The 288,358-nt window shown below is 41.7% G+C and overlaps 2 protein-coding genes across 4 annotated transcripts; both read left to right on the plus strand.

Moving 5' to 3' along the window:
- Window positions 1-34,622: 34,622 nt before the first annotated feature.
- On the plus strand, window positions 34,623-43,172 carry LOC148022142 (uncharacterized). The gene is made up of 8 exons (XM_087696699.1): window positions 34,623-35,285; window positions 36,418-36,615; window positions 36,718-36,825; window positions 41,143-41,253; window positions 41,431-41,571; window positions 41,702-41,824; window positions 41,949-42,122; window positions 42,824-43,172. The coding sequence occupies exons 1-8, from the start codon at window positions 34,875-34,877 to the stop codon at window positions 43,097-43,099; spliced, it is 1,542 nt and encodes a 513-aa protein (XP_087552825.1). The 5' UTR covers window positions 34,623-34,874; the 3' UTR covers window positions 43,100-43,172.
- Window positions 43,173-68,938: 25,766 nt separating this feature from the next.
- MCM9 (minichromosome maintenance 9) lies at window positions 68,939-238,389 on the plus strand. 3 transcript variants are annotated; one of them, XM_087697775.1, is made up of 20 exons: window positions 68,939-69,416; window positions 70,285-70,387; window positions 70,467-70,581; window positions 70,851-70,989; window positions 71,215-71,281; window positions 71,601-71,775; window positions 71,967-72,066; window positions 160,501-160,598; window positions 169,740-169,805; window positions 169,980-170,072; window positions 170,265-170,381; window positions 170,617-170,689; window positions 172,795-172,861; window positions 193,420-193,501; window positions 193,661-193,782; window positions 193,884-193,954; window positions 194,034-194,143; window positions 237,215-237,262; window positions 237,366-237,529; window positions 237,653-237,846. In XM_087697775.1, the coding sequence occupies exons 1-20, from the start codon at window positions 69,250-69,252 to the stop codon at window positions 237,695-237,697; spliced, it is 2,022 nt and encodes a 673-aa protein (XP_087553901.1). In that variant the 5' UTR covers window positions 68,939-69,249; the 3' UTR covers window positions 237,698-237,846. The 3 variants fall into 3 exon arrangements, with proteins under 3 accessions (XP_087553901.1, XP_087553899.1, XP_087553898.1); XM_087697772.1 differs by having other exon boundaries at window positions 68,940-69,416; window positions 237,366-237,518; window positions 237,604-238,389; XM_087697773.1 differs by lacking the exons at window positions 193,420-193,501; window positions 193,661-193,782 and having other exon boundaries at window positions 237,366-237,518; window positions 237,604-238,389.
- Window positions 238,390-288,358: the final 49,969 nt, after the last annotated feature.

Consider the following 288,358-nt stretch of genomic DNA (forward strand, 5'->3'; position numbering starts at 1 on the left):
GACTGTGCTTGATTCTTAAAGGAATTAACTAAGGAAAGGTTCTTTGCAGCACGGGGGGATCACCTCCAAGATCGCACCGCGGATCAGCAATCTAAGAAGGGCACTGCTCAATTCATGGACTGAAGGTCGAGTGGTGAAAAGGCCAACCACGGTAATAATGTTTCACTCCTAGGCAGCTTGGGGGTCAGGTGGAGCTCTAGACACCCCTTGCCAAGTCGAAACGGAGTTGAGGACCTCCATGGCCCCAACATCTATGGCATTGGAAGATCCTATTCTAGATAAAGGATGGAAATTATGGTGCCATGTCATTTGGACCAATTACTTCTATAGGACAGAAGGGGACATATAATTTCTCCTATATGGGCAGGAGACAAAGATTAACTTGAAGATAAGTTAAGGAACTTGTTTGAACTTGTTTGTCAAAAAGATTGCTTGCTTTGTTTTCGTGTCGATGCTATAAATTACGCGAACAAACCCTGTTCCCTAAAAGGCTTAATTAAGGAAGATGATTTTAAATCTCACTCATAAATGTGATAGGACCTAATTAAATAACTAAAGAATGCCTATTGAGGGAAGCGGGTGGGCGGAATCTCTAACGGATCCAAGGTGGTCCCAGAGAACTGGGAGGCTTCTCACAAGGTTTTACCGACAATCCTTAGAAATTGTTAGGTTAGAATCTCAATTCATGCCGTTTTAGGGGATCGGAATGGGACTATGCCCTACGGGTAGAGAGGCTGAGCGGTGCATCCCTCTCATTTCTCATTCTCTTTGAACCAAGTATGGCATGGATCTCCTTCAGCTTGGGTATCTCTATGTAAAGTAGGATATCCAAGATCCAACGCTAGAATGTTGTCAGGCGACCTTGACCACTAGGAACCCGAATTTTAGGTCGATCCTAGTGTTAGCCACACGAACGTTCCGTTGCAAGGTGGACTCAAGAAACCCTAGGGAACAAACCCCGCAACATTCCATGGGAGTGCCGGGCGGCATCGCTTAGATTCGATAAACCGCTACAAACTTGCCTAGACGGGCACATTACAATTGGTATTAGAGTAAAACTTCATAGTGATAAGTGATTGGTTCATGTATGGCATGTTACACTTAAGCTTGTTGCCTCTACATTCTTCCATAGACATATTGTAGAACTTAACCATAGCAATTTGAACCCTACATATATCCAATACAAAGTTGTTGCATGCATTCAATACAAATGTAACTTCTTTGGAACCATACTTCAATATGTGTGTATTTTCCATATGCATTGGCTCACCAATTAGTTCTAAAACTTTCTCATTTAGTTGTTTTCAAACCTTCTTCACGTGAAATGATTTTGGTAGAGGTATTACTCGCTTAGTTTTTTGAAGACTTCCTTAAAACCTGTATCCAATTGTTGATAGATCATATTATATGACTTAGAACTCATTTCCACCTTGTCACATAATCCCTGAGCATCTGTAGCAATAAACAAGTTGCTCACATCCCTAAGATGTTGACTTGCAACATCATCTACAATGTCCCTGAATTTACGATTTTCCAATGCATTTTTTACCATATCCTTGCTTAGGACTTTATCAATAGTATCATTCTCTGCATGAGGGAACATATTTCTCATTGTAGCAAATTGAGCATATATTTGTCTATGATAGTGTCCACTTCATTTGGTTAATTGGTGAATTGGTTTAACTAATTGGATGCGCTGACATGCTTCTTTGGTTTTTAAAATGGGCCCAATCTCCAAAGTTTTTGTGAGCTTCCTCTTTATGTTTCGATTCTCCTTCTCCAAGTCCATAACTTTAGAGTCATGTAACTCCATATTCTACACATGTGTAGCATGCATAGCATCTTCAATGATAGACATTGCTTGTTATAGGCTTTAGTTCTCCCTATCCTTCTTAGCCAATAATCTATCCTTATCAAAGATTGTATATTCCCTTCTAACCTTGTCTACATATTTGTCAAGGCTTGATGAACCCCTATCAATCCTTGTGTGACAAGTCTATATGTGTATCCATACAATCCTTCATTGCCTTTACAAATAAATTTTACAAATTATATAATCTCTTCAAATTGTGGTGGTCTTTGAGTGATTGTTTCGGGTGGATAAATGCACCCATCAACCCAACGGTCCACATTTTTTTTCCTTGCATGTCTTTCTTGTTGCATCATGTATCTCATTGCATCATCCCTTTCCACAGTTCTTTTGAACATTGGTGCATATTCATCCTCCAATTGAAAGTGAATATCTCTCTTTCTCTTGGTACAACCTGCACCTGCATCTTGTAAAGAAAAATATGTATCAATTTTAACTTGGATTAACATTAAAATCACACAATTACACCCCTTTTATTCACTATATCTGTGTTCTTTTTTACCCAGTTGGATCTTGTCTCTTTCTCTTGATTTCAGTATGATAGACCCTAATCTACCTATAATCTTAGCTTTTAATCTATCTCTAATTAGCATCCAATCTTATCTTCTATTCTCTCTCTCTCTCTCTCTCTCTCTCTCTCTCTCTCTCTCTCTCTCTCTCTCTCAACAAGAATTGATCAAAGATATATATATTTAAACACATTTATACAGAAGCTTGGCTAGTGGAGAACAATAACATCATCTTATCTTCTACCCTAATTTACTCTCTATCACTTTGTCACTAAATTGATTACTTATTACGCATTCTCTATTCAATAAATTTATGTCAATAAATTAATGACTCACTTTTCTTTAAGTGTTGATGATGATCTAGCATGGCTATGAGACCATTTCGAGACCAGTATTCCTACTGCATCACTTAATGGGGTGATCAAAGCACTGTGATGGGGATATCTAGTACAGGCAGTACAAGTTATGAAGGGGAAAAGAAGTGTCTGCCAAGTGTAAGAGTGTACACAAGAACCAAGGAGTTGCAATAAATGAAGATGGATCGAGTTCTAAGAAGAGGAAGTGCATTAGCATTGTGTATATGTATTTATGTGTGCATCCGGGGACGCCTGGGAACGTTTACTTATGTGTGTAATGAGTATTGTATTCATTTGGGGTCATCCTCTCCCTTACAAGTCAAGGTTTAAGGTATTTTCTTTCATTAAAAAAGATGAGAGAGATAATTCTCTCACTAAGGAAGACAAGAGACATGATCCTCTGGAAGTGAGGAGAGAAGTGATTTTCTCTTTCTAAGGTCTAAAATGACACAAGCTTTTGTATGGAATCCAATCTTAAGGTTGAGGTGGCAATCTAATGAACTCTCCTAACCTATGACTCAAGGTGGTTGTATGGACCACAAGTTAAAAGTACAGTTTAAAAAGCTTTTTTCTTTTCTTTTTAGACATGGAAAATCTATTTTTAAAATATCTCGCGACAGAAAAATGATCTCTAAAAACGGACCAGATGCACTACAAGATATAGGCCTTATATTGACGTTAAAAGCGACAAAAATATTCATAAAGAAATTTGTCCCTGTCGTCACAAAAAGTGTTATTATTGGCGACGCCATAGAACAGTCGGTATCAACGTCATTATCAGTGTCGCTATTTGCGTCGGTATCAGCGTCGCATGCTGATACCGACGCAAATAACGATGCTTTGCACGCGACGCATTTTGCGACGCTAATAGTGATGCGTGCAATAAATTTGCAACGCTAATAGTGACGATAACAGGAAAAAAAAATTATGGCAGGGCAGCACATATAACACTATGCGCTTTATTTGGGCCATACAAAATAGTTTCAGTAATGTGTACAATGCTCGTGTAAATAAAGGCAAAGTGTACTTAAATCATAACACTGATACATGAAATAAATACATAATGAAAGCGACCGGTACAATCATGGCAAGATACTACTACTACATAAAAAATGTCTACACAGATCACGTGACCAAAAAAGAAGGGTATGTGAGCTCCAGGGATCCAAGGGCGAGCTATAGATCATCGCCATCCGAAACCTCGTCCCAGGAGCATCGAACGGACTCTACAAAAAAAGAAACAACTACACATCAGTCCACCATACAATAATGCATTCTAATTAAACATGGTAACTACGGACAAGAAAGATGAGTGACTTACACGGCCGCCGCATCCATACAATTAGTCGATCAATGCAGTGAGACCGTGCCTCTCTGCATATCAAGTCTCAAGGCCGGTGAGATCACGATTTGTAATGGAATGCTGCAAAGAAAACAAAATACAACTATTAGAAAGACGATTGTCAGTACAAAGGATATTGCAAAAAAATAAGCAAGCAAAACAAAAGAAAAACTTACAAAGTCCTCCAGATATGTCCTATGGCCGCCACTCCAAAGATGATGGACCACTCCGGCCTCTAGTCGTGCCCTCACTACCTCGCGCTACTGTCTCCAACATCCTGGAGAATCTGTAGCCTCCTCCCTGAGTCGGTGCCAATCGTCCGTGTCTGGCCACTCGGGCTTTGAAGCCCCACTCTTGAGTGCCTTGCGTGCGTCCGATCGTCTGTGTGACATATATACACGCATGCACTCCATCATCCAGCCCGTAGAAAACCTATCTGTTACGGTTGGTACTGGAAACTCCTCATGCAAGGATGCTACTATATAATCCTTGCTCCCCTCCAATATGTTCTTCCAATAATCCAAGACATTGTGCCGAAAAACTTATTGATACAACTCTCTCATGCGAGCCATCACCCTCCTCCCCTCATCATTCATGGTGATGGCTCTTGACCTATTATCTACAAGGTAGGCATACCCCTCTGGGGTATGCTTAAGATGGGTCCTCTCCCACCTGTGACCACGCTCTTGGGTATATCTAGGAGACCCGTATACATCTTATGTACCTACTGGGATAGTATCTATTGGAGTAGCACCCATAGGGTTCCACCTGCAGACGGCTGAGCAAAAGCCGGAGTGAGTGGAGTAGACATCTCCACAGGTGTGACAAATCCTGGAGATGATGCAACTCCAGAAGAACGACGAGACGGAGACATCGCATCCGTACCTCCACAGCAACCACTTGAGCCACGCTCTCTCAAACCGCCACTAGAGCGAGGAGTAGCACATGTATCCCAAGCTGACCGCGGGCTCACTGCATCTGGATCTCTGCAGCATCCCCCTAAACCACTCCCTCCGTCTAGCCCAAGTCTGGAGCGTCGACTTCGTCTGTTAGAAACTAAAGCATCAGAGCGCGCCAAAGTAGATCTAATAGAGCGGCCTGACGGTGTCCGAGATAGCTCCCGGTCCACCATATCTCTAAATCTCGCCATCTGATCTGGAGACATACATGTGAAGATCTCCTTCAGCTCCTCGTCGCTCATCCCTCGACTCATCTTGATGTTCTAAATATCCACAAAGGTCACCTGCACTGACAAAAAATGATGTTAGCATAATCAGTATAAATCATACAAAGCACAGTAATATAAATCTTTAAAAAATGATCTTACTTAAAATGCTCCAAGTATGAAGTATCCTATGGTCGCATGTCAATCACCTAACACAACTCCGCATACACTGGAAGGTCGATAGACATGTCACTACAAAAGGATGAGTCCACCTCGTTCTCAAAGAATTCTTGGACTCCTGTATTTCCATCACTGTTACCTGATGTTGGCTTCTCTACATGCTCCAAGCTTTCGATGGCCTCCACCCCTTGCAATATCAACCCCTCTATTTGCATATTGTCCTCATCTATGCTTGAAACATCACTTTGATCATATATTCTCGCACTTCGGGGAGCTGAAGGTATAACATACCACCATCGAGGTTATCAGGGGTTTGGATAGAAAATTACATATTCACAATCACGTACAAGAGAGATTTAACTATTGTGACATGTACCATGTTGTAATACAATAAAAAAACACATGAGTTCATGCACCTGTTCACAATGGGCCGGCAACACAAACGTGTTGTGCAAATCCATCCATTTCTTTTTGAAATCTATTGCGAGAAATCCAGATGGACCTCGTCAAACTGTTGCTCCAGCTCCTTCAAGTACCACTTTGAACCACTGCACATCGAATAGGATCATGGAGAAGCTACGATAATCCACCATGACAATACTTTGCAAGTTCCCAAGATACTCCATCTCATCTATAACCATGTTTGGATCCGTTGCTCGTCGTCGGCTCTCTTGCTCGAACCTTGCCATGATACCGCAATCTGTTGTGGAGTACATTTTGTCAATACACTCCATGCGGAAATGCCTTCCGCACGACCATGCTGTACTATATATTTTGTACTATACATTGAAACACTCAATTAGTTGTCGCATATAAAATATAGATATAATAAACCCTAAACACGTCATCACCTTTAGACTACATCCCCTCGAGAATTTTCACTCCTCGGTTGAGACCTCCGCCCTTTCATGAGATGCTGCGGTCAAAGCTTCATGCAACCATCGCGTTGACATAAACCGCGCCATCTCCTCCATGCCCTCGAGATATCGAATCGGTCGATGGCGCGTACTATGTCGAAATTCAAATTGCGCTTCCTCTCGATCTTTCCTAGCTTGCTAGTACCTAGCGAGCCACGTCTCCATAAAGGCATGGTGCAACATACAAAAGCAATTCACTTTCTCCTCCATTGCAGCATCCATTCTTTTTTCCACCCCATTTCCAACCACCACATCTCCGGTCAGTCTATTATTATCCTTCAACGACCATAGCATACTATTGTCTGAATCCACCATTGGTAGCCATTGTGAAATATGCACTAATGCCTCAGACACCAGCCAACCTTCAGCCATGCTACCTTCTAGCCAAGCTTGTTGTCGCATAAAGCCTTTCAGGGTTTTCATGAAGTGCTCCAAGAAGAACATCCATCGCGTATGGACAGGTCCAGCAATCTCCACTTCATCTACGAGATGCATAAGAAGGTGGATTTGTATCGTGAGCATGCTGGTAGGCAAGTATTTCTCAAAGAGACAGACTGTCTCCACTGCTCCCCGCCTCGCGGATTCAATAGAGGGCGTCTTAATCTCCTTCTATAAGATCCATTGCAGTAAAGTCGACGACCTGTAAATTGCCCCGCGTATTTCTGGAGTAAGGCATACTGTAATCGCGATCAGTAGTACAAACTGCCACAAACGAGAAAGCACTCCAAATAGCAAAATACGCAGGTCACTTACAATCCATTCGTAGTACAAACCTAACATATCTTATGCCAATCATGGGATTTTAGCCCCGATAATTGGTCGTCTTTAGAAAATGCAAACCAAAGAGAACGCATCATACCCGTCGGAGTGCGGATAGACTTGACTATTTGCTTCACAATGCGCTCTTCTTTAGTGGACAAAACCCAAGGAGTGCAAGGTAGCTGCAAGCGACCATTTGCACTCGACTGCGGCCAAAGCGCCTCCATCTTGCCTACCTCCTTCAAATCGATTTGTGCCCCTATATTGTCTCTCTTTCTTGTGATGTGGTCCCATAGCAAGCTCCCCACGTTCTTGAAAATATGCATGGGTTCCAACAAGTGGTTGATTTGTAAGTGGGTCCAATATGGCAACTCATAGAAAACTGAGAACCGTCGCATTTCGTTTGGATGTGACTCCGTGTGGACCATTTTCAGCTCGTACCAGATTTGGGCATTCATATGTACTGGAGGTCATCCAAGAAAACCTTCCTTGAGTTCATGACCCTCTGGCAAGAAAGTGGCATGTCCTTGATATACCATCTTCTTCACGATTCGTGACCTTTGGGAGTCTAACTGTGGCCCGCACAATGGACATGCATGATAACCTGAGGTAACCAAACCTGTCCCAATACCTCTATCCAGTGAATACAAACTTGAATGAGCTATGATAGATATTAACGAGAATAGAAGCCTACTTACTTGAGCACTCTCCAAATCCCAGAAAGTCATGCATTGTCCACATGAGAATGGCTCAAATATTGGTGGACCGTCGACCATCGCGCTTGCTCATATCTTGCACGGTGTCGACTAATGGACGAAGATACACATCCATATTTTTTACTTTGTAGCAGCTGGGAATGAGTAAGCTAACGATGAGATGTCCTTTCTTCGTAGAAAGCCATGGAGGGATATTGTAGCTCACAATGACTATAGACCACACACTGTAAGAAGTTGAGCGCAGACCAAATGGGTTCACGCCATCCATAGCAAGACCAAGCCAAAGATTCCTTGGCTCTCGGGCAAAGACTGGGAAGGTAGAGTCAATGTGGCTCCATGCGCGTGAATCCGCTGATATTCGTTGAACTCCATCTGTGGACCTATTCTGTGCATGCCACATTGTCAAGCTCGCCATGCCAGACGTACGAAACATGTGGTTCATGCGGGGAATAAGCAAAAAGTGTCTAAGAACTTTTTGAGGGATGGTTTGCCCTTGCAAGTCCTGTCGATGCATGTGAGCACCACACTTTGGACATGTCTCCATAGTCTCATATTCTCCTCGAAATAGTATACAATCGTTGATACATTCATGGATGTTGTTGTAGTCCATGCCAAGCTTTCGTAAAACATATCGTGCATTATCACGAGACTCAGGCATGGTATTTGCAAGTGGTAATATATGATACTTCAGTAACCTTAAAAAAAATCATAAAACGCCTTGAAAAAGCACAAATGTTTTTAATGATAGTGCTGAAAAGAAATCAACGAAGCATACGTACAAGGTACTTGAACAACTCGGTCACACTCGCATCACTCCACCCGTATTTTGCTTGCACACTTAGGAGTGCAAGCAGTGTCTTCAAGCGAGATACTCGGCACCCATCATATAATGGTATGAATGCTTCCTCTCTAAGTGGACCAGAACTCTCGACATCCATGGGCATCAATGCATCGATCATTGCCTCCATCTCAGGCTTCAAGATTGTAGGTAAGTCTGGAAGGCTGCCTGTCTCCTCTGGTATTGACGATATAGATTAGGTAGTACCTTCCAAGTGGTAGATTGGCTCAGGCACTCCATCAATCACACACCCACGAACTCTTCTAACTAGTCGCAAAGGGTGCACTCCTCCTCGGGATGAGACGTCACCTCCCTGGATAGAAAATTTGCTAACCACACCCAATGTTTTGTATATGGTATTCAATTAGCTTGCGAATACAATGCATGATTTATATATACTTTTCTTACCGTTTGCTCAAAATCTGAGATCACCTGATCAATGATCTCAGATTGAAACTCATCGAAGCGTCATACGTGTTCTATAGACAATCGATGTTTTCGTCTAATTGCCAGCTTACATTGAGAGCAAGGATATGAGACATGCTAATTAAGATACCCCTCATGATCTTGAACATCACGACCTTCATCATTTTCCATTTTTTCTACGTTACAACAAACAATTTGTTTTTGTTATCATTCTTTTTTTCTTTCTTAAATTGTTTGAGAAGGGATTTCTTCTCTTGTAACTCAACAAAAATTAACATATGTAAAGTCTCCACCCACCCACAAATTAACGTATGTCGGAGTGTTTCCTATCTCGTGGTATTGCACTGGACCTCGCCACCACTCTCTCTTTGTTTTTTATCCATTCATTCTCTCCTCTCCTTCCATCTCTCTCTTTTTCTTTCTTTATTATGTTGTATGTTTATTCTCTCTCTCTCTCGTTCCTTCTTCCTTTTTCTCTTCCTCTCCTTCTCTCATTTCCTTTAACAAAACATCTCTCTCTCTCTACTACTACCACTACCACTACCATAAATAAGAAAAGAAGAAAAAAAAAACAACTACTACTACAAAAAAGAAAACAAGAAAAGAAAAAAAAACTACAACTACTACAACAACAACAACAAACAAGAAAACTAAACAATAATAAACAAGAAAACAAAAAAAACTATTACCACTACAACAACAACAACGACAACAAACAAACAAGAAAACCACTACTACTACTACAACCACGATTACGACGACTATGATTACGACCACGACCACGACCACGACTACGACAAACCACTACCACTACCACTATAGTAAACAAGAAAAGAAGAAAAAAAAACAACAACAACAACAACAACTACTACTACTACTACTACTACTACTACTACTACTACTACTACTACTACTACTACTACTACTACTACTACTACTACTACTACTACTACTACTACTACTACTACTACTACTACTACTACTACTACTACTACTACAATAACAACAAACAAGAAAAGAAGAAAAAACAACAACTACTACTACTACTGCTACTACTACTACAATAACAACAAACAAGAAAAGAAAAAAAAAAAACTACTACTACTACTAATACAAACAAGAAAACTACTATTACTACTAGTAGTACTACTACTACAATCCCAACTATGATGACTATGACCACGACTATGACTACTACAATAAACTAGAAGAGAAAAAATTAAATAACAACTACTACTATCACTACCACTATCACTACTACTACTACGACTACCACAACAACAACAAACAAATTAAACAACAACTACCGCTACCGCTACCACTACCACAAGCTTTCCTTCTCCCTCTTTCTCTCTTTCTCTCCCTTTCCCTCTCAAATGCAAGATGGATTTTGCTCTCTCTTTCGTTTGTTCGTAAAACAACGCGCTTGGGTTTCGGCCCGCATTTTTTTGTCTGAGCACCGTCGCTATTTGCATCGCTATTTGCGTCGCATTTACGATGCATTTGTGACGCAAATAACGACGCCGCTATTTTGCATCACAAAGCGCCGTCGCTATGCCTCTGTATCATTGTAGTGATGGGTTATCAAAAATAGCGAGATTTACAACTTTCATGTTGAACGTTTTTTCATCCAAACAACGCATAGAGAGATATCTCAAAATTAGTGCTGCAAAGTAGGTCTTGGAACAACCACATCTTGCATGAAGATCAACTCAAGTCTCTCTCTAAGAAGAGAAGCTCTTGAAAGCCTATAAAAGAGGAGGCTCTCCTTGGGTGTGAGGGAGGTGCAAGGAAGCATCACTTTGCATGCATCCAAGAGAAGAAGAGAATGTACAACTGTTGCGGAAGCTCTGCTTAAATCAAGTACTGCGGAAGCTCTACTAAAATCAAGTTCCAAGAGGAGAAGAGAACATACAAGTGTTGCGGAAGCTCCACTGAAATCAATTTCCAAGAGAAGAAGAGAAGGTACAAGTGCTGCAGAAGCTCTGTTGAAATCAAGCACCAAGAGAAGAGCCCTACACATATTGTGTAGGAGAGAATGAGACTCAAGAAGGATCAAAAGGTGACAACTTCCAAGTTGTGCAAGTGTTAGCCGGTTGTATATTGTGCAAGGAACCGTGATCTTGTTTCCAAGATCTACAAGTAAGAATTGGTTTGTGTGTAATGGAGGAGCTTGCTCCTTGTCAATAATATAACTTCACAAGGGGGGGACTAGCCCATCTTCCAGTCCCTAGTGTGTTGTTAGTTCTCTCTCTCTCTCTCTCTCTCTCTCTCTCTCTCTCTCTCTCTCTCTCTCTCTCTCTCTCTCTCTCTCTCTCTCTCTCTCTCTCTCTCTCTCTCTCATCTATTCTCCCTCTATGCCAGCATAATATTCGCCATATATATTTTAAGTATATAAGAAAGTCAAGCGTGTATCTCGAATCTTATAACACACTCTATCACTTATTTTCTTAGTTCATCTCACACAGTCCTCTCTCTTTCCCCCCCCTTATCCCTCTCTCCCTCTCTCTTTCTCTCTCCCCTCTCTCTCTCTCTATGAATTGATACTTAAGGATTAAACAACAACTATGAAGAATAATAACATCATAGAGATTTAAAAAATAAATATATCTCCATTATCAGCTGATTGCTTGTAGTATAGAGTGTCGAAGAGGAAGATATCTATAGCATAGTATTGATGAAGAGGAAGATTACTTATAGCAAGGTAAAGAGTGTTGAAGATAGAGATTATTTGATTTGAGAAAATGGTATCAAAACCACTCCTGACATTGCTTGTAGCACGGTAGAGAGTGTTGTAGATAGTACTAAGTACTGCTTCAAAAGTATTCATATGCAAGACACCATATTCTGGAGGGAAGGTGAAGAGTACACAAATTTTCAAACAAAACTAGAGCTTTGAGAGGAAATGAAAAAATACCCAAAAATAGGTATATACTTGTCCAAAAAATATAACAATTTACAAGGAAACTCTCAAATCAAAAAGGTATCTCTAGGTAAAAAATAATCTTAAAATATGATTTGTACATCATTTTATATCCTTTTTTAACTTCCGCCCTTTTAAGAAGCAAGAATGAGAATGTTTTTAATATATTTTCATGTTGAAAAGTCATGAGGGCATTAAAGAGTCGTATATTCATGATTGGCTTTGTTTTTAGAGAAAATAGAATTGTATTTTTTTAATTATGAGGATTTTGAAAAAAAAGACCTATCCTACAGTTTGCGAATAAAATAATAGGTGAAATCTATTGAAAATACAAATACGAGATTTGCTTGATTGTAAAGATCTCTTATTATAATATTATTTTGGAATCTCTTTTTAAAGAGAGAGAGAGAGAGGTGAGAGAACCCCTTAAGGGGCAAAAAATAGAGTCCATATTTCTCCTAATGCTACATACACAAGATTATGTTTATGAGTCCAAGCTTCCACCTTAGAACCTAATTCATTTGTGCGATAATTAGCCCTTCTTATCTATGTTATCATGAATCTTCTCTTTCTCTTCCATCCACCATAGCCATGCTCTAGATCCATGCATTCTAACATGGTATCAAAGCCATGGTGATCATGGCTAAGATCATCAAACTTTTCCTTCAATTCCTTAAATTCATCTCTAGTCAACTCATGAGTTTATTTCTCACTCCAACTCCACTCTTTCCTTCATGGTAGCCATAGCCAGTCTGCACCTAACCTGCTTGGAGCTTTCATATCTCTCAAGCCAAGGCATATCTCACTAAACGTCCTTCTATGGACATCTTATTCTATGTCTCTTTTTGTCAGTTCAAACATCATCATTGCCTTGCTTTGAGCTTAGTGTTACAAGAATTCATTATCGCTACCTAATCTGCGCCTACACCTATTTGTACGGCCTTCTCTTCTTGCACGAAGTGCAATTCTTGCCAACTTTATAGGACAACTAAAGCTCCATACCTAAGCTCTCTCCCACTCAAAGGGTTTTCAAAATGGTCATCTCTATGAGCTACAAAGAACAGTGAGAAATTAGGCCCTATCTTGAAACCCTAAATAGGAAGCCGTAGCCATTTGGATTGAAGCTCATAATACACTTCATTTTCTCACTCCTCTCAGCTCACTCAAGTGTTTGCCACTTTGATCTGGTGTTCCACTTAGTTCCCAGCCTTCAAATTAGTAAGGAGGGGAGAAATCGTCCAACAACATCAAGTTCTTTAAAGCATAGTATCTTTTGATACTCGTTTTAGTGCTTCTTGGCACGTATTTCTTTATACATCCAAGAATAACTCATTTTCTAGTTTTAGTTCAATTCTTGCAATGACAAACATGAAGATTTTAATGTGGAATGTCCAATTGATTAAATCCCTTGTAAGCCTCAGTCTCATTATAAAAGGATAGACACTGACCCAACTATACTTGTGGTAAGACCTCCTTCAAAATGTCTCAACTTGAGCAAATAGTCAAATTCAATAGTGAAGGCTTTCATGCCTAGAAAGAAAAGACAATGTACCATCTCATAAGGAAAGACCTCTAGGATCTATTTGAGGATGATGTAGGAGATGCAAATTGTAATGTGCCCGCCTATCAGCTGTCTAAGCACGTTTTAGCGGTCCATCGAGAAACGAATCTAAGCCTCGCTGCCTGGCACTCCCATGGAATGTTACGGGCTTTGTCACTTAGGATTTTTCGATTTTGCCTCGCCACGGAACGTTCAAGGCCGAACCCACTAAGATCAACCTAAAATCTAGGTCCCTGGTGGTCAAGGTCTCCCGACAACATTCTAGCTTCAGGTCCCGAACATTCTACTTTACGCAAAGATGCCCAAGCCGAAGCAGATCCATGCCACACTTGGTTCAAAGAGAATGGGAAACAAGAGGGACGCGCCACTCGACCTCTCTGCCCATAGGGCATAGTCCCATTCTGGTCCCCTAAAATGCATGAATCGAGTTCTAACCTAACCATACCTAAAGGTCAAACGGCGATAAAACCTTGTGAGAAGCCTCCCAGTTCTCTGGGACCACCCTATCGTAGGACAGGCCGTCGGGGTTCTACCCACCCGCTTTCCTTGATAGCTTTAGTTTTCTAATTAGGTCCTATCACATTTATGTATGACATTCACAATCAACTTCCTTAATTAGGCCTTTTAGGGGACAAGATTCGTTTGCGTAATTTACAGCACTGACACGAAAAAAAAAAATAAGCAGCCCTTTTTGACAAACAAGTTCCTTAACTTATCTTCAAGTTAATCTTTGTCTGCTGCCCATATAGGGGAATTATGTATCCCTTTTATCCAACAGAAGTACCCAGTCCAAATCACATGGCACCATAATTTCCATCCTTTATGTAGAATAGGATCTTTCAATGCCCTCGATGTTGGGCTCACGGCAATCTACAATTCCGTTTTGGTAGGCCCGTGAATCGAGCAATGCCCTCTCGAGTTGAAACATGGCGTGGCCTTGGAGATGATCCACCCACGCAAAATATCCTTCTTTAATTAATCCAGTTAAGAACCAAGCACAATCAAGGCAATCAGCCTAATATCATCTTCCAAGAAGGACTTTCCTTTATTCCCATGGCAACTTGTAATTACAAACCCCTGCCATTCATTTACCATCAAACACAAGCACTTGGAATAATCATCCAATTCACATCCCACAATCAGTTTAATGCAAAAGCACTTCTAAGACAATGTTAGATCAATTCAACAAAAACAATGATAACATTTTTCAACATTGCAGGAACAGTCGCGATAACCTTCCATCGCATACTCGATCTCCCCCTTGGGGTCTAAGCAATTTCATGCCAAATCTACTTAACACTTTGGCTAAGACACATGCCAAGGTCTTATGCAACTATGCGAGAATGTAAATTCTATTGAGCACTTATATTGATCAATAACCTAACCCTCTTCTCAACGAATTTGAAAGCATTGGCCTATCCTTTGTCTCGAGTTTCCCTAACCCCTTGAGCTCTCTATTTGCCTTTGAGGCCTGGAGTTGTATGTATCTAGCCCAATTTCCAAATTTGGATTGATAAGCATAGTGTTATCGAGCAGATCCCAAGGCAACTTAGCCTCTAATCCTTATGACCATTGCTTGTATTGGTTAAGTAAAACATCAAGATTCCCAATCTAACGAGAACGATTCTCTTCCAGAATAAGTTGCTTGCCATGCAATCTATCAGACATGCGAGTCGCAACATATACCTTTGAAATGATGAAAATTGCACCTACTATTGCAAGGATGGGAAGCTAACAATGCTTGAGTCTTATATATTTATGAATTCATCGTATAGCATTTAAATACAAGGGTCTTCTCTTGATACGCGTATTTTGGGGAATTCAGTATGTTGAGTACTTGTGATGCAATTTATCCTTCTTAATGTCCGATCCTTATACGGATCTAATGCATCTCATACATGACTCAAAGCAACATTTATCAAACTAGAAATACGTTACTTACGATTGGTACTGTGGTTGGATGGGCCTTGCTTGAGGCTTTCGTTTTTGCTGGATTGCTATTCGGGTGCGACATCTTTCACTTGGGTGCCATCCTTGATCTCTTCTCCTTTAGACATTCTTTACACAGGACTTTCGCATCTTGTATTCAATTAGCGAGGGCCAATTGGGGAGTGAGATGAGCTTGCAGTGGAGGAATAATCATGCGGAAATGGGGTATCAGTCCGTGGCCAACGGGAGAGAAGGTATGCGTGTGGACACCAACTACGGAGGGGAAAGGCTGCTTCTCCTTCTTCTTCTTCTTCTTCTTATCTTCTTCTTCTCCTCTCTCTCTCCCTCTCTTCTTCTCTTCTTCTTCTTCTTCTCTTCCTCTTCTCTCTCTCTCTCCCTCTTCTTCTTCTTCAATTCTTCTCCTCCTCCTCTTCTTCTCCTCTCTCTCTCTCCCTCTTCTTCTTATTCTTCTCTTCTTCTTCTCCTCTCTCTCTCCCTCTCTCCCACGGTAGCCAAGGGTGGTAAGGCCCTCCTTCACCAAGGGGGGAAGAATAAGGTGGCCTCCCTCTAGTCGCTTAAGGAAGGGGGGGTTTTAGGAAGGAGGGGTGGTGTATTATCTCCCTACCTACGCAACATTGAGCCCTGCAAGGTCCTCCTCCTTCTTCCCTTGATTTGGGGGGGGGGGGGGAGTGACGTGGTGGTGGTGGTGGCCTCTTCCTCCCATCCACCACTTGTCCGCACGCATGGTGGATACGTCACGAGTTAGGGGAGGGAGGAATGTAGGCCACATGGCCTTCTTCTGTAGTTCCCCTCTGCGTCCCCTCTCCCTCAATCATCGTCGTCTCCATCTTTTCCACGTCGATTACAGCTCCCTATCCCTCATCGTCATCATTTTGACTTCCCTTGACGAATCCTCCTCTCGCCGTTATCGTCACCTTTGCCATTATCTTTTCCTCCCTTTCCTGCGGTGGCTAGGGGAAAGGATTTAAAAAATTTTTATTATTTAAAAAATAGGGGGATGTGAGTCGTATGGCGGCGGTGACGAGGGACGCCTTTTTTTTTGGAGGGGGGGAGGTGAGTCCTATGGCAGCGGTGACTAGGGACGTTACATCCTCTCCCCCTTGAGAACTCGAGATGTCCTCATCTCGGAAGAACTAGGGAAGACATGCATTAGTGGGGCTCAAGAGGACCTGTGGGTTAAGACCCATCATGCGTCCCTTGTGCTACTCTGATCACTCATAAATATGCAATCTTTTGAAACAACAACTTATTGTATTAGATCTATCCGAGTCTAGATTACAAGTGAAGAGTTTATTGTAGTTACATTTCATGGATATCCTCTAGATTTTTCCTAAGTATCTGGTATATTCTGGATCACTGGAGCTTGTATAATTTCATTCCTTGTAAGTTTAAGTTTTCTTTGAGTCCTGCTAGGACAATTGGCGTGGTTATGTCCAACGTTGTAGCACTCGGAGCGTCGGTGTTTAGGGTGCTTTAGACATTCCCTTTTGAAATGACCTAGCTCCTTGCAATAGAAACAATGCAAAGCTTTATCACTTGGAGTCACAAGATTTCTAGTCATTCTCGACAGGATTTTTTTCTTTAGGCCAAATTGTCCTAGGATACTTTTAGTAGATTGGAGTGGTCCTTTATCGCGGAAACTTTGTTTTTGAATTGTCCTCTTCTTAGATCTGGACTGAGGTCCATCATCAATCGGCTTTGCTTGCAGTATTAAAGAATGCTCCCAAACTTTGTCATTCTGGAAAGACCCAATCCGTATTAGTTGAGAAGAAATGACTTAAGGGAAATTCATTGCAAGTTATAACTGTCATTCCTTGCCGAAGTATCTCTAATCATTTACAAATTCTAAGCTTAAAATAGATGCAACTCATATTACTCGGGTTAACTCTAGTTACCAGAGTAAAGTTTATTCCAATACAAGTTGTATTTCATGTCGACAAAATTTGTAGGATATCTAATCATATCACCAACAGCACATGATGGATGAGGGTGTGGGGAGCTGATAAGTGCATGTAATGGGAGCAATTAGCAATGTGAGTAGCAAGAAAAGTGGGCAAGCACGTGCAATTAGCGACAAACACGTGCAAAAGATAGCATGTGAAGGTATCTTAAGTAGAGCATGCACAAGCTAAGGCCTAACATGGGTGGCAAATGTGCAGTTAGGTTGGCAAGTCGATGCGCTACATGCACTACTGCAGAGAGAGAAAGAGAGAGAGAGAGGTCATAACAGTTAAGGGTCGACAAAGCAAGTTGCAAGGAGAGAGAGAGAGAGAGGTCCTACTAACAATGTTGCGAGAGAGAGAGAGAGAGAGAGAGGTCATAAGGGTTAAGGGTTGACAAAGCAAGTTGCAATCTGGTGGGCAGTTGCAATCTGGTGGGCAGGAGTAGATTGGGCAAGAGAGAGAGAGGTCCTATGAACAATGGGTCATAACGGTTAAGAGTTGACAAAGCAAGTTGCAATCTAGTGGGTAGGAGCAGATTGGGCAAGAGAGAGAGAGGTCCTACTAACAATGTCTCTCTCTCTCTCTCTCTCTCTCTCTCTCTCTCTCTCTCTCTCTCTCTCTCCCGCACGGCAGAAGGTGATGGCCAATTGGAGGAAGCGATCGTCGAAGGTGGAGCATGTCATTGGCGTTGTTGGAGCCGGGGGATCTGAGGATCGTCGTCGCGATGGCCATGAGGCGATCGTCATCGTGGTGGCCATGAGGCGATCGTCATCGCGGCGGCCATGAGACCAGAGTAGGAAAGAAAGAGGCCAGTGGGGGGTCGTGAGGCCATCACCTACTCCCAACGACCTTCTCCCGCCAAGCCCCCCCCCCCCCCCCCCAGCCCCCCGTGGCCCGCCAAGACCCCCCCCCCCCCCCCCGCGTGGCCTCGGCGCTGCCTGCCAAGGCCCCCCCCCCAAGCATTATTTTAATAATAATAATTAATATAATAATAGTTATAGTTATTTTATTAGTTAATTAGTTAATATTAATAATAGTTATTATTAGTTAATTAATTATATTATTGTTATATCTATTATCTGTTTCTGCTATCTATTAATAAATAATTATATTATTAATTATATTATTGTTATATCTATTATCTGTTATCTATTATTATTAGTTAATAATGTTAATGTTAGATGTTAGATAGATTATTAGTTAATGTTAATGTTAGATGTTAGATGTTAGATTATAGATTATAGATAGAAGATAGATATAGATGTTAATGTTAATATTAGATGTTAGATTATTAGTTAATAGTTATAGTTATTATTATTATATTTGTTAATTAGTTAATAATAATAGTTAATAGTTATAGTAGTTAATTACTATTAGTTATTTTAGTTAAGTTACTTTAGTTATTATTATTATTATTATTATTATTATTATTATTATTATATTAGTTAATTATATTAGTTAATTATTATTGTTATATCTATTATCTATTATCTATCTTCTATCTTCTATTATAGATTATAGATTTATAGATTATAGATTATAGAATTATAGATATAGATAGAATAGATAGATTATAGATTATAGATTATAGATAGCAGATAGATATAGATGTTAATGTTAATGTTAGATTATTAGTTATTAATAGTTAGATTATTATTACTTAGTTAATAATAGTTATAGTTATATAGTTATTATAGTTATCTTAGATAGATTATTATTAGTTATTAGTTATTAGTTATAGTTAAAGTTAATTACTTTACTATTAGTTATTATTATTATTATTATTGTTATATCTATTATCTATAGATTATAGTAGAATTATAGATTATAGAATATAGATATAGATGTTAATGTTAATGTTAATAGTTAATGTTAATAAAATAGATAATGTTATGTTAATAGTTATTAATAGTTAATAGTTAATTAATATATAGTAGTTAATTAATTAAGTTTAATTTTATAAGTTTTATTAGTTTTTAGTTTATATTGTTATCTAATTAGTTTATTGTTATCTAATCTAACTAACTAATTAGTTTTATTAGCTTATTGTTATCTATCTAATTAGTTTATTTCTTTATATTTATGATTTATGATTAGTTATGATTATCATTATGATTATTTATGATTAGTTATCTAATCTAATTAGTTATGATTATGATTATGATATGATATGATATGATGATTATGATATGATTATGACTATTTTATTTTATTATGTTTATTGTTAACTAACTAATTAATTAGTTTTATTATATTATGTTTATTAGTTAGTTAGTTAGATTAGATTATTAGATTAGATTAGAAGATTAGATTAGATAACATGACTATGATTATGATTATGATTATGATTATGTTTATGTTTATTTATTAGTTATTAGTTAGATTGGATTATTAGATTAGATTATTAGATAGATAACATGACTATTTTATTAGATAACATGAAATTCTACTTATCATTTTGGCTGGAGGTTCGGGAGATACCGAACCTCCATTTCTTTCCCCGAGCCTACTTTTGAATCCCAAGCCTCTTTTTAAATCCCAAGCCTCTTTTTGAATTTTGAATTGCATGCATGCAAGGCTTTAATACCCCACGACCTCTTTCTCTCATGATTATCTTCTATCTATATCATGCATTTTTTATTTGATCTCTCTTTCCATTGTTTGGTTGCAGGGTCTCATGCTTGGAATTGCAAAGGAACACGCTTGCAGGGGAGCACGCTTCACGCAGAGGAGCACGCTTGCAGGGGAACCACCTCGCTTAGGCGCTCAGGTACATCTCTCTCTCTCTCTCTCTCTCTCTCTCTCTCTCTCTCTCTCTCTCCCACCGCACGGCAGAAGGTGATGGCCGATTGGAGGAAGCGATCGTCAAAGGTGGAGCATGTCATTGGTGTTGTTGGAGCCGAGGGATCTGAGGATCGTCGTCGCGGTGGCCATGAGGCAATCATCGTCGCGGTGGCCATGAGGCGAGAGCAGGGAAGAAAGAGGCCCAGTGGGGGGGTCGGAAGGCCATCACCTGCTCCCAACGACCTTCTCCCGCCAAGGCCCCCCCCCCCCAAAACCACCTCCCCGCTGCCCACCAAACCCCCTCCCTGGTCGCATTATTTTAATAATAATAATTAATATGATAATAGTTATAGTTATTTTATTAGTTAATTAGTTAATATTAATAATAGTTATTATTAGTTAATTAATTATATTATTATTATATCTATTATCTATTTCTGTTATCTATTAATTAATAATTATATTATTAATTATATTATTATTATATCTATTATCTGTTATCTATTATTATTATTAGTTAATAATGTTAATGTTAGATGTTAGATAGATTATTAGTTAATGTTAATGTTAGATGTTAGATTAGATGTTAGATGTTAGATGTTAATGTTAGATTATAGATAGAAGATAGATATAGATGTTAATGTTAGATGTTAGATGTTAGATGTTAGATTATACGTTAATAGTTATAGTTATTATTATTATATTAGTTAATTAGTTAATAATAATAGGTAATAGTTATAGTAGTTAATTACTATTAGTTACTTTAGTTAAGTTAGTTTAGTTATTATTATTATTGTTGTTGTTGTTGTTATTGTTTTATTAGTTTATCTAATCCAAATAATTAATAATTATTAGATTTTTAGATAGATGATGATTATGACTATATTATTATTATGTTTATTGTTATTATCTAACTAACTAATTAGTTTTATTAGTTTATCTAAATAGTTTATTTTTTAGATTAGATATTAGTTAGTTATTAGTTATTAGTTAGATTAGATTATTCGATTAGATAACATGACTATTTTATTTTATTATTATTGTTGTTGTTTTTGTTTATTGTTAATTTTCATGCTAATTAATAATTAATTAATGATTAATGATAATGATAATGATGAAATTATTTTATTAATTTATTATTTTGCTACTTTATTGTTAATTTTAATGTTAATTAATATTAATATTGATAATTAATGATTAATGATTAATGATAATGATAATGATGAAATTGTTTTATTAGTTTATTAGTTTACTAATTAGTTTATTAGTTTATTGTTATCTAATTAGTTCGTGCAAGTTTACTAATTAGTTTATTAGTTTTTTATTGTTATCTAATTAGTTTATTGTTATCTAACTAACTAATTGGTTTTATTAGTTTATTGTTATCTATCTAATTAGTTTATTTAGTAGATAGATTATTAGATATTAGATTAGATAACATGACTATTCTTTATTTTTATTGTTGTTGTTTTTGTTTATTGTTAATGTTAATTAATGTTAATGTTAATAAATGATTAACAATTAATGATAATGATAATTTTTTTTTCATGTTTATTAGTTTACTTTTACTAATTAGTTTATTATTTTATTATTTTATTAGTTTATTAGTTTATTGTTATCTAACTAACTTATTAGTTTTCTTAGTTTATTGTTATCTGATTATGATTATGATTATTTTATTGATGTTGTTGTTTATTGTTATTATTGTTTATTGTTATCTAATTAGTTTATTAGTTTATTGTTATTTAATCTAATTACTTTATTGTTATCTAATCTGACTTCTAAATAAATTGTTATTATTGTTTATTGTTATCTATCTAATTAGTTTATTATATTAGAATTAGATTAGATAACATGACTATTTTATTATTGTTGTTTTTGTTTTTGTTTATTGTTATTATTGTTAATGTTAATGTTAATGTTCATGTTAATGATAATGATGAAATTGTTTTATTAGTTTATTAGTTTAGTAATTAGTTTATTAGTTTATATGATGATGATGATGAATTATTTTATTGTGAATATCTAAATCTAAATAATAATAATAATGTTTGATTAGTTTATATGATGAATGATGATGATGATGATGATGATGATGATGTTTAGATTAAGATAAGATTTAGATGATGTTTCGTTAGTTTATTGTTAGTTTATAGTTTATAGTTTATCTATTGTCTATCATGGTATTATTTTAGTTTATTGTTGTTTTTGTTTATTGTTAATTGTTAATGTTAATGTTAATGATAATGATAATGATGAAATTGTTTTATTAGTTTATTGTTATCTAATTAGTGTATTGTTATCTAACTAACTAATTAGTTTTATTATTTATTGTTATCTATCTAATTAATTTATTAGTTTATTGTTATCTTATTAGTTTATTAGTTTTTTGTTATCTAAAATGATGATGATGATGATGATGATGATGGTGATGATGATGATGATTGTTGTTGTATTGTTAATTAATAGTTAATAGTTATAGTTTAAGTTTTTTTGTTAGTAATTATGCTTATGATTATTTTATTATTATTTTTGTTTATTGTTATTATTTTTGTTTTTTATTTAGATATTATTAGTTTATTATTATTTAGATAGATATTATTAGTTTATATATATCTATCTAATTAATAATATCTAAATAATAATATCTAACTAATTAGTTTATATAATATAATAATAATAATAATGATAATGATGAATGATGATGAAGATGATGATGATGATTACTGTTGTATTGTTTATTCATTTATTTATTGATAATTTATAATTTATACTTTATTATGGTCTTATTTTATTTAGATAGATTAGATTAAGATAAGATTTAGATTAGATATTATTTTATTAGTTTATTGTTATCTAATTAGTTTATAGATATAGAAGATTAGATTAGATAGATATAGATATTAGTTTATTGTTTTTGTTATCTTATTTTATTATTGTTATTATCTTACTGATAAACGTTTTAGGATATGTGGATTGATTGCAATTTGTAGGGCATTATTAAACTTAGAAAGCTATTGTTAATTATATTACTACTATTTACTTATTCGTGGTCGTGACTTTTATTATTGAGAGGTACAACTATCCTTCAGAAATCATTGCGATTTATGGGGTTGGCATGGATGTGGTAACCCTTCATGGCATTAAAAATCTGTTATTGACATTTTTAAACTTAGGAGATTGTTTAGTGTGTGAATTATAGTTTCATTGGCAGGGGTGGGGAATGTTGCATTGTCCTGGGGCATGATTTTCTAAGAAAGGATATTGTGTGATGTGCACCATGCAATGTTAGGTACACCACCTAAAATACCAACTCACTGGTCATTGTGGCATTGGCTTTGATCCATGACTTTTCTCATTATGCAAGGGGGTTTTTGCATCATAAAATGGATACATCCATTGTGACAAAAAGCCTAATCCAAATGCATCTGACCCACTTGAGTCCTATGTGTGGGATAAACAAATTGAAACCTCACATTAGATGCTACTTACTATAGCAAATTATATTGTAGTCAATCATATGGTCTAATGCACGTATGTTTAAATTTAATGTCATCTAGGATCTTCCACTATTTCTAATTTTTAAGATAAGATAAGAATAGTTGATATGCACCTGGATGTTGATGCATGTGTTTTGCGCAGCATGGAGGAAAAAAATGTGTCTGTAGCAAATGTTGTGCAGTGCGCTCCCAGTGTGCAAATGAATGTGTGCAAAGGGAAAGAGGTTGTAAGGAAGAAGGCAGTTCGTCGTGCACTCAAGCATGTTGGAGGATATGAAAGTTCGGTTAGTTTTTTGAGATTCATTCATCGCTTGGATGGGCTTGAGAAGCAAGTAAATGCACTATTTCGACGTCAAAGGGCTTCGATTGCTCTTGGTGAGAGCATTGATAGCCGTCTACAGAGGATTGAGAGAATTTTGGAGGAGAAATACAAAGGAAACCTTTGTGATGGGGTGAGGATACAGGATGAGTTGGAAGAAATCAAGGGTTACATAGGCGAGATATATGACCATGTCCGAAAGTATTGGCCACGTATTGGATCCTTGGATGATCATGATGAAAAGATGAAAGATCTTATTGACAGTGCTGGTCATATAGAGGATGGCGTATGTGAGTTAATTGCTCACAAGAATGAAAATGTTTCCCTTGATGTGCAACTTACTTCTTTGAAAGTTTCTCTTAATAGGTTTTCAGCAATGTTAACCCAGATGAATCACCGTGTGGGTTCATTCCCTTTCACTCGACAGCATTGCCCTTGATGTGCAATTTGCTTCTTTCAAAGTTTATCTAGATAGGTTTTTGGTAATGTTAACTTGGATGAGTCGCCGCTGCATAAGCACATCCTTGAAAATCTCCATTTTGAAAAACATTGTCTATCTCTTCTAAATTGAAAATCGCCACATACTTGATATATATAATCTTTGCAAGACTTTTTAAATGAGTTGTGTAAAGACTTTTTAAATTGATAAAAATCTCCATTTTAATAAACATTGTCTATCTCTTCCAAAGTATTAAGATTTTTTTATTTTTGATCTCATTTTGATAGTTTATATTTTCATATTTTCACCTTGGTATTCATTCATCTTTGAGCGTCGAACATCTTTGGATCTTTAACACATTCGAGCCTTTGCCAAGACCTATGTATGGATCTAGACGAATGAACGTCCATTAGTAGGACTTGCACACACACACACACACACAGTCAGAGGAGAGGAGGTAAGGCATGACTATATATTTGGTGAGTGTCATGTGCACATGTGGATGAATGGACATCCATTGAATAGGGGAATCATTAATTGGATTTTGGTGAGCACTGTGTATATGTGTGCTCATGCATGATTATTTACACGTGTTCGTGCATGTCTGTTCTTTTGTCTTTGAGTCCAAGACACATTCGATTTAGGGTTTTCAGTTGGAAATGTGTTTGTCTTCAATGGCTTTGAGATTTCTCTATTGGGACTCTTATACTCTATTGAAAGTTTCGTGTAGTCATCATGGAACAAAGCAAAGCTATGGATGATGTTCCAGACATAGTGCATTCGACTCCATTGAATGCAATTGATTTGGTTGAATCAAAGAAAACAGCGACAACATCATCTCTTCGACGCTTGTCTGCTTGGAGCCGTTCGCATGGGTATGGGAGATAGTTATTCTAATAATTGTATTTTCACCAAGGTATTTTGTTCTTTTTGGGGAGATAGTCATTTGTGTATTTTGTTGCAGCCAAAATGTGGAGTTTAATAGAGTGAATAAAGTTAATGTGCGAAAGATGAAACAAGTGGCGAGGCAACAGGGAGAGCATGTTAGTAAATCCACAAGGACATCAACGATCCGAAGAAACACAAAGATTGCTTCAAGTTCTTTGGAGTTTAAACGCCTCGAGACCAAGATGAATGAGTTGATGGAATTGCAGACAAGTTTATCCACACGTGTCGATCATGCACTTGCTATTTACCCTGCAGAGTTGCATGAACAAGCTAAGGGTTTGTATGGTGTTGTGAGCGAGACAAAGCACACCCAGAGTGTTCTTCAACAAGTCTCGAGTGGTTTGGGTGGTGAAGTGAGGGAACTTTCAGCAATTGTCTCTAAGACAAGTAGGTTTATGAATTTGTTGTTGAATGATATGTGGGCATCGTTTTGGGGGCTTGGAGATGACCGCGAGCCTATGATTTGCCAGAGGGGTTGTCGACTACCGTTTTTGCAGTTCCAAATCAATGTTAATAGGTTCAGTGCCTTGCTACAACAATTGAGTCATCAAATGAACGGTCCCAATTGAGGAGGATCATTTGCTTGGCTGAGGCTTATGATCTATTATCGTCTCGCTTATATCTTACTTGGAAGTGCTTGGACCAATGTTTTTTTTGTGATGATGTGTGCCTCCTTTTTGTGAAGCTTATATTGGTTTTAATGTAACGATGTGTTACCTCTTTCTTGAGGTTTGATCTGCATAAAGAATTATCATGTCTTGCAATGTGAATTGTAATACTCAGCTCTCTCTCTCTCTCACTCGCTGTCTCTCTCTCTGTCTCTCTCTTCAACATTTGGATGAAGGTTATGATCTATTGTTGTCTCGCTTATGAAGATATTGAAATGCTTGGGCCACTGCTTTTTTTGTGATAATGTGTGCTATCTTTTTTTGTAACGAGACTGGATTGAGTAAATTGTATTGGGTATCTACAGTGTGGTGTGATGTCTCTTTCTTGACACTTGATATTCATTTTTATGGTGTAATGCATGTGATAATATTTTCTAATTCTATGGTCTAATTGTAATATTCTCTCTCTCTCTCTCTCTCTCTCTCTCTCTCTCTCTCTCTCTCTCTCTCTCTCTCTCTCTCTCTCTCTCTCTCTCTCTCTCTCTCTCTCTCTCTCTCTCTCTCTCTCTCTCTCTCTCTCTCTCTCTCTCCAGTGTTTGGTTCAATTTATTGGGGATGATGCATTCTTCTCTCTTTTAAAGAGTTTGTAAACATTGATCTATAGTTTATTTATAGATATAATTATTATGTCTTGCAATCTAGAGAGAAAACTTCATTGATTTTTGCAATGTAGTACGTATCAAAGAGTAATATTCTCTGTAAAATACGTTTCAATGTCTAGGAACTTGCTGTGGATTGGAATAAGATTGTGTATTCTTTCTCTTTTCAAGAGTTTGTAAATATTAATTACATTTTTATTTTTAAGTATATTGCCTCTTTCTTGAGGTTTGATCTATAGAAATGCTTATTATGTCTTGCAATCTATAGAGAATAGTCCATTGATTTAAGAATCCTAACATTTTATAGTTTATTTCGCATTCATGTTGAAGAGTGATGTTTGGGTTTGAGTTATAGGTTGGGGGATCGCGCGCCGGTTGGATATAGCTTTTTTTTTGTCTTTGGATTAGATATATCTAATTGTATAGAATATATAAAAATATATGATGATTCTAATTTTGACTACTATTATTCCTTGCATGTAGGAGGATTGTGCTGATTTAAATTATCGTAGTCTTTTGGATTATGTGATTCTAGATTGATTCTACTTTTAAGTCTTTTTGAAAATACGCATCCCAATCAAGTCTCTCCTTGAAAGAATGCATGTTTTCTCTTGATGTGCAGGCTTTGTGAGAATCCAAACAATATGGGATTAAATAATCAGAGAACTCGCAAGGATAATGTGTTGCGTATTCATAGGCATAGACTCAACTCTACACGATATAGACGACAACAGATTGCTAGGCTTAGGGCTCAAATGGAAAGACATGACCGGAGGGGGTATAAAGAGATGTGTTCTACTATAGTTGAGTGCCGGAACGTTTTGCAAGGAGGGGCTCTAAATCATGATAGCTTGGTTCGTGAGGGACTTCACAGTTTGATTGAGCAGCAATTTGCTAATGATTATAATTGTGATAATAGTGATGCTGAAAATCACCAAAACCTTGGAAATGCTGTGATTAATGAGTCACGTGTCAATAATGCACCAACCTTTAGTGCTCGAAATGGAGGTTTTTGCTCTATTTTACATGTTTTGCCTGCAATGGATATTCATCCTGCAACTACAATATTGCTATTTCAAGACCCGATTGTGCATTCCATGGGGAGTCTTTCTGAGATGTGTGAGCGATGTTCGGCTAAATTGTGGAGATGTGAGGCTCAAGTGCAGGGGTCAGTTTTGTTTGGTAAACATTGTTGTCGAAATGGAAAAGTAATGTTGCCACAGTTGCAATATCCACCACAACTATTGCATGATTTGTTGCATGGTATGCATCCTCAAAGCAGAGTATTTAAAATTAATATACGAGCATATAATAGTGCTCTTGCATTTGTGTCGCTTGGTGCCAATGTTTATGAGCTTTTGCCTGTTGTGGGAAATACTTATACCTTTAGAGTGCATGGCTCCATTTATCATCGTATAGGCTCTTTGATTCCTAATGTGCAACGACAGGAAAGGCCAAGATTTGCACAACTTTATGTTTATGATACTAAGCATGAGTTATCTAATCGGTTGGATGTTATGCCTAATTTATTGCCAAACTTGCTTGGGGAGCTTCAGTCTATGATGCATCGACACAATGCATATGGACAAGCTTTTAGATCCGTGGGTATGCAATTGCAAAACAATCCCTTGCATGATTTGAGAATGACTATTTTTGGGGTTCACCATGCTAATAGACAATACTCAGCTCGAGTGGCAACTGAGGTTGCGGCTATCATGCCAGGACAAGGCGATGAGAATACTCTTGATCGTCGAGACATACATGTTTATAGTCGGGATGGACGATGTATTGCTATTTCAAACTTGCATAGGGCAAATATGCCAATGCTATACGTCCTTCTTTTTCCTATGGGTGATGATGGTTGGCATGTAAAGGTACCTTATAGTGGTGTTAATGTCCCAATTAATATACATGGATTGTCTAATAAGGACTGTGTTACTCAGATGCAATTTTATGCATTTCGACTACAAGTGCGTGAGGACACTGAGGTGTGCATGTTGCGGGGTGGCTGATTGTTGCAACAATTTATTGTTGATGCTTATTGTAGTATAGAGCAATGTAGGTTAGCTTGGTGTCATCAAAATCAATCAGTTTTACGCTCGGAATTTTATAAGGGCTTAGCAGATATGGTGAGAGTGATGGATGATGGGCCGATGGGGATTATTGGTGCCTCTATTGGTAAAAGGGTGGTTTTGCCATCTTCTTTTATTGGTGGGCCAAGACACATGTATCAGTTGTATCAGGATGCCATGGCTATAGTGCGAAGTAAGGGAACGCCTGATCTGTTTATAACGATGATATGTAATCCAAAGTGGTTAGAGATAACTAATGCTTTGTTGCCTGGACAGACTGCTTATGATCGTCCGGATTTGACTACTCGGGTATTCCATAAAAAACATGCTGATATGATGCATACATTGTTGAAAAGGAATCTGTTTGGAAATGTTGCAGGCTATGTTAGTGTGATTGAGTTTCAAAAGCGGGAGCTACCACATTCTCATACTTTGCTAATTTTGGAGCACCCTTTTAAACCCTCTGAAGCATGACATTATGATAGATTTGTTTGTCCTGAGTTTCTTGATAAAGCAAAGTTTCCATCTTTGTTTGAAACTATCTCAAAATGCAATGTCCATGGTCCTTGCGGTGTAATGAATCCCAAGAGTCCTTGCATGCGCAATGGTCGATGCACTAAAAAATTCCCTCGGAGGTTTGTGAATGTAACAACTGTTGATAGCTCTGGCTATCTTGTTTATAGAAGACGAGATGATGGAAAGACAGTCACAATAAAGGGTAATACTATTGATAATCGATGGATTGTTCCATACAATTCGTACTTGAGTAAAAAATACAATGCACATATAAATGTTGAGGTATGCTCAACGGTGGCAGCTGTCAAGTATTTGTATAAGTATATATACAAGTGACATGATCGTGCAACGATTAAATTTTCTGTTGGAAACTTAGGGTTAAATGGTACGACCTTTCGTGAAGTAGATGAGATCGAGAGTTATTTAGATGCACGGTATGTTTCTGCTTCGGAAGCGTGTTGGCGAATATATGACTATGCATTGCACAATGAGAAGCCTGATATACAGCGGTTGCAGGTGCACTTGCCTGGTGAGAATTATGTGGTGTTTCAAGATACAGACAATATATCAGATGTTATGCTGAATGAAGATATCAGGAAAACTACTCTTACGGAATGGTTTGTGTGCAATCGTATTCATCCAAAGGCTCGAGCTATTCGGTATCAAGACTTCCCGGTGTATTCGGTGTGGAATGCACAACGAAAGGTATGGACGAAGAGAAAGCGTGGAAATATGTGTAGTCGAATATACTTTGTGCCGCCCACATCTAGTGAGAGTTATTACTTGCGAATGCTCTTGACAGTGTCTCGAGGATGTATGTCTTTTGATAATTTGCGTATTGTTGGCAACATGGTGTACAACACCTTTAAGGAAGCCTACATTGCAAAGGGCATGTTAGAGGGTGATGATGAGTGTGTTGTGTGCTTGGAAGAGGCTGCATCTATACAAGTTGGTGCCCAGTTGCATGCTTTGTTTACTGCAATTTTGGTCTTCTGTGAGCCTGCACAGCCTGGTCAGCTCTGGGATAGGTTTATGTCACCGATGGTGGAGGATATTTTGTATAAGTTACAACTAGAGCATGTGCATATATCTTCTGCAGTTCTACAACAAGAGGCATCAAAGAGGGCTTTATTGCATCTTCAGGATCTTTTGCGACAACATGGGCGAAGATTGACTGACTTTGATGGATTGCTAGAATCTCATCGAACAGATTCTCAGTTGTGTGCTAACCCTCTTTTAGAAGATGAATATGCATATGATATACTGGAGCAACGTAGAGTTTGTGTTTGTATGGAGGCAATGTTGAATGATGGATAGAGGGTTGCATATAATGCAGTTATAGGTACCATTGGTGGAAACTTTGGGGATGTTTTTTTTTTGGATGGTCTCGGTGGGTCTGGAAAGACATTTCTTTACAAGTGTTTGCTTGCTAGGTTGCGCAGTGATGGTCATATAGCATTGGCAACTGCATCATCTGGCATTGCTGCTTTGCTTCTGCAGGGCGGTTGTACTGCTCACTCGAGATTTAAAATTCCATTGGATCTATGTAATCGATCCACCTGTAATATTCCTGTTCAGAGCGATCTTGCTCAACTGTTCAGACAATCGAGTCTTATTTTATGGGATGAGGCTCCCATGATGCACAAGTTTGCATTTGAAGCTGTTGATAGAACTTTAAGAGATATTATGAACTATGATAAACCATTTGGTGGAAAGGTTACTTTTCTTGGGGGTGATTTTAGGCAAATCTTGCCCGTCGTGATGAAGGGCTCCCGTGAAGATATTGCTAATGAGGCACTATGTTGCTCTCTTTTATGGCAGTATGTTAAGGTGCTAAGGTTGTCTAGGAATATGAGGATGTCAACTGCTGGTGGTGTAATGGATAATGGATTTGTTGGTTGGATTTAAGGGACAGGGGATGGAGTGGGTATTACGGAGAATTGTGATAAGTTACATATTCCATCTAGCATGGTATTGAAAGGGTGCTCTATTGAAACCTTGGTTAATAGTGTGTACGGTGAAGTATCTGCGGTGAGAGACTTTGGGGCATATTTTAGTGAGCGTGCTATACTTGCAGCGCGGAATACAGAGGTGGCTTCTTTGAATCATTGTGCATTGCAATCGATGCCAGGAGAAGTTATACAGTACTATAATGTGGATTCAATTGCAGAGACGGGTGATAGCTCATTTTTATACTCTGTAGAGTATTTAAATACACTGGATCTTGGAGGTGGATTTCCTCCCCATCTATTGTTACTAAAGATGAATGCACCTATTATTCTGCTTAGGAACTTAAATCCAGCAAAATGTTTGTGTAATGGTACACGGTTGATGTGTAAGGCATTCAATAAAAAGGTGATAGATGCTGAAATAATAACAGGGATAAATGTAGGGGAACGAGTTTTTATTCCTAGGATCACTTTTATTCCTAGCACCTTGCAGTTTCCGTTTGCTATGAGGCGGAGGCAATTTCCTATTCGATTGGCCTTTGCTATGACGATCAATAGGTCACAAGGCCAGACATTGTCTGTTGTTGGTCTTTACTTAAAGACACCAGTATTTACAGATGGACAATTGTATGTTGCATTTTCAAGGGTGAAATCCTCATACGGTGTGAGGGTGTTATTGGATGAGGATGGAAGCACTGTGAATGTCACGACGAACATTGTGTACAAGGAGGTACTTCAGAAGATGCAATGAGGTGCATTGCTTTTTTGCAAAGATGCATACGAAGATGAATTTTTTGGAGAGTGGAAGATATGCTTGCATTTTTTTAGAGATGCATCTATTGAATTTTGATGGCTTTGTAGTCCTTGCTTGGTGTGTAAGTGAGATAGCCTCAAAATTGTATTCGGTTGGGATATACTCGATGGTAATTGAGTATATATTCCCTACACTGTATATAAGTGTCTGCTTGACTTTTGCAGATGCCTACTCCTAGCTAGGGTTATTATCCAACTTCTGAGTATCAAAAGGAACTGCAGTGTAACTTGCACGCAGTGACAACGAATGATATTATAAGAAGAACGCTTGCAAGGGTCATTGAGCGTTTGTATGCTGATGTCAACATAGAGATTTTACTTCCAGTCTTTATTGAGGTGGTGCATTGTGAATATACTCAGTGCTTTCGAGTGCATATGGGTGAAGCTGAGCAGGATAAGAGGTTTCGGTGATCTCACACTGATAGAATACCAAGGGGGTGGCCAGCGTATGAATTTAAGGACCTCAGTTGTTTTGTGACGCTACATCAAGCTGTGACAATGCCTGCCAAGTGGTTTGCAAGTGTTAAGCCAGGTATTGTTATTCCAATGTTAAGTGATCTTTGTCAATTGTTGGATGTGTTCATATTTACGTTGTGAACTTTTAAAATTTTAGGCACAAGAAAGAGAGAAAAGACTCTCATGTCCCCTGTATCATCACCGGGACGAAGAGTGGCAATGGGACTTGCTTCTCCTGAGCATGCTGTAATGAAGAATGGAATTTTTCCTAGTGATTCCTCAAAGAAAAGAAAGCTTCATTTTGGTTAGGCCCGATGGAAAGTTTCAACATCTTTGTAGCGTTTGGATGTAGATATATCTATATCTATTTATCATAGGTGCAATCAAGAAGTGGTACTTCGTGGTTTGTTGATACTTGGACTTATGGTACAAAGTTTTCAGCTCTGGAACAAGATTTGGTTTTGGGCTTTGCTTCACCTGTCTGTGTTTGATGCTTGGATATGCTTACACTTTGTGGTTCATTTCAGTGTAGCAATGTTATTTCTGATTGTAACATCGAATGAACATGTAGAGCTACTTCTAGCTATTGCGCATAGCAGGTATTGTTGTTTTAATGTTAAGTCCCCTGTACCATCAACAAGACGAAGAGTGGCGATCGGACTTGCTTCGCCTGGCCATGCTATATTGGAGAGTGGATATTCTATTATGTCCCCTATACCATCAACAATACGAAGAGTGGTGATCGGACTTGCTTCGCCTGGCCATGCTATATTAGAGAGTGGAAAATTTCCCTGTTATTTCTCAAAGAAAAGAAAGCTTCGTTTTGGTTAAACCCTATGGGAACTGTAAATTTTTTTGTAACATTTGGATGTAGATGCATAGGCACAATCAAGGAGTGACACTTTGTGGTTTGTTGATACTTGAAATTGTGGTGCAAGGTTATTGGTGCAGTCTCTAGAAGAAACTTTGGTTTCGGGCTTTGCTTCACCTATGTGGGTTATTAATACTGAGTTTGCATGCAATGCTTGGACAAACTTAAATTTGTGGTGTGGTTCGTTTCACTGTAGGAATGTTATTTCTCATTGTAACATCCAAGGATACAAGTTGTTTCTAATTTTTGTGCAGAGCAAGTATAGAGACAAGTTTATAAGTTTGGTGCATGGTCATTGCATGTATATATGAGTCTATGTACTCCTTGATGCAAATGCATATTTGGCCTTTTGTACATGTGTGTGTGTGTGTGTGTATGTGTGTGTGAGCGAGAGAGAGAGAGAGAGAGAGAGAGAGAGAGAGAGAGAGAGAGAGAGAGAGAGTGATTGAGTGAGTGGGTGAGTGTGGATATAGAGGGGGGAGGTGTAAATGGGATGAGAGATAGAGGGGTTGTGAGTAGAGGAGAGTAAAGCATGTGATATTTTTGTGATAGCATTACCTACTGTGCGATAGCTGGGATAGCGTTTCTTGCGCGCGAAGCGCGCCAGGAACGCTAGTATTATACTTTTAATCCAACCCAATGAGAAAATCTACTTCAACACCACCCACAGATGTTAAAGAGCATAACATGACTAGACCATATCAAATTGGAAACGTCTTCCTAGTTACACTGCCATTTGGCTCCACACATAAAGAAAAAGATAGATAAAGAAATTGACCTCGTTATTTTTATGAATATGTGTGTGTATGTGTACGTGCGCATGCAAGCACATGTTAAAAGGAGTTGGATTTGGTGTACGACTCGTCTATGAATAAACCGACAAGGAGGGAATCTACTACATGTGGAGGAAAACGGAATGAAACATTCTCGGACTGCACCTTTGAAAATGAAAGGATATGTGAAAGGTTTATAATTCTGATCAGTACTACATGGTAGATAAAAATTCTTCTAAGGAAGAAGTCGGGTGTGAGAGAGAGAGAGAGGAGGGTCCACAAGAGTGTTGTTCCCACGTCGTCGCTACTCGTCTTCACGAACCTGTAGCTCTAGGTTCCTCCGTCATGCCATCTCTCTCTCTCTCTCTCTCTCTCTCTCTCTCTCTCTCTCTCGCTTTTACAAGACAAAAAATTAGATTCTCTCCCTCCCTGCAACCCCCCCCCGACCTCTCTCTCTCTCTCTCTCTCTCTCTCTCTCTCTCTCTCTCCTGTCAGATGAAAGGGAGCCTCCTCTCGTCTTATATCAAATTTCCCTTCTCCGCCACCCTCCTCCTCCTCCCACCTTACACCACGGCCGCCGCCGCCAGTCCCCCCCTTCCCACAGGCAGCTGCCGCTGCTGCTGCTGCTGCAGGCGCGTTATTCTACACACAACAATCCCGTAAGTACGCTGGGCGCCGCTCACGTGGCCACGTCATTCCCCCCGCCTCTGCGATGGCGGTCTCGGCGTTCAAGTCCACCACCAGGCGGCCCTGCAGCGCCGTCGCTGCGCCGGCCAATCACAGCCACCCCAACCCACCTTCCAACCCGAACTTGCCCAGACCTAATCACTCCGAAGCTGCGGCACTCGTAGTATTGTCACCGTCACCTTCTTCGTCATCGTCATCTAATACTGGAAGCAATAACATGGCGCCGTCTGTAACTTCTTCCAAGCCGACCGGTAATACCTCCATCCAGAGATCAAGGCCACACCTGCACAGGCGGTCCAGCAGCTTCACAGACGCTACTTATCGTCAGCAGCAGCAACAACAACCATCCTCGCCCCGAGTATCAATCCACAAGCCGGCCGTAGCAGCCGCCATGGCCGGCCGCTCTGTTCGCTTCTTGGACCGCCAATTCTCAGAGGTGATTCGTGACCTAACTAGGCTCCATTTGTCACATGTGTTTGTTTCATCGGCCCACCATTATAGCATCATTTGGCCACTCTTTTGTATTTTTCATGACCCGTTACAAACGTGGTCTACAAAGTTATGATCCATTTACCAAGGGGTTTGATCCTTCCTGCAAAACCATACTTGTTTGGAATACAAAGTTATGATCCATTTACCAAGGGGTTTGATCCTTCATGCAAAACCATACTTGTTTGGAATACAAAATTTTCATTTCCTCTTGACCTTCATAGCATTTTCTAAGAATAGGTAATACAACTAGCAATGTTTATCCCTCATCTACCTACAAGAATACAACTTCTTGATTGCAAAGAAACGCATTTCAACAAGCAAAGGGATACACAAGGGAAAACTTTCAATTATGCTTGTACTTTGGAATGAACAACAACAAAGAGGACTTAGATGCAAGCTTCTCCACTTGAAGCATGGCTTTCCTATGGTGATGTAAAGTCTAGATTATTACATTACAATCTACCACATTACAAAACAATAGGTCCTAGATCCTCTTTGTGATGTTTATTTCATTATATTTGAGGGACCCATTGAAATTCTTACCTCAATAGCCAATCCATGTGTTTGAAAGATTAGCATGGATTGCTTAGGTCCTATACTATTATGCCAAGTGCATGCCAATTAATGGCACCACCGATTGCTTGACATATCTCACTTAACAATCATAAAATCAAAAAAACTAATAGCAAATTTAATATCACTAAAAAGACAATGGTTAAACTTCTTTTCCTTGCAAAGAACATTCTAAGAAAGCATCTTGAAGTGGCCCCTTCAATAACAATTCAACATATAAGGGTGCAATTGCAACCACTCAATGTGCAAATAAAATAGGAAAATGTAAACTTTCCAATGCACCACAATCGATGCTTAAGTTTGACTCATTTTTGTTGGACAATTGACATTAGTCAAAACCTTTATGTGATATCTAGTTTAAAGGCTTCATCGAGCACATGTAATATTAAACTTGATACTTTCTATGTAATATCGTTATCTATACAACCCTTCAAACTAAGCTCAACTAATAGGATTGAAATTTGCATTGTTGATGTCACTTACCTCAATTTGAGTTTTCTTAGATTGATATTATGATGGGGAAGGGCAAGCCATGCACAAGAGAAGAAGAAGATATGGATCAGAAAAGCATTGACTCTCCGAGGACATCATCTAGCCAATGCATGAATGATGGCTATCAAACTCCTCCCTTACACTTCCCTAGTTCAAAAAAGCAAACTCATGATCAAGAAAGTACACCTTCTTACCTAGGTTCTCCAAAGGTAGTTGTTTTCCCTCTCAAGACTTATTTTTTATGGATCATATAAGAAGTAATTATATTCTATTTGCAATCTAAGTTATGGCATATTGTTTCAAATATGTAGAGATCATCTATCAAACGGCATGATATGAGAGCATGCTCTACCAATCATGATGATCCAGAGGCACAAGTCGAAGAGAAAATCATTCGGGCGGTTCATGCCCAAAACAAGGTTGGTAGTTTGTTAATGCATTTTTTTAAAAACTTAAACTACAACTAATTTGCAACCACTCTACAATATCATATTAGGAAGCTCTAGAGATAATAGTATTCCATGTGAAATCTACAATTTTACCAATCATTAGATTTTTTACTACACAATGATTTTGACTTTTGCATCATCATAAGAAGTAAAATACCAAACATTATTATTGTATTTGATACATCCATCCCATGCATGCATGCATATAAATATGTAGTGAGAAGTATACATGTGTATGTGTGCATGCATGCAAATGGTTTCCATCTAGACATTTGGGAAACCTATAATGTGCTAAGACTTCTTTTTCCACCCAAACTTACTTTCTCTCTATGTATGCCATACATAAAAAACTTAGTTCAAGCACTTTAAAATATAGAGCAACTTAAAGAGCTTAGGCTTCTCAAATATAGGCACAATATTATCTTCAAGGGCTCTATCAAAACACCGGACTACTTAAAGCAACCAGAAACAACCACTTCCATCAACCCTCTTACACCACATGGAATCTTTAACCCACATTCAACCCTATACTTCAACATAGACATTGTTTTTTAGCTACTTCAAGTTCCAAAATTTTTACCTCTTTGTTGAGCAGCACATTCCCTCGTTCAAGTCTTGCCCCTTGACTTCCTGAGAACCTACAATTTGCCATCAAGCATTTGAGCAACACAACCCATGGTTGTCTTGAATAAATCCTTTTAAGAAGCTTGAAGATAAGACTGTCAACCTTGCCCTCAAAGAGCTAAAATCCCAAGCCTCCTTTATTCCTCTCTATAGTAACTACATCCCAGGAGATGGCATGACATTGATACCACTATTTACATGACCATAAGAAAGTCCAAAAGGACTTTCCTAGCTCGTTCCAACTAGCAATGCTTAAAGTACTCATGCCACCACAAAAGCCATAGTAGAAACAAGCTTAGAGTTTAAAGCAACAATTTTTCCACCAATCAAGGCGGGAGCCTCAACACTCCATTTCTACACCTCAAGTACCTTGCTTTAGCCATTCAAATCTTAGAGCTAGTCTGATACACAATCCGAAGGAGCACCTTAGGTACTAAAACTTCTCACCCTTTCAAAGTACTTTGAAATTGTAGTTATAAATCCATGACATGGGACCATCATAACCTAGATAAAGAATCTTTGAGTCTGTAGCTATAAATCCATGACATGGAATCATCATAACCTAGATAAAGTATCTTTGTATCCATCTCATATCCATGCTAACCAACAATCCAAAAAGCTCCTAGAACAATTAGAAGATGCATTGAGAGTATCTAGATTTTTCTAATCTACTTTGACAATGTTAGAATTTTCATCCCAAAAATTTGGAAGATAGAATTCCCTCTATCAAGAGGATTAAGCGCCCCCCCCCCCCCCCCCCCATGCCACTTTTGAGCATCAAGACTAGTCAAGCTTCTTCAATAGGAGGTCCCTACAACAACAAATAGCAATAGGACTAATGAGTGACCTTGCCTCATAGATCTCCTAAGAGAGGAGGGCTTGACAAGCACAACTTTTTTTTTTGTGAAGCATTAACAAACAAATTATTGACCATGCCTATAAAGAGCTGACTAAAACCAAAGGCCTCCAACAATGACAAGATCATGAATTCCCAATCAGTATGGCCATAAGCTTTGTTAAAGTCCATGTTGACTAGCCAATCAATGAATATCACAAGGTTGATTATTCCATCTTTGATTCTCCTTTCCAATAGAAATCCATACTATCATGGATGACGGATTCAAGGAAGCGCCACCTTAATCTCCAAACTAAGGCCTTACCAATCAATTTGTATGGCAAATACAACATCATTAGGGGCCACCATTGTAAAATCTTAATCATGGAAATAGATTTAGGAATTGCTTTTATTAAACCTTGATTCACAACTAATGGGATTTCTCATTTCTTAAAGGAGTGATTTAAGAACTTAGTGCAATCCACACCATAAACCTTCTAGATAGTAATGTAAAACTTTGTTAGATCCATCAATACCTAGAGACTTCCCATCCTTCATCATCTTTAGAACATAATGAACTTCCTTGTGAGAGAATGCAGGTCTATTCAAGGGACTAACAATAACCTCAAACATGGCTGCTTCAAATCCCTACAAGAACTCGTTAACCTTCTCATTGTAGTTGGCTACTTTGAGGTACTTTGACCCAACAATAGAGGTCAGAGGAGGATGGAGCACTACAACAATATCCTCAATACTTGCATATATAAGCCTATATTTGTCTTCAATATAGCTAATGGCATTCTTTAGTTCTAGAATGTTGAGGGGGTGTTTTAGTAACCCTTCAATGCATGGTCGTAGTGTGTCATGTAAGGGTTGCCTTTTTTTCTTCATGTTGGTGATACAAGAAGGAGATTGACCTTTGTTCATGGCAAAAAGTAGATGAAAATCCTTTAACTACACCTTTTTTGGATTTCTAGTCGTAGAGCTCCAATCATTTAGCCTTAAATTTTTAGCATTTACTTTAGCTATATGAGCTCTAAATTCTCTTATTCCCTCATTGAGACCCATTTTCTTATCCTAAACATGTGATGGCACAAACTTTTTGCAATGTCTCAAAGAAACCTATTAGTCTTTAGGGTATGGTATAATTGACGTACCTTAATCATATTCAATTCCTAATCTATTAACATATGTGACATCTCAAATGCAACCTCTAAGTCTCCTCCATATCAACCTTTCACAATATATTTGACTTTTCTTAGAGTTGGACAAGCCTCAATTATTCATTGTTTACGTATACTATAACTTTCTCCAATTGCAATCCTATTCTAGAAGAGGCATGTTTAAAGGATACTTTTGTGGGAGTAAACAAATAAATAAGTGTTTATGTGATGACAAATATCCAGAGGAAACTTCCTTCATTTGTCACTTACAACTATTGAATAAGCTAGAACATTAGTCATCTCAAAGTCTCTTCCAAGTATCCAAGTTCTCTTTTGATGGATGAGATCATTAACCTAGAGCTAGTATGATACAAATACTATAATTAGATGAGTCTACGAGGACTCATATTGTGCATACAATATGCATAACTTGCACCTAACTTCTAAAAGTATGGTTTTTTGTGCCTTATTAATGGAGTACTGTAAGGTCTGTACATTGTTCATCATTAAATGCAAAAAGTATTAGCACAAAAGAAATTGACAAGATAGAAGAGATTATCAATCTCTTTTTATGAAGCCCTAATATGTCATGTGTTATATCTTAACAAAACCACCATATTGACTATTACCTCAAGATTCAAACATAAACTATACATCAAATGGCCAACTAAAATACTCATGTGACTAATGTTAACATTATCTTGTACTCACTTACATTTTGAAGTTGATTTATGATTTATTTCCAATATCACAAAGAAACAAGGACCTCAAACATGGAACATCTTTAGTGCATCATTGAGGTTGTATACCATTATGTTTATTACATAATGGCATTACAAACATACCCTAAATGCTATAATAATGCTTGAACATTCAAAACCCTAAATTGCTTTTGCATGGGTGTGTAAGATGAATGTGCTATCATGGAGAAGATGAATATGTTGTTATGGTGAACATATGTCACAACTATGATTATGCAAGAATATAGCCATGGGTATTAATCTTTCATGTCATAAAAACTCTAAATTATCTTTTGGAATAAAGTACATAAATGTGGAAAACTTCTAGTATCTAACCATTGATATGGTTTCCAAAGATGTACACATGAGACTTGTGGAAAAGTAATATCATCATTAATTATTGTAACTTACTATGTTGAGCATATGTGGTTACTCGATTTTGAGCATTTGAATATGTAGATTACTATGTTAGAGGGTACCACTTGTGTGTAACTATTTGTTGTAGTGTCCTACTTATGTACCTACATTAAGTGTCTTGGGGGGGGGGGGGGGGGGGGGGGGGGGTGGGGGTGGGGGTGTGTGTGTGTGTGTGTGTGTGTGTGTGTGTGTGTGTGTGTGGGTGGGTGCGTGCGTGCGTGCGTGCGTGCGTGCGTGCGTGTGTGTGTGTGTGCGTGCGTGTGTGTGTGTGTGTGTGTGTGTGTGCAGCAAGACAAGGGAGGAAGGAATGGAGGGAGGGAGGGAGGGAAGGAGAAAGAGAGAGGGGGGGAGAAGGGGGGGAGGGAGGGGCACACACACACGGAGAGAGAGAGAGAGAGAGAGAGAGAGAGAGAGAGAGAGAGAGAGAGAGAGAGAGAGAGAGAGAGAGAGAGAGAGAGAGAGAGAGGTATTGATCTCATATTGATGAGATTATTTGCTACTCATGCAGCCTAAGTGTGGAGACGACTCCTTAATAAGAGAGTATGTGGATGAGATATACGATACCATAAAAGCGGAAGTGTGGCACGTGGTGACTAACATTCAAAAATCCATTGAAAATGTATGTTTGTCTTATTAACATCTATCATCATTTAGAATAAGACTTAGAACATGGTAATGTACTAGTCTATATCCAACAATGAATGTTTCTCCTTACTATTAATTTTAACTATTCAATAGCATTGAAGCATTACTTATTGACAATAACCATTTTACGTGTTTTATACAATTTTGATAGCCCCAAGAAAAAAGTTTATTATTTGAATGCCCAATGAATAAGCATCCACTAGAGAAGACTTCCCATAATAGTCAATTAGTTGATGAGCTCATGAAGGCTTTCAAACAAGTCTGCAAGACATATGCAATCAAGGTCGAGCAGGTAAATATCATAAAGACTATTTTGCAAGTTGTTGTTGTGCATATCCCCTTTGTGTATGTCTCACATTAAAAATAATTGTATCAATTTTTTAAAGGGCAATAAATTTAACTTTTGGATCTCTAACTTCTAGGTTGAAAAAGAGGTCCAAAAGTTGCGCTCTCAATTAGATGCCGAAGAACAACGTTGCCTCAAGCTTACAAACTTCATTAATGAGCTATTGCTTCTTGACTATGAAAATATACAAGTAAAGAAGGTTGTATTTGTGAATACTAGACATAAATGAACTTTAAAATTCATATTAAGTTGTTATATGTCTTAATTGTAACTCTGAACTTGAGCTAATTGATGCTATTTGTTGGTATTGATCATACTTTTAGTGTTATGAAGACAATATGGTACCTACCCAACTTTTAGATTCACAATCAAGCATGCTACACAAAAGTAATCAAGTGACAACAAACAAGGATGGACTATTGCTACCTTGGTTACAATGGGAAGAAACTAGCTTACAAGGTTGGTCGAGTGGAGAGCATATTCAACCTAGCCAAAAGGTGAGAAAATATTTCAATCCTAGACCTCCTAGTGATATTGCATTTAAAGTTACATAAATGCATACATTCACACACCTCCATCTAAATGATCAACCTAGAAGGCTAGAAAACGCACAACACTTACTATTACCATAATAATATAGTTACACATTACACGTGTGCTCTACCTGTGTGCCCATATGCACATAGACTATTCCTAAGTTGCAAATATTTTTTATCACCAAGCAAGCCCAAATAATTGTGCTCTTGTACCCAATGCATGAGACCTAGAAAACAAGACCAACAATTGTGTTATAAGGCATCATTAAAGAATCAATGGCTACAATATACAAATATAACCTTCTTATTTAAGGAATCTACCTTATGATATGAAACAAGACCTCTCTTATTTTCTTTACACATATTGGAGTTAGTACATAAATTCATCACATTACCTCTCATTTTGTCCTTCCAAATGCATTTCTTAATAAAAGTCAAATAATAAGGTATTCATTGAAAAAAGCTTCATAAATTTGAAAAGAACATGATGAGTTACTCAAAAATGCAACCTTACATAAATCATTAACACTTCTTATATTAGAGGTGCAATACTTTGAGATATGAACAGCACTAACTGAATGGAAAGAAATTGACACTACTTGATATCATGCTATTTTGTTTGTATCACAATACAACTAACATGTTCCATGTCTTGCTGGCAGTGTGCCTCGAAAGCATTATCATTTTTTGGGAAATTAAAATGTTCTCAACAATTTGAGCAATGTTTTGTTCATGGTAGCATGGGGTCAAAGAAACTAATGGATGTAAGATTTGAGAAGGATCCCTTTACCAAGAGAAGGAACTCAAGTTCAAGGCATCTCTCTGATTGCTTCTTGAACATCAAAGACATTCAGCTCATTTCTGAGAGGATACATTTTAGAACAAGGATTGAGTCTCGAGAGTTACTTTTATGTGTTGGCACACTTCACATATTTTGACTTTTCCATGGCAACCTCTTCAATTCAACCTTCTATGTTCACATATGTATTACTAAGACAAGTTTTGTTGAGTGTACAGTCCTATGGAATGTAATATAATGTAAATTTGAGTGTGATTAGTCAATTGCCAAGTTTTTTCCTTATCTTTTAGGATTTGACATGTGAAGGTGACCTCTCTAGGATATTCGACACTACTTTAAGTGTTTCATGTTATTGAGTTTATGATGGCCATGGTATATATATGTTATACACACAATGATCAGCCATGTCATGTGCATTATATGCACAATGATGGGCCATGATATGTATGTTATCCTTACAATGATGGGTGATGCTTAACAAACTAAAAGGAACATATAAGTATTGCTTTTAGGTTTATGATAAATACTAGGATAATGGGTTTAATTTGGTACTTGCCAATTGACAAACACATGGCCACCCTAAACATGCTCAAAAGTAAGACAAAGGTGTATTCAAGATGCTACATCTTCCTTGCTATTTTGCTCTATGATTGTCAACGATTGAAGTTGACATGCATGGTTTTGCCCCAAATTCATGTAGGACCTTAATGCCAACAAAGAACAACTTTTCCAAGACTAAGCAAAAGAATAACAATAGAAATTAGCTTTTTATGAACGTCACTAAATTCAAACAAGGTTAAAAGAAAACAATTGGTCGTTGAGATTTGACCCCATGTCATCAATGTGGAAGCAAAGAGATTAGTTTGTTACAAAGAGAGTCAATTAGGAGGTGTGTAAAAGTCAAATAAGCTATTGACATTGTGTGTGTGTGTGTGTGTGTGTGTGTGCGTGTGCGTGTGCGCGTGTGCGCGTGCGCGTGCGCGTGCGTGCGTGCGTGCGTGTGTGTGTGTGTGTGTGTGTGTGTGTGTTCTTTATTTTAAACTTATTGTTCTTAAATGCATCTTGTCACGACATTTTCTTCATCCACATCACTCCCATTTTTTACCTTGTGTTTGGTAACATTGTTTCCTTGTAACCTTTTATTGAGGCCCGTAATTGTCACTTAATTGAGATATAGCTAAAAGGAAATATAAAATTATCGTAACCTTTTATTATCAAAATAAAACAATGAGAAAGGGAAAAAAATTCAAAATTTACTTCTCACTTTCTAGAATGCATATCATTGTAATACAATAGTTCATTTATCTTTTACATTTTCCCACGTTTATAATCACACAACTAAAAACATCGATGCCTTTTGGACACATCTTGTATTTTATACTCAATCTCAACACAAAAAAGCTTGTATGAATTTTGAAATGTAGGAATATGCTACAAAGAAACTATTTCTAATTAATTTGGTCTTTAGAAACTAGAAGGCATGTGATCTATCTTAACTTTTAATAACTAAAGTGCATGTATGTATTCCATAGAATTCAACACATTCATACACGATTTCTAATTAATTTGTTCTTTAGAAACTAGAAGGCATGTGATCTATCTTAACTTTTAATAACTAAAGTGCATATATGTATTCCATAGAATTCAATACATTTATACAAGACACTAAGAGTTCTCTTTAGGAGGAAGTCACATAAGTAGAAAGCCTTCTTGGTTGCATTTTAGTGGCTTTATGAGTATGAAATTGTCCTAGAATCTTGACACCTCATAAAAAGGAAAGCACTAATGAAAGAAACAAAAAATGACACATAGGTGAAAGAAAGAATGTGGATTGAAAAGCGCATACTAAGATTCGAGTGCATGCAAGAAGCGAGCTTTTGGAGGGATCTTTTGGGCGAGGTTTTTTTGGCAACCTCGAGTTTTATTCCACATAGTCCACTTGGTCCTATTTTTCTTTTGGGCATATATCAAATACCAATGTTGCTCTTCCATTGCCACCACCACCATCACCACCACCACCCCTACCACCACCATCACCACGACATCTTACTCTCCCCCTCCTCATTAGAACCACAACCAATTCTCCTCTCTCTCTCCTCATATGTTGGGGACAAACCAATGATATCGCACTCCCCTTGATAACATTACTACCACTAGCACCGCCACTACATCACCACATCTTACTCTCCTCCTCCTCATCAGAACCACAATCGATTCTCTCTCTCTCTCTCTCTCTCTCTCTCTCTCTCTCTCTCTCTCCTCTCTCTCTCTCTCTCATATCTTGGGGACCCACATCATGCATCTCCCTCTCCTCCTCCCCCACAATAACACCCTCTCTCTCTCTGTCTTTTTCACCCCCATCTCTGTCGTTTATCATCTCTCTCTCTCTCTCTCTCTCTCTCTCTCTCTCTCTCTCTCTCTCTCTCTCTCTCTCTCTCTCTCTCTCTCTCTCTCTCTCTCTCTCTCTCTCTCAATGCATTAGTACTTCTCTCTTCTTAACTTATTTACATCACTAGATTAAGCATATCTTCTTATCTTTGATAGTATTGTCACAATGTTAATGGTTCAATTATGCATACATATGAGATATCACACTACATATACATTCACATCCCTCCTCTCTCCCTTTTTTGCATGTATTTTATAATTACATATTGATGTGTTAGTATTTTAATTATGCACACATGAGCAAACTACAAACACATCCACTTATACTTGCATATTGTTCTCTCTTTCTCTTTTGATTAGGCCTACATATGGATTGAAGTTATGCATTCATTTACAATAGACTCTTGCAAGCAATTGCTTCACAATCTCCGTAAAATATAGCTCCATATTGCTTTATTACTTATAGCTGTTATTCCTTTCAAGAATTCTTCATTTTAAACTCCAAACTTCAACAATCAAATATTTTAATATCCTTATATATTTCACATTGTACTGCATGAACTTACTACAAAAACTACCAAAAATACTAAATCCACAAATGCATTTGCAAGTTAGTGAACTACTATGTGCAAAGCAAACGAACATATTTATTGCAAACATTAAATATCAATCCAGTTGTCCATTGCTAGAGGGTGAAATGGATGTTCTCTAATAAACTCCTAGACTCCCCCGTGAGAAACTGCTAGCTCAATCAAGCATGGAAACATGTATTCCAAGAAGATAGTATTGAAGGGATTTTTTCAAATCAAATAAGGAAGCATGTGTTTAAAGAGGATGGTATCCATGGGATTTTCTTGAAATGTAAATGGATATGTAAAGGAGTTAGGTGGGTTACATTGCATCTTCTTTATGCTATCATCCACAAATAGTATCACTGTAGGGCTAAAGGTTGGCCAATCAATATCATCAAAACATTTTAGAAATTGTGGCTTCACCTTAACTCCTTATTACAAAAGAATGAGTTACGAGAACAAATGCACTGGAGGTATCACATTTCTACAATCAACCATATTCTCTTTAGAAGAAGACATGAAAGTGTGACATATTCTAAAGAATACATGTGGAATTACTTACCAGGAATCTAGATCCTTATGTCTCTTGCACCTTTTTTTCTTTGCATATTTTTTGTATAATGCATTCTTGTTAGAGGGGAATTCGCCTTTAGGTAGTCGAGGAAGATAGAATATCTCCAGTATACCTCCTCATTCCACTACTACTCAATTTGGTGATCCTTATATATGAGCTACTCCTCATTCTAGTGCACCTAATCTATGCATTTCCTTGGCAAAGTTTCATGCATCCCCTTCTCCAATTGCCCACACATGAACCTACCATTCATAGTTCTATTACATACAGAGAACACATCAACAAGATACCATTGCAAATATACTTCTATAAAAGGATACCAAATTATGCTTATAGAGAAGTCTCCATGTTGCTAACTTGTATGACTTTTAAGACTCTATCATCATCTAGTTTGAAATTCTCTTTATCTTCTATGTAAACTAGAAAAATAAATCTTTGTTCACTTGAATGTTGTAGTAGTTTTCTTATTGAGAGAGAGAGAGAGAGAGAGAGAGAGAGAGAGAGAGAGAGAGAGAGAGAGAGAGAGAGATTATGTGACTTTATAATCATCTCTCTAAGGGAACATAAATTTTCTTTGCTATTACCGAACAGGGATTGTCGGCAACCCCTTCTTGATAATAGAGAGAGAGGGGGAGAGAGAGAGAGAGAGAGAGAGAGAGAGATTATGTGAATTTATAATCATCTCTCTAAGGGAACGTGAAATTTATTTTGTCGAACATTAGTTTTCAACAAACCCTTCTCAGCAATAGAGAGAGAGAGAGAGAGAGAGAGAGAGAAATAACTTTGGATCACAACTCCCCTACTTCATCTCTCTAAGGGAACATGAAAAAAAGTGACAAGTTGCTTCCATCTCATTAAGGGGACTTATGAATTTTTTTTGTTAGGAAGGGATTGCTAACAACTTTATGTTTAGTGGAAAAAAAAATAGAGAGAACCTGTAAAAAAAACTTTCGTTGAGAAGGGATTACCAGCAACCTTCTATTCAACGAAAAAAAATTCACAAGTCCCCTCAAAGAAATGATGGAGAAGACTTGAAACAAAATTTCATTCGAGAAGGGGTTGCAAGCAACCTTCTTCTCAACGAGTTGCTAGCAACCCCCTTCTCGACCAAAAAAAAAAGTTAAAGAAACTCTCTCTCTGTCTCTCTCTCTCTCTCTCTCTCTCTCTCTCTCTCTCTCTCTCTCTCTCTCTCATGTATGGAGCAGCTATATGGGGGCCAGGCCTTGCCGATTATGTATGGACATTGATGGAGAGACCTCAAGTGATCATGATATCTAGATTGATTCGCAGCAAGGCCTCAGTCCCACATGACATTGTGCGAGCAGAGCTTGCCACACCGCCCATGCTAGTCGAGGCATTATTTCAGACAGTCTGCTTCCTACACAGATTTCAGGATATGGACAGAGATCGCATTGCATATAGAGCATATATGGCATCTCAGGAGATGGCTCGAGCGGGGGATACCACATCATGGTATGCACAGACTAGAGCTTGGTTTGACAGACATGGGCTGGACATTGATAGACTCCCACCTCTTCTATATGATACTCAGGCTCCTACTTATACCCTCTCTCTCTCTGAGAGGAACAGAGTCATCAGACAGGAGATATGGCATATTTATATACAGAGGACATGGGTCAGCCCTGCACAGCCACTGCCATCGAAGATGGCACATTATTATACACAGTTCTTGAGCATATCAGAGCAGGGATTCATAGAGATTCCGAGATATATGCAGATCTATATGCCACATCGATTGAGAGTTCTTATTGGACAGCTCAGGGTATCATCACATCAGCTTATGATTGAGAGTGGCAGAGCCAGTGGCATCCCACGGGAGGAGAGGATATGCCCCCTTTGCAGATCAGAGGTGGAGAGTGAGGAGCATTTTGTTCTCAGATGCCCGGCATACTCAGAGTTGAGATCTAGATACACATTGAGCAGCTCACTTCAGGGATGTATGACTGATATGGATCAGAGATCATTTGGCCGTTTTTTGGGAGAGGCATGGCACATCAAAGAGCAGAGCACACAGCGGGTCCCAGTCAGAGAGGGGCCCACCCAGACGACTATTACACAGTTCTTTCAGACAGACAGAGTGAGAGCTACTATACCAGCCTCCAGCCAGACCTCCGGGCTCACACTACAGCAGGCTGAGGACCAGCGTACCCGACGCCGCACGAGGATCCGGGGGTTTCAAACCCCACAGCCACACCGACAGGAGATCCGGAGGATTCTTGATCTACATCGACAGCAGACTGAGATCCGACGACACTCGACACATTGGATCTCAGATCTCCAGTTTGCTCTTTCTCCACCGCCGATATACCACATCCTGCATCCAGGAGGGATCACCTGCTATTAGCGACTTCGACGACTGCTACTACATCCCAGGATAGTATATCTCCCTGCATCTGTTACATATACACATCGCACCACTTTATCACAGCCGATAGTTGTTCCCCTATCACAGCCGACATTTGTGTTCCCCTTTTGTAGCCATTATCTGGAGTACCAGAGCTACATACGCACATACACATATACGACACTTATCACACTCACAGCACCGTATTTTCAGTTTCCAGTTTTTAGCTTTTCATTCAACACTTTTATTTTGGATAGCTGGACCTCATCAGTTGTATCACAGTTTGTCTCATAGGCCAGTTTTGGTCTTTAGAAGACGTTAATATAACTTTCTTTCTTCTCTCTCTCTCTCTCTCTCTCTCTCTCTCTCTCTCCTCTCTCTCTCTCTCTCTCTCTTTATATTTTTATTTAGCAAGTAATTAAAAAATAATTAGTAATTAAATAAATTAATTAGTGCATGTGCATATGCACCTCTCTCTTTATGTATGTATTTGTGCATGGCCCTTATCTTCATTTCTCTCTCACATACACACACACACTCTCTCTCTCTCTCTCTCTCTCTTTAGAGTCATTAGACTCAATAGAGTCATTAGAAAAAGAGAGAAGAGAGAGATATATATCTAAATAATTTTTTGATGAGAGAGAAGATAAGAGGAAAGTTTTAAAATAATATTTTATGAGAGAGAAGAGATAAAAAAATAATTACTAGTTAGGAAGATCAAATTATGTGTATATTTATGATATGTTTTAATATGAGACATAGTAGATTTGAGATTTTTTTAATGAACTAAATTGAAATATTTAGACCTTAAGAACAAAAAGTTGTTCTCTCTTTTGGGACTTTTTTTCTCCTAACACAGAAAAGTAATAATTAACATAACATATAATGGCTATTGTCTTTTGCATTGTATATGTGGAAAAATAAAGACTTATCAAATATTTTAAAAAGTTTTATACTATTGAAACTATGATCAAAATGTGACTTTTTAGTCTAATTATACTTGTGCCAAAAACTTTTAAATAGACAAAGTTGATCTCAAGTTAGAGAGAGAGAGAGAGAGAGAGAGAGAGAGAGAGAGAGAGAGAGAGAGAGATTGTGTGTGTGTATTTTGATAAAGGTCCAAAGTTATTAATGTAAGAGAAGTCCAAAGGTAGTATTGTAGTATTATAGAAGAGAGTTGCAATAATTGTTTTAACACACACACACACACACACACACACACACACACACACACACACACATATATATATATATATATATATATATATATATATATATATAGAGAGAGAGAGAGAGAGAGAGTGTGTGTGTGTGTGTGTGTGTGTGTGTGTGTGGATAAAGACCCAAAGTCATTAATGTGTAGAAAAGGCCCAAATGTAGTATTATAAGAGAAAGTTAAAATAAATTTTTAGAGCCATATACATGCACATATATACATACACACACATACACATAGAGAGAGAAGGAGGAGAGAGAGAGAGAGAATATGTATGTGTGTGTTTTTTTATAAAGGTCCAAAGCTATTAATATAGGAGAAGTCCAAATGTAGTATTGTGGTATTATAGGAGAGAGTTGTTAGAATTTCTTAAAGCCACGAGGTTGCAAGTGTTATTATTTTTAACCACTTGTTATCAATGTCCATGATAATAATGTATCTCTAGACATATATTAGGCAAAAAGAGACATTTATTACATCACATTTGCATAAATAGATCCTATTTCAATCATTTGACTGGTTATCTCCATAAGGAAAGATAAACCATGTATCACTTAGATTCTATGAGTCTATTTTATTATCTTCTTCTCCAACTTTCTAGGCTAAAACTATTATTCAAGATTTTGGCGAAAACCCTATCTAGTCCAACATCCAAAAATTTGAAATTCACAAACTATGCCATCATAAACAAACTTTATGTTACCTTTGTAAAACCATCTTATATTATACCCCTTTATCTATTTATCCATGAGGGATGATACAACCTATGTCCAATTTATTATCTTTTTTTGCAACTTGCAAAACTAAACACTGTCATCCACGAATCTCATTAGGTCATTTCCTATCTAGTCCACATTCATATCAATTATTACCTATCTTCAAGAGAAGCTATTAGATGGATGCTTTTAGTTTTATAAATTGTTGCACCATAAACTTGAAATGTTGGAACAACCATTAGTGAGGCTACATTCAGATTCATATCAGGTCATTGTAGAGAGTCTTTATGCCACACTTGTAAAAGCATATTAGATTACAATCACCTTTATGATGAAGGGTACAATGTGTACCACTCAAATTAATTTTAAGTTATCTTTCTCTGCCACTTGTTGTCTTGGATCTATCACCCATGATTCTAGTTTAGGCAATTTCAGCCCTATCTAGTCCAACACCAAGCAAAACTTTATCCATCATATGTGTCCGTTTTAATCTTGATATCTTTCCTCGCAACTTGACATGATGAGCTAACCATTCAATCATTATGCCACACATGCAAGTCTCATGAAGAATAGGTAAAATGATGCATCACGTATACTATATTTTCTACAACAACTGAAGGACCGGACCTATCATTCAAGACTCTGGCTTAGGCAAAGGCTAGTTAAGCCTTATCTAGTTCACACCTAATACTTTAGAACCTATTTATCACAGTTTACAGTCCTTTATCATATATGCTCCCAAGTCAATTATTCTCAATAATGATTAGCATATTAGAATCTTGTCCTTTGTTTGGTTGGGCATGATAGTTGCCCAAAAATAAAAAAATAATAGATCCATGCAGGGTTGGCTTATCACCAATCCTCCTTTTTTAGAAAATTGTCACATGTGTAGTTGCCCCATGTGTTTCAATTTTAGGGGTGTTTATGTTCTGCCAAACCTTCTTTCCTTTTATTCCCCTCAAGAGAATGTGTGTCTTGAGAAATGTGTGTTTGTGTCTGTGTGTATAAAGAGAGAGAGAGAGAGAGAGAGAGAGAGAGAGAGAGAGAGAGAGAGAGAGAGAGAGAGAGAGAGAGAGAGAGAGAGTGTGTGTGTGTGTGTGTGTGTGTGTGTTCTTGATTTAGAGAAACTAGTTTTGGAGTTTGGTCTCTTACAAGTAGAGCTTATGGAGATCAAGGAGCAAGTAGCTACAAGGAGGCGCAACTATCAAAATCATTGGGAGCTTCCAAGCTCATGAATTCATTTATAGACTACAACTCTATGAGTCTCATTCTTATCTATCTTCTTTGTTTGATTCTCAATTAAGGCTAGGCTTGCATGGGTTGTGACATACATTTTGATTCCATTGATAGGACAACAAACAAGCTCTCGTGTAATCTATGTATTCTCATCATCAATGAGAGAAATAGATGATAGATGTGAGTGAAATAGGAGGTATTGTAATGAAGCATCTACTGCTGTTGTTGAAACCTCATCAACATAGAGTAGGAAGAATAGGTTGGAAGATAACCAACCTACTAAAACCCCCATGGAAATCCATGAATTTCACTCACATTGAAGATATTTCTTAGATTGAAGCATTCAAGTCAGAAATATTTGGAACAACAGATGTGTGGAAGCATTTATTAGATGCTCAAATCTTCATCGAGGCATTAAATATGCATAGAGAAGTTATCTAAGAAGTGGCTTTGTCAAGTATCTCTACCTCAAAATTGTGCATATCAATCTTTATATGGAATCCTATTTCATAGTATTCCTCAAATTACTTTCTATCAAGGTATTCCTCAAATTAGTAAAGTAATCTATCATTTCCACTTATTATTCGCAATTCACTTGCTATTAGAGAGATAATTGCATTTAAGATCTTGAAGATTTCAATCATTTGATTCCACATTCAATCTAAGTATCATTTGAAGCCTTCTCCTTTTACCAATTTTCATTAAATCAAGATTTTCCTTTATGATTTTCAATTCTTGCATTGAAATTGGAAATTTTGATGTTTACGGTGATTACTTTAATCCTTGTGAATTATTTTCCCTTTGATCTAATGAGTACAAATTTGAGTGATCTATGAGGTACTTTCATATCTCAATTAATACTTATCCTTCTTTGATGAACTGCAAGCATAGCTTCAATTCCCATCTATGAAGAAATTACAAGTAATTAATAGTTAAAATAGGGCAAAGAGAGCATCCAATTGGTGCTTGTATATCTATGGCATGTATGTCAAGCACTTGAATAGTGACTCTTTGATGTTCTCGGCTTGGTTGATCAATTTGAAGTATCGATGATTGATTGGTGACCTAGATTCATTTAGATTCTAAAAAATTCTCTACGATGCATAGGACTATGTGTTGTACAAAAAAAAAACTAGGTGTGACTATTTTTGGTTATGTCACATATTGAAGCTCAAGTCATTGTTGGCCTTGAATTGCACCAAAAATCTAAGAAATTGGAATTTTGTAGCTCAAATTAGAATAATTTTTGTGATTAGGATTTGGCAAGCTAGTATTAGATATGCCCAATGTCCATCCTCATAAGAAGCCACCAATGGTCCTCAAATTTGTAGGGCTCCTATTATGAGGAGAAGCTATGTGTGAGCATTGGTTGGACCCTAACTTATATGTTACATGGTATTTGTGGACTAGATGGTAAAAAGAGATTTATCTATGTGGGTACAAGTTAGATTCAATCAATTTGATAGCAATCAAAGGCACATTGCATTGAGTTGCAAGGACTGGGAGTTATCAAGGACCCCTATTTTGGGACTTGGTGCTAGGTTGTTGGGGCGCCCTAAAGGGGATGATGGTCCCCCTAGCAAGCATGTTGAGGGAAATTTCATTAAATCTTAAAGGAACATGTGAGCATATTCCTTGAGCCAAGATGGTTCTAAATATATATTTGATTGATCCACCTTATTGAGCTAAATCATATAGATGGGGTGCAATTTTCTATTTCCTTCACAATGTGATTAGCTTTGGCTAGTTGAATCTTTGGCACACCTAACTTTCCTTAAGCCAATATCCCCTAAAGTCTGTAGGGCTACTTCCATATGAATGTTGGTCTTATTAGCATTCTTTCTATAAGATAAACTGTTTTACCAAAGATGTAGCATCTGCTAGGCAGTCTTTCCATTGGACTAAATATGCTCAAAGTATCCTACTTCTAAGAGGATATGCCAAGTGCTAGCATGCAATAAGTCATGCACATTACATGACTAGCTCCTATACAATAGTATATCCCATCCTTTGGCAAGGTACGAGTTGCATGACCTATCTCACTTAGTGACCTTTGCATGACATGTCTCTTGCTTAGTGACCTTGCATCATCATTGGAGGGTGTCAAGAGCATCTTCTAGAAATGTGAAGCTAGGTAATTTGCTCAATAACTTTTGCATACATTGTGTTTTACATGTCTTCCTTCGAATACTTAGTTTCAAACTTCATTTTTCTACAAGGAGAGAGTAAGATAATGTCAAAGGCTTAGCTTGCCAATGCTTCCCTCAAAGAACCCCTAAGTAATGTGTCTTATTACACGTGCAAACATGTAGCACTGGTCACATTGTGTTGTTTTGTAGTTTCAGTGTGCATATTACTAGATTAGAGAATTGGAGGAAATTATGATTCTTATATTTCACTAAGAGATCATTATGGAGTGTGAATAATATTTGTGATATTTTGAAATGTAGTATTTGTGAGTTTAACATGCAAGATATGTTTATATTTTATATGCCTCTAAGGTTGAGCATATTTATTTATTCAAGACCAAAGAAATTGTCTATAATTTCATATATTATTTAAAAAAAGAGGATCCATTCATGAAAGGAGAAAATTTTGTGGATATAATACCCTACTCTTTGGCACACTATCAATGAAATTAATAAATACATGCATTAAGTAGAGCCCTCTCAATGCGTGGGGGGAGATTGTACCCAATTGGTAACTTGCTCTCTCTTTTTGCATTTGTCTTTCTCTATTTTCTTTTGTTCCAATCAAATTTGTGCTATTGATTCTATCAATCTATGGTCTAACTCTCAATAATTTTCTCAATTTACATCATAATAAGAAATACAAAATCCATAGTAATATATGGGGAATTGAGTGAACACTTATACTTGCAATGCTCGTCTCCAATGGATTGGACAACATGGTAATGCTAGTCAAGTTAAGGAATAAAATAGTGTCTGGCTTGATAAGGGGGTGTCTTGGCTTGCGTGTCCTAAATGTAAAACAAATCTAAGGATCTATGTGAATTGCCTTGCCATGAATGTCCCATAATCTTAAGATTTGTTTGGATTCTCTCTAGCATCAAAACTACAACCTGAAAATCATATTTGGTGGTTTAATGTTTCTTAAGACATGGAGCAACTAATACAATAAGATTCACTTAGCTTGGATTATATGGTGCAATAGAAATCATGCTATTTTATTCAATCACACTAATGGTGTTGCCTTTCATGCACTAGAAACCCTCCTTCTCTACACATGATGTACCATGGCTCATTGTCAAATCAATCTAGAGCATATAGATTTGACGAAAAATAGTGCGATTAGTGGGTTGCAAGAAAGAAGTCAAATCCATAAAGATTAAAACTACTTATTGTAGGTAATTGATCCATCCAACTATATTTTACCACCAATTTATGTTTGAAAATGAAGTTGTAATACAACCATTGATAATCAATGGGTATGACTAGTCAATAGTCACTCAAGAAGGGGGGATTAGGGTTGAAGGAAAGCAAGTCATACGAATCATCCTCTCAATGCCTTATCTTAGTATTGACAAGAGAATGTGTTTATCACCACTTCTAACAATGATTATGAAACCTAATACATGAATTCTAAACGAAGAAGCTTTGCATCGAATTAAGCATGCTAAATGTAGTCCAGTACTATAGGATGCATAAAGTAGTCTTTGCATACCTTTAGAGTGAAAAAAAGAGGGTTTGTTTGTAACTTCAAAGGTTTAAAGTACTCTATGAGAGTAAAAGAGACTTATCCCCAATATTAAAGCCTCATTTTGTGGCTAAGAATATAAGCTGATTTTATTGGGTCATGATGCGTGTATCTAATAATAAAAAATGGACCTCCAATAATTGAAAACTTAACAAGGATTATAGTGAGTAAGTGAGTCAACCAATAATGTTTTATGTAGTTGCACATTGGCCAGAGCATGCATGACACGTGCCACCCCAAAGTAAGCCAATAACTACCCATTGGTCGTCAGAGTAATAAATTTTTTTGTAGATGCCCATTAGTCAGAGCATGCATGACACGTGCCACCCCAAAGTAAGCCAATTACTAATATGACACATTGAAAAAGTATATAGGGCTTGCAGATAGCTCTCGATGCTATAACAATGCTAATAATTTATCCATTCTATCAATGTAACCTTGATCATTCGCTCCATACTTCTCATAATCAAGGTAGATACCAAGCAAAACTAAATGTAGTAGTGTGCAATCAACTATAAGCATTTCTTATTGCAATAGCAAACCAAAGCATGTGGCAATAGTATAATAAATGTGGAAAAACTTGCGGGGTGTGTGTGTGTGTGTGCGTGTGCGTGTGTGCATGTGTGCGTGTGTGTGCGCGTGTGCGCGTGCGCGCACGTGTATGCATGTGTGTGTGTGTGTGCATGTGTGCATGCGTATGTGCACATGTGTAAAGATATGGTAGTGTTAGTGTTAGTAAGAGCTAGATTAGGTAGCAAGAGTTTTGTTGTGGACTGGGTCTATTGGTTGAAGAGATTGTCTCCAACGTCTTTTGAGTAGGTAGATGTGTGTATAAGGTATATATCTGTCAATATCATAAGAGGCTAAGTGGAATGTATGTGTATGTAAAGGAGAGAGAGAACATGTGCATGTCGAGGTGGAAAAAATGTGTGTGTGTGTGTGTGTTGGGGGGGCGGGGGGGGGGGAGGGGTTTGGAAGGGAGTGTGTGTGGAACCCAAGTAATAATGAGAAGGAATGTGTGCAAGCATTTTTTCAAAGAAGCTAACTAAATAATATATGTAGAAGGGAGTGTGTGGAACCCAAGTAATAATGAGAAGGAATGTGTGCAAGCATTTTTTCAAAGAAGTTAACTAAATAATATATGTTGTAGGACAGAGAGGGTGAGTAACTATTGTACTAATAGATGTAGCAAAGTTGTTAGGTTAAAATGTGTGGTGGCTAGGGCCAAGGAGGACAATGAGAGCAATGACAAAAGAGTAAGAAAGAGAGTGAATATGTTTGTTGAATAGCAATGTGCATGCTTGCATATGAGTGTTTAATGTGCAAGATCAAATGGCAAATGTGTCTAAGTGTTAGTCTAAGGTTAAGCTATGAAGAAGATATTAAAGGGATTGCATGTATAAGAGGTAAGGAGAGAAAAAATCATATATCCATGTAGTACGTGTGTGTGGAGTGTGTGATAAAGGGATAGAAAGAGAGAGTTTACTAGTGTATGTGTGCATGCACATCAAACTAGCTTGATTGATGTGCATATACCCATGCGAGAACAAGTCAAGTTTATATAAGTGCATACTTGTGGGCACTCATTATGTGACATGTACGTGTGTAACTCTGTGTGTGTGTGTGTGTGTGTGTGTGTGTGTGTGTGTGTGTGTGTGTTTGCATCTATAGCAATGATAAGTAGTAGTGGTCAAGAGTGTGTTTGCTCCTATAGAAAAAAAGGCAATGTAGTGATATTGAGTGAATTGATATAATGACATGTGTGTGTGTGTGTGTGTTCGCGCGCACGTGTGTTATCACATAAATAATTCATTAATCACCAACTTTCATATATAATGAAAAGAAAATAAATTTCTAAATAACCATGGTTACATTCCTTGGTTGAATACATATGGGAGGCCAATAAGATATCCTTAGTAAAAGGAATAATCATTATCTCGAAGCATGATGAAGATTACTTTATACTACATTATTTGCAGTATAAAATTTGAGGATTGTACTTTCAAACCATAGTAATAAATACATGGCAAAGAGGTGATCTTGTTACCTACAAAACCAATCAGAGACACTAGTTAGTGAGGACTAAGAAGTACCAATGGGTTGCAGGTGTCGAGGGACTCATTTGTTATCCCCTTCATACCATGTGGGTAGTACTTAAGTAAGCAAACATGAGTGAACCTTTAATAGCTTCATATGCCTCCTTTACCACCCAATTGAAGAATAGTAACACGGAGCCCTATAGAGACTTGGCTAGAAATATAGTGTTAACAGTATGCATGATGAACTAGAGAGCATGGTCATGAACGAGAGTATAGCATGGGTGTGTGTAAGGGGGTTATGTGCCTATGTGACTTGTTGTGTCTAATTGAGGTGCAGCAAAGCCTATAGTGATAATGAGTGTAGATATGCAACCATGCATCCACAAAGAGGTGCCTATGAGTGAAGGAAAGTGCCTAAGAGTAAATATAGGTTGTGTGTGTGTGTGTGTGTGTGTGTGTGTGTGTGCACGCGCGCGCGCGTGCGCGTGTGTGCGTGTGTGTGTGTGTGTGTGAACACCCTTGATAGGGACTTGTGAATAATGGTTGAATTGCATGCCAAGTTGACAATGGGAAATTAGCCACGTGGATTACACCCAATGATAGGAACCTATATCAATACTACCACATATAATTAGTAATAAATACTTATGGCTAAAACAACAAATACCCCAACAACCATCTACTTGAAATAGAGTACTTCATGTTGACATGCCAAACTAGCTTAGTTCATGGCCGATATGGCCTTCAATGGCCACTAACCAATAAGAAACCCCTTATCTAAAAGCATCTACACAAGGTGTGTGCAACCTGTTGACTCAATCCTTACAAAGTATGTGTGCTATCATAAAAAAGACTAGTAGTGGATTTCAATTGGGAATTGGGAATTAGGAATCATGGAGAATGGAGAATGGTGTGAGTCAACAAGTTCCTAATCATTTAGCACATATAGGTCAGTGACTCATGGAGAGATTAATGACCTATTGGCTCACATTCAAGTGACTTGTAATCAACACTAATCACTCATTAACATGCACAACACTCACATACATGCTATGAGTATGAGTGTTTTTGTTCGTGGTAGTGTGTTTTTCCTATGTGAACAAGTACACACTTTAAGTGCTCACATGCTAGTAATAAACCAATTCATGACCAAGTGCATGAGAGCTATTGAGTGCATGAATACTTCTGATGCTATTTTATATTAGATTAACAAAATTAAGGGCTAAAACACGTAGCACAACATGTGATGGAGGTGGTAAAAATCTCACACCCATTATTGTAATGGTAGTATTTGTAAGGACTATGTGTTTATTTAATAATGTTCTAGAAACAAGGACTTGATATGTCCATTGTCCACCACTTAATTAAAATGTTTCAATAACGTTCTTCATAGCACTAGCTACTTTTTCATTTTTAAAAAAGGAGTCATCTTTCTTTGCTAAAATATATAGGGAGTAGTTACAAAACTTAGCCTAACATTGATTTGGATAGCCTCAAGACCCAAGTCACTCACAAAATTTGTCATGTCTTGATACCCAATTTGTCCAGCTTTATTACATAGATACTCTCACTAGACTTAATCTAAATAATGTGAGGTTCCATATGCAAATATCTATAGAATCATGTTGTATGGCATAAACAAGTTACGTGCTTTATAATGGGCAAATAAGCTAGCAAGGGGATTGGTAGCTATTAGTACATCATAGGGTAACTAACAATACCATGGTAAGTGGACTATTCGAAATTAGAAGTGGAGTCAGGTTCTATTGAGAGTGAAGAGAACACTCTCTATAGAGAGGTTATGCCACATCATTTTATGTAGCCAATGTGTTAGGAGGGGAAGAGGGGCTATGAGATTACAAATCTTGAGGATATTGGGAAATCCAAGCTTAAAGGGCTTACACATAGGAGACATGGAATTAGACTCATGTTCCTCCTAGAAGACAGGTTTCAATGTTATGAGGACATGCAATTCCATTCTGTTGGAAGAGTTACTTGCTAATATAGATAGGAAAAAGATAGAAACCTCCTTGAACACTAGACATATATAAATAAACCATTCATGGAGTCTCTTGTGTTTGATCACATATCCAAGATAGGTGCACAAAGTTATGAATAGAAAATGGACATATCTTCAAATGTATGAAAAGGATCATATCAAGCATATTAAAGGCGACACATACGTATAAAAATTCAAATTATAAAGGAGAATGTGATTATCAAAGTATTTAAAGTCTCTCACAAGATGTTGTGAGGGTTTTTGCATGATGTACACGTTATGTCATTGGATCAAAAGATCATAAATTTCTCTATTTTTTTTCCATAGACATACAATTGATACAAAATCACTTTATGAATTGAGAGAGAGAGAGAGAGAGAGAGAGAGAGAGAGAGAGAGAGAGAGAGAGAGAGAGAGAGAGAGAGAGAGAGAGAGAGAGAGAGAGAGAGAGAGAGAGAGAGATGCATAAAAGTACCCACCTTGACTTGCAAACTAAGGGAGCATAGGAGTGGGTAGGTGCCATATAGGGGAACCTACCCATAGGCAAGGTTCCCTCTATGCACACCTTAGATGAGAGTCCTTAGATCAAAGATGTCTGTGTGCCTTGGTAGCATCCTCAATCTCATCCAAAATGCTATATGATGAAGTTGGAGCATCTAAACTCCTCCATATGTGGCCTGTAGCTTGATACATTTGTGGTGCTAGAGACAAGAAGACAATGAAGTTTGGCGAATTGAGGCCATCATCAACCAAGTTCAGGTAACCTAAATCATTGATCTAATGTGAAATTAAACTTGGAAGTTAAAATCAAAGAGCTATTCCCATTTTTTGTGATTTGTCATGACATAAGTGAGTAGGGGGCATGGGGGGCTTGGATGGTTCTTCTTCCTCTTTCTTTCTTTCTTTCTTTCTTTGGCACATGTTGCCCAATTAAGACTAAATTCCAACATGTTTTGAGAGACAAATTGTTACTTTCTTTCTTTCGCATATCTTGCTCAATTATTGCATATTTCAAGAAATAGATTAGATCGAAGTAGCTTTGTTCCAAATGAGAATTGGGTCTCTAGCGTGCTCACTTAAGCTTCCTACCACTTTACACAGCTCAAAAACGTGAGCAGCAACCCTAGGTGGATTTGCACCATTTTTCCAGGTGCATTTACAGCACGTGATCAGTTGTTTGATCTCCTTCAGCTCATTCTAGTCATTGGCAGCCTCATTTGGGCACTAAACACTTGGTTTATGCTTGGCATTTGATCCCGAGCCTTGGCATTGAGCATTGATGTGATTTACTTCAAGTTTGGGATTGTTATACACAGTTTATAGGTAGCCCACAACAATGCTACATTAGCATTTTATGTCTGGACCACTTTGGCATTGACATTGGTTGCTCGGTTGGGGTCCCGAATGCTAGGGGAATGTATGCCTATGATATGAGATGCTTTTGGGGCTAAATTTGCTCAGTCATTGACTATTTTATACATTCCACAGCCAACCCAAAACAGAGCAGCCCCCTATCATTACACTTTATGCTCAATCTACATAGTCATTTGATGTTGGATTATACCCGATTGGTGCCTATACATATGGGAAAGTATGCCTATGGTTTATCTATGGTTTTGAGTTTGGATTGAGCCACTATTTGCTCAGTTTTGGACGTTTATTTGCTGCTAGAATATTCAAGGCTGAAGCTCTTTTACTTATGTTTGGATATGCCTATTGGATTCGGGCTATGTCTTGGATATATACATTAATGTAGTGACTCTCAGGGATCGACATAGAGCTTGGATTTGCTCTCGAATCATTGGTTGAGCTTGAGCTCACTTCGCATAGCATTTGGATCTTCATCTTTGATGTACTTATGGCATGTACTTTGCTTATGTCTGACAGGTCTTGATATGCTTAGCCTATGCCACTACTACATGCCCGTTACATTGTTTGGAGTTGGATGCTACCAAGCCTTAGTTTGGCTTGACATTTGATTGCCCTTACTTTGGCTATTTCTTAGCTTGCAAGAGTTACAGTTTAGATGTACTTGATATCTATGGATGCTATGTATGGATGCTACTAAGCCTATATGCTCGGGATGTCTCATTGATGCTTGATCTTGGACACTTGTCACTAGTGCACTCCTACATGCTTTGTTTGAGCTTTCTTGCTTGACATTTATGGCTTTTGTGCTAGTGGGAGCATCTTGATATGCTTGACAAACATAGAGCAATCAGGTTTATGCTACTTGAGCATTTAGATACTTGAGACTGGGATCTTCACCTGGATGTTGCGTGGTTGATATACCGTGGTCCTCACAGATGCATTTGGGCTGATTTGGGCTTTGCACTTCCTGAGCATACACCTATTTGTGTCAAGTCTTGCCACTGTTGTGTACACTTTGCCCTATTACACAAGGGGAGTGCTGGCTTACTGATGGATTCATTTGACATGCTTGGGTATTTGCTTGATGTCCGTATGATTGTCACATGTTGATTTACGCCGCTTGATGATGGTTATGCTTTGATAGTTAGTGGTTGACTTGGTGCATTCATTTTGCCTACAGCTTGCTCTCACTGTACATGGCTGTAATTTATTACAGCAAGCAGTTATGCATGGACTGATGTGGAATTTTCATGTAGAATCATCCTAATTTTATGTCCTTGGTGGGTAGCATCATTAGCTATCAGTTCGTGGTCATTTTGCCTTGGTTTTGGTGATATTTTGGCTATGTATAACAGAAAGTAGCAAGCAGTTTTGAACTGTCTGCATTGTTTCAGCTTGCAGTATGGCATCTCCTTCCATTAACAATGCTATCTTCAACATCACTAAGCTTGATGGTACGAATTATGCCTATTGGAAGACCCAAGTGTGGCAGGTATTGGTGCAGAAATGGTAGATAAAACCACTACGGTTGCATAGAGAGTAGTTTGAAACTATGACTGATGACGAATGGGATGAGCTTGATGAGTTATGCAAGTCCACCCTCATCTTGTCTCTCATTGAACAAGTGCATTACAATGTGGTTGAGGAAGTACAGAGTGCTTGGTAGCTTTGGGATAAAATTAAGAACCTCTACGACAAGAAAAGTCCAGCAAGTCAGATGTATTGGCTAAAGTAACTTATGGACCTGCACATGAAGAAGCATATAACGTTGTCTGCTCATTTGAGCAAGTTCCATGCTATTCTCAAGAACTTGACTTCGTAGGGCATTACTTTCAATGATGAGGTTACTCCATTGTTTTTGCTTGGGACTCTGAGTGAATCGTGGGATGTATTCCGCACTACTGTATGTGCTCCTACTACTACTTTGAACTTGCCATATGTGCTCGTGCTACTACTTTGAGTGAGTCATGGGATGTATTCCGCACTGCCATATGTGCTCTTGCTACGACTTTGAGTGAGTCATGGGATGTATTCTACACTGCCATATGTGCTCCTGCTACTACTCTGAGTGAGTCATGGGATGTATTCCGCATTGCCGTATGTGCTCCTGCTACTACTCTGAGTGAGTCATGGGATGTATTCCGCACTGCCGTATGTGCTCCTACTACTACTTTGAACTTGCCTGATGTAGAGATTACTCTTCTACAGGAAGAGATTAACCATAAGAACTTGGATGCCTCTCGTGTGTCGCATGCTTTGACTTTAGAGGCAGAGATGGTAATAGAAAGAATGACCATGGGTTTGGACGTGGCAGAGACTTGCAGAAGTCTAGGTCGTCTAAGTTGCATGGTAAGTCGCACAGCAAGTCTCATGGGAGAAATGTTAATGTAACATGTCATCCTTGCGGCAAGAAGGGTCATATACGCCCACAATGTCATGAGTTGTGTAATGAGAAGAGAAGGGGAAAGACAAAGTACAATAAAAGTCCTCTGATTGCAGCATTATGCCTACGAAATCTAGTGTGAAAATCCAGAAGATAAACGTCATGCAGACTTATGACTCCGATGGGGAGTACATACTTGCAGCTAGTTCTTGTGATGCTATGCCGTTGATCGAGGTTCACTCTATGTATGCATAGTGGTGGCTTTTGGATTCTGGTGCTTCATTTCATGTTACACCATGTCGTCAGTGATTCCCTTCCTACAGCACTGTCTCTGGTTCGATTCGGTTGGGTGATGATAGGTCACTTGCTATTGTTGGCATTGGGGTTGATAGGTCACTTGCTATTGTTGGCATTGTGTGGCTGCAGTTCTCTAATGGCAGTACTTTTCTATTACAGGATGTACATCATATACATGCGCTTATATGCAGTCTTATCTCTATAGGGTAGCTTGACGATACTGGGTTTCATGTTTCTTTTAGGGATTCTGCCTGAAAGATCACACGTGGCAGACTTGTGCTTGCTAGAGGTGCCAAGGCCAGCAGCCTCTATCCTCTTGTAGTTGATGGGTCATGGGTTCTGTCCACATGCATCTCTTTGGCATGCCCGTTTGGGCCATATATCTTTGAAGGGAATGAAAATGATTTCTGGTTTGCAGTACTTACCGTCCCTTGACTATGCATGTTTTGATTCATGTGAGCATTGTCTTTAGATAGACTAGGAATACGCATAAGAAGTCTGGTAGGACACGCATGAGTGAGCCCCTGACATTAGTACATTCAAATGTTTGTGGGCCCATGGCTTGTCAGTCTATGGGTGGTGAAATGTATTTTGTGACGTTCATTGACAATTTTCTGTGTAAAGTCTGGGCTTACCCCATTAAGCTTAAGTCAGATGTCTTGGATGTGTTTCAAAGATGGCTTGCATTGGTTGAAAACTAGACTGGGCATAGGCTGAAATGCCTTAGGACTGACAATGGGGGAGAATATGTATCACGTGTATTTGAGGAGCTATGTGATGAAAGGGGTATTAAGTGTCAGTTGATCGTCCCCTATATCCCACCCTAGAATGGTTTGACTGAGTGGATGAATAGAACCATTCAAGAGCATGTATGTAGTATGCTTAGCCATGTAGGTCTACCACAGAGCTTTTGGGCTGAGGCAGTCAGTACAGCTCTGCATATCATACATAGATCACCTTCTAGTGGTTTGGATTTCCAAGTTATAGAGGAGATATGGACTGGGAAACCTCCATCTTATGCGCATCTACGTGTCTTTGGATGTGAGGCATTCAGCCATGTGCCCAAGGACAAGTGTAGTAAGCTGGATCCTAAGAGTGTCAAATGCATTTTTCTTGGCTATGGAGATGCATGCAAGATGGGTTACCGCCTCTGGGACCCGTAGGCACGGAAAGCCATCCGCAGCCATGATGTAGCCTTCCATGAAGACAAGATGCATCGATAGCCTGAGAAGGTGGTAGAGATACGCATGGTTATAATCCAGGAGGAGCCACGTGCTTTTGCACAGCCAGTTGGACAGCTTGCAGCAGTAATTGGTACACATGGCCAGGGTATTGGACAGGATGCTAGACATGCAACAGAGCCTACATTGAGACGGTCTACTAGCGCTAAACATCCACCTGATAGATTTGAGCCCTTGATGCATTACAGACACTATACAAAGTGGAGGGAGGCAATCGTAGCCTATTGACTTCTTCTAGACAGTGACCATGCATAGAGTATCTGCGTGGAGAGGGATGATAGTTTAGAGAGTCAAGGAGATCAGAGAAACACGCTAACAATGAAGGTTGGGGTATTGGGCACCGAGGTTGCATTAGAGAGAGATAAGCGAGATCCACCAGTTCCATGAGCATTACCTTACAAAGCTAGGAGATCATATCGGATACTACCCCTATACTATTTCCTTAGGGATGTGTGACATACAATGCCCATCAATTTTGTTTGGATGGAGCTAGTGATCATTGTATCTCACCCATGCTTAGCTACACAACTAGGCACATACAACTCCATCTATCCCCCCATCATCCCTCTATTGTATCCATGAATGGACATTATCCTCTCTTGTATATCACACTAGCCTCTCTTTGCATAGTATACCACCATCACATTTCAATATGTCATGCTTTGATATTTAGTGACAATCATCATTGTATAGGTTGACTTTGGCACACACACATCCCTCTCTCTCCTACATTTCATCATTGTGAGGATGTAAGCCATTACAATGCAATTTCTACTACTTTATTGCATTTAGGGAACGATATGCCTTATGAAGCTTGATAAATAGTTAGCTCGCTAATCATATCTTCTTCTTCTTCGATGGCTACATATTGATGCCATATTGTTGGTTACCAATCTCTCACACTCTTGGCACATCACACCTTGATGTAGAGTGACAATCAACATTGTACATGGTTTTGTTTCATAGGCCAATTTTGGCCTTTAGAAGACATTAATATATATTGCATTCTTTCCCTCCCCCCTCGGCTCTTTCTCGACAAGATAATATATGTGAGCATCCACCATTGATATACAACTTCATTTTAAGAAGAAAAAAACACTAGATGCACCATGCATTTGACAATTAAATGTTGTGATGATGAGGGTAATTATTGTTATGATACTTGTTATAACAATAATATGATATTTATTTGTTTGTTTGTTTAATTTTAATTATTATTTGCCACATGATTTGTGACTTGGTACATGAGATACTATACGGTACACTAGTTGCATTATGCTTGGTAGATAGATGGTAGAGAATTAATGTGCTTTGTATTGTAGTGAGGAGACTATTAAACAAAGTTATGTGGATTAAATATTTATAGTGGGCTGTAATTTAGTGCGTAATAAATAATTATTTTGGGTGCTTCATTTTCATGAAATTATTATTTTTTGTGCATTCTCTCTAGTGCAGAGATATTGTATGCATACGTGCACACTTTATTTATTCAGTCATAACCTTAACCTTTGTGCAAGATTTGAAGAGCTAAATACAAATGTTATAAACCTAGAATATATCTATTAAATAAGAGTTACATATTTTTATTAGGCCAAAGGCATGGAGTTCATGCAAAGAAAGCAACAACCCAAAAAGAATGCTTTTTCAATGTATTTTAAGTACAAAAAGTTAATGTAAAATCCATAAATACATGCATTAGCATCCCTTGAGGTGCTCACCCATGCATGGGGGAGGTTGTACCCCAATGCTTATGTCTTGCACTCTTTGTCTCTGTTTTCTCTCTTCTTTAATTTGTATTCTCTTCAAATTTTAGTTAATCTTTATTGCATAGTGAAAGGGCTACAACACGTATCTTATTGTTTAAGCACTATACTTGTCTCTAGTGCTTGCTCTTTTGGCAATTGGATTTGCAAGTGGCTTGGTGACATCTCTTAACCACTTGCATATATTTCACAAAGATCTAGCAATGTTCTCCAAAGCGTCATCCTCAAGTTATCAACATGTCAAAGCTCATGTGCACTTGTGTACTCTTGTTTTTCATGCATGTATATCATAAGAGGAGATATATTTTTCTAAAAAGTTTTATATTGATAGTATAATAAAAGCACTAAATTTTTAGTATACATTGATGTTTCTTGTAGCTTTATTTAGATTGGTAGGTGTTATGATAATATATTATAAATTTAAGTGTTATTTTGAGAATTTTGACAAAAAACACGAAGTTCGGTGTTGTGATGCTATGCATCCACTCATGAAAACCCTTGGAGAATGGATGTAGGTTAGTTGTTCAATGTAAATAAAATCAGCCTCACTAATCATATACTTTGGCTTCCTTAGTGCGATTGACTTTACATGTGTTTTAAGCTATAAGAATAAGGGTCCGCACATGATAGATCCACTAGTTTTTGATGAAGGAGAAGGTGATATAACATGATTAAAGTGTTTCTAGAACCATACTTGATGTTTTGTTGTGATTTGATCAAAGTCAACTCGGGAGCTAAGTTCGCTCGAATGAAGTAGAGGGCTAACAATTGAAAGTTTTCCATATGAGATTCTGTTTTGACTTTACATGAATTGACAGAGACTATAATCCGGAGTTTTCTTATCTTCTCTTCTTTCCATTTCTGAACCTTCTACATAAGACCCTGCGTCTTTTCGACCTATGCGCATATCTCTCTTCCACATTGGTGTTGTCCAAAAAAATGATGGCCTAGTGGTTAGCACTTGAGCTCACAATCACAAGGTTGCGGATTCAAGGCTTACTAGGTGCATCACTTGGCTAGACATCTGCATTCACATGGTGCGTTTGTATAAGTCTCAACTCTTGCGGTTGATCCTCCTCCTTGGTAGGGTTGTCGAGGAGTCCTTGCTAGGGTTGTCGAGGAGGAGGGTTCTAGTGTGATTAAGCTCTCTATTGTTCATTTGGAGTGCAAGCTCTCCTATTTGCGCATAGGAAAAATGTTGGTGCTTGCTCTCCAGGCTAATTCTTAGGTATTCCCTTGTGAGCATATGGGTGTGTGTTTTATAGGAAAAATGTTGGCATGGCTCTTGCTTGCTCTCCAGGCCAATTCTTAGGTATTCCCTTGCAAGCATTTGGGGGTGTGTCTTAGGGCAGGTACCCACTACCCCAGACGGCTGGGGTAGCATGCAATCCGTCCTTTACTACCTTTATACACGAACATGCAAGAAGCTTTTCACAAAACAACGGATGGCCTAGTGGTAATGATGCCTATGACCATCACCCATTGGTGGTGGTTCAATTGCTGCCAGCTGTAGTATACTTTTTAAATGAATGGAATTTGTCACCTAATGTGTTGGGCGAGGATGAGATTTAGGATAGGGAAGATCCCATGCCCAAAAGTGTTTGGCGTCCACGAATTTCGCGGCATGTTATAACGCAACATGTCATCAGTTTATGCTCTCGTTTTTTGGAAATGGCTGTCCACATCGCAGTGTGTAACCGGCTTTATATTCCTGCCTCTCCACCCTGTTGGCCGCGGCGCCCGAAAAAAAAAAGAAAAGAAAACCCATATTTCGGTAGTTCACTTTGAAAATACACGGGTCCCACGCCAACGAGACAAATAGGATATGTTTTCTCCCACCTGTAGGAGTGAGGAGGAGGCCATGCAGGGAGAACAGAACAGAGCACCGCCACCTTTAATGAATGGAATTTGTAACCTAGTGTGTTGGGCGTGGACGAGATTTAGGACGAGGAAGATCTGCCACCCAAAAGTATATGGCGTCCACGAATTTCGCGGCCTGTTATAACGCGACACATCATCAACGTACGCTCTTGTTTTTTGGAAATGGCCGTCCACATCGCGGTGTGTAACCGGCTTTATATTCCTGCCCCTCCGCCCTGCCCGGGAAAAAAAAAAGAAAACCCATATTTCGGTAGTTCGCTCTGAAAAATACACAAATACACGGGTTCCACGCCAACGAGACAAGTAAGATACGTTTTCTCCCGCCTGTAGGAGTGAGGAGGAGGCCATGCAGGGAGAACAGAACAGAGCACCGTCACCTTCTTCTTCTTCATCATCACATTGCTATCTCAGCTGTTCCTACACGTGACCGACTCGATCAGGGCAAATTGTACCCTTACTTCTGTGTTGTAGGCTCTCATCTTCATTTTTGAACTGCCGAGCCTTAGCGCGCCTTCTCTCTTCTTGATTGCCATGGACGACCATCGCATTCCTCAGAATGGGGATGTTGTCCCCGGCCTGCTTCACGACACGGATTTCCAGCAGGCTTGCCAGGAGTTCCTTGAGATTCATCACAAAAAGGAGATCGAGGCCATTTATTTTGCAGAGGAAGACACCCTGGACTACGCCATTGTCGTTGAGTAAGTTCTCTCATCACTGTTCGGGTTTTAGGTTTCCCCCTCACTAACTATTCGCCGATTTCAAGCCAATGCCTTTCTTCACGTACATTGGGTCCTGTTATGCGATCAAATACATTTTAACATAACATTATATAGGCTTTTCGCATTCTGATCAGGCACAAGCTTTAGTGCAACAGATTTTAGACAGGATTTAGCCCATTTTTGTGAAAGGTTTTGTGGCTACTAGGGTTTTACATCCATTTTTTTGTCTGATGAAGGCCACAGAAACTTGTATTAAGAGGAAAAACAAGTTGCTGCTACTGCATTCCATTCCGAAGCAGGGATACCATCTAATGGATACATAGCAGAGTGATCAAATAGGTTTTGTTAATGGCAACCACAAGAGATTCACACACTGTTCAAAATCTATTTGCCATGCATTGATCAAAACCATTCGCTGAAAGCAATTTGTACTGATTCAAGATGGTTAAACCCAACATAGAAAACGTACATTTCAAAACTACATAAGAGAAGCAACAAATATAACAGCTCAAAGCTAAAACAGATGAAACTTTTGTACAGTCACAGTCAACTGCCATGAACGAGAGTGTTTCCAATAAACTAGCAAACAAAGAAACTTGATCAAACCCATGCTGCACAGAACCAGCACATTAGCATTGTCAAACCGAAACATGCATTATTTCCTCACCTCCAAAACCAACCAACAGCATGTAATAGGCAGTTGTTGCATCAGCTGATCTATGTCGTCTGTATGCAAAGGCATTGTTATGAATGACACCTTGCTAACCCAAACAAAGGAGCAATTCTCAAGTTGCAAACTCAAGCTTGGGATGGAAGATTGTTTGAAGTCAAGTTCATTCTTTAACAGATTTGCAGAACTTTTGGATTTCAAGTCTTGGGTTGCAGAGTGCCTGTATTTTGGACCTTCTAAGTTTCTTCCATTATTTGATGATGCAGCCCGACTTGCACAAGTAAGTCCTTTAGCCCTCTACCGTCTTCACTTTTCTTTTTGTTCCAATAAAAGCAAGACTTCACCACCTGTTTCTCCAGGGTGAGATAAAGAAAATATATGAGACAGGTAAGGGCCCTCAAGACCCTGAAATACCAATCAAAGAAAATGTTCATGTCCGTCTCAACATACAGGGTTCCGCAGCAGAGTGTCCAGGTAATTTTTATTGCAATCACTTGTTTATTCTAATTTCTCATTTTGGTTCTCTGTTTCTGGTTGCTTATAACTTTGAACCATGCCATTTTTAGCATTTGTTTAATGAATGAAGCTGATCATGCACGTGGTTTGGGTAAGAAAATAAATCTGAAAACCATGTTTGTGTGTGATCAAGATGCACAGATAACTTATCTGCTAATGGATTTCGACTCTCCTCAGTAATGTGTCCAGCAGTAGCATAAGTAATTACTTTGCACTATTTTTTATAGAGACTCAGCCAAGTATAAGCAGGATACGAGTAAAAGATATTGGCCATCTCATCACAGTCAAAGGAACTGTTATTAGATCAGGAGCAGTAAAGCTACTTGAAGGGGAACGCCTCTATGAATGTGCCAAGTGCAAGTTCAGGTACAGTACTTGCTCTCTTTCATATGGATCTTATGACTAATTTGTGTGCAAGAAACATCGACTGACAAATTAGCATTGATAAAGCAGCAGGGAAGCATTTGACATGTGAATTTAGTTGGCAACTTATGCCTGTAGAATCTGATGCAATACTGGAAAGTAGACTGGAGAATGTTTTTGAGTACAGCTGTGACAATTTTTTACACATCAAATCTCTGTGTCCAACAGGTTCAGGGTGTATCCTGAGCTTGAGACTGGAAACTCTGTTCCACAACCTACTTTTTGTCCTTCCCAGGTTTGTAGTCATTGTTCATTTAGTTTGTGCCAAGTATTGCAGACGGGATATTGTAAATGTCTTTTTGATAAATTTGGATCGTATACCTGGTAACAGGTGTCTGTCCAGCTCAATATTTCACACGTCACTTCTACTCATCGCCAATGCAACTTTTCATTGCCCCTTGAGCTAGTGATTGTCATTGCAGATGTTTAGGACAAAAAATTAAAACACATGGAAGTGTCTTAGATACATCCCTGCACACACATTAAACAATCTGTGATGGTATAGATACATGGTCACTGCTAATAGTTTTCGATTTTCAATTGTATTCCTGCAGCGCACTAAACCATGCTGTGGAACTACTTTTCATTATGTTGAAGGGACAAAAGTATGCCATGACTACCAGGAAATCAAAATCCAGGAGAACATGCAAATGCTTGGTGTAGGTTCAGTTCCAAGATCGATAACTGTAGTACTGAAAGATGACCTAGTGGATACAATAAAGGCTGGTGGTGAGTTTTCACTTAAGTTTTGAGGCATGTACTTAGTGGGCGAGGGAGTTCAGTGTGGATATGGTTTAGGTGAACAAGAAACTAACATTTAATCTTATGCTCTAGAAATCTATGATATCATATAACTAGTCATTGCATCATTGTGATGTCACTCCTAGATCCTTATCCTGTCTTTTTTGTTGTCTTTGCAGATGATGTTGTCGTAACAGGAATACTTTTTGCAAAGTGGCGTCCTCTTTATAAGGATGTACGGTGTGATCTGGAGCTGATGCTGCTGGCCAACTATATCAGGCATGCTTTAATATGTACTCTTAGCAGCTTATGTTCAAGGTGTTTGGTATGAGCAGTTGATAAGTTCTCAAAGCCTTGTGTCTAGGATTTCTTGAAGTTGATTTAGTGCAACCATTGTTTCATTCATCCTAGCTAGGTGCTGCTTTATACCCCATTGGTTGTCCCCAGGCTCACATGTATGGCCTTGCCAAAAATTTGAAAAGATGAAGCTAAAGTGCCTCCTAGTTAGATGAAATGAGATCCAAAGTTCATAGATGCCTCTCATAGTCAAAACGATAGCTGAAATGGAACTTAGCTAAGGTGAACAAAATACAAAAATCATTCTGAAAACAAATTTCTATTCAATTCATGATTGTAATCATTTATACAAAGTATGTGTAGCTGGCTCATACAACAGGATTCCTCATTTCTTTTGTAGCGGAGACAACAATGTACAACAAACGAATTTGTAGTAGAGACAACAGTGTACAACAAACGAATTTGTAGTGGAGACAACGAAATTCGATGAATGAAATATAATGATGATACAATGACCTTAGGTCTTTGTGTCTCTCCAATAGGGGTTGAGGAGAACCACGAAGTTGGTGACGCCAGAGTTGCCCAAGATGATTGGATTAAGAGAACGAATTTCGATGAATGAAATATAATGATGATACAATGACCTTAGGCCTTTGTGTCTCTACAATAGGGGTTGAGGAGAGCCAAGAAGTTGGTGATGCCAGAGTTGCTCAAGATGATTGAATTGTCTTGGTTGATGAAGGGTGGTAGCACTTGTGGAAGTGTGGAGGGAGTGAAACATAGCCCTCCATGCAATAGGATGTTGAAGAAGACATTGGATGAATGTGGCTAGCAGTGTGTAAAGAAATGCTTGAGAAGAGATAGAGAACTCAAAGTGTATGCCAAACATAGTAAAAGTGGTAGAACTCAAGAACAAGGGAACTTTGATAAATGAATGATTGGTTAATTAAATTGTATGCTGATGTATACAATGGGCCTAATACCTCTATGTCTTGGGTGGTGCGGGGACGAGGTGAGCTAGAAGAGGAGTTAACTTGGAGAGTTTGTCATACCTCAAATAGATCCCAAAAATGCAATAGGCACTTTGATGATGTTAGAATGATGATGGCAGCTGAGTTACAGCCGAGGCTGTTGTATATGCAATTCCAACTTTACTAAGATGGGGGCAATCGATTGGAACACTAGTAGAAGATTGAGCAGCATTAGGCGGCTTGCCTAGCTGAAAATATAGATGGCATCTGGGTGTCCGAGGCCTCTAAGTAGCAAAAGCAAGGTTTCTAATAGTGGACCACAGTTGGAGGATGGTTGCTAGGTGTTGGGCAACGTGAATGAGTAGCAAATGTAGGGTTTTCTAAAGAGAGCAGACTATTGAGCGATTTTGCATAGCTCGTAGAATTGACTAATGGTAAAAAGGCAGCTGAGAAGTGATTAGAAATAGGGCACCTTGTAACCAACCTTTTGTATATCAATTGTTACCAATACATATTGGCTCAATGATTCAAATCAATTTGATGCTCGTGTACATTGAAAGGCAAATTGTATTGTTTGAGTGTTTCAAAATATGGTTAAATGTTCATCTTCTTATTCAAAGGTGGCCAATGGTCAGAATGCCCTATAATTATACTTGGGTTGTCATTGATGAGATGTCCAAGAGAAATTAAAAGTTAAGTTGGTGGGCGGTCAGATTGGCTAGAAAGCTAAGATGACCAAGTCTTTTTCACTTGGGTAGTCACATTGACTAGAAGCCCGTATAATGAGTGGTTTTAGAAATCGAAACCAAATACTCATGATCAAAGAAACAAACCATGAACCGGTGAATGTATATAATGAATCTATTTAGAATTTAAATTTAGCCACTCCTAAAATTTAGGAGATTACTAGTTTTGGAAGTTGCTATAATGAAAATTTTGTTCACATCAAAGGCTCTAGAATTTCGTAAGAAACAAAGTAATCTTAGTGGCTATCTCAAAATTTTAATCATTTGAGAGATTTTTAGAGTAGAAGGTTTAGAAGCTTCTTTCTCTAAAAAAGTGACATGTGGCATCTAGAATAGGATGTGCCATTTTGAAGAGACGAGTCTCCCTACACGTCATTTTTCTCAACACTTGTTATTTTCAGCAAGCATTTGTCATTTGTAACCTTTACTTTTCACTTTTGAGCACCCAAGCTCCACAGCTATATATTGGAGGTTTCTCTTTTCATTTCAAATAAGCTCTCATGTTGAAATTTTAGCCAGATATTTTGTACTTTTCTATCTATCACTCATTTAAGAAGTACTTTTTAGTTACCTTGATCTAGTCCAAGCACTAAAGAAGAAAATAAGCTTGTTGCTCGGAGTATTTTGAAATTAGGGTTTCAAAGCCCTAATTTTCAAAATTACAGCAAATCAACCCTTTGTATATGGTTTAGGCACTTGGTGCTTGTGGTTTATAAGGGGGAGGGGTCGGTTCCCCTCTCAATGTGGTGTTGACTTTCTTCTTTCTCTTGCTTTCTTTGTCTTTTGATTTTCATGGTGATAATTGATCAAGTTGGTGAAATTCAAAGTATTGTCATTCTCACATTCTTCCCCACGCTTATACACCTAGCAGAAGAAGATGCCAATGCAATCGACTAATATGAAAAGGAGAATGAGGATGTTGAGAAAACTCCCTAAATCAAGTCGCTTGGTTGATAGATTGTACAAATAGCTAAGGTGGCATTGATGGATACACTCACATAGGCTTTGGGATGCACTTGACTTTTGCAAAACATAAGCCATTTAATAATAATAAATAAGCATTAATTTGCTCTTGGGGATGGTTTAAAGAGACTTAAATATGGGTTGATGTAAACCCCAATTTTAGTAGCTCAATATAGTAGAGGGGTTGAAATGCTGTCCCTTTGATTGGAAGGATGTCAAAGATGACTATGGACAGCGAATTGCAAGGTTCTTTGGTTGACGAAATCAAATTGTACGATTGGTCAATGAGGATGGGAAAGGTGTTAGTTGATTGTCCACTTGACAATGAGTATATAGGCAAATAGAGAAGCAAATTGTAGTTAGCAGTAAGTGATGACAGGGGCACCACAACAGCCCTAGAGTTGAACATTGACATAAACACTTGTATCATAGCTGGAAATTTAAGAGGATAATAGTAGTTGAGGTGATAGGTAAAGTTGCTTGAAACTTGATCTCGGGAGAGAAATCACTAGCTTTGTTACTAGAATACAAGGGTGGGACTCTTCTATGTCTAAAGAAATGCTTGATCACAGAATACAAGCACAATCGTACGACTAACACACAGATTAATAAAGAATCACATTTACGCTTAGGGTAACCCAAAGACAATGAACACACAAGATGAATAGAATTGAGTAGTGGATAAATACAATGCTCAATGCAACAAACACATTATGCAAGATGAAAACTAAACCTCAAACTCCTATGTCTTAGGAATCGGGGTAGAGGGAATGAGCAGAAGAGTGTCGTACTTTGATGGATCTTGAAATGTAGCAAATAGCCTTCGAGAATGTTTGGCAGCAGCAAACACAACTTTATGATGGCTAGATCAGGTGACAGATGGGCAAGAAGTGCTGGGAACAACAAAGCGCAGTAGTTGTTGATGATGTGGTCGATAGTAGATGGAGCTGAACAACAAAATGCAGCCTTCAAGATGACATGACAGCACAGACAATGTTGTAGACGGCAAAACACAACATTTTAGTTGGTTGTATAGCATAAACGCATTAGGTTGTGACCATAGTAACCAAAAAACTTGCTTCATCTTGGTGAACTGCAAAACCTGGAAACATTTTGTTTCGTTTTGTGAAATAGGGTCACGAAACAAAAAAAATTTATGAAGTGAAAATTTTAAAAAGAGGTTTTCCTTTATGAAAAAGAACATGGGGCTGTTTTTCTTTTTACAATTCGTATTTTTCCCACCCTCGTGTGCCCAATCACCTTCTCCATCTTTTCATACTTTGTTTCATTTTGCAAAACAAGGTCTTGAAACGATAAAGAGTTTCTTTATTAAAAGACCATGTAGGCCGTTTTTCTATTACAACCCACATTTTTTCTATGTCCTCTTTCTTGCACACCCTGTCACTTGCTCCTCCTTGTGCATTTTCTCCTTCTCCATCTCATCCTCCATCTCCACCTTATCTCTTCCTCCTCTTCGTCCTCCATCTCTTGCACACACTCCTCCACCTTCCCCTCTACCTTGGGCCTCTCATCTCAAGCGAAAATGTCTCCTCACAAGGTTTTCACTTATGAACATTAGTTTCTACTTTCACTTTACATTATCTATTAGTATATTGTAGCCTATACATTGTGATTTGAGTCACGAATGTTAATTCCTAAATCTGTAGGTGAAATGGATGTTTTGGATTTTAGGCTTTTGACTTTTGACTCTCGGATTTGGGTGGATTGAACATTTTCATTTTATGGATATGTTTTCTTCCTCTAATAATATTGTTTATGGATCTATTTTTCTTCCTCTAATATTACTAATATAATAATTTTAGTTATTATGAATAATATTTTTCAAAACCTCAAAACCTTAAGATAGCTAAGAAAATGAAACATGAAAGGAAACCTTGAAGTCTTGAAACATGAAATAGGATGAAATGTTTTTGGTAACTATGGTTGTGACACATGGTAGTAGGTGACAGGTCTTGGTAGGTGTAGGGAGTAGTTGCTAGCTAGACAACATCACAAATAGGCTAAAAACTAGTCAATAGTAGCGAGGGGTTGGACAAGAGACGCTTGATGATGGAAAGTAGTAGGGAGCAGCTTGAATTGAGATATTCTTTGTGAATAGGGTGTGGACAACATAGATTAGGCACTCGCAAGTTGAAAAAATGAGATTGAGGTTGAGTGATGGACAACCTATCTATTTATAGATGGTTGGGTCTTCCAAATTTAGGGTTTGGCTTATGGGATACATACACTCTCTAGGAACACATTTCTATTAATAAATGTTTGGTAATGTATTTAATTAAGCTTGTTTTGGGACTGTTTATTATGGCTAATTAGCCTATAATGCATTTTTAGCTCAATTTCCCCTCTTAGGTCCAAAATTGGAATAAGAAAGAGACAGTGCTAGCCCAAGCATGTACATTTTGTTTTTTCCCAAAGCATTCTACTCCAAGGCAGCTAGAGCATTGGACATCCGACAAAGGATGCACCTTGGTTGACCAATGGCCTACCAAGGCTATAGAGGAGATGGTTATCTTACTGAGAGAGCCTAAGTGATCACCCTAGAGAGGCCAAGGCATCGGACAAAGAGTGCTCGTAAATTGCCTAGTGGCCTACTAGGAGTTGTAAAGGTGGATGGAACCACAATGGACTATTTTTTTTCTTGTTTTTGGGAGGCTTTTAATCTTTGATTTGATTTAGCACTATGTGTAGATTTTCAATCAATGTTCATCCTATTCAGTAATTTGTCCCTCTAGGGGGGAATGAAAGGGATGGTCAGAGATCCAACACACCACAAAAAAAAGTGTCCTAGGAGATTGCTATTTGAGCTATCACGAATATGATGGATCTAGAGTTGACCACTCTTTGATTGAAAAGGGCAAAATGCATATAGATGAATGTTTTGCAAGAATAGAATGTCAATGCATGGGGTTATGCAAGAGACAATGCAAATCATCATGCTCATGCAAAATGTTATGCAATGGTACCATTGGAATAGTGCCCTCGCAGGCAAATTATTCACTTGCTGAAGCACCCTTTGACAATAATGGTCATCCAAAGGATGCACATGATGATAAAATGTACAAATATAACTATTTGTGGAGTAACAAATGAACCAAAATCTTGTCACCCTCAAGAGATGAAAGTCGCTCCCTCTCAAAGTGCAAGGGAAAGCTAGAGAAAATCAATCTCACCCCATTGATTTGAGGTAGTAGGAGCGGGTGTATTCACTCTAATCTTGGGTAGAAGGTAATGAAGAATTAGACGGTTGGTTGGCTTGGTTAAAATATTTGCAAAATTGTCTGATGGAGGCACAAACTCTGGGCGAATAGTACCTAACTCAACTTGCTATTTGGTGAAGTCTCTAGTGAAGGGGTAGTTAACGCTAGTGTGTTGCATCCGTGGACTGATGATAGGGTTACATAGCTAGTGTAATGGCACTTTGGTTGTTGTACTAGAGGATAGTCGGTGAAGCACATGGAAAATATAGCACCACCAGTAAGCCCCTCAAATAGACAGTATTTCTAGTATTGTCAAAGAGGGCCCTATACTTTGCCTCGATTGTGGGAGCAGTCTTGCTTACGACTTGACCAAGAAATTGGAACCATGCCCAAAGAGAAGATGTAGCCATCGTGTGAACGCCAAAGTGTTGAGATTTTCAACCTAATCCAAATTAGTGTATCTTTGCAAAAGTAAACCATGACCATATGTCAGACCATAATAATAAGTGTATCGAACAGATCTCAACATATGCATATAAGCAATGGTGACTAATCAAAAGCACGTTAATTTTTATGTGTAGTTTTTTTTGGCCGGGGGGGGGGGGTTATTTTCCCTCTCAGTTTGTCAAGTAAAGCATCTACATACAATGAAAACTGAGGTATATTTTTGAGTTGGACGCATACCATAGGAATGGGGCCGCCTGTGTCCAATGCATGTCTGAGACTTGGATAGTCTTATCTGGTTGATTGGAGCTGTTGGTGGTGAACTAGTTGTAGCTTGAGCTTGAGAGGTAGAGGGTATATCTTGAAGATTTCTGAGTATAGATGTTGTATCTTTGGCCAATTCTTTCTGACTGGAAAGAATTCTTCTATACACTTTGCATAATGAATGAATCTCTTGCTGCATTTGAGTGAAAGCATTTATCATTTCTTCATTTGTTTGTTGAGTACCACTTGTCATGGGTAATAAAGATTGAAGTAGCTGTGATGCTGTCTTGGGTTGGTGAATGTTCTCCAATTTATGTGGCAAGAACATGTTGGCTTGACTCTTAGTCTCTGGTCCTAGAGTTCTTGGCTTTGGTAAGTCATGTGGATTAGTAAAGAACTCTTGTTTGACTTTGTTCCTGTGCTTCTTGTGCTTGGAGGAAGAAATGTCTGACGTGTCAGTTTCACTTGATGATTCAGTAGAAGCAACTTTGACATGCTTTCCTTTTGTCTTCTTGGAAAAATGATTCTTGGGGTAAGAGGTAAAGGTTGAGGACATAATTTTGCCTTTTTGTTCACCTGAAAAATATGTTTTATGACCATTTACAGGGTGAAAATTTGCTGGACTGAATGTGTCTTCATCTGTATTTTCAGCAACATCTGAGACAGTATCTTCTTGCGAAGATTCTTGTGTTGTATGCCAAGACTAATGTGGCTCTTCTTTTGTTTCTGTTTCTGTTTCAGTGGTTGAACTACTTGATTCTTCTTCACTGCTTGATTTTTCTTTACTGTCAGTAGTGTCATCATAGGAATAGATACTTTCAGTGTATGTGGAGTATTCAGTAGAGCAATTTGAATAGTCTTCCGATGAATCAGATTCAAAATGATGCATATTGATTTTAGCTGAACTGTTTTGCTCTTTTCCTTTCTTAGGACATTTGTTTGCCAAATGTGTAGGACTTCTGTATATGAAACACTTGAGATCCTTTTTCTTTGATTCTTCTGGGTTGTCTTTGTACTTGTCATACTTGTGCTGAGATTTGCCTTTTCTGTGTCTGTAGGATTTTCTTGAGTGTTTGGAATGCTTATGACCATTGTCATAATCCTTGTTGAAAGATCTAGAGTGGAAGTAGTTTCTGTGATGCTTGGAAGAATGTCGATGGCGATGTTGATGGCTGTGCTTGTAGTTGTTGTCACAGTTACATTTATCACAACCAAAATCTATATTAAATTTATGAGTTTGTTTACATATAGATTGTGGAAATTTTTGGTTTAGTTGGGTCATATTGTGAAGATGACAGACCTCCTTGATGGTTTGCTCGATGGTTTGAATTATTTGACCAACGCTGTGAAATCCCTGTTCTCATTTTTCATTTTTTGTTTACAATAAAAGGGAATGGGTTCTAGGAAAGAACAAACCAAATGTTCTTTCATGGTCTTATCATGAGGACCTAAACCTTCGTACAGAAGATCTCTCATATAAATGAGGTATTTTTTATACATGCGTGGATCGCACAAATTAGATTTGAAAAATGCTTCTCTGGCCTCTAGTACATCATCCAATTTATTTCCTATTAATTCACCTAGTAGCAATTCGAAAAAGATTTGTACAGGATCTAGGTTTTGTACAATAGCTAGTTTTACCTGTGGATGTATTGATGTCCACCAATGCTTGAGACTGCCCACAAAACTATGAGTGAATGCATTAAGAATGTCGATTCTGCTTGTTTGTGGTTTTTCAACTATTCTTTGGTTGACATAGGCATACATCATGTAGATTAATAATTTCATTTCTTTTGATGTTTTCCCATCAATTGACCAAATAGGAAATGATCCGACCTTTTCAGGTACTCCGATCTTCTTATAGAAATTAGTGTAAATCTTGGTTATATTGCTATAGGCATTATACCTCTTTTCAGAAAAGGTTTAAATGCATCTTGTATGGCAACTGTACTAGACACACGCCATCTAAACCTGCATGACATGATAGTAGGTGCTGCAGTGTCACCACTGTAAAAAAGACAGCATCACAACTACTTCAATCTTTATCACCCATGACAAGTGGTACTCAGCAAATAGGTGAAGAAATGATAAATGCTTTCACTCAAACGCAACAAGAGATTCATTCATTACACAGTGTATAGAAGAATTCTTTCTAGTCAGAAAAATTTGGCCAAAGATACAACATCTATACTCAGAAATCTTCAAGATATACCCTCTATCTCTCAAGCTCAAGCTACAACTAGTTTACCACCAACAGCTCCAATCAACTAGATAAGACTATCCAAGTTTCAGACTTTCAAAGTTAATGCATTGGACACAGGCGGCCCCATTCCTATGGTATGCATCCAACTCAAAAACATGTCTCAGTTTTCATTGTATGTAGATGCTTTACTTGACACAGGTTCAAGTCTCACTATAGCTCCATTTGAGCTATTCCCAAAGAAGTGCATCAAGGCTAGCACTTCAATCATTGTAGAATTATCCAACAACAAGAAAATCACATTCATCCATGTGACCCAGGCTTATCTACATTTTGGCAAGGTCAAAGTGCCTATTGGAATCCAGCTCATGCGACAAATGCAGTACGATCTCTTGATCGGTACTGATATACTTCAGGATCTTGTCCCTTACACTTTTTGGTCCAATCGTTTGGTATCACCTACAAAGATAAGAAGGCAGATTTGCCTTTACTCCCCAAAGTTGGTAGATCAGTTTATTCCATAACTGAAATCACTAGCCCCGCCAAAACAAGTGCACGAGAACAATGGATAAAGCAAGAAATGAAAGTATGAAGGAATATCTTCAACAGTTCATGCATGAAGACCCTCTAATGTACAGAGAAAAGAGAAGTAAGTTTGCTATTTCTCTACCTGTGCAGCTAGATGCTATTCTAACTAAAGCAATACACCTTGGGATGAAAGAAGAAGATTTAGAACTCTGTAAAGAGGAAATAGGATGTCTTTTGGCAGAAGGATTGATTGAGCCAACCAATTCCCCTTGGGTTTGTCAAGCGTTCTACGTTAACAAGCACTCCGAGCAAAAAAGAGGAAGGAAAAGAATAGTAATCAATTATAAGCCCCTCAACAAATACTTGATTGGACATGGACATCCAATCCCCTTAAAAGATTTGTTGCTAAAGAAGATAAAAAAGGCTAGTGTGTTTAGCAAGTTTGATCTTAAATCCGGATTTTGGCGATTACCCCTAAAAGAAGAAGATAGGTACAAAACTGCATTTTGTGTCCCTCATGGACACTATCAATGGATAGTACTTTCTTTCGGAATCAAGGTTGCTCCAACCAAATTCCAAGAATGAATAGATTCCATATTGGGCAAATTCTCTTTTTGCTTAACTTATATAGATGATGTTTTAGTTTTTCCAAAAACAGTGCAAGATCATCTAGATCATCTTTCAGAATTTGCTCAAGCAGTGGAAAATGCAGGCATGGTGTTGTCACCCCACCAAATCCATCATGTTCCAAATCTCAATTGAATTTTTGGGTATTGAAATAAACCAAGGTCAAATCAAGCTCCAGGATCATGTCCTTAAAAAGATCCTAGATATGCCGGACAACCTGACCACAGTCAAACAACTCCAACAATTTTTAGGCTGTTTAAATTGGGTTAATTCATCTACACCCAATATTGCTCTGTATTCAAAAGAATTGTATCCTTTATTGAAAAAGGATAATTTCCAATGGCAAGAAATTCACACTTTGGCCATACAAAATATCAAGAAATTGATAAGCAATCTTCCACCATTGAGATTGCCATTTGGCCATCCTCTCATCCTTTACACGGATGCTTCAAATTCTGGCTGGGGTGTGTGTCTTTGCGAAGAAGAAGAATCTTCAGCATTATACCCATGCAGATACACCTCAGGAATATTCTCAACAACCCAGAAGAATTACCCTTCTTACCAATGAGAAATCCTTGCTATAATTAAGGCCATCAAAGCCTTACGCTTTTTCATTGAATTTGTCCACTTCACCATACGGATAGATTTGAAACATGTACCAGGCTACTTGACCAAAAAGGTGCCAAATGAAATAGGGAATAAAAGGTTTACTTCGGTGGTCATTGTTTTTTGATGCTCTAGACATCACCTTCGAGCTGTCAGAGTGCAGCGGTGCGGAAGCGTAGGACTGAGAGAGAGAGAACGCAGAGAAAGAAGAGAGAGAAAGAGACAGTGGACGATGAAGATCTGCTGTATAAAGAATGCTGAATACAAAGATATGCAGATATATACACGGGCGCAGTGCGCTGGACTGCGTGTCTCCACCTCGATGATGCAACCTGCTGTTCACCTCGAAGTCCGCTGCAGTCTGCTGTCTGAAATCTGCGAACAGAGACGGAATCTGCGCGTGTCACCGGTCTGTAATCTGCGAGCAGAGAAGTGTACCAGACTGCTGAAGAAGTCGGGTATAAATAGCCGAAAAACCGGGCAAAAGAGGGCGCCAGAAATGACCAGTCGGCTGCAGCCGACTGCCTGCTGCAGGTCGGACTGCCACGTGGCAGTCCGACTGTGCAGTCCGACTGCACCAGTCCACCTGCCCTGCTGCCCTGATCTGATCTCTAACACCCCCTCTCAGAGCCTGGGCAGGGCAGAAGCCTGAGGGATCTGGAATGTCTCCGAAGTAGAGCCTGAGGAAGTGCCTTCGTAAACAAATCCGCAAGATTGTCCTCCGTCTTGTAGTACTCCACAGTGATGGTTTCATCCAGAAGCTTCTCTCGGATGAAGTGGTACTGGATCTCTATGTGCTTCGTTCGGGCATGAAAAACAGGGTTCCTTGCCAAGGCAATGCAACTCTCATTGTCACATCGCAGCAAAGTAGGACGAGTCTGGGGGCACCCAAGCTCCTTCAATAATCTCTGAAGCCACACAGCCTCGCATGTGGTGGAAGACGCGGCCCGATACTCCGCCTCAGTAGACGAAAGGGCTACCGTGGGCTGCTTCTTGCTACTCCATGAAATAACACCTGCACCCAAGGTAAAACAGTAACCTGTAGTAGACCGCCTGTGGTCCACGTCACTGGCCCAATCCGAGTCGCTCCAACCTGCAAGTACAAGATTTGACCCATCTGTCCCTGCGGGGTAATGAATCCCTAAATCAGACATCCCCCTCAAATACCGAAGTATCCTCTGAGCAGCCTGCCAATGCACCGTCTTAGGTTCACTCATGAACCCTGCCAAGAGCCCAACAATAAAACATAGATCAACCCTGGTGTTGAGAAGCCAAATCAATGACCCAATCAACTGTCGATAGCGGGACGCATCCGCCAAAGGAGAAGCTGAATGGGAAGTGGCCTTCCAGTTCGGATCCATAGGAGTAGAGAGGGCCTGACAATCCTCCATCTCAAAAGACACCAAGAGCTCCTGTACATATCTCTATTGAGAGATAAAGATCCCCCTCTGAGACTGATAAATCTCATGGCCCAAAAAGAAATGGAGTAGACCCAAGTCCGTCATCTCGAACGTCCGATGTAAAGCCGACTTCGTCTCCTGGACCTGCTGTGCATCATCACCTGTGACAATCAAATCATCAATATATAAGACAAACAGCACACAACCATCCTCGGAAGTGTGTACATACAGCTGCGGATCGGCCTTGGACCGCCGATATCCCAACTGAGATTGGAGGAACGAATCAATCTTCTCGTTCCATGCACGCGGAGCTTGCTTGAGGCCATACAAGGCCTTCTTCAACCTGTAGACTTTCCCATCTGAAGATCCAAAGCCAGGAGGCTGCTCAACATAGATCTCCTCCTTCAAGTCACCATTGAGGAAGGCCGACTTCACATCCAACTGATAAACAGGCCATCTCCTATGGCCAGCCAAAGCAAGAACAGCTCTAATGGTCGCCATACGAGCTGTGGGGGCAAAAGTGTCATGACAGTCAATCCCTGGGCGCTGTGCAAAACCTTTAGTAACAAGGCGAGCCTTGTGCTTATCCAAAGAACCATCGCTAAGGTATTTGGTCTTGAAGACCCACTTGACTCCAATCACCTTCTTCTTCGGGGGGCGAGGCACGAGTGACCAAGTGCCATTCCTCTCAATAGCCTCCAACTCGGCTTCCATAGCTTTCTTCCATGGTGCGGACTGTAAAGCCTCCTTCACGGAGGTGGGCTCTCGATCCTGCATAACACGGGTCATCAAACAATAGTTGGAGCAAACAAGCTCCGTAGAATGTGCCTGGTGCCGCTGTGACCACCGCGGACCATCCTGCAGTCCCCACTCCTCAGGAACCCCCTCGATCCCTGAATCACGGAGTGTGTCACGGGCCCAGCGAGGAGGAGGCCGAACCTCCCCTCGTCTTTCTCCATCAGCAGAAGACTCTGGAATATCCACCGGTGGTAACTCCGCTGAGGTGTCCGGCGGAACAGTAGACTCTGTGTCAGAAACAGAATCATAATCAAAAGGGACGGGCTCCAATGGAATTGTAGAAGGAGCCCAACTCTCCCCTGGATCTCCAAGAACGGGATGCTCCTCACCCGTTGAAGTAGCCGGAACCTCCACAAACCGCACATCACGGCTAGTGTACACATCCCGCTTGACGGGATTATACAGTCGGTTGCCTTGGGATTGGGAGCTGTAGCCAACAAATACCTGTTTTCGGGAAGCTGCTTTAAATTTATCACGGTGAGCCTTGGGAATGTGAACATAGGCATCACACCCAAAGACCCGAAAGTAAGAAACATCTGGCTTCGTCCCAAAATAAGCCTCAAATGGGATCGATTAAAGATATGGACTGCAGTAGCCACAGCCTGGGCCCACAGAACCTGAGGGGTCTGTCGGTGCTCCATCATGGTGCGCGCCATCTCGATCACACTGCGGTTCTTCTGTTCAAGAATACCATTTTCTTGAGGAGTGTTGGTATTGGCAAACTCCTGGTGAATTCCTCTATCTGCACAAAACCGAGCAAACTCATTAGAAACAAATTCACCTCCCTTGTCGGATCGCAAGGTCTTCAACTTCCGGCCTGATCGGTTCTCCTCAAAGAGAAGCCAATCCTTGAAGTGCGAGAAAGCTTCTGACTTTAATGCCAAAAAGTAGGCCCATGTCATCCTGCTGTAGTCATCCACGATCATCGTGAAGTACGAGCTCCCATGCAAGGACTCATTCCTCATAGGGCCACATAGATCCGTAGATACTAGCTCCATCGGTGAAGTAGACCGCCGCGAAGCTGTGTGGGGAATGGCATCCCTATGCTGCTTCCCCCGTATGCAGGAGACACATGGCTGCTGGCTCACCACTATATCCGGCAACCCTCGAACAAGCTGTCCACGTGACGCCCTCCGAAGATAGTCATAGTTCAGGTGACCAAACCGAGCATGCTATAACTCTGACTGTGACTAAGAGGTAAGAAGAAGAGTAGAGAGGGCGGTGGAAGACTTCAGTTTGTAAATGCCGTTCTCCTCATATCCGGATGAGAGAACCTTCCTCGATCCACGATCAAGGACTCGCACCGTAGTACTGTCAAACTCCACCAGAAGACCAAGGGAGCAAATCTTATGAACTGAAAGAAGATGGTACCCTAATCCTGGTACATGCAAAACCTCTGAGGTATGGGTACCACCTCGACCATCGGGAATAAGCTGCATCTTACCCCGACCTGCAATAGATACGGAAGAGCTGTCTCCAATGAGAATCTGCCCACGCGAGGGTCGCAACTGGGCAAAACCATCTGAGGAAGGAGCCATGTGCCGTGAGGCACCACTATCAACAATCCACTCTCGAGCCTGGGGAGCCGTCATCGCAGCATCAGAAGCATTCGGTGAAGCGTCCTCAATGACAGCTAGATGAAGAAATGCAGCTGATGAGGGTGCAGCACCGCTCCAGAATCCTTGGTGTCCTTCTTCTTGGTGTCCTTCGTGTCTTTGTCGGGGCAATCCTTCTTCCAATGGCCAGTCTTTCCACAAATATGGCATGTGGTGTCTTTGTCCTTGTCCTTGTCCTTGTCCTTCTTGGACTTGTTATCCCCCTTTTTCTTCTTTTGGTCCTTCCCCTTCTTCTGAGAGGCTTGACCTGTCAGCGCCTCCGACTTGGAAGCATTCTGTCCCTTTAACTGTTCCTCTTGGTCCAAGACCATAGGAACTAACCCTTCCCACCGAAGAGTAGACTCTCGCCCCGAAGCAATAAGGGCAAAGTAAAATGTACCGAATCGTGGCGGCAACTGGGACAATAGTGTGATCGCCATGTCTTCGGAGGAAATCGGCTTCCCCGCATTCTGAACCTGCATCTGTAGCTGCCTTAGCTTGTTAATGTGCTCCCAGCGAAGAAGACTTATTTACGGACAAGGTCCGCATTTGTACCTCCAAAGAAACCCGCTTCATTAGGGTCATCCGATTGTACATCTGATCAAGCTCCAGCCATATCTCCCGAGCCACCGTCAAGTGCTCGATGTGAGCGATCACGGCTGTAGTGCATGATAGAAAGAGAAAGGATCGAATCCTGGCATTCAGTTTGTCCCAATGAGACTGGGCCTTGGCCAACTCCGCACGAGCATCGGAAGAGAGTTTGGACTCATCTCTTACCGAGGGCCGGTCAATCTCCTCCGGTACCAGCTCCGCCAAATCATAGGACTCAAGGATGGCCAACATCATGACGCGCCAAATGCGGTAGTTGTCGCCGTCGAGCTTCTGATCCGCAGGAAGAGCCGGTAAGATAGGCACTTTCGGGTCCATAATCGCCTGGAACTCCAAGTCAATCTCTGTAGACATCTTCACCTGCACTGCCTTCACAAACGCAAAAGCAGCCCCCTCTGATTGGGAAAACTCAGCCTGCTAAGGCTCTTCCGCGTCCTGAACCTGCTTCACCCGCCGGAGGCGATGAAAAAGCAAAACCTGCACTTGTAGGTTGAAAACTCAAACTTCCTCCGCGTCAAACAGCAGTAAACTGCAGCAAATCCACCACCTGTACTCCTTTCCTGTGCACCCACACTCGTTTCAGCCTTGTTCCAAGGCGCAGCCCTCCTGTCTGCCCTTAAACGCAAAAAACACAAATTTGTGTCGCGATGGAAACTCCTCTTCAGGTTGATTCTGTGCTCAGTCAGCCCTCAAACACTGCTCTGATACCATGTCAGAGTGCAGCGGTGCGGAAGCGTAGGACTGAGAGAGAGAGAACGCAGAGAAAGAAGAGAGAGAAAGAGACAGTGGACGATGAAGATCTGCTGTATAAAGAATGCTGAATACAAAGATATGCAGACATATACACGGGCGCAGTGCGCTGGACTGCGTGTCTCCACCTCGACGATGCAACCTGCTGTTCACCTCGAAGTCCGCTGCAGTCTGCACTGTCTGCTGTCTGAAATCTGCGAACAGAGACGGAATCTGCGCGTCACCGGTCTGTAATCTGCGAGCAGAGAAGTGTACCAGACTGCTGAAGAAGTCGGGTATAAATAGCCGAAAAACCGGGCAAAAGAGGGCGCCAGAAATGACCAGCTGCAGGTTGGACTGCCATGTGGCAGTCCGACTGTGCAGTCCGACTGCACCAGGCCACCTGCCCTGCTGCCCTGATCTGATCTCTAACATGAGCATATCCCAAGAATACAAAATACTGTAGCCGACCTACTTTCCAGAAAGCCACCTTGAAGAAAAGTAAATTATTCGTGATGTACAATATTCCTAGTTGTCTTTTTAACAAAGCCAATCCTTTGTTCCCGCCAGAAGGCATCATTTTTACAAGTCACACCGCTCCCATTCTTTTCCGCGGGAAAGCTTTTGCTTCTGAACCCCAAGCCTATAAAAGGCTCCGTTGATTGTGTGGAACTTTCTTTGGATTGGTTCAGATGGGTCTAGGGACTCTTGGGCCAAGGTGGCATGAGTGATCTTTATCCAGTATCTCTTTGGGAGAGGGGAGTTGGGAATTATCAACAAGAGTATTAGAGTTTGGACCTTTTGAGCAAGTTGGTGGTTTGTGGGCTCAAGTCAGTGGGCAAAGATGAAAGGTTCTTCCATTAGAGGGCCTTTAGGAGTGTAATGACTCGTCAGTGGGGAGTGCAAGCCATCCTGTGGATCACCCCACCTAGATCCTCTTTCATGTGCAGTTTGCTATAGTTATGGCAGGGTCTGTGCAAGGCTGTGGTTCAGAGTCCTCTAGTTTATTAGGACGAGATAGATTGCTAGCAGATGGTCTGGAGCCCGCGGTTTCGCGATCAAGATAGGATCCAGATTGGTGAGTGCCCTCACAACTTGTGGGCTGGACTAGTTGTGCCTGCGTTGTCAGAGTGTGGAGAAAGGTCTATAGGCTAGCTAATTGGGCAATTTTACAACAGGTGTTTGGTTGCTAGCAAGGAGTTGAGACTAGGAGGGAGATTGAGGCAGTGCCCCATAGGACTGTTTGATCATTGGACCCCCCCATTTGTGAGCCGATGCTTCTGTGAGAGTGCGCAACGGAAGAACACGAACACAGAGGAGAGGAGAGAGAAAGCAGAGAATGAAGGAAGAAAGTCTGCACTGACTGAGATGAATGCTGAATACACTGAAATGGACAGAGCAGTCCCTGCACGCAGCCCGGAGCGTCAGTGAGGGGACCAGGACAGACTGGAAGCAATGGCAGCACCAATGCCGGAGACGGAGATGACGGAGGCAGTGCTGAACCTGCAGAGCACAATGCTGGAATGACTGGGGGGGCTGCTATATATAGCCCCCAGGCCAGAAAACTGGCCGACCTGCCAAATCTGGCCGACCTGGCCAGATTTGGCCGACCAGCCAGATCTGGCCGACCTGCCCAGAAAATGGGCCGACTGCAGAAAAACAGCCCAGTTTGGGCTGTATGACACCCACAGGCTGCTGGCTAACCAGGACAGCCACTAAAATGACTGACAGAGCTCCTCTGTCTCCTGTCAGACTCTGACAGGAGCTCACAACCAGGAGATGACAGACTGAGAATGATAAAGAGCAGGCTAACACCCCCTCTCAGATCCTGGGAGAGTCTGAAGACCCAAGAACCGCATGTGATGAAGCAAAGAAGCCTGAGGCAAAGGCTTCGTAAAGAGATCAGCTGCATTGTCCGCCGTAGGACAATAGACCACCACCAGCTCCGAATCCACAATCCGCTCTCGAACATAGTGATACTGAACCTCAATGTGCTTCGTGCGAGCATGAAACACCGGGTTCTTGGCCAGAGCAAGAGCACTCTGGTTATCCACGCGCAGCTCCGTAGGTCCGGTCTGGGAAAAGCCAATCTCCGCGAGTAAGCGACGGAGCCAAACTGCCTCCATAGCGGTCGAACATAGGGCCCGATACTCAGCCTCTGTAGAAGAAAGTGCCACAGTAGGCTGCTTCTTGCTGCTCCAAGAGACAGCACCAGATCCAAGGGTGAAAGCATAACCTGTAGTGGATCGTCTCGAATCCACATCACCTGCCCAATCAGAATCACTCCATCCAGAAAGGGTAATCCCATCTCCATACATGATCCCGAAGGATCGAGTCCCCTGTAAATAGCGAAGAACCTGCAAGGCTGCCTGCCAGTGATCCTGGGTAGGAGTCTGCATAAAAGAAGACAATAAAGCCACCACAAAGGAGATATCCGGCCGAGTGTGAACCAGCCAGATAAGAGAGCCGACAAGGCACCTGTAACGGGTGGGATCGGTAAGGGGAACTCTAGCTGTCAAAAGCTTGGACTCGGGGTCCATGGGGCATGAGATAGGCCGACACGCAGCCATATCAAACTCCGAAAGAAGCTCGGAGATGTACCTGTGCTGCGAGATAAAAATGCCCTATGCCATCTGATAGATTTCCAGGCCTAGAAAGAAGTGAAGGATCCCTAGATCCGTCATGTCAAACTCCTGCTGAAGAATGGACCGTGTATGCTCTACCTGCTGAGTGTCGCTCCCTGTAATGATAAGATCATCCACATACAAGATAAGGAACACTGAAAGAGAATCCACAACCCGTAAGTAGAGGTTGGGATCATAAGCGGAGCGCGCAAAGCCACTCTGTAGAAAGAAGCGGTCAATCCGCTTGTACCAAGCACGAGGAGCCTGCTTCAAGCCATAAAGAGCCTTCCGCAGCCTGTAGACATGATCCTCCTTTCCCTGCACAAGAAAACCAGGAGGCTGTGAAACATAAATCTCCTCCTCAAGAACGCCATTCAGAAAAGCAGACTTGACGTCCATCTGATAGACAGGCCAACAGTGGTGAGCAGCAAGAGCCAAAAGAACTCGTATGGTGGACATCCTGGCTGTAGGAGCAAAAGTCTCGAAGTAGTCCAAGCCTGCACGCTGTGCAAAACCCTTGGCAACAAGCCTAGCCTTATGCTTGTCCAAGGAGCCATCTGCAAGATACTTGGTCTTAAAGACCCATTTCACACCAATCACCTTTCGTTTTGCGGGACGCGGAACAAGCTCCCACGTATGGCTTCGCTCGATGGAATCGAGCTCGGCCTGCATAGCCTGTCTCCAAATATCCTGTGCAAGAGCCTCCTCCACAGTGGAAGGCTCGGAATCCTGAAGAATCTGTGACATAAGAGCATAGTTCACACATAGTGAACTGTCCCGCTGGGCCTGTAAACGTGCTGATCGACGTGGACCTGTAGAAGAAGCAGGAAAGTGAGTAACACCTGAATCCTGCATGAGCCGGCGATACCATAAAGGAATCCTGAGGGACTCCTGCTGCTGTGAGGGAGACCGGGGGGTCTCCGGAACCTGCAAAGCACCCAAATCGGAGAGGGTCTCCCCCTCACCGAGTGAAGGTAGATCCTCCGCATCTGAAGAAGGCGGTGTATCTCGTGAAGATCCCGAAGTGGCGGTAGAAGAGCTCGTAGAAGACGAAGTCACATCCACCAAAGGGGAAAGGGAAGCCGAAGGAGGAGGAATAGGGGGGGTGCTAAGGGGCATCCTGGAAGGAAGTGAAGGGAGAGAAGGTGGGAGGGGGTCCGTCGATGACGAAGAAACATCTGTAATGGAACCATCAATCGGATCCTCAGAGGTTGAAGCCTCATCAAAGATCACATCCCGGCTCACCTCAACCTTCCGCGCCGTCGGGTCGTAGAGTCGATATCCCTTCGTGGTCGTACTATAACCAACGAAGATAAGCTTTCTCGACTTAGAGTCGAACTTCGTCTTCCTCTTCTTCTTGTCCACATGGACAAAAGCATCGCACCCAAAGATGCGAAAATGGGACACGGAAGGCTTCTTGCCAAAGAAAGCCTCGTACGGAGTCATGTCCTGTAACGCCGAAGTCGGAGAGCGGTTGCGAATATGCACCGCTGTAGCCACCGCCTCACCCCAAAGGAAATGAAGAAGACTCCTATGCTCCAGCATAGATCGGGCCATCTCAATCATGGTCCGATTCGCACGCTCCACCACACCATTCTCTGATGGTGTGTTCGGATGGGAATACTCCACCCGAATACCATGATCCCTGCAAAACTGAGAGAAAAGGTGAGAAGTGAACTCGCCACCGTGATTAGCTCGAACGCCACGAACCTTGGAAGTTGTTTGGGTCCCCACAAACACCTGGCACTCACAGAAACGGGAGTACGCCTCGCTCTTGTACTCCAAGAAATAAGGCCACACATAACGACTAAAGTCGTCCACAATCAGCATCAAATACTTGGCCTTCCCAAGGGAGGCCGTGCCCGTAGGTCCGCAAAGATCGGTGTGAACCAACTCAAGCGGAGAAATAGCCCTCCTAGAAGCAACCTGCGGGTGAGGCTGCCGGTGCTGCTTGCCTCTCAAGCAGCTAGGGCACAAAGTGTGAAGAGGAGGGAAATCAGGAAGTCCCTCCACCATCTTTCTCCTAGAAGCCCGGCGAAGAGAATCGAGGTTCAAATGACCATACCAAGCATGCCAAAGCAGCCCAAGCTCATGGAAAGTCCGCGCAGCCAAGGCTGTGAGCGTATAAAGCCCACCCTCCTGTGTACCTGTCCAAAGAGCATCGCCTGTAGAAGCATCCTCCACTGTGACTGCATCCTGTGTAAAAATGACTCGGGTACCTAACTGAGTAAGGCCATGCACAGATAATAGGTTAAAACCCAAATCAGGGACATAGAGGACTTTGGCGGAGGAAGACCGCCTGTCAGAAAACATAGGTAAAGTCCCCACGCCTCGAACAGGGGCTGTAGAATTGTCACCAATGGTGACGGTACCCCCTCTGGAACGAAGATCCTGAAGCCAATCCTGACGGAAGGTCATATGTGAAGATGCTCCACTGTCGATGAGCCAAGGCTTCTCCTGTGTGGTAGAAGCTAGGGCAGTGTCCTCCTCAACAAAGACATGCACAAACGTAGATTCTGCTGTGGCTGGGGCCGCCTTCGAGTCCTTCTCCTTAGGCTTCAAATGGGGATACTTCTGGCAACACTTCTCCTCGGGATGAGTGCCCTTCCCACAATGGGGACACTTGGGCTTCTTCTCCTTCGCATGCTTCTTGTCCTCCTCCTTCTTGTCCTTGGCCTTCTCCTTCTTTTGTTTCTTCTTCTTGCCGCCACCTGTGCCGGCTGTAAATGCCTTGGTGGAGCCACTGGCTCCCACCTCTTTGAGTCGCTCGTCATGCTCCAAGACAAGCGGGGAAAGCTCCTCCCATAGGAGTGTCTCACGGGTCCTCGAAGTGATGAGGCTGGTGTAGAAGACATCATAACGGGGTGATGGCAGCTGAGTCAACAGAATCATCGCCATATCCTCAGACGATATCAGACGACCAAGAGAGGCTAGCTCGCCTCGCATATCCTCCATCTTCGTGATGTGCTCCTTCATGGAAGGAGAACCATCAAGACTGAGCATCCGCAACTTCTTCTCCAAGGAAATCTTGTGGGCAAATGTCTTGTGCTGATACAAAGACGCAAGCTTCGTCCACACTTCTGCCGTGGTTTGTAACCTGTGAACATGTACAAGAACAGAATCACGGAGACTCATAAAAAGAAAGGAACGGGCTCGAGAGTTGAGCCCATAAGGCTGCACGGTCCATAGAGGTGCCATCGAACGAATCCACGGGGGGACGGTCGATGGGTGAAGAAACAAGCTCCCAAAGGTCAAAGGTATCGAGGATGCAGGCTACCTTGCATGACCATAGGGAGTAGTTGGAACCATCCAACTTATCTTCCTTCGGAAAGGAAGGGAGAATTGGCACCTGAATAGAGGGAATCAAAGAAGGCATCCGCACATCTGAAGCAGTCTTCACGGAAGAAACCTTCGCGGTAGATGGAACCCTCTGAGATGCATGGACTGAAGAAGGACGAGTGTGAGGAGGTTCTTCCCGATGTCGAACCTCACGATAATCCCGCCTCCGCTTAGAGGAATGATGAGAAAGAAGTTCATCCTCTGAGTCTTTAAAGCCTGAAAACTGGTAAGACATCTTCCAATCTGCAAAATACCAAAGAAAGTTGTGCCGCCGTCGAAATAGGACCAGCAATGTGGTCACCAACCACCAAGACGCAGGCAGAGAGTGCCTACAAACACCTGGATTTGCAAAACGCAAAGATAACTGATGTCGATCACCAGGAAAGAGACCACCAGCACCAGGGAAGAAGTCGCCAGCAGGAATGTGCCGCCTGGAGTGAAAGCGACCAGCAGGACAGCAAAACGCAGCCTGTAGGGAGGTCGCCCAGCAAAAAGAGGGACAGCCTGGTGGTAAACGCAGGATTTCTGCGTTGCTGGTTGACGTGGCAGCCTCTGCAGACAGCGTGGGCAGCAAAACGCAGGCTGCAGCAGCAGTAGGGTATCTCACTCCTGAGGGTATGTCCTCCGTGCTCTCAATCAGGCGATGATACCATGTGAGAGTGCGCAATGGAAGAAGAACGTGAACACAGAGGAGAGGAGAGAGAAAGCAGAGAATGAAGGAAGAAAGTCTACACTGACTGAGATGAATGCTGAATACACTGAAATGGACAGAGCAGTCCCTGCACGCAGCTCGGAGCGTCAGTGAGGGGACTAGGACAGACTGGAAGCAATGGCAGCACCAATGCCGGAGACGGAGATGACGGAGGCAATGCTGAACCTGCAGAGCACAATGCTGGAATGACTGGGGGGGCTGTTATATATAGCCCCCAGGCCAGAAAACTGGCCGACCTGCCAAATCTGGCCGACCTGGCCAGATTTGGCCGACCAGCCAGATCTGGCCGACTTCGGCCAGATCTGGCCGACCTGCCCAGAAAATGGGCCGACTGCAGAAAAACAGCCCAGTTTGGGCTGTATGACACAGGCTGCTGGCTAACCAGGACAGCCACTAAAATGACTGACAGAGCTCCTCTGTCTCCTGTCAGACTCTGATAGGAGCTCACAACCAGGAGATGACAGACTGAGAATGATAAAGAGCAGGCTAACAGCTTCCTGTTGTGGTGTGACCAATTAGGTTCTCACCAATAGGCGTCCCCTTGCAAGTGGCAAGTAGAGTGGCTGGTGCCCCCATGACGTTTTGTCCATAGTCATGGCTGGTGAAAGGCTGGCCCTTGACAGAGGTTGGTAGGAGGAGGAGCTACTAGCCATACCTTGGAGGAGGATTCATCTCATTGGATTCTAGGGGAAGATTTGGTTGTTGGACCCCTACATACCCTCGATTGAGTTTTGGAATGGCGCCTTTAGATCTGGGTGTGTAACCAGCCTTCCTTTCGTGGATGGGTGGTAAATCCCTGATTACAACTTAATTACAGTAGCAAACAATTGCAAATCTGAAAATACAAATTTACCTACTAATTTTGGACAATGCACATCCGGTTGGTTCCAAAATTGGCGCCTCTTTCGGTATTTCGTTAGCTTTATTGAAGAAGAAGTTGATTTACAATGGGATTCTCCCAATCCCTTTTAGTATCCAACTCCCCTTGCTATTCAAAATCACCAGCAAGTCTTTAACGTGATTTGCCCCTTGATTCGGGCAATCAATTGGCCTTCGCCCGCTTTGATGGAGATGGAAAATGCCCCAAATTCAATTATTTGCTAGTCCCTCCACTTGAATAGGCTAAAAACAGCTTCAGCCCTGTTGAATCCAAGTCTTGGAGCTTTCAAATCCTGGTACACTTCTCGAGGCTGCTGTTGAACCACCCTAATTTTTGCTCAGATTAGGGCTTACAGCAGAGAAATATGAAATCTCTTAGCCTCCAAGGATCCAAATGTTTAGATCTTCGGAGCAAGGCTATTAAATGGCTGGGAGATGAGAGGGAAAGCTGTAGAGAGCAAAAATTTAGAGTTTTGTCGCGAAGAATGATTGAAAATCAGTCAAATGCAGCTATTGCCCTGCCACAACAGCATGTAGATGCAAAGAACGGAATAAAATCAGTCATTTACTGCTGCCTTGTCTTAACAGCCTGTAGATGCTGTCACCTACTGTTGATTGGTCTTCTTCTGCCCTTGGCTGCCTCAGAAGGTCTTCCAATGGTTGCAAATCAGACCAGCAACCTCCTCTCCCTCTCTCTTGCAGGCTGAATTTATAAAAATGCTTCTCTTCAACCTCTAAAGACGTTTTTCAGTCTTGCATGGACATTTTTGACAAATGGCAGCCTTTCCAAATGGTTTTTCCAGCATTTTTCATAATTAAATATTAATTTTCAGCCTTTAAACACTGAAATTTAGTCTAATAATTATTTCGATACCCTGAAAAATAATTTGACTGACCAATAATTAACTTTGCTAGGCAGCTTCCATTGCTGAGTGTCTTTGCGCCATCTTTAACCATCGGATTGGCATTAAGTACCATTAAACACCACTTCTCTAGTGCCACCAAGTGACACCTATGGCCAAATGAATGATCTAGGCCAATAACTGGCACCAGATACCACCAAGTATCCGCGCAACATAACTTATAGCAACTTTTGCCTTTGACATCCCGTGATTTCCTCGGGTCTCGGGCTTGTAAATTTACTCTAACCACAGTTACACCTCACATGTGCAACATTTACGTAACCATGTGATTAAAAATTAATCCACATGTTAAGAAAGGTTCAAAAATACATGTCCTTATGACAATCCTCCCCTTTGAAATCCTTGCAATCGTCCTTGATTGCACTGTCAAATGCATCAAAAGCAAAGTACTACACTTGAATTTTTCACAAGGCATCATAGTCAACACAACATTGCGCACTGATGTGCAACCATTCCATATGCCGAACATATATTGAAAATTACCAGCCAACATAACATAACATAAGACTCGCAAAGAATCTCAAAAACATTTCGAGATTATCATATGACATGTCCATTCTCATGAGCTCAACTCATCTGGCAAAACCAAACCATTGCATAGCATAACCAAGCATAAACCATGGCTAAAACATAAATGGCATCATAACATATGCTGTTGTCCACGGAACTAGATGTAAATCATTGAAAACTGAGCATAATCTGATCATAAACTGATCACTTGCTGATCTGAGAACTGATCATAAACTGCTGCAAATGTGATCCCAAACTGATCACAAACTCATTGCAAAAACTGACCAGCAATTAGTGCAAAAATTGATGCACAACTGATCCAAAAAGTAACCATAAACAGTTTTCAAGTTGATAAAAAACTGAGCTGAACTGATCAGAATTTTTGTCTCAAAATTGAGGCAAAATTCATGCTAAATCGATCCTAAGCTAATGCATGTATAGTACCAGCGCTTGGGTGAAACTCATACTCATCTGCATACATCTCACAATGACTAGTACACTAAGTAGTGATCTCATGGCAAACATACTGTCAGCATAGTACCTTGGAGGAGGGGAAGTGCTACCTCCCCCTTGAGCATTAGGCAATATTCTGGACCCTTGCTCTGCTGAACCTGATGGAGTCCGAACTAAAGTCGGCTCTAATTGAAAGGCATCTAGGTAAAGGTGCAACAACTGAGGATGGTGAGCCAAGTCATCCTCTTTCCATTCATTTGACATCCATTGGTGAATAATTCTGAAATTTCACCAAGTATCTCTTGGAAACTTTACCTTTGACATTTCTTTCCTTATGTGCCAAAATCAGCTCACGTACCAAAATCTCATCTAGCTCCTCAACCTCAGGCTGAATTTCAATAGACATATCCTTTGGCACATCACCATGAAAAGGCCTAAACAAATTGACATGAAAGGCATTGTGTATCCGCCAATATGGAGGTAATTTCAGCCGATATGCCACATCACTGATCTTCTCCAACACTTGAAAGGGCCCATAGTATCTCATACTCAACTTTGGATACAATCTTTCTCTTCCTTTCATCTTTTTCAGCCTTGCCTTTTCAAAATGTAGCAATACATAATCACCCTCTGCAAACTGCAAAGCATGTTTGTGGCGATTAGTTGTTCTCTTTTACTTTTCTTGCGATCTCTGAAGTGCATATTTTATCTTTGCATAGGCTACATCCAAGTTTTCCACATAACGATCAGCCTCAAAGATCTTATCCTTAGTTTGCAGAATAGGTGATACCTTCTTGCCACCCTCAACCACCTCAAATGGAGCTTTGCCCGTCGAACTATGCACTGTGTTGTTGTAAGTAAACTCAACCGAGATATTGCTCCCATTGTGTCTTGTGGTCTGAAACATAGCACCTCAAAAGATCTAACGCTGTGGAATTTGCTTCCTCAGACTGACCATCTATCTGTGGATGGAAGGATGATGAGAATTTCAGCGTGGTACCCATATTCTCAAACAAGCCCTTCCAAAATAAACTGGTCATCTGGGGCCTTTATTTTCTTTCTCACCGGAATGAAATGGGCTTGTTTGCTAAACCTATAAATGATAGTCCATATCCCATCATTCCTTGTAGGTGTCTTAGGAAGCTAAAAAATAAAGTCCATTGCAATGCTCTGCCAAGGCCTATGTGGAATAGGCAAGGGCTGCAACAAATCCGGCATCTTTTGCCTATCATGCTTTACCTTCTGGCATACGATGCATGTCTTAACAAACTGTTCTACATCATGCCTAAATGTTGGCCAATAAAAGAAATGCTCCACTACCTTGACTATGGCATCAATACCTCTATGTCTTGCATACGGAGAAGCATGACTTTCAGTGATAACTCTAGGCCTTAACTGCTTTGTGACACATAGTCGTCCATGCATCATCAGAAATCCATCTCTTAGCACAAAGTATTCATGCCTTTGGCCATTGCAAAGTTGATCATAAACATTAGCAAAGTCCGAATCAGCAACATATTGCTCTTTCATGGCATCCAACTCAGTGTGATAAACCTTGTTGACGGCTGAAATTTGTGGCTTACGTGACAGTGCATCAACCACAATATTCTTTTTACCATCAATATGTACAATCTGAGAATGAAACATAGAGAGAAAATTTGCCCATCTCATATGCTTCTCTGACAACTTTGTTTGCGTCAGAAAGTACCTCAAAGTTTGATAGTCTGTCTGCACTGTAAAATTAGCCCCCAACAAATAATGTTTCCAGGTAGACAATGCATGAATTACAGCCAAGAGCTCTTTCTCATAGACCTGCAAATTCTTTTCTGCACCATGGAGAATCCGGCTCTCATAAGCCATAACTTGGCCGTTCTGCATAAGAACAAACCCAATGCCGTTACCACATGCATCACATTGAACTATGAATGACTTCCTTAGATTGGGCAACACAAGCACATGATCTGAAGTCATCTTTTCCTTCAACTTTTCAAATGCTAAAATTTCCATTGTTTATCTATCTAAATGTCATTTTTTTCTTTTGCAAGGCATGCAATTTCAACAAACTCGCGTACATACTTCCTGTAGTAAGAACATAAACCCAAGAAGCTGCGGATCTCATGCACATTCCTCAAAGGTGGCCATGATCGTATTGCTTCAACCTTTGCAAGGTCCATGCGAATACCATCAGCCGATACAATATGTCCCAAAAAGTGGATTTCATGCAAAAAGAATTCACTTTTCTTGTCATTGATAACTAGCCTATGGTCACGCAGTTCATTGAACACAATATCCAAGTGTTTTCTATGCTCTGCCTCGTTCTTTGAATAGACAATTATGTCATCAAAGAAAGTGCTCACAAATCCTCTATGTAGCCTGAAGATACGATCCATCATCCAATTAAAAGTGGCAGGAGCATTTGTAAGTCCAAAATGCATAATAAGAAACCCATACAATCCAAAAGATGTTCTAAAAGTTGTCTTAGGCACATCTTCTGGTCTAATGCGTATCTGATGATACCCACTTTTCAAATCTATATGGCTAAATATGACTGCCCCTTGCAATCTATCCATAGCATCATCGATCCAAGGAATTGGAAAGCGATTCTTTATTGTGATCTTGTTCAGAGCATGATAATCAATGCACATACTCCATGAATCATTTTCCTGCACCAAAAGCACTGGAGAACAAAAAGGAGATGAGCTGGGCTGAATCAACCCTTTTTCTAACAGCTCATTTACCTGAGTCATAATCTCCTCCTGTTGGGATGCATTGACTCTGTAGGGTGGCTTATTAGGTGGGCTACTTCCAGGGATAAGATCTATGCCATGATCTTCTGGCCTTTCAGGCGGTATCTGTCCTGGAAGTGACTGAGAGAAGCAATCAGCATACATTTTCAGAAATGACATGCGATCCTTCTCTAACTTAGACATGTTCCCAACATTCTCACTATTATCTTTATCCTTAGTAAAAACCAAGTGCACTGAAAGACGATTTTTCATTACTTTAGAAGTGGCAGTTGCAGATACAACAGGGACAGATTCACCTTTCGATTTTACATCAAGTGTGAGTACCTTTCCCTTATGCCGAATAGTGATCTTTTTTGCATGAGAATCAATCATTGCATGCATATGGTGACACCATGGTATACCAAGCAATGCATCACAACCCTCAAGTGGAGCAATGAAGATTTCTTCACTATCCACATATCCTTGTATATGTAGTCGAAGCTTTCCAATGAGTGGTGTGACGGGCTCTGCATGGCCTTTACATGCCATTCCAACTTCCCCCATGGGTCCCATCTCATCCTCCTTGATGCCTAGATGGGCGGCCATGTCAACAGAGATGAAGATGGCTCATGCACCATTATCAAAGAAAATCAATGCATGTTGATCCATAATTTTGCCCCATGCTCTGCACAACTCAGTAGCATCATCATTGGGCCGATCACTAACAACATCGGGCACCAATCCCATTGATGTTTTAGGCTTCTTTCCTTTAGAATCTCCCTGATTTTTTGATTTTCCAGCTTGTTGCCTATTGGGACAGTCCCTTGCAATGTGGCCCTCTTGTTCACAAATAAAACATTTGTTTGCATCCATCAATTCCCTACGTTGTCCAAATGTTTTCGAGCCCTTTCTTTGTTGTTTTGGCCTCTTTTAAGGCTGATATTCAGATTTGCGTCTTTTCTCAGGCTTAAACAGTTTTTATTCAGCTTCTCCCCACTCTCTAGGAAGCTCAAATCCTTCCCACGCAGCAGAGCATCGGCTGTAGCAGCAGTCTCTATAAGCTGAGACATGCCAGACACGGATTTAATGCAAAAATCCTTGATTCCTTTGGGCAGCCCACAAACATATTTTTCCACTTACTCATGAAGGGGTACGGGGCGATAAGAAGTAATAGGCAGTAGTGCATCCCAAAACTTCTTATTATATTGCTCCAAATTCTTACATTTCTTAGCATCCAACTTATTCCAAGCTGTCATGATGTCCACCTCAAAGGTACTTGTTAACTAATTCGATGCAAACATTTGCTTGAATTATACTCACGTTGACGGTGCTCTATCTTGCATCAAATGAGTGGACCACCACTGTAATGCATTCCCTTTCAGGAAAGTGGTTGTCTTTCGAATCTTTGAGGACTCCGTGAAGTTCCCCCCTAAATAGGCTACATCAAACTGTTGAATGAAAGTCGAAGCTTTCAGCCTATCTTGTACACCACTGAAGGACTCAAACTTCACTCCTTTTCCACCCTCATTATAGTCTTTTGGTGTTCCTTTGGGTATCAAGTTGTTATACACTGGTTGTTGCAAAAAGGGTGCATTTGCTGAATTTACATCAAAACCAACGCCAAACGGAGCATTTGCATGACCAACATTCATTCCTTGAGTCCCCCTAAGCATTCGGTAGTGCAAATGCAGTACCAAACATGCTACTTTGTGCCCCAAGGCCCCAGGCATCAAGCTAATGCTGCCATACATAGGGTTTTGCATATTTCCAGCCATACGCGAATACATTGGGCCTTGCACACCATGCATTGGTTGCTGCATATCATAGGGATTTGTGCCATACATTCCCGTATGTGGTCCTTGTCCAACCATAGCATGAAAAATCGTGCTTCCACCAAAATATCCTGACTGCCCTATCATAGCATGCACACCTGGCTGTCCAAAATCCACAGGAGGTAAATCCCTAATTACAACTTAATTACAATAGCAAATAGTTAATGCAAATCTGAAAATACAAATTTACCTATGATCTTGGTCAATGCACACCTGATTGGCCCCAAAATTGGCGCCCCTTTTGGTATTTCTTTAGCTTTATTGAAGAAGAGTTGATTTACAATGGGATTCTCCCAATCCCTTTCAGTATTCCAACTCCCCTTGCTGTTCAAAATCACCAGCAAGTCTTTAACGTGATTTGCCCCTTGATTTAAGCAATCAATTGGCCTTCACCCACTTGGAGATGGAAAATGCCCCAAATTCAATTATTTGCTGGTCCCTCCACTTGCATAGGCTAAAAACAGCTTCAGCCCTGTTGAATCCAAGTCTTGGAGCTTTCAAATCCCGGCATACTTCCGGAGGCTGTTGCTAAACTCTAATTTATGTTTGCAGATTAGGGTTTACAGCAGAGAAATCTGAAATTTCTTAGCCTCATAGGGTCCAAATGTTGAGATTTTCGGAGCAAGCTTGTGAAATGGCTGGGAGATGAGAGGGAAAGCTGTAGAGAGAGAAAATTCAGAGTTTTGCAGCAAAGAATGATTGAAAATCAGTCAAATGCAGTTGCTGCCCTACCACAATAGCATGTAGAGGCAAAGAACGGAATAAAATCAGTCATTTACTGCTGCTGCCTTGTCTCAACAGCCTGTAGATGCTATCACCTATTGTTGATTGGTCTTCTTTTGCCCTTGGCTGCCTCAGAAGGTCCTCCAATGGCTGCCTTAGAAGCCTTATGATGGACCTTTTGGCAATGCTTGTGGGATAGCTGGAGGCCACAGAGGGTATTATACTTCTTATGGCTACTAGCACATGGGATCTTGGCTATTGGGAGCTGGCTGGTTCAGATGTGGCAGGATGGAGTCAGCAAGCGTTGTTCACTGTAGGGCTTGGAAACTCCAAAGTCTTTGGTCCGTGAGGCAGCACAGTTGGTGTGGAGAGGAGCTTGCTGTATTCTCTGCTGAGTGGTGCCTAACTTGGCGTATATATCTTGGGGAGCTGGCAAGTAGTTTGCTAGGGTCGTTGAGGCCGGCTCTTCTGCTATGGTCAATTTGAGGCACTATCCATCGGTTAGGTACTAGAGCCTACTATAGTCTTTAGAGGTGCGGGAGATTCTCGAGAGCCTTACAATATGGCACACTTGGAAGGCGCGTAGTCTGTTGGTTTTGGGTGGCAAGTGCTTGTCCACATATGTGATTTTTGTAGAGCTCTAGACCTTGATCATCCACTCCCTTTGCAGCTGCTCCTATCAAGTGTAGGGTGACTCTAGAGCTCGTGAGGAGCTCCGACACCATTTTCTATGTACTTGGGATGCCCATGACTTGTTCTTCACAATGGAGATTGACAACCCTAGGTGGTTGCACTCTCCTCTGTGGTTTCCATCCCCCATCCCGATCCCCCACTTGCCCCCCGCTGCCACATCATCGAGACTTGTATATATGATTCTAATATGACATTGTATCAGCTCCATCTAGTCTGTTGAGCACATGTACTTCGTTGTAAAATCTTTTGTAACTAGTCACTTTTTTTTTTTTAGGGGGGGGGGGAAGAGAGCCTATGCTTTGATACCATGCAAAGAAATGGTAGGGTTTGCAGTGGAGACAATATATGGTATAACAAACACTAGCTATAAATGAACTTATAAACTTAGAGGATGAATGAAATAGAATGATAATACAATGACCTCAAACTTTGTGTCTCTAGGATCGAGGTTGAGGTCAGCCAAGGAACTGATGCCAGATTGGCTCAAGATGATTGCACTATCCTAGTCAATGCTGGGCAGCGGGAGTTGTGGAAGGAGTATGGAGGGATTGAAACATAGTTCAAAGACATTGGATGAATGTGGACAGTAGTGGAGGGAATGGAAACACAATTCTCCTAATCAACAAGATATTCAGATGACTTTGGGTGGCAAAACATAAGGTTTATCATCATCTATAATGCAAGCTTGAAATGGGAGGGTGGGATCGGAGCGAAAGGTAGAATCTTGCCTCAAATGTCACAGTGGAATGGAATGTAGGAATTTGAGCTGAAAGGGCTCATTCACTCCCTACAAGGCCTTGTATTCTTCACGGAGAATGATTGTCTTTAGCTCAAAGAGCACCTCCGCTTGATACCACATAAAACAACGAGAGGGTTTGTAGTGGAGACAACCAAGTGTACGGCAAACACTAGTAGTGAATGGACTTAGAAACTTAGAGAATGAATGAATGATGAATGAAATACAATAATGATACAATGACCTTAGGCTTTTGTGCCTCTAGGATTGGGGTTGAGCAGAGCCAACGTTGGCATCAGAGTGCCTAAACACAATTGCATAGTCATTGCTGATGATAGGTAGTAGCACTTATGGAAGGAGTGTGGAGAGTGGGAAACATAGTTTGAAGATACCGGATGAATGTGGACAATAGTGGAGGGGGCAAGACATAATCCTCTTGATCAACAAGGTGCTGAATGTGACTCTAGGTGGCAAAACACAAGGTTTTCTGGCTGAAAAACACAAACTCTATCATTGGTTGATGAAGACAAGTCACAAAAGTGTTAGCTCATTGATCATGCGGTAGGGAAAATTGTTGAGTGTTGAAATGATCTGTTTTTTGGCTGATTTTTGTTGTTTTTGAGAGCTGAATGGTTGCTTTTATGAGATGATTGATTGGTTTGGAAGTGGTTTGACAGTGTTTTGGATGATATTGATTGTGTTTTGGAAGTTCATGATGTTTATTAGTGGTTCTGTGATGTTCTGATAGGTTCTGTATACCTTCTGTATAGCTTCTGTTTTGTTCTGATTGTCTTCTGTAAGGAGGGATGGAGTATTAATTGATGAAGATTGAGATCTTGTGAAAGCTTATTGAATGGTTTGTGAGAGTTTGGAATGGTTTGAGTATGAGTTATGTGGTTTTGATGACCTTCTGTAATCTTTTGTAGGTCTTCTGTAGAGCTTCTGTCTCTGTTTTGTTCTGTACTGTAGCTGTTCTGGTACTGTTCTGTGACTGTTCTGTATGTGTTCTGATGGATGAGAGTGTAGCTTGGGAAAGTTTTCTAGCCTTGGAAAGAGGTGAATACAAGTGCAAAAGATCTGAAAGAAGTGGAAGAAGTACCTGCTGAAGACTCAAATGAAGACTGGAGTGAAGTGACAGTAGTGAGCTATGAAAGGACACTGTAGTGGCTCTGGTGACTCTTCATATCAGACATACCTCTTGGGAGGGGTATCCACGACCTAAGAAGGATTATTGAGAGTGATTTTGAGAGATTGTAGTGAGGAGATGATGTATTATTAATGGAGAGAGAGAGAGAGAGTCAGAGATAGCCAATTCTACTAAAACAGAGTGATTGTATATGAGAGATTGAGAGAGAAGACTATGAAGATATTGAAGATGAATACTATGTGATGTATCTCCATTCAAAGATGGTGTATTTCTTTGCTTTCTTTGTTCTATTGATGGATTTTGTGAAGATATTGAAGAATATGGTTGATTCTATCAAATCCGTGGGAGATCTATATGATGCTGCATGAAGATTTGTTGTGCCTGGTGTTCTTTTCTTCATTGTGATAATATGAAACATAATAAACAAGCTTGTTGATGTTACAAGATAGATTTTCTTGCAAGAGAATTCTCTTTTTCTTGGTGTTCCTCTTGGGGCTCCATGTTTTTGGTGCGCAGCCGGGGAAACTTGCCATCAACAAGCATCAGAAGAGGCTGAAAATGAAGGAAATGGCATTGCCAAGAAGAGAAGAATTCAATGGATATTTGTAAAGTTCCTTGTTCCATTGAAGAGTTGGAATTTCTCATAATCAAAGCTACTTTCCACAAGAAGTTCATCCCACAATGGCGGAAACACATCACCATCATGATGCATGCTCCATGTGGTGGACAGTTTCCTCTTTCTGTTGAAGTAGCAGAAACTTGCATCTTGGTGGCAAACTGTTTGGGGACAAACTGAAGAGAAGAAACAGAGAGAATGACCATTCATGGAAGATTTGGCATTCATTGAGAAGTTTTCAGACATCATCAAGTGGGAGATTCAACCACTGGAAGTTGGTAGACAGAGTGTTTTTCACAACATACACTGTTGAAACCATCAGAAGCTGGCATTACTATGATGATGGCACCACCAAATGCTTAGACGTATGCATTTTGACACCTTCAGAACCGAATACCTTCCTCTGTGCAGTGGCATGAAAGCGGAATTCAGAGACGTTGAAAAGGAAGAAGTAGAAGAAATGTTGGGAAGAGAGTCCTCCAGAGACTGAAGCCTTCTGTTAACCCTCTGTGGAGCACTAACAACTTAGTGGAGCCAACCCCCTGATGAATGACGCAATAAAGAGGCAAGCATTAGAATGAGTCCAGAGGTACGTGAGAAGAGAAAGCAAAAATCAGCGTCGAGAACGAGCTCGCTACAGAAGCCGCTTTTGACGCCCTTGCGGAACTCTTTACAGAAGTCCCAATGGCACATCAAGCCCTTCCTCCTCCTGCTGGAGGTCCACTTCCAAGCCAGATCCGTTCTAGAAATATTGATGACAGGCTAGCGAATGTAGTTCCATTGCCAGTTTTTAAGGGAGAATACAATGAAGACCCCGATCTTCATGTAGCAGAGTTTATGGTAGCGTGTGTGGCTAACAATGCCAGAATCCTTGAGCATTGGTTACCAATATTCCCCACCACTTTCAAGGGCGCAGCGTTTCAGTGGTATGAGAGACAAGCAGCAGGAACTTTTGGCACATGGGATGACCTGAAGTTGGCATTCCTCACTAAATTCAGGCGTCAAGGTTTTGAAGAGCGGATGCGAGAGAAATTTATGAATTTAAGTCAGTCCTTTGGAGAAAGAGTAGAAGCTTATGTCTCACGAATGGAATTCATCCTGAAGAGATGGACTAACCATAATCTAGATGATGACATTCAGAAGGGGGTGTTTCTCAGAGGATTACAACCAGAAGTCCGTAAGTTTGTGGAGCTGCAAAGACCAGCCACACTGCAAGCTGCAATAGAAGGTGCAAGACTGTACGATGAAGTGGAAGCTAGGTTGACGATGAATCCAGGAAGAGGAGTTCTATCTCCTCTGATGCGAGGAATGATGTACCCACCAAATGCAGTCCCAGGGACTGTCCTCTACCCCTACCAACAGATGCCCTCAGTATCACAGTACAGTGCACCAAATCCACAGTGGTCACAATCCATGCCTCCAATGATGGTTCAACCACAACAACAATGGTCCCAACCAATTTCCTCAATGCCAAATCAGCAGCAACAGTGGAACTCTACCAACTGGAGCCAACAGCCAACAGTTCAAACATGAGCTCTGAATCAGAATCAGAACAGAGATCCCTCTGCACCAGCCCAACCTGTTTATGCAGTGATTACAGAGACTCCTCAAAACCCTCCTGCCAGTGTCTCAGGAGAAGAAAGCTTGAAGGATTACTTATCCAACTCAGTTGCAAATATAAAAAAGGAGTTGATGGATATGATTACAGAGCAGCTACAGACGCGGAAAGTGAATACCGCTAGCATATCCAATGTTGCAGGAGCAGGAAGAGATGTGATGCGGTCAAATACTTGGTGTGGTAAGTGTCATCAAGCAGGTCATTTAGCCACTGAATGTACACGAAAACCAACCATTCTTGGAGCGTTCTGTTCCTATTGTTTGCGGAAGAACCATACAGAGGACATTTGCTCTCTAAAGGAGATGCATGATAGGAGAAGGAAGGAAGAAGACGCACGATTCAACTTGTTGGAATCCAAAATGACAACACAGGATATTGGACCCAAGCCTAGAGAGTTTGGTCCTAATTTCGGATCCAGAAGATTTTCCTCTCAAAGTTACAGAGGAAGACAGTTTGGCGGTGGTCAGAGAACGGAAGTGGAGTGTTACAGATGCGGAGAAAAGGGACACATCTCACCAAATTGTCCAAATCCCAGAAGGTCAATGGATTACAAGTTCTTATGTAGTTGATGCAAAGGAGAAGGCCACACTGCAAAAGACTGTCCAAGCCCAGCCCCAGTGAAAAACAGTGCTACTGATAGTCCCGGCCAGGGCCCAAGAGCCGACCTCCAATTTAGTGGAATTGGAAGTTGCTGCCATCACGCGTGCAAAGAAGAAGGAACCACCTATCCAGAAAGAAAATAATCCTCCTGCCAGAACAGTGACGTTCGATCTTCCACCAGAAGAACAGAACAGAACAGAGCTTGACAGTGCCGTACAGAGCACTACAGTGCCACAGAGAGTTACAGAGACAGTTCCAGAGACGGGACCAGAGGTCCAGGAGATAGAAGAGGAGGAAGTGCCACAAGTGGCAGACGAAGTTTCCATGATGTCCTTGTTGAAAGAAAGAGGGAAAATGAAAATGGGTGTTGCTCCATTTCCTAACCGATTAGAGAAGCCAGTGGATCCTATTAAGGAATACGATCTGGTTAGAGATCTAGATACCTTTAAACCAAACCTCACATTCCGACAATTATTGATGTTGTCTCCCAATTGCCGAAAAAGGTTCAAAAGCATATTGACAAGAAGACGTGGCTTAAGGATTGCTCCCTCAACAGCAACAACAAAGTCGAACAAAGCTCCAGCGCTTGTCAAAGAAGTGGACGTGGCTAACGCCTTCCTAGATCTGGGTATCCCAGAGACTGGCGTGTGGATAGAAGGCTGCTTCATTGCAAATGCACTGATTGATGTAGGTTCATCAGTGAACATTATGACGGATGTAACAATGAAGGATCTAGGCCTATAAGGTGTGCAACCAACCCAATGGCTCACCAGACTGGCGGATCAGAGCAGAATCAAGCCTTTGGGCATTATCCCATATGTGAAGACTACAGTGGCTGGAAAAGATTATTGGCTAACCTATCTGGTGGTGAAGCCAAACTCTTATGGTACATCCTACCTTCTGTTACTGGGCAGACCATGGCTTTTTGAAGCCAGAGCAAGGACGGATTGGTTCAAAGAAACCTTGACCTTGGGTAGAGGACCCAATAAAGTGGTGCTGAAGCTCTATGGTGCTCAAAAAGGACATGGATCCACCTCCTTGGAATTATCTTCTGACTCCCCTAATGAGGCTACAGATGGAACATCAGCAGATGAAGATGTTGTCAAACAGATCCTTCCCAAGAAAACAGTGGCACGTTCCTTAACAGTGGATACTGTAAGCCGACTCCCAAAAGATGCAAAGCCATTATCAATGGGTGAATACTTCCTGTCTGAACCAGAAACGATTTCCGAAATCACTTCTGACAGTGAGATAGAAGCATGGATGTACTGCTCTCCTTGTTACATGGCCATAGCAGAGCCAGAGACAGATGCAGAAGATGAAACATAGAACCTGTTCTTCTCTTACAGAGCTCCTACAAAGACAGAAGCAGAAGCAGAGACAGAGACAAAGACAGAGACAAAAGCAGAGACAGAGACAGAGACAGAAGAGGATGGAGATGATATGGACGAAGAAGGTTATGAAAGCGCGATGGAAGAGTCTATTCCACCCGAAGAGGTTATATATGAAGAAGAAGTTTTCGAGGCATCAGAAGCAGAAAAGCTCATGTTGTGGGACAGAATGGCGATGGTACCATTTGGTCTGGTAAATGGATCTTCTCATATGCAAAATCTTTATAAGAAATGGATTAAGAAGAATAAGCCGTCTTTCAGCAGTGGCTCTTGCCGTCCTTAACCATCCTTGCCGAAGAAAGATGATGATGATGCACCGTGCCAACAAGCACCAGTCTCACGATTCCAACAGGCATCAGAGGGCCCCTGTTATGTGACATTCCTGGACGTGTCATCAGAAGATGAGTCTTCAAGTCAAGAGGTAATTAATCTTGAAACCAAACCCGAAACGGCTTTAATCCCATTCCAAAATCTCAAGGAGCAACCTAAGTCTCCACCAAAAGAAGAAGTTGGTTCTAGTGGGACATCAGAAGAGGATACCACTCCTTGCAAGGAGTCGGATCTGTATCCAGAAGCAGTCCGCGGGACCTTCATCCGTGAAGTAGAAGGTGAAAGGTAGTTAACCTTTGTGGATGCAGATGGCACTGAACGCCACTTGAAGGTGGGTAGCAGCCTACCAGAAGAGGAGTTGTCAACCTTGTATAACTTGTTGAAAGAAAATTTGGACGTATTTGCATGGTCCTACAAAGACCTAAAGGGGATTCATTCCACAATATGTCAGCATCATATTGACTTGGAGCTTGATGCCAAGCCAGTACGGCAACGACAGAGGCGAATGAACCCGAATTACTCCACATTGGTGAAAGCAGAGCTGCTAAAGCTTCTGGAAGCCGAGTTCATCTATCCAGTGGCAAATAGTGAATGGGTTTCACCCATTGTGGTTGTATCCAAGAAGAATGGCAAGCTTCGAATATGTGTTGACTTCCGAAAGTTCAATTCCAAGACGAAGAAGGATCACTTCCCTATTCCTTTCACAGACCAACTGTTGGACACAGTGGCAGGACATGAGCTTTATTCCCTTCTGGATGGATTCAACGGATACAACCAAGTGCAGATAGCAGAAGAAACCCAGTCCAAAACAACCTTCACCACAGAATAGGGGACCTACGCTTACCGAGTGATGCCGTTTGGGCTCTGCAATGCCCCTGCTACTTCCAGCGAGTCATGATGGCCGCCTTCCAAAATCATCTGCATGACTTTATTGATGTGTATTTGGATGACTTCTGTGTCTATAGTTTGATCCGTGAACACTGGGGACACCTGGAACAATGCTTTGACCGATGCCGGGAGTATGGGATTTCCCTCAACCCCGACAAAGGCACCTTTGGAGTCTCTTCTGGAGTTCTGTTGGGCCACATTGTCTCTGCACAAGGGATATCAACAGACCCTGCAAAGATCGAAAAGATTGCAGCTCTGACAGCACCCACCAACCTCATACAGTTGAGGGGATTCCTAGGCCATGTGGGTTACTACAGAAGGTTCATAGCTCATTTTGCAACAAAGGCAACCTCCTTGCACAAACTTCTGAGGAAAGATGCAGAGTTTACTTGGACGGAATGTGACAAAGCCTTCAACACTCTGAAGCAGTGTCTAATTGAGGCACCGATTCTGCAACCTCCTGATTGGACGAAAGAGTTTCATGTACACACTGATGCATCCATTGAAGGCTTAGGTGTAGTCCTATGCCAGAAGGGCTCCTCGAAGCTGGATCAATCGATCTATTACGCAAGCCGGAAAGTCACTGATAGAGAACGGAACTATACAGTGACAGAGCTGGAGTGCTTGGCAATGGTGTTTGCCCTAGAGAAGTTCCGCCACTATCTCCTGTCTACCCACTTTAAATTTTATGTGGATCATGAGGCCCTATCCTTCCTAATGAACAAAGCAGATGTGAAAGGACGAATGATGAGATGACTCCTATTCCAGGAGGTCGACTTTGAGGTAATTACCAAACCTGGTCGTTCCCATGTTCTGGTTGATTATCTATCGCGTATCCCACAGACTGCAGACGAGGAGCAGGATGATCCAGACCTCCCTGATGCTTCCCTATTTCTGGTTGAAACTGTAACCCCCTGGTATGCAGACATTGCCAATCTGCTGGCAACCCAACAGTACCCTCCTGGTATTTCTAGTCGGGAAAGGAAGAAGCTTATTCTAGAATCAGCCCCCTACACCCTGCTAGGCGGTGCACTGTACAAGAAAGGCAAAGATGAAGTGCTCCGAAGATGTGTTGCAAGAGACGAGATTGGGATTGTTCTGAAGGCTTGCCATGACGAGCCATGTGGAGGCCACTTTGCAGGAGAAGTTACGGCCAGGAAGGCTCTGCTAGCAGGATATTGATAGCCTACCCTTAATAAGGATGCCTATGATTATTGTAAAAGATGTGATGCTTGTCAGAGAATGGGGAAACCCACGAAAACAAGTGCCATGCCACTGCAGCCTATTCTTCCCTTAAAGCCTTTTGAGAAGTGGGACATCGACTTCGTAGGCCCGATCGATCCTCCTACCAGAAGGAAACAGAACCGATACATCCTCGTATGTACAGATTATGTCACAAAGTGGTGTGAAGCTAAAGCCCTCAAGAGAGACGATGGTAACAGCGTGGCCCTGTTTATGTACAAGAATATCATCACCCGTTTTGGCAGTCCTTTGGAGCTGGTAAGTGACAGAGGCACTCATTTCATTAATAAAGTTATGGAAGAGTTGACAGAGCTGTATAAGATCCGCCATCGCAAGTCCACTCCTTATTATCCCACAGCCAACGGCGAAGTCGAAGTCACGAATCGCATCCTCTGCTCGATTCTGACAAGAACGATTGCCGCACATCGTCGTGATTGGGATGATCGACTTACAGAGGCCCTCTGGGCGTGCAGAACATCCCATAAAGCAGCAACAGGACAGACACCCTTCCAGCTGGTCTATGGTACAGAAGCTGTTTTCCCTGTTGAACTGGAATTACCCTCTTTGAGAGTTGCTATCAAAGAGCGTTTGGGGGACGATGATTCACTGCAACGCCGTCTCCTGCACCTGGAATGTTTGGACGAAACTCGCAGGATGGCTCTACAGTGCATGGAAGCCACGCAAGCTCGACGCAAGGCTTACCATGACAGCTTCATCAAGCACAAGGAGTTCAAAGAAGGTGATTTGGTCCTAGCCTATGATTCACGAATTGGCAAGTTTCCTGGCAAGCTTCAACAGCGGTGGATGGGTCTATATAAGGTACTTGCTGTCAATCCTAATGGCTCTGCCCAAGTGCAGACCGTTGATGCCTCTGATGATCCCTTCCTGATCAATGGATATCGCCTGAAGAAGTACTTCTCTCCTTGGGGATCTTGACAATCATGGTTATTTGATCCTTTTCCTCGTTGGCGTGGCACTGTACTTCTTATGATGCTACTTCTGATAGCCGTTCTTCAGCTACTCCTGATGAGGTGGACACAACCCTCTGTCCCCTCAGCCCCACCTTCCAGCCTTGTTCTCTTATGCTCTATTTTCCACCAGCGACAGTGGCGAGGTGGGCTCTGATACATGGTCTTTCTACCATTCCCTTGCTTAATTTGAAGAGAATAAAAAAAACAAAAGAAATAAAAAGAGAGAAAAAAATATACATATCGGTCATAGGAGAAAATGACTTAGGTCCCTGTCATGCCGACCTATTCTTCGAGAAAAGGTGGAAACACCCTCGGGAATAGGGGAAAACAAAAAAAGAAAGAAAGAAAGAAACAAAAACAAGATAAGAGAAAAAATCTGTTATGAGAGAAAATGAAGAAATTCCCTGTCATAGCAGGTCTCGTTCCAAGAAAAGGTGGTAAACATCCTTGGGCGGGAAGCTGGCTGTGGAAAAGGTGGCAACACCCAGCAGTCCAGAAAGTGGATTCATCACTTAAAATTTCCAGGATCCAGTTCCGAAGCTACCTCCCTTGGTACGCTGTGTCCTGGGTCTCTCTGCAGAGTGTCTAACTGTCCTCTAGCAGACAACATGCCCTATCCAACACAATGTTCGATTTGACGGCTACCTCCTTGCATATGCCTCTTCAACACCTGAGGACGCGATTTTCATCGACAAAGAATCGAGTGACGCGAGCTTTTATCCTAACCGGATGGGGACGTGAGTATGGGTTGCCCTCTGTATCGATCAATAGAGAGTGAGACAGAGGGTGGGGTGAGTGAGCAGTCCTTTCCCTTCAAATCAAATGAGAGGTGAGTAGTGTGAATGAAGTGTTGCACGCACGGGATGGGCCACTCAATGCACAAAGCACAATTTGTTTCTGTGCACTGCAATATAAGGCTCCCTGGCCTTCCTTCTCGCACCGTATGCTGGTACAGGGCGGGATGCACAGTTGCACCATCAAATGCGCACAAGGCATACAACCTTTGCACAAGTGATCGTGAGGATTACATCAATGGGTTTCAGGACATGGTTGCCCTCCTGTATCTATCAACAGAGCGTGAGACAGAGGGTGGGCTGAGTGACTGGAGTTTCTTCAATCAATTACCGAGAGGTGAGATTGGGTCTTTACCGTCATCACAGGACACGTCACCCTGTTCTGTACACTGCACTGTAAGGCTCCCTTGCCTTCCTCCTTGCACTTATGCCAGATGGGTTGGATGCACTAATGCACCATCAACTGTGCACCCTGGCATACTTTTCCTTTGCACCATTGCCCTGTCGATTCCTAAACCGGGTACGAGATATGGGTTTCAATCATTCTTCCTCGAGTGATATTAGTCATGGGGTGAGTGACTGTTCTTTCATTCCATTTGAGTGACTGTGAGTTGAGTGCAATATCCCTCATCATCGATAAATTTCCTGCGATTCCTTCAACCAGCTACCTCCCTGGGTGCTACCGCGTGGTCCCTGCCATGAAGGATGTGTGCCGAGAAGATGCCTTGGTACCTCCAGTGTCACAACTCTATAGAAACAGAATTTGTATCCTTTTTCATTAATTTGTCTATATAATGATTTATTAAATTTATTTCCTTTGCACTAATTAGATATAAAGAAAAGTGCATTGGAGCTGGCCACTAATGAGTGGTCACAAGTTATGGTGGACCCACGCGGTGGGTTAGAGAAAAGATAGTTCACACTTCCACCTATATGACCCGATTGGGCGCCTGTGACTAGAACTCACGCATATCAGGGTTAGACTCGCACACAGAAAGGATTGATGCCTTGAAGTGTGGGCTAGATCCACCAGAACAGACAGTTACAATCAACAAGATGGCATGATCATGAAATGCTTGTATAATGTGCATGTGTGGGCTGAAAGCTTGAAATGCACATTTCTTTGCATAGGAAAGTCACATGAAGATTCGGATACCATTTTTGCGATGTACACGGAAAAAGCTTTCATATGATACCCATATTGGGGGGGTCCCTAAATTTTAGGAGATCCCTAAATTTTAGGAGGTCCCTAAATTTTAGGAGCCTCGAATTAGCCTAAAAATGCTAGTCCTAAAAAATAGGGATGTCATTCTAAAAATAGTAAGTTCTGTACTCTGACTATGCTTACTAAATTTGGTTGTTTCTATTCTTGACAGTATTCAACCCAAAAAGGAAGGCCATAGAGAAGAGACAAGTGTCAAGACACTTGTCACACAAGTTTTCAAGTGTCCCACCACTTGTCACATCTCATGACATGTGGCTGGACACTTGTCTTGTGCTACTCCACTTTCCCCTTTTGTACTAGCTCTCCCCTCTCCTATAAATAAGAGCTCGTTTTTCTTCATTCATCATCATTTTTCTTTGCTGTAAACTCATGAACAGCACCCACAGATAGCCAGAAACTGGCCCCATCCATCCCCATCATCATCCCCCACTTCTCCATTATCAAATTCCTCCATATTCCCTCTTCTATCACTGTTTTTTTTACAAGTCAGCAAGCCTGTAAATTCATTACAGCACCTCCTTCTCGAGCTCTTTCTTCCATTTTAGCTACAAGAAGTAAGCCCTATCCATGTACTGCTGATCAACGATGGAGAAATGCTGAATTTCCCTTTTTCTTCTCTCATATTGTAAAGAAATGAGTTCTTATCATTGCATAATAGATAATGCATGTGTGTTTGTACATCTTTGCATGATCTTGTGAGAGTGAGAATTACTTCTTCTCACTCTCAGGTTGATTGTAACTGAGCTCTTCCCTAAGGGACTTGGGTTGAGCAGAAATACATTCCTTCGGGGGGGGGTTGCCCATCTTCAACCCTCAATTTTGTCTCCATTACTTTTACATTTTCATGGCTGTAATTTTGTGAGCAATTTTCATTTTCAGCTTTAAGTGTTCATTCTCTTTTATATTAAATCTCGAAAATAAGCGAATATCATAATTGTTAAGCACACTACGTTGTTCGGGGCGTTTACATCCAGCCAACTGACAACAACACCGGATGTGCCATTGACAATCAACCTTGATTCCCGACAACATGGGCCAAGTTTTTCTAACCCTACAACTTCTGTTTCTCAGTGACGTTCATGTTTTAAGTGTGGGGACGTTAGTGGATGGTCTGTGGCGTGGTTGTAGGTCTCTCTTGCTCGGTTACCCCTGTCCATTACGGTTTTAAGTGTGGGGACGCGTCCCTGCGCGTCTACATTGCATACCCCTCTGCATATGTCTCCACTTGCTAATGCCATCTGCGCTACCCGCCTCGCCGCCTGCGCTCCCATGGTCGTCAACAGCCCGCGTCCTCTGTCCTCCCCGTTGCCGGTTGCCTGCGCCCCCGCAGTCGTTGCCGACGTCTGCGCTGCCTCTGGTGTCTGCCACGTGGCGGCTCGCTGCTGCCGCGACGCCCTCTCCTCGTTGGCGTGGCCTCTCCCACGTGCCGCCCTGCCGTTGACCCTGCCCCATTCACCCCCCAGTTCAAACCCACTCCCCCACCACCCCCAACCAGGCCCCCATTCACCCCCCAACTAACACACACCCCCCCACCTCCTACCTAGCCCCCATTCACACCCCAGGTAACACACACACCTCCCCACCCCCAACCTAGTCCCCATTTCCCCCCTTCACACACTCCCTCCCCACCTCCCAACCTAACCCCCATTCCCACCACTACCCCCACCCCAGCACACCAAAATTCCACCTATCTCTACCTAAGCCCCTTTCCCCCCCACAGGCACAGCCGCAAGACACAACCCTTCATAAACCCTTGTTGCCCCCGAAGGCCCACATACACACTAAACCCCCCCCACAGGCACACCAGCAGCAACCACCCCTCTCTACCCACTGTTCATACGCCGACACCCGCAGAACCCCTTCCTAAGCCACTGTTCCTACCACACACGCAAATTACCCACCGAAACCCCTCCATTAGTCCTGTTTTCACCCGCAGATACCGTTTTCCGTCCTTTGACACACGCGGGTGTGTACGCGCGAGTGGGTGATTGCGATTGTTCGCGATGGATCGTGCGCGGGTGCGGGACTTTGTTTGTTTGTTGCTGACACGCAGCTGCCACGCAGCTTATTTCTGAGTATATTTCCAGATTTTTAATTCATACCCGAAATCTTTAAAACACTTATAAAAAAAAAATCAAACAACCTTTAAAATTCTGAAAAAATTTTAGAAAAATCTAAAAAAATTTCTATTATTTCTGCAACTCATGCCCATATTTTTCTAAACCTGTAAATTTCAGAAAAAACATTTCTGCCCATTTTAACATTCCCAAATTTTTTCAAAATATCAAAAAATATGCACAAAATTCATTAAAAATGCAAAAAAATTTTAAATTAATTTTTGAAAAATTCCTAACATCTCCATTAATATTTTTATTTATTTTTGACATATTTTTCTAAGCTGTCACTCTATTTCATTTCACACCTAAATTCCTTAAAAAAAAATCAATAAAATAACAAAATACATTTTTTCATCCAAACACGAACTAAACATCTCGAACAAAATCCATATTTTTTTGGATTGAGGAGAGCGCATTCTTTGTATTTCCATACATCCACTACCAGGTATTTTCCTTTTTATTTGTTATTTTTTTTCAGCTACCCCAAAACCCAGGGTTAATTCAACCAAGAAACAAACAAACAACACACAAACGATTAAAAAAAAAAAAGAACCCTACATATCACCATGACACGCGCATTCGTGCTTAACACACCATATTTTTTAATAAAAATAAACCCGCCGTTCACTTGTACGCGCTAAATGCGCTAAAGAGGCACTTTAATATTTTTAATTAAAATGAACCAGCCATCACAAGAGCACGCGCTGGCAAAAAAACGCTCCACATCACTTTAATTTGTAATCAATGAACTTGCATTTAGAAACCCAGTCTGGGTATCGAAGTCCGGGATTCGAATTAAAGCACCGTTTTCACCTAATAATTGGTAATTAAATTTTTAAGAAGGAACCGCCGTTTTCTTGCTAAGGTTTATCACTTAATAAAAATTCGCCAATTCTTAACAATTTATTAAAAAGAACCTTTCATTAAATTAATTCCCTCTCACTGCACTTACTTCCCTTTTTTAACGAACCCGTTTCGTGAGATGGGTATGCGCAGTCATTGGAGTTATTTCCATGGTCAAACACTGGTTTATCAAAGATGTGGTCTTGATATGTGTAGGTTCTGATGTTTTGGTTCAGTGTCTTTGTTGCGGTTAAGGGTACGGTGTGTAGTTTTTTTCTTTATTGCATGATATGGGGTTCTGGGTGTTTGTATGATGCATAGCATGAAGCTTTCGGTCGCATATGTCTCAAGGTCATGTTGAATTTTTTCTAGGTTGTGGTTTGCTTCGGGTTAGTTGGTCGAGTCACGTTTTATTGTTTTGGTTGTTCTCTTATCCTTGGTTTTTTGTCTGTTGCTTTGCAGGCATTCTCCTTGATTGTCTGTGTTTGTGGTGTATGTGTAACAATCTGAATGGCGCCTTCTCATGCTCCTCCTCCTATCCAGTATGTCCCTCTAGTCAGTAGGGATTACTCTTCCCTACTTACTTTTGAGCCTCTCACGAAGGCGTGATTCGCTGCTTTTGTGGCTACCTCCTTTCCATTGCTTCCAGAGGATCCATCGTTATGTGATGAGTTTTTGGCTTCCTACAGCAAGAAGTCGGGACTGGTCCAGGGTATTTCTATGACTTTGACACCTCGAGGCCTAGGGAAGGCTCTGTCTCTTCCCTCTAAAGGTGAACCTTTTGTTACCACTCGTCAGCTTTTCTCTAATGAAGAGATTTTGAAGCTGTTACAAAAACAGACAAGGGAAATGCTGGATGTTAAGAAGGTGATCAACTCTTCAGGAGTTTCCTTTTCCATAATCACTGATCCCGTAAGGAAGATGGTCAGTCAGTTTCTCCAGGACAGGTTTATGCCTGCCAAAACGCCATCCCACTACTTGTCCAAAGAGCTTTTCACAGCTTCACGGATGGTGTTGAAAAGAGTCGCTATTGATTGGAGCACTTACCTCCTCACTAAAATGGATCAACATTTCATCAAAGTCACCAGGGGTAATGTTACCAATGTCACATATGGATCGTATTTGTCTGCCTTCTTGACCTATTCGGATTTACAGAAGAGTGTGCCTCCACCTCCTCCATCAGATCCAGTACCTCCTCCTCCACCTTCAGATAAGTCAGAACCCATTGATATAGAGGATGATGATTCTCCACCTCCCCTGGTCATACAGCGCAAACGCTTGAAGCGGGTAGCGGAAAAAGCTCCTTCAGTTCTTCCTTCAGTGCCCATTCCTGCTACCTCTGGCAGTGATCTTCCTGGGTATCTCACTTGTAATAACCTGTTCAGAGCACATTGCCAAGGTTCGTTGGATATATCAGTTCCCTCACTGAACAGTCTAGTCTCGGGAGATGCAATTCCTTTCCTCTGTAAAGACATTCAGAGTTCCATTGAATTGTCAGTGACAGCCTGTGTTCAACAGCTGTACGCTTCCTTTTATGAAGAGTTGATGCAGTCTAAGGACTAGTACAACATCCGAGTTAGCCTCTGCTAAGGATACCCTAGCAGATTTGTTTAAGCAGATGGAGCAACAAACCCAACTCGTTGCAACCCAAAGAGATGAGATATCTTCTTTGAAGATCCAGTTACTAGAGGCTCAATCAGAGGTTACTAACCTTTCAGAGGAGAAGGAGAGGATATCCAGAGAAGTGCAAGAGTTCCAAACTCTCTTAGATGACAAACTTTCAGCCTTATAGACTGCTAATGTCATAGTGGAATCCCAAGCTTCCCAAATCAAGCAGTTGCAAGATCAACTGGCAAAGTCACGGTCTGTTCCTCCAAGCCCTAATGTTCCCTTGATTTCTTCTCTCTTACAGCAGGACTTAGCTGCTTTTCAGAGACAGGCTACCTTGTGTCCTCTATTCCAAGATAAAGTGGAAAGATTGCAATCAAGAATGGATTTGTTATGGTCTACATTTGAGCAGTTTCAGGAATATGTTCCACCAGACCATTCTTTCTTTGTCCGCTACCACGTACAGAAGTTGGCCTTCTACATGAAGCTTTCCACGATGGATTTACCTCTTCCAGAGGATGGTTGGAGTGGGGCTTGGTCTGTTGAGTTATTGACGGAGGTGGTAAGGATGGTGTTTGAAGATTCTGTCACGACAGATACCATGTTGATGTCCTACATGTATCTACGAGGAGACTTGTTGATTCGAGATGAGGTGGATATGGCATGGTATGTGGGAGACGTGGTTCTACAAGCTGTTTTGTATGTCAACCATTTGGAGTTGTGCATAGCTGACATGTTCCAGAGTTACTCCTCCAAGGTGGTTAATTGTCATGATAATTCCTGGCATACCATGATTGATTCTGTGGTCCTGAATCAAAGACAGAACACAGCCCCTACCTATGCCCAGAGTACTAATCAACTGAGGGTGGATCTCTTAGCTTATCTTTCAAAACATAATCCGTTTGATTCTATCTTTTTTGATGCCTATCATAGACGATCTCTCTTGGGACCTTCTGTTCCTACCCTCTTGTATTACCAACAAATGGCTCACCGATATGATCTATATCTTTCCCTTTGTCAATCTAATTTCACAACTATTTTACTCTTTCTTTTCCAACCTTTATCTTTCCCTCAAATTCCCATTTTTACATACTATTCCTTTATTGAGGATAGAGTATTTTCCCCTTCTCCACCATGTACTTCTCCATCCATTCATGTAACTTCCACCTTTCCTATTTATCAGTTAACACCCTTTTTAACTGATTCCATACAAATTTCAGCCACTCCTTCTTTAAATCATTCTTCCTTTTATGATTTTGCATATTGCTCACTTTATCCACTTTTCTTATTCCACTTCCCTCTCCTAATACTTCTATATCTCAACCACCTCAGTTGGTTAGTGACTATGACGGGTTTGATCATCAGATTTCCAGAAGAAGGTGATGGAGCTCGAATGATTCCCTTACAGGACCTCAGTTAAATTGGCCAGTAATTCCAGGAGAATGGACAGCTGCCAGTCAAGCTTATCAGAACTATATTCATTTTGCTCAGCAGTATTCACAGTCTGCAGATCCTTCAGTGAGATTAACTGCTCACTTTGCTTGGTATTTGGCGTATATGCATAGGCACTCTCATAATGATTCCAAGCCTATTCCAAAGTTGTGCATGAATGTCAATGTGAGCATTGATTCCCAGCAGCTGGATATATTGTATTTTCATGCCCTTTGTTTACCTAGCAGATACCTTGTCCCGTCGAAAAAGATGTGCTGTCTTCAGTTTTTTCAAAATCCTCCCAAAACATTTGTAGATGAATCCTTGTCTATGGATCGTTTCCGAAATCATCAATCTTTCAAGAGGGATAATCTTCATTGATACATTTCCAATGTATGGTGGATGCTTTTTAATGAAAATCTCTCTTGTTGGAGTCATTTAGATGGTTGTGTTGTGTGTAGTGTTTGTGTTGTGGGTTACTTTATGTAAAACAAACGTGGTGGTTTCCTATTGGATTGGATTTCGTGCGAGCTACATTTTGAAGAATTGTGGTGATGGGGTCGTGGTTGGAGAATTGCTGATGCAGAATTGCTGATGGAGTCACCAGAGCCACTACAGTGTCATTTCATAGCTCACTACTGTCACTTCACTCCACTCTTCACTTGAGTCTTCAGCAATTCTCCAACCACGACCCCATCACCACAATTCTCCAAAATGTAGCTCGCACAAAATCCAATCCAATAGGAAACCACCACGTTCTTTGTACATAAATTAATCCACAACACAAACACTACACACAACACAACCATTTGAATAACTCCTTCAAAAAGAGATATTTTCATTAAAAAGCATCCACCATACATTGGAAATGTATCAATGAAGATTATCCCTCTTGAAAGATTGATGATTTCGGAAACGATCCATAGACAAGGATTCATCTACAAATGTTTTGGGAGGATTTTGAAAAAACTGAAGACAGCACATCTTTTTCGACGGGACAAGGTATCTGCTAGGTAAACAAAGGGCATGAAAATACAATATATCCAGCTGTTGGGAATCAATGCTCACATTGACATTCATGCACAACTTTGGAATAGGCTTGGAATCATTATGAGAGTGCCTATGCATATACGCCAAATACCAAGCAAAGTGAGCAGTTAATCTCACTGAAGGATCTGCAGACTGTGAATACTGCTGAGCAAAATGAATATAGTTCTGATAAGCTTGACTGGCAGCTGTCCATTCTCCTGGAATTACTGGCCAATTTAACTGAGGTCCTGTAAGGGAATCATTCGAGCTCCATCACCTTCTTCTGGAAATCTGATGATCAAACCCGTCATAGTCACTAACCAACTGAGGTGGTTGAGATATAGAAGTATTAGGAGAGGGAAGTGGAATAAAGAAAAGTGGATAAAGTGAGCAATATGCAAAATCATAAAAGGAAGAATGATTTAAAGGAGTGGCTGAAATTTGTATGGAATCAGTTAAAAAGGGTGTTAACTGATAAATAGGAAAGGTGGAAGTTACATGAATGGATGGAGAAGGACATGGTGGAGAAGGGGAAAATACTCTATCCTCAATAAAGGAATAGTATGTAAAAATGGGAATTTGAGGGAAAGATAAAGGTTGGAAAAGAAGGGGTAAAATAGTTGTGAAATTAGATTGACAAAGGGAAAGATATAGATCATATCGGTGAGCCGTTTGTTGGTAATACAAGAGGATAGGAACAGAAGGTCCTAAGAGAGATCGTCTATGATAGGCATAAAAAAAGATAGAATCAAACGGATTATGTTTTGAAAGATAAGCTAAGAGATCCACCCTCAGTTGATTAGTACTCTGGGCATAGGTAGGGGCTGTGTTCTGTCTTTGATTCAGGACCACAGAATCAATCATCGTATGTCAGGAATTATCATGACAATTAACCACCTTGGAGGAGTAACTCTGGAACATGTCAGCTATGCACAACTCCAAATGGTTGACATACAAAACAGCTTGTAGAACCACGTCTCCCACATACCATTCCATATGCACCTCATCTCGAATCAATAAGTCTCCTCGTAGATACATGTAGGACATCAACATGGTATCTGTCGTGACAGAATCTTCAAACACCATCCTTACCACCTCCGTCAGTAACTCAGCAGACCAAGCCCCACTCCAGCCATCCTCTGGAAGAGGTAAATCCATCGTGGAAAGCTTCATGTAGAAGGCCAACTTCTGTAAGTGGTAGCGGACAAAGAAAGAATGGTCTGGTGGAACATATTCCTGAAACTGCTCAAATGTAGACCATAACAAATCCATTCTTGATTGCAATCTTTCTACTTTATCTTGGAATAGAGGACACAAGGTAGCCTGTCTCTGAAAAGCAGCTAAGTCCTGCTGTGAGAGAGAAGAAATCAAGGGAACATTAGGGCTTGGAGGAACAGACCGTGACTTTGCCAGTTGATCTTGCAACTGCTTGATTTGGGAAGCTTGGGATTCCACTGTCATTAGCAGTCTATAAGGCTGAAAGTTTGTCATCTAAGAGAGCTTGGGACTCTTGCGCTTCTCTGGATATCCTCTCCTTCTCCTCTGAAAGGTTAGTAACCTCTGATTGAGCCTCTAGTAACTGGATCTTCAAAGAAGATATCTCATCTCTTTGGGTTGCAACGAGTTGGGTTTGTTGCTCCATCTGCTTAAACAAATCTGCTAGGGTATCCTTAGCAGAGGCTAACTCGGATGTTGTACTAGTCCTTAGACTGCATCAACTCTTCATAAAAGGAAGCGTACAGCTGTTGAACACAGGCTGTCACTGACAATTCAATGGAACTCTGAATGTCTTTACAGAGGAAAGGAATTGCATCTCCCGAGACTAGACTGTTCAGTGAGGGAACTGATATATCCAACGAACCTTGGCAATGTGCTCTGAACAGGTTATTACAAGTGAGATACCCAGGAAGATCACTGCCAGAGGTAGCAGGAATGGGCACTGAAGGAAGAACTGAAGGAGCTTTTTCCGCTACCCGCTTCAAGCGTTTGCGCTGTATGACCAGGGGAGGTGGAGAATCATCATCCTCTATATCAATGGGTTCTGACTTATCTGAAGGTGGAGGAGGAGGTACTGGATCTGATGGAGGAGGTGGAGGCACACTCTTCTGTAAATCCGAATAGGTCAAGAAGGCAGACAAATACGATCCATATGTGACATTGGTAACATTACCCCTGGTGACTTTGATGAAATGTTGATCCATTTTAGTGAGGAGGTAAGTGCTCCAATCAATAGCGACTCCTTTCAACACTATTCTTGAAGCTGTGAAAAGCTCTTTGGACAAGTACTGGGATGGCGTTTTGGCAGGCATAAACCTGTCCTGGAGAAACTGACAAACCATAAGGAAACTCTTGAAGAGTTGATCACCTTCTTAACATCCAGCATTTCCCTTGTCTGTTTTTGTAACAGCTTCAAAATCTCTTCATTAGAGAAAAGCTGAGGAGTGGTAAGAAAATGTTTACCTTTGGAGGGAAGAGATAGAGCCTTCCCTAGGCCTCGAGGTGTCAAAGTCATAGAAATACCCTGGACCAGTCCCGACTTCTTGCTGTAGGAGGCCAGAAACTCATCACACAATGATGGATCCTCTGGAAGCAATGGAAATGAGGTAGCTACAAAAGCAGCGATGGAAAGGAGGTAGCCACAAAAGCAGCGAGTCCCGCCTTCGTGAGAGGCTCAAAAGTGAGTAGGGAAGAGTAATCCCTACTAACTAGTGGGACATACTGGATAGGGAGAGGAGCATGAGAAGGCGCCATTCAGATGGTTACACACACACCACAAACACAGACAATCAAGAAAAATGCCTGCAAAGTAACAAACAAAAAACCAAGGATAAGAGAACAACCAAAACAATAAAACGTGACTCGACGAACTATCCCCAAGCAAACCATAGCCTAGAAAAAATTCGACATGACCTTTAGATATATGCGACCGAAAGCTTCATGCTATGCATCATACAAACACCCAAATCCCCGTATCATGCAATAAAGAAAAAACTACACACCGTACCCTTAATCGTAACAAAGACACTAAACCAAAACATCAGAACAACCTACACACATCAAGACCACATTGTGGATAAACTAGTGTTTGACCATGGAAATAACTTCAAAGACTGCGCATACTCCTCCCACGAAACGGGTTCGTTAAAAAAAGGGAATGTAAGTGTAGTGAGGGGGAATTAATTTAATGAAAGGTTCATTTTAATAAATTATTAAGAATGGGTGAAGTTTTATTAAGTGATAAACCTTAGTAAGAAAACGGCGGTTCCTTCTTAAAAATTTAATTACCAATTATTAGGTGAAAGCGGTGCTTTAATTCGAATCCCGGACTTCGATACCCAAACTGGGTTTCTAAATGCAAGTTCATTTATTACAAATTAAGGTGATCTGGAAGTCTTTTTTGCCAGCGCGTGCTCTTGTGACGGCTGGTTCATTTTAATTAAAAATATTAAAGTGCCTCTTTAGCGCACTTAGCGCGTGCTAAGTGAACGGTGGGTTTATTTTTATTTTAAAAAAATGGTGTTTAGCGCGAATGCGCGTGCCATGGTGGTGTTAAGGTTCATTTTTTTTAGTATTTGTTCGTTTGTTTTGTTTGGTTTTTTTTCTTGGTTGTTTTTTATTTTTATATTAACCGTGGGTTTTGAGGTGGTTAAAAAAAGAATAAATAAAAAGTAAAATACCTGGTAGTGGGTGTATGGAAATGCAAAGAATGCGCTTTCCTCAATTCAAAAATATCTGGATTTTTTTTTTGTTCGAGATGTTTAGTTCGTGTTGGATGAAAAAGGTTTTTTTGTTATATTGATTTTTTTAAATAAGAAATTTAGGTGTGAAATGAAATATTGTGACAGCTTAGAAAAATATGTCAAAAATAAATAAAAATGTTAATGGAAGTGTTAGAAATTTTTCAGAAATTAATTTGTAATTTTTAAGCATTTTTAATGAATTTTGTCAAATTTTTGGGTATTATTTTAAAAGAATATGGAATTTTAAAATGGGCAGAAATGTTTTTTCTGAAAGTTACAGGTTTACAAAAAATATGGCCATGGGTTGCAGAAATAATAGGAAATTTTCTAGATTTTTATGGAATTGTTTCAGAATTTTAAAGGTTGTTTGGTGTTTAATTTTTATTTTTTAATTGTTTTTTTTAGTGTTTTAAAGGTTTCGGGTGTGTGAATTAAAAATCCGGGAAAATATCCAGAAATAGACTGCGCGGGAGCTGCGTGTCAGCAACGAACGAACAAAGTCCCGCACCCGCGCAGGATCAATTGCGAACAATTGCAATCACCCTCTCGCGCGTACTCACTCGCGCGTGTGTCAAAGGACGGAAAACGGTATCTGCGGGTGAAAACAGGACTGATGGAGGGGTTTCGGTGGGTAATCTGCGTGTGTGGTGGGAACAGTGGCTTAGGAAGGGGTTCTGCGGGTGTCGGCGTATAAACAGTGGGTAGAGGGGGGTGGTTGCTGCTGGTGTGCCTGTGGGGGGGTTTAGTGTGTGTGTGGGCCTTCGGAGGGAATAAGGGTTTATGAAGGGTTGTGTCTTGCGGGTGTGCCTGTGGGGGGAAGGGCGCTTAGGTGGGGCTGGGTGGGATTTTGGTGTGCTGAGGTGGGGGTAGTGGTGGGAATGGGGGTTAGGTTGGGGGGTGGGGAGGGAGTGTGTGAAGGGGGGGAATGGGGGCTAGGTTGGGGATGGGGGTGTGTGTGTGTTAGCTGGGGGGTGAATGGGGGCTAGGTAGGAGGTGGGGGGGTGTGTGTGTTAGCTGGGGGGTGAATGGGGTCCTGGTTGGGGGTGGTGAGGGAGTGGGTTTCAACTGGGGGGTGAATGGGGCAGGGTCAATGGCAGGGCAGTACGTGGCAGAGGCCACGCTAGTGAGGAGGGGGCGTCGCGGCGGCAGTGAGGCGCCACATGGCAGACACCAGAGGTAGCACGGACGTCGGCAACAGCTGCGGGGGCGCAGGCAACCGGCAGCGGGGAGGACAGAGGGCGCGGGCTGCTGACGACGGTGAGAGCGCAGGCGGCGAGGCGGGTAGTGCAGATGGCGGTGGGCCGTACGGTTGGAGGAGGGCGCGTGAGGCAGCAGGCGCTGGAGCAGAGGCGCGGCGGGGCATCGGGGACGAGGCAGAGGCGGGGACAGGGTGCTCAGAGACGAGGGACAGCGTCGCACGGTGGGGCTGCGGGCACTGCCGAGGACGGGGACAGGCGGCTGACGGAAGGCTTGGCGGCGCTGACGACGTGGCCGCGGGCGGCGAGGCGGGTAAGGCAGGGCGCCGGCGAACCGGGGGCGGGCAGACGGCACTGCAGAGGCGGGCAAGAGAGAGGGAGGGAGAAGGTGGAGGGGAAAGAGGGGAAGAGGAGAGGAAGGAGAAGAGGGTGGAGAGGGAGGAGGAGGGGAGGGTAGGAGCAAAAGGGGAAGGAGAGGAGGTGGAGATGGAGGGAGAGGAGGGACACGCAGAGGGAGGGAAAGGTAGTTGGGGTGGGGAGGTTCGGGGAGAGAGAAGGTTGGGAGGGTGAGGGGATAGGGAAGGGTGGGAATGAAAGGGTGGGGTGCCCGGGGGAGGGGTGGTGGAAGGGGCCCAAAGGGGTGGGGTGCCCAGAGGAAAGAATGGGCGGGGGCCCATAAAAGAGAGGCGTACCCCCGTCCCGTGCGCGTGCGCGGGGCGGGGTAAAAAAATTTGCCGTGACGGGATCGAAAGAGCGCCCGGATACTGGGACGAGGCACGTGGACACGACCGGGGCGTGTTAAGACGCGTAAAATATAAAACGGGCGCGTTTACGCGCGGGACGGGGCACGTAAAAACTCATAAAAATAAAGAAAAATTAATGACTCCCAATCCGGACGTCAAAACGAAATGTCGTAAAAACAAAAAGTAGGCAGGACGGCAGGGGGAAGACAGGGAAAATGTGCAACGAGAGTTCCGGGGGGGGGGGGGGTAAAGGGCGGTCACGTGCAAAAACACAAAAAACGGACCAAAAAACACAATTAAAAATTAATATCGGAAGATCCGTGCATCGAAACGAGGTGCAAGAAAAAGGAAAAATGTGTAGAAAGACGTGCCCGACAATCCTATCTCATCAAAACATAGTTCCGACTAAGATAAGACGTGTTCACGTGGGAAAAACCCAAAAAACAGACCCGAAAATGGGATCGGAAATGTAATATTTCCGTTGTAAATATTTCCAACCCGTATGATACTCATGCAAGGGAATGACGGCATTGAATATTTGGACAGTGAAATTGTACAATCTCCATTGGCATGAACAAGACCAAAGTCAAGGAAACCTGCTTATGCTTGTGTGAAGCCCCTCTTGGAAAGAAATCAAGATGAAATTTTGGATTTATGGCATTAAAAAAAAAAAAATCCAGCCAACGATCGTGCTGGAGGAGAGAGAGGGGAGCTGCTATGACTTAGCATCTAACTGGAGCTCGTAAAGGAATGTAGGCATGCATGATGCCGCGTGGGGGAGGGAGGACCCCTCCCCCTCACTTATTTAAGTGGTATGGGATAGCCAGGGAGGCAGGCTGCCGCGAAGGAGGGCCCGTGAGGAGGCTGCCGCAAAGGAGGGGCCGTGAGGAGGCTGCCGCGAAGGAGGGCCCGTGAGGAGGCTGCCGCGAAGGAGGGGCCGTGAGGAGGCTGCCGTAATGGGAGGCTGCTGCGAAGGAGGGGCCCGTGATGAGGCTGCCGTGAAGGAGGTGTTGAAGAAGGGAGAGACTACGCCAGATTGTGGGAGGCTCGAAGCTGCCATTGTAGATGTGTGTGGAGGAAGGAGGACTGGAGCAACGAGTTGTCGTGCTACACCATGAGGAGGAAAGGGAGCCGCCAGCTCAGACGTACGCCGCCGCCTGTGACAGAGCCCACCGCTACCATTGCCGAAAGCTGCCAACTTCGCCTGCGGCTTGATACGCCACCACCATGCCAAGTCAAAGTCCACCCTTTTCCATCCGGCCATTCGATGCCATTTCAACCCCCGTGGTAATACCACGCCATTGTCCGTGATCAGAAGCTAGAAGCTTCTTATTTGGAAGCTTCTAAGGGGCTTCCATAACACCCCTTCCTACTAGATCACACAATAGGCCCATCCCGGGCTTTGAAGAAAAGGAGGCGACAAAGGCCCTTTCCACTAGATTTTCCACCAATCATCTTTTCCTCCCCGGGCTTCGAAGGGGAAGCCTATAAACCCTTTCCACCAATCACCCACAAGCCAATTCCTAGCCTCGGAATTTTGAAGAAAAGAAGAAGAAACTTATAAAGCTCCCTTCCCGCAAGACCCATCGTAAGGGCCTTTCCGCAAATAGGCTTCAAAGCCCACAAGCTATCCGTAAACCCATTCCTAGCCACCCCGGGTTCTTCCCAAAGAAGCTCATAAAGCCCCTTTTTCCGCAAGCACCGTTCATCTCAAGTCCCGCGAAGGAATCTCCTATGTATGATGGAGAAAGGCAAGATCATAAAGCTGCATACCAAGGTGAGTAAATGGGTAGACCGCGAAGGCAAACCACAAGCCAAAATCATGCCTACGATGGTCCCTAAAAAGCCACAAGGTGCGACTGCGGGAGGATCTTCTCCTAGTATATACGTGGATATTTCCCGGAGTCCACATATCCAGGTTTTATCTATTTGGATTCCACACAAAAATATTGAATTAGTCATGATAACTTCATGGATTAGGAAGCACTCATGCATGTTCAAATTCACCTAGTTAAGTTAACTGCAATTGGAAAATGAATTGGCTATTTGAACAATTTACTAGGATTAGCTCAAAATATGAAAATTGGTCATTGGTACGTTCAATGGGATGAATGAAAAGAACATAAGGTGTCTATGCATTTTTAGGACCTTACCAATAAGTTTCCTTTTGTGCATTCAAAAGTGACGAGCCTAGGTCAACTGTTGCCTCATTACAAGGTTGAAATTATTGAGGTACACTTTTTTTACTAGGCATGGAAAGATTAATGGCATGTCACATTTTTAGATAAATCTTCTTGGTAATGATTCATTAAGGAAGTCGTTATCACTCGTAGGAAATAACAAAGGATGAGAATAATTCTAGGGGCTGCATTAAATAGGTTAACTCTAGCTTCAATTGGCATAAATCTCATTTAACTACGTGTAGTTAGGAAAGGATTGCATGTTGCACACTCATCGCACGTAAGAATTTCATTTATTCAGTGTACGAATATTTCTTTCAGAAATGTAGTTAGGGAAAGGCTGCACGGTTCATTTTAAACATCAAACCCTAAAAACTTAATAGCATGAATCGTGAATCCAGGTCCTAGTAGGGATCAATGGAAGTTATGTGAATTTTAGCAGGTGCTTGGTCTTAACAAGAGTAGTTAGGGATTGTGAATCTAGAGGAAATGAATCGCGTGCTTACGTGAGTTATGACGTAATGCAACTAGTTTTTCCCCTCTTAGATCAAGACAATATCTTTAGGAATGGTTCGTCCTTGTCGTAAGACAAGTAAATGGGTTTACCCAAAACACCTAAACCACAAAGGACTCATTTAGGATGGTTAAATCGATACAATATACTCCAAGTGCTAGCTAGGGTTTAGCACATTAAGGACTTGACCTAGTTTCACGCACCTGTTACCAAGACAAACCTTTAAACCAAAGGTCCTACCCACATTCACGGAATGTAGGGCACAATTGGACGCTCATGCATAAAACGATCTAAGGTTTCTACCCTAAAGATTACTCGTTCAAATGATGAAACTCGGATTAAGTTGGAATTCCTAGGACCTTGTTGGCCTAGTGTAATTAGGAATGGGTTGGGTAAGAAGACACCCTAAACCCTGCCTCTCGTCTGGAGATAATTCCGTGACCAAAAAAACGCCATTCAATGGGTGAAATGATCCCATGGAATAGATGCAACACTTGTGCAATAAGTTGCAACGTCGCATAGACTTGTGGTTTGTTCACAAGAGAGTTTTGCCATTTCTTGGAATGAGGTTGGCAAGTTCTTGCAAGAGGATGAGTAGTCATCCTGTTATATCACCTTTCTTGGGAAAAATTGCCAAGTAAAGGGAAGTTAGGTATTCGCTTGAAAGCAAATGATCAATCAATAAATTGGAGCGACATGGTCGCCAGGATTTACTGTTAATAAAACCTAAGGTATTGGTTAAGTTGGGTTAACAGGGTATGGCCCTAACCCAAGGACAATAGGGTGAACAAACAAACCCTTGGGGATCTTGCCAAGTCACAATTGATCCCGAATCGAATGCTGGATGCTTTCGGAGAGAAGGATTCACTCCTTAGAAATTGGCCAAATAAACGATCACTGGAATTGATTGTGCTTGTAACAGTTTAGAAAGCACTGTTTGCATTGTTTGCTCAAGGAACTAAAGGATGAAAAGATATCTAAAGCTTCAGGTTGAAGGCCTGAAGGGTGTGGCAGCTTCAGTTACCCCCGACTGCCTGCCTGACCCTAACCAAGGGGGTTGTTGACCGCGCCGGGAACGTGGACCGAACCCGCCGCGAGAGGTCTCTCCGTTGACCGTTGAGTTCTACTTGGAGCAGGAGGACGCTTGGGTGCCAGGGGGGGCTCTGGCCGTAAATCCCTCGCCTTCCGGGTCCTGCACAAGAGGCTAACGTGACTCGGGATTTTATCTCGAGGCCCGCATACTAGTCTACGGGCAAAAGCTTGGAATAGTGATCCCTGGCGGATTACTGGATAGCCTTCGGGCGGATTATGGACAAGCCTACGGGCGGAACTCCTTGTATTTCAAAGATAAAATGATGAAATGATAATAAAGAATTTGGCTGATATTGTTTTTCTATGTCACGTGATAAGATTACGTGAAGGAACCAGTGCTTAACAGGAGTAATTAAAGAAGCTGATTGTTATATGTCAAATTAATGTGTTAGATAATTACATAACTAAAACAAACTGAGGAAAGTGCGGAGGATGGGCCATGGGTCCGTCCTATGGTTGGGCGGTCCCGGTTAGCCGGGAACTTTTCTCAAAAATCTCGAAGAACAGCGGGATGATCATCATCATCAAAACGAATAAATGAGAGCAATGACCTAGAGTTACGTCTTACCCGATTTACGCTGTTTAAGGGGAACCGAATGGGACTATGCCTTATGGCAGAGAGGTTGAGCCTTGCATCCCTCTCGTTTCCCATTCTCCTTGAACCAAGTACAGCGTGAATCTGCTTCAGACCTAGCGTTTCTGCGTAAAGTAGTTCGCTCGGGTCTGACGCTAGTTGCTGTTAGCTAATGACCAAATCAGGAAAACCCTAATTCAGGTCGATCCTAAGTGGGAACGGCCAGGATACTTCCGCTACGTGGCAGACGCGGGAAGACCTAGATCGCAAGTCCCGTAACATTCCATGGGAATGCCGGGCGGAGCTTTCTAGATATCCTTTCCGATGGATTGCTAAGACGTGTCCTGGATGATTCTAGTGGACACGCTACAGGAAATTAATATTGGACGAACCGGTCACCGGAATGACATGCAGTAAAAAGGAAAAAATGTCCGCAGGAAGAGGTGGCACAGGGTTGTTATGTTAAAACGCAGTTCCGGTGGAAGTAGGAGGGGTTCACATGTGAAATACACAAAAAATACGCTCGAAAACTCATTTAAAAATTAATAATTAAAAAACCAGAAGGCGAAAGAGAGTGGAGGAAAAAGGAGAAAGGTGGGAGAAGGCACGGGGGACACGGCTGTCAAATCAAATTGGAATTCCGATGCAAACAGGGTAGGTTCACATGGAAAAATGTCAAAAAGACGCACGAAAAAGTCTTAGAAAACCGGAAAATTAATATTGGACAAACCGTGCACCGAAATGACACGGAGTGAAAAGGAAAAATGTCAGGGAGAAAGTGGTTGTCAAGGCTATGACGTCAGATCACGGTTCCGAAGCAAGAAAAGTGCGTTCATATGGAAAACCGGCGAATTTACGTAAAATGCTTCAAAAATTAATAACTCGAAAACGGTGTACCGGAACAGGGGTAGGTAAAAAGGAAAAATGGTCAGTTCAAAGGGAGGAACATGGCTATAAGGTTGGATTTGGACTTCGGTGAATGTAGGGTGCGTTCACATGGCAGGACCTCAAAATCAGAGAATGAAGGAAAACTGCCAGGGAACAGCTCCAAGGGTGGGTGAAAAATAAACGAATGGGTGGGAAGGGACCCCATCAGGGTAAAAACAAGGCATGGCATAGAGGCATTAGCAAGTGGAGGCATATGCAGAGGGGTATGCAATGTAGACGCGCAGGGACGCGTCCCCACACTTAAAACCGTAACGGACAGGGGTAACCGAGCAAGAGGGATCTAGAACCACGCCACAGACCATCCACTAACGTCCCCACACTTAAAACATGAACGTCACTGAGAAACAGAAGTTGTAGGGTTAGAAAAACTTGGCCCATGTTGTCGGGAATCAAGGTTGATTGTCAATGGCACATCCGGTGTTGTTGTCAGTTGGCTGGAGGTACCAAGGCATCTTCTCGGCACACATCCTTCATGGCAGGGACCACGCGGTAGCACCCAGGGAGGTAACTGGTTGAAGGAATCGCAGGAATTTGTCGATGATGAGGGATATTGCACTCAACTCACAGTCACTCAAATGGAATGAAAGAACAGTCACTCACCCCATGACTAATATCACTCGAGGAAGAATGATTGAAACCCATATCTCGTACCCCGTTTAGGAATCGACAAGGGGATGGTGCAGAGGGAGTATGCCAGGGTGCACAGTTGATGGTGCATTAGTGCGTCCAACCCATCTGGCATAAGTGCAATGAGGAAGGCAAGGGAGCCTTACAGTGTAGTGTACAGAACAGGGTGACGTGTCCTGTGATGACGGTAGAGACCCACCCTGTGGGTGCATAGGGAAACAGGGAACATACCTGACTCCAAGTGTCGTAACGTCCGTCAATCTCACCTCTCGGTAATTGATTGAAGAAACTCCAGTCACACTCAACCCACCCTCTGTCTCACGCTCTGCTGATAGATACAGGAGGGCAGCCATTTCTTGAAATCCATTGATGTAATTCTCACAGTCACTTGTGCAAAGGTGGTATGCCTTGTGCGCATTTGATGGTGCAAATGTGCATCCTGCCCTGTGCTGGCATACGGTGCGAGAAGGAAGGCCAGGGAGCTTTATAGTGCAGTGCACAGAAACAAATTGTGCTTTGTGCATTGAGAGGCCCGTCCCGTGTGTGCAACACTTCATTCACACTACTCACCTCTCATTTGATTTGAAGGGAAAGGACTGGTCACTCACCCCACCCTCTGTCTCACTCTCTGTTGATAATTACAGAGGGCAACCCATACTCACTTCCCCATCCGGTTAGGATGAAAGCTCGCGTCACTCGATTGTTTGTCGATGAAGATCGTGTCGTCAGGTGTTGAAGAGGCATACCCAGGGAGGTAGCCATCAAATAGAACGTTGAGTTGGATGAAACATGTCGTCTGCTAGAGGTCAGTTAGACGCTCTGTAGAGAGACCCAGGACACAGCGTACCAAGGGAGGTAGCTTCGGAACTGGATCCTGGAAATATCAATTGATGAATCTACTTTCTGGACTGCTGGGTGTTGCCACCTTTTCCACAGCCAGCTTCTCGCCCAAGGGTGTGTGCCACCTTTTCTTGGAACGAGGCCTGCTATGACAGGGAATTGCTTCCTTTTCTCCCTTAACAGTTTTGTTTTTCTTGTCTTTTCTTGTTTTTTTTCTTTTTTTTTTCTTTGTTTTCCCCTATTCCCGAGGGTGTTTCCACCTTTTCTCGAAGAAGAGGTTGGTATGACAGGGACCTAAATCCTTTTCTCCCATGACCGATATGTATATTTTTTTCTCTCTTTTTATTTCTTTTGTTTTTTCTTTTGTTTCTCTTCGAATTAAGCAAGGGAATGGTATAAAAACCATGTATCAGAGCCCACCTCGCCACTGTCGCTGGTGGAAAATAGAGGATAGAAGATTAGGGCTGGAAGGTGGGATTGAGGGGAGAGAGAGTTGCATCCACCTCATCGGAAGTAGCTGAAGAACGGCTATCAGAAGTAGCATCATAAGAAGTACAGTGCCACGCGAATGAGGGAAAGGATCAGATGACCATGACTATCAAGATCCCCAAGGAGGAAAGTACTTCTTCAGGCGATATCCATTGATCAGGAAGGGATCATCAGAGGCATCAACGATCTACACTTGGACAGAGCCATTAGGGTTGACAGCAAGTACCTTATATGGGCCCATCCACCGCTGTTGGAGCTTACCAGGAAACTTGCCAAATCGTGAATCATAGGCTAGGACCAAATCACCTTCTTTGAACTCCTTGTGCTTGATGAAGCTGTCATGGTAAGCCTTGCGTCGAGCTTGCGTGGCTTCCATGCACTGTAGAGCCATCCTGCGAGTTTCGTCCAAACATTCTAGGTGCAGGAGACGGCGTTACAGTGAATCATCGTCTCCCAAACGCTCTTTGATAGCCACTCTCAAAGAGGGTAATTCCAGTTCAACAGGGAAAACAGCTTCTGTACCATAGACCAGCTGGAAGGATGTCTGTCCTGTTGGTGCTTTATGGGAGGTTCTGTACGCCCAGAGGGCCTCTGTAAGTCGATCATCCCAATCACGACGATGTGCGGCAATCGTTCTTGTCAGAATCGAGCAGAGGATGCGATTCGTGACTTCGACTTCGCCGTTGGCTCTGGGATAATAAGGAGTGGACTTGCGATGGCGGATCTTATACAGCTCTGTCAACTCTTTCATAACTTTATTAATGAAATGAGTGTCTCTGTCACTTACCAGCTCCAAAGGACTGCCAAAATGGGTGATGATATTCTTGTACATGAACAGGGCCACGCTGTTACCATCGTCTCGCTTGAGGGCTTTAGCTTCACACCACTTTGTGACATAATCTGTACATACGAGGATGTATCGGTTCTGTTTCCTTCTGGTAGGAGGATCGATCGGGCCTACGAAGTCGATGCCCCACTTCTCAAAAGGCTTTAAGGGAAGAATAGGCTGCAGTGGCATGGCACTTGTTTTCGTGGGTTTCCCCATTCTCTGACAAGCATCACATTTTTTATGATAATCATAGGCATCCTTATGAAGGGTAGCCCACCAGTATCCTGCTAGCAGAGCCTTCCTGGCCGTAGCTTCTCCTGCAAAGTGGCCTCCATATGGCCCGTCATGGCAAGCCTTCAGAACAATCCCAATCTCGTCTCCTGCAACACATCTTCGGAGCACTTCATCTTTGCCTTTCTTGTACAGTGCACCGCCTAGCAGGGTGTAGGGTGCTGATTCTAGAATAAGCTTCTTCCTTTCCCGACTAGAAATTCCAGGAGGGTACTGTTGGGTTGCTAGCAGATTGGCAATGTCTGCATACCAGGGGGTTACAGTTTCTACCAGGAATAGGGAAGCATCAGGGAGGTCTGGATCATCCTGCTCCTCGTCTGCAGTCTGTGGGATACGCGATAGATGATCAGCCAGAACATGGGAACGACCAGGTTTGGTAATTACCTCAAAGTCGAACTCCTGGAATAGAAGGAGCCATCTCATCATTCGTCCTTTCACATCTGCTTTGTTCATCAGGAAAGACAGGGCCTCGTGATCCACATAAAACTTAAAGTGGGTGGATAGGAGGTAGTGGCGGAAATTTTCCAGTGCAAACACCATTGCCAAGCACTCCAGCTCTGTCACTGTATAGTTCCGTTCTCTATCAGTGACTTTCCGGCTTGTGTAATAGATCGGTTGATCCAGCTTCGAGGAGCCCTTTTGGCAGAAGACAGTACCTAAGCCTTCAATAGATGCATCAGTGTGTACATGAAACTCTTTCGTCCAATCAGGAGGTTGCAGAATGGGTGCCTCAATTAGACACTGCTTCAGAGTGTTGAAGGCTTTGTCACATTCTTCCGTCCAAGTAAACTGTGCATCTTTCCTCAGAAGCTTGTGGAAGGAGGTTGCCTTTGTTGCAAAATGGGCTATGAACCTTCTGTAGTAACCCACATGGCCTAGGAATCCCCTCAACTGTATGAGGTTGGTGGGTGCTGTCAGAGCTGCAATCTTTTCGATCTTTGCAGGGTCTGTTGATATCCCTTGTGCAGAGACAATGTGGCCCAACAGAACTCCAGAAGAGACTCCAAAGGTGCCTTTGTCGGGGTTGAGGGAAATCCCATACTCCCGGCATCGGTCAAAGCATTGTTCCAGGTGTCCCCAGTGTTCACGGATCAAACTATAGACACAGAAGTCATCCAAATACACATCAATAAAGTCATGCAGATGATTTTGGAAGGCGGCCATCATGACTCGCTGGAAGTAGCAGGGGCATTGCAGAGCCCAAACGGCATCACTCGGTAAGCGTAGGTCCCCTATTCTGTGGTGAAGGTTGTTTTGGACTGGGTTTCTTCTGCTATCTGCACTTGGTTGTATCCGTTGAATCCATCCAGAAGGGAATAAAGCTCATGTCCTGCCACTGTGTCCAACAGTTGGTCTGTGAAAGGAATAGGGAAGTGATCCTTCTTCGTCTTGGAATTGAGCTTTCGGAAGTCAACACATATTCGAAGCTTGCCATTCTTCTTGGATACAACCACAATGGGTGAAACCCATTCACTATTTGCCACTGGATAGATGAACTCGGCTTCCAGAAGCTTTAGCAGCTCTGCTTTCACCAATGTGGAGTAATTCGGGTTCATTCGCCTCTGTCGTTGCCGTACTGGCTTGGCATCAAGCTCCAAGTCAATATGATGCTGACATATTGTGGAATCAATCCCCTTTAGGTCTTTGTAGGACCATGCAAATATGTCCAAATTTTCTTTCAACAAGTTGTACAAGGTTGACAACTCCTCTTCTGGTAGGCTGCTACCCACCTTCAAGTGGCGTTCAGTGCCATCTGCATCCACAAAGGTTAACTACCTTTCACCTTCTACTTCACGGATGAAGGTCCCGCGGACTGCTTCTGGATACAGATCCGACTCCTTGCAAGGAGTGGTATCCTCTTCTGATGTCCCACTAGAACCAACTTCTTCTTTTGGTGGAGACTTAGGTTGCTCCTTGAGATTTTGGAATGGGATTAAAGCTGTTTCGGGTTTGGTTTCAAGATTAATTACCTCTTGACTTGAAGACTCATCTTCTGATGACACGTCCAGGAATGTCACATAACAGGGGCCCTCTGATGCCTGTTGGAATCGTGAGACTGGTGCTTGTTGGCACGGTGCATCATCATCATCTTTCTTTGGCAAGGATGGTTGAGGACGGCAAGAGCCACTGCTGAAAGACGGCTTATTCTTCTTAATCCATTTCTTATAAAGATTTTGCATATGAGAAGATCCATTTACCAGACCAAATTGTACCATCGCCATTCTGTCCCATAGCATGAGCTCGTCTGCTTCTGATGCTTCTGGAACTTTTTCTTCAAATGTATCCTCTGCGGGTGGGATAGACTCTTCCGTCTCGCTTTTATAATCTTCTTCTTCAATATCATATCCAGCCTCTTCTCTCTGTCTCTGTCTCTACTTCGGTCTCTGTCTCTGTCTCTGTCTCTGCTTCTGCTTCTGTCTCTGTAGGAGCTCTGTAAGAGAAGAACAGGTTCTCTGTTTCATCTTCTGCATCTGTCTCTGGCTCTGCTATGGCCATGTAACAGGGAGAGCAGTACATCCATGCTTCTATCTCACTGTCAGAAGTGATTTCGGAAATCGTTTCTAGTTCAGACAGGAAGTATTCACCCATTGATAATGGCTTTGCATCTTTTGGGAGTCGGCTTACAGTATCCACTGTTAAGGAACGTGCCATTGTTTTCTTGGGAAGGATCTGTTTGACAACATCTTCATTTGCTGATGTTCCATCTATAGCCTCATTAGGGGAGTCAGAAGATAATTCCAAGGAGGTGGATCCATGTCCTTTTTGAGCACCATAGAGCTTCAGCACCACTTTATTGGGTCCTCTATCCAAGGTCAAGGTTTCTTTGAACCAATCCGTCCTTGCTCTGGCTTCAAAAAGCCATGGTCTGCCCAGTAACAGAAGGTAGGATGTACCATAAGAGTTTGGCTTCACCACCAGATAGGTTAGCCAATAATCTTTTCCAGCCACTGTAGTCTTCACATATGGGAGAATGCCCAAAGGTTTGATTCTGCTCTGATCTGCCAGTCTGGTGAGCCATTGGGTTGGTTGCACACCTTGTAGGCCTAGATCCTTCATTGTTACATCCGTCATAATGGTCACTGATGAATCTCCATCAATCAGTGCATTTGCAATGAAGCAGCCTTCTATCCACACGCCAGTCTCTGGGGTACCCGGATCTAGGAAGGCGTTAGCCACGTCCACTTCTTTTACAGGCGCTGGAGCTTTGTTGGACTTTGTTGTTGCTGTTGAGGGAGGAATCCTTAAGCCACGTCTTCTTGTCAATATGCTTTTGAACCTTTTTCGGCAACTGGAAGACAACATCAATAATTGTCGGAATGTGAGGTTTGGTTTAAAGGTATCTAGATCTCTAACCAGATCGTATTCCTTAATAGGATCCACTGGCTTCTCTAATCGGTTAGGGAATGGGGCAACACCCATTTTCATTTTCCCTCTTTCTTCCAACAGGGACATCATGGGAACTTCTTCTGTCACTTGTGGCACTTCCTCCTCTTCTATCTCCTGGACCTCTGGTCCCGTCTCTGGAACTGTCTCTGTAACTCTCTGTGGCACTGTAGTGCTCTGTACGGCACTGTCAGGCTCTGTTCTGTTCTGTTCTTCTGGTGGAAGATCGAACGTCACTGTTCTGGCAGGAGGATTATTTTCTTTCTGGATAGGTGGTTCCTTATTCTTTGTACGCGTGATGGCAGCAACTTCCAATTCCACTAAATTGGAGGTCGGCTCTTGGGCCTTGGCCGGACTATCAGTAGCACTGTTTTTCACTGGGGCTGGGCTTGGACAGTCTTTTGCAGTGTGGCCTTCTCCTTTGCATCGACTGCATAAGGGCTTGTAATCCATTGAACTTCTGGGATTTGGACAATTTGGTGAGATGTGTCCCTTTTCTCTGCATCTGTAACACTCCACTTCCGTTCTCTGACCACCGCCAGACTGTCTGGGCTTTTATCCTTGGGTAGGTGTAACAAAACATCCATAACCTCCTCCTCACAAATATCTGCCTCCAAGGTAGCTCGCATATCAAGTGGAACCTGATGGCGGACCAGATCATAGAAAACTGAACGTGCGTACGTAACCTGGTCAGAAGGCGACGAAGAGGAACCAAGAAGATCCCGAAAATAATTCCTGCACATATCGACAATGGTGTGCGGATCAGTAACCATGCGACCATTTGAATCCTGAAGTCTGGTCATATTTTCTCGAGCAGGAGAAGCATGCAAGGCGCGAAAGAACTTATGAGTCTAGCAAGCATTGTCTTGCAAATTGTCAGTCAAATTGTGTAATTTGGCCTGTTGATAGGATTTCAACTGAAATTCTTTAATAAGATCGGCCAAACGCTGCGCCAGTGATAATAGAAAATCATAATCTAGGGTATCCGCCAGAAGCGAACGAACCAAAGCCAGCAAGCCTTCTGCTGCATGGCGACGCCGCCGACAAAGAGAGGCATGATATATCCCATACTGGCGAGCGACCCGTTGCACATTAGAGACTAAACGTTCAAAAGAAACTATGCCCTCAGAGGCAAAGTCCAATAAAAATCTCTCAATCAATTGCTGCATGTAGCCGTGAAAGATTGAATGCTTCAAATAAGAAGAGTTGAAGCGTAAAGGGAGTCTATCCAACAACTGCATAAAAGGTGCAATAGGTTGTGCCAGTATCTCAAGTTGGAGAGGGAAATGGTCGGACAAGGCATATTGCTGCAATACTTTCATTTCCAGCATCTCAGGAAGAAAGTCATCATCCTGCATGATGTACATTCGGTCCAACCGCGACCATGTAGATGCATACTGCGCTGAATGAAAAGTAAACCCTGGGGAGGACGGATGTAACCAAGACCATAGATCTCGCTTAAGAGCCGCAAGAGCAAAGGCATTCCATGCCCGGCTTTCCGGAGCATCCATCACCGAACGCCCGGAAGTGGACTGGGAAGAGTCAACACACATATTGAAATCTCCCATCACAAAACCCCTTCTGCCAAGTGACATGGAGCTCTGCAAAGTCTTCCAAAGATCCCGGCGAGATAAAGGGTCATTCGGAGCATAGAGACCCAGCAACCATAAGATCTCTCCTTCAAATAAAATTTCAATTACCACAAAGCGGCCCCGCACATCATTTTTAATAAGAATAGGCTGATATTTCTCATGGACAATCATAAGCACTCCAAAATAATGCACAACATGTGTCCCTGCATAAAATAAGCGAAAACCATGGCAATCCACCACTTTTCCTGCATCATCGTGGCTCTTGTGCTCCACTGCACACAAGGCATCCCACTGATTTTCATGCAAGACAGTCCACATGGCATGTTGCTTATGGCGAGAACAAATGCCTCGCACATTCCACGTGGCTATCTTCATATATCTGAAAAAAGAAAAATCAGGAAGGAGGCACCGCTTGCCTCGATTTCACCTTGTCCGCTAAAATGTCAAGGACACCATCATCCAGAAAATCAGGTAGGACTGCAAAAGAATTCGGCCGGCCAGCTTTAGAAGTAGATGGGTTATCCACTGTCTTAGGGGTGGCGCGGGGATAACGACGATCCCAGGGTGTAATCACATTGCCTTTAGAATCAAATGCCAACTTAGCAGGCGGGCCCTTGGGCCCGTCTGTATATACTTTCCTCGTAGACTGATTACGGGGAGCAGAAGGAGCCATAGTACGCGCAACATGCTGTGAAGAGGACATTTCTTTCCTGCGCATATACGTGCGCATTGAATCCTGTGACACAACCGGCCCAGAATCCGGCAAAGCAGCATCCAACTTCTTACCTTTTTTTGGACGTGCCTCTATCCATTCATTGTTACGAGAATCCAAACCCAAAACCTGTTGTTTACCTTTATCCAAAACACTTGATGGTTGGGTATCCTCCTGTGAGGGAGCATCAAGCACCATGTCATCCATGGGCGGCCCAACATGCACATTATTGGAAGACGTTTGCCTCTCTAGGCATTCGGCCATAAAGTGTCCCAATTTACCACACGAAAAGCAGTGTCCCGCAAAGACACCCCATTTCAAGCGAAAATGTAAAGGATGCATGCCAGAGCAATTAAGGCGCAGCCACGCAGGCCTCTTCCTGGTAGTGTCCCATAACATACATAAACGGTTTCTATCCATTGCCCTTAGGCTGGGGGGGACCAGGACCGTTCCCACAACGGCCATGGCATCCTTTAACAATGGCCAATAAACAGCCGGGCAATTTTCCACCTCAACCCACACCGGGCATTCACGTTGAAGGAGGCGCTGAAAGTCGGCCATAGGGCGCCATGGCACGACATGAACCAAGCGGCGATCAAAGAATAATGGTAGTTTGGACAGGAGCTCAGTCCGATGCTTGTCCGAGTTCAGTAGAACCTCATAGAAGCCTCGAGGTCCAACAAAAATCTCCTCCACACACTCCCCTTGCAGTAAATGGTGCAACCACTGGCGAATATGGGAAAGCACTGGGATCCTGCCAGTGAAGAAGAGTATAACTGCACGTTCATAAAACACTGAAAAAGAGCGCAGGACCGTTTTCGGGTCCACCGTTGCCTCCAGAACCTCTTTAGTTCCCGCGTCAGAAAAAGCTTCATGATTATGCTGGACATAGTCGCCAAGCAACGTATTGGCAAATTCCAGCAAATGCTCCCAGTCAATTTCTTGGGAATCCACAGAATCAGAGGCCACCTGAGCATACGAACGATCCTGATGACCGATTATCTCTTCGGGCGTAGGCTTGGAGCGTTTACCCGCAGGCTGAAAGTCAGGAGCAGGCGGCATCTCCTCTGTACACGGCACCATATCTTCCGGTTCCTCTGCATCAGAATCCGGACCAAGAGCGGCTACCGTTTGTTCAATAAAAGCCATATCCAGGCCAGCCATGCTTCTCTCTGATCAGAGGTGGGATTGCAGAATCAGTGCACCACCCGGATGCAGCAAGCGGACAGCAACGGCGAACCGGACCGACAGGCGTAGATGAACCGGGGTGCCGGGCAACGGGTCAACCACAGATGAGTCTTACACGCGTCTGCGGCAGGCCTGCAAAACTAGGGCACCGCAGGGCTGCAGCCACAGGGCCGCAACTGGGCGCCGGTGCAGAGGGGGACGGACTCGAGCGGTGAGCCCCAGATCAATAGGGCGGGCGAAAGCTGTGGGAGTCCGCAGCAAGGCGCAACAGGCGAGGGCCTGACGTCGTGACGGGATGGTCCGGCAGTAGGCGCAGGAGGCGAAACGTCCAGGCGAGGCGGTTGTCTCGCGCAGGAAACGGGGCTCCAGGGGATGGCGGGTGATCCAGGAAACGGGGCTCTAGGGGACGACGGGACGGCAGAAGTGGGGCGCAGCGAGACGCCGGGGCAGAATGGACCCAGCACGAGTCAGCGGGACGACATCTGGCAAGGCGCAGGGCATCGATTCGCTCCGCCATCGCTCGTGCCTCTCTCTCTCTCATCCCGTGGTCTTCTCTCTCTCTCTCTCTCTCTCTCTCTCCTCCTCCCAGCTTCTCTCTCAATGATGTTTAGAATCTCTATGTGCATCCTAATAAAGTCAGAGATAGTAGGCAGCCCTTCTTCACTCTGATGGTAGAATGTACCATTTGTGAGTCTCCCAGAGTTTATACTCTACCAATAATAGATCGATTAAAAGCTATGATCCACCATTTGAGGTTGCTGGGCACCCCCATTTCAAATGGTCCCCTTAATATTCAATCCCATGGTACATCAAAGCCCCACATGACTAACCCTCAGCCAAATAGTCTATAGGGCCCTCAACTAAGGCAATAAGGTGGCTTTGAAGTTGAGTTAGAGAGCCATACTTGGGTTTTGGGCCCTTGCTCATGTGCATTATGCATCTATGTGCCATGTTGGCCTTTGATTAGACTTTGAGCAAGTCCTTGAGCTGGTCGATAGAACATGCCATGCTCTAGCTCTAATCATATATAATCTTTGTAGATCTTCAATCAAGAATCTATTGTATGGGGTTAGACAGTGTCTCTTGTGAGGTAAGATCTTCCCATTTGCTTTATTATTTTTATTATGGATTTAGCCACCGATGACCTGAAAGGGGGGGGGGGGTCTGTTAGTTGTTTATCATCCTCCATGTGAGAACACACGTGTTTGTGCGTGCATGTGTGTGTTTGTGTGCATGCGCGTGTAGGTCAGAACACCTTCTGCACCACCAAGCATTTAACAAGGGTCAATGGTTTTGGTGTGTACCTTTGCCTATACATTGAGGCCCTAGCTTTGTACTATCATATCAAAGATGTGAGTGATTGTCTATTGCTCTATCTTATGCAAGCTCTCTCTCTCTCTCTCTCTCTCTCTTTCGTAAAAGGTAATTGTATTAATTACGAAAAAAAGTTACAAGTTTACATGATTACAAGATACACGATGGCTCTAAGCCATCGTGTGTAAAATCTCAATACTAAACAACAAAAGAGTTACAAAAGTCATGGCAAAGACGTAGAGGAAATTTCCATATGCCAGGGAAGTAAGTCCTCCCGAGGGAGTAAGTCGGAGTGCCGAATGAGATCTATCTGCCAATGCAAGAGACCTTTAAGCCTCGCAATATGTCCCGGAACATTAGAGGCCGAATCAAAAAGAAAGGCATTCCGAGTGGTCCGATTGTGCCAGCATCCCCAGTATCTAAGAAAGTGAAACAAGATCTTCGTATGCGACTGTGCCGGTGTGGGGTATTTTGGCCGTACAAAAACCCAATCAAAAGGGCTTAGCGAGAAACCAACCACTGCTCGCCAAACCGCTGACAAGAGCGACTAGATATTCTTAGCGAGAGGGCAAGAAATAAATCGATGACGGGCCGATTCCATAGTAGTGGTGCAAAAGAAACAATTGCCGTTAGAGATTCGACGCTTGGAAAGGGCTGAAGCAAGAGGAAGACCACCAATCATCACCCTCCAAAGAAAGACCTTGCATTTGAAAGGTGTCTTGTTCAACCAGCCCTCCATCACAGTTGCCTTCCACCATGACTGAGATTTCCGCAATCCCCATACAATATTAGCTTTAGTAACCAGCCATTGATGATATTTAATCAGAAGATGATACACCTGGTTAGCTGAGGCCTTTTCCAAATTCAACCGACCTACAAGGTCCCAGTCCTGCCAAGGACGATCCAAAGCAAGGGCAGGAAAGGGTTGCCTGCTCTGGAGCACTAACAAAAGCTGTTCCCATAAATCACGGTATCCACGAGGGATTCTGAAAAGCCTCCTGGCTGTACGAAACGATATCAAGACATTATGACTGGCAAGGGTGGCATCTGCAAAACTGAAGTCAAGCCCAAACGTGCCATGTGGTTAAATTTTGGTATAAGCTCATGTTTGCCTTCCCAAGAAAGTAATCGCGAGGTTGCCAACAATTCCAGTTGAAAAGAGTTAGTATGTAAGCGGTCCTCCGCTGGATGTCAACGCGCCTTCTGGAGAACCAATTTCCAGGAGCAGACCAAATGAACAAGCAAGGATGAGGAAGGACTAGAAAACCAAGAGTCTGCATTAAGAACATGCCACTAGGAGCTCCGAATTTGTGTATTACCATGCACAAGTCCGTGATCCTCAAGAAAATAACGGACTATAACGACCCACGGGTGATGATCCACGCACATGGCACGAAAAAGAGACCAAGAAGTGCCAACATATGAGTTTTGGCATCCAAAATAGCCCCACCACCCATGCGTTTGGGGGTACATGTATGCGACCAAGAAATCCATGAAATACCTGCATGCAAGGAATCCTTCTTCCATAACATGAAACGAATGTGCTGAGTAAGAGCATTCAAAGTAATAGTAGTCCAAGGCAGCAATGGCAAGAAATATGTGAGCATTAGCAACATAATTATCTGAGCCACTTTGAGGCGAACATGACGGGCCAAGCTTGCGACTTCCAATACAGAAACTTAGCTGCCAGTTTCTGTGAAATCCACTCTAGTAGTTGCTTTGGCCGAACATCAACACCCAAAGGCTACCCAAGATGCCTGACAATGGAACCACGGGGAACAACTTGTCCCTGCCAGCCCAATGACTGTAAATCGGACTCCATGCAACTGAGAATGGCTGATTTGAATGCATTGATATGAAGACCAGAAGCATGACCAAAGAGCGTCCAAACATCTAATGCTTTGCGAAGATTGTCCTTGTCCGCACACAAAATCATAAAGCTGTCATCAGCCAAAGATTGACTAATGAAGTGCTGTCCAAAAGGAAGAGACAATCCAGCCAACTGAGTAGAAGCTGCCATAGAAGATAAGATCGAAAGAACCGGATGAGTCGCAAGGGCAAAGAAGAGAGGACTCAAAGGGCAAACCTATCTCACAGAGCGTGCAAGGACAAACGGCTCGGTAACACCACCATTTAGCATAACTCGCGAAGAAGCCGCAGCACTAATGGTGTAGATCAAGCGGGACATCCGAGTACCAAAGCCCATAGTAGACATAAGTTTTGCAATGAAAGACCAGTCTTAATAATCAAAAGCCTTTTTCAGATCCAATTGAATCAATACCACTTCCTGATTAGAGTGCCTTGCATAGTCAATAGCCATTTGCACATTTAAGATATTGTGCAGAATGTTTCGGCCCTTAATGAAACCATATTGAAGAGGATGCACAATGGTCGGAAGATGCTTGTGGAGCCGATTCGCCATCACTTTGGAAAAGGTTTTATACATCGAACCCATCAAAGAAATTGGTCTCCAATGTTTCAACATTGACGGTGAAGGAACTTTTGGAAGTAGTTTGATAAGACCTTCTTTCCATGAGGAAGGCATGAACCCCGTTTCCCATACCTGCTGAAACATAGTCGTCAATGATTTCACCAGTTGGGAAGCAGAAATCTCAAAGAATTCATTGGTGAGACCATCCCAACCGGGACATTTATCCTTGGGCAGGCGTAACAAAACATCTATAACCTCCGCCTCACAAATATTTGTCTCCAAAGTAGTTTGCATATCAAGTGGAACTTGATTGCGGACTAGAGCATAAAAAACTGAGCGTGCATGAGTAACTTGGTCAGAAGGTGAAGGAGAAGAACCAAGAAGGTCTAGAAAATAATTCTTGCACATATTCACAATAGTTTGAGGATCAATGACCATTCGACCTTCTGGATCCTGGAGTCTAGTCATATTTTCTCGAGCAGGAGATGCATGTAGAGCTCGAAAGAACTTATGAGTCTGACAAGCACTATCTTGCAAATTCTCAGTCAAATTTTGCAATTTTGCCTGCTGATAAGATTTCAACTGAAACTCTTTAATAAGATCAGCCAAACGCATCGCCAGTGACAGCAAGAATACATCATCTGGAGTGTCCACCAGCAGAGAACGAACCAAAGCCAGTAAGTCCTCCGCTGCTTGTCGACGCTGCCGACAAAGAGAGGCATGATGGATCCCATACTGCCGAACAACTCGCTGCACATTAGAGAGCAATCGTGCAAAAGAAGCATTGTCCTCAGAGGCGAAGTCCAATAAAAATCTATCAATCAATTGCTGCATATATCCCTGAAAGATTGAATGCTTCAAATAAGACGAGTTGAAACGCAAAGGGAGTCTATCCAAAAATTGCTTAAAAGGTGCAATGGGTTGTGCAAGTATCTCAAGCTGTAGAGGGAAATGGTCCGACAAGGCATATTGCTGCAACACTTTGATTTCCAGCATCTCAAGAAGAAAATCGTCATCCTGCATGATGTACATGCGGTCCAACCGCGACCATGTAGTTGCATACTATGCAGAATGGAAAGTAAACCCTGTAGAAGAAGGGTGTAGCCAAGACCAGAGATCTTGCTTAAGTACAGCAAGAGCAAACGCATTCCACACATGACTTTCCGGGGCATCCATCACTGAATGCTCTGATGTGGACTGTGAAGAATCAACACACACATTAAAATCCCCCATAAAAAAACCCCTTCTGCCAAGTGACAAGGAGGTCTACAAAGTATTCCAAAGATCCCGGCGGGATAAAGGGTCATTCGGAGCATAGAGGCCCAGCAACCATAAGATGTCTCCTTCAAATAAAACTTCAATTACCACAAAATGGCCATGTACATTTTTAATAAGAACAAGCTAATATTTCTTATGTACAATCATAAGCACACTAGAAGAAAGCATGGCATGTGTCCCTGCATAAAACAAGAGAAACCCATGGCAATCCATAACTTTTCCTACTTCACCGTGACTCTTGTGCTCAACAGCACACAAGACATCCCACTGATTCTCATGCAATACAGTCCACATGGCATATTGCTTATGGCGAGAACAAATGCCTCGCACATTCCACGTGGCTATCTTCATGTGTATTCAAAAAGAAAATCAGGAACCAGGCACAGCTTGCCTAGATTTATGTAATATTCCCATTTGAATAAAAATATTACTAGACCAACCTCCCGCGCACCGTAAGCTCGTGCAAAGATTATCACCAGTGCCGGCAGTTGATCTATAACCGTACGCGAGAAATGGAGTACCCCGCATTGGTAAACTGAGACCCAGGTTCAAAACCGCATCATCTGCGGGAAAACGTCCTCTTGGGAGGAGGATAAGAGGATAATGTTGAAATAAATTTCATATTTATTTTACTATTCCTTCTCCCCCAGCGGATGCACGGCTGGAGGAGAGGGAGTGTGGGGAGATGGGCTAGTAGGGCTGCATTTGGAAGAAAGCCATGCAAGGGGGCTACGTGGGGGGAGGTCCCCTCTTCCCCCTTGGAGTATAAGAACCCCCCTTTGTGGAGGGGGGGTTAAGGAGAAGGTGGAAGAAAGGAGAGACTGCGCCGGCCTGCATTAGGTCATCATGTGAGAGGAGGCGGAGCTACGGCCGACGCCGTAAGAGAGAGAGGTCGCCACCGTAATTGCTGCAGCACGTTGGCCCCATTGCTGCCGTCCAGTTCGCCAAGAGTCCACCACCTCAGGCCGCCGCCGTTTCCTGAAAAGACCGCCATAAGCCTTCTCTCTCCACGTCAATCCTGAAGCTTCTTAGAAGCTTCTTCTAAGAAGCTTCTAAGGGGGTGGGGGGCTTCCTTAACCCCCTTTTCACACAGATCCTCCATAAGTCCATTTTACCCCCGGGATTTAAAGCCTCCTTCCCACTAGATTCCCCCCCAATCATCTTTACCCCCCGGGCTTCGAAGAGGAAGCCTGTAAGGCCTTCCTACCAAATCTCCCATAAGCCCTCTAGGCCTCGGGTCTTGTAGAGAAGAAGAGGGTTCCTTAAACACCTTTCACAAGATCTTTAACCCCCGGGATTTTGAAGAAAATAAGTATAAAGCCCTTCCCACCAATCACCCACAAGCCCCCTAGGCTCGGGATTAAAAGTCCCCATTCCCGCAAGGCCCCATAAAACCATTCCTAGCCTGTAATTTCAAGGAGAAGAATCTCTCAAGCCTCCGTTTCCGCAAGGCCTTCACAAGAACCTTTCACGAATCCCTTCTTTTTCCAAAAGAAAGAAGGCCCAAGGTCCGAATTCTAAGGCCTTCCACAAGCCAAATTCCGCAAGTTGGCACTTCTGTCAAAGATCCGTACTTCGAAGGGATTCTCTGCGTACGAGGGAGACGGCCAAAGATCATAAGGCTGCGAACCAAGGCAACTAGTTCGAATCCACGAAGGCAAACCAGAAGTCGAAATCATGATGGCCCCTAAAAAGTCGCAAGGCGCACCTGCAGGAGGATCATCTCCTAATATTCATGTGGATATTTCACCGAGCCCACAAGTCCAGGTTTTCTTCCTATTTTTGATTTATGTCGAAGTATTGCAATTATGCATGGTTAATTCATGGAATTAGGATGCACTTATGCTTGTCAAATCCACCTAGTTTGATGCGATTGAAATACATTGGCTATTTTAAATGAAGTAACTTACGATTGAGGATTGGTCATTTGTATTTTTCAATGGAATGAATGAAAAAGAACATAAGGTGTCTATGCATTTTTAGCAAGTTGCCTTTGTGCATTGCAAAGTAACGAATCTAGAACAACTAATGACTATCATTACAAAGTCGAAATTATTGTAGTACACCTTTGATTATGCATGGAAAGATTAAGTCGCATGTCGCAATTTTTAGACAAATCTTCTTCGTAATGATTCATTAAAAAAAGTAGTTATCAACCATAGGAAATTGCAAGGCATTGAAAGATTCTAGGGGCTGCATGAAGTAGGTTAACTCTAGCTTCAATTGGCATAAATCTCATTTAACTACGTAGTAGTTAGGAAAGGTTGCATAATGCCCATTCGTCGCACGAGGAAAGGTTGCATGGTTTGTTTTAACATAAAACCTTAAAAGCTTAGTGGCATAAATTGTGAATGCATGTTCTAGTAGGATCAATGGAAATTATGCTGTAACTTAATATGTGTTTTGGTCTTAACAAGAAGAGTTAGGGATTGCGAATCTAGTCGTACGTAGAGGCAATGAATCGCGTGCTTATGTGAATTGTAACGTAATGCAACTAGTTTTTCCCCTCTTTGATCAAGACAACATCTTTAGGAATGGTTCGTCCTTGTCGTAAGACAAGTAAATTGGATTACCCAAAATACCTAAACCGCAAAGGATTCGCATAGGATGGTTAAATCGATACAATATACTCCAAGTGCTAACTAGGGTTTAGCACGTTAAGGACTTGACCTAGTTTTGCACTTGTTGCCAAGTCGAAACCCTCATACCTAAAGGTCCTGCCCACATTTACGGAATGTAGGGACTATTGGACGTACTTGCAAGAAACGATCTAGGGTTTCTACCCTAAGGATCACTCGTTCAAATGTTGAAACTCGGATTGAGTTGGAACCCCTAGGACCGAACGTTGTCGGCCTAGTGCAATTGGGAATGGGTTGGATATGAAGACACCCTAAACCTTGCTTTTTATCTAATCATGATTCCGTGACCAGAAGACGCCGTTCGATGGGTGAAATAATCCCATGGAATAGATGCGACACTTGTGCAACAAGTTGCAACGTTGCATGATCTTGTGGTTTGATCACAAGAGAATGGCCAATTCCTTGGAATGAGATTTGTAGATTTTTGCCAAGTTTAACTTGCAAGAGGATGAGTAGTCATCCTGTTAAAAAGTTGCCAAGATAAGGGAATTAGATATTTGCTTGGAAGCAAAATCAATAGGTTGGAGCGACATGGTCGCCATGATTTGCTGTTAATAGAACCTAAGGTATTGGTTAAGTTGGGTTAATAGGGTACGGCCCTAACCCAAGGACATAAGGGTTAATAAACAAACCCTTGGGGACCTTGCCAAGTCGCAATTGATCCCGGATCGAATGCTGGATACATTCGGAGAGAAGGATTCACTTCTTAGCAGTTGGCCAAATAACGACCACTAGATATAATTGTGCCTGTAACAGTTTAGAGAGCACTGTTTGATTTGTTTGCTCAAGGAACTAAAGGATGAAAAGATATCTAATGCTTCAGGTTGAAGGCCTGAAGGGAGGGGCAGCCTCAGTTACCCCCGACTGTCTGCCTAACCCTAACCAAGGGGGTTTTTAGCCGTGCCGGGAACGTGGACCGAACTCGCCGCGTGAGGTCTCTCCATTGAGCGCTACTTGAAGCAGGAGGACGCTTGGGTGCCAGGGGGGGCTTTGGCCGTAAATCCCTTGCCTTCGGGGCCTTGCACAAGAGGCCAACGTGACTCGGGATTGAATCTCGAGGCCCGCATACTAGTCTACGGGCGGAATCTTGGATTAGTAATCCCTGTGGATTATGGATAGCCTTCGGGCGGATTATGGATAAGCCTGCGGGCTGGACTTTATGAATGTATTCCAAAGATAAATATGATAACCTGTTGAAAAGGAACTTGTTTCACACTGTTTTTCTATGTCAAGTGCTAAGATTACGTGAGGGAACCGGTGTCTAACGGCTAATTAAGGAAGTTGCTTGATGCATGTCCAACTAAATGTGGTAGGTAATTAGACAACTAAAGCAACCTTGAGGAAAGTGCGGTGGATGTGGCCATGGGTCCGTCCTACGGATGGGTGGTCCCGGTTGGCCGGGAACTTTTCTCAATCATAATGGACAGCAAGGAGATCTTCTCAAAGGAAATGAATAGCAAGGGCGCTGACCTAGAGTCTAGGTTATAATAATCCCGGTTTATGCTGTTTTAGGGGAACGGAATGGGACTATGCCTTATGGCAAAGAGGTCGAGCCGTGCATCCCTCTCGTTTCCCATTCTCCTTGAACCAAGTGCAGCGTGAATCCGCTTCGGCCCTGGCGTTTCTGCGTAAAGTAGTTCGCTTGGGTTTCGACGCTAGTTGCCGTTTAGGAAATGACGATTAGGGGAAACCCTGATTGAGGTCGGTCCTAAGTGAGAATGGCCAGAATACTTCCTCTACGTGGCAGACGCGGAAAGTCCTAGATCGCAAGTCCCGCAACATTCCATGGGAGTGCTGGGCGGAGCTTTCTAGACCTCCTTTCCGATGGACTGCTAAGACGTGTCTTGATGGGAACAGGTGGACACGTTACAGTTGGTATCAGAGCGAACCAACGAAGGATTTGTTTTTAAGAAATCTTAATAAGAAGAAGTAAAGCAAATGTTGCTGTTTAGAACATTTCCTTGCTTTCGATGCTGTCTTGCAGAATTATGAAGCATGGAACAGGTTCTTAGTGTTCCGAGTCATGTTTATGACCACGATGCACTCCTCAGATTATCGACAAAGAATCGATATGATGAAGATCCTAGACCGTATTTATAATCCATCGCCTTTGTACGTGGAACGGAGATGGATGGGTGACTCAGGAATCTACTACATAGCTGCCCACCGGCTTGTGTACCTTCGAACCAACCTAAAGAGGATCAAGTGGTTGGAGGACCTGAAGATCGTGAAGCTGTTCATTTTTGTGGAGGCTCACGTAAACTCAATTTTACATATCAAAGGTCGGAGGGTTGAACTGAACTCATATGTATACGAGGAAGTGACCCGCATAATCCCCGCCGACAGAATCAAGGTATTGGGACGCTACGAGAAGAATGGATACCAAAGGAAAGGATACCCTAATCTTTTGATGACTTACCGATTCTTAAAGATCCATGACCCGAAACCATACTATTATCCAGTTCCCGTAGCTAAATGTAACACAACATTATTCTCCCCGAACTAAATGTAACAGTTGCTCTATCATCCCAGGAAATATTGTACTCCGAAAGGGCTATGCCCATATAAATGAAATAAGACTTCTTTTTATCAATGTCTGTCTTGTCTATGAGAATTGATAAAAAGTTATGTGGCTAGGGTTCTTGAATAATAGCTGAATTGGGTATGAAATATAAATCATAACGATTAGCGAGTTATAATGTTAAGAATCCTCTATCCAGGCACAACCCCAGGTACAGATTCCCAGTTCGTCCCCTACATCAAGTACGGCCGTGATCTAGGATAAGAAGTTTCTTCTCAAGCAGATCAAGCCGCCAGAGTTTGACGGAAAAGAAAGGACTGTCCAAGCGGATGTTGAGATTTGGATAGAGTCCATGGAAGATTACTTTGAAGCAGCCGGTACTGCACCCGCCAACCAGGCTATGCTCGCTAAGCTGAAGCTCACTGGTGAAGCCAGGCTTTGGTAGAAGCAATGATGCAGAGATCAAGGGATCTCGGAAGGATCCGTTACCTGGGAAAAGATGAAGAAAGCTGTGCAAGAAAGATACTTACCACTTGCATATCGCACGCAGAAAGTGAATGAGTTCTACGAGTTGAAACAGCTAGGACTCACTCTTGACGCATACTACTCAAAATTTGTCTCACTTTTGAAATATGCGCCACAGATCGACATGACACAACAGGTGTCGAAATTTTGTGTTGGTTTAAACCCACTAGTGAATACCCGCCTCGAATCTATGCGCCCAACAGATCTACACGATGCACTCATACGAGCTGCGCCCATAATTCAGGAGGTGCAGGCTAGGCCAAGAAGTAACAAAACTTGGTCTTATAATGACCAAAACAGAGGAGCATATAGGCCCCAAGTGAAGAGAGTTCAAGGTCAAAACCGGGGACAAAGAAAGAAAGCAAGGACTAATAATGTCAACAACTTTGTCCCTACCCAAAGCAATGGCCCAAATCTCCATTGTTTCCACTGCAACGAGCCCGGTCATTTCAAAAGGCAATGTCCCAAGCTTGGCGGAGGACATCGTCAAGCACCTTTCCAAGGACCTGGCCGTGGCCAAGGAGCCGCCACCCAAGGCAGAGGAAGAACCACCTGTGTTGCCAATAGGAAAATAAACGAAGAAGAAGATCCGACCATGGAAGCAGAGTTTGAAAGGGCGAGTTTCAAAACCTTGATTGATAGTGGCAGTATACATTTCTTTATCTCACCAGCTTGTGCAAGAAGATTAGGAATAGCCACAGTAGAAGCACCTACCTTGCTTGTGGAATTAGCAAATGGTCGTAAGGTCACTTGCACCAGGCAAACTGCTAAGGTGGAATTCTTTCTGGGAGGAAAGACGACTTCGGTTAAATTCAGGGTCATGAACCTAGGTATCCATGAGTGTTTACTCGGAATGGATTGGCTTAAACCTAAGGATGCCCACATTCATCGTGGAAAGGGCCAAGTTTCCTTTCGAAACTCTGAAGGGGAATTTGTCACAACTCAAGGAGAGGCTGGAAAGTCGAAAATTCAATTGGCTAAAGCATCTCGGATTATAAAGGGAGTTAGAAAGGGATTACCTGTCTACTTGATTAAGCTCAATAAGTTAGATCAGAAGCAGGAGTCAAGTGAAGAACCTTCATGGCTAAAGAAGTACACGGACGTATTTCCTGAAGAGCTGACAAAACTCCCGCCTCAAAGAGAAGTGGATCATGAGATCAAGCTCGTACCGAGAGCTGCGCCAATTGCAAAGAGACCTTATAGGATGTCCATCCCGGAAGCAATTGAGCTGAAGGAGCAACTCAAGCAACTGCTAGATCAGGGCTACATCCGTCCTAGCAGTTCACCATGGGGAGCTCCGGTGCTGTTCCAGAAAAAGAAAGATGGAATGCTTCGACTGTGTATTGATTACAGAGGGTTGAATCAATCAACTGTTAAGAACAAGTACCCTATTCCTAGAATAGATGAGCTTCTTGATCGTCTTCAGGGTGCGAAGATCTTCTCCAAGATTGATCTCAGGTCTGGTTACTATCAGATAAGGATCAAGGAAGAAGATATCCCAAAGACGGCCTTCAATACAAGATATGGACACTTTGAGTTCCTAGTTATGTCATTCGGGCTCACGAATGCACCTGCCACCTTCAACAGGTTAATGCAGGATATCTTTAGGCCATATCTTGATGACTTCGTATTCGTCTTCTTCGACAACACCTTAGTCTATTCCAAACAGGAAGATCATGAACCCCAATTTCGGATTGCCCTTGAGACAATGAGGGTACACAAGCTCTATGCTAAGATGAAGAAGTATGCATTCTTCAAACGTCAGATTGAATATCTGGGATTTATCGTATCAGCAGAAGGAATCTTAGTGGATCCGGCCAAAGTCAGAGATGTTCTAGAATGGCCAATACCAACAACTGTCAAAGAAATACACAGTTTTCTTGGATTGACAGGATGGTATAGGGTCTTCATAAAAAACTATGCTTTGATTGCAGCACCTCTGACGGATCTACTGAAGAAGCAAACATCCATTGCATGGTCAACTGCCGAACAAACTAGCTTTGATAGATTAAAGAAAAGTTTGGTATCAGCACCTATCCTAAAACTTTCGGACCTCAGTAAGGAGTTCGAAGTAGTAACTGATGCTAGCACGCTTGCCTTAGGATGTGTGCTCATGCAAGAAGGTCATCTTGTAGCATACACTTCAAGGAAACTGAAGAGCCATGAGAAGAATTATGCTACCCATGATCTAGAACTGTTAGCTGTCATCCATGCTCTAAAGCTTTGGAGACACTACCTGTTGGGTAACAAGTTTACTCTAGTGACGGATCATAAAAGTCTCAAGTGGATCTTTATCCAGAACGAGCTCAAGATGAGGCAACGTCGGTGGATTGAAGTACTGGAGGAGTATGATTTTGAAATAAAATACCGACCTGGAGGAGTATGATTTGGAAAGGAGAACGGGCCAAGCTTGCGACTTCCAATACAGAAACTTAGCTCTCAGTTTCTGTGAAATCCACTCGAGAAGTTGCTTTGGCCGAACATCAACACCCAAAGGGTACCCAAGATGCCGGACAATGGAACCACGGTGAACAACCTGTCCTTGCCAGCCCAATGACTGTAAATCGGACTCCGTGCAACTGAGAATGGCTGATTTGAAAGCATTGATATGAAGACCAGAAGCATGACCAAAGAGCGTCCAAACATCTAATGCTTTGCGAAGATTGTCCTCGTCCGCACGCAAAATCATAAAGCTGTCATCAGCCAAAGATTGAGTAATGAAGTGCTGTCCAAAAGGAAGGGACAATCCAGCCAACTGAGTAGAAGCTGCCATAGAAGATAACATCAAAAGAACCGGATGAGTTACAAGGGCAAAGAAGAGAGGACTCAAAGGGTAACCTTGTCTCACAGAGCGTGCAAGGACAAACGGCTCGGTAACACCACCATTTAGCATAACTCGCGAAGAAGCCGCAGTACTAATGGTGTAGATCAAGCGGGACATCCGAGTACCAAAGCCCATAGTAGACATAAGTTCTGCAATGAAAGACCAGTCTAAATAATCAAAAGCCTTTTCCAGATCCAATTGAATCAATACCACTTGCTGATTAGAGTGCCTTGCATAGTCAATAGCCATTTGCACATTTAAGATATTGTGCAGAATGTTTCGGCCCTTAATGAAACCATATTGAAGAGGATGCACAATGGTCGGAAGATGCTTGTGAAGCCGATTTCGCCATCACATTGGAAAAGATTTTATACATCGAACCCATCAAAGAAATTGGTCTCCAATGTTTCAACATTGACGGCGAAGGGACTTTTGGAAGTAGTTTGATAAGACCTTCTTTCCATGAGGAAGGCATGAACCCCGTTTCCCAAACCTGCTGAAACATAGCCGTTAATGGTTTCACCATAGCAGAAATCTCAAAGAATTCATTGGTGAGACCATCCCAAACGGGACTTTTATCCTTGGGCAGGTGTAACAGAACATCCATAACCTCCGCCTCACAAATATCTGTCCCCAAAGTAGTTTGCATATCAAGTGGAACCTGATTGCAGACAAAATCATAGAAAACTGAGCGTGCATGAGTAACTTGGTCAGAAGGTGAAGGAGAAGAACCAAGAAGGTCTATAAAATAATTATTGCACATATTCACAATAGTGTGGGGATCAATGACCATTCGACCTTTTGGATCCTAGAGTCTAGTCATATTTTCTCGAGCAGGAGATGCTTGTAGAGCTCGAAAGAACTTATGAGTCTGACAAGCACTGTCTTGCAAATTCTGAGTTAAATTTTGCAATTTGGCTTGCTGATAAGATTTCAACTGAAACTCTTTAATAAGATCAACCAACCGCATCGCCAATGACAGCAGGAATACATCATCTGGAGTGTCCACCAGCAGAGAACGAACCAAAGCTAGTAAGTCCTCCGCTGCATGTCGACGCCGCCGACAAAGAGAGGCATGATGGATCCCATACTGCCGAGCAACCCGCTGCACATTAGAGAGCCAACGTTCAAAAGAAGCATTGCTCTCGGCGAAGTCCAATAAGAATCTTTCAATCAATTGTTGCATATAGCCCTGAAAGATTGAATGCTTCAAATAAGAGGAGTTGACGCGCAATGGGAGTCTATCCAGGAATTACTTAAAAGGTGCAATGGGTTGTGCAAGTATCTCAAGCTGTAGAGGGAAATGGTCCGACAAGGCATATTGCTGCAACACTTTCATTTCCAGTATCTCAGGAAGAAAATCATCATCTTGCATGATTACATGCGGTCCAACCGCGACCATGTAGTTGCATACTGCGCAGAATGGAAAGTAAACCCTGTAGAAGAAGGGTGTAGCCAAGACCAGAGATCTTGCTTAAGTACAGCAAGAGCAAAAGCATTCCACACACGACTTTCCAGAGCGTCCATCACCGAATGTTCTGATGTGGATTGTGAAGAATCAACACACATATTAAAATCCCCCATCAAAAAACCCTGTCTGCCAAGTGACAAGGAGGTCTGCAAAGTATTCCAAAGATATCGATGGGATATCGGGTCATTCGGAGCATAGAGGCCCAACAACCATAAGATGTCTCCTTCAAATAAAACTTCAATCACCACAAAACGGCCACGTACATAATTTTTAATAAGAACAGGCTGATATTTCTCATGTACAATCATAAGCACACCAGAATAATGCATGGCATGCGTCCTTGCATAAAACAAGCGAAACGCATGACAATCCACAACTTTTCCTGCTTCACTGTGACTCTTGTGCTCAACAGCACACAAGACATCCCACTGATTCTCATGCAATACAGTCCACATGGCATGTTGCTTATGGTGAGAACAAATGCCTTGCACATTCCACGTGGCTATCTTCATGTGTATTCAAAAGAAAATCAGGAACGAGGCACTGTTTGCCTCGATTTAACCTTTTCTGCTAGAATGTCAAGGACTCCCTCATCCAAAAAATTAGCTAACACGGCAAAAGAGTTCTGACGGCCGGCTTTAGAGGTAGACGGAATATCCACTGTCTTGGGGGTGGAGCGGGGATAACGACGATCCCATGGGGTAATCACATTACCTCTAGTATCAAAAGCCAACTTAACAGGTGGGCCCTTTGGACCGTCCGAATATACTTTCCTAGTAGACTGATTACGAGGTGTAGAAGAAACCATAGGATGAGCAGGATGCTCTGAAGACAACACCTCTTTCCGGCGCATATAAGTGCGCATGGAATCTTGTGAAGGATTAGGCCCAGTATCCGCCAGGCCAGCATCAAACCTTTTACCTTTTTTTGCACGTACATCCACCCAGTCATTGCCACAGGAATCCAAACCCGAAACATGTTGTTTACCTTTATCCAAAACTTTAGGTGGCTGGGTGGTATTCTGCGGCGGAGCATCACACACCATATCTTCCATGGGCAGCGCAACATGCTCAGCATTTGAAGTCTGTTGCTTCTCTGGGCATTCGGCCATAAAATGCCCCAATTTTCCACACGAAAAGCAATGTCCTGCAAAGTTGCCCCATTTCAAACGAAAGTGCAAAGGATGCATGCCAGAGCAATTAAGACGTAACGAAGCAGGCCTTTTCCTAGCAATGTCCCATAACATACACAAACGGTTACGATTCATGGCCCTAAGGCTCGGGGGGACCAGAACAGTGCCCAGAGCGGCCATGGCATCCTTTAACAGTGGCCAATAGACAGCCGGACAATTTTCCACTTCAACCCACACAGGGCATTCACGTTGAAGCAAGCGCTGAAAATCTGCCATTGGGCGCCATGGCACAGCATGGACGAAACGGTGATCAAAGAACAATGGCAGTTTAGATAGGAGATCAGCACGGTGCTTCCTAGATTTCAACAGTACCTCATAGAAGCCTCAGGGCCCAACAAAAATCTCCTCAACACACTCCCCTTGTAGTAGATTGTGCAGCCACTGGCGAATATGGGAAAGCACTGGGATCTTGCCAGTGAAGAAGAGTATAACAGCACGGTCATAAAACACCGAAAATGAGCGCAAGACATTTTTCGGGTCCACCGTGGCTTCCAGCACATCTTCAGTTCCAGAGTCAGAAAAAGCTTCATGATTATGTTGGACATAATCGCCAAGCAGAGTGTTGGCAAATTCCAGCAAATGCTCCCAGTCAACATCTTGAGAATCCACAGAATCAAAGGCAACCTGAGCATAAGAACGTTCCTGATGATCCATTGTCGCTTCCGAAGTATGCTTGGTGCGTTTGCCCGCAGGCTGGAAATCAGGACCAGGGGCATCTCCTCTGTGCAATGAACCATATCCTCTGGTTCCTCTGTATCAGAATCAGGACCAAGGGCTGCCACCGTTTGGTCGATAAAAGCCATATCCAGACCAGCCATGTTGAATCACCACTTGTGCAGGTCAGAGGCAGAGCCAGGAGCTCAGGCGGCAGGCAGCTGAGATGCAAACGGGTGGCTCACAGGCTGCAGTCCCACAGGGGCGCAGAGTTATGCACACAGGCCTTCGTCACACGAGCAGCACACGCGCAGGCGCAGGCTCGCACTTTCTCTCTCTCGCTCGCGAACCAGGGCGATCCCAAAAGGAAGGTTGCAGCCAGTAAGCAGCAGGGGTCGACAGGGTAGTCACAGGATGACCAGCGCGTGGAACACTGTGGCGAATGGGCAGAACGAACCCGGCAAACGCCTGAGGGGAGAACTCAGGCAGGGCGCAGCTCTCTCTGACAGGCAACGGCAGGGTTAGGGGGGTTAACAGGCGACGGCCCACAGGGCCCAGATCTGACGGCGGCAGGGACCTTGACACACAGCGCTGACGGGCGACGACCACACGCAGGACGCGCAGGTCAGACGGCCGGCGGCAGGGCGGAATCCACCATCGCGTGCTCTCTCGCCATCGCGCTTCTCTCTCTCTCTCTCTCTCTCTCTTTCATTTCAAGTGGTTGTGGCATGTATATTGCTCTCAACTAAGTGCTTGATGGTGGGATGGGTATTATCAGGACACTGTACTGTCGCTGCCCCTTTGGGTCAGCGTCATTAAAAATGATTTTTTATTTGGACATCGTGTGCATGTTTTCATTAGAAGGAAAAATCTAGTTTGCATGATCTGCATGTGCTTGGTAACATCTTTAACTGTATGCAACTTCTGCAGGAAATCCAATGAGTTTCGTTCATCCGAGGACATACCTGAGGAAGTTCTGGGGCGGTTTCAACAGTTCTGGGACCAATATGTGCATACTCCATTCAAGGGTAATGTATGATGTGAAAAATTGTAATATACAAGACATCATTTTGACTCAAGACTATCAATTTGTTTGCAGCTCAGAAAGTTTATGCAGCATTAGATGTAGAAATGCTCAAAGGCCAATTCTAATTCTCTCTATTTACGATGCTTTTTCTGTAAAGGGTTTACATGTCAAGAAGGATGAATCAGTAAACAGTAGAAATGATATCAAGAACTTTAGGATGCACTTGAGTACTGAACAAACCAATTGCCTTAATTGCTTACTCTACTTGTATAGTCGATAGCCTTGTTCTAGTTCTGGAGATGGTACTGCATTAAGGTTTGTCAATCTAAGACATTTTCCTCATGTTTTTGAAGAGTACATCTTCCTTACTACTGTATGTGGATCTAATCAATGCATATGTGCTACAGTTTTCATTTTAGGAAGTACTCAATCACACATTCTTTGATTCTTTACAACAAAATTACCCACTTGTGGCAACATAGTACCTCTGCAACCAAGAGAACGGTCCTCCAGCTGATCTACTATAGAAAATCTGTTTTTTGGAAAAGATTCCTCTTGTTAATTAAAAGCAAACAATATGAAGCACCTAGGTACAATAACCCAGACCCACTTGTGACAACATAGTGCCTCTCCAATCAAAAGAAATGGTCTTCCAATAGATCTACTTGAGAAAATCTGTTTTTTTTGAAAAGATTCCTCCTGTCAGTTAAAAGCAAACAATACGAAGCACCAAAGTGCAATACAGAAGATTGATTACTCCACAGGGGTGGACAGAATAGTTACAAAAGCCAAATGGCTAGAAACTAGGAGGGGGAGGAAATATCCATTGAGGAGGACACAACTAAGAAATTTGCAGAATAATGTTTCACCAGGAAAGGGCCCAGTGTCCAGGCAGGCATTTATATCTTGTCCCAAGGACTCCAAAGGGTACGAATAAGATTTGACCATCTTCTGCAGATTACGAATGAGGTGTTTAAGGTGATCCAAGCAGGAGCAGAGAAAGTTCCAATGGTGGAGTAGTATACCATCGTGTATCCAGGAGAATAAATGGACAAAGCTTTGATGACAGCTGTGAACTTTGAACAATGGAGCCATCTTCTCCTTCCTTAAATAGCAGTGCTCACATGGCATCTGAATAGCTCTCCCATGTGCATTTTGGAACCCATTCAAAGCCTGGAAACCAATTAAATGTGAATTATCTACTTCTCAAAAACCTGATGACTTAATCATTCAGCTCCACTTAATCTCTTCACTTGCAACCAATCAAAAGGTTTCAAGGGTGAACTGTGTGAGATGGAGACATGATCGAAGCTCAAGCACAGAATGCAGTAGACAGTGTTAGAGTGAAGCACGACACCCAATGCAATAGACTGAAAGGGTGTGTGTTCTAAAGGTACAAGATACAACCCTTAAACCTTAGGGTTGTAGGGGGTGTTCACACCCAAACACGATAAGTGCTCGTAAGTGTGTGACAAGCACATACGAAATAAGACAGTAAGTCTGGGGGAAAAAACCTCTCGTACCGAGAGTAAAAAGTGCTCCAATGTCCTACCGATCACCGACACTCCTATGTGAGCATAGGCGTAAGTGAGGCGTTAGTGAAATACCCAACATCCAGATGACTATCTTTCATAGTCTGTATATACCATCTAGGCATTTGTCTTGCCTCGTGACTATGCATAAGCTCTTACTGAATTTCAGTTTCAGCACTTTGCTGAATTTTCAGATCAGTCAATGGCTGATTTTCTGCATTTTCCAATGGAGCAGTTGGTTGATCATTGAGTTCACTTGCTGAAACTCCAGCTGAATCACCAAATGTAATGGGCAGCAGCCCTTCAAATACATCATGGGTAGCCTGATATGTGCCTAAACCAGCAAGGGACAATTCTAATTTTTCATCAAATAGTACATCCCTAATGACAAACACCTTTTTAAAGACAGGATCATAGAGTCTGTAGCCTTTGCTTTCACTATTATATTCCACAAAAATGCATTTGACAGCCTTGTTGTCAAAATTTTTTCTAAGTACATGCATATGACACCCAAAGGTACGAAAGTGTCCAACAGAAGGTTTCCGGCTATTTCAAGCCTCCAAAGGTATAATTTTCTTTAATGCTTTGGTGGGGCATCTGTTCAAAACATGGCAAGTACACATGACAGCTTCCATCCAAAAACTATGTGGCAAGCTCTTTGCTTTCAGCATACATCTGGCCATCTCCATGAGTAACCGATTCTCTCTCTGCAAACCCATTCTGTTGTGGAGTATAAGTAGTAGTTTATTGATAGACAATGCCCTTCTGCTTCAGAAAAGAATTCAGCATAGAGGGCATGTATTCCCTTCCTCGGTCCGAACAGAGAGTTTTAACTTTACAACCAGATTGGTTTTCAACAAGTGCAATAAAAGCCAAGAATGCATTATACGCTTCTGACTTTTTGACCAAAGAGTAGACCCAGTAAAATCGAGTAAAGTCATCAATAAAAGTCACAAAATAGTAATATCCTCCCAATGACTTTGTCTGCATCGGCCCACATACATTTGAATGCACTAACTGCAACCTGGCCGTTGCTCTAAAAGCAATATCACGGGAAACGAAAAACGATGCATTTTTTCCAAAATACATCCTTCGCACAAGTGCTCAAGAGGTCTCTCCAATAGAGGTAATCCATCTAGCATCTGCGTACGTTGCAAGAGCATCAAGCTACCTAAGTTTACATGCCCCATCCTAGCATGCCATAACTCTGCCTGTATTATAGCAGGAGTAAGAGTGGATGCAGAGCATGCAACTCATATAACCCATGACATAAAGTGCCAGTCAAGACCGAAGTCATGTGTTCTTTGTCTCTCACCATGCATCTGTCATCATCAAATGTGACCTGCAATCCACAACGTGCCAAAGAAGAAATAGAGCGTAGATTCTTTATGCTTGGCACAAATGAAGCATCCTGTAGGCAGAGAATAGAGCCATCAATGGCTGTGAGTACAATCTCTCCAATACCTCTAACAGGGTATGATGCATTGTTGGCACAGTGTACAGACTTGCCAACTGGAGCAACAGAAGCAAATAAATCTTTGCGAGATGTAATATGCCTAGAAGCACCATTGTCAAAAACCAAGTGTCTGCATCCTCAGTAGAGCTAAATGCTCGATCAGCCCAAGAAGTGCCATAACTACATGTGTAAAAGCAATAGTCCTTGTTTGCAACAAAGGACATGGACTCAATAGTAGTGGAAGGAGCATCAGAAACAGACAATCCTGACTCCTTCTTCTCCTTATCGATGCGCTTTCTACACTCAGTGATGTAGTGGCATGGCTTCTTGCAATAATGGCATTTGCTCTTTTTGGCTTGCGTGCCCCCTTGTTTTTTACTTATGCTGTGAAGTGCGAGAAGTCCCAGAGCTCTGCGGAGCATTCTTTACTTGGCTGCCTTTGTCCTTCTGTCTAGCCATAAAAGCTTGCTCAGAGGTTATGATATCCACACCACTATTTCTTCTTGTTTGCTCCTCCTCTAGAAGCAAACTGACTAACTGAAGAAAAGTGATCAGCTGTGCGGAAATCCTCATGGTGAGGTTTAAGGCCGTATGAAAAGCCAAGTACGAAGGAGGTAATGAGTTCAATGTAGTAGATATCATTTGTGCATCTGAATAGTACTCATGAACATTCATGAGTGTCTCATGCAAGTCCTGAATTTTGTTCAAGTGATCCTGAATAGAATCACCCTCATCCATTTTCAATGTCTCTAGCTCTTTCTTTAAGAAAGAGATGCGAGTCTCTTTCTTGCCTGCAAACATCTGCTCCAAAGTTAGCCAAGCTTCTCGTGAAGAAGCTGCTGAACGAATGTGGGGGATGATGGACCGTTGAACTGCCAATGCAATCAGTGACAAGGCTTGTGCATCCCTTGTATCCCATGCTTTTTGAGCTGCTGATCTTTGGGGAAGTGATTGAAGTTGAGCAGGCTAAGGTGCCGTTGTGCATATCCTCCTAGAGGAGTAGCTGGAGCCACAACTCCGGGCCGAACTTCTTCTGCACTGATATAATCCCAAAGATTTTTTGCCACAAGCACATTCTTTATCATGAAGGACCAAAGTGAGTAGTTGTTACCATCCAATTTGTCCTCCTTGGATACATATGTAAAGACATCTTCTCCCTGATTTGCCATGATAATCAATTACCAAAAGAAGCAAAAGAGCAATGTCCAAGCTGGACTAAACTGGAAATCTCAAAATTTCGAGAAATTACAGCAGATAACTTGCTGCAATTAGTACACTTAGGTGCATTCTGTCAAAACTGTCTGTAATGCACGCAGTCCAAGGTGCATTCAGTGTTCAGCAACACTGTATCAGCAAAATTCCCAAAATTTCTTGCCCCAACTTTTTCCAAAACAGTCTATTAGTGAGTGAAACTGCAGTACATGTGCCAATGTCCTAAAAAAATACACAAAAGCCCCAAAAATTTTGATAAGTTTGCTCAGAAATTTGCATCAACTGTGTCTCTGACATGTGTCCAGAATTCTGTGCTTGGAGTCCTCTTGTCCAGAGATGTATTTTGGAATGAAAAGGCTAAAAAAAAAAACCTTTGAAATGTCAGTCGACTTGGTATAGGTGCAGATGACACTCCTTATTGGCGTGACACAGGGTGTGGCGAGCTCAGGCATAGGCGGTAGCTCCTGATGAGCTAGCGACAGTCGCAGGCGTAGGTACAGGTGCTGGAGGAGGTTGTGGCGGGCGGTGGCAGTCCAGACGACGGGCAGCGTAGGGGGTGGCTCTCAGGTGTAGGCGGCGTTCGCGGCGGCGTGCAACAGACGCAGGTGGCGCTGCTTACGGGTGGCGCTTAGTAGGCACTGGCGGGGCGTTCAGCAATGTGGCAGGGCAGTTGGCGTGGCGCAGCACAGCCTGGCGGGTTGCAGGCCGTGGTGAATTTGGCGCTGCTTTGGTGGACAACCTGACACTGACTGGTAGGGTAAGGACAGGAGTTGGCGCTGAGATTGAACACAGCCAAGGCAGAGTTGGACTAGAGCAAGAAGCTCCTGGAGGCTGAGGGGAGCTGAGCAGAACCTGAGCTGAGCTGAACAGAAGCCAATGTTCTGATACCAAATGTGAGATGGAGACAGGATTGAAGCTCAGCACAAAATGCAGTAGAAAGTGTGAGAGTGAAGCACGACACCCATTGCAATAGACTGAAAGAGTGTGTGTTTTGAAAGTACAAGGTACAACCCCCTAAACCTTAGGGTTGTAGGGGGTGTTCACACCCGAACACGATAAGTGCCCGTAAGTGTGACATAAGCACATATGAAATAAGACAATAAGTTTGGGGGAAAAAACCTCTCGTACCGAGAGTAAAAAGTGCCCTAGTGTCCTACTGATCTCACTGACACTCCTATGTGAGCGTAGGCGTAAGTGAGGCGTAAGTGAAATAGGTGTAAGTGAAATACCCAACAAACTCAAATGCAGTTGGCTAGATCCCCTCAACAGTGTCATGCGTGAATTTAACATCTAGCAATTCAAATATATGAAGTTGCAAATGAAGGTGATGCAGTTCAGTTACTTGAGCTGGGAGGAAACGGCTCAGAACCTTTGGCATGAAAAAGATATATATGCGTTAATGGGGCAGCTCTGATGTGTCAATCAGCACATACTAAATTGGACAGTAGGCTGGAATCACAATTTGACTCTGCTCCACTAAATTTTCCTGATGAAGTCCAGCAACAGAGTAAGCTTCCCAAAGTGTAACTGGGTTGTTTACAATATGCCTTTCTCTGAGAAAACCTGTTCATGTGGAATGTTTTCTGGTTTAAAAAAAACCCTGAAGCCTTAGACTAATGGTCTTATTCTAGAATCCAGTACTAATTGCCTTACTCTAGAGTCTTATATGCTGTGCCGAGTAAAGTAACAGGTCTCTACTTCCTTATGTCAGGAAGGTCTCCAATTTTGGCATCCAGATACATCAGGCTTGAAAATAAATCAGCCTTGAGAGTGTATGAATCTGTGGATTTATGACATGACAGTGTCCTCAAGGCACTGAAGAGTTCAATATCTGTAACAAGTTCTCTAGGAAGGCGGCAACAAATGAAGATGCCACTGGGTAACTCTTAACAAAACTATTTATTTAGCAATCTCTAATTTATATGCTGGTGGAGGGGCTGTCAATAGGCAGCTGAAAATACTTTGTGGCTGTGTCGAACCTCTGATGACTCACTTGTAAGTAAGGAAGAATTTGGTTGTGAATGGCCTATAGCAGGCTCATTGAATTGCCCCCTTGTGAAGATATGCTAGGGTTTGCACAGAGAAAACACAGAATGTACGAACACAATTGAAACACAATAACTCAGATAGTAATGCAATAAACACTGACCCTAAATGCAAGACGCAAAATGTAAAACTCAAAAATACAAACACAAGTAGAGAAGAAAGAGAACTCTGAAGTGAATGAATCAATGCTGTAAATGAATGAGAAAATGTGCAGAATGCTCAAGGGCAGAGCTATCCTATAGCCACTGGCTCATGAGTGGGTTGAGGGAGTGGGAGTGGGTTGAGGGAGGTGACGATGTGTGTCATCCACCAAAGACGGATCATGAGTGTAGTAACCACTAGTTGGAGTAGAGGCCGATGAAGAAAAGTGCTGAAAACCCAAAAACTATTTGCTGTAGATGCAAAAACAAATAAGGCTGATGTTGGAAATGGAAGGGCAGTAGGCTGGAAATCAAAACGGAGCAATCTGTGGGGTTGCAGTTGGTAAACACAGCAATGTAACTCTTGAAGATGATGGCAGCTGAACACTGGCAAGAGTGGGGGGCTGGGCGACAACTATAGACCAGGTAGTAGCAATTGTTAGGGGCTGGACAGCTAGTGGAAGAGGGTTGATGGTGGTTGAAACCTGTAAGACTAGGGTGGGCTGAATGGTGGGCAACTTGTCTATTTATAGATGTAGAAGGATCCTCCCAAATTAGGGTTTTGCCTGTGGGACACAGCAACTCTCAAGGATTGCGTATGGTTTAATGAAATTGGTAATTTACATGTTTTGGCTCTATTTTATAGAGCAAATTAGTTTGTAATGCATCTTTTGCTCGACACATTCTCTCAGGCCTGGAACCAAGAAAATGGGCTATAAGAAAATCTCAAGCCCATATTTATCCAAAGGCATCCCACCCCAAAGCAACTAGGGCATCGACAAAGGGTGCACGTTGGTTGCCCAATGGCTTACCAAGACTACAGAGGTGATGGTTATCTTATCAAGGGGGTCCAAGTGATCATCCCAAAGAAGCCAAGGCATTGGGCAAAGGGTGCTCATTGGTTGCCTAGTGGTCTACCAAGACCTGCAAACTTGTAATACAAGGATGGGGCTGAATGGTAGGCGGCCTATTTATTTATAGACATGAAAGGATCCTCTCAAATTAGGGTTTTGCATGTGGGACATAGAAACTCTCTAGAAGCGCATCTCGTTAATGAAGCTTTTGGTAATTAATTGTTTTGGGGTTGTTTTAAAGAGCTAAATAGTGGATAATGAATTTTTAGCTCAACAATAGCTACCGTGGGAATGTTGGGCATTGGGATCTCTTGCCTAGTTTGAATCAGTGTATCCTTCCAAAAGCAACCATGACCATAAGGCAGTCCATGTGAATAAGTACATTGAACATATCTCAACACACGCAAACAAGCAATCCAATGTGATATCTTAGGTGCATTGAAATTCTGATTGAGTAAAAAAATTGGGTATACAAGATTAGGCCTACTATGTAACAACTAGAGTAATTTCTCTACAATTGATCCTATGAGTGTGCTCCAAAGGGCTAACCTAGGGAATCCTTAGAAAGCTTAGCATTGGAATTAAGAGGCGTAGCCACAGACCATGTTTGATTAGTGCAATATTGCTCAGCTAATTGAAAGGCATACTTTTGATGTGAAACTAAATTATACTATACCCAGATCAAACTACCTTCATCCATAAGAATAGGACAATTGACGAAGGGCAATCGTCTTGAATGTGAAACAAAGCTAGGCCTTTATATTTGCTATGATAGCATAATCATAGCTTGTGATAAATAAATCATCAACATATAAGAGAATGTAGATGACCCCCTTTGAAGTAGATTTGACATATAAGTTCGGATCATAAGGGGTAGGATGATAACTATGAGTTCTAAGGAACTCATCCATCCTATGGAACTAGGTGTGTGGTGCTTACTTTAGCCTATAAAGAGCTTTCTGCAAACAAAAGACCTTATTTTTATGGTCCACAAAAGGAAATGTGGGAGATTGCTCCACATAGACTTCCTTCTTAAAGTAACCATTTAGGAAGGCACTTTTGACATCCATATGATAGAGCGCCCAACCGTGGTGAGCGGCTAGTGCAACCAATAGACAAAAGGACATCAACCACGCAATGGATGCAAAGGTCTCCTCATAATCTATACCATGTTTTTATTGAAAACCTTGCACAACAATGTGAGCTATGTATTTGTGTAAAGTTCCATCATCTTCAATTTGGTCCTAAAAATTCACTTGGTCCTGATGACTTGCTTGTGGCATGGACAATCCACCAAAGTCCAAGTCTCGTTTCGGTCAATGCTCTCAAGTTCCTTTTCCATGGCCTCTTACCCTTGGGGATGCTTTAGAGCCTCCTGCCAAATCTCCAACTCATTGGGGCCATTAGAAATGGCTAATTAGCATATAATGCATTTTTAGCTCAATAGGTGGAAACTAGAAGAGAAGAAGGGAATGGTGGGAAGGATGGTGTGAAGGCTGTAGGGAGGGAGCGGATGAAAATTATGAGGAGAGTTTGTAATATCTATTGCTTCTTTAATACCATTTTTTCTGCAAAGTACTATAGGTTGACTATTACTTGCAAAAACACTTCTTGGCGTCGCAAGTCAGATGTGAAGCCATGAACTTCATGCAGCTATGCCTCCTTCTTAAGGAATGGCACATTTTTTAAAGAAAAGAAGACTGATATATATATTCTGTATAATCCATGTTATCCATAATAAAAGCTAGCTCATGGAGAGCATGACTCTACTGTGTAGGATTTTGAGCTTTTTCAAGCAGCCAATCTTCATGTTATTTGTTACAGGTAAGAACTCTGTACTGCAGTGCAGATTTAAGTAACAGATGAACTGAAATTCTCGTCTCGTTCTCGTCATTGTTACAGGTAGAAACACTATACTGCAGAGCATTTGCCCTCAAATTTTTGGTCTATACACAGTGAAACTTGCAGGTAACACACAGAGTAGATTAGTGAGTTTTAACCCCTGTTCAATCCAATCTGAATCATGAAATGTGTTGTGTTGATACTTGGATGGTTGTTAATCTTGGTTCTGTATAGATAAGTTGGATTTCTCTTGTTTTCCTGATTCATGTTTTCAGGATTTTAACACACATCTCTTTGTAGTTGCATTGACTCTCATAGGTGGAGTACAAAATCTGTCTGCTTCAGGGACAAGAGTGCGAGGAGAGTCCCACCTTTTATTGGTTGGTGATCCAGGTTAGTCTCTGGAGATTTGGAAGTCTTAAAGGTTTTTGACAAGTGCTACCATTACCTTGTCAGCCTCAGCTTGTGCAAACTTATCAGTAAATGATACTTTTGTATTATTTCATTTGTTTGTTTGTTCCTTTTCTTATATAATAACTTTTTTTTTTTTTTTTTTTGGGGGGGGGGGGGGGCGCTATTTCAAAGGGACTGGAAAATCACAGTTTTTAAAATTTGCTGCCAAGCTGAGCCATCGCTCTGTCATGACAACTGGACTTGGGAGCACCAGTGCTGGTTTGACAGTTACAGCAGTTAAAGATGGAGGTAAGGATGTAATCATGATACTTCTGAATGCAGGCATGGCTGCAATGTTAATTTGATAAGATGCTGCAAACTAATTTCACATATTTCATGCCTTCGTGATGTTTCACTGAGGAATTTAATATTTTGGGTCTAGTATAAAAACTCTGCTCCCTTAATTTTTAAAAGATATTGCTCTTTTTTTTTTGTTACTATGCCAAGTCAAACCTGAGTGTTGTTTTGCTCTCTTGTACTGCAGGAGAATGGATGTTAGAGGCTGGTGCGCTTGTCCTTGCAGATGGGGGTTTATGTTGTATTGATGAGTTTGACAGGTCTAAAACTAAACAGCTGTTGCCTATCGAATTTTTGGTTGTCCTCCTCAACTCATTGTTGTGTAGTTCTAGACTTTCTAAGCTGTAGCTGTTTAGGTCTAATTAAGCCCAGAGCTGGTAATAATTAAAGCAAAGAAAAAACTAAACACACCTCTATTTTGAGTAAGTCTTCCACAAAAGCAATCAATTTGTATGCATAGAGCAAGTTATGTAGTATTCATATAGCAAACCTTGCAGCATTCATGTCCTACCTAGGTTGTATGCTGAACCCTAGCCCTAATTTCATGATGTTGCAGCGATAGCATTTGTTTGAGCATTGATTTTCAAATTCTAAGCCTGGCTAGTAGTGGGTATTGAGGTAAAATGCTTGAAGAAGTTTGGAGGCAAAGATTGGAGTCAGCAAGATGATGAGGTTATTTTTGAGGATATGTGTTATATGCAGCGTAATGTTTGGGTTACTAGACTGGAGTATCCAAATGCATATGAGTGGAATGGTCTTATAAGGATTTCTTTAGGCTTACAGTAATATCTCGCATGGGATGAAGAGGATGCTATCTATGTGTTTGATCCAAGAGCTCAGTCAGTATGTTTCACATGGGAGTTGTTTCACATGGGAGTTTGATAAGAGCGGAATTATATTTGTGTTTGATCCGAGTACTTGAGTCGAGACATTTTCTTAAGATTGTATCTTCATTCGAGTCCTAGCCCTATGTAGTGGCGGAAAACAGAATTAGCCAATGTGATGGAAGGGTCACAAGTGCCTTGAACGTAGGTGGTGTAGGACTAAGAGTCTAGTCCTTGGTCCCTAAATGGTGGTGGACTGAGTCTCCCTAGTTTAGGCGGTGGGTGGTGACAGATTGAGCCTCACTAGTTTAGTGGTGGTAAAACAAAGCTGCTCTCTCAGATTTCCAAAGAGCTTCTACAACTTCTTCTCTTGAGCTTGTTCATCAGAATGTATGGTGGTTGCACATCTGCTACCATCCCGATCTTTGGGTGTAGCAGGCTCTTTATGTACCTGTTTCCTACCTGCATCTCCCTCCTGAAGAGTGCAACTGCACTGCTTACACATTTTGTTGTCCTTGATATATTGATTAATCTCCTTTTGGATAAGGTTTTGAAGTTTTTCTTCAATGTCTTGTGAATTTTATCTCTATTACTAGGAGGTTTAGGACATGGGAAACTCTTCCCTTTACTCTCTTTTACTTTTTGCTTCTTTACTGATGGCTTAGTTGAGAGACTAGTTTTCTACCCCTCTTGGATGTTTCTTTGGCCAGCCTTTGTTACCTTGGGGTTAGTTGCATAATTAAGAGTAAATTCTGTGTTGCACACCATTTTCCCATGCATGCTTTTAGTAATTGCTTGATTTTCAGGTTGTGCCCTTTTGTTTGTTGGAAGCCAGGCTCAGATTTTGACAATGTCTGATATGGAAGTGCCTTACAGGGCTGCTTTGTATCCTGCTTTTTGCCTGAGGATACTTGTTTTGAGGAGTCTTATTAATATAATTTTTTTCTCTTCTCTGAAAACAAAGATTAGACAATATCTGTAAAAATCTGAATCTACCTACCTTAGTAATATCGGAAGCAATTGGGCAAGGGTTGGGGCGACTATTAACATATCTGGTTCTTTAGAATAAGCAAGATATTTGTACGCATAAATACATCTGTTGAATGGTAATGCTGCATGGATTTCCAAGAACTTAAATGTTTTCATGTTCACCCCCAAGTTTTGAATGTGGCATTTTACATCTCTTTGGTGTTATCTGTGAAAAGATACTTCTGCCATTATAAGTGCTTATTTATCCATATAAACATTGATAAATGTCTAGTGAAAGAAAGTAGATGGCTTTGTATGAGCAGTAGTTTGCCATGGATACCAAGAAGAATTCTTTCCCAAGAAGCCCTTTTCAGGGGACAAGTAGTTTCCAATGCATCATCCTGTTCTATCAACTGGCTGTTCTACTATGTTCAAGTTACCTTCAAAGATGAAATCTGCCAGAGGAGGCGTATCTTTGTTATATGTCGCCTGTTTACGTGCTAGAAACTGCAACATATCTCTTTATTTGATTATCTTGCACAAAGGTCTTGATTTTAAAAAATACTTTACAGCATTCGTGAGCCTGACAGAGCTACAATCCATGAAGCGATGGAACAACAAACAATAAGTGTGGCAAAGGTGGGGATCATTTTTTGATTGCTGTTTTGTGAGAAGGCACTTGATTTTAATGTATGGTTCTACTTAGAATCTCATAATTAAATTGGAACTTATAGTTAGTATGTGCCTTGGCATTTTGGTATGGACTTTAAGTCTGTACTTCAAAGTTGGGATGTATCTAAACAATGCAAGTTGCACGTTATTTTTGCACAAATTATGATGTTATACATTTACTAGGAAAACATTTTCTTAGTTTATATTGATCATGGTGGCAATTAATATTGTAATTGTTATTTGATTGAATGTATATGCAACAGAGGGATTCTTTCCTTCAGTAAGCATCGGAAACAATGAAAACCAACAGATTGGAGTCTTTGGAGGACAGGAGACAGAAACACCAGGCTAGTAGAGGCAGCAATCAGCTTGCTTGATGCACATAAATTGTAATTGCAAAGTGGAAAAGTACACGTGAATAGGAATTGGCTATGGAACTGTAAAATGGCAACTCATAGGGTCCTTGCCAGCATAGATGAAAGTCAATGAGAAACATTGAATCCACCAAAACATGAAAGAGATCAACACATCCCTCACTACCCTTGCACTTGGCCCTCTCTTAGAGTAAAGAAAAACTTTTCACATGGGCCACTGGTTGGCCCAAAGTGAACAAAGAGGGAGACCTCATTGCAGTCTTGTACTCTGGTCGTAAGTTGGATAATGATTGTCACCATATTGAGCGGCAAAATGTCTTCTATAGCTTTATCCTTTTAAGATGTGGCACCATATTATACCATTCCTTCAGTTCTTTGTTCGAGAGCATGATCACCATCCTGAAGTCAAGTGACTCCAAAAGGATAGTCATCATCTTACCAGATGTTGATGGTGTGAGAGTTGAGAGAATGCACAGAGATGGAAACTCAAGCTCAGCTGAGAGTACAATTGACAGTGAAGAGAGAGTGTGAGAGTGATAGCACGACACCCAATGCAATAATTTGACGAGTGTAAGGTGCAAGTACAAAGTACAACCCTTAAAACCTTAGGGTTGCTAGAGTGTGCGTGCCCAAATTGTGTAACACAGGCACATAAAATAAAAGAGAACAAATCTGGGGGAAAAAACCTCTCGTAAGGAAAGTAAAAAGTGCCCTGGTATCCTACTAAGGATCATTGATACTCCTCTGTGAGCGTAGGCGTGAGTCAAACCCAACAAATCCCCCTTGAGTGAAGAGTTATTAAAATGCAAGGGTCATCCACCAAAGGAGATAAAATTTAAAGCATTGGGGTGAGCAGAAGATCATCAACATAAAGACATATGATCAGCAAGGATTCCCCCTCTTTACGTACGTAAAGTGTAGACTCTAATTAGTTGTTAGTGAACCGTTGGTTGAGTGAAAAGGCATCAATTTTTGCATACCAAGCTCGGAGAGCTTGCTTCAAACCATACAAAGCCTTTTTCAGCTTGCATACGAAGTGTTCGTGGTCATGTGGGATATAGGAGCAAATGCCTCCTCATAGTCAATGCCTTTCTTCTTTGTGTAGCCTTTAGCCAAATATGCACCTTATATTTTTCAATGGATCCATCTGCATTTCTTTTCACACATACCCATGGAGGGATCTGACATGACTTGGGTGCCTTTAGAACAACTCATGGTATTTCAGGCAAGGAAGAATCACAAAAAAGTGGTGAATAGGTGTCTGGCCCACATGGATCCTTCGCACAGAGTATGTACTATTCCCATGGGCAGTGCACCAGGTACAACACCTTTGGATCTCGTGGAGTGTGATTGCGCATTGGCAATTTACCTCCTTGGATTGGATACACCCCTAGAGGAGGAGAGCAATAAAGGTACAACTCCACAGGTTGTTGCTATCACATACACGAGAGAAGAACCGATTGAAGAGCTCATAAATGTTGAAGAGGAACATCGGGTGGCGGCAGAGTCTTATAGACCTACTTTGTACCAATGGCTTTCTTCCCAGTAGGCAAGGTCACTAAATCCCATGTTTGATTCTTTATGATAGAATCAAACTCAGCTTGCATTGCTTCCATCCAATGCACACTTTGTTGTGCATCCTTAAAACATTCAAGCTCCTCATCATCAAGTGTATGTGTTGCTGCAATAAACTCCATGGTATGTGCACCATCATGCAGATGAGCTTGTCTTCTAGTATGACCAGCAATAGGAGCATTCAAATGACTATCTTTCATAGTTTGCAAGTACCATCTAGGCAGCCTAGCTTCTTGATTGTGTAGAAGCTCTTGTTGAACCTCAAATTCAGCATCTTGTTGAATATTCACATCAGCCATATGCTGATTTTTTGCATTACCCAATGGAGCAATTGGCTGAACATTAAGTTCATTTATTGAAGCTCCAGTTGTATTACCAAAAGAAATGGGCAGCAGCCCTTCAAATACATCATTGGCTTGATATGTATCAAAACCAGCAAGGGATAATTTTGATTTTTCCTCAAAAACCACATTCATATTGACAAATAACTTCTTGGACACAGGATCATACAATCTATATCCTTGCTTTCACTACTATACCCTATAAAAATGCATTTAACAGCCTTGTTGTCCAACCTCTTTTTATAGTACCTTGGGAATGTGTGCATACGCAAGACACCCAAAAGTACGAAAATATCAAACAGAGGGTTTCCGACTGTTCCAAGCCTCAAAAGACGTAACATTCTTTAATGCCTTTGTAGGACACCTGTTCAAATCATAGCAAGCACACATAAGTGCTTCCATCCAAAAGCTATGTGGCAAGCTCTTTGCTTTCAGCATATATCTGGCCATCTCCACGAGTGGCCGATTCTTTCTCTCTGCAATTCCATTCTGCTATGGAGTGTAAGCGATAGTAGACTGATGGACAATGCCTTTCTACTTCAAAAAAGAATTCAGCATAGAAGACATATATTCCTCCCCTTGGTCCGAACGGAGAGTCTTAATCTTGCAGCCAGATTGATTTTTAATAAGTGCTACAAAATCCGAAAATGCATGATACACTCCTGACGTTTTCACCAGAGAGTAGACTTAGCAAAAATGAGTAAAGTCATAAATGAAAGTGACAAAATAGTAATTGCCACCCAATGACTTTGTTTGTATAGGACCACATACATCCGAGTGCACAATGTGTGATCTGGCAGTTGCTCTAAAAGCAACATCACGAGGAAATGAAAAATGATGCATGTTTTCCAAAATGCATCCCTCGCATGTATGCTCAAGAGGTCTCTCAAGAGAGGTACACCATCAAGCATCTGTGTACGTGTGAGGGGGTGAGAGGATCGAGGTACAGCTGAGAGTGTAGTAGACAGTGTGAGAGTGAGAGAGACATAGTGAAGCACGACACCCAATCCAATAGACTGAAAGAGTGTAGAATGAAAGTACAAAGTACAACCCTTAAACCTTAGGGTTGTAGGGGGTGTTCACACCCGACACACGGTAAGTGCCTATAAGTGTGTAACATAAGCACATACGAAAATAAGACTATAAGTCTGGGGGAAAAAACCTCTCCTACCGAGAGTAAAAAGTGCCCCAGTGTCCTACTGATCACCGACACTCCCATATAAGCGTAGGCGTAAGTGAGGCGTGAGTCAAATACCCAACAAACCCCCCTGGAGTGAAGAGTGATCAAGAGTACAAGGATCATCCGCCACCAAAGGATATCAAATTTAAAGCATCGCGAAATGCTTCAAATTTGTCACGAGGAAGAGCTTTGGTGAAGATGTCTGCCACATTACTGGTGGTAGGACAATAGACAAGGCTGATATCACGTGCATGTAGCCTCTCTCTGACAAAGTGATAATGGATCTCAATGTGTTTCATGCGGGCATGAAACATTGGGTTCTGTGCCACTGCAATGGCACTCTGACTGTCACTGAACAAAGGAGTAGGCTCCGTAATAGATATATCCAGATCGGCTAGCAAACGTCTAAGCCATACGCATTCAACTGTGGTAGTGAAAGCTGCCTTGTATTCAGCTTTACATGACGATGTGGCAACAGGTGATTGTTTCTTGCTAAGCCAAGAAATGCAAGAAGAGCCAAGAAAGAAACAATTGCCACTAGTGGAGTGACATGTATCATAATCACTAGCCCTATCAGAATCACTGTAAGCATGTAACTGCAGTGGTCCCCCCTTGGCATAAAGCAACCCAAGAGATCGAGTACCCTGCAAGTAATGAAAAACACGCTTGACAGCTTGCCAATGTGACATACATGGCTGATGCATATACCTGCTCAAAGCTGAAACTGCAAACTGTATGTCTGGCCTAGTGTTGCATAGGTAGATAAGACATCCAACTACAGGAGCATATGTATGTATATCAAACAAATCACTGTCATCATGTAATGACAGTTTCAGTCCAGGTTCCATGGGGGTACAAACTGGCTTGCAATCCTGTAAGCCAAACTTCTCAAGAAGCTGTCCAATATACCTTGACTGTGATAGCCCAATACCTCGAGCATCATGTATGAACTGGATGAGGCTGCCCGTGATGTTTTTGAAGGGCTGCTGCCCATTACTTTTCGTGATTCAGTTGGAGCTTCAGAAAATGAACCTAATGTTCAGCCAGCTGCTCCTATAGAAAGTGCAGAAATTCAGCCATTGGCTGATCGGAATATTCAGCATAATCCTGAAACTGAAATTCAGCAAGAGCTTGCACACAGTTAGGAAGCTAGACAGTTACCTAGATGGTATTTGCAGACTATGCAAGATAGTCCTTTGGATGCACCCATGGCTGGTCGTACTAGAAGGCAAACTCATTTGCATGATTCAGCACATACCATGGAGTTTGTTATGGCAGCAAGTACTTTTGATAATGAAGAGCCTGAATGTTTTGAGGATGCACAACACAGTGTGCATTGGATGGCAGCAATGCAAGCTGAATTAGATTCTATCAGTAAGAATCAAACTTGGGATTTGGTGTCTTTGCCATTTGGGAAGAAAACCATTGAAACAAAATGGGTCTACAAACTGAAAAGGAAAGCAGATGGATCCATTGATAAATACAAGGCATGGCTTGTAGCTAAAGGCTACGCACAGAAAAAGGGCATTGACTATGAGGAGACATTTGCTCCTACTTCACGTATGACGAATATCAGGTCTATGATTGCTTTGGCTGCACATTATGGTTGGATAGTGCATCAGCTGGATATCGAGACTACATTTTTACATGGGGAACTTCAGGAGGAAGTTTATGTACAGCAGCCCATTGGTTTTGCAGTTGAAGGCTCAGAACATTTGGTATGCAAGCTCAAAAAGGCACTATATGGTTTGAAACAAGCTCCTAGAGCTTGGTATGCAAAAATAGATGCTTTTTTGCTTGGTCAGGCAGGGGTTTCTAAACAGCTCATCTGAGTCTACCCTTTACGTATGTAAAGAAGGGGGATCTATGCTGATTATATGTCTTTATGTTGATGACCTTTTGCTCACTGGAACACATGCTGATCAGATTTCAGCATTCAAACAAAATTTGCAGCAAACTTTTGACATGTCTGACTTGGGACTTTTGCATTACTACTTGGGCAAAAAGCTAAAAATGCATCATACACTTCTGACTTTTTTTTTTCAAACAGTAGACCCAGCAAAAACGTGTAAAGTCATCAATGAATGTCACAAAATAATAACAACCACCCAATGACATTGTTTGCATAGGCCCACAAACATCTGAATGCACCAACTGCAATCTTGTTGTTGCTCTGAAAGCAACATCACGGGGAAATGAGAAACGATGCATTTTTCCCAAAATGCATCCCTCGCATAAGTGCTCAGGAGGTCTCTCCAAGAGAGGTAAGCCATCCAGCATCTGAGTACGTTGCAAAAGCATCAAGCTGCCAAAGTTTACATGTCCCAAACGAGCATGCCATAACTCCGCCTATATCATAGCAGGAGTAAGAGTGGATGTCAAGTATGCTGATTGATCTACTGAAAGAGCATCCAGCTCATATAAACCATGACACAAAGATCCTGTCAAGACCAAAGTCATACGTTCTTTATCTCTAACCATGCAACGGTCATCATCAAATGTGACCTGCAAACCACAATGTGCCAAAGAAGAAATAGAAAGCAAATTCTTCTTGATCCCAGGCACAAACAAAGCATCCTGCAGGCGGAGAATAGAGCCATCAATGGCTGTGAGCTGAATCTCCCCAATACCATGAACAGGGTATGATGCATTATTGGCACACTGTACAGATTTCCCAATGGGAGGTGCACTAACTGAAGCAAACAAATCTCTGCGAGATGTAATATGTCTAGAAGCACCACTTTCAAAGAACCAAGTGTCAGCATCCTCTGTAGAGCTAAGTGCTCTATTAGCCCAAGAGATGTCATAACTGCAAGTGTAAAAACAATAGTCCCTGTCTACAACAAAGGACGCGGACGCACTAGTAGTGGAAGGAGTAGTAGAAACAGACATTCCTGACTCCTTCTTCTCTTTGGCAATGCGCTTCCTGCACTCAGTGATATAGTGGCCTGGCTTCTTACAATAATGACATTTTCCCTTTTTAGCTTGCGTCCCCCCTTGTGTCTGATTCTGTGATGTGCCAGAAGTACCAGAACTCTGTGGAGCATTTTTCACCTTGCTGTTTTTGCCTTTCTGTCTTGCCATAAAAGCCTGCTCAGAGATTATAGCATCCACACCACTATTTTTTCTTGTTTGCTCCTCCTCTAGAAGCAAACTAACCAGATGAATAAAAGTGAGTGGGTGCTCGGCAATCCTCATGGTGAGGTTCAATGCAGTATGAAAAGACAAGTACGAAGGAGGTAAGGAATTCAAGGTGGTGGATATCAACTGTGCATCCGAAAAGCACTCATCTACATTCATGAGCTGCTCCCGCAAGTCCTGAATCTTATTCAAGTGATCCTGCATAGAATCACCCTCATTCATCTTCAAAGTCTCTAACTCTTTTTTCAAGAAAGAGATTCGAGTCTCATTCTTTCCTGCAAACATATGCTCCAAAGTCAGCCATGCATCTCGTGAAGAAGATGCTGAACGAATGTGAGGGATGATGGACCGTTGAACTGCCAAAGCAATCCTGTGCATCACGTGTATCCCAAGCTTTTTGAGTTGCAGTTCTTGGAGGAAGTGGCTGAGGTGGAGCGGGCTGAGGTCCTCGTTGTCCACGTGCCCCTTGAGGAGGAGGAGTAACGGGAGTTACAACTCCCGGTCGAGTTTCCTCTCCACTGACATAATCCCATAAATTCTTAGCCACTAATACATTCTTCATCATGAATGACCATAGCGAATAATTGTTTCCATCCAATCTGTCTTCTTTGGATACATACGTAAATACAGCACCTCCCTGATTTGCCATGATGACAAATTTCCAAAGACAAATGAGCAATGTCAAAGCAGTAAGGACTGGAAATCTGCAAATTTCCAGAAATTGCAGCAAGCACACTTCTGCAATTAATGTGCAAGGGTGTACTCTGTCAAAAACTGTCTTTAATGCACGCTTCCCAAGGTGCAAACAGTGCTCAGCAACACTATTCAAAAATGTGTTCAAAACAGTCTTTCTGTGACTGTAACTGCAGTTCATATGCAAATGTCCTCAAAATACATAAAAGCCCCAAAATTTCTGATGAATGTGCTCAGAAATTTGCATCTACCGTGTCCCAGACACGTATCCTGAATTCTATGCGTGCTTGCGTAGGAACCCCTGCTGCCAGAAATTTATTCTGGAATAAAAGGATTAAGAAAAAAAACCTGACGTGGAGAGGGCGGACGCTGGTCATGTTGCAGGTAGGCAGGGCAGTCGGGCGGGCACTGATGAGCGGTTCTCAGGCGTGGAGCTGACGGGTGACACGCAGCGCAGCAGTAGACGTGGCATGTACAGGTGGCGCCTCCAGTGGACAGGTGAGGTGGCGCCCAAGCCTGATGGCGACTGCGCCTGCTGGTGGAACTGGTGTAGGCGGTGCTGGCGGGCAGACGTGCTGGAGGAGGACCTGTCGCGTGAGCTACAAGCTGGGCGCTGCAGGCGACAGCACAGGCAGTTGAGGGCGGACCTGCAGGCGGCTGGAGTTGTCGATTTGGAGCTGCGCGCTGGCGACTCTGCGCAGGTACAGGTGGCGCCTTCAGCTGACAGTCGACTGCAGACTGGCGACTTTGGGGCAGAACTGGCGGGGGCTTTAGAACTATCGGGGGCTGCAGACAGTGGGGGCTACAGTCTGCAGACTGCAGACTGCTCTGATACCAAATGTGAGGGGGTGAGAGGATCGAGGTACAGCTGAGAGTGCAGTAGATAGTGTGAGAGTGAGAGAGACAGAGTGAAGCACGACACCCAATCCAATAGACTGAAAGAGTGTAGAATGAAAATACAAAGTACAACCCTTAAAACAACCCTTAAACCTTAGGGTTGTAGGGGGTGTTCACACCTGACACACGGTAAGTGCCCGTAAGTGTGTAACATAAGCACATAAGCACATACGAAAATAAGACTATAAGTCTGGGGGAAAAAACCTCTCCTACCGAGAGTAAAAAGTGCCCCCGTGTCCTACTGATCACCGACACTCCCATATAAGCGTAGGCGTAAGTGAGGCGTGAGTCAAATACCCAACAGTACGTTGCATAAGCATCAAGCTACCATAGTTTACATGCCCGATGTGAGCATGCCATAACTTTGCTTGTGACATAACAAGAGTGAGAGTAGACGCTAGATAGACCGATTGATCAACTGGATAAGCATCTAACTCATATAACCCACGACATAAAGTGCCAGTCAAAACCAAAGTCATTAAAGGTGACTTGTAAACCACACTTTGCCAAAGAAGAAATAGACAATAAAGTTTTCTTTATGCATGGCACAAATAATGCATCTTGCAAGCGGAGAATAGAGCCACCAATGGCTATTAACACAATCTCCCTAATACCTCTAACAAGGTACGATGCATTGTTGGCACACTGCACAGACTTGCCAACAGGAGCTGCAATAACGGAGGAAAACCATCCCCTGCGAGATGTGATATGCCTAGAAGCACCATTGTTAAAGAACTATGTGCTTGCATCCTTAGTAGAGCTAAATGCTGTATAGCCCAAGAGCCATAATTGTATGTGTAAATATAATAGTCATGGTTTGCAACAAAAGACGCGATTCATTAGCAGTGGAAGGTGCATTAGAAATAGACATCCTTGACTCCTCCTCCTTGGCTATGCGCTTTCTACATTTTGTGATGTAGTGTCTTGGCTTCTTGCAATAGTGGTACTTGCCCTTCTTGGCTTGCGTGCCCCTTGTTTCTTGCTACCTTGTGAAGTACCAGACCAGAGCTTTGTGAAGCATTTTTAGCTTGGCTGCCCTTGCCCTTCTGCCTTGCTATAAAAGCTTGCTCAGAGGCTATAACATCCACCCCATTGTTTTTTCTTGTCTGCTCTTCCTCTAAGAGCAAACAACCGGTTGAAGTAAAGTAAGTGACTGTGGGAAAATTCTCATAGTGAGGTTCAGGGCCATATTAAAGGCCAAATAGAAGGGCGGTAATGAATTCAAAGTAGTAGATATCAATTGCGCATCTGAGTAATACTCATCTACATTCATAAGCTGCTCATGCAAATCCTGAATTTTTTTTAGATGATCCTTGCATAGAATCACCCTCATCCATCTTCACAGTCTCAAGCTCTTTCATTAAGAAAGAGACGCGTGTCTCATTCTTTCCAGCAAACATCTGCTCCAGGGTTAGCCATGCTTCTCGCGAAGAAGCTGTAGACCGAATGTGTGGGATGATGGACCGTTGAATTGCCAATGCAATTAGTGTGTCCCATGCCTTTTGTGTTGTTGATCTCTGGGGCAGTGGCTGAGCTGGAGTGGGCTGAACAGGCTGAGTAGGCCGAGTTGCCCTTTGTCCATGTCCTCCTAGTGGAGGTGTAGCAAGAGCCACAACTCCAGGCCGAACTTCTTCACTGTTGACATAATCCCAAAAATTCTTTGCAATCTCAGCACATTCTTCATCATAGCAGACCATAGAGAATAGTTGTTGCCATCCAACCTATCTCCTTGGATACATATGTAAATACATCCTCCTTGATTTTTCATGATAAATGTCACTGATCAAGGAGCAAAAGAGTAATACTTCAAGCTAGATCAATGTGGAAATCTAAGAATTTCCAGAAATTACATTAAACACTTTGCTATAATTAGCAAATCTAATCACACTTTGTCAAAAATTGTTCGAAGTACATGCTGTCCAGGGGATAAACAATGCTTAGCAGCACTAAAAATGCAAAAGCCCCAAAATTTCTTGTCTCAAAATGCACAAATTCAGTCTATTCCAGACTATCACTCATGTATATTTACCAATGCTTGAGTTGACAACAAAAGTCCCAAATTTCTGATTCGAAATGCACAAAATCTCTGCAAGAAAAGTGTCCCAAACACTTGCAAGAGCAAAGAGATGTTGCTTGGGCACAAGCCCCTTTTATTAAAAAATTTCTTTTTACCTTCGATTCTGAGCTATGGTGGCAAACTTGGCAGTGGAGGTGGCAATTTGGTGGTGGCTGAGCGATGGCTGAGTTGGAGGCGGGCCTCCCAGGGTCAGGCGCTATGGTGGCGTTCGTGCAGGCTACTGGCGGGCGCGTGTGGTGGCGGCGCATAGGACTGACAGGCGGAGTTGGTTGTGTAGAGGGCGGCGCAGACAGGTCTAATGTAGTTGGACAATCCAAGGGCCAGGCGGGCAGTGTAGGGAACTGGCGCAGAGGGCTGGCGCCTGTAGCGTTGGCGGCGGATTGTAGGTGGCCCAGTTGGCGCAGGTAGTGGGCCTGCTAGAAGGCGACGCTGGAGGCTGATGAGCGGCTCTGTTGGCGCTAGGCAGGAGTTGTTGCAAACACCTGGGGATTGTGGAGCTGAGTACAACTGAGAGGTGGCAGCTCAGCTGGTGGTGGACACGAGCTGAGCTGAGCAGAGGGCTAGCTCTGATACCAAATGTGAGAGGTGAGAGAATGCACAAAGATCAAAGCTCAAGCTTAGTTGAGAGTACAGTTGACAGTGAAGAGAGTGTGTGACAGTGATAGCACGACACCCAATGCAATAATTTGAAGAGTGTAAGGTGCAAGTACAAAGTACAACCCTTAAACCTTAGGGTTGCTAGAGTGTGTTCACACCCGAAAGGTGTAAAACACAATAAGTGCCCAAATTGTGTAACACAGACACATAAAATAAAAGAGAATAAATTTGGGGGGAAAAAACCTCTCGTAAGGTGAGTAAAAAGTGCCCGTGTCCTACTGAGGATCATTGACACTCCTCTGTGAGCGTGGGCGTAAGTCAAACCCAACAAATGGAAATAGAGACTCCTTCAGAAACTAGAGCAATCCAACCTTCTCCCTATAGACGTTGATGGGAACAGAGACTCCAAAAGCATGGTCACCATCTTGCTAGATGTTGATGGAAATCCAACCTTCTCCTTGTAGAGCACTAATAAGCACTAGCACTGAACCACAAGTCCTTGAGTAATGTTGCAAAATGAAATCACTCTCCTAATACAAGGGCATTAGTGGATCACAGGGAACCGAAATGAGAAAAAAACAGCTCGGACTGTTACCCTGGTGGAAAGAGTTGCAAAGGGAGAGTAGCACAATCATACACAACCAGGTTCTTTCAATCAAGGATCACATTCAATCGCATAGGAATGTACTGATCAGATTGACATGAGACAGCTTGCAAATTAGGCCCCAGCATGTTACCAGTAAATCCAAATACAGCCACACATCAAAGCTACCAGGCATGCTTCTTTGCAGTTAACCATGCTACACACAACTATAAAGCATAAAAATCAGTCAAATGTAGATCAGTATCACCAGATTTTGGAAAATCAGCATTACAATCAAGGGCATTAACTCTTTCACCTGAATGCCTGATATCATGTTAAGATAGAAACCTAGATGTCTGATACAATGTTAGGAGTGCAGTAAACAGTGGAAGAAAGGCTGTAAACTTACAAAAGTCCATGAGTATAGGAATCCACTATGCAAATCCAGAATACAAGAGTAGAACTCCCTCTCTCCATGCAAAGGACCTGCAAGTACAAGTGTATGAATGTGACCACAACCCCTCCTTTTATGTGGGATAACCTATAGTAGGTTAGCTAGCAATCAAATAAACAATAAAGAAGGCAGCCATAAATAGGTGTTGGGCGCCGTCATGGGGATGTGAAATTTTGATGCTTTGCTTAGCATTTGATTTAGTTGTTAATGAAATGTGCAAGTGTGAGGTTTACATGTTGCGTAGGATAGTTAATTCACAATGATGGGCTAAGGACCCCTACATGTCAATGGGAGTCAAAGGCAAACGTTGTAATAAGCCATATTAGTCAGGTACTAGGTGGTACTTGGTGATAGATTTTGGCCTAGAATATTTTATTAGCCATCAATATTAGTGGTGACATTGGGAACTAGTCATTAATTAATGAAGTAATGCTAGTTCAGGGGCTAATAAGGTGACATTAGGAACTAGGCATTAATTAGTTAATTAATGCCAGTTTAGGGGCCAATAAATGCTCAGGATTTCTTATGATGACACAACATGAATATGCTAGAGATCTTTCTGATGTAGCAGGATAGGCACAAACACCCCATCCAATGACATGCAAGCTAGTTAGTAGAATATTTTGAAAATTAATTTAATGTAGCTGACAATAGTGAAAAAATGCAATTAAAGGGCTGGTACTTGGTTGAGAGGAGGTTGGAAGAGGAGAGAGTCATTCTGAAGGCCAACCAGTAGGAGAGGCTGTTGCAGCCATTGTCAGCCACCAGGAGGTGAATCTAAGCAGCCATTGCAGCCAAGACAGCTAAGGTGACAGCTCTAAGGGCTGTCTGGATAGGGCAGCAGCAGATTTGAGCCACCTCTTCATGATGGAAGCCTAATTTTTCTCTCTTCTCCAGCGTTCTCATATCCTCTAGCCATCTCTCAAGTTCCTTTAGCAAATCTTAGCTATTTCAGCTATTGGAGGTGAAAAATTTAGAGATTTGCTATTGTAGACCCTAATTTACAACAAAAATTAGGGTTTGACAACCATCTCGAAAAGTGTCCTTAGAATTCAAGGCCTAGTAGTTGAAATTCAACAACAGAAATTTGGGATTTTAGCTAAATTCATCTTCCAAGGATCAAATTGAAGGCTAATCAAGCAAACCAAGGGGCAAATTAGTTTGAAGGCTTGTTGGTCATTTGTGCTAGCAAGAGGCTTTGGATAGCAAAGGAGATTCATGCAATCTTAGTGTGCTTCTTCCAATTGCAATAGAAGATAAAGAAACAGTACAAGAGGCTTCGATTTTTGGGTTCAATTGGGTGTCCAATGTCCAAGATTATTGGTAATATTTGCATTTCATTCTTTAAGAAATTTATGTTGGCTGTAATTAGTGTATAATTAGTGTTAAATCAGGTGTTCGTTGAAAGGAATGCTAGTTTTATGGTTCCATTATCGAGATACCATCAATTCCCTTGAATTGGTGGGCCCATGGCACCTTATTGGAAGTTAGAAGCATTGCTTTAGTACTGAGTATTACAACAATAATGTCTTCATACAGTGAGATGGGATCAAGTAGTGAGATGATGTCTCTTGGTTTGAAAATTCACAAAATGTAGAGGGTAATGCATTGCCTAGACTTGGACAAGGTACTCAGCATGGACAACAAGCAGTTGATCTTGGTTTTGTTAGCAGTCGTGTTTGTTATACACAGTTATCTCTTGCCTATGAGCCTCAGTCTGAGTTAGATGGGGATGTTAAGAGCTTTGATATTTAGTGTGTTATGTGTTTTGATGGAGGAGGTAGCTCTATTTGAGCATGCATTTCTTTTTCAGTCGGATTTTAGGTGTATTCACACCAACTGATTAGTTACTAGCTCAGTGTATTTCTTTTTCAGTGGGCTTGGATTGGGTTCAGACTGGGCAGGATGGCACGACCAACTTTTATGATGGTGATCGGTCTTTTGTTGATTATCAGGTCAGCTAGTATTTTTGGTCCTAGATTTATGTAGCCGGCCAATTTGGGCAGATTTGGCTATTACATATAGCCTACCCCTTAGTTGGTTGGCCATTTTGTCTTGTAGATTTCAGCACACTCTAGCGTTCAGGACTCCTCCATCTTTGAGTGCTGCCTTCCCGATCCGGTGCTCCCACTAACGCCTTGGGGCTGCGTGCAAGGATTGATCATCCTCATTGTATTCAGCTTTCTTTGAAAGTTTAGTCCAGATTTCTTCTTCTATTTTAGTCTTTATTTTCCCTTCTCTCTCTATGTTCATGTTTCCTTTTCCATTGTGCACTCTCACATGGTATCATTGCTAAAGTGAGGACTTGAAGGCTCGGAGCAAATTTGGTGTGAATAACACAAATTTTCTGCATTGTTTGAGCCTTCTACAAGTGTGCAGGGAAACTACAACTTCCTTTTGCCGGGTATAGCTGATCTTCCTCCATTCAGATATCCCGACATCAAAACACAAATTTTTCTAGTGTGTTTGCAAGTTTTTTAGAGACGGATTACTGTGGCTCGATGCTTTTGACGATTTTGAAGAGGAGCTTCTCCCTTCTCCTTGTAGGCAATTGCACCAGTCAGACTGTTGTGAAGAGTAACATGAAGATCGACATTTAGAGCCACATTCTCCCTTTGTTAGGTTGAGAAGATTGGAGGCTCCTTTACCTCCCCTCGCTTCTCTTTTTATTTCTTGCAAGACCACTACTTCCAGTCCTCATATTGCTTTGATGGCACCCCTTGATTCTAGTGTTTGTGCTTCCTTCCCTACAAAAAGAAGGTTGACTTGATGGGTTAAACTACTCCCTTTGGTCATGCAAAGTGGAGTGTATCTTTGATAACTTTGATCTTTGGGATTTTGTTAGCGCCCTTGCTCCTCATCTAGTGGAAGATCTCCATATTGGTTCTACAATAGATCTATGGGATCGGCTCAATGCTAGAGCTTGATCCTTCTTTCTTTTCATGACTTATAGGATTTTGTCTTTGTCCATGTGTGTAGACTTTGGACTGCAGTGGAAGTGTGGACAAAGCTACCTTCTCTCTATTATTAGAAGACCTTTCCCCTCCGTATCACCCTTGAGAAAAAACTTCGGATGCTCCTAGTTGATGTTTCCTCTTCTATGGGAAAGCACATAAACCAATTGGAGAAAATGCAAAATGAGCTTGCATCCCTAGGTCGGACAATATCTTTAGAGGATATGGCGATAATTCTCTCTACTCATATACCATCTCCCAAGTATGATACTTTCTACACCATTCTATAGGCCTCTAGGGTATCAGAGACTATTCTATGAGAGGAGTTAGCACCACTTGTTTTGGAGCATGAAGAGTGTGAAACCAGCCTTCCTTCTCGGAGTGGGTGGTAAAACTTGATCAAGTACTTAATTATAGTGATTAATGAATGATCATAAATTGAAATGGACACATAACCTTATCAATCTTGGACAATAGACATCCGTTGCGCTCCAAAACTGACACCCCTTTCGGTATTTCTAGAACTTCAATTGTTGATGGATCGAGTACAAGTTGAGATTCCACAATCTCCTTTGCTGATCCAAAAGCCTCTTGCTGGACAAACAATCAGCAAGCAATTTGGGTCGATTGCCCCTTGATTTTCACCCAAGACTTGCACAAATGGAACCATCAATTGGCCAAATGTTACCCAATTTAGAATGGATGGCTTGGCATCTGAAATCCCTGTCAATTCCACAAATTTCAGGTGCCAATTTCAGTGTACGATACCTTCTCCTGTTGGCAGAGATCGCAAGGTGGTTGCTAAGCCCTAATTTTTGTAGAAATTTAGGGTTCACAGTAGAGATCCCTTTGCTGTCCACCAAATTTGATTGAGATCTGCTTAAAGTGACCGAGAAATGTTGAAATCTCTTGAGAAGGGGCTGGAGAAGGTGAGAGAAAGCGAAGATGAGAGAGAAATCTGTTTTCTTTTGGAGAAAGCACTTAAATTTGCTTGCTACCTGCTGCAGCCTGCATTTAATGCAGTCAACTACTGCCATGCACCTCCAAAATGTTGTCACTTGATTAGCAATGTTGTTGCCAATCCTTTGAAGGTGTTTCCTTGCTGTTCCCTACTTGCTAAGGCCCCCAAATGTTTGTCTTTTGCAGCAAATTGCTGTGATTTGATAAAAAAATGGACCAACAACTCTCTAGTAGAAATCCCCACCTACTTAAACCACAACAAAACCTGCAAACAAGCCCTTGGCAATGGCAGTAATCCAATTCACCTGTACATTACAAGTTATATATGTTTGAAATACATCCCCATTCCAATAGAGCATTCTGCATTGGTTAACAACTCAATCAGTGTCATCATCTACAAAAAGTGCCTCAACCAACGATGTGGACACCTTAAACATCATCTTATTTCACAATCACTCATGGTATGACTGGAATGTCCTCCAAGAAAACATAATCTATTTTAATATTTCTAAGAAACAAGCAAACCATCTTCCTACCACCCATAAAGAATATGACATACCAAGCTTGTAAAAGGGATACTCCAAGGGTATTCAGAATAGCATGTTGCTTGTTCCATCTCCCGCAGAGGAGGATGCTTTATCAATGCTAGCTGCAGGGGCAGCTGGTTGAGGATTCTCTTTTCTCAAAGTTGTTGGCATACCAGCTATCTCCTTCATAAGGTGCAAGTGCAAGTGACTGGGTCGTACGCCTTCTCCGACGGCGGTCATGATAAAGAGGGAGTAGGCGAAGAGAGCATCTGCAGCAGCCTGCTTCCTCTCATCCGACTCCACCTCGTCTTCCATCGCCTGTTGAGACGGTCCACCCGACAACTCTCTCTCTCTCTTTCTCTCTCTCTCTCTCTCTCTCTCTCTCTCTCTCTCTCTCCCTCCAAGCTGTAAACTAACTAAGCGGTTAAGACCCAGTTCCCAAAAATATTTTCTTAGTTTTCATGGGCATTTTTGCCAAGTGGCAACCTTGTAAACCCATTTTTTAGCATTATCTAACCATTTAATTAATTTTCAAGATTAAATAATCTTGAAAATTAATTAGGTCTTCTGATCCTGCCCAAAATTAAATGTGCCTGTCCATAATTAAGTTGACTAGGCCATTTACAACTTGGAGTGGTCCCCAACCTTTGTTGATACTTAGATTGGCATTAATTAATTAATTAATGCTAGTCCCTAGTGTCACCACTGACACTTGTTGGCCAAACAAGTGTCCTAGGATCAAAATTGACGCCAATTGACCCCCAAAGCTTGGCTGGCATAACTTATCACAACTTTTGCCTTTGACACCCATTGCACCTGCGGATCCTTGGCTTGTTACCATGAAATAATTTCCATGTGCATCATATGTGCTAAACAACCTTGCATAGTTGATTAATCAGTCCCTAGTGTCACCATTGACACTTATTGGCCAAACAACTGCCCTAGAGTCAAAACTGACACCATTTGACCCCCAAAGTCTAGCTGATATAACTTATCACAACTTTTGCCTTTGATACCTATTGCACCCTCAAGGTCCTTGGCTTGTTACCGTGAAATAATTGCCACATCCGTCACATGTGCTAAACAACCTTGCACATTTGATTAATAACTTAATCAAATGTTATTAGGAAGATTAAAGCATCTCACAATTTCACGTCCCCAGGATAGACCTTCCCCTTGAAATCCTTGTAATCCTCCTTGATTGCACTGCATTGTGTTAAAGGGAAAGCATATTACACAGGAATTTTCATAAGGCATCACAGTCACACTATTGGCCATTGTTGTTGAACCATGCCATATGCCCCAAACGTTGCTGAAAATTTCCAAGCAGCATAAACATTAGATAATACTGAGAATTAGCCTAGAGCTGTTGCTAGAAATCCATTGGATGCATCCATAACTCATGTTTCTCAACTATTCTGGCTTCACAACCATAGCAAAGCATATTCTCAGCATAAGCCATGGCTGAAATTGTCATTGGCATTTACTAACATGTTGCTGTCCATGGAACGAGCTGTAAACCATTGAAAAATGGGTGCAATTTGATCATAAACTGATCATTTGTTGATCTGACAACTAATCACAAACTGGTGCAAATGTGACCCCAAACTAATTGCAAAAACTGATCAGCAATCAACGCAAAACTGATCCCAAAGTGACCATAAATGGTTCTCAAACTGATAAAAAATTGAGCTGAAACTAATCAGAATTTGATCTTAAAACTGAGGTAAAAGCTCATGTCCAACTGATCATTAATTAATCACAAATTGATGCAAAAGTATAGTCTTAGAGCTGTGGTAACAACCATACTCATATGCATATGTCTCATAGTGACTGGTTCACTAAGTAGCGACCCCATGGTAGACATATTGTTAGCATAGTACCTTGGATGCATGCTAAATCCATCCGAGATCCACTACATACGAGAGTTGTCCACAACTGGAGGATTGGAAGTGATACCTCTCCCTTGAGCATCAGGCAATACTCTGAATCCTTGCTCTGCTAAATTTGATTGAGCTTGAACTGAAGTTGGCTCTAACTGAAAGGCATCTGAGTTCGAAAGGCATCTATGTAAAGCTACAACAATTGAGGATGGCCTGCCAAGTCATCCTCTTCCATCCATTACATTTGACAGGCCATCGTCTTCCATCCATTTTACATCTATTGGTGACTAATTTTGAAACTTCACCAAATGTCTCCTAGAAACTTTACCTCTAAGCTTGCTTTCCTTATGTACCAAGATCTGCTGAAGTACCAAAATCTCATCCAGCTCCTTAACCTCAAGCTAAATTTCAGTAGACATATCCTCTAGCATATCACTATGAAAAGGCCTTAACAAATTGACATGGAAGCCATTGTGTATCCGCCAATGTGGAGGTAATTTCAGCCGATATGCCACATTGTTGATCTTCTCCAACACTTGAAAGGGCCCATAGTATCTCCTACTTAACTTCGGATACAAGTTCTCTCTTCCTTTCATCTTTTTCAGCCTTATCTTTTCAAAACGCAACAATACATAATCGCCCTCTGCAGTTTGCAAAGCACGTCTATGGTGATCAATTGCCTTCTTTTGCTTTTCTTGTGATCTTTGAAGTGCATACTTCATTGTTGCATATGTTGCATCCAAGTTTTCCACATAATCATTAGCCTCAAAGATCTTATCCTTAGTCTGCAAGATAGGTGGTACCTTTTTGCTAGCGTCAACAACCTCAAATGAAGCTTTGCCGGTGGAACTATGCACTATTTTGTTATATTCAGACTCCACTAATGGCAAATAGTGCTTCCACTATGTCTTGTGGTTTGAAACATAGCACCTTAAAAGATTCAACACTGTGGAATTGGCTTTCTTAGATTGACCATGTATTTGAATTTTGCAAATGGAATGATAATGAGAATTTCAACATAGTACCCATATTCTCAAATAACCCCTTCCAAAATATATTGGTCATTTAAGGGTTTCGATTATTGATGCGACTCTAGCATACTGTGATACTTGAAGATGTGCTACAAAAACAATTGTGCTGTATGATCAGCCTTTATTTTCTTCCTCACTGGAATGAAATGGACCTGTTTGCTAAACTTGCAAATGATAGTCCATATCCCATCATTCCTTGTAGGTGTCCTAGGAAGCTCAAAAATAAAATCCATTGTAATGCTCTGGAAAGGCCTATGGGAATATGTAACGTTTGGAACAAGCCCAACATCTTTTGCCTATCATGTTTTACCTTTTGACATACGATGCATGTCTTGACAAACTACTCTGTATGATGCCTCAAAGTTGGCCAATAAAATAAATGCTTCACTACCTTGATTGTGGCATCAATATCTCTTTGTCTTGCATACGGAGGAGCATGACTTTCAATGATAACTTTGGGTCTCAACTGCAGTCTACTTTGTGATACAATCATCCGTGCATTATAAAAAATCTATCTCTAAGTACAAAGTGCTCATGCCTCTGGCCATTGCAAAGCTGATCATAAACATTAGCAAAGTCCAAATGAATAGCATATTGCTCTTTCATGGCATCCAACTTAGTGTGATAAACCATGTTGACGGTTGAAAATTGGGGCTTACATGATAGTGCATCAGCTACCACATTCTTTTTACCATCAATATGTACAATCTGAAAATGAAATAGAGAGAGAAGATTGGCCCATCTCATATGCTTCTTTGATAACTTTGTTTGTGTCAAAAAGTTGTTACACACAAGGACACTCACGTCCAAGCAATTATTTTGGGGAATGGAGCCTCTGTGGGTTTGGGAGCAATAAAGAGGGAGATTTGGAGCTAAGCACCATGTTGCCTCTCTTTGGTTTTCATGTTTGTCACTTGAGTTTCAAGTTAAAATTTTGTTTTTAAGGCTTGATGCAGCTAGGCCCTAATAAGCAGGCTTAATCAAGTAGGCTGATGGTGAAGTTCGTGTTATTACCTCCGTATCTTTCTTTTTCCATGTAATCCATTGCTTGAGATTCATTTAGTTTCTAGTTCATGAACACTATCATTTCGGCATCACTACATTCGGGCAAGAAAAACAAGTTATGATACATTGCATCTATGTTTATCAAACATTTTTTCAGTCTGACGAAGCACATGGTGCTATGCAAATTTGGAGGTTTATAAAAGAATTGCTTTCTGGATCAGTTCTAACTGCCTCCTTTTTGGGTGTTTGATAGGCTGGCCTAGTGACAACCCTCAATACAAGGACTACGGTCTTTGGTGTTACAAATCCCAAGGGGACATATGATCCTTATCAACGTATCCTCTGCATCCTCAATTTCTGATCGTGAAAGAGAGCTCAACAGCTTCAAGGAGGCAAGAATGCGGCAAAATATATCATTGGGATGAAATTGTTAATGTTAGCAACAAGACATTATTAAAAATTGCATCTGCTTCCTTGACATTTTGATTTCAAAGCTCTATGCGTGAACACTACCTTGTCTGGACCATTGTTGAGTCGTTTTGACATAGTATTGGTTCTTCTTGACACAAAGAATCCGGAATGGGATAAGATTGTCTCCTCTCATATCTTAGCAGAAGTGAGTCATTGCCAGAAATAACTGATTATTTAAATCCACTGACACCATTGAAGTGCAAAGAGGTTTACTTATGGAAATATCTTTTATTGGTCCAACCACAGCATGCAAAACAGAAAAGTTGCAATGGTATTAACGACTCTCAAGGCTTTTGGAACTTGGCTATGCTGAGAAGGTAACTATCAGGTCACATAAGGATGGCATTCTTTCTGCTTTTTGTTTCATTTTGACTTGAATCATAATTTTCCTGTTAGGTATATTCAATATGTGAAAGAGAATTTCCAGCCTGTACTCACTGGTGATGCAGAATCGGTTATAGTTAGTTATTACCAATTACAACGCCGGTCGGGGACACAGAATGCTGGTGTGTATGAACAGGCATCTGCTACATATCATTCTAGATCTCACCATCATTTGTTTGTTGCTTACTTTTCTGTTTTGTTTGAAGGAAAAACTTGCTATGAGTACATCTTTGTACACATGGTGTAGCACAAGTACAGAACGTGTATATGTGAAATCAGTGAGAAGGGGGATGTGCATGTGAGTGGTGGTGGGCCCTAGGTTGTGTGAAAATCAAGGTGAAATTTTGGCCACTATGATGTTGGCCACCTAAACTGGGGAAAAAGGATTTGGGAGACAGGTTATGTTATAAATATGTTATGTATGCTACTCTATAAAGTGCTTCTTGGTCCCTCTAGGTAGGTGCTTGTAGTGAGTTCTCTCAACTCTCATATATGTTGACTCTTTGGAGTCTCATACCACTTGTAGCCTACCCCTTCTTGGGCACCCCATACTTGATGTTCCTTTGTTGTTCATTAGCTCTTGGTTGGTGGTTCACTCTTGGCTCCAATTTGTTGCGAGTGTTCTTGGTGGTTGCTTTGGTAACTGCTTTACATTATCCTCATCGCTCTTGTCTGTACTTTAGATTGTTTATGACTATCTACATGCAACAATGTCCATCACATAGGACCATGGATGTGCAAGTTGCCACCAAGGTACCTCAGATAGACATTGATGTCAATGTCGATGAAACCAAGCCCTAAAAGTAGAAAGTAGTCACAACAATCTCTGTTGCCTATCAACAATGTCTTTGTAGTAGCATGCATGACCCATTCACTGCATTTGGTGAAACCACCAAAGCGTCCCCTCATGTGACCTTTGACTAGAAGCCAAGCTCGCTCTTTGTCCTGGAACAGTACCAAGTCCGCTCTTTGTCTTGAAACAATACATGAATTTGAAAGTCAATCCTAGCTCCAAGTTTTCAATCTACTAGACTTCATCAATGCATATGGGAAGCCGTACTTTGGGTCCACTGCACATGGATGAGGCTTAGATACCTCACCTCCTGCATCCTCTTACACTTCCTCTTTGGTACTGGAGAATTGGGAGGGATGACCACACCACTAGGACTAGGAGGCTTTCACAACCTTCACTTGCACCATAGAGGAGGAGGTTTGCATGGTTGTTGCCTTGGCTGCATGGAACCAGTGTTTGAGCTCGAAGATGATGATGACTCATTGAAGGAGTCACCCTTTTTCTTTGGCTTCTCCTTCGCTTGCCGTTGTCCCCCTAATGTCTTGCAAACACAAAGTCAGTGAAAGAGCTCAAGCAGAGAAGGGAACAAACCTTGGTGCAGCAGTAGAACTGGAAAACACTCAGTTTAGAGGGCTGGAAGATCAACGTGCAACACCCAAGGGTTGCCAGCCTGGCAGAAGGTCAAAAACTGAATGCAGGGGCTGATGCAGCAAGCACAAGGTTTGGGAAGTAAAACACAGGATTGCCAGGTTGAAAACAGGGTGCAGGCTGAAATGCAGGCAAAACAGGTGGACTCAGCTCAGAGAGATGTCTCGAGTCTTGGGAAGTGTGTACAGCAGTTGGCAGCAGGTATATGCAGGCCAAATCAGTTCCGGAACAGGGTAAACACAGACCTGCAGTGGTAAACAGCACCATGAACACTAACACAGATGTCTGATACCAGGTTAGCATATGGGACAGCAATGAAGCGTGAGAATCTGTTGTAACTTGTAATAGACAGCACTAACACAAAGAGGAAAGAGAAACAGTGCAAAGAACAAAAGAACACAAGAAGAGAGAGAGAGAGAGAGAGAGAGAAACAAGAACGACGCGACGCGATGGAGCGTGATCGGACGCCGCCTCGCCCCTGTTTCTGTCCCGCTACTGTCGGTGGACTGCGCCACACTTGACGGCAGCCCCCATCTCGTTTCGCCATACTGCCGTTGCACTCCGGCCTATTTTCCTGGGCGTTGACGGAACCAGGTATTGCGGGTCCCTGCTTTTGTGTGTTCGCCTGTGCCATTTCTGCCTTCGGCAAGCTCCGGCCTTGTCCTCCTGCGAGCTCTGTCCCTGCACGTCTGCCACCTGTCGTCTGTACCTGCCTTTCGCGACCTCTGCCCGTCAACGCCTGCAACCTGTTCGTGTGACGTCCTGGTCAGGTCCTGCGCGCACTCTGCCCCACCACTCAGGCGGCTGCACTGCAGACTTCACCTCTTCTAGGTTTCTGGCATAACAGAAAAAATTCTGTGATACAGTAGAGGGTCGTCCTCTGCCGTGTGAGAAACCAGCTTATAGGGGTGCAGATTTCTAACTCAGCAGACAACGATCTGCACTGTGCGTCAGTCCTCCTTCGAGATCAGATCGTGATACACGATGGCTGGTTTGGATCTGGATTTCATAGACCAAACGGTGGCAGCACTTGGCCCGGATTCTGATGCTGAGGAACCTGAGGATATGGTTCCGTGCACCGAAGAGATGCCCCCTGGTCCTGACATCCAGCCTGCGGGTAAACGTACCAAGCATACTTCGGAAGAGATAGGTGTTCATCAGGATCATTCCTATGCGCAGGTTGCTTCGGATTCTGTGGACTCTCAGGATGTTGACTGGGAGCATTTGCTGGAATTTGCCAACACTCTGCTTGGCGATTATGTTCAACATAATCAGGAAGTCTTTTCCGACTCTGCACCTGACGATGTTCTGCAAGCCACCGTGGACCCAAAAACTGTCCTACGCTCCTTTTCGGTGTTTTATGATCGCGCCGTGATACTCTTCTTCACTGGTCGAATCCCGCTGCTTTCCCGTATTCACCAGTGGCTGCACAGTCTGCTACAAGGGGAATGTGTTGAAGAGATTTTTTTTGGGTCCCGAGGTTTTTTTGAGGTCCTGTCGAAATCTGAGACGCACCGTGCTGCTCTCCTGCCTAAACTGCCTTTGTTTTTTGATCGCCGATTGGTTCATGTGGTTCCATGGCGCCCGATGGCAGATTTTCAGCGTCTGCTGCAACGTGAATGCCCTGTGTGGGTAGAAGTGGAAAATTGTCCGGCTGTTTATTGGCCACTATTGAAGGATGCTATGGCCAGTGTGGACACTGTTCTGGTCCCTCCCAGTCTCAGGGCTGTGAATTGCAACCGCTTGTGTATGTTATGGGACACTGCAAGGAAAAGGCCTGCTTGGTTACGCCTCAATTGCTCTGGCATGCATCCGTTACACTTTCGTTTGAAATGGGGCAATTTTGCAGGACATTGCTTTTCCTGTGGACAGTTGGGGCATTTTATGGCCGAATGCCCGGAGCAGCAACACCCTTTAGATGTTGGCCATGTTGCGCCGCCCATGGAAGATATGGTGTGTGATGCTCCGTCGCTCGATCCTATCCACTCGCCCCAAGTTCTGGCAAAAGGTAAACAACAAGTTTCGGGTCTGGATTCCCGTGCCACTGATTGGGTTGAAGTACGTGCAAAAAAAGGCAACAGGGTTGTTGCTGGCATGGAGAATACTGTGCCTACTACCTCACAAGATTCCATGTGTACATATATGCGCAGGAAGGAAATGTTGTCTTCCGAGCGCTCTGCTCCTGCTATGGTTTCCTCTGCCCCCTGTCCTCAGCCCGCCAGGAAAATGTATTCGGATCGTCCAAAGGGTCCACCTGCTAAGCTGGCTTTTGATACCAGAGGCAACGTCATTACCCCGTGGGACCGTCGTTATCCCCGTTCCAACCCCAAGCCAGCAGATATGCCGTCTACTTCCAAATCTGGTCCTCAGAACTCTTTTGCGGTGTTGGCGGATTTCTTGGACGAGGGAGTCCTGGACATTCTCGCCGACAAAGTCAAATCGAGGCAAGCTGTGCCTCGTACCTGATTTTGTTTTGAATACACATGAAAATAGCCACGTGGAATGTGAGAGGAATTTGTTCTCGACACAAGCAACATGCCATGTGGACTGCATTGTATGAGAGTCAGTGGGATGTCCTGTGCGCTGTTGAGCACAAGAGTCACGGTGAAGCCGGAAAAGTTGTGGATTGCCATGGCTTCCGTTTGTTGTATGCAGGGACACAGGCCATGCACTATTCGGGTGTGCTCATGATTGTACATGACAAATATCAGCCTGTTCTTATTAAAAATGATGTTCATGGCCGCTTTTTGGTAATTGAAATTTTATTCGAAGGGGAAATCTTATGGTTACTTGGCCTCTATGCTCCGAATGATTCGTTATCTCGTCGGGAGCTTTGGCAGACTTTGTAGACCTCCTTGTCACTTGGCAGACGGGGCTTCTTCATGGGGGATTTCAATATGTGTGTTGATTCTTCCCAGTCCACATCGGAGCATTCGGTAATGGATGCGCCGGAAAGTCGTATGTGGCATGAGTTGGCTCTTGCTGTTCTTAAGCAAGATCTCTGGTCCTGGCTGCACCCGTCTTCTACAGGGTTTACTTTCCATTCTGCCCAGTATGCAACAACATGGTCGCGGTTGGACCGTATATATATCATGCAGAATGATGATTTTCTTCCCGAGATGCTCGAAATAAAAGTGTTGCAGCAATATGCCTTGTCGGACCATTTCCCTCTGCAACTCGAGTTGCTTGCACAACCCATTGCACCTTTCAAGCAATTTCTGGAGAGACTCCCTTTGCGTTTCAACTCGTCTTACTTGAAGCATGCAATCTTTCAGGGCTATATGCAGCAATTGATTGACAGATTCTTCTTGGACTTCTCCTCTCAGGGCACTGCGTCATTGGAAAGATTGCTCTCTAATCTACAGCGGGTTGCTCGGCAGTATGGGATCTATCATGCCTCTCTTTGTCGGCGGCGTCGCCAGGCAACGGAGGACGTGCTGGTTTTGGTTCGTTCTCTGCTGGTGGACACTCCGGATGATGCATTTCTGCTCGCACTGGCCATGCGGGTGGCTGATCTTATTAAAGAGTTCCAGTTGAAATCATATCAGCAGGCCAAATTGCAACATCTGACGGAGACTTTGCAAGATAGTGCATGTCAGACCCATAAGTTCTTTCGAGCTCTCCACGCCTCTCCTGCTCCAGAGAATATGACCAAACTCGAGGATGCAGATGGCCACCTTATCCTGGATCGGCAGACTATTGTGCATATGTGCAGGAATTATTTCCGTGACCTTCTCGGTTCCACTTCTCCACCTTCAGCCCAAATTACTCAGGCCCGTTCGGTTTTTTATGACCTGGTCCGCAATCAGCTTCCGCAGGACATGCAAGCTACTATGGAGTCAGATATTTGTGAGGCAGAGGTTATGGATGTCTTGTTACATTTGTCCAAGGATAAAAGTCCGGGTTGGGATGGTCTCACCAATGAGTTCTTTGAAGCTTTTGCTACCCAACTGGCGAAACCATTGCAGGCTTTGTTTCAGCAGGTGTGGGAAACGGGGATCATGCCTTCCTCATGGAAAGAAGGACTTATTAAACTGCTTCCAAAAGTTCCTTCGCCATCTAAGTTGACACAGTGGCGCCCAATTTCTTTGATGGGTTCAATGTACAAAATCTTTTCCAAAGTAATGGCGAATCGGCTCCATAAGCATCTCCCTGCCATTGTGCACCCTCTACAGTATGGTTTCATTAAGGGCCGAAGTATTCTGCACAATGTATTGAATGCTCAACTGGCAATTGATTATGCAAGGCATTCTAATCAGTAGGTAGTACTGATTCAACTGGACCTGGAAAAGGCTTTTGACTATCTGGACTGGTCTTTCGTTGCTGAACTTATGTCTGCTATGGGCTTTGGTGCTCGGATGTCTTGTCTAATCTACACCATTAGCGCAACGGCGTCTTCGCGAGTCATGCTGAACGGAGGTGTTACTGAGCCATTTGTCCTTGCCCGCTCTGTCAGACAGGGGTGCCCTTTGAGCCCTCTATTCTTTGCCCTTGCGACACATCCAGTTCTTTCCATGTTATCTCATATGGCAGCCTCTTCTCAGTTGGCCGGACTGTCGCTTCCTACAGGACAGCACTTCATTAGCCAATCCCTGGCGGATGATAGCTTTATGATTTTGCGTGCGGACAAGGATAACCTTCGAAAAACATTGGATGTTTGGGGTCTCTTTGGTCATGCGTCCGGCCTTCGTATCAATGCGCTCAAATCAGCCATTCTAAGCTGCACGGAGTCGGATTTGCAGTCCTTGGATTGGCAGGGTCTAGTTGTTCCTCGTGGCTCCATTGTCAGGCATCTTGGGTACCCTTTGGGTGTTGATGTTCCCCCAAAGCAGCTTTTGCAGTGGATTTCTCAGAAAATGGTGGCTAAGTTTATGTATTGGAAGTCTCAGGCCTGGCCCTTTCATGTTCGCCTCAAAGTAGCCCAGACAATAATGTTGCCAATGCTCACATATTTCTTGCCATTGTTGCCCTGGACTACTACGACTTTGAATGCTCTTACTCAGTCTATTCGTTTCATGCTATGGAAGGACTCATTGCATGCAGGTATTTCCTGGATCTCTTGGTCGCATGCGTGCACCCCCAAACGCATGGGTGGCGGAGCTATTTTAGATGCCCAAACTCACATGCAGGCACTCCGTTGGTCTCTTTTCTGCGCTATGTGCTCGGATCATCATACGTGGGTCGATATAGCCCGTTATTTCCTTGAGGGCCATGGGCTTCTGCATGGCAATACCCAAATCCGGAGTTCTTGGTGGCATGTTCTTAATGCTGATTCGCGGTTCTCCAGTTTTTCTTCATCGCTGCTTACTCATTTGGTATGTTCCTTGAAACAGGTCCTCCAGAAGGCTCAGTGGCATCCAGCGGAGGATCGCTTAGCTACTAACTCTTTTCAATTGGAATTGCTGGCAGTCTCGCGTTTACTTTCATGGGAAGGTAAACATGAGCTTAGACCACAATTCAACCGGATGGCACGTTTGGGCTTGTCTTCGGTTGCGGATGCCACCCTTGCCAGTCGCAATGTGCTTATATCGTTTCGTACAGCTAGGAGGCTTTTCAGGATCCCTCGTGGATATAGGCCTTTATGGGAACAGCTTTTGAGGGTGCTCCAGAGCGGACAACCCTTTCCTGCCCTTGCTTCGGATCATCCCTGGCAGGATTGGGACCTACAAGGCCGGCTGAATTTAAGCAAAGCTTCTGCTAACCAAGTGTATCATCTTCTGATTAAAGATCATCAATGGCTAGTTACTAAAGCGAATGCTTTATGGGGATTGCGTAAATCCCGGTCATGGTGGAGGGCAACTGTGATGGAGGGCTGGTTGAACAAGACACCCTTTAAATATAAAGTCTTTCTTTGGAGAGAGATGATTGGTGGTCTTCCGCTTGCTTCAGCTCTTTCCAAGCGACGAATCTCCAATGGCACCTGTTTCTTTTGCACCACTACTGTGGAATCCGCCCGCCACCGATTTATTTCTTGCCCCATTGCTAAGAAAGTCTGGTTATGTTTGTCGGCTGTTTGACAAGGGGTGGTTGGTTTCACCCTGCGCCCCTTTGATTGGGTTTTTGGGCAGCCCAAATACCCTACTCCGGCACAGCCACATATGAAGCTCATGTATCACTTTCTTCGATATTGGGGCTGTTGGCATAACTGGACCATTCGGAATGCTTTTCTTTTTGACTCCGCCTATAATGTTCAGCGGCATATTGCGAGGCTTAAGGGCCTCTTGTATTGGCAGTTAGATCTTCTCCAGCATTCTGATTTGCTCTCTAGGGAGGACTTACGTCCCTGGCATATGGTAATTTCCTCCGCGTCTTTGCCATGACGTTGTAACTTGTAGTACTTAGAACCTCTTCACATGATGGCTTAGATTGTCGTCATGTATCTTGCAATCAAGTAATCTTTTCTTTTTTTCGTAATTAATACATTTACCTTTTACGAAAAAACAAAAGAACACAAGAAGAATATGATTGGGAAATGGAATCCATATATCAACACACAAGACAATACAAAGCTTAGGCTCCGAGTCTTTGGCAGAGCAGCCCTTTGCTTTGCCCAGCTCGTGGTTACCGCTAGCTGAGACGCCACGCTCCAGCTTCTCGGCTCTCAGTCAAACAGTCAGCTCCATCTCCAGGCTTGTAGGGTTGCCAAACAGGCACCCAGACTGCTCCAGTCCGCTCTTGTGCCAGGCGTTTGCCAGCTCCTTGCCTGGTGGCAGCAATGCCTTGTGCAGCCCTCGTCAGCTGCCTGCGACGCCCCTTTCTCTTGCAATGCCCCTGTTTTTGCAGGTCACCTTTGATGATAACAGATGCATGGTGCGAGATGAGGAACACACGACTTTGGTCTTGACTAGCACTCTATATCATGGGTTATATGAGTTGGATGCTCTTTCAGTTGATTAGTCAGCATATTTAGCATCCACTCTTACTCTTGCTATGTTATAGGCGGAGTTATGGCATGCTCTCATGGGGCATGTAAACTATGGTACCTTGATGCTTTTACAATGTACCTAGATGCTAGATGGATTACCTCTCTTGGAGAGACCTCTTGAGCACTTGTGCGAGGGATGTATTTTGGGAAAAATGCATCGGTTTTTGTTTCCCTGTGATTTTGCTTTTAGAGCCACAACCAAGTTACAGTTAGTGCACTTAGATGTATGTGGCCCTATGTAGACAAAGTCATTGGGTGGATGTTACTATTTTGTGACTTTTATTGATGACTTTACTCACTTTTGCTGGGTCTATTCTTTAGTGAAAACGTCAAAAGTGTATGATGCATTTTTGGCTTTTGTAGCACTTGTTGAAAACCAATCTGGTTGTAGGGTCAAGACTCTCCGTTCAGATTGAGGGGAGAAATATATATCTTCTATGCTGAATTCCTTTTTGAAGCAAAAGGGCATTGTTTATCAGTTCACTACTGCTTACACTCCACAGCAGAATGGGGTTGCAGAGAGGAAGAATTAGTCACACATGGAGATGGCCGGATGTATGCTAAAAGCAAAGAGCTTGCCACATAGTTTTTGGATGGAAGTCATTATGTGTGCTTGCCATGTTTTGAACAGATGCCCCACAAAAGTATTAAAGAACATCATGCCTTTTGAGGCTTGGAATAGCCGGAAACCTTCTGTTGGGCACTTTCGTACTTTTGGGTGTCTTGCATATGCACACATTCCCAAGGTACATGGAGAAAAATTGGATAACAAGGCTGTCAAATGCATTTTTGTGGGGTACAGCAGTGAGAGCAAAGGATGCAGACTATATGATCTTGTCTCTAAAAAGGTATTCGTCAGTAGGTATGTACTTTTCAATGAAAAATCAGAATTATCCCTTGTTGGTTTTGACACATATCAGGCTGCCAGTGATGTATTTGAAGGATTGCTACCCATTTCATTTGGTGATTCAACTGGGGTTTTACCAAGTGAACTTAATGTTCAGCCAGCTGCTCCATTGGAAAATGTAGAAAATCAGCCAATGGCTGATTTGAATATTCAAGAAAGTGCTGAATTTGAAATTCGGCAAGAGCAAATGCCTAGATGGTATTTACAGACTATGAAAGATAGTCATTTGGATGCTCCCATGATTGGTCGTACTAGAAGGCAAGCTCGCATGCATGATACTCCACATACCATGGAGTTTGTTATGGTAGCAAATATAGTTGATGATGAGGAGTCTAAATGTTTTGAGGATGCACGACATAATGTGCATTGGATGGCAGCAATGCAAGCTGAGTTTGATTCCATCATTAAGAATCAAACATGGGATTTAGTGTCTTTGCCTATTGGGAAGAAAGTCATTGGAACAAAATGGATCTACAAGCTGAAAAGAAATGCAGATGGATCCATTGACAAATATAAAGCCAGGCTTGTAGCCAAGGGCTATGCATAGAAGAAAGGCATTGACTATGAGGAGACATTTGCTCCTACCTCCCACATGACTACTATTAGGTCTATGGTTGCTTTGGCCGCCCATTATGGATGGACTGTGCATCAGTTAGATATAAACATTGCATTTTTACATGGGGAACTTCATGAAGAAGTATATGTACAACAGCCCATTGGTTTTGTAGTTGAGGGATCCGAATAGTTGGTTTGCAAGTTGAAAAAGGCTATGGCTTGAAACAAGCTCCTAGAGCTTGGTACGCAAAGATTGATGCCTTTTTACTTAGCTAAGGGTTCATAAACATCTCATCAGAGTCTACTCTTTACGTATGTAAAGAGAGGGGATCCATGCTGATCATTTGTCTATATGTTAATGACCTTTTGCTCACAGGGACACATACTGATTAGATTTCAGTATTTAAACAAAATTTGCAGCAAACTTTTGAGATGTCAGACTTGGGGTATTTGTACTATTACTTGGGCATTCAGTTCATACATGATGCTAGAGGTATCGGTTTATCACAGCCAAGATACATTGGTAAACTCCTTGAGAGGTTTGGCTTACAGGGTTGCAAGCCTGTCTGTATGGTATACCAATGAAACTTGGAGTGAAGCTATCATTGCATGATGACAGTGACTTGTTTGATATACACATATGCTCTAGCAGTTAGATGCGTTATCTACCTATGCAATACTAGGCCAGACATATAGTTCGCAGTTTAGCCCCGAGTAGATATATGCATCAGCCACGTATGTCACATTGGTAAACTATCAAGCATGTTTTCTGTTACTTGTAGTGTACTAGATCTCTTGGATTGCTTTATGCCAAGGGGAGACCATTGCACTTACATGCTTATAATAATTCTAATTGGGTTGGTGATTATGATTCACGTTACTCCACTAGTGGCAATTGTTTCTTTCTTGACTCATCGTCATGTGAAGTTGAATACCATGCTAGCTTTCACTATCACAGTTGAAAGTGTATGGCTTAGGTGCTTGCTAGTTGATCTGGATGTATCTATCACAGAGCCTACTCCTTTGTTCACTGAGAGTCAGAGTGCCATTGTAGTGGCACAGAACCCCATGTTTCATGCACGCACGAAACACATTGAGATCCATTAACACTTTGTTAGAGAGAGGCTACATGCAAGTGATATCAGCCTTATCTATTGTCCTACCATCAATAATGTAGCAGACATCTTCACCAAAGCTCTTCCTCGTGACAAATTTGAAGCATTTCGCGATGCTTTAAATTTGATCTCCTTTGGTGGCGAATGATCCTTGTACTCTTGATCACTCTTCACTCCAGGGGGGTTTGTTGGGTTTCACTCACACCTACGCTCACAGAGAAGTGCCAATGATCTTAGTAGGACACTGGGACACTTTTTACTCTATATACGACAGGTCTTTTTCCCCAGATTTATTCTCTTTATTTTATGTGCCTATGCTATACATTTTCAAGTACTTATTGTGTTGCACACACTTTGGTGTGAGAGAGGAAGGCAGGATCGAAGCTCAGCACACAAAGTACAGTGTAAGAGTGAAGCACGACACCCAACGCAATAGACTGAAAGAGTAAGCTGAAAGTACAAGGTACAATCCTTAAACCTTAGGGTTGTAGGGGGTGTTCACACTCGAACACAGTAAGTGTCCATAAGTGTGTTATAAGCACATACGAAATAATACCATAAGTCTGGGGAAAAAAACCTCTCCTACGGAAAGAGAAAAGTGCCCCAGTGTCCTACTGATCACCGACACTTCTATGTGAGCGTAGGCGTAAGTGAGGCATGAATGAAATACCCAACAAACCCCCCTGGAGTGAAGAGTGATCAAGAGTACAAGGATCATTCGCCACCAAAGGAGATCAAATTTAAAGCATCGCGAAATGCTTCAAATTTGTCACGAGGAAGAGCTTTGGTGAAGATGTCTGCTACATTATTGGTGGTAGGACAATAGACAAGGCTGATATCACTTGCATGTAGCCTCTCTTTGATAAAGTGATAATGTATCTCAATGTGTTTTGTGCGTGTATGAAACATTGGGTTCCGTGCCACTGCAATGGCTCTTTGACTGTTATGAACAAAGGAGTAAGCTCCGTAATAGATACATCCAGATCAGCTAGCAAGCGTCTAATCCATATGCATTCAACTGTGGTAGTGAAAGCTGCCTTGTATTCAGCTTCACATGACGATGTGGCAACAGTGGATTGTTTCTTGCTAAGCCAAGATATGTAAGACGAGCCAAGAAAGAAACAATTGCCACTAGTGGAGTGACATGAATCATAATCACCAGCCCAATCAGAATCACTATAAGCATGTAACTGCAGTGGTCCCCCTTTGGCATAGAGCAATCCAAGAGATCTAGTATCCTGCAAGTAACGGAAGACACGCTTAATAGGTTGCCAATGTGACATGCGTGGCTGATGCATATATCTGTTCAGGGCTGAGGTTTCTTTTAATTTTTTGAAAGCTTCCTCTCTGTTTTTTCTTGTAATGAGTAAACATCTCTGAATTTTTTGAAGCTCTTTTTTTTTCCGTAATAGGTAATTGTGTTAATTACGAAAAAAGTACAAGATTACATGATTACAAGATGCAGGATGGCTCAAGGCCACCGTGCATAAACTCGCTTTACAGAAGATCAAATAACTAAAAGAGTACGAATGTCATGGCAAAGAAGCAACAGAGACTGTTGTATGTCAAGGAGCTAAATCCTCCCTAGGGAGAAGATCAGCATGCTGCACAAGATCTAACTGCCAGTGTGGCTATGTGTCCTTGGATGCTCGTGGCAGAGTCAAAGATGAAAGCATTCCGGGTGATCCAATTATGCCAACTGCCCCAAAATCTGAAAAAATGGAAGAAGACCTTTATATGTGGCTGCACTAGGAAAGATATTTTGCCATAGCAAAAACCCAATCAAAAGGGTGTAGTGATGGACCAACAATTGCTTGCCAAGTATCTATCAAAAGAGCCCAAATTTTCCTAGCCAAAGGGAAGGAAATAAATCTATGATTCGAAGATTCCATGCTGGTTGTACAAAAAAAGCAATTGCCATTTGAGATTTGGCGCTTTGAAAAGGCCGAAGCAAGGGGAAGCTCACCAATCATAGTTTTTATCAGATGCGTTTGATTGCCCAATCAGACATATGAAAAATGTATGAAAACAAGAATATGAAATCCTATTTCATACTTGACATACTTTTGAGGGAAAAAACAGACTGGAAAAAGCAACAAACATCACGATTTTTCCAAAAAGGCTGTTGCCTGGCAAATAACATAAAAAACACTTGACAATTTCTCCTTGGAAGGTGTCACTTGCTGTCGTTTGTCTTCTCCTTGCCCCAAAACGTGGAAAACCTGCTTGTGGATTGTGCAACAGGCCGATTCAGCCTTCAGCCTTGATATTGACTGCCCCGGAGTTTAATGCTTTTTCTTACTGTTTTGTCTCAACTTATTTCAGACATTAACAGCCATTTAGCTCTCAAATTGTTGAGAAACACTTATTTTCCCTTTAGCATTAGCTTAAGGATCTCTGAAATCTCTGATTGGAAATCTGAAATTTCCAGAAATTTTTGACATTAACAGCCATTCAACTCTCTCAAATTCTTGAGAAGCACTCTTTAACCCTTTAGTATTGGCTTTAAAATTTCTGAAATTCCTGATTTTACAGCTGAAATTGACATTTCAGCAAACTAAAATAGTTGTAATGTCTTCATTTGATGGAGCCTCATCCCCATTCTTTTGCTTCAAGCCAACACAAATGGAAAGAAAGAAAAAAGTGGAATGGGAATTTGTAACAAGTGTGAAGCAAAGGAAGGGGGCAATTTACATGCAAGTGCAAGTGGTGCTAGCAAATTTGGGATTCTAGTCAGCCTTCAGCTTGTTAGCTTGCTTACTCAATTTAGATACATTTTTATAGTTTTTTAAAATTAAAATTAGGGCAATGTATGATTCAGCCCCAAGGTGTGAATCATACTTTCATACCCGTTGCCGTGCCGCTACGCAGTCACAGTGTGAAAAACTCTGGAGTGTGGCTTTCTTATTGATCTAGAGAGCCAATGCCATTTTAGACATTAGTGTCAATGTCGGTAGTGTGGATGGTTTAAAAATATCAGATTTTTGGACAAGTTTAGCCAAATTTTGATATTTTAGATATTATCTCTTGTAAAAATCCAAGAATTATAGATAGCTTCTAGAATAGGATGACGTGTAAAAGAAAGTAGGTAGCTTTTAGCCATTTTGAGAGGATTTTATGTAAAAAGAAAAATTGAAATCGCGCGACGCACGATCGCTATTTTCAGGCAGTGAATAGAACTCCAAAGTGGGAGATGGAGGAGTGATCTGGTAGAATTCTGGCTAGGTATTCTAGTATTTTACTCCTTGTTTGGAGCCAATGGAAGCATCAGATTGACGGTCTAAGCAGCATAGAGGAAGGTATTTTTTTATGTACGTTTTTTTCTACAAGAGATTTATCTTCACATAACGTTGAAATAAATTGACAAGCTTCGCTTCTGTGAGTATTCTTCTACATCTTCTATTTCTTTCAACCCCTTCTCTTCCGTCTACTCCTCTCCTTGAATCTCCCTTTATCCTGTTGTCTCTTACCCTCGTGGTAGACTTTCGATCCCAAACGCTCCGACAATGGTGAACCAAACGTGAAAGTCGGCAGCAGAGGTGTGTAAAAATGAGGGATTTTGCTGGATCAAGTGGTGGTGATGCTTTACAACAGATGGTTGCTTTGTTGCAGCAACAACAACAACAACATTTGTTGTCACAACAACGGATGGGCAGGAAGCAGAAATAATTGATTCCTTAGCTGTGAATGCATTGCAGGTAGTGGGACAAAAATTGAAGCAGTTTAAAGGTCAAAATGTTTCGTCCTTCATCCGGTTGTATGAAGACAAGATGTTGTTTCATGGGGTACTGCAGTATGCATGGAGTCGGTATTTCTTCCGTTTGGCCATGCATGCTTTGTATGATCGGATTGATGAGTTATATAGAAGAAATGTTGATTGGGCAGCTTTTAAGAAAGCTTTGAGAGAAGAGTTTTTCTTGGAAGATGTAGGATTGGTAACTAAAAAGACATTTATAGATTGGATTGAAAAGCCCAATAAAGGGTTGGTTGCTACAGCTTTACTCTGTGAATTTGAAAGTCGGTATGCGTAGTTGGATGCTGATGAGTAGCTATCATTGGAGAGTTAGAAAATTGATTTGTTTTTGAAGGCTACAGATCCTGTCTTGCAAGAGAAGTTGACTGATTGTTTAGAAGATGCCTCTTCTGAAATAGGGTTGAAATCAGATTGGGCTAATGTAACTGAAGCAGTGCATATGTTGGTAAAGAGAGAGCGGATGAAATTAAGATGGGGTATAGGCACCACACCGGCTAGTGCTCAAAAGGAGATTGAAATTGCAGCTAAGGCACCTATAGCTATGGCGGAACAACCAGCTATACCTGTTGGTCCGACTCTTAAAGGTGATGCTGTGGATGAATTAATCAAAGGCATGCGTGATTTGAGGTTGAATTTGACAGAAATCTATGCAAAGGTCGAAAAGTTGGATGTTAAGGTAGAAGAGAAGGCTCGGGCAACAACCCAAAGACCGTATAGAGAAGAATACAAGAGGAGATGCATTTGATGTGACAGTTTTTAGCATGAAAAGCGAGATTGTATAGCTTACCGTGAAACGGAAGCAAAAAGGTTAGTCTTTTGGAAAGATGGAAAAATACATGTAACAGAAACTGGTCTTCCCAAAGAGCCAAATTTTGAAAATGGTGGCATGCAGAAGAGGTTGGAAGATATGGCTGCAAGGACATCATTTGTTGCCATAGATGCAGCCACATATGGGTTGAGAATTGAAAGGAATGATGAAGCTTGTAAAGAAGGCATGACTGAAGCAAAATCTTACGTTTGGATGCAAGCATAAGATTGCATAGAAAAGGGCAAAACAACAAAGTCTGAATTGATTGATGCAAGTCAGAGTATACGAGGGAGAACAGGATGGAGTGCACCAGTGGATTCATTTTCAGCTTATGCTTATTTGACTGAGGTTCATAATCAAGATGCTCTTGTAGAAGAAAAGAGAAGAAGAAATGAGGACACTACTGGTCCTTCCTCTTCAAGCACATCTAAACGCATGTCACGAAGTAAAATGGAGCAGCAAAAAGAGGTTGAAAAAGCCATACTTGAGCATGTTATGGAGGATGCATCTCAAGAGAAGAAACAAGAAGGGAAGAAAAGGGGCAAGCAGCTTGGTTACAGGTTACAATTAGATCTTGAGACTGTCACAAACTTAAAAAAGGTCTTGGAAGATCGCATACTTGGCAGTAGAGTGGAATTCACACTTGGCGAAGTACTTGGAATTGCAAAGCGTGAATTTCATGATGCAATCATTAATATGCTAAAACGAAAAAGACAGTTTGATGGTGAAGTTTTGCAAGCATTGATGCAGGTTGATAAAGACATAGAGAAATAACTTCAGAGGCAATATGATCATGCATGTAATGTTGATCCGGAGCAGGTTGATGTTGAAAATGGATTAAATGGGAGTGTAGACAGTAATCTTGTGGCTGAAAATGGTATTATGGGTAGCACTAAGCATAGAGAGAAGGCTATGTATAATGGGGATTTCCTGCCTTTCAGCTAGATGAAATTAGATGTGTTGATCTGACCATAGTTGCACCTATGGTGATCTTTACAGTACCTCATGTGCCATGGAATTTAAAGCCTATTCCAGTGCCTCGGGCATATCTGCCTAAGTTGTTGGAGCTTTTGAATGAGAAGATCAGGATGCGGATTTTGGAGCCCTCTTTAGCTCCATATTCGAATCGGTGGTTTATTGTTCCAAAGAAGAATGGTTCTTTGAGGTTTATATAGGATTTACAACTAGTTAATAAGCTCATCATAAGGAATGTTGGATCAGGCCCGATAGTGGATGAATTTGCAGAAGCATTTGCAGGCAAGGCAATTTACTCTATGGGAGATTTATATTCAGGATATGATTAGTTCCAACTTGCATTAGAAAGCCAGGATATCACTATCATGAAGACACCACTTGGATTGGTTAGGATGTGTATACTTCCACAGGGAGCAACCAATTCAGTGGTGCATATGATGAATGCTATGCATAAAGTTTTGAGGGAGTATATTCCTCAGTTGTTCTTATTCTTTCTTGATGATGTGTCGAAAAAGGATGTGATATCCATGAGAAGAATGAAGAGCTGAATGAGCAGGGATGTAGAAGATTTGTGGCTGATCATATTGCTGATTGTGATAGGATTTTGAGTCGTCTTGAAGAAGTGCATTTGACTCTGTCAGGAGAAAAGTCAGTTTTTGGAGTGGAGGAAGTGTTAGTTGTTGGGCACATGTGTGGACCATATGGGAGAAAGCCCTCACCAATAAAGATTGATGCCATAAGCAAGATGTGGGAGACATGTTCGAATGTATGCGAGGTGAGAAGATTTTTGGATGCATGTGTCTTTTACTATATATGAATTCCGCATTATGCTCGTGTGGTTGAAAGTTTATATCAGCTCTTGAGAAAAGGGCAAAAGTTTTGGTGGGGTAAATAGCATACGAAGGCAGTTCAAAAGTTAAAGAGATTATTGATTTCAGCCCCAACACTAAAGAGAGCAAATTATGATGATAGGTGCTGAAAATGACTTTACAACAGCAGTGAATGAGTATGCTGTTACTACAAGTACAAGTGTTGTAATAGGGATTTCAACAGTAAGAAAAAAACTTACAGCCATGAAGAAGAGATGGGCAGCAGAGAGAAAGCATCATCAGTGTTATGCTTGTATAAGGATGATTGTCTGAAAATAGACCAATATCTTAGCCTCATGACAAAGAAGGTTGAGTGGTCTAAAGCTGAATTCAAGAGGATTAAAAGAAAAGCTCATGGTTTTTTCTTGAAAGACCGATATTTATGGAAGCGTGTAAAGAAAAAGAGAGGAGCTCCAGTATGTGTATTGGGAGATAGGGCTTCTCAATAACAGATGGTGCAAGAGTTTCATGAAAGCTTATGGGCTGGACATAGAGGAGTTTGGGACACATTTGCCAAGATCAAAGAGAAATATCGGTGGTAAAACATGTAAAAAGATGTGGAGCATTATGTGGAATCATGCAGTGTCTGTCAAATGTATTCCATGGTAAAGCATAGAGATGGGTTGCAACCGACCTATCCATTGTCTATGCATTACAAATGGGTAGTTGATTTAGTTACCATGCCTACAGGTTTCTGGAATATGAGATATCTTGTGCTTGCACGAGAAGACTTGACAAATCACGTGGAAGGTCGAGCTCTTAGTACAAAGACTACTCAAGTAGTTTGCAAGTTCTTATTGGAAGAAGTTTTTTGCAGGTATGGTTGTGTTGGTAAAGTGGTTGCTGATAGAGGAGAATTGGATGTGGATGAGACTCGTGACTTCTTTTCACAATTGGGTATCAAGTTGGCTTTAACTTCAGCCTATAATCCTGAAGCAAATGGCAAAAGTGAAAGAGGTCATCAGCCTATCATTAAGGTATTAGCAAAGTCATGCAAGGGCAGGATGAAAGAGTGGCCAAGAATGTTATCCTTTGCTTTGTGGACTGATAGGACCACTCATAGCGCAATTACAGGGTATATGCCTGCTGAATTAATGTATGGACAGCAGCCAATCATGCCTATTGAGGAGACTATTGCTACTTGGAGTGCTCTACCATGGGAAGAGGGTTTGAATAGAGAAGAGTTGCTGGTCCTACGCATTAGACAGTTAGAAATAAGGCTTGAAGACATTGAGATAGCTATGAAAAAGCTGAAGATTGCAAGGATCAAGAACAAGAAGAGGTTTGACAAGCGACACAAACTTCGACCACGAGCTATACAAGAAGGAAATTGGGTGCTGGTTTATAACAGCAGCTTGGAAAATCAGCAAAGTGCCAGTCGGAAGATGGCAAAGCAGTGGTTTGGTCCATATGTGGTAGGATTTGTTTTGATAATGCTATCTATGCATTAAATGAGATGGATGGGACAACTCTAAGGATTCCAGTGGCTGGAAAACATATCAAGCTCTTTAAATGTATGGAGTCTTCAGCATATGAGTTGAAGGAGTTGGATATTGAGCATGAACATGAGAATATGGAAGAAGAATAGGTAGAAGATGAAGACATTGACATGGCAGAAGATACTTCTTTTGACATTGTAGAACCGTAAGACTTTGGCACATGCCAGAGGATGTGCAGGTTAGGAGAGGGTGGATGTCGTGCCGTTATGCGGTCACAGTGTGAAAAACTTTGGAGTGCGGATTTCATATTGATCTAGAGAGCCAATGCCATTTTAGACATTAGTGTCAATGTCGGTAGTGTGGATGGTTTAAAAATATTAGATTTTTGGACTAGTTTAGCAAAATTTTAATATTTTAGATATTATCTCTTGTAAAAATCCAAGAACTGTAGACAACTTTTAGAATAGGATGACATGTAAAAGAAAGTAGGTAGCTTTCAGCCATTTTGAGAGGATTTTATGTAAAAAGAAGGATTGGCGAAATTGTGCAACGGGTGATTGCTATTTTCAGGTAGTGAATAGCACTCCGAAGTGAGAGATGAAGGACTGATCTGGCAGAATTCTTGAAAGGTGTCCTGGTATTTTACCCCCCTTTCGGAGCCAATGGAAGCATCAGATTGGTGGTCTGAGCAGCATAGAGGAAGATACTGCTTTATGTACGTTTTTGTCTACAAGAGATTTATCTTCACATAATGCTGAAATAAATTGATAGGCTTCGCTTCTGTGAGTATTTTTCTACATCTTCTATTTCTTTCAACCCCTTCTCTTCCGTCTACCCCTCTCATTGAATCTCCCTTCACCTGCTGTCTCTTACCCCCGCGGTAGACTTTCGACCCATGATTGTCGTATGAAAAAACTATGCCACCAATGATCACTCTTCAAAGAAAGACCTTGCATTTGAACAGGGTCTTGTTCAACCATCCTTCCATCACTGTCATTTTTCACCAAACCTTGGATTTATGCATGCCTCAAATCGCATTGGCTTTAGTAACTAGCCAATGCTTGTCCTTAATCAAAAGATGATACACCTAGTTAGGTGAAGCCTTCGGAACACAAAGACAACTAGCAAGATCCCAATCTTGCTAAGGGTAATCCAAGTCAAGTGCAAGAAAGCTGCATAAGTTGCATCAACCTTTCAATCCGGCTCCATAAGTTGTGATATCCATGAGGAATCTGGAAAAGTGTCCTCGTCGTACGGCAAGACATCACATCCCATAGCTCATCAAAGTGGCATCTGCAATAGAAGATAACCCAAACATGCTATACAATTGAACTTGGGCCTATCCTCTTGTTTCCTTTCCTAAGGGCATAGCAATGCAGTGTCGGAGAGTGATGTTCATCAGAGATGGATCCCAAGTGTTGTGACCATGAGTCAGAGATGAGAGAGTGCTGAATAATGAAGGGCAGTAGGTTGGTCACCAAAACACAGCTGTCAGAGGCTGAAATCTGATAAATGCAGCAGTGTACCACCAAAGGAAGGTTGAACGAGGCAAAGAATTGTCAGGCGACAACAAGAGAAGTGTTTGCTGATGTAGACAGCCTGTTGGATAGCAAAAACGCACGTACTAGAATAGTCACCGGTGGGAGAGATGACAACAGCCTATTGCTTGGCAGAAGATGTTGAAAAAACAGGTTGATCATGTGCTATGATGATGTAGCAAATGGAGACCTTCAAATAGCAAGGCGATGGTTGAAAATAGGTCGCCTAGGGTTGCATAGTGATGGGCTGCACTCGGTGATGGTTGGATAGCAAACGGTAGGTGGTTAATGGCTGAAATCTGCATGGTAGAGAAACTTGCACAAAAGGATGAGGGTGAATGGTGGGCATCTTGTCTATTTATAGATGTTGAAGAGTGTCCTAAAAAATTAGGGTTTTGGAGAACCATTGAAACTCTCCCAAATCACACATCAAATTTGCAGTTTTCATTAATTAAGCGTATTTTGGGGCTGTTTAAAAATGCTAATCAGTTGTAAAGTATGTTTTAGCTCAGCTATCACCATCCCCTACCATCTCAAGAATTGGATGTCAAATTTATTGCATTGATGAGGGATGATTTTGTAGCATTAACATGGAGACCAGAAGCACGCCCAAACGACAGTAGCCAACAAAAGTGCCCCATTTCAAATGAAAATGCAATGATGGCATGCTAGGTCAATTTGATTGTAGCTAGTTTGGCCTCTTGTGAGAGGCATCCCATAACATACACATGTAGTTACAATTTGTGGCCCTTCAACTGGGAGGCACCAAGATTGTACCAATAGCTGCCATAGCTTCCGTTAGCAAAGACCAGTACATAGCAAGGCAAGCTTTCACTTCTACCCACATCGAGCACTCTTGTTGAAGCAAGCATTGGAAATCAGCCAACGTTCGCCAAGGCATGACATGAACTGGGCGGCGACGATTTAAAAAAAAGGGCACTTTGGCTAGGGGATTATCGCAAAGCGTGGCTGACTTTAACGTTACTTCATGAAAGCCCCGTGGTCCCACAAAAATCTCTTCCACATAGTCACCTAACAAAAGGGAATTCAAGCTGTGGCGAATCCAGGAAAGCATTGGGATTCGGCTTGTAAAGAAAAGGATAATCCCTCTTTCATTAAAATGCTGAAATTGAATGCAACACTCTCTTTGTATCCACAGCAGCTTCCAAAACATCGTCCTGATCCTGGACATGGAAGGTCTCATGGTTATGCTGGACATAATCTCCTAGTAACATATTAGCAAATTCTAGCAAGTGTTCCTAGTCTAAATCTTGCGATTCCTTAGTAGTAGACGTGACCTGTGCATAGGAGTGCGGCTGGTGATCGTCTGGTGGAGACTCCTCATGGTCTTCCATCAAAGCTTTAGAAGCATGTTTGTTGCGTTTGACTGGCAGTTGCACATTAGGACCAGGTTGAACTTCGGAACAAGGGACCACCATCTTGGTACATGGAATCATTTCTTCCCCCTCTTCAGCATTCGAATCGGGCCCCAAAGCCTCCACCACCTAATCCATAAAAGTGGCGTTCAATTCAGACATGAGTGCTGTAGCAGCAATGTACAGGAGTTATGTTTGCTAAATCATCTGACTAATCTCTGAACTGTGATCTGCCGTCTGATCTAATCTGAGATCTGCTCTGTTCTGATCTGAAATCTTCTCTTCTTCGAAAGCTCTCTCTCTCTCTTTTTTTTCGTAAAAGGTACATGTATTAATTACGAAAAAAAGACAAGATTACTTGATTACAAGATCCATGACGACAATCTAAGCCATCATGTGAAGAGGTTCTAAGTACTACAAGTTACAACGTCATGGCAAAGACGCGGAGGAAATTGCCATATGCCAAGGACGTAAGTCCTCCCTAGAGAGCAAATCAGAATGCTGGAGAAGATCTAACTGCCAATACAAGAGGCCCTTAAGCCTCGCAATATGCCGCTGAACATTATAGGCGGAGTCAAAAAGAAAAGCATTCCGAATGGTCCAGTTATGCCAACAGCCCCAATATCGAAGAAAGTGATACATGAGCTTCATATGTGGTTGTGTCGGAGTGGGGTATTTGGGCTGCCCAAAAACCCAATCAAAGGGGCGCAGGGTGAAACCAACCACCCCTTGCCAAACAGCCGACAAAAATAACCAGACTTTCTTAGCGATGGGGCAAGAAATAAATCGGTGGCGGGCGGATTCCACAGTAGTGGTGCAAAAGAAACAGTTGCCATTGGAGATTCGTCGCTTGGAAAGAGCTGAAGCAAGCGGAAGACCACCAATCATCACTCTCCAAAGAAAGACTTTATATTTGAAGGGTGTCTTGTTCAACCAGCCCTCCATCACAGTTGCCCTCCACCATGACCGGGATTTACGCAATCCCCATAAAGCATTCGCTTTAGTAACTAGCCATTGATGATCTTTAATCAGAAGATGATACACTTGGTTAGCAGAAGCTTTACTTAAATTCAGCCGGTCTTGTAGGTCCCAATCCTGCCAGGGATGATCCGAAGCAAGGGCAGGAAAGGGTTGTCTGCTCTGGAGCACCCTCAAAAGCTGTTTTCATAAAGGCCTATATCCACGAGGGATCCTGAAAAGCCTCCTAGCTGTACGAAACGATATAAGCACATTGCGACTGGCAAGGGTGGCATCCGTAACTGAAGACAAGCCCAAACGTGCCATCCGGTTGAATTATGGTCTAAGCTCATTTTTACCTTCCCATGAAAGTAAACGCGAGATTGCCAGCAATTCCAATTGAAAAGAGTTAGTAGCTAAGCGATCCTCCGCTGGATGCCACTGAGCCTTCTGGAGGACCTGTTTCCAGGAACATACCAAATGAGTAAGCAGCGATGAAGAAGAACTGGAGAACTGCGAATCAACATTAAGAACATGCCACCAAGAACTCCGGATTTGGGTATTGCCATGCAGAAGCCCATGGCCCTCAAGGAAATAACGGGCTATATCGACCCATGGATGATGATCCGAGCACATGGTGCGGAAGAGAGACCAACGGAGTGCCTGTATGTGAGTTTGGGCATCTAAAATAGCTCCGTCACCCATGCGTTTGGGGGTGCACGCATGCGACCAAGAGATCCAGGAAATACCTGCATGCAATGAGTCCTTCTTCCATAGCATGAAACGAATAGACTGAGTAAGAGCATTCAGAGTCGTAGTAGTCCAGGGCAACAATGGCAAGAAATATGTGAGCATTGGCAACATAATTGTCTGGGCTACTTTGAGGCGAACATGGAAGGGCCAGGCCTGAGACTTCCAATACATAAACTTAGCCACCATTTTCTGAGAAATCCACTGCAGAAGCTGCTTTGGGGGAACATCAACACCCAAAGGGTACCCAAGATGCCTGACAATGGAGCCACGAGGAACAACCAGACCCTGCCAGTCCAAGGACTGCAAATCCGACTCCGTGCAGCTGAGAATGGCTGATTTGAGCGCATTGATACGAAGGCCGGATGCCTGACCAAAGAGACCCCAAACATCCAATGCTTTTCGAAGGTTATCCTTGTCCGCACGCAAAATCATAAAGCTATCATCCGCCAGGGATTGGCTAATGAAGTGCTGTCCTGTAGGAAGCGACAGTCCGGCCAACTGAGAAGAGGCTGCCATATGAGATAACATCGAAAGAACTGGATGTGTCGCAAGGGCAAAGAATAGAGGGCTCAAAGGGCACCCCTATCTGACAGAGCAGGCAAGGACAAATGGCTCAGTAACACCTCCGTTCAGCACGACTCGCGAAGACGCCGCAGCGCTAATGGTGTAGATTAGACGAGACATCCGAGTACCAAAGCCCATAGCAGACATAAGTTCAGCAACGAAAGACCAGTCCAGATAGTCAAAAGCCTTTTCCAGGTCCAGTTGAATCAGTACTACCTACTGATTAGAATGCCTTGCATAATCAATTGCCAGTTGAGCATTCAATACTTTGTGCAGAATATTTCGGCCCTTAATGAAACCATACTGGAGAGGGTGCACAATGGCAGGGAGATGCTGATGGAGCCGATTCGCCATTACTTTGGAAAAGATTTTGTACATTGAACCCATCAAAGAAATTGGGCGCCACTGTGTCAACTTAGATGGCGAAGGAACTTTTGCAGGCATGATCCCCGTTTCCCACACCTGCTGAAACAAAGCCTGCAATGGTTTCGCCAGTTGGGTAGCAAAAGCTTCAAAGAACTCATTGGTGAGACTATCCCAACCCGGACTTTTATCCTTGGGCAAGTGTAACAAGACGTCCATAACCTCTGCCTCACAAATATCTGACTCCATAGTAGCTTGCATGTCCTGCGGAAGCTGATTGCGGACCAGGTCATAAAAAACAGAACGGGCCTGAGTAATTTGGGCTGAAGGTGGAGAAGTGGAACCGAGAAGGTCACGGAAATAATTCCTGGACATATGCACAATAGTTTGCGGATCCAGGATAAGGTGGCCTTCTGCATCCTCGAGTCTGGTCATATTCTCTCGAGCAGGAGAGGCGTGGGGAGCTCGAAAGAACTTATGGGTCTGACATGCACTATCTTGCAAAGTCTCTGTCAGATGTTGCAATTTGGCCTGCTGATATGATTTCAACTGGAACTCTTTAATAAGATCAGCCACACGCATGGCCAGTGCGAGCAGAAATGCATCATTCGGAGTGTCCACCAGCAGAGAACGAACCAAAACCAGCAGGTCCTCCGCTGCCTGGCGACGCCGCCGACAAAGAGAGGCATGATAGATCACATACTGCCGAGCAACCCGCTGCACATTAGAGAGCAATCTTTCAAATGACGCAGTGCCCTGAGAGGAGAAGTCCAAGAAGAATCTGTCAATCAATTGCTGCATATAGCCCTGAAAGATTGCATGCTTCAAGTAAGACGAGTTGAAACGCAAAGGCAGTCTCTCCAGAAATTGCTTGAAAGGTGCAATGGGTTGTGCAAGTAGCTCGAGCTGTTGAGGGAAATGGTCCGACAAGGCATATTGCTACAACACTTTTATTTCGAGCATCTCGGGAAGAAAATCATCATTCTGCATGATATATATACGGTCCAACCGCGACCATGTTGTTGTATACTGGGCAGAATGGAAAGTAAACCCTGTAGAAGACGGGTGTAGCCAGGACCAGAGATCTTGCTTAAGAACAGCAAGAGCCAACTCATGCCACATACGACTTTTCGGCGCATCCATTACCGAATGCTCCGATGTGGACTGGGAAGAATCAACACACATATTGAAATCCCCCATGAAGAAGCCCCGTCTGCCAAGTGACAAGGAGGTCTGCAAAGTCTGTCAAATCTCCCGACGAGATAACGAATCATTCGGAGCATAGAGGCCGAGTAACCATAAGATTTTCCCTTCGAATAAAATTTCAATCACCAAAAAGCGGCCATGAACATCATTTTTAATAAGAACAGGCTGATATTTGTCATGTACAATCATGAGCACACCCGAATAATGCATGGCCTGTGTCCCTGCATAAAACAAACGAAAGCCATGGCAATCCACAACATTTCCGGCTTCACTGTGACTCTTGTGCTCAACAGTGCACAGGACCTCCCACAGATTCTCATACAATACAGTCCACATGGCATGTTGCTTGTGTCGAGAACACACATTCCACGTGGCTATTTTCATGTGTATTCAAAACAAAATCAGGTACAAGGCACAGCTTGTCTCGATTTGACTTTGTCGGCGAGAATGTCCAGGGGTCCCTCATCCAAGAAATCCGCCAACACCGCAAAAGAGTTCTGAGGACCAGATTTGGAAGTAGACGGCATATCTGCTGGCTTGGGGTTGGAACGGGGATAACGACGGTCCCACGGGGTAATGACGTTGCCTCTGGTATCAAAAGCCAGCTTAGCAGGTGGACCCTTTGGACGATCCGAATAAATTTTCCTGGCGGGCTGAGGACGGGGGGCAGAGGAAACCATAGCAGGAGCAGAGCGCTCGGAAGACAACATTTCCTTCCTGCGCATATATGTACGCATGGAATCTTGTGAGGTAGTAGGCACAGTATTCTCCATGCTAGCAACAACCCTGTTGCCTTTTTTTGCACGTACTTCAACCCAATCAGTGGCACAGGAATCCAAACCCGAAACTTGTTGTTTACCTTTGGCCAGAACTTGGGGCGGGTGGATGGTATTCAGCGACGGAGCATCACACACCATATCTTCCATGGGCGGCGCAACATGGCCAACATCTGAAGTGTGTTGCTGTTTCGGGCATTCGGCCATAAAATGCCCCAACTGTCCACAGGAAAAGCAATGTCTTGCAAAATTGCCCCATTTCAAACGAAAGTGTAACGGATGCATGCCAGAGCAATTGAGGCGTAACCAAGCAGGCCTTTTTCTTGCAGTGTCCCACAACATACACAAGTGGTTGCGATTCACAACCCTGAGATTGGGAGGGACCAGAACAGTGCCCACAGCGGCCATAGCATCCTTCAATAGTGGCCAATAAACAGCCGGACAAATTTCCACTTCTACCCACACAGGGCATTCACGTTGCAGCAGACGCTGAAAATCTGCCATTGGGCGCCATGGAACCACATGAACCAACCGGCGATAAAAAAACAAAGGCAGTTTAGACAGGAGAGCAGCACGGTGCGTCTCAGATTTCGACAGGACCTCAAAAAGACCTCGGGACCCAACAAAAATCTCTTCAACACATTACCCTTGTAGCAGACTGTGCAGCCACTGGCGAATACGGGAAAGCAGCGGGATTTGACCAGTGAAGAAGAGTATCACGGCGCGATCATAAAACACCGAAAAGGAGCGTAGGACAGTTGTTGGGTCCACGGTGGCTTCCAGAACATCGTCAGGTGCAGAGTCAGAAAAGACTTCCTGATTATGTTGAACATAATCGCCAAGCAAAGTGTTGGCAAATTCCAGCAAATGCTCCCAGTCAACATCCTGAGAGTCCACAGAATCCGAAGCAACCTGAGCATAGGAACGATCCTGATGAACACCTATCTCTTCCGAAGTATGCTTGGTACGTTTACCCGCAGGCTGGATGTCAGGACCAGGGGGCATCTCTTCGGTGCACGGAACCATATCCTCAGCATCAGAATCCGGGCCAAGTGCTGCCACCGTTTGGTCTATGAAATCCAGATCCAAACCAGCCATCGTGTATCACGATCTGATCTCAAAGGAGGACTGACCCTCTCTCTCTCCCTCTTTTCTGTACAGAGGCGCTGTCCAGGGGTGTACTCTGCAAGGACAGCTGGTGAAAGCGGAGCTTTACCTGTCAGCCTCAATTGCGGCCTGTCCCAAGAACCCTTATGGCAAGGCACAACCCTAACAGTGCAGGGGCAGAAGGGCGAAACAAAGGCCTGGCTGTCTCAACGGCAGAGCGGGACAGGCTGGGGCGCAGGGCAGGGATCCGTCGTCAGCGAAACCCTAACTGACAGGGCGAAGGGGCGAGAAGCAGGCGCAGAGGTCACAGCTCAGGCGGGTGAGGGGCGCAGGCGATGGGCCGTCCGAACGCAGGGCGGGGGACTCAGCGGCCGTGGACAGGGCGTCAGGGGCAGGCGACGGGCCTGTGAGCGACGAGCAAAAGGCATCTCCAGGCGGTGACGATCAGACGACGACGACGTGACAGCAGGTGACGACGACGAGTCAGGCGAAGATGACGCGGGTCCCCATCGCGTTACCGCCACAGCAGCCCTCTCTCTCTCTCTCTCAACAACACACACACACATAAAAGAAAAAGGAAAAAAAGAAAACATTTTTGTCTCCGACTCCCCTTCTATTGTTCAGTGCTGTTCAGAACTCAATTATTATAGTAAATAGCCACAATTTCTCCTTTCTACTGTCACTGCTGTTCAGGACTCAATCAGAGTAACAATTTCTCTCCTCCCAGACACCCAACAAAGCCACTACCATCACCACCCACAAAATAAAACAACAACATTTTTCTCATCTCGTCTGAAATTCTGAAAATTTTCACTGTTCACTGCTGTTCAGAACTTAAATACAGCAGTAAACAGTCACAATTTCACTCTGTGTCTCACTCTCTCTCACATCTCATGTCTGAAATTCTTAAATTTCCACCTTTTCATTATTGTTCAGACTAAATAAGAGCAGTAGGCAGTCCCCAATTTATCGATTCAGGCCCCATATTGTCAAAGACTCTTCTGCTGTCTCTCTCTCTCCCCCAAATTGCACTGCTGTTCAGACATGAGCCGCAGCACATATTTACTCTCTTATTGTGGATTTGTATTTTGCTTAGCTTATAACTAAAAAGCAATTGAAGATTTGCAATGTTTTTGTCTTTTGATGAAGCCTTACTATTTGTTGACCTGCATGGTTTGCCAGTGTGCACAATACTCACGTGTTTCTTGCAATTCGTGAGAGGTGAGAGGATGCACAGAGATCAAAGCTCAATTGAGAGTACAATTGACAGTGAAGGGAGTGTGTGAGAGTGAAGACATGACTACAAATGCAATAATCAAAAGAGTGTAATGTGCAAGTACAAAGTACAACCCTTAAACCTTAGGGTTGCTAATGTGTGTTCGTATCCGAAAGGTGTAAAACACGATAAGTATCCAAATTGTGTAACATATGCACATAAAATAAAAGAGAATAAAGATGGGGGAAAAAGCCCTCTCGTGAGGAGAGTAAAAAGTGCTCCAGTGTCCTACTGAGGATCATCAACACTCCTCTGTGAATGTAGGCGTGAGTCAAACCCATCAAACCCCCCTAGAAAGAAGAGTGATCAATATACAAGGATCATCCACCAAAGGGGATCAAATTTAAAGCATTGCGAAATGCTTCAAATTTGTCACGAGAAAGAGCTTTGGTAAAGATGTTTGCCACATTACTGGTGGTAGGATAGTAGACAAGGCTGATATCTCTAGTATATAGCCTCTTTGACAAAGTGATAGTGGATCTCTATGTGTTTTGTAGATGTATGAAACACGCGGTTCCGTGCCAGTGCAATGGCACTTTGAATGTCAATCGACAAAGGAGTAGGCTCCTTGATGACAGATACATCAAGATCAGCCAACAAACGTCTTAGCCATACACATTCAATTGTGATAGTGAAAGATGCCTTGTATTCAGCTTCATAAGATGATGTGGCAACGGTGGATTGTTTCTTGCTAAGCCAAGAGAAGCAATATGAGCCAAGAAAGAAACAATTACCACTAGTAGAGTGACGTGAATCAAAATTACCAGCCCAATTTGAATCACTGTAAGCATGTAGCTGTAGTGGTTCCCCCTTAGCATAAAGCAATCCAAGAGTTCTAGTAGTCTACAAGTAACGAAAAACATGCTTCACAGCTTGCCAATGTGACATACGTGAACGGTGCATATATCTGCTCAGGGTTGAAATTGCAAACTGAATGTATGTCCTTGTGTTGCATAAGTAAATGAGATATCCAACTCCTGGAGTATACATATGGATATCAAACAAATTACTCTCATCATGCAAGGATATCTTGAGTCTAGCCTCCATTGGTGTACAAACTAGCTTGCAATCTTGTAAGCCATACTTCTCAAGAAGTCTACCAATGTATCTAGACTGTGACAATCCAATGCCTCTGGCATCATGAATGAACTAAATGCCCAAATAATAGTACAAAGGCTCTAAGTCCAACATCTCAAAAGGTTGTTGCAAACTTTGTTTGAATGCTGAAATTTGATCAGCATGTGTCCATGTGAGTAGAATATCATCAACATAAAGACATATGACCAGCAAGGATTTTCCTCTCTTTACATACGTAGAGTGTAGTCTCTGATGAGCTGTTAGTGAACCATTGGTTGAGTGAAAAGGCATCAATTTTTGCATACCAAGCTCAGAGAGCTTGCTTCAAACCATACAAAGCCTTTTTCAGCTTTCTTACCAAGTGTTCGGATCCCTCAACTGCAAAACCAATGGGTTGCTATACATACACTTCTTCTTGAAGTCCCCATGGAAAAATGCAGTCTTAATATCAAGCTGGTACACAGTCCAACTATGATGGGCAGCCAAAGCAACCATAGACCTAATGGTAGTCATGTGGGATGTAGGAGCAAATGTCTCCTCATAGTCAATACCTTTCTTTTATGCATAGCCTTTGGCCACAAGCCTGGCTTTATACTCGTCAATGGATCCATTTGGATTCCTTTTCAACTTATAGACCCACTTTGTACCAATGGCTTTCTTCCTAGTAGGCAAGGTCACTAAATCCCATGTTTGATTCTTTATGATAGAATTAAACTCAGCTTGCATTGCTTTCATCCAATGCACACTTTGTTGTGCATCCTCAAAACATTCAGACTCCTCATCATCAAGTGTATGTGTTGCTGTAACAAACTCCATGGTGTGTGCACCATCATGTAGATCAGCTTGTCTTCTAGTATGACCAGCAATAGGAGCATTCAAATGACTATCTTTCATAGTTTGCAAGTACCATCTAGGCATTTGCCTAGCTTCCTGATTGTGTAGAAGCTCTTGTTGAACCTCAAATTTAGTATCTTGTTGAATGTTCACATCAGCCATAGGCTGATTTTCTGCATTACCCAATGGAGCAGCTGGCTGAACATTTAGTTCACTTGTTGAAACTCCAGTTGTATTACCTAAAGAAATGAGCAGTGACCCTCCAAATACATCATTGGCAACTTGATATATATCAAAACCAACAAGGGATAATTTTGATTTTTCATCAAAAACCACATTCATATTGACAAATGCCTTCTTGGACACAGGATCATACAATCTATATCCTTTGCTCTCACTACTATACCCTACAAAAATGCATTTAACAGCCTCGTTGTCCAACCTCTTTCTTAGTACCTTGGGAATGTGAGCATATGCAAGACACCCAAAAGTATGAAAATGTCCAACATAAGGTTTTTGGTTGTTCTATGCCTCAACATGCATAACATTCTTTAATGCCTTGGCAGGGCACCTATTTAAAACATAGCAAGCACACATATATGCTTCCATCCAAAAACTATGTGGCAAACTCTTTGCTTTTAGCATACAGTTGGCCTTCTCCATGAGTGACGGATTCTTCCTCTCTGCAATCCCATTTTGTTGTGGAGTATATGTTGTAGTGTGTTAATGGACAATGCCTTTCTACTTCAAAAAATTATTCAGTATGGAAGACATGTATTCCCCCCTCGGTCCGCCGAACGAAGAGTCTTAATCTTGCAGTTAGATTGATTTTTGGTAAGTGCTACAAAAGTAAAAAATGCATCATACACCTTTGTCTTTTGGACCAATGAGTAGATCTAGCAAAAGCGAGTAAAGTCATCAATGAAAGTGAAAAAATAATAACAAACACCCAATGACTTTGTCTGCATAGGGCCACATACATTCAAATGCACAATCTGTAATTTGACATTTGCCTTAAAAGCAATATCACAAGGAAACGAAAAACACATATATATACTCAGGAGGTCTCTCCAAGAGAGGTTAGCTATCAAGCATCTGTGTATGGTGCATAAGCATTAAGTTGCCATAGTTAACATGCCCCATGCGAGCATGCCATAACTCTGTCTGTGACATAGCAAAAGTAAGAGTAGATGCTAGATAAACCGACTGATCAACTGAATAAGCATCTAACTCATAGAGTCCATTACATAAAGTGCCAATCAAAACCAAAGTCATGAGTTCTTAATCTCTAACCATATATCTGCCATCATCAAATGTGATTTGCAGACCACACTTTTCCAAAGAATAAATAGACAATAAATTCTTCTTTATGCTTGATACAAAATAATGCATCATGCAAATAGAGAATAGAGCCATCAATGGTTGTCAACACAATCTCTCCAATAGCTCTAACAAGGTACGATGCATTGTTGACACACTGCATAGACTTGCCAACAAGAGCTGCAATAAGGAAGGAAAACAAATGCTTGTGGGATGTAATATGCCTAGAAGCACCACTCTCAAAGAACCAAGTGCTCGCATTCTCAGTAGAGCTAAATGCTCTATCAACCCAAGAAGAGTCATAACTGCAAGTGTAGGAATAATAGTCATGGTCTACCACAAAAGACACGGATTCAGTAGCAGTAGAAGGTGTATCAGAAATAGACATCCTTGACTCATTTTTCTCCTTGGCTATGCGCTTGCTATATTTTGTGATGTAGTGACGTGGCTTCTTGCAATAGTGGTACTTGCCCTTCTTGGCTTGCGTGCCCCCTGTTTCTTGCTGCTTTGTGAAGTACTTGAAATCCCAGAACTTTGCGGAGCATTTTTAGCTTGGTTGCCCTTGCCCTTCTACCTTGCCATAAAAGCTTGCTCAAAGGCTATAACATCTACCTCATAGTTCTTTCCTTGTTTACTCTTTCTCTAAGAGCAAACTTACCAACTAAAGGAAAGTAAGTGGTTGTGGAGAAATTCTCATGGTATGATTCAAGGCCGTATGAAAGGCCAAATATGAGGGTGGGAATGAATTCAAAGTAGCAAAGATCAATTGCGTATCCAAATAATACTCATCTACATTTATAAGTTGCTCACGTAAGTCTTGAATTTTGTTGAGATGATCTTGCATAGAATCACCTTCATCTATCTTCACATTCTCAAGCTCTTTTTTCAAGAAAGAGATGCATGTCTCATTTTTTCTAGCAAACATGTGCTCAAGTGTCAACCATGCTTCTTGTGAAGAAGTTGTAAACCGTATGTGCGGGATGATAGACCGTTGAACTGCCAATGCACTAAGCAGACCGCTGAACTGCCAATGCACTAAGTGACAATGCTTGAGCATCCTATGTGTCCCAAGCCTTTTGTGTTGCTGATCTCTGGGAAAGTGACTGAGTTGGAGCGGGCTGAGAGGGCCTTTGACCACGTCCTCCTGGAGGAGGTATAGCAGGAGCCACAAGTCTAGGACGAACTTCTTCACCACTGACATAATCCCAAAGATTCTTTGCAATGAGCACATTTTTCATCATAAAAGACCATAGAGAATAGTTGTTGCCATCCAACCTATCCTCCTTGGACACATAGGTGAACACATCACCTTGCCCTTGATTGGCCATGGTAAGTGTCATTGATCAAAGAGCACAAGAGCAATACTTCAAGCTAGACCAACTTGGAAATCTGAGAATTTTCAGAAATTACAGCAAGCACCTTGCTGTAATTGGCAAATTGGATCACTTTGTCAAAAATTGTCTAATGTGCACATTGTCCAATGCACAGACACTGCTCAGCAGCACAAAAAATGCAAAAGCCCCAGAATTTGTTGTTCCAAAGTGCACAAATTTGGTCTATTACAGACTGACACTGATGTACATTTGGCAATGTTTGAGCAGACTTTAAAACCCCAAATTTTTGGCCTGAAAATCACGAAATCTTTGCAATAAATGTGTCCCAGACTCGTGCACAAACAGAGATGTGTTGCCCAGGCACAAGCCCCTTCCAGAGGATTAAAACTGAATAAAAAATTAATAATTATTTTGATATTTACCTTTGATTTTTTTAAAAGCAGAGTTGGACCAGGCTGGTGGACTTGGTAGAATAGGTGGTGTGTCACAACTCTATAGAAACAGAATTTGTATCCTTTTTCATTAATTTGTCTATATAATGATTTATTAAATTTATTTCCTTTGCACTAATTAGATATAAAGAAAAGTGCATTGGAGCTGGCCACTGATGAGTGGTCACAGGTTATGGTGGACCCACGCGGTGGGTTAGAGAAAAGATAGTTCACACTTCCACCTATATGGCCCGATTGGGCGCCTGTGACTAGAACTCACGCATATCAGGGTTAGACTCGCACACAGAAAGTATTGATGCCTTGAAGTGTGGGCTAGATCCACCAAAACAGACAGTTACAATCAACAAGATGGCATGATCATGAAATGCTTGTATAATGTGCATGTGTGGGCTGAAAGCTTGAAATGCACATTTCTTTGCATAGGAAAGTCACATGAAGATTCGGATACCATTTTTGCGATGTACACGGAAAAAGCTTTCATATGACACCCATATTGCCGGGGTCCCTAAATTTTAGGAGATCCCTAAATTTTAGGAGCCTCGAATTAGCCTAAAAATGCTAGTCCTAAAAAATAGGGATGTCATTCTAAAAATAGTAAGTTCTGTACTCTGACTGTGCTTACTAAATTTGGTTGTTTCTATTCTTGACAGTATTCAACCCAAAAAGGAAGGCCATAGAGAAGAGACAAGTGTCAAGACACTTGTCACACAAGTTTCCAAGTGTCCCACCACTTGTTACATCTCATGACATGTGGTTGGACACTTGTCTTGTGCTACTCCACTTTCCCCTTTTATACTAGCTCTCCCCTCTCCTATAAATAAGAGCTCGTTGTTTTTTATTCAACATCATTTTTCTTTGCTGTAAACTCATGTACAGCACCCATAGATAGCCAGAAACTGGCCCCATCCATCCCCATCATCATCCCCCACTTCTCCATTATCAAATTCCTCCATATTCCCTCTTCTATCACTGCTGTTTCACAGGACAGCAAGCCTGTAAATTCATTACAGCACCTCCTTCTCGAGCTCTTTCTTCCATTTTAGCAACAAGAAGCAAGCCCTATCCATGTACTGTTGATCAACGATGGAGAAAGGCTGATTTCCTCTTTTTCTTCTCTCATACTGTAAAGAAATCAGTTCTTATCATTGCATAATAGATAATGCATGTGTGTTTGTACATCTTTGCATGATCTTGTGAGAGTGAGAATTACTTCTTCTCACTCTCAGGTTGATTATAACTGAGCTCTTCCCTAAGGGACTTGGGTTGAGCAGAAATACATTCCTTCGGGGGGGGGGGGGGGGGGGGGGGGTTTGCCTATCTTCAACCCTCAATCTTGTCTCCATTACTTTTACATTTTCATGGCTGTAATTTTGTGAGTAATTCTCATTTTCAGCTTTAAGTGTTCATTCTCTTTTATATTAAATCTCGAAAACAAGCGAATATCATAATTGTTAAGCATACTATGTTGTTCGGGGCGTTTACAGTGGTATCAGAGCTTTGGCTCGGTCCTCACCCCCAACACTGGTAGTGCTTACAATAATAAGTTTGTTTGTTTTCAGCCCTTGCATTGAGTGCTTGAGCATATTTTTTTTTCTTAAGAGTCTCAATGGATCAGTCGAGTGCTATCCTTCAAGCCATTCAAAGTCTTAGAGAGGAGAATCAGCCAATTCGTGAGCAACTTCTCAAACTAGAAAAAGTTGAGAATCCCAAAGAATTCAAGGAAAGAAGCCCATCTACTTCAAGGAGACAAAGCCATACCAATGAAATGAGCCGATCAAGAAGTCCAACTACTTCTAAGAGGCAGTCCCATTCTACTTCAAGAGAAAGAAAGAGATCGCGTCAAAGTTCATCCTCTTCTTCAAAGTCATCTGGCACCTATTCTGATAGATCCTCTTCTAGTAACGAAGAGTCACACCCTTCTCGTGGAAGACCTTATCATCGTCAAAGGCGTCGACATTCTTCTCCCTCGTCTCCATCTTCATCCCCATCAAGCACTTCATCATCTTCAACCTCAAGATCCGAGCATGGACGAAGGCATAAGAAGAAGAAGAAGACTAAGTCACTATCTCAACTTGAAAAGAAGATCAATCTCAGGGAACTCATTGACCATGCTGAGACATGGGAAATGGAGCACAATGGCAACAAATCATTCCAAAAGAATGATAACAAGAGAGTAGCTGACGATGAGGAGTATTCAGCCCCAAATGATGGACAAAAACAGCGGCAAAAGCAGCCATCAAATCAAAAGAAGATGAAGCCCTATGCACCTCCTAATGCTCCTCAAATTCGCTCCAATCTATACCCACAAGCAAAGCAACTTTCCGAAGAAGAAAAGCAACGCTTCATGAAAGAAGGGAAGCGCTTTAAATGTGGACAAACAGGCCACATAGCGAAGCAATGTCCAAACAAGGGACAAAGCAAGGTTTCTGACAACAAGCCTAAGTCGCCAGTGAAAATCAATGCTATCAGTGATGTAGTTGCAAACACAACTCACACTCCAGAGATGCGCAAATTATTAAAAGCTTGGGGACAGTTGCAAGGTAAGCAAGCACTATTCTTGATAGATCTTGGGGCGAATGAAAATATCATTTCCTTGCAATTAGCTAAAGAGCTTGGATTAAAGAATGAAGAGATGGACACTCCGGCAGAAGTTCGCCAAGCTTTAAATGCTGATGAAGGTGACACAGTGAAGACTGTGATACCCTACATTGGCAAGCTCAAGTTTCAAATTGAAGGCTACAGTGACGAAGATACCTTCTGTATCGGAGACCTTGATGGTTGCGATGTGATTCTTGGCATGCCCTGGAATCATAGAGTAGATTCAACCATCTTCTCTCAGAAAAAGAAGGTAGAACTCACCAACAAAGGCAAGGAGTACAAGATCCAAGCTAGAGTTTCTGGAGACACCATATCTATGGTAAGCCATATGCAAGTCTCTAGAGAAATTAAGGATTGTGTTCAATGTTGTCTACTTTATGTCACTGATGTAAAAGATAATATGAATGCTGAAAACCAAGAGGAACTTCAGCTCTTGGAAAAGTATAAAGATTGTTTTTCGGAAGATCTTCCTTATCAGCTTCCCCCAGAAAGGCCAGAAGACCATCATATTGATATTATCCCGGGCAGTTCTCCTCCTAATATAGCACCATACCGTGTGAGCCGTCCTCAACAAGAAGAAATCAGAAAGCAAGTCGAAGACCTACTCAACCGTGGGCTAATTAGGCCAAGTAGCTCACCATTTTGTTCACCGGTTCTTCTTGTTCAAAAGAAAGATGGCACATTCAGGATGTGCATTGATTATCGAGCCCTCAACAAAATCACTGTGAAGAATCGGTTTCCTATTCCCGGAATTGACGACATTTTGGATCGTCTAGGAGGCTCAAAGGTTTTCAATCGCATTGATCTAAAGAGTGGTTATCATCAAATTAGGGTAATACCACAAGATGTACACAAAACTGCTTTCCGCACTTCATACGGTCTTTATGAATTCTTGGTGGTTCCTTTCGGATTAACCAATGGACCAGCCACCTTTAATCGAATGATGGAGCGCATCTTTAGAGAGCATCGACAATATGTCGGTACTTTTTTTGATGATATTCTTGTCTTTAGCAAGAATGAAGAGGAGCATCATCAACACTTGGAAATTGTTCTACAATTACTACAACAAAATCAACTCTTGGTAAATGATAAAAAGAGTGAATTTTCATGCATAAAATAAATTACCTTGGGCATGTCATCTCTTCTGAAGGGATTCAGATGGATCCTGAAAAGATCAGGATAATCCAAGAATGGCCTCATCTTCGTTATGTACATGAGGTGCGATTGTTTCTTGGCTTATGTTCTTATTACCGCCGCTTCATCAAGCATTTTGCACATATGGCTTCTCCACTTCATGACCTTACAAAAAAGAAGATCTCTTTTCAATGGAAGGAAAAAGAGAAGGCAGCCTTCACAAGGCTGAAAATAGCTCTTACTTCTGGACCTATTTTTATCATTCCAGATCTGGTAAAACCATTTGTGGTGGAAGCAGATGCTTGCGGTGATTGTATTGGTACAGTGCTAAATCAAGAAGGCCATGCCGTAGCCTTTGAAAGCCGCCGTCTAAATGATGTGCAGAAAAGGTATGACATTCATGAAAAGGAGCTCTTAGCAGTGGTTCTTGCTTTAAAGATATGGAAACATTATCTTTTAGGCAATGAATTCCTTATTAAAATCGATCATCAAAGCTTGAAGTATTTCAAGACTCAAAAGCATTTGCAAGAGAAACATGTAAGATGGGAAAATTTCTTGTCTATGTTTCATTTTCAAATTATGTACACTCCAGGGAAACAAAATGTAGTTGTTGATGCACTTTCTAGAGTGCCTCGCATTGCAACTATTACAGTGGCTCATCATGAAGATTTTCAAACGATGAATAATACTTATGATGAAGATACTGATTTTGTAGTAATTTGGTCAAATTTACAGCAAGGAGGTTCTCATCCAGATTATTCCATCAAAGACGGTTACCTTCTCATGAACAATCGCCTTTGTGTCACTCTTCCTGTTCGACAAAAGGTGCTTAAAGAAAGTCATGAACCCCCTTATGCAGGGCATAGAGGGAGGGCAGCCACTCTAAGTGCAATTGAGCGCTACTTTTATTGGCCAACATAACGAAAAGATACACATAACTTCATTGAGGCTTGTTTGGTATGCCAAAAATCCAAATATGATAGGCAGGAGATTCCAGGATTGTTGCAACCTCTTCCAGTGCCCAAAGATCCATGGAAATCTATCACAATGGATTTCATCTCAGGTATTCCAAGAACACCTCAAGGTCATGATATGATTTGGGTCATAATTGATAAATTCAGCAAACAATCACATTTTATTCCATGTCATAAAACATTGAAATCCGCACAAGCTGCAAGACTTTTCATTCAACATATCTTCAGATTACATGGTATGCCTTCTGAGATCATTTCAGATAGAGACTCCAAATTCACAAGTAACTTTTGGCGTGCTTTATTTGAGAATTTGGGAACCACTTTAAAGTTCTCCTCAGCTTTTCATCCTCAAACTGACGGCCAAACAGAGGTGATGAATCTCACTCTTTTGGATATGTTGAAAGCTTATGTTAGTGAACATAAGTCACAATGGGAGAAATATCTTCCATTATTGGAGTTTGCTTACAACAATACAGTGCACTCATCCACAGGGAAAGCTCCAAATGAAATAGTACAGGGTAAAGTGATTCCTCCTCCAATTATTCGCACTAAAGATAAGATTTTTGCTGCTGATGAGTTTGCTTCAGATTTAAAAACCGCAATGGATCAAGCTCGAGCCACTATCAAAGTTGCCCAAGAGCGACAAAAGAAGCAAGTAGATAAACGAAGAAGACCTTTGGCTTTTGAAAAAGATCAATATGTCTTGCTAAAGTTTGATAAAAGCAGGCTCAAACAAGGCTCTGGTCAAAATTCATCTTTTCCAAAGCTCTCCAGTAGATACTTTGGACCCTTCAAAGTGATTGAGAAAATAAATGAAGTTTCTTATCGACTTGAGCTTCCTACTCATTGGAAAATACACAATGCTTTTCATGTAAGTTTGCTAAAACCTTACATAGGACCAGAACCAAAGGAACCCATTACTGAAGATCCCCCAGAAGTTGAAGAAACAGAGCAACTCTTGGAACCTGAAAAGATTTTGTTTCTCAAGGATCGAACCACGAGAAGTGGCCTTGTGACACGAAAATTCTTACTAAAATTCAAGAATCTACCCACAACAGATGCACAGTGGGTAGATGAAAAATTCATGAAGGATTACCCAAATATTCTACAGCAATATCAAGAAGCTTTTCAGCTGAGAACAGCTGAATAAAAGCCAGAGGGCTGTCACAACTCTATAGAAACAGAATTTGTATCCTTTTTCATTAATTTGTCTATATAATGATTTATTAAATTTATTTCCTTTGCACTAATTAGATATAAAGAAAAGTGCATTGGAGCTGGCCACTGATGAGTAGTCACAGGTTCTGGTGGACCCACGCGGTGGGTTAGAGAAAAGATAGTTCACACTTCCACCTATATGGCCCGATTGGGCGCCTATGACTAGAACTCACGCATATCAGGGTTAGACTCGCACACAGAAAGTATTGATACCTTGAAGTGTGGGCTAGATCCACCAAAACAGACAGTTACAATCAACAAGATGGCATGATCATGAAATGCTTGTATAATGTGCATGTGTGGGCTGAAAGCTTGAAATGCACATTTCTTTGCATAGGAAAGTCACATGAAGATTCGGATACCATTTTTGCGATGTACACGGAAAAAGCTTTCATATGACACCCATATTGCCGGGGTCCCTAAATTTTAGGAGATCCCTAAATTTTAGGAGCCTCGAATTAGCCTAAAAATGCTAGTCCTAAAAAATAGGGATGTCATTCTAAAAATAGTAAGTTCTGTACTCTGACTGTGCTTACTAAACTTGGTTGTTTCTATTCTTGACAGTATTCAACCCAAAAAGGAAGGCCATAGAGAAGAGACAAGTGTCAAGACACTTGTCACACAAGTTTCCAAGTGTCCCACCACTTGTTACATCTCATGACATGTGGTTGGACACTTGTCTTGTGCTACTCCACTTTCCCCTTTTGTACTAGCTCTCCCCTCTCCTATAAATAAGAGCTCGTTGTTTTTCATTCAACATCATTTTTCTTTGCAGTAAACTCATGTACAACACCCACAGATAGCCAGAAACTGGCCCCATCCATCCCCATCATCATCCCCCACTTCTCCATTATCAAATTCCTCCATATTCCCTCTTCTATCACTGCTGTTTCACAGGACAGCAAGCCTGTAAATTCATTACAGCACCTCCTTCTCGAGCTCTTTCTTCCATTTTAGCAACAAGAAGCAAGCCCTATCCATGTACTGCTGATCAACGATGGAGAAAGGCTGATTTCCTCTTTTTCTTCTCTCATACTGTAAAGAAATCAATTCTTATCATTGCATAATAGATAATGCATGTGTGTTTGTACATCTTTGCATGATCTTGTGAGAGTGAGAATTACTTCTTCTCACTCTCAGGTTGATTGTAACTGAGCTCTTCCCTAAGGGACTTGGGTTGAGCAGAAATACATTCCTTCGGGGGGGGGTTGCCCATCTTCAACCCTCAATTTTGTCTCCATTACTTTTACATTTTCATGGCTGTAATTTTGTGAGCAATTTTCATTTTCAGCTTTAAGTGTTCATTCTCTTTTATATTAAATCTCGAAAACAAGCGAATATCATAATTGTTAAGCATACTACGTTGTTCGGGGCGTTTACATGGTGGCATTGGTGGCTCAAGTGGCAGGGTGCTATTACAGGTCGTAGGTGCAGGTGGTTGGAGGCTAGGCAGGTGGCACAGGCAGGTTGCGTCACATAGATGGGCAAAGGGACATGCGGCCGGCGGCGCATAGGATTGGAGCACCCACAGGGAGGACAAAGCTCTGCTCTAGTGGCGGCGCATGCAGATGGGTGGGAGCTGGGCTGGTTGACTGAAGGCTGGCAGCACCTGCAGGTGGCGTCTGGGTAGGACTGCTGGTAACAGCTCAGCTGGTGGTGGCCAAGAGCTGCTGACAATGCAGGTGGAGCTGCAAACAATGACCAAGGAACTCAGCTGAGCTGAACTTTGAAGGTCTACTTTGATACCAAATGTGAGAGGTGAGATGATGCACAGAGATTGAAGCTCAACTGAGAGTACAGTTGACAATGAAGAGTGTGTGAGAGAGAAGACATGACTCCCAATGCAATAATCAAAAGAGTGTAATGTGCAAGTACAAAGTACAACCCTTAAACCTTAGGCTTGCTAATGTGTGTTCACACTCGAAAGGTGTAAAACATCATAAGTGCCCAAACTGTGTAACATAGGCACATAAAATAAAAGAGAATAAAGCTGGGGGGAAAAAACGTCTCCTAAGGAGAGTAAAAAGTGCATAGTGTTCTATAGAGGATCATCGACACTCCTTTGTGAGCATAGGTGTGAGTTAAACCCAACACAATTAGTCTTCCATGATGGTTGGTTTGACCTTGTGCGCAGACGTTGTCACATAGACTACTCCAACCCTTTATGGGCTTCCCATAGAATGAGAACCCATCCAATCACTATCTTGCATTAAGGCTAGTTCCATGCTATCCTAGCATGCACAAAACCTGCACAGGCAGGCATTCCAGATCTGGAACCCTAAATCCAAAACCAAGCGAATCATTGTTGCTTGTGGAAATGTCAAATGCATAGCAGCATAGTTGCAAGGAGTTTCTGAAACAGGAGGTATGAAATAGGTTTCATAGGTTTCATAGGAGTTTTGTGGAAATGTCAAAAGCATAGCAATATAGTTGCCAAGGGTTTTTGAAATGGGAGGTATGAAACAGGTTTCATAGGAGTTTCGTAAAGTGTTAGAAACGGGTCTCATTCGAGATAAAACAGTATGAAAGTTTTATATACATATATTGAATGATTCATTCACCATAGAAAACACAGATTGACATTATTCATTATTCTCTACAATCCAAATGAACATTCAACATAGCATCAATATTTGTATTCATCATGGCCCACTATCCATGCCCAACATCAACTTTAGCTATAAAGGGAGCCAACAATATATATAATCATCAACATGGATAATAACTCAAGACAAACTCTGATAATCAATGCCAATATCCATGTCACTGTGTTAGCTACATCCATGATAAATAATAATTACAAAAGTCCCAAGGCATTTAGGGTATGGCATTTGTGAAAGTTTAAAATAGGTGTTTCATATGTTTTTGAGATGCCCATGTATGAAACGAGTTTCCTAACCTTATGAAATGGGTTTCTTGGCAACCATGCATATAGCAGGATAGCCCAAGCATTCTGGTTGAGTTAGGTAGCAGAAATTAGAGCAGTAGAGAGCTTTGAGAAGGTTGTGCATGCATAAGGGGAGCTTATTCAGTTAAAATTCATAGAAGATTTGCAAAATAGCTCAGTATTGTGTCAGTTTGAAAGTGCAATTTCCTTTTTGCTCTTAAAGCAGCTTCATGCCTGATTGCAAGTGTTGCTCTTTGTTTTTTCATATAAGGAATTTGTATGCACATTCTTCTTTTGTGTTGAACCAGCTTCGTGCTTGAATGAAACCAAATGTTCACTCTCTAGTTTTTTGTTTGGATGGATGGGTGCAAGTCCTCCCATATTTCACCCCACACATATACACTCACAAGCACATGGATTGATTGCTTGAAGCATGGTGTATTATGCATCTACATGAATCGGCTTCAGTAGGACCTGCTTATGAGCCAGCTTTAGTATTGTTTGCTTAAAGCATGGTGCATTATGAATCATCAGCTTTAGCAGACCTGCTTAGGGCAGATATCTTTCCAGAATGAGTATTTGTTGTTGCCAAGGGTCAGTTTGCATGGGAATCTAATAGTAGCTTTTACTGATTGACTCTGAACATGTGAATGTTTTTCAGCTAGGACTACTGTAAGAATGCTGGAAAGCTTGATCAGACTGGCTCAAGGTACTGCACATATTTCACATCTCTGCCTGTGTAACAAAAAAATAATATTTCTTAAAGAAGAAAGCGTTTTCCTGTATTTGACGTCCTGAGAATCTCTTACCAGCCCATGCTAGACTTATGTTTCGAAACAAAGTCACGAGGGCAGATGCAATTGCTGCAGTTTTTTGTGTGGAATCATCTATGACAACATCTGCAATTCTAGACAATGTTGGCAATGCACTTCATTCAAGTTTTGCAGACAATCCAGATGAAGAATGTATCCTAGTGGTGAAATCTAATTCTGTGCAGTAGCCCACATTTTTGAATAGTTGTATTGATTAAGATGCTTAACGATGCACCAGATGCCAAACAGGAAAAGCTGATTCTAGAAAAGTTGAATCTGCTGAATAGGAACGAGACATTATCAAATCAGTCAGCTGGACTATCTTCACGTGAACGGGAGCTGCTGCACAGCTCAGACACAAGAATGCAAAATTCTCCCAATAGATCTTTGAATGAAGACAATGCAGCACAAACCAGTAGGCCTTTGAATGAAGAAAATGCAGCACAACGCTGGAAGTCGATTCTTCAACCTTGCAGTGCAAGACCCCGCAGGAAGAGTCCGAGGCAGGAACAGCAGCAATTGCAGCCGTCAGGTGCATTCACTGAGGGGGCCCTTCTACATGCGAGCCAACAAGTGCTAGTGGATGCACCGCTGACAAGGGCAGTCAGCTGAGGTGTTTTGTGTACAATACGATCTCGTGACAGTAACAACTCTTGAAAATGCCAGATATCTCCTCTGCGATTGGAGGAACTTGCAGCTACCCAAGTCGAGCTCCATTCATCAAGGAGGTCCTTGTAACATAGTTGATTGATTTGTTAGGTTCTCTTGAATAGGAAGCTTTTACAAGACCAAAAGGTTCCTCTATTGGAAGAAAGCAGAAGATAATGCTAATACTCAAGGTGGTCCTTGTAACATAGTTAATTGATTTGTTAGGTTCTTTTGATTAGGAATCTTTAACAAGACTAAATGGTTCCTCTGTTGGAAGAGAGCAGAAAGCAAAAGCTAAACGCTACTAGAATTACCCTCTTTCTTGTACATAACTATTTCTATAAATACACATTCCAAAGCATGTTTGGATGGGGTGTTGCTTGACTACCATTCTCTAAGTCTTCACTTTTGTCTGTTTTTTGAATGCACCCCTAGTGGAGGCCAAGGTTGCAATTGTTATCTTTGTGGCTTATATTCATGATTTGTTTTCTTTTCAACAAATTAATAGGGTACATGTGACTTCCTGTGAATTTTAAAGAATTCTGGAAGATGTTAAAATACTCCCTCCAAGATTGTTAGGACAAACAAAAGAATACTTAATACAAATCATGTGTAAAGTTTGAAATGATAATCTCACTTGTGGAACAATCTTACTCAAAAGCCACTCATGGCTTCTAAATTGTACATGTGAGCAGTCTTTCAGGTGCACCTATTTTCGCAAAACCTCTTGCTCGTTTGGCTTCTTTAGCCTCTTGCACAAGGAATTGTGGCCCTTCGAAGGCCACTCCCATTTGTACATATGATTTGCTACTCTCTCAAAAGTGTATTTGAGCTTTGATCTAGTGAGTCTAGCTTGTGTGGAGTTAAATAGCACTTCCTTTTTAGTCTTTTAGTTCATTGAAAGATCTGTTTATGAAAAAGTCCCGTATCCGAATTTTGTTGTAAACCTTGAAGGGAGTCTTAAGATTAGTACAATGTCATTTGTATAGAATAGGGTGGTATTAGAACACTAATTAGGCTTGCTTCCTAGTCGAATATGTGGCTTTCCACTTAACAATATAAATGATGTACAATAATGGCAAGGTAGGGATAAGGATGGATCATTAAATGATTGGCTATGTGATTGAATGATGGGCTACAACCATATGGGGGCAATCTTATCTCATTGCCTTAAACCAAGATTGGTGGGTATAATAAACCATACATTCTTAATCAGATGGTACATCGATAGTATTGGGTTTGGACTCATTAGCGTTATTAAGTATTGCTCATATCATTGTTGGATCACCATCATCTCCCTTGTGTAATTTGTGCTCGATATCCTTGCACTCTTGGTTGGCGTACATTTCTAATGTCCTAAGCTCTTTGGAGTGCCACCCTCTATGTGAGAGCATTATGTGTGGTCATTATCTATGAAAAAAGCTAGTGAATTTTGATGAATGTAAAGATGTGACCCAAGTGGCACCATTTTGGGGACTCCACGACTAGTTTAAAGGAGGTGTCCTCTTTGAATATTGTAGGGTATCTTGACCAAATGGTGTCGTAGGCTCTATATGTGCTTATGCAGTGTTCACTCTCTGCCTCTTGGCACATTCTACAAATCTTGTTGGCTCTAGAGATGTGGGGTGCTATTCTTGTCTTGATTTCTCATTGGTGAGGACTTTGAGTTGGCTAATGGCCACTTGCAGGTCATATAGTTACGCGTATGTCAATAAAACCATTTGTTGAGGTTCTCAAAAAGTGATCCTTGTAGAGTGACATCTTTTGGGATGAGGGTTTGCTAGAGTGGAATCCATGTAGGTTGTATGGGTAGAAGATAGAGATCTTGTCTCATGATTAGGTTTCTCTTAATGCGAAAGAGGTGTATAGAGGGGAGTCAAGGTCATATCGAAAAGGAGGAAGGTGATCCATTGCAATTCCATATACGATAAGCCATTGTTCTACATGTGTATACCTTAACCTCCTCTATCCCATATGTTCTAGCAATGTAGAAGGCTTGAGATCTCCTAGGCAATCTTTTTGGTTACATGTCTTGTACTTTGTAAAGTTGATGGTCTAAAAAGCTATTGCAAACTCTCTTATGACGATCTCGTGTGGTGTTGATGTTTTGTCACAATTCATTTGTGAGACCATGACTATGGTTCTCAATCAATGCCCATAGGGATGTAGCCAAAATTGAGAGTCCAAAAAGTTGCTCCATACACCATGGTTGGTGTGATCAATGTATCAAACTACCACTCGTGTGTGTAGGGCTAATGGGAATGTGCTTGACGATGCTCTCTCCAGAATGGTAATGTAGCATATCCTTATGTGAATTGATCTTTGGGTTCTTGTGACTCAGTGTATCTTCGAGTGGATATAATCTAACCCCCAAATAGATATATGAATGAACTACCTTCATTTGTGCTGCTCCTAGAGTAAAGATGGACCTCCCTTGTATTGGGGTTGATGTATGAAAGTTTAGGATCTTGGTTTGTTAAGATTACAGTCAATTGCTTTGTATGTAGAAGTTATGTAGAGCATAAAGATATTGTTGTGGACCCATTCTACAACTTAGCAATCAAGATGATATCATTAGCATAAAGCATTATAGATATCAATCTACCTACAATGTCCACCCTCTATTGCCACCCTATGTAATGTGGTTCTTTATCTTGTTGATGTAGAGTGCAAAGAGTGTAGGAAAGAGAGGACAACCCCCTCTTCATGCCATGGTGCTAGAGACCACATGCAAAAGTTCTCATGGGCATATGACTCAACCCTGTTGGAAAATAGGTCAAATGATGTATGTGCATGATGAGGAGACTTGTATCCCATAAGCATAGTGAGGAGAGTGGAGAAGCTGGAAAGCTATAAAGGCATGTACTTGGTTCACTTTTCAATAGAGACCATATCCTTGCAATCCTTCTTCTAGAGACATCATCCTTAGTTCAGGGCGCTTCATCATGGCACAATAAACCCTGAGATTGGCCCTTCCTCGAAGTAGCATTGCATAAATTCGTCATCTCTGTCAGATCTGCACCTCATGACAATCGTACAGTCTGCGCTACCTGTGGAGGCTATGAGTTATCCTATGTATATGGGGCATTTAAAGCCTATACTATAGGACATCATCCTATTGAATACTGTGGCAAGACTGGCCATGTAGCCAATGAATGTTTCCATAAGAAGAGAGCACAAAATGTGTAATATGATCAAGGTCAGTTTATGAATGAAGGAGAATAAGAAGAAGATGCTTTTGCCACCATTAAAAACTCTGATAGATTATTCTAAAGAAATTTTCATTGTATCTTTCCCATAGTGGATCATGTTTTTTCCATAGTGGATGCTTTCTTTCCCTTAGTGGATTTGTATTGAAAAAGAAAACCTTGCCAAAAATGTAAAATTTCAAGCTTGACTTGACTAGGTTGCCCATGAGCTAGTCTCCCATGCCATGTCATCATGTAGGGGGGGGAAAAGCCAGCAAGTGTAGAAATTCATCATTTGAGGGGGGGTGTTTGAAAATAGATCAAATGATGTATGTTGATGAGGAGACTTGTATCCCATAAGAATAGTGAGGAGAGTGGAGAAGCTCGAAAGCTATGAATTTATGTACTTGGTTCACTTTTCAATGCAATGCTATTGTACTTTTGTACTTCACTGTGAGTCCCTGTCATGTCCTACTCGAGATTGTGTTTATGAGTCGTCGAAGAATTCTATCTGTTGAGATATTTGCAATCACACCTAATGTAGCCTCTTTGTATGAGGCAGTCTAGGCTTAGGACATGCAGGCTGCAGTAATCCCATATGCACAGAGAGGGAAGATTGCTACCCATCCAACAACTATAAAGCATTGTACTTGACTACCTCTTTTCATATAGAATGAATACAATGTCATGATGCTTTGTACTTTTAGTTAAGTGTCTTGTCATTGTCAGTCATACACAAGATTGTGTTTATGAGTCCAAGCTTCTATCTTGGAACCTAATTCACTTGTGTAACAAACAGTGTCTTTGTTTCTATCGTCATGAGTTCATTCTATGCCTATAAGCCGCCATAGCCATGCTCTAGATCCCGCTCATTTCGACATGGTATCAGAGCCCAGTCGGGCATGGTATTGCTTCTCCAGCCTCTCTTGATTCCTTCAACCTCTATCCAGCTCACATCCAGCTCAGTGTCAGTGTATGACTTCTTTTCTCAGCTTCATCTTCAGCCAAGCTTGTGGCAGCCATAGCCAAACAGCACATGCTCTGATTGAGCCCCTGGATCTCACACTACAAGCCATTTCAGCTCACGATTCCTTTTGGAGAAACATTCCTCTACTCCTGGCGAAGCTCCCTGGTACATCACAGTCAAACATTCGTGATCACTCAAGCTAGCATTGCGTGAATTTGAGCTCGTTGGAAATTCTGCGCATGTATCAGTTCGTACAACCTGATCTCTATCTACGCGCTACGATTGTGCCTCTAGGCATAGGGCATTTGAAGAAAGACTCCTAAGCTTCATCTCCATCAAATATGCGACGGAATGATCCACTGTAGCTGCTGAATTATCGAAAAAATCAGTCGCATGCACCTCAAACCCTAACAGTCCTCCATGGCTTTTGAACTCAAGCTCACAAAATCCTTCAATTTCTCACTCCTTTGGGCTCAACCAACCCTGGCCAAGCCAACTAATACCACTAAGATCTACTGATCAGATTTATCAATCACATCAGCAAGGAGGGGACTCAAGTTGAACAAGTTGAAGGGGTCACATCAAACATCAAGCAACAAACAAGCATCAAGAATCATCATAGTGTTTCTTGATACTCTCATAGTGTCTTTTTGGCACTACCCTCATTTGTGTCCTTTGACACATTAGATTTCAACTTTTTTTTTGCTGGTCAAAAAGTCAAAGATTTGAAGTTGAGTTCCAATGCCAAACACAAAGTTTTTTAAGTGGGTGCTTCTCAATAACATGTATCTTATGGCCCATTTACACTACATAGAAGATGTTACTCTCCCTACAGGAAGACATGGAGCTGCCTATGTCCAAATGCCATCAGTGTATCCATTTGAAGACCTTGAAGACATGAAAGTGCAAAAGTTTAAAGACATTTCTGCTATCTCAAAGATTGTACCTTTGCTTGAGGGGGATCGTAAAGACAAGAACCAGATGACTAATGCAAGCAAAGTCCATGAAAATGATGACCATGAAGGAAAGATCAAAGAGAAAAAGAATAAGAAGAAGAAGCAGATAAATCATGAAGACTCTGAAGTAGCAAGCAAAGTGAACAGCAAGTACATGATCAAAAAGAGCAAGCTGGACTACTCCGACAAGAAGACCTACAATGAATTGAAGATCTATGTCAAGAGTAATGCTGAAAACTGCAAGGGCCTACCGGTCCTTGATCCAATTTTTTACTAACTTCTTTAGCCTTGTAATGTCTAGCCCAAATGTCTTTACCATAAGCTTTTAAACTCCTCGTGTAGCCTTGTACTACAACCTCTGTAAGGCCCCTATTACAGCCTCTGGATGACCATCATGTTTGTGATACCCACACTTAGCCTTTTTTTTTTGTGGAACCTAATTCAACTGAGTAATGCTTAGTGTCATTTGCCTATGTTGTCACACCTGCTTCAGCCACGTCATTTTTTTCTATTATACCTAAAATATCTATTCTTGCTAATATGTTACATGAGTTACTACATTCCAACCTCCATAGCTACATCTATGCTCGAGATCCATGTCCTTCAACAAACCCATCACCCTCTCATATAGTCATAGATAACCCAAATCATGTTTGATGGAATCCCAAGTGTCAACAATCTGTTGCAATTTGTCTCATGAAAATGTATTAAATGCTTTACAAAAGTCCATAAGGCAACAATAATCTCTTTTTTCTAGATTTTGTTGGGTGAAGATGTGATCTAGTATAAATAATTCTTGTTTGAATATAACATAACTTATAGCTCTTAATCTCCACTCTTTGAATAGGTGCTCAACTTTAATTTCATCTTTGTTGCTCGATCTTGATTAGTGTGTGGCCCACCATAATGGTCATGTAGTTGCTTGGATGTAGAGGGTCTCCAAATTTGTGGTTAGGGAGACAATGGTGTGCATGGTCCACTTTTTGGGAAGCTCTATGCAAGCATGTTGTTACACATAAATGCAAGGAGGGGGGCATAATATCCATTGTGTAACTAGAGCACTGATGGTGGATGCTTGTATAATCCATTAATTATCCAAGTTGTAGATGCTTTATGGCCTTCCTTACCATATCCTATGTGAAGAAGGTGGGTGAGGTAGGGTGAAGTTCTAAATGGTATGGAATTGATGGTTGGTGTGGTACATTATATAATCTTTGTGCATAGGATTGCCAAAGCTTTGGATCTCCTATGGTTCTAGGTCAATGTGGCTCTCGTAATCTATGCCAAGTGTGGCTGCATTTGCGCTAAAAAATAGATGGTATGAATCCTACTACTATGTCTACTCATATGCTTGCCTCTTACAACGGGTGAGGATCCACATCTGTTTGCGGGCCTCCCTTGTGATATACATTTTCCTTCTCTGGGTTTGAAGGTGTCTAAAGAGCTCTCTACACTCATAATCATAGCATCTGTTTTGGGACATGGCCCCAAGCCAAGTATGTCCCACAATGTGTGCATAGTGTGGAAAGTTGTGGAGCGCGGTTGAATGTAGGATGGAAGTGAGTTGAAAGGTGAGTGTCACCAGAGAAGTAGTGTGCTCAAAATGGGTGAGACCATTGTAAACATGGTGACTATACACATTAGCTAGTTCGCATGTGAACTAAAAGATGGTGTATTGGTTGGATATATGTCATGGTTGTGCCTATATGTATGGTGAAGTGGCTATGGTGAGGGGCTCCATTGTCTCAATGGAGCCCAAGATGTAATTCATTGTATATTAGAGCTAGTGGACTAGAAACAAGTTAGTGCTCTAGATCCTAGCCACCTTTTCATCTTGTTGTAGACAATGAGATGATATCATGACCCTAGCTATAGCAAGTGTCAACAATAACATGTTCCATCTCCTCCCATGTTTTTTGATATCCTTGCTATGGTTGCCTCCTTTGCCTCCATCATTTGTATCTTCCATGGATCCTCAAAGCCACACATATCACATTGTCTACCATCCTAGCATTGAAATCTCCCAATGGACAGAATCTATCCCAATCTAGAGTAGTTTATAATGTCATTTGATAAGTTTAGGAAGGGTCATTCCCTATCTTTTGACTCCCCCAAGTGTATCCCTGGACTCTTAGGTAGACCTATCTCAGGGCTTTAATGGGTCTTTGCTTCTCTATCACCTCCTCCATCCTCCTTGGATGTGTCCATAAGAAGCCATTGCAATTCCATTACTATTATCCATACCTCTGATGTGGGGGCATGTCATATGCCGCATCGACTTGCTCCACTCATGTGACCTCATGTGGCATTACTAGTTGCTATGTAGCACCTTGGCTATCATTAAAAAAAATCGTCTCTTCATCTTTAGACATTCATTGTGGAGGTTAAGTCCCTAGATAACAAAATTTTTGCATTAGGGATGGCATGACTAGAGTGTGAAAAAGCCATAGCTTTGTCTTTGGCTCTTGGAATTGGATCTAGGTGCATTGTATCTCTAAGGTTGTGTATCCTTGTGTAAGTCTAGCATTTGTAGCTCTTTTCATGGATAACTTGGCTCTTGAGATGGTGATCCCAAAATAGACATGAGGATACACACTCCACTCTACAATTTTGGTATTGTATTGCTAAGAAGGAGGTAGAATTAGTTGAGGTAATGTATTGAAGTCCATGATTTTATTCTTACCTAAATTTAGTGAGGTCTATCTTTGTGTAAAAAGGATGCAAAACATCAACATTCCATTCTAATACATGAAGTGAATCGAGTCAATATAATGCCATTGATACACAATAAGACTAGGATCAAAACTATTGTGAGGGACATGCCAATCCTTTAAGTCAACCAATAATCTCATTACTATAGTGCAAAGTGTGGATGAGAGAGAGTACTATTTTGCAATTGGCTAGCATCCCGTAGGCATTCCATGTGCCTCACCTATCATAGACTCAAAGTGTGAGGATCTTTTCTATCATCATTGGGTTGGTGTACCTATATTGTGGAGTCATTGTAATAACATGGCTCACTTTATTGAATGCTTATAAAAGTCCACAAAATATATCATGATTGTTTGCGCATTAGGAGAGATTGGACTAAAGTTTGGGCCTTTTAATTTTGGAGAGAGAAAGCCTCTCAACCAATAGGGGGAGAACAATTGTTACAATAAAGTTGGGTTTTTCAAATTTGAAGTCTTTAGTCTCATATTTAAAGATTTTTGAAATGAAGCATTTATAGGTATTTTCGGAGCACAAATTCGTAGAGGCACAAAATACAAGAGGTATTGGAATAATTAAAGACATTAGATGGAGGCATTTCTTATCCGTCTTGTATAACCTTGCAATCTTCGGATAATTTTCATGAAATTATTGAATAATACACCAAAATGTTTTTCCTCCATTGTAGTATTCCTCTTTTGTTTTCCAAAAATCTCAAATAGTTCAACAAAGTCTATGCCCTCCCTTCATTTTTGCATAAGATTTTCTATTCTCTCATTTCACTCAATGTCTTCTTTTGCTTCATCTTTGATTTCAGTGGAAGCTTCATACCCTTAGCTTCCTTACTCTTTATCAATGTAATCACAATATATAACAATTTCTACTACTATCTTTGTTGGTTATTAGGTTATATTGCAGATAAAGAAGAGGAGAAGACATGAAAATGAATTCATTGACACTTACAAGGAGCGAGTCAAGGATTTTAAGCTCAAAGGACTAGGAAAAAAAATCAAGGAGGTGCTTATATAACATGCATATATGCACTCAAAATTGCGCTTACATAATTAGCCAATTAACATGCCATGCCATATACCAAGCTATAAGTTTAAATAAGTTAAATTACCTTTAAACTGGGTTGTATGTTTAAAAGATTGCTAAAATTAGTATATGTTTGCAGATATATATCCATCAAACCTCGAAGATTGATAGCTTTTCAAAAGTATAGTTGGAACCTTTGATGCATTTCATGGCTCTATTTGTAAGAAATTTTATAAAGGAACCTCAAACAAGTCATTGGTTGAGGATGGGGTTCTCTTTTATGACAAAATCTACATTTCACTATCAAACATGACAAGGTATGGATCTCTTAGGCCTCTTCTTGTGATCTGCTTCATGAATCCCCTTTCCTTGATAATAATGTCTTTCTGATCCTCAATAATGAAGTTTCGTTACCTAGTGAGTTGATAGGTGAAGATCACAATCTTCATGCCATTACATGTTTTTGTAGACTGCTTTTATGATGAGAAAGTTCAGATAGATCATTGATGTTCATATGCAAATGTGAGAAATGCATGGATTTCTTAGGTCAAAGCTAGGGTAGAAAAGAAGTGTGTGGATGAAGTTCTAAGTGCAATGGAAATCTATTGTTGATAAATGTATGATTGCATCGCAAAATCTTATTTTAACTTTTTATCACATGAGAATGCATTATGTGGATGGAAAGATTGCAGCAATTTACTAAGACTTATAGAGTGAAACTAATAATCTTGTGATGATGTTAGAGGTTTGGTTAGACGATAAACTCTTAATGATGCTTAATGTAAGGGCAAATGTCTCTTTACGTCAAGTGCAAATGGACCTAGCAAATGAGGACCTAAGTATCCCTATTGTTTATGCATTCAAGTACAATGGTTATAAGGTAAGTATAATATGTAATTCAAAACAATGTTGCATTGTCTAAGTTACATTGTTTTTTATTTGCTAATAATTTAATCATTGTGAACCTTATGTGTAGATGCCTAAAAGAAAAAGGAGAAACACTATATAGGGACATTCCTCTTGCAACTATAACCTATCCGATAGAAATATAGATATACTAGTTGTAAAAATGATAAAAAGTAATACACAAATAATTTGAATTCTATTGCCAATGATTGAAATTTGATTACGAAGCTTTGTTTTATATATAAGAGTGCAACTTGTGATTTGAGTATAAATTTTTGGCATCTTTACAATCTTTGTAGCTTGCTCATCTTATTCCATGTACTTCCAAATCGTGAGGAGATGGGAAAGGAAATACTTCTTGATAGAGCTTTCAAGCGAGCAATAAAATGTGAGGTTCATTATATAGTGCAATGGATACATCTGACACTCTTGAATGCGAGGAGAATTACAACTTTCAGTAAGGGTAATCTTGCTAGTTAAGGAAAAGGCAAGGAGGAAACTTTCAACTCAAAGGAGATATCAACTAGTGAGAAAAGTAGGAAAACACTTGAGGAGTTCCTTCAAGCACACAAGAAGGAAAGCGAATCTATTAACACAACCATTCTCCAAACAAAAATTTTATAGAGCAATACTAAAGATATAATATGGACTTACAAAACCTGTTACTAGTAGAAAATGGTGAAAAAGGCCCAAACCTCAAGCAAAGATGTTTGCAAAGAGCTAGTACACAGTGAAGGGTTCCACAATCCTCCTCTTCACTCAAGAGTACTATGCATGAAATCATTGGTTGTGGGTGCCCAAACTATCTGCAAGACTGCCTTTGGTCTCACACCACACATAGGTGCCTCCTCAATAAAAGGGAAAAAAAACTAAACATAAAACCAAGCTTGAAAAGGAACAATCAAGGGAGCCAATGCTGCTCAAGATTCCCAAGGATAAGCCATCTAAATTGAACATGATAAAGCCCTAGTGATGGCAACTAAGCAAGAACAATTGCCATCACCCATAATTACTACACCTAATGAAGAAGAGATATTTGAGAGACTCGAATCTTCAAAACAAGAGAAAATTGACCCTTATATCCTAGCGATATTACTTAGCATGATCAAAGCCCCCTGATTGAGAGGACCAAAGAAAACGAGGTCACTAACAAGCAACCTAGTAATGCAGCCTCTAAACCAATTGAAGGCACAAAATCTTCTAAGTTCACACCTTCATTATCCAAGAGAAAGAAAAGGAAGCAAAAGAAATAACAATAGCAAAGCAAGTTGTGGCTACTATAGAAGCCACAACAATGGAGCCTAAGGAGTAAAAATAAGCGGATGGCCTTGACACAAAACCAATCCATAGATATTTCCACAGCTACTTCTTCCAAGAGTGTTAAGCCATTGAATGCTTCTAAAAGTTCCAAGGATTCTAAAGTAATTGGTGCTTCCAACCATCATGAATAAAAATCAATCCAGTGATAACAAAGTGCATGATGTCAAATCAAGTATGGAAGAATATTCACAACCATTAATTGTGACCATACCTATCACATTGGACAATGGTCAAGACATGCAAGCCACCACAAAGCCTTAGGATACCCATGAGAACCCTGAAGGCTCAATCAATCCTATGCTCCTTCAATCCTACCCATCTCACCTTGAATCTCCCACGACATTAAAGCTCAAAGCAACTATTAAAACCGCAGAAGAAATGGCAGTGGAGCAAGCTCGCTTAGAAAATAGGAATGGCATAGGGTGTCTCACAAATATGGATGCTAGGTTGAAGTTGCTTGCATCCATCTACATCCATGCTGAAATATGCCCATCTCTGTATATGGATTTTGTATGGGGGAGTGAGTGGAGAGAACTAAATGGGTTCCTTTTATAAATTGATAAATTAAACAATCAGTTAATTATTAAAGAAGCCTATTAATGCAAGGTGAATCACAATTAAACATATCCAATTCCCACTCAAACACGATTAACTTGAGAGGTCTCTAGAATGCAATTTGTTGTTATATTTAGATTATTTTTGGCACTAAGCACATGCATGTATTATATATTAATGTTTTTTATGTGCATAGTGGCATGTGCATGTGAATGATAGGACTCGTTTTATTTTAGAAAAATTAAGTAGTACAAGGTGCATTTGTGATGGTGATACAATGGGGGGTGATTTTATTGCAATTTAATTGTGTTGCGGTGCAAGTGGAGGAGAGAAAAGAAATGAAATTGGGAGTGTGGGGACACATCCATCCACAAGGTTCGGTGGCATGAAGATGAAGGAGATGCAAACCATGAACCCACGTCATCACAAATCGATGCCAAAGACTACCATGTAGATGACCTCGTGTTCATTGCAAGAAGAAAAGTCTCAAGCATGAACAAAATGGTGAAAAGAAAGAATGAAAGCGCAATGCACATGAGCAAGGAACAAAGTGAGGGGCATGCGGTAAAAATCGTGGAGGAAAAAGGGTAAATTGAGTAGTGGAAACAAAAAGATGGTGTCTATGCCATTTGGGCCAAAAAAGTGATCCAAAAACAAAAAAAAAAAGGTGTTCATATGGAAAAAATCAATGGGAGCAAGAAAAGCATGCATATCGAGCTATAGAAATTAATTGCAAAAGATCCGTAATTCGAATCATGGCACTATGGAAAGGAAACGTAGGCAACTCAAAAGGGATAAATAGGCCATCACATCAAAACCAATTTCTAGTGTCAAATTTGCACATTCAAATTTCACACGAAAATATATCAAAATCTCGAGAGAAACCTATAAAATCATTTGAAAATTAATATCAAAGAGTACATAGGTCAAAATGAAGTATAATAAATATGAAAATGTTCAATTCAATGGGATGAATAGGGTTGTATTATTAAAACCTAGTTCTAAGGGGATATGGAGGCATTTGCTCAAAAAACACACAATTTTTTTCAAAAATAAATACTAGAAAATACATAACTTAGAATGAGAGTTTGTGAAAAGGAAAAATGCCAATTCAAAGGGTCATAGAAGATTGTAAGCTCTAAACCACTTTTTGGGAGAAATGGGTGCTATCACATGTAATGGAAGAGAAGATGAATAAATTTGCAAAAACATTGCAAAAAGGGTCAAACAAGGGGTGTAATGTGACAATCGAAAGGGGAAGGAATCTGTGGGAACCTAAGAGAGCGCCACATGCAATTTCTTCCTTGCTAAAGGAAAGCTAGGATTCGGTAAGTCTTTGATACATGACATTGTCACTAGCTCTTGCCATTTCTTTTAGATTATATGCACAGAACAAGTCATGATGAGAGATTCCAAATTCAGAAAGCTAAAAAGTTCATTTGATATTCTAGACCATTCTATGTAAAGCATTGATGCCTCTACAGTGCCTATTATATGCTCAATTTCTTTTCTCATTGAGTGTGCCTAATTGCTAACTTTCATAATTACATTCTATCTTTTATTACTTAATTCACTTTCTCATTTAGTGTGCCTAATCGTTAACTTTCATAAGTATATTTTATTTTTTATGTGTTCACACGGAAAAATACAAAAATTAGACAAAGGGATATGTCCCCACACTTAGGATCAAAAACTGGCTGTTGACTAACAAGACTGACAAGGATCCTAGACATATAGATTGCCAAACCCAATTTTCCCCACACTTAAAACATCAAACACACATAACACACAGAGGGGTAGAGGAGAAACACTTAGCCTAAGCAAATTTGTCAATGAAGAGTGTGGAATTGTGGAAGCCTTTGAAGGTAACCACACATTCCATTGAACTAGAATAGCAAGTGATGTGCATATAAGCATGGACCATGTAGCAGCATTCGATAATGAAAATAGTTGGTGGATGTGATAGTCTTGGCACGAATGAGCTGCACATCCCTCAATCTCACCAATCACTCAATTTGAATTAATAGAGCACTCGCTCACCCCAATCACTCACATCACTCAAATAATATAGAAGAAAATCTAATCACACACTTGGTTTCAGAAAGTGAAAAGTTCTAGGATACATAAGGAGTATGTCAACATGCACAATTGAAGGTACAATAGTGTAACCCAACCTTAGCTAGCATAGGTGCAAGGCCAAAGCCAAGGAGCCTTGTAGTGTAGTGTGTATAGAAGAGATGTGATGTGTTGTGCATGAAGAGGTTCATCTCATGGGTACATAAAGAACATGAGAATATATATGTCTCCATTTGTTGTATCATTCCTCATGTCTCAACTCTTAGTTGATTGAAGGATAGACTGGTCACACTCTACCCCCTCTATCTCATGCTATGTTGAGAATACATATGAGGGCAACCCAATTCTTTACTACCATTGATTTATCCTCACATGCATTTTCGCAAAGTTTGTATGCCTTATGTGCAATTGACAATGAAAAAGCATAATTGACGATGAAAAAGTTTCAACATACGACGCGAGAACAAAAGGCCAGGGATCCTTATAATGCTATGTACAAAATAGATTATGCTTTGTGTATATGAAAGCTCACATTGCTCAAATATTTGTCATTAAAGATCCACTTGTCAATGATTGTAGAAATTTGTGTCAATAAAGAGGTGTACCCAATGAGATAGCCTACATATCAAGATGATTGACTGATGCTGCAGACTCTACATGTGTTGTAGGAAGCAATGGTGTTCAATGAAATCATTGTATCCTAGGATGCATAGTGGATTTGAGGGTATATAATGAAGAGTAGGAGGTTACTTAGGATATCCATGTAGTTAAAGTAAAACTTGGATAAGCAAAACACCCTCATTAAGTGCTAGCTTGTCTCAGACCTTGAGTAGGATACACTAAAAGTGGACATGTTAAAGGAGCATGATGCAATCGCTAGGCAACTCCTATTTTTCTATAAAAAAGATTCACTCAAAAGCAATCAAGAAACCATAAGACCCATAAATTAAGAGGATGTAGAGAGCTTAAAAAAGAAATAAGTCATTGTAGAAGTAGCTCATCATCTCACTATGTGGTGTGATTGTTAGCATCATAAGATGATTGTTTCTATCCATTTCTCATTTCTGAACTTAAAATGTTCTTCTCAATACGAGTCTAAAATTTGGGACATTGGATGGAGAGTATTATTGTTTCAACAGCTTGACTTGCTTTTGACTCAACTATATCTCACCTAATTGGCTTATACTCTAGCTTTAAACCATCTAGTTTCTTCTCACACTCCTTATGCAAGCAAGAAACCAAAAGACTTGAAAGGTCTAGTATACTCACCAACTTACCTTTTCCATGTCATGCTCCAAGTGCACTCAAAGGTTTGTTGATGGCCTTGTGATCCATCTATTGTACTTTGGGCCACTTTCTCTACTCCAGCCTATTGTAGCTCCAATGATCCAAAGAAGAAGGAGAAAGAAAGGATGGAAAAGAGCTTCTCCCAGTGGTTCCAAGGATGAAAAAGAGCTTCTCCCAATGGTTCCTCTTCCTCTCTCTCTCTCTCTCTCTCTCTCCCTCTCCCTCTCCCTCTCCCTCTCCCTCTCCCTCTCCCTCTCCCTCTCCCTCTCCCTCTCTTCCTCTCTCTCTCCCTCTCCCTCTCCCTCTCCCTCTCCCTCTCCCTCTCCCTCTCCCTCTCCCTCTCCCTCTCTCTCTCTCTCTCTCTCTCTCTCTCTCTCTCTCTCTCTCTCTCTCTCTCTCTCTCTCTCTCTCTCTCTCTCTCTCTCTCTCTCTCTCTCTCTCTCTCACACACACACACACACACACACACACAAGTTTGTTTCTCAAGCTCTCACTCGCACACACACACTCTACATCACTCACTATCATAAGCAAGAGGGAAAGAAGGGGGAAGAAGAGAAGAAAAGAAAGAGAAAACTCTCACAAGTCCCTCCCTCAAGATCACACACACACACACCCTCTCTCTCTCTCTCTCTCTCTCTCTCTCTCTCTCTCTCTCTCTCTCTCTCTCTCTCTCTCTCTCTCTCTCTCTCTCTCTCTCTCTCTCTCTCTCTCTCTCTCTCTCTCTCTCTCTCTCTAAAAAATGGTGTACAAGGAGATAGACATGAAGGTAGAAGAGTGGAAGGTTCAAAGGTTAGATGCACAAGAATGAGCTCTCTATTCAAATTTAGACATAATACATTAGGGTCAGGTTCAGGGTTGCACTTGTCTTATCTGGACATGTTCTAGGTATAAATGAATCTTGATTGGTGGTAACCTTCTCAACTATTACAGGTCTAAGAGAATGATTACAATTTGCATGGTAGTGAACCCAACTCTCACTAAATATTTACAACATAAAGTATGCATTCACCCAAGGCAATAATTTGAAAATAGCACAATATCACCTTATAGGTGAGTGATACATAGATTAATGCACTAAGATCTTATAGATTTGATGATGGTCCAAGAAAATTTGACTCTAGCACCCTTCAATCTTCCTTGCTTCGCTCTAACTTGCCATCAACAACATTTCTCTTGTGAGGGTTGGAAGATACCTTAGAAATTGACCACATTTTTCTTGCGCTAGGTCATCCCATCAATTATCATCTTAAAATCCAAATTGGGGTCTGGACAATAGTTGCTTGTTGCAATCCATGTATTGATCTAGTCAAGTACCAAAAAGGTAACCTAGCCATTGGGTATCTTATAAGCAAGTTTTGTTCAAGCTTAAAATAGATCAAAAGGTTGAAATGAGAAATTTTTTGATTCAATTTCTTATTCAAGTGATGATGAGGACGATGATTAGTGCTTGATAACTATAAATGTTTTTGCGTTTGAGGCTATGTGACTGTGAGAGGATGAGAGTCCAACATGCCAATATTCCTAAAGTGTCCCAAACATGAAAAGAATGGCCACTGCTAATCTTAAACAACATTCACTATACCTCATTTAGTGGATTGGACACAATAACAATCCCCTCAAATTCAAAATGGGTATATCTTTCTTCATTTCACACCATAAGATTAATATCAAATGACATGTCAAAACTATAATGTACCAAACATTACAAAATGTACTATCTTAGCTTGAAATTTAGACTCCTATATTATGTTGACATACATTAAACACAAAAAAGAGCCATGAATTACAAATGTGATGCATAAAAATGAAGAACATTGGAGGCCATTTCAATATGCAATAAAATATGTCATAAATTTCAAAGACTTATCTTGCTTTAGGGTGTCTTTTTGCTCATACTTCTTTAAATCACACGCACTTTCATAATATGGCCTCCAAAATACACTTAAACGAACAAAAGGTCAACAAACCGTACATGTTAACATATGAACGTAAAGATATGATGTCAATTATCACAATGTGAAATAGGGCCTTTCAATATTTTTGAAAAAGACTTATTTCATGTTTAGTGACATCCTATTTTGCAGGATCTTGTTTTGTGTATTATGACCTCCTATTATTGATAATTTGTTACATGCTATCTTTGCCTTTTTATAACCAACACAGTGTGATATAGGCCATTTGGCACTATTGGGAAGCCCATATTGCATTGTATTGGCTCTAGGAAAGCACCATAAAGAATCAACAAAATGCAATACGGGAGCCTTGTCATGGGTCAAAACCCCTAATCACATATAGTTGGATCTTGCCACATTTTAGGTCCACACCTTGGTCTAGGACCAACACAATATGATAGGAAGGACTTGTCACCATTGGGAACCCCTAATTGTGTTGTGTTGGCTATAGGATGGTCTATGCTCATGCCATTTATTTAGGATTTAAAAAAACACACATGGGGGAGTCACCACCATTGGGAACGCCTAATCGGATTATGTAATCTTTGGGTACACTTAGCCTCTAGCTCAGTTTAGTAATTAGACAATGTGATATGGGGGCCTTTCCATTATTGGAAACCTTCATTGTGTAGTGTTGGCTCTATGTATGGTTTAGACTCATGGCTTGGTTTGGGTCCACCAACACAATCTAGCATGGGGGCTTTGTCAATAGTATTGGGAATAGCTAATCACATTTTATTGGTTTGGGAAAAACACAATGTGATAGAACCCTTAGCCAACATTGGGCATCCTTTATCATATTGTATTGCCTTGGGTTTCAAGTTTCTTATGAAGGCCAATATAATGTGATTCGGGCTATTTATTGGTCACCATTGGGGATCCTCTATTGCATTGTATTATCCTCATCATTGAGTAGTGCCAAAGCAAGAGGATGGAAATAGCATTAGATGGAGAGTAAATTACAATGCAACATTAGTTTAGGAGGAAATTTGAAAATAAAAACCCATGTAAATAAACACAAGGTGTTAAGGCCTCAATTTTTATTGGTCTACATGGATGTTTTGCCCACTTCTTCTTGATTTAATCTCCTAACATTCGTTTTGAGAAAATTTTGACTCTTGATGGGAATTTCGGTTGTTGCAAAGTCAATGACACCATTGATTTTGCTTGGTTTTGTGCCAAAAACATAGATTTTTCTACCACCAATATTCTCACCAAAGCACTATAATACCGCATATAATGCAACATGATTAAAGGCCATGAGAGCATCCCCAAATTACGCAACACATTCACTTTGGTATAAGCACACCCTAGATTAGCACAATGTGATTAGGGACCATGGGATGCTCCACAATCCCTTATTTTGTTGTGTTGATTTGGTCACACATTATACTAGCTCAATGAGATTATGAGCCATGAGAGCATCCCACAAGTTATCATCGCATTATATAAGTCTGGGATAGGAGTAGACCAACACAACATAATAAGGGATTGTGAGAAACCCCTATGGTACCTAATCACATTATGCTCAATGCAATGTGATATGGAGGCCTTGTCATAGTTCAAAGACTCAACAACTTGATTTAGAACCAAACAATGAGATACATTGACATTATTAGTGTTTGGAATGCCTAATCACACCATGTTGGGAAGGCCTAATCACACTATGTTGGCTTTAGGTATGACTCAGGCTCATTGCTTAATTCAGGACCAATATAACACGAATTGTCTTTACTGGGCACCCTCCTATTGTTAAGTAGATCAAGCTACCAACCATCTTCCCGGAACATGGTAATATCTTCAACATACTATCCATTGTCAACAACTATCTTTATGTTTTGGTCCAATGGGGTGTCAACTAGCTTACATGCTATCATCCCATATTTTTCTAACATTTCCAAGGAATATTGCCTTTGAACCAACCAAATTCCATGTGGTGTATCAATTACTTCAATGCCTAGAAAATACCTCAATAATCTAAGATCTTTGATGTCAAACTCCTTATACAATACACGTTTCACTTCTGCAATCCCTCTTTCAAGAGTGCCTATTATGATAAGATCGTGAACATAAATAACAACAACCACCATTCCATTCTTCATGTCTCTAATATAAAGTGATTAGTTAGGCATGCTTTGTTGAAATCCCATCTTACATAAAAACTTGTTGATCCTTTTACACTAAGCTCTAGGTGCTTGCTTTAATTTTTACAAAGCCTTATTTAGCTTACGTACATAATATAAATACTTAGGGTGCACATAATCTTTTGGTTGTTCCCTACATACTTCCTCTTCCAAGGTTCCATTTAAGAAAGCATTCTTGACATCCATTTGATATAGATTCCTGCCATAAATCAAAGTCAAAGCAATCATTGACCTAAGTATAGTCATCCTTGTGAAAGGATTGAATGTCTACCATAGTCCAATCCATATGTTTGCATGTAACTCTTTGCAATCAATCTTTCTTTGTGCATTTCAAGAGATCCATCTAACTTGACCATATACAACCACTTGTAGCCAATGGCCATCTTTCCACCATAAGGTAGCTCAACCAAATCCAAGTCTTGTTCTTGTTCAAAGTATCTATTTCCTCATCCATGGCTTTCTTCTAATCCTTGCTTTCAACTACATCTTCAAAGCAAGTAGGCTCCAAATGATGCACATTAGAGATCATATATGTATAATGCATCTTCATGTAGCCATTTTATGTCAATCGAACAACTGGATGCCTTAACCTTTTTTATATTTTTCAATTGACATACATTAGATGGTGTCTCAACTACTTTTGCATGTGGTGGTTCATACTTTCATGCACTTTTTATGCATGGAGTTCTAGCATGAGGTATCCTAAACTCATCATCCATAGACTCATCTTTTGAACTCTCAGCCATAGATTTCCTTCCTTTTGCTATTTCTACCCTCTTTTGTGCACTCAACTCATATTCGTTGAACCTTACATCTCTATTTATGTAGACTTTCTTGGTAATAGGGTCATAGCATTTATACCCTTTCTTTTCACTTGGATAGTCAAGAAAAATATATTGACAACCTTTGGCTTCATTTTTCCCCCCAAGTCAACAAAAACATAAATATAGCATATGCAACCAAATACCCTGAAATATGCAATTATAGGTGTTCTCCCATATATCTTCTCATAACATGACATGTGATGAGTCAATGTTGTAGGAGTCCCGATCATAATATGAATTGCAGTATGTATTCCTTCAATCCAATAAGTCAATGTCATGTGCATTTAGTTTATCATAGTTCTTGCCACTTCAATAATGATTTTATTCTGTCTTTCTACCACATCATTCTTATGAGGTGTATATCTACACATAAAATGTCTCTTAATCCAATGATCTCTTAAATAGTCAAAAAACACATTTGATATATATTCATCTCCATTATTTGATTTGAAGCACTTTATATATGATTCAAACTACTTTTTATCCATTTCTTTGAATTCGAAAAACTTCTCAAATTCCTCACTTTTATGTTGCAAAAAATAAACACAAGTCATTATGTTCAAATCGTCAATGAAAGTGATGTAAAACTTGATCTCCCATTTGTATTTTGACATGGATCCTATACATCATTCTGTGTATAAAAAGAACTTAAAACTATATAAAATTGAATTTGTCAATTGTTAAATCCATAGCTTTCATTGCAATCTTTGTTTCTAACTATAGAACACTTGAATTTAATATCATATACAAAAGTTATGGCTAAAATATGAAAGTGATATTAAGCTACCATAGTTGTCTAGAACTTTTGCAACATGCTCTATATCCACTCAAAAATACATAGAATGGATGCTTCTCAACTCAATAAGTACTCAAAAAGGCTCAACTAAGCCCTAGGAAGCTCCTCAACAAGTCAATAGAAAGCTAGAACAAGCTAAGAGAAGGGAAGACTCAATGCATACCTCGAGAAGAAGAAACAATGGCTGCCATGGAGCCTTGAGCTAAAGCTTTGAATTAGAGCTAAAGCAAGGGATGAAGAAGCTCCTCAAATGCCTGGTTTGATATCAGTTGAAGGTAGAGACTAAGTGGAAGTACACAAGCTGAAGTAAGAGCAAAGCAAGGGCTATGGTAGTTGGAGTGAGAGAGTAAGAGAGAAAAACTTAAGATGTGGGAACTCCAACTATCACAATGTGTGACTAGACTTCCCTTATTTAATAGTCACTAAAAGAATAAAGAATAAAGTGATAGTGATGGGCACTTGCTACTATAGTGTACAAGTGTGCGGTCATGATGTGTGTAGTAAATACAGAGCGGCGTAGGCACAGGTGCCTTTACCCCCAACACTATTGTCATAGTACAGAGGATTATCATTAGTCACTCCATCCCAATATTTAGTACATGATTTAATACTGTTGAGATATCGAGCTCCACTCGTGATACGCCAGGGTGACCGTTGTGTATTTATGTCACCGACTTGTCAGTTGCAGATGCGGTTGGTACACCGCCCCTGAATAATAGCTACATGATAGCTATCCTTATCTACTCTAGTTCGTGGCTCAGTTAGTATGCCACCTTAGTTAGTTGAGTTTGGTTTGAGACCCATATATAGGGTTCTTCTATTTCTTTGTACGAGAGTTCTTTTGGCTTACACAACTAAGAAGAGGAAAACTGTTTTCAGCCTCCACCCTTGTGTGTATTCCCCCATTGTGCAAGCAAGAAAGCTACAAGTGAGACTCCTTCCTTCTCTCCCACAATCTTGACATGGTATCAGAGCCTTGTTCGTGGTAAGGAGCTCAAGAAAGCAAGCCAAGCTCGCGGTGTTCTGGTAAGAGGAGCAGTGTTGCTTTCATTTTCTGTTTCGGGAGCAGATCTTTGCAGGTAGCACAGTCGGAAAGTGCAGGAGTGCATTGTCTCAGGTTGAGACGCCCTTCGCGGTGAAGCAAGAGGGCAGTATATTTGAGGCCATTTCGGGGCCTGTTTTGGAGGCAGGAAGTTTTCTGCACGCACTCAGGAAAAGGCCCAGTTTTATGCTGTGCAGCCACTGTTCTACAGGTCGGTGAATAGTTACTGTAAAAATTGCATTGTATGCTTGTGCGCAGAGACATTGGGAGTTACAGAATCATCCCTGTTGCCTGTTGATGCAAAATCGTCACTAGGAAGTGACTGTGTGGTCAAATACCACTTTCGCCAGTTTTGCAGATTTTCCCTTGTGAGGGTGAAGCTGTGGTTTTTGCAGTGACAGAATTTTTTGCAGTCTTCTGTAATGGCATCTGATTCTCTTTCACAGATTGTCACTGAAAAGCTTGACAAGAACAACTTCCAAGCATGGAAGTTTAGAATGACGAATTTCCTTATGGGAAAAGGATATTGGGAATTTGTTGCAGGAAATGAAGAAGAACCAGTTCTTCCTGATGTTCCCAATCAACAGCAAATGCAGGCATTTAAAGCATGGCATGAGAGAGCCAGGAAAGTTATGTATTGGCTGTCTATCAGCATTTCAGACTCTATGATTGTGCATATTCAGGATGCAAGTACGCCAAAGGAGGCATGGGATACTTTGTCAAAAATGTATAGCACAAATACGCAAGCCAGGAAAATGCAGCTCAAGCAAGAGTTGCACAATGTGCAAAGAGAAAATATGAGCATCAACGACTACCATATGAAGGTGAAGAAGATTGCAGATGCACTTGCTTCCATTGGGTCACCAGTGGAAGATGATGATTTAGTTTCTGTGACCTTGAATGGTCTAGGAAAGGATTATGCACAGTTTCGGACATCCATTTCAGTTCGTGAAAGATTTCCTGATTTTGAGGAGTTGATTGCTCTTCTAATTTCTGAGGAACAGAGAAATGGTGGTGCATCTTCTTCAGGAGGAACTTCAAAAGAAGCTGTCTTCTACTCAAATGCTGGAAGAGGTAGAGGCAGAGGTAGAGGAGGCCGATTTGGAGGCCGTGGTAGAAATCAGAATATGCAGCAAACTCAAGAAAACCAGTCCTATGGAGGAGGACGTGGTAACTCTAGAGGCAGGGGGAGCCAAAGAGGTCGTGGTGGATGGCAAAGAGGTCAAAATGCAAACAGTAATGTTGAATGCTACTACTGTGGTAAAATGGGTCATATGGCTAAAGACTGCTATAAAAAGCAGAATGACATCATGAATGGAAAACTGCAACAAGAGAATTATGCATCTTCTAACAGACAGGGTGATGACAGAAATGAGCATTTGTTCATGGTGCAGCACATGAACAATTCTGTGACAAGTGCAGAAGAAAGCAACGATGTATGGTATGTTGACTCAGGTGCGTCAAACCACATGACAGGTCATGCAGAATGGATGGAGGATGCAAGGAAAATGGAAAAACCAGGATTTGTGGAGACTGGTGATGATACTGCACATCCTATTGTGCAGATTGGAAAAATTCCCTTGTCTATGCAGGATGGGAAAAAGAAATACATGTCCGATGTATTTCATGTCCCGAATATCACCAAGAATCTGGTCTCTGTCGGTCAAATGGTTGAGCAGGGCTTGCAGGTCAGATTTAATCCTCATGGATGCTTTGTTGAGGATATGAAAAATAAAGGTCGCTTGATAGCAAAAGGAAAGAAGAAGGGCAGAATGTTTACATTGGATGCAGACATGTCTGAATTGAGTGCAGCAATGTTTGCACATGGGACCGGTGTAGTTGCAGATATTGATATCTGGCATAAACGCATTGGTCATGTTAATGTACAGCGACTTAAATCAATGCAGGCCCAAAATATTGTTGCAGGATTGCCAAAATTCAAGGTTGCAGAAATGCATAAGGTATGTGAAGCCTGTCAGTTTGGAAAACAGGCAAGGAAACCATTTCCTAGACATGTTCAAGAGAGTGAGAAGCCATTGGAATTAATCCACTCTGATGTGTGGACTACTAAAGCTGTATCTCTTGGAGGCTGTCATTATTTTGTCACTTTTATTGATGACTATAGCAGAAAAGTTTGGGTGTATTTTATGAAAAAGAAAAGTGAAGTTTTTGGGCATTTCAAAACCCTTAAAGCTATGGCTGAAAAAGAAACAGGTCTGCAAATAAAATGCCTGAGGTCAGATGGAGGGGGAGAGTACCTCTCAAATGAGTTTGCAAAGTTCTTGCAGGAGCATGGCATAAAGCAGCAATATTCATGCAGTTATACCCCACAACAAAATGGAATTGCAGAAAGGAAAAACAGGCATATTGGAGAGGTATCTCGTGCCATGCTCAATGAAAAAGACTTGCCAGATTTTTATTGGGCTGAAGCAGTTGCTACAGCAGTCTACATAATGAACAGGACTCCCATTGCAGCAATACATGGAATGACTCCAGAGGAGAGGTATACTGGTAGGAAACCAGATATTTCTCATTTGAAAATTTTTGGTTGCATTGCCTATGTACATGTGCCAGATGAGCTGAGATCCAAGTTGGATCCAAAAGCTGAGAAGTGCATCTTTATTGGTTACTCTCTGCAGCAAAAAGGGTATAGATGCTATAACCCTTCTACTCGTAAGTTTACAGTGAGCAGAGATGTTGTTTTTGATGAGATGAGTAGCTGGTATAAACCAGTAAATGTGATTGATGATGTAGATGCACAAAATGGTAATGCTGCACAGAATTCACAGCAGCAGTCACAAAATATTAGTGGACCTGGAGCGTCCTCTAGCAGTGGTTCACATTCTTCGCCATGGACAGGCAGATTGAGATCAGGAGAATCTTCTCAAAGTAATGCAGATAGTGGTATGCAGGTATCACGAAAAGGAAAAGAGAAGGTTGATCAGCCCATGTTTGATGTGAATGCAGGTCACTCTTATGTGGATGGTGAATCCAGTGGCTCAGAACAGAGCATTGATGATGAGTTGGGTATTCCTTCTATTGTTACACCTGGAGTAAGGAAGACCAGGGATGTTTTGAGAGCACCTGGGAGTGAACCCACTTTGCGCAGGTCTACCAGAGTTAGGTATCCTGTGGATAGGCTGAAATATGATGGATTTACAGCCATTCACTATGCATATATGGTCAAGGTGATACAGGAACCAGAACCCACTTCTTTTGAGCAAGCCATGGGAAAAGAAAAATGGGAGAAAGCCATGGATGAAGAAATGGATGCCTTGGAAGCAAACGCTACATGGGAATTGGTACCTTTGCCTAAAGGTAAGAATGCAATTGGCTGTAAGTGGGTTTATAAGGTGAAGCACAATGCTGATGGTTCTGTGAACAGATACAAGGCAAGATTAGTAGTCAAGGGGTATGCACAAACATATGGCATTGACTATGAAGAAACATTCAGTCCGGTTGCAAGGATGGCAACCGTAAGAGCAGTCATTGCTATGGCTGCATCAAAGGGATGGTCTTTACATCAGATGGATGTAAAGAATGCCTTCTTGCATGGTGATTTGCAAGAAGAGGTCTATATGGAGCAGCCACCAGGTTATGTGCATGCTGTTCATCCTGAGTTTGTTTGCAGGTTGAAGAAAGCCTTGTATGGCTTGAAGCAAGCACCTAGAGCATGGTCTGACAAGATAGGACAGTATCTTGTCACTATTGGCTTTCAGATTTCCAAGGCAGATTTCTCACTTTATGTGAGAAAAACAGAGAAAGGTATTATGCTACTTGTCATTTATGTTGATGATTTGATTATGACAGGTGACAGTGATGAAGATATCCTTCATGTGAAAATGCTATTGAAGCAGAAGTTTGAGATGAAGGATTTGGGAGAGCTGCGTTATTTCTTGGGCATTGAGGTGATTAGATCACCAAGTGGGATACAGCTCTTGCAGAGGCAGTATGGATTGGACATGCTGTCCAAATATGGGATGACAGGCTGTAAGCCTATTTCAGTTCCTTTGGAGCAGAATGTGAAGCTGAGCGCAGATGCAGGTGAGCTTCTGGAAGACCCTACTATGTACAGACGCATAGTAGGAAGCTTGATTTATATGACTATTACCAGGCCAGATTTGAGCTATGCTGTTGGATTGGTAAGTCAGTTTATGCAGGCTCCAAGGAAACCACATTTGGATGCGGCTAGACGCATACTCAGGTATGTGAAGTCCACATTGCAGTATGGACTATTTTATGAGACTGGGGTTCAGATACAGTTGCATGGATACACTGATGCTGATTGGGCTGGTAGTATTTCTGATAGACGATCTACCAGTGGATATGTGTTCTCTTTTGGGAGTGCTGCAGTCACTTGGAGCAGCAAGAAACAGCCTACAGTTGCCTTGTCGAGCACAGAGGCTGAGTACAGGGGTGCAGCAATGGCTGCATGTGAGGTAGCTTGGTTGCATAAGCTACTTTATGATATGCATCAGTCTACAGATGGGCCAGTTGTCATTTATTGTGACAACATGAGTAGTATACACTTGGCAAATAACCCAGTCTATCATGCTAGAACAAAGCACATTGAGGTGCATTATCACTATGTGCGAGAGAGGGTTTTACTAGGTCTTATTGATCTAGTTTATGTCAGCACAGAGGATCAGGTAGCTGACATATTCACAAAGGCATTGGGCGCAGAGAAGCTGCGCAAGTTCAGAGACCTGCTTGGTGTGCAGGAATTGGGATTGAGCTCGAGGGGGAGTGTTGAGATATCGAGCTCCACTCGTGATACGCCAGGGTGACCGTTGTGTATTTATGTCACCGACTTGTCAGTTGCAGACGCGGTTGGTACACCGCCCCTGAATAATAGCTACATGATAGCTATCCTTATCTACTCTAGTTCGTGGCTCAGTTAGTATGCCACCTTAGTTAGTTGAGTTTGGTTTGAGACCCATATATAGGGTTCTTCTATTTCTTTGTACGAGAGTTCTTTTGGCTTACACAACTAAGAAGAGGAAAACTGTTTTCAGCCTCCACCCTTGTGTGTATTCCCCCATTGTGCAAGCAAGAAAGCTACAAGTGAGACTCCTTCCTTCTCTCCCACAATCTTGACAAATACTAGTTGAACAATACCAAACCCTAGAATATGCTCCAAGCCCGGGTATACTTCAACATCATGTATATTCTTCAAGCCATTGACTAGAAACCATTTAGCCTTGCTATCAATATCATGGTTGGAGGCATGCATGTGATAGCATCAACTCAGTTGAAAACACTTGAGATGCCCCATTTACACCATGTATGGTGTGAAAGTAGACCATATAGAGGCCAATGATTAAGCTACCAATGCTCGATCGTTTGATGTTGTCAAGAAGACAAAAAAATCCATACTAATTTGGACTTTTATAGATGCCCTTATGTAAAATATAGGCAAAGGATATTAATTTGGAGATATACCATAGTTTACTATATGCTACAATATGATTCAGACAATATAGTCTATCTTTTAAAGACAATTAGCATGGTACTTAGATGGCTACCTATCAAATTAGATAGTCATATAATAACTTGAGAGTTTATAATGTACTTCCATTATACTAGATTCACAAAAAATTAGATTATTAATTCTAAAACTTATTTATTCATACTCTTAGGGCAATGCATTTTCTTATAAGAGATCATACTTATTTCTTTTTTTGTATGTGTAAAACTAATATATCTAAGTATAGACTAGGCTTCACTATGGGAGAGGAATACTCCTTGCAAAAATTTCTATTTGGCTACTTTGAGTAGATGCAAGAAGTAATCTTTTAGAGCAAGCTTTGTGACAAAGGTTATACCTATGGTCTATGTATGACCCGTTGGTATATGCTTGATGCTTATGCTACCTACACATGTTAGTTACATTGTTTGGACTTGAATGCTACCGGAACTTTGTATGGGCTTGACTTTGGATATTTTGGAGCTTATTTTAGTCTTGCTTTGGCTCATCAGAGATTGATTGGGATTGTCTTCAGGACATTGGATGCTATCATTGGATACTTGATTGCTCATATGCTCTTGATGTCTTACTGATGTATGATCTTGGATACTCTGTCACTAGTGCTCTCACATGCTTTGTTTGAGCTTATTTGCTTGACACTTACGGTTTTTGTGCCAGTGGGAGCGTCTTTGTACACTAATTAGAGATCTCCTTGTGGATGATGTATGGTTGATATACCTTGGTCTGTGTAGATGTACTTGGGCTGATTCAGCTTTGTATTCACTGAGCAGACACCGACTTGTGTCAAGTCTTGGTAGTGGTATGTACATTTTGCCCTATTGATTGGGGGGGTGTATCGGCTTTACTAATGCACTTTATCTGACATGCTTGGGTATTGGCTCACGTCATTTTGACTGTTACATGCTTGTTTATGCCTGTTTGATGCTGGTTTTGCTTTGACAATTAGTGATTGACTTTGAATATTGGGTTTCGCCTACTGTTAGCTCTCATTGTACACTGTTGTCATAAATTATAGCAAGCATATATCTCCATAATGTCATGTATTTTTCATGTTGAATCATCTTGGTTTAATGTACTTTTGATGGTACTTGGTGGGTATCATCATTAAATACTTGTTTCTTGCCTTTTTGCCTTGGTTTTGGCGATTTTTTGGTCATTTTTTGTAGTTTACATCAAGCAAATTTTGAAGTATCTGTATAATTTTGGACTGCACTATGGCATCTTCTTCCACTGATAGTGCTATCTTCAATGTCAATAAGCTTGATGGTACGAATTATGCCTATTGGAAGAGACAAGTTTGGCATGTATTGGTACGAATTATGCCTATTGGAAGAGACAAGTTTGGCATGTATTGGTACAAAAGTTGCAGATAAAGCCACTAAGGATGCATGGCGAGCAACCTGAAACTGTGACTGATGATGAATGGGATGAGCTCTATGAGTTATGCAAGTCCACCCTCATCTTGTCTCTCACTGAATAGGTGCATTACAATGTGGTTGAGGAAGCATAGAGTGCTCGGCAACTTTGGGATAAATTCAAGAATCTCTATGACAAGAAAAGTCTAGCAAGTCAGATGTATTGGTTGAAGCAACTTATGGACCTGTGCATGAAGGAGAATATGACGATGTCTGCTCATTTGAGCAAGTTCCATGCTATTCTCAAGAATTTGACTTCGCAAAGGGTATTACCTTTAATGATGAGGTTACTCCATTGTTTTTACTTGGGAATCTAAGTGAGTCATGGGATGTATTCCGCACTGCCTTATGTGCTAAGCAACTTATGGACTTGTGCATGAAGGAGAATATGACGATGTCTGCTCATTTGAGCAAGTTCCATGCTATTCTCAAGAACTTAACTTTGCAAAGGGTATTACCTTTAATGATGAGGTTACTTCATTGTTTTTTCTTGGGACTCTGAGTGAGTCATGGGATGTATTCCGCACTGCCTTATGTGCTTCTGCTATTATTTTGAACTTGCCTGATTTAGAGAGTGCTCTTTTGCATAGGAAGAGATTAACCATAAGAACTTGGATGCCTTTCGTGTGTCGCATGCTTTGACTGTTAGAGGCAGATATGGTACTGGACAGAATAACCGTGGGAATGGTTGTGGTAGAGACTTGCAGAAGTCTAGTTTTAAGTCGCATGGTTAGTCGCGCAGCAAGTCTTGTGGGAGAAATGCTAATGTGACATGTCATCATTGTGGCAAGAAGGGTCACATACACCCACAGTGTCATGAGTTGCACGATGAGAAGCGCAAAGAGAAGGGGAAAGACAAAGTATAAGAAAAGTCCTCTGATCATAGCATGGTACTTGTAAAATCCAGTGTGAAAATCGAGGAGATAAATGTCATGCAGACTGATGACTTAGATGGGGAGTACATACTTGCAGCTAGTTCTTGTGATGCTACATCGTTGACCGAGGTTCACTCTATGTATGTGCACTGTTGGATTTTGGATTCTGGTGCTTCATTTCATGTTACACCATGCCGTGAGTGGTTTCACTCCTACCGCACTGTCTCTGGTTTAGTTCGCTTGGGTGATGATAGGTCACTCGCTATTGTTGGCACTGGCGATGTACGACTGCAGTTCTCTACTGGCAGTACTTTTCTATTACAGGATGTACGTCATGTACTACCGCACTGTCTCTAGTTTAGTTCGCTTGGGTGATGATAGATCACTTGCTATTGTTGGCACTGGGGATGTACGGCTGTAGTTCTCTATTGGCAGTACTTTTCTATTACAAGATGTACGTCATGTACCTACACTTACACACAGTCTTATGTCTGCAAGGCAGCTTGATGATGCTGGTTTCCATGTTTCATTTGGGGATTCTACCTAGAAGATCACATGTGGTAGACTTGTGCTTGCTAGAGGTGCCAAAGCTGGCAGCCTTTATCCTCTTGTAGTTGATGGGTCCTCTGTTGACCATGTTTTTTCAGTGGGTTCCATCCCACATGTATCTCTTTGGCATGCCTGTTTGGGCCATATGTCATTGAAGGGAATGAAAATGCTTTCCGGTTTGCAGTACTTACCGCCCCTTGGCTACGCATGTTTTGATTCATGTGAGCATTGTCTTTATGGTAGACAAACTAGGAATACACATAAGAAGTCTGGTAGGACATGCATGAGTGAGCCCTTGGCATTTGTACATTCGGATGTTTGTGGGCCCATGCCTTGTCAGTCTATGGGTGGTGCAAAGTATTTTGTGATGTTCATTGATGACTTTTTGCCTAAAGTCCAAGCTTACCCCATTAAGCTTAAGTCAGATGTCTTGGTTGTGTTTCAAAGATGACTTGCATTGGTTGAGAACCACACTAGGCATAGGCTAAAATACCTTAGGACTGACAATGGGGGAGAATATTTGTCACGTGCTTTTGAGCAGCTATGTGACGAGAGGGCTATTAAGCATCAGTTGACCGTCCCCTATATCCCACCCCAGAATGATTTGGTTGAGCAGATGAATAGAACCATCCATGAGCATGTACACAGTATGCTTAGTCATGAATGCTTACCATAGAGCTTTTGGGCTGAGACAGTCAGTACAGTTGTGCATGTCATAAATAGATCACGTTCTAGTGGTTTGGATTTCTAGGTTGTAGAGGAGGTATGGACTAGGAAACCTCCATCTTATGTGCATCTACATGTCTTTGGATGTGAGGCATTCTGCCTTGTGCCCAAAGACAAGCGTACTAGGTTGGATCCTAAGAGTGTCAAATGCATTTTCGTTGGCTATGGAGATGCATGCGAGATGGGTTACCACCTCTGGGATCTGCAAGTGTAGAAAGTCATCCACAACCATGATGTAGTTTTCCATGAAGACAAGATGCATAGGCAGCCTGAGAAGGTGGTAGAGATACGCAAGGTTATATTCTAGGAGGAGCCATGTGCTCCTACATAACCAGTTGGACAGCCTACACCAGCAGTTGGTACACAAGGCCAAGGTGTTAGACACGATGCTACACATGTAGCAAAGCCTGCAGTGCGACGATCTACTAGAGTTAGATGCCCACCTAATAAATTTGAGCCCTTGATGTATTATGTCTTGGTTACAAATATAGGAGAGTCTCTCACCTATGATGAGGCTATGCACAGGGGTGACATTCAATCCTAAGAGAGGGCTATGCAGTCCGAGATGGACTCCCTGCATAAGAATATGACTTGGGATTTGGTTGCATTGCCTCAGGGTAAGAAATCTTTGCCATGAAAATGGGTCTACAAGCTGAAAAGTACCCCTGGAAACCCCAAGCCGGCTTATAAGGAAAGACTTGTTGCTAAGGGTTTTAAATAGGAGCATGGAGTTGACTTTGATGAATTCTTTTCTCATGTGGTCAAGATGACCACCCTACGCTTGGTTTTGGCCTTAGTCGCACAGCTTGACTTGGACATGTATTAGATGAATGTCAAGACTACATTCTTGCATGGGGATTTGCATGATGAGATATACATGGAGCAGCCTAAGGGATTTGCAAAATCTGGCAGGGAGCATCTAGTGTGATATTTGAAGAAAAGTATTTATGGCTTGAAGCAGGCACCTAGGAAGTGGTATCATAAGTTTGATGCCTTTATGCAGTCACAGGGGATGCCTTTATGTAGTCACAGGGCTACAGCAGGAGTGCTATGAATTCGTGTTTTTACATGCAGAAAGCCCATGATGGCTCATTGCTTATTTTGGTACTTTGTGTGGATGATATGTTGATAGCAGGGATAGCTCATGATGAGTTGGATGCTCTCAAATCTCAGCTGAAGAAGAGCTTTGAGATGAAGGATTTGGGATAGGCCTCTCACATTCTTGTTATGCACGTTAAGTGTGATAGGGATCAGGGACTACTCTACCTCTCACAGAGGGAGTACATTCATAAAGTCCTAGAGCATTTTTGCATGCAGGACATGAAGCCTATTGGCTATCCATTACCTTCTTATTTGAAGGTTTCACATATCAATTATCCGCAGGCAGATGAGCAGAGGGCCGAGATGGCCAAGATCCCTTATGCATCAGCTATGGGGAGTTTGATGTATGCCATGATAGCCACTCGTCTAGATATTTCCTTTGCAGTTTGTGTTGTGGCATGCTATATGGTTACACCTAGCAAGAAGCATTGGGATGCCATGAATGGTATCATGAGATACCTGAAGGGCACATCAGATATGTGTATTTGCTATGGCAGCTAGGATACAAAAGTTGTGGGGTACACAGACTCTAATTATGTAGGACATGCAGATAGTAGGAAGTGCACTTCTGGCTATGTATTCACCTATGCTGGAGGTGCTCTCTCTTGGATGTCCAGGGTTCAGAAGTGTACGACTCTATCTACCACTAAGGCTGAGTATGTTGCAGCCACCAAGACCTGCAAGGAGGCCATATGGTTTGGTCATTTGGTTCATGACCTTGGGATTGATTCTATACCTATGCTGCATTTGGATTCTATGAGTGCTATTTAGCTAGGCAAGAATCTGGTCTTCCATGCAAAGATGAAACACATTGAGGTGAGGTATCACTTCATACATGGGGCCATGGAGGACAATTCTGTTGACCTTGTCAAGATCTCCATTGATGAAAATCCTGCAGATCTGCTCACGAAAAGCCTCACCTACTGAACGATTTGCCTTCCTCAGGAGATTGATGGGCATTGGATGAGATGATGTTTTTCCTCATCTTGTTGAACATGTGTACATTGTACTGTTTTTTCTTTTTCTTTTCACTCCTCCCTGGGGTAGATTCACATTTAAGTGGGAGGTTGTTGGCAGTAAATGCGCCTCTGCCTAGCGGCCCGTGTATTACTACACTGACAGTACCCACCACTCTGCACACTACAGGTGGCGAGTACCCGTCACCGTCACTTTACTCTTTATTCTTTTAGTGACAGTTTGAATAAAGGAAGGCCTGGTCACACATTGTGACTATTAGAGTTCCCATTTTGTGTCTCTCTCTTTCTTACTCTTGCTCTCCCACCATAGCTCTTCCAAGCAAGCTTTGATCCTTCTCACCTTTCAGTGCCTCTCTTTTTGCTTCCAATTCAACCATTGCAATTTTCTTTTCCTCCTTAGCCCTCTCCAGCTGTGAAAGGGGATCTTTAACATACTCATTGTAGCCGACGGATGGCGGTGTTGTTCTAGGGATGGACATTGTGGATGCCTCTATTTTTAACTTTTTTGGGTCTTGTCTTGATTCAACATCTGCCAGCAGCTGGTCTCTTGGTTCCTACCAGAGGGGCTCCTTTGTTGTGTGCAGGTACAATTTCTTATACCTTGTTGACTAAGTACTACACCTAGGCCATGAGGTTGCTTCTATCTATCATGGTTGAGGTGTCCTAGATGGATGTGGTGGCTAGGATAGCCAGCATGAGAATGGCTAGGATTGGATATAAAGGGCTCTTTCCCTTGCCTTTGGTTCCTAGTGGCACTATAGTTTCTAGCACTTGAGCCCTAGTGCTTGGGCCTTCTTCTCCTCACGAGCTCACGGCAAACAACTAGCTCCTCCTACCTGGAGGGTTGCTCTACTGACATGCATATCACTAGAGCTATGTCTTCATCTTCCTTTCTTTCTAGCTTGTCTACTTCTTCTTCTACTCTCCTCTTTGGCTATCTTAGACTCCTCTTAGATCCTTTGCAGTTTTGCTTCTTACTTCCTCCGAGTGTCTCTCTTCTTCAACCTTCTTTTACTCACGAGCTCATGGCAAACAACTAGCTCCTCCTACATGGAGGGTTGCTCTACTGACATGCATATCACTAGAGTCATGTCTTCATCTTCCTTTCTTTGTAGCTTGTCTACTTATTCTTCTGCTCTCCTCTTTGGCTCTCTTAGACTCCTCTTAGATCCTTTGCAGTTTTGCTTCTTACCTCCTCTAGCTGCCTCAGAATTGAACTCTCAATCTCTTCACTAGAAGAGGGAGTTCCTTTTGGTAGTCATAGCTTTGAATGCAATTCCATTCTAAAAATTGATGCGGCATTTGGTTGGGTGAGCCTTGCTCATTCGTGATCAATTGCCCCTAAGTGTTCCAACCACGTGCGATCGCACTCCACTCACATGATTCCTCTCTCGTTTTTTAAGGTATTCCCCTTCAGTAGGTTGGAATCTACTTGTATTTACTCGATCACATGTCTATCAGTGTCATACTCTATTGTGTCAATCTCTCCTTTCCTCTCTTCACTAAGGGAATAGTAGTCTTCGTACTCATCATCCAAATTGTCCTCCTTTGAACACTCGTCTCCTAGGTTTCCATGCCTTCTTTCTTTCTCGTCTGTGAGACTAAGGCCCAATTGTATCAAGTATTCCAAGATCCATGGACCTCTAGCTTGTTGTTTGGGACATGGAACATGGCAGGGGTGGGCTGGCCACAAGAGCTTGTGGTCATCATGCATAATGGTACCAAGGGCTCCTTTGTGGGCTCACTAGGTGTCTTGGTAGCTTGCTCATATTCCTCCTCCTTTTCTAAGAATTACAGATCGATGGTGGCTAGCACATGCATCCAATCTCGCTCATCCACAGGGCTAGGGATATATTTTGTCAACACCTCGTAAGATTTCCTAGCTTGAGCATCACCCTTCAGCATAACGGAGATGGCATTCAGGTCGACTGGCATTGTCTTCCAGGTGTCCATCTCTACTCTCACTGCCTCCATTCGGTTGCTCAAGAAGATTAGATTGTTGCCCCAATCTTCTATAGCTCGTGCATTTCGCATCCAGGATCGGCCCAATAAGATGTTGTAGTTGACTCCCTTCATGACGATGAAGTTGATTGAGAATTGGACTCCTGTGATCTTCAATGGCCAATTCTTCAACACTTTGAATGGCCTAACTTTTGTCCCATTGGCCAATGTAACATTGAACCTAGCATTCTGGACAGGTGAGTTACCCCAATCCTAGAGGACCATGTGGCTAAGTACATTGACTCCAACTCTCGGGTCCACTATCCCTTCCATCATGGTGTCTTCTAAAACTAAGACTATCAAGAATGCATGCATTTTTGTGCCCTCCCAGAAGGCATTAACATGTAAAGATTTGGGCATTGAGTGTAGCGTCGGACTTGGAATCTGAATCACTATGTCATGGTCATGTAGGTTAGCTGCCTCTTGCTCGGTTGGTCTTTCCATCCACCACTGCTTCAACTCTTGCCACAAGGTTGGGAGCCGCCTAAGTAGGTTTCCTAAGTGCAAAGTCATAGGGGTTGTCACTTGTGTCGTAAGAAGATTGACAGCTGCTTGCTGCCCTCCTAATTCCATGTTTCTTGGCCAATGGCCATGGCTAGTTTGATGGCCCATGGCACATAAGCTTTGTGTATGTGGTACTAATCGAGGTGCAGATGCGTCTCTTGACTTCAATTGTGTAGATGAAGCCGGCGTGCTCACACTAGAGAGCTCATCAATTTCAACTTCTAGGATGGGATGAGCATCATCGATTTCAACTTCAATTGTGTAGATGAAACCGGCATGCTCACACTAGAGAGCTCATCGATTTCAACTTCAATTGTGTAGATGAAATCGGCATGCTCACACTAGAGAGCTCATCAATTTCAACTTCTGGGATGGGATGAGCATCCTTCGAGTGCTATTGGGCTTCTCTCATCCACTTCTTAACCTTATCTCTAGCTTTAAGTTGGCGCTTTGGGTTGGAGTACTCCCCGACCTTGGCACTCCCCTTTTCCACACTCTTCATTCAAAGCAGATGTTTCTACTTCTACATCTATGACATTTTTCAAAATTTTGACATATTTACAATCTCTACATTTTTTTGGTATTTGAAGTCTCTAAGAAATCAATGGTATTCTAAGTTGTGTCAATCATGTCCACATCATCCAAGTCTATAGCATTTAGATGAGATTCTAGCCTTCTAACTTCTCTAGGTGTTGGGCATGGCAATGAAGGCACGTAGGTAAGTGCTATTGAAAGGTTTCGATGTATTGCACAATTTATTAGATTTTTAATAATCTTCACTCTAAATAGAAGAAGGTTGCCACCTATGTAATTTACTAAGTGATCATCCTTTATAAAATCATATAAATGAGACTAAGTATAAGGTCAATAATGCTATACTAGGTTAATTAAAGAAAAGCTAAACTTACATTGCTTGTTGAATGCCCAAGTAGATTCTCTAGGAGTAGTTTGGCATTGTAGCAAACCCTCCATGCATAGTTATGACTATCACATTGCTTTGGCATTCTGCAATTGACTATTCCTAAATTCTCTAGCATTTCTAGTCTTGAATGATAGCCTCAAAACCTATGATAGGTTTTTCAATAGATTTGTTTTGGTGAAGGAAAACAATGTTAATGCCTCTTTCTCTTTCTCCCCCCCTCTCTCTCATGGGATTAAGGGACTTGCTACTTCACATTATTGTGATACTTGTATATTATATTAGATTGGCAAGAAAACATCTCCTTGTGGCATTGTCGAATACTATTAGGCTCTAGTGAGATCTACAAGGCAAGGAGGACAACAAAATTACCAAAAAAATAGATTTGAGATATCTTAGAAGAAACATACCAAAGAGATCCTTACTTTCATGGTATGCCATCACAAGATACTATATGAGATCCAAATTACAACCTATATACCATTCATGGGCACATATCCAGAGATGATATTCCCTCTTGGAGGATAAGCAACACAGATATGAGAGAGTTTGTGATAACAATCATATCTTGTTGATCAAAAGGAAAGTTTACAAAAATTAAGTGGCAAAAGAAAATTAACAATCAATTTCAAGCCATCTAATTTGATAGGCAAAACATTCAAAATATTTGAAGTATTATTAATTAATAACGTACCTTAAGACAACATTCACCACACGATCGTTGACCTCCTTATGAAGGTTTGCAAGGACTAGAATACCCTCCTTATTGAAGTGAAAGGCACTCGGTTCCTACTCTACTAGTGTGGCCTTCTTAGATGTAGCACAACATCAAAGTATGGGCCAAGAATCTCTAGGGCCTCATGGTTGTCCTCATGTATGCTAATGTATCTTTCATCAATCTCTTAGCCTCTATCTTACCATCTCACTTTCTTCTTGGACTACCCTCTAAGCATCTAGCCTTGTTTTGTGGAAATGTGAGGGTTCTTCTATGACACCAATCAACTTCACCTTCTTGCTATTTTTGAACAGAGGGATCTCTAAAATTTCCTTCATTTTTTTCTTTGGAATGGCATCTCAGCTCAACAATTTGTCGTATTTGAATCTCAACAACCTAAAAAATGTGAATTTCCTTGGCATGATTGTGACGATATGTGCACGCGATGCCATAACTACCACTCTATGCACATGAGTTGCCAAAATGTATGTGCCTTGGAAGAATTTGACCATAAAGTCTTATATAACTTCATATGAGATATCTAGTGCCAAGAAATACCAACGAAAGCCCATACTGTAGGCTCATGGTGGTTCTTAATCCTCTTTAATTGGTTTAGGATGGAGATGTGTTGCGGGTCGTCAAGGTCTCACATGCAATGTAGGCATGCTCTTCCTAGAACCGGATCCCACCTACATACTTTGGCTAGAGGCCAATCTCTATCACGCACGCAATGTGAGGGTCTCTTGACAATACTAGTCTCGTTGTTTTGTCCTAGCCATCTCTATGAAAAAAGTATAAAGATAGTATTAGAACTCCGAGTAGTGGAAATGGAAAAAAACTAAAAAAATTAGATGAAAGAGGCCAAAATAATGTAATGCAATCCTTTGGGGGGGGGGATTTTCCAAAATCATGAGGCCCTCCATGGACATTGTGCAGCCCTCAACTAAGGGAGTGGTACCCACACAATATGGCTGTGTGTGTGTGGGGGTAGAGGGCTTCCAAAATCTCGAGTCGCCCTCCCTCCCACCAATTTTGTGGGTATCATAAAAAGGGAAAAAAACTAGAAAAATTGGATAAAAGAGGTTGAACCGACAATATGCAACCCGTCACGGGGGAGGGGGGTGGTTTCAAATCATGAGGTTGCTCCCCTTGCATTGTGTGGCTCTCGTTGAGATAGGGGTGGCATCAACATAATGCTTGTGGGGAGGAGGCAAGGGTTTCCAAAACCTTGAGAGCCCCCCTGGTGGGGATTTGAACAACTCAAGGGGGAACATTGAGATTTTGAAACCCCCTCCCCTTTATGAGGACTTGAATGGTGAGAGGGAGAGGGTGCTCTTTGAGCTTTTATGGCCATTATCATGTTGTGAGGGCTTTGATATTGGAAGAGAATCATAATGGAAAAGTAGCAATAATTTCTAGGATGAGAAGGATACAAAGCTTCGACATGCATGTAAGATGTAAAATGAAAATTTTAATTTCAAATTTGAGGTATATAAGATGATTGCATGTGATGATGTCACTCGATGACATACCAACATGAATGTGCTCCCATATTTGTGAGGATTAATGGTGCTTATTGATATGATTGCACATATACCCACCACATGTGCAATGCTAAAGGCTATAAAGGCTTGAGCTAGCTCAAGGTCGATATATCTACTCCCCATTTTCATGGTCTCTCTCTCTCTCTCTCTCTCTCTCTCTCTCTCTCTCTCTCTCTCTCTCTCTCTCTCTCTCTCTCTCTCTCTCTCTCTCTCTCTCTCTCTCTCTCTCTCTCTCTCTCTCTCTCTCTCTCTCTCTCTCTCTCTCTCTCTCTCTCTCTCTCTCTCTCTCTCTCTCATTGTTGTGGCTCATGGTGTGTGCCCACTCTCTCTCTCTTTCTCTCATGATCAAAGGTTCTTGTCCTCTCCTAAGGTGTAGTCCTCATCCTAAGTCTTTTTTTAAATCAATTCTCATTATAGGGTGTCACAGACCTACATCATGTGAGGGGGTCACCTCTAAAGATCGCATGCCTTCCACCCATGGGTGTATGAAGAGATACAAGCAAATCAATGCCAATAAAAGTGCAAGGAGGTGGAGCTCTCAAGGATTGTGTGTATATCACAAGGAATAAAATGGATGATATAGTTGTTAGTGGAGATCTTCACCTTCTATTAAACCAACCTCAAGCAAGCATATCTATGTATGCATAAAACACTAAAGCTAAGTGACTTTATTAGCATGCTTAAACAACCACAACTAAAGAACCTAAGATTGTTGATGCTAAATGTGGTGCTCGTAGTGACCCAAAAACATAGTCAATCCTTTAGTACTCCAACATGTTTGTCATGCTAAATGTGGTGCTCAGTGACAAAAAAGATAGTCAACCCGTTAGTACTCCAACATCTTTGTGATTTCATGGGCATTTGATAAGCATATGGTGTAATATATCGAGCATTTCAAGCTCACTCAAAGGAAAAAGGTGTACAAGTCCCAACTCTTCCAAATCCTTGAAATCAACATGAAACCATGTACTAAAATTTTGGAGTATGCTTGTGATAACAATGTGTTTCACTTATTTACATGCAATTAGACAATGATATTTGGTGGTTGGTAAGTCTCAAAAGAGGCACACAAAAGACTCAAATGGATGTTTGACAAAAAAGTATACTTGACATCACCAAGAAACAATGTAGTGGACTCCTCTCCATGTGTCAACTGTAGGTCACTTTGTGGCTGAGTGGCATGATGGAGGTGACTTGAAGGCAATCAAGTGTTTGCAAGGTTGCCTCATTCTTAGTAAGACAACAAATATGCAAAGTCACACAACATGAGCGGCATGATGTAGGTAACTTAAATTCAATGAAGTGTTTGCAAGGGTACATACAAGGTAAGGTTGATTCTCAGTAAGAAGACAAAAAATGATTCAAAAGTCACACAACATTTTGTGAAGTCCTAATCTCTTTTAGGGATACCTTCAAGAGAGCTTGGGGTGAAGTTTATGTAATACATTAAATGGTATATGAAATTAGTTTTAAGTCTACAATTTTCTTAGTCTTAGTTTCACATATTATTATTGTTTTTTGGCTTGCAAATATTGTATTACCCACAAACTAGAGAGGTCGTCCCTATGCATTTTAAATAATCAAGGAATCAAAAACTCCAATTACGAAGCAAAGAGAATGTGTTTTAGCTACATAAGATGGATGTGGAAATGCAAAGAGCAACATAATGTTGATTGAGATGTTCATCCATCTCTCTCTCTCTCTCTCTCTCTCTCTCTCTCTCTCTCTCTCTCTCTCTCTCTCTCTCTCTCTCTCTCTCTCTCTCTCTCTCTCTCTCTCTCTCTCTCTCTCTCTCTCTCTCTCTCTCTCTCTCTCTCTCTCTCTCTCTCTCTCTCTCTCTCTCTCTCTCTCTCTCGGATACCCTTCAAAACATAGTTTACATGTTCTATTTACCCATTATAGTAAGGTTTAGAAGAAATTGTGGTCGAAATAGTTTTAGATAACTCGAAAGATTCCTACCAAAAATATGTTCTAAACTTAGACCCCTAATTGCTTGCAATATCAAAGGTGAATCATATATGCCAAAAGTTATTAAGAAATTAGCATGGCAATTCAAAGGTTCTACAATAAAGTGGGTCATTGATTATGCTTATTTCCAAATGTTTCAAAGAAAACATACATACTACAATATAGCCCCTAGAAGTGATTTGAAAGAAGCTAAGCTAGTTGATTTCATCTATTTGGCATTAGCAATATACTTTTTTCTTTAATACCTACATTTCATTATATAATCAAGACACTTTTAGAATGCATTTCAAAGATTGATGCTTTATTAGACCACAATTTGACACTCATAAAGGCACTATATTTGAGTATTAAATGCAATAAGGGATCACAAAATTCTTTCCTTCAACTATATATCTAATTAGTGCATTGTTAAGTCTTTCCTTTCAAATATCACATACATACACTCTAGAAAAATTTTACTTTTGTACCAAAAATACTAGCATAAGTCTCACTAACCTAAAGCTTACTAGGATGAGGGCTAAAACCAATGTGGGTATGTATTTTAACTATACAGTTTAAATTATACAAAATGCATTTTGTAGCTTATACTTATTGAGAAGGAATGTACAATAAGAAGGAATGTACCCTAAGAGAGAGACACATCCCACTTATATAACATTTTTAAGAGATGATGACCCTACCATGCCTATGTGATTGCATACCTTCTTCCTAGATGGAGTAATAGTTGGCACATCTATCCCAAACCATGGTGTGTGTGTGTGTGCATGTATATAATTATATAAATATACAAATATATGTACATCCTCTTATATTATAGATCAAGTATCCCCAATAACATATGGGCCAGTGTTTCATGCTACCAACATTGAGCAAGAAGTTTAGCTCTAAAAATTGTGCTCTTCTTGAGAATATCAAATAGGATGAGGCCTCTTGCTTCAATTTCATGCTATATATTTGTTCTTGTTAGATTTTTCCCCATAAGAACTTTCCAATGAGGGAATCCCACTACTTAGAGCACTCCCATTCCATTGCATGAGAGATAGTTAGAAATGAATTGCAAGGTAGACAAAGAGTTATAGTATCTTCTATTTGACATGATTGGGTGAGGTTGTGGAGCTCAAATTCAACAACTTCTTCCTCATTTTCTCTAGTTTCAAGTTTATTCTACTGTTATCTTTGATTTTGATGTCGATTGGGAATCTAGGCATCTAAAAAATTGGGCTCTGCCAAAATCACCTTGCTCGACTTGTTTAGTTTTCTTAGTCATCTTTTGCAACACTTATGAGGGTAGGCTTGAGAGATTAAGATAAACCAACAACCTTACTGTTCAAGTCTAGAAGGTGGAAGCTCAAGGGATTTCATGAAGTTTCCCTCGTCAAGTTCTAGCATTATTAGTAAAGGCATCGGCCCCACTCAATGTCCATGACTAGTTTCCTATTTATTGAAATCTATGCATGTGAATTTTCAACAAATAGAAAGGGGAGATTAAGAGAAACCAATAACCTTACTATACAATTCCAGAAGGTGGAAACTCAAGGGATTTCATGAAGTTTTCCTCATCTAGTTCTAGCATCATTATTAGTAGATCATCACCTGACCGGCAAGGTATTTTCCTTTTACTTTGACCTCCACTATTTCATAGGCTTGAGTGGATCTATCTAGAAGAGTGAAGAATGGGTGAGTAGCTATGGCAAAGATGAGGGGAATCAAGGGGTTTCCCTATTTTTCACCCCCCCCCCAAATGTCTGCGACTAGTTTCTTATTTATTGAAATCTATGCATGTGAATTTTCAACAAATAGAAAGGGGCGGTTAGATGTTTTTCCATGAAATTCCATTTTCCTAATAGTTGACTTGAGATAAGCCCACTTGACCTAATCGAAAGTTTTTTCCACATCTAGTTGGAGAAATATAAACTTTTTCTTGTTGCTTCTACCCTTGTGCTTCATAAGGAGGAGCTTTTGTTAGGGATTAATGTCATGATGGCCTTCGACCATGAAGATGTGATTGGTCTTAATTCCCAATACGAGTTGATCATTTTAGTAATCTATGGGCCTAGATTCTCTCAGCAGTGCTTTGAAAACTCAAGTGCTATAGTAATCCATGGGCCTAGATCCTTCCATAAGTACTTCACAAACTCAATGCAATGCCATCATGCTCTAGTGATTTCTTGGAGCCCAAGATTCTAAGGGCAACTAGTGTCTCTTGCTAAGAGAATGGATTAATTAAATGCATTGGGAAAAAATGAACTGCCTTTTGGGCCTTTTAGGCTCCCCTTAAAATAAGGAGTAGAGAGAAGATTTGTAAAAATAATCCTCTTCTCTCTCCACTTTTGTAATCTTGTTTTTCCATTTTTATATTATCTACAGCGAATTTGCTCATATTCCTTCTCTCTTCTCATTTAATAGCCCTTTTTCAACCAAATTTCATATGTAGATAGAGCTTAGTTATGGGAGAGTGCTAATTGGCTTTCAATGCAAATGATTAGTAGGTATTGAATAATTTATTTTCTAATAAAAAAGAATAATTTTTTTAAGAGTTCCTTTTAATAATTTTTGGAAACTTTCTATATTCTCACTTTTGGTCAAGAAAAAAACATATTTTTGGAGGTAAAATTGAATTCACTAGAATCCAAAAACAATTGTACATTCCTTTTCTCTAACCTTTTCTTCTCCATTCCACTACTCTCTCATAGCTCTATTATGACCTCTTCTCTATGTCTATCTAGCCTAACTTGAAGCATTGAACTAACTTAATCATTCTTGCTCACAATCAATCTATTTATGTTTGTGCACTCTCCCTTCACACTCAACCATTCCATTTCCATTGTATCTCTATTTGTCCTTCCATCCTAACTTGATAACTAAGCTACCTACTTTCCTTTGATATCATTGTGTGTTTATGTGTGCCTATCTTGTCTACCTCTATGGACATCAAATACCCTCCATAGAATCAAGCACCTTGATACCATTAACATCTTTGTGTGTCTATTTATGCCTCTCTAGTCTACCTTGATAGGCATCAAATCCCCTATTTTCAATAACATCTATATGGATCTATCTTTGCCTCTCCAATTTAACTCCATAGACTCAACTACCCTATTTTCATTAACATAATTGTGTGTCTATCTACGCCTCTCTACTTTACCTACATAGACTTAGTTGCACTATTTCCATAAACATCTTTGTGTATCTATTGGTGCCTTCGTAGTCTACCTCCATAGATACTAAGCCCCCTATTTTCATCAACATGTCAATGTGTGTGAGTAGACTATCTTAAGACACTCAATGTACATTCAACAAAAATGTATAATCAATTTTCATATCTAGAACTTGACCACAATCAAGAAGCAACAAAAATGTATAATCAATTTACATATATATAACTTAATCACAATCAGTAAGAAAAATGAATACATGCAAGAAGGAGCTACACATTGAGATAGAAACTAAATATGCCCCTTTCATCAAACGAATAGAGCATACCAATATTAATTGCCAATTTTTACAAAGTTATAGGCAAATGGAATTGAGCATATGGACTTCTAGGTTGATGGTAGAATCTATCCAATTGATCCCTTGACTAATAAACTTCTAGTTTTCTTTGGAATCACAAACTTGGTGAAATATGTGTGTGTGGGTGAAAATGGATTGCTTGCTTACACTAGGTGGTTTAATGATTAGGCGTAAAAGGTATTCACAACTTGCCAAGTAATTGTAAAAAACTATCATGATATCATCATTGCATATTAACTTCAAATACAACAGCTGATAGGACAAGTAAAGCAACTAAATAAAACAATAATTGAAAAAAGTAATCAAGTTATCACAATGTAGAAAAATATTCATGCCATTGGCATCTTTTATGAGGAGATAAAGCTATAATTTGATGAGTTAAAGAAGATCAACAATCAGTTGACACATGACTGCAAAAGAAAGAGAAAGCCAATTATAAGCAACAACCAATCGAGGCCACATATCAATGCAAAGGTTTCTCAGAATGAAAACCTAGGTGATAGTAAGCTTGGATCATCCATTTAAAGGTTAATCAAGGAAAGTACATTGGAAGATACTTTGAATAAGCCAAAGTTCAAGGCTGTGAAGGACAAGATGATTGAATTCACATTAAAAGATCCCTCAAATATGTTCTTAGCAGCTCTGGATGCACAATCTATTTGTGACAAGGCCAACATTAGCACATGGACTCACTTAAAAATATTCAAGGGTGTTAAGGTTGGGTTTGGTCATTTATTGAAGAGAAGTACAATTATGCCTCTTCCTAGACCTTTAACGTTAATAGAAGTACAATTATGCCTCTTCCTAAATCCAAGGAACTTTAGAATTTAATTAGAGCACCATGTTTGGTAGCTTGTTGCATTTGAAGTTCCTAAGGAAACATTTGAGGTGTTGTAGATCTTCTTAATGTGCACAAGCATTCTAAACATCGTTGATTTCCAAGAACATGGTGAGATGCTCTAGATCAAAGGGTATGGTTAATGTATGGTTCAATGGCACCTTGAGGAAGCCTTGAAAATTTTTAAATATATGTATGGAATCTGCAATGGTGGAAATGCAATAATTTTCAACTACAATGGTGAAAATGTAAGATTTGCATGCCTATGTTGCTTGACAGAGAGTGTGGAAGGAAAGGATGGGAAGAAGAACCAAGAAAGAGTGATAAAAAGTGCTACTTTGGCATGTGATGAAGCAGATCCCACATGCAAGTCCATCTTCAATATCAACATTCCATTAGATGATGTTCACATTTGTTCATTTCATGGTTTTGTTAGGATTATGGAGAAAATTTGTTATGAATGTATTTTCTTAAATTATAGAATGCAATTAGAAAATGAAACCATCGCAACATGTAAGAACGTGGAGCAAGTGCTATCAGAGATTGGGCTACACAATCATCAAGCAACGATTGAAAATAATGAGAAGATATCAAGAAACTCTAGTGATTTTCCAAAGAAGCCTTGCTTTATAGGAGACAAGGCTAGTAATTTTCTTTTAGCACATAGCAATAAGAAAGAAAATATCGCAGTCCATAGGCCACAAGTCTATTATGGGTGGAAAAACTTGCATGATGTGGTTCTTGATCAAATTAATGGAGGAAAAAATTGGTTAGCAAAAGCCAATGTTTGAATTAGTCTCAATAAATAGACTCCTATACTTTGAAAGATTGTATTTGATGGTGAAGATAAGAAAGAGTTCATTGATGCTATACATAGTTTCTAACATTGAATATTCCCATTGTGGCAAAACAAGTCCTATCAACAGATAATTACAAATGCAAGTGGGAGAAAACAGATAAGAAGAAGGATCATAATGATGCTAAAAAAAGAAGGTAAAGGAAAGGTGAAGATTGAAGAAATAAATGTAATGTTTGCATATAATGATGAAGGTGAAGTTCTCTTTAATTCTACTCTTCATGTACATATACTAGTTATAGTAGATCAATAACATGTGTGGATTACTAATGACTATGCTTATGACATAGTTGGTGCAGGTGATATATAGTTTTATTTTTAAAATGGATCTATTTTTACTCTCTAGAATGTAAGGCATGTGCCTAGGCTTATTAAAAGCTTGATATCTCTTAATCAACTAGATGACTTGAGATACTCTACTACTTTGAGAGTCATTCATGGGAAGTCCACAATGAGTCATTTATTGTTGCTAAAGGAACCAAATATGTGAGTTTGTATCCCCTTCATATATCTTGTGTGCAAAATTATAGAATTGTAGTAATCGAACAGCCAAATGGATCTTTGTGGCATCACCGATTGAAGTGTATATCCAAAAAAGGAATAGAAATGCTTTCTCATTTGGATTACTTGTTTTCTCCTAAATTTTCTAATCTTTCTATTTGTGAGCATTATAATATGGAAATCAAGCACTTTCAACTCATAAAATAAAATTAAAAGAAAAATGAGTGATTTGATTGACTTAGTGCACAATAATATATGTGGGCCTATGCCTACAAAGTCTATGGGGGGACATCCTATTTTATCATATTCATTGATGGTGCAAGTAGGAAAGTGTGGGCTTTCACCATGGGTACAAAATATGAATGTTGATCTTACTCAAGATATTGGGTAGAGGGTATGGCAATTGCTATACATTTGATAAACATATTACCTACTACTTTGGATGGTGGAATTCCTAAAGAGGCATGGTCAGGAAGAAAGCCCTCTTGTGATCACTTAAAAGCATTTCACTATGAAGCTTATGTGCATGTAGCAAAGGAAAGGTGCAATGAGTTGGGGCCAAAATTTCCCAAAAGCATCTTTTTAGGCTATGGAATAGAGTAGCAAGAGATGGGTTATTACCTTTGGAATCCAAAAAGTATTGTTTGTAGTAATAACATGATCTTCAACGAGAAGAAAATGCATGAGTATTCTTTTTAGGAAGTGGAAACAAGAAAGTTACTTTCCAAGATGCTGAGAGCGGAGGTTTGATGCCGAGAAGTGCTTAAAAATAGCCAAAAATTACGAATATCAAGGGAAAAATATTCAACATCGAAGGCGGCGGCTCCAGCTAGGACGATTTTAAGCACCAAGTGAAATACGACTCTTAAAAGGCGCCCGAGCGACACTTGTTGATTTTTGATAATTTTTTAGATTGTCGTGTGGGTTGTCAGGAGTTGCCATCCAATGCGGGATGTCAAGCCGGATGCCCAAGAGTTTTCAGAGCTTGATTTGGAGCCCAGACGGGGAAATGGCCACAAAATGGTCAAGATATGAAAAGGTGGACACTTGGGAGGCCAAAATTGGGCATGCCTTTTGAGTTTGGACTCCCTCCCCTTCAAAATTTTAAGCATACAAGATCAAAAAACGTGGAGAGAGAAGATGAAGAAGGAGGAGATGGAGGCGCCATCTTCACGCCAAATTTTGCGCCCTCTCTCCTCTCTCTCATGATTGGGGGGGTGCATACAACCCATGGAACTGATCTTGGGCATTGATTCCCCCCTGTGGGCTGAGCATATTACCGTCCTTCGCTCGCGCAATGATGGCCTGGATGAAGATCTCTGATTTAGTCTTTCTCTCTCCTCCCTCTCTCTCCCTTAAGGGGTTGTTCTTGTGTGGAAAAAGACAATGAAGAATGATGGAGGAAAGCTTGTCCGGATGAGACTGGATTGCTTCCAGATGGATGAAGACATGAAGAGTGCTGTTCTTGAAGATGCTGAGCATTAAATGCATGCTGGAAATCAGTCCCGTAATCAAGATCAAGAAACCGAGACCTGAAAATAGGCGGTAATGCTATTTTTATGAAGAAAAATGATCTTTTTATGCTATTTGCTTTATGAAACTTTGTTCATATGGGATGAAAGTTCATTATAATATTGTTTACCATGATTCTCAATTGTTTGCAACCTGAAAATCAAAAAATATAAGGCTACATGGCCGGAATTAATGTCAAAATACATAAAAACACGCTTTTTAAGGGTAAAATTGGGGGTTTTGCTATATAAATGAGAAATATGATATGTCACACCAACTAAATCTGATTTTTTGCTGTCAATGAACCTAAGGGCCACAGCCCACAATCAATTTTTATTTTCAATCATTATTTATTAAAGAAAAATAGGAAAAAATATCCAAAAATGGAAAAAATGGGTTTAAAATTAGGGAAAATTAGAAAACGGGCTGAGAAAAATTAGGAAAAAATTATATCTATGTTTGTGCAATGTATAACGATGGAAAAGCACGAGGTTGGCCTCGGTTTGTCCCCGTTTCTATGTTTTGTGCATATTTATTGGGGTTTTTAAAAGGGAAAAATACATAGAAACCCTATCTAACCGATCAATGATACAAAATGCTAAGAGTTAGATGAAGAGGGGCTGAAATATTGAAAGATAAAGAAAATATTTGATTTATGCATTGCACTTGGCATATAGGAAACGCTTTAAATAAAGAGGATGGTAGCATGAGCATATGGCTCGGTGCCTCCTTTCAACCTAGCACGCGTTAGTGAAATTCATGGAAAGAATGCACCATGCACGATGCTGATCTTTCTTTTGTCTGAGCACATAACCATACACGATTTGCATTAAGCATAATAATTAAAAGGTATCAGAAAACCTCCTGGATGCATGGCACCTGTCTTCCTTAGGTTGTGACCAACGATGAGCGTGAGAAATATCCTAAGCTGTAGGTTAGTCGTTGGGTCCTAAGGGGAAATTGTAGTGAGGAATGATACATCCTGGAACGTAAAATATTGGTACCCTGAGAGGAGTTTGTGTTCGATTGTGTTATATCTTTAACAGCGCATCAAAGGGCCAATCCCTGCGATGTAGGAGAGCTGCAGTGGGGCTCCGACTATTAGCCGGTGGAGTACCTCCATATGTGTGTGATCGTGGCATTGCCAATATATACTTTGGGTTCTCCTTCTGAGGAGTTTTAGGGAAACGTTGGACTATAAACTATAAACGCATGAATTAAGCTTTAGGGCAGTTTGTCCTTTAGCATTAGATTGAAGCTCCTAGTCCGCAAGGCTGTGAGGGTGGTTGTGTGTCATGAGCATGAGGTCCGGCTAGTGCGATAGCCAGTGCCGGCCCATTTTAGGTGCCATCAGTGGTGCGTCTGTAGGGAGCTGCCTATAAGTGGCAGTTTTTGAATCTAGGGTTTCAAGGGACCCTAAATTATCCATAAAATGGGGTTTATTCAAGGCTAGAAAAACTTGGCTTTCCCCATACAAAACTTACTAATGGACTTAGTTAGTTATGTAGAGCATGAGTCCTCTGTAGAAGATAATTTATGTGATGAAAAGAGTAGCCCATTAGTGGTTACCTCATCCTCTAATACGATGGCATGGGCCAAGGTTCGCCTTGGTGTGGTCTCTACCCAAGAGAAATCATGTTTAACCACCCATCAACTTAGAGGGCATAAAACAAGCATGTTGGAAACTAGGGTAGTTATGGCATCAGCACATCATCATGCTAAAGCCATAATGTTGGGGTAAAGGCACCTCCGCCGTGCCGCCCTGTGTATTACTACACTGACAGTACCCGCCACTGCACACTGCAGGTGGTGGGCGCTCGTCACGTCACTTTATTCTTTACATTCATTTTAGTGACTAGTAAATAAAGGAAGGCCCGATCACACATTGTGACTGTTGGAGTTCCCATTTCTTGTCTCTCTCTTTCTTGCTCTTGCTCTCCCGCCATAGCTCGCGTGCAAGCTTCGATCCTTCTCACCTTTTAACTATTATTAGAGCTTGGCTTCCTCTTGCTCGAGCTCGACTCGGTGCTTGCTTAGCTTCGCATTGACTCCCTTCTTGCATTGGATCTCCATCCTGGCAGCCATATCCGATCTCCCCGAGCTCCCGTCACTCCCCGGCTTCCCGAGCACCTTCCCGGCCTATTGAGGCACCTTCAAGGCATTAAAACTGAGGTATTTGATCATTCTTTCAGGGTTTTATTTCAATCTACAGGTTGCAAATAGCAAGGGCAGCCATGGCTTTAAACCCTTGAAGCTTATTCCCCTCATATTGTGCCTTACACCTATCAAGGCTCAAAGAGGCTTGTCATAGGCCTTTGATAGGCCCTTCTTGAGCCCCCCATTACCCCCTTTCAGCCCATGTGGAGCAGCAGCAAGTTCAGCACCAATAGGGCAAATTGTGCCATTTTTTTTCAGGCTATTAGCACTCGTCTACTTCAGCTCCACACTTGGCCATTGCTTCTTGCTCTCTACCTTGATCAAGAGGGCTATTAGACTTCATGTTTGATATCATTCAAGCTTTGGGCATTGGTCTTGATCATTTGGTGCTGATTTCTTCAGATTTGGGACTGTCATAAACTG

This window comes from Lygodium microphyllum, chromosome 17, assembly GCF_053477565.2.
Source record: "Lygodium microphyllum isolate KBCC chromosome 17, Lygodium_microphyllum_v1.1.10, whole genome shotgun sequence".
NCBI lineage: Eukaryota > Viridiplantae > Streptophyta > Polypodiopsida > Schizaeales > Lygodiaceae > Lygodium > Lygodium microphyllum.

Coding starts and splice junctions, on each gene's coding strand:
- MCM9 (XM_087697772.1), top strand. CDS start 69,250: ATGGACGACCATCGCATTCCTCAGAATGGGGATGTTGTCCCCGGCCTG. Junction 170,073..170,264: donor TTTATTGGTTGGTGATCCAG/GTTAGTCTCTGG, acceptor GCTATTTCAAAG/GGACTGGAAAATCACAGTTT. Junction 237,519..237,603: donor AGACAATCCAGATGAAGAAT/GTATCCTAGTGG, acceptor ACGATGCACCAG/ATGCCAAACAGGAAAAGCTG.
- LOC148022142 (XM_087696699.1), top strand. CDS start 34,875: ATGGCGGTCTCGGCGTTCAAGTCCACCACCAGGCGGCCCTGCAGCGCC. Junction 35,286..36,417: donor TGGACCGCCAATTCTCAGAG/GTGATTCGTGAC, acceptor GAGTTTTCTTAG/ATTGATATTATGATGGGGAA. Junction 41,254..41,430: donor TTCAAAAATCCATTGAAAAT/GTATGTTTGTCT, acceptor CAATTTTGATAG/CCCCAAGAAAAAAGTTTATT.